The sequence below is a fragment of the Bos mutus genome, chromosome 4 (genome assembly GCF_027580195.1).
Source record: "Bos mutus isolate GX-2022 chromosome 4, NWIPB_WYAK_1.1, whole genome shotgun sequence".
In the NCBI taxonomy this organism is placed as follows: domain Eukaryota; kingdom Metazoa; phylum Chordata; class Mammalia; order Artiodactyla; family Bovidae; genus Bos; species Bos mutus.
Genome location: NC_091620.1, coordinates 24,631,098 through 24,855,321, shown reverse-complemented (window position 1 = coordinate 24,855,321; position 224,224 = coordinate 24,631,098). Strand labels below are relative to the sequence as shown.

General features: G+C 39.2%; 1 protein-coding gene across 1 annotated transcript; it reads right to left on the bottom strand.

Annotated features, from left to right (window-relative positions):
• Positions 1–36,136: 36,136 nt before the first annotated feature.
• Positions 36,137–188,511, bottom strand: CNOT4 (CCR4-NOT transcription complex subunit 4). The gene is given in 13 exon segments (XM_070369220.1): positions 36,137–37,522; positions 38,200–38,302; positions 38,304–38,413; positions 66,750–67,247; positions 68,140–68,389; positions 71,156–71,213; positions 89,797–89,921; positions 92,699–92,824; positions 93,561–93,662; positions 94,414–94,500; positions 102,746–102,943; positions 113,939–114,204; positions 188,289–188,511. Coding segments are annotated over 12 exon segments (2,133 nt in total). The 5' UTR covers positions 114,113–114,204; positions 188,289–188,511; the 3' UTR covers positions 36,137–37,220.
• Between the last annotated feature and the right edge of the window lie 35,713 nt (positions 188,512–224,224).

The following is a 224,224-nucleotide window of genomic DNA, read 5'->3' as shown; positions in this document are numbered from 1 at the left end:
TGGGTGCTGAGACCGAGGCTTTGAGGAAAATGACAAGACAGTTCACTGAATAAAGACAGATATGTGCCCAGACCCTACCTACTGGCTTCAGGTGTGCTAAAGATGTGGAAAAAAATCACAGCTTTCAGAAATAGAGTCTTCAACTTATTTCCCAAGTTGTTGTTGTTGTGGTTTTTTTTTTGCTTCTATGAGATGGTGACCGCCGCCGCCAAGTCACCTCAGTCGTGTCCGACTCTGTGCAGCCCCATAGACGGCAACCCACCAGGCTCCTCCGTCCATGGGATTTTCCAGGCAAGAGTACTGGAGTGGGGTGCCATTGCCTTCTCCGTGAGATCGTGACAGAAGTGTTTAAAAAAATTTTTAAAGGTCCAAAATGGAGTAACTAATGCTAAGCCCATATCAGCCAACCAAGACTTAATAAAGTGAAAGAAAGTGAAGTCGCTCAGTCATGTCCTACTCTTTTCGACCCCATGGACTGTAGCCTATCAGACTCCTCCGTCCATGGGATTTTCCAGGAAAGAATACTGGAGTGAGTTGCCATTTCCTTCTCCAGGAGATCTTCCCAACCCAGGGATTGAACTGGGTCTCCCGCATCGTAGGCAGACGCTTTACAGTCTGAGCCACCAGGGAAGTTCTAACCTAATGCCTAACCTAATTAATTGCATGCAGTTTTGGTTTCTCACAGGGATGTAACTTTTCACTAGTCCGTCTTGAATTATCTGGTCAGAACTAGTGAGGTGATCTGCCTGGTAGACCCCTGCTTTTCAGGAAAGTGACCTGGCCTGAAACAATCCACTCTTTGATAGAATAACTTTGCCATGCCTCCTTCTGCCTATAAAACTCCTCCATTTTGTACAGCTCCTCAAAGCTCCCTTCTACCTTCTATGATGGCATGCTGTCCATTTCATGAATCATTAAATAAAGCCAATTATGTGGACTTCCCTGGCAGTCAATCAGTTAAGACTCCACACTTAACCGTGTGGAATCACTGCAGGGGGCCTGGGTCCAAATCCTGGTGGGCAAACTAAGATCCTGCATGCTGCAAGGTGTGGCCAAAAGAAATAATAACAATTTTAAAAATAAAGCCAAGTCCATGGGGTTGCAGAGAGTTGGACACGACTGAAGTGATTTAGCAGCAGCAGCAAGCTTTAAATTTACCCAGTTAAATTTTTACTTTTAGCAATAGGAATTCTGAGAGGAGAGGGAATTTCTCTCAGATGCCTGTCAAATTTTTCCAGAAGAGTCAGCCACAGTCCCTTTACCAGAAGACTGACTAGCAGTGGGCAAGGTCTGGCAGCCGGGCTCCAGGGGACAGTTCTGAGGGCCCAGCCCAGGCTCATGTGTGGCACCTGTCGCACAGATACCATGGCTGGGCCTGGTGGGGAGAGCCTCTGTCTGGCTATGGTGGGCAGAGGGTGCCCACTCAGTCAGCTCCCCCCACCCCCGGCCCTGGTTTTTAGGTGGCCAAACTAGGTAGGAAAGAATGGTGGGAGCAGGGCTCAAGGATGAGCTGGAGAGGCCTCCAGATGGGTTATTGTCCCTTTACTTCTCTGGGCCTCAGCTTCCTTATATGTAAAATGGGAACAGAGGTGTATGACTCAGTGGCTTGAAGGAGGAAAATAAAGTACATAATACTAGGACATATCAGCCATTTGGTAAACAGTAGTTCCGTGCCTCTCTCCCTCTCTCATTCTCTCTCTCTCTGCTTTCCTCTTTCTCTTTGCTTTGCTTCAGAAAGGCTTTCTGATCAAAGAAATCATAATGCTGAGAAACCTGGAAAACAAACACTTAGATTCAACAGAGTAAAACAGAGGGCCTTTCAGCTCTCCCTTCTTCCTTTGTAATTCATTCACGGAGTTCAGCACTGAGGGTGGGATCTTTGCCTTGCGATGGTGGCAGCAGGAGAACAGCTGTGAAAATTCAACATCTCACTTGGAACACAAGCCATCTTCCTCATGAATCTGCATTAGGACTCCACACTGGGACCTTTCTCCAGGGTCTTTCCTCTTTTCGGCTACCCCACCAATCTGCCTGCAATGCAGGAGACCTGGGTTTGATCCCTGGGTCAGGAAGATCTCCTGGAGAAGGGAATGGCAACCTGCTCCAGTATTCTTGCCTGGAGAATCCCATGGACAGAAGAGCCTGGCGGGCTACAGCCCATGACACTGCAAAGAGTCGGACACGACTGAGAGACTAACACTTAACACGCACCCCACCTCTATCATCCCCTCTCTTCTACCAGCACTCACCAAGGGGTTGGGGTGCTCACAGCTGGTGATGGCAGAGTTCATGGCCGCTTGAGGTCTTCTCTTTTTGGCTTCCTCTCAGAACAGAAAAGAAACGAAGCCGCTGCTAGAGAGGAAGATTACTTTCTTACAGCCTGCCAAAATAATAAGAGAGAGGGAAAGATGAGGCTCCAAGAGGGTGGGGCCTCCAAGCCCCACCTACTGGTCTCTAACAGACACCCCCTCCAGCCCTCTTAGGTCACTTCAGGGGACCAAGGTACATCCAGTGATCGTAAGCGTTGCATCGTTTGAAAAGTGTGGGTAGTTGCAGAGAAGTTAATGATCCCCCATGGCACCAAGGAAACAAATCACAGGGCAGCCTGTTGCGATGTGGCAGGACAGCACTTTCCGGAAACCAGGTTCCCAGGGGCAAGAGAAGAGGGGGTGAGGCTCTGGGCCAGACATAGGGACCTTTCTGTTTTCTAAAGCTCGTTTCTAGTGACTGGTTGAACTGGAATGAAAACATTGCAAAAGTGACACAAGCAGCCTGGCCCCTGAGATACACTGACACAGCCGTTAGGCAGGGACTGCTGGCCCTAAATGCTGACCTGGGAGAGGCTACTAAGGCTCATGGGTGGAGCAAAGACCTCAGGTGAGAGGCTGAGAAAAAATGCTTCTACAACTTGGGTGCCTGGCTCCCTAATATGTAGAAACTTCTAGTAAGCTACCTATTGGAGAGACAAATCCAGGAAGGCAGAGTCTCGGTCTTATCCCACACAGAGTACTAAAATGCTCCTCTAAAACTCTCAATAAACCCCATTCTATGATAAAGTTCAGTGGGGTTCCCAGGTGATGCTAGTGGTAAAGAACCTGCCTGCCAATGCAGGAGATGTAAGAGATGTGGGTTCAATCCCTGGGTTGGGAAGATCCCCGGGAGGAGGGCATGGCAACCGACTCCAATATTCTTGCCCAGAGAATCCCATGGACACAGAAGCCTGCTGGCTACAGTCCACAGGGTTGCAAAGAGTCAGACACAACTGAAGCAACTTAGCGTGTATGCACATGAAGGCCAATGTAAACAAATACCTGTTATTCATAATGATGGACCCACGTTTCAGGAAACACATAGTGGGACCTACATAGACACTGATAGGAGTCCATCCAAGAGGAAGCCCTGCAAAGCACAACAACGAGAAGTTTGACATGGGAGGGGACAGAGCTGACTTAAGCTATAATAGAAAAATCAAGGTCAGAAGAGTCAACGATCATTAAGTAGTTGTCCTTTACTGAATACTAACTGAACATTGCACCATACCTTTTTTGTTTTTCTTACGAAATATTCACTACAAACTAGCACTCATATCCTTATTTTACAAAAGGATTAAAAATCCTATAAATTCAGATTTTTCTAAGATTAAGAAATATGGGTGTCGATGCGTTAAGCTATTTGCCCAAGATTTGTAGCAAATGCAGGAGCTGAGATTCAAACCCAGACAATCTTATCCTACAGCCCACGGGGCTCAAGGAGATGACCATCAGGGACAGGCAAGTGTTCTGGGCCTGAAGAGGGCTCACGGGACACAGTCCAGGAAGTGTGGTCAGAGAAACTTCCCTATACCACCCGGTAAGGAAGTGTGACTCTTCCCCAAAAGGCACCAGGGGCCCCAAGTTCACCAGAGAAGGGGAAGTGAGGCTGCTCAGCTCAAGGGGATGGGTCCGGGGGGGTTGGGATCCCCAGAGCAGGCTAATTCTGCAGTCCCCAGGGCAGGGAGAGGCAGGAGGTGAGGACAGAGGGCCGGCGCCAACATTTACAAGGACAATGAACAGCACAAGCTCTGTTCGTTGCTCCAGGAAGCCCTGGCTTAAGTGGGGGGGGGGGGGGCCAGGAGAGTCCAGGAGTGGGGAGTTGACTGTACTGTTCCCGCACCCCTCCACCCTCACAGGCCTGCGGGCAAGGGCAGAGTTGGGGTCACCTTCAGGGACAGTGAGGAAAGAGGCGTCTTCTCAGACTCTGCCCTCCCCACAATGGAGGTCTGGCCTCGCCAGACTCTGCCCTTTCCTCTCACTGCCAATTTCTTGGATGTACAATTAAGCTCTTCTATAGGCTGAGGTAAAATGGCACTGGGTTAGCCACACAAGGAAGGCAAAGCAGAGAGATGGGCTCCTCTCACCCCTTCACCTGGCTGCCTGTACAGCATGCTCAGCATCTTCCTCCCTCTTCAACCTCAGCACATGGCTCTGTGTTGGGTGTCTTCCCAGCGTTGGCCCTTTGGCCTGTGGTCTCTGCCGCTGTTCCCTTCTCGCTCAGTGCTGTGAGGAGCCAAGCCAGCCCCCACTACTTTTCCTCCACCTTCTGCACCTTAGAAGTAATTTTCAGGAAATTCCCTGTGGTCCAGTGGTTAGGGCTTGGTGCTTTCAATCCCAAGGGCTCCAGTTCAATCCTTGGTCAAGGAACTATCTCACCACCCTGAGAGCCAAAAAAGGAAAAAAAAAACTAAGTTACTTCGACAGATTTGTCCCTCCCGTCATCATTGACTGGGCCTGGCTTTGAAACAGGAGGGAAGGGCCCTTGAGGACTGGCTAGAACCAACTAGATGGTGGAAGAACTGACTCCCAGCAGCCCCTGGGGGCTCATTATAATATATTAACATGCTGATGACACACCCACAGGCACCATGACTCTTCCGAGGATGACCATAAAAGGCCAAAAAATGGGCACTGGCCCAATTCCTAGAAATCCCCACCGCTTTTCCAAGACAGTTGAAATAAACCTCCCACTCATTAGCCTACAAAATTGTTGTTGTTTATTTGCTAAGTCCTGTCAGACTTTTTGCAGCCCTATGGACTATAGCCCACCAGGTTTTTCTGTCCATGGGATTTCTCAGGCAAGCATACTGGAGTGGGTTGCCATTTCCTTTTCCAGGGGAATCTTCCCAACCTAGGGATCGAACCTGCATCTCCTGCACTGGCAGACAGATTCTTTACCACTGAACCACCAGGGAATCCCCAGCCTATGAAATTACCCAGTCGGTAAAAACTAACCATCCCATGTTTCGGGGCCTCTTGCCTCCTGAGATGGCCCACACTCTGTGCAGTGTGCTTCTTCCATGACAGCACTCACATTCTGAGATGACCTCATGCCCTCAAGCTGCTCTTGCCTTTTGAAACTGTCCGGATACTGTCTGGGGAATGTGTATTTCTCTAAATAAATCTGTGTATTACCTATTGCTTTGTCTCTCACTGAGTTCTTTCTGTGCTGAGACGTAAAACCTGAACTTCAGTAATTCTTGAGACTAGGTGTGTGATTTTAATTAAAAAAGAGTGGGTTCAAGTCTCATCTGAGTTATGTGGTTTCAGCTTCTGCTACCATCTCTCACCCCAAAGCCTCAGTGGTACCCCAACTCTCCCATTTCTTCAGCTGTCCCAGACGTTGGCTCAGCCCTACCTCCCTGATTAGAATGATCCTGCCACCCTATACACACACTAGTCTGAGATTCTCCACTACACATTCAATACAGTCACATATGATTATTTACTACCCTGTGTTACAAGTTACAGAAATCTTGCTGTTCAGTCACTCAGTCGTGTCTGACTCTTTGCGACCTCATGGACTGCAGCACACCAGGCCTCCCTGTCCATCACCAACTCCCAGAGCTTGTTCAAATTCATGTCCATCAAGTCAGTGATGCCATCCAACCATCTCGTCCTCTGTCGTCCCCTTCTCCTGCCCCCAATCCCTCCCAGCATCAGGGTCTTTTCTAATGAGTCAGCTCTTTGCATCAGGTGGCCAAAGTATTGGAGTGTCAGCATCAGTCTTTCCAATGAATATTCAGAATTGATTTCCTTTAGGATTGCCTGGTTTGATCTCCTTGCAGTCCAAGGGACTCTCGAGAGTCTTCTCCAACACCATGGAAATTTAGTAATTAATTCAAGCAATGACAGTTTTAAGAATATGAAATAAGAATAAGAAATTGGTTTTAAGAATATGTGGTCTCTCTAGGAACCTATCAGAGAAGGCAATGATACCCCGCTCCAGTACTCTTGCCTGGAAAATCCCATGGACAGAGGAGCCTGGTAGGCTGCAGTCCATGAGGTCGAGAAGAGTCGGACATGACTGAGTGACTTTACTTTCACTTTTCCCTTTCATGCATTGGAGAAGGAAATGGCAACCCACTCCAGTGTTCTTGCCTGGAGAATCCCAGGGACAGGGGAGCCTGGTGGGCTGCTGTCTATGGGGTCGCACAGAGTCGGACACGACTGAAGCGACTTAGCAGCAGCCGCAGCTGGGAACCTATGAGGATTCCTCAAACACATGAAGGAGTTAAAAACTCTTCCATTACATTTTCACACATAAACTTCTAATCCAAGATCTGAGACAGTTCCTCAGGCCCCAGGCACTTTGGGAGGAGAAAGGCACCGGGCCTCTCAATCTATAATGCATAATAGCCCCCACTGAATGCACCATCTTTGTATGTGGAATAGGCTACACAAGGAGGCTTGAGCTGAACTGATTGAGGTTAGATAAATTGGTAGTTGGCGGTCGTCGGAGGGAATCTGCCGGGAGACAGCCATGGGGCAAGGCACACCTGACGGCAAGAATGAAAGAGGCCAACAGTTTCTCAGAAGGTCAGGCTAAACTAAGGGCTTTACCACTGAGAATCTGTTTAGTCTTCCCCGATTTTCGGAGCGGAACCATCCTGGCCCCACAGCAGCCAGTCCATGGGCTTCAGGCAGAGTTTACTCTGCCCCTGGCTGCCCGGCTTGAGGGTGAGAGGCCAGTTGTGTACTCAGTTGCTCAGTTGTGTCTGAATCTTTGTGGCCCCATGGACTGTAGCCTGCCAAGCTCTTCTGTCCATAGAATTTTCCAGGCAAGAATACTGGAGTGGGTTGGCATTTCCTACTCCAGGGGTTCTTCCGGACCCAGGGATCGAATCTGCATCTCTTGCATCTCTGGCATGAAGATGAGAGGCCAGGTGGAGTGCTGCAAGCTCCTGGCCACTGCCGTGGATGTGTGATGGGCATGATAGCCAACCAGAGTAACAGATGCAATGGAATTTTGCTGGGATTTGGGGAAGGGAGGGATTCTCTCTTCGTCACTAAACCTGAACCTATAGGATGTAGCTGCCAACAGCCACCTCATGACACGCAGAGTCTGTGAAGGAGGCCAATATGAAGAAGAGAGACCAGGCCCTAGTCTGGTCCATACATGAATCCATATATCAAGCCATATACCTCAGCTAATAAGTTCTCTTTTTGGCTTAAATCAATCTGATTTTTGCCTTTTCTGTCATTTGAAGCAAAAAAAGAAGAAAAGAAAAATCCCAAACTTCCACTTTTATCTCTAGTCCTTGACTGATTCTTTTTCTGGAATAACTTATACAACATTTACCAACCAAGGTTTTTCCCTTCACGAATAATGATTGTTAAATTTCAAAAGCAATGAAAATAACCTGAAATTGATTCCAATGCAAACAACCTCAACATACTGCTAAGTCGCTTCAGTCGTGTCCGACTCTGTGCAACCCCATAGACGGCAGCCCACCAGGCTCCCCCGTCCCTGGGATTCTCCAGGCAAGAACACTGGAGTGGGTTGTCATTTCCTTCTCCAATGCATGAAAGGGAAGTGAAAGTGAAGTCGCTCAGTCATGTCCGACTCCCAGCGACCCCATGGACTGCAGCCCACCAGGCTCCTCTGTCCATGGGATTGTCCAGGCAAGAGTACTGGAGTGGGGTGCCATTGCCTTCTCCAACCTCAACATGCTTCTACACAATAGAATCCATTGTTTAAAATGTGACATAAACAACCCAAGAGAGTAATGAGGAAGCAGTGTCTCGTGTCTCTGAGATGCTTTACTCAAATGAAAACCTGATTTGCTCATCTTTTTTTTAAATTTTAATTGAGGGATGATCATTTTACAGAACTGTGTTGGTTTCTGCCAAACATCAACATGCTGATTCATTAATCTTATACTCTTGATGTGAAAGGTCAAAAAACCGACATTAGTCATGGAGGCGGGGATTTTCTAAATGTTCATCAAGTCCTGACTTGTTTTAACAGAAGCTGAATTCTGTGTAGACTTTTAGGTTTGATTTTGCAGTTATTTACTTCAAATTTTGATACATGCAGCTTGGGAAAATGCTTCAAGTGGATTGTGGCTTTTAATGTATGACCTCCTGGTCTAAATATTAATAATTGCCATACTCAGTTAAATCTCTGTTATAATGCAGAGATTGGCAAACTGATTCACAGACCAAACCTGGACCATGGCCCATTTATGTAAATAGAGTTTTCTTGGAACACATCCATGCCCATTCATTTATATATTCTCTATTGCAACTTTGGTGTTACAAGGGCAGCGATGAATAGTTGTGATGAGATAGAAAGCCTAAACTAATTTACTACCTCACCCTTTATAAAGAAAAAAAAAGTTTGCTGATTGCTGGTATAGAATATCAGTCTGAAAATTAAGTCTTCAGCATGTAATTTTTTCATCTATAATGATACAATGGAGGTACAATTTAAATAAATGAAATCTAGCTAAGAACTCATTAAAAATTCTGTTTTTCTCTTCTTTTTTGTATATTCTTTTCAGATTCTGTTCCATTATTGATTATTACAAAATATTGCTCTACAGTAGGTCCTTTCTGTTTTTCCATTTTATGTACAGTAATGTGTATCTGTCTTATTTTCTCTTTTTCAGTTGCTATCCCTCTTTGTTTTTCTCTTCCAAAGCTGCTTGACAGAAGCAGTCACCTGTTGTGGCTTAATAGGAACCTACCAGGCAATTTACCAGTTACACTCTTTTCTCTTTCTGTTCTTGTGTAGACTAAATGCTTCTGCTAATACTTTAGCTCATCTCTGTCTCTGCATGTCCACATCCTTCTGTTGGGCAAGCGGGGCCCTGGGAAGAATATCCAGGTGGCGTCAGGGGAGACAGGGCTGGACCACCTGGAGAGATGGTACTGACCAGGGGACTGTTGTCTGTAAAACCAAAATCCGAAACCAGCTTTTGGAGAGTGGGGTTGAAAACTATTACTCTGATACAGGGCTTCCCTGGTGGCTTAGAAGATGAAGTATCTGCCTGCAATGTAGGAGACCTGGGTTTGATCCCTAGGTTGGGAAGATCCCCTGGAGAAGGAGTATTATAGAGTATTACTCTGTCCAGTACTTGCCTGGAAAAGAATCCCCATGTACAGAGGAGCCTGCTGGGCTACAGACCACAGGGTTGCAAAGAGTTGGACACGACTGAGTGACTAAGCACACTCTAATACAACCAGGCAGATTCCAAAGTTGGAAAACACATTGCCAAAATACGGCTGCTCCAAGCTGCCCATCGCCCTGCAGCCAGCTCTGGTGCCTTCACAACTCTAGCTCTTCCTATGGCATGCTCTGCTAATCCCCACCCCTCTACCTCCATCAGGTCAATAAGGCTGGGAGAGGAGCATGGGGCTGGCTGGAGGACACCACTGAAAGTCAGGTGGGCTCTCATGCAGAGACCCTTCTGGCATGAGCAGTCCTGGGATTACAGACTCCACCAGCTTGAGGTGCCACATCTGATCTTTTCCCCTGCCTGAGCACCATTTGGCAGCCTTCATGGGTCACCTCGAGGCCCACATAGCCAGAGGGCTATCTTCCAGAGCATTTGTTGGCAACTCATGATGCACCCTGCTACTACCTGGCCATTGGAGGAGCTGGGAGATCAGAGAATGCCTAGTAGGGGTAAATCAAATGCTATGAATTAGCATTCTTAGTTGCAAGCAACAGAAACGGACTGTGATCAACTTAAGCAAGAAATGGGCATCTACTTGAAGAACTCTGGTAGCTCAGAGAATGAAGAATTGACCAACCAGGAGCTGGGAAGGATAGCAGCTGTGGATCTAGAATCACAGCAGCAGGAACACGGACTTTGTCCTTCTGGGTATTACCTTCCCCACCCACTGTGTCTGCCTTGTGCCATCACTCAGAAGTCAGACTGTAGGAGACGGGATCTGATTGGTCCCTCCTGGGTTATGTGCCCACCCCTGCAGGCAGCCCATGGCACTGGGGTGGTGGTGGAGTCCTACAGCTGGCAGCTGTCTGCGGGACACCTAGAATGGGGAAGGGGCAGTTTTTCCAAATGAAAGGGAAGGAAAGCAGAAGGAAGGTGTAGAAAGGAGATGATCACTTGGCACCATCACCATAATAGGGAGCATCTGGGTGGAGGAGCCCAGCAAGTTTTCCAAAGCAAGTTCTGTGCTATTGCAGGCAAGTGAACTGGCCACGTGATCAATAAGAAGTACCAGTTCAGTTCAGTTCAGTCACTCAGTCGTGTCTGACTCTTTGCGACCCCATGGATTGCAGCACAACAGGCCTCCCTGTCCATCACCAACTCCTGGAGCTGGCTCAAACTCATGTTCATTGAGTCGGTGATGCCATCCAGCCATCTCATCCTCTGTCGTCTCCTTCTCCTCCTGCCCCCAGTCCCTCCCAGCATCAGAGTCTTTTCCAATGAGTCAGCTCTCCGCATCAGGTGGCCAAAGTACTGGAGTTTCAGCTTCAGCATCAGTCCTTCCAATGAACACCTAGGACTGATCCCCTTTAGGATGGACTGGTTGGATCTTCTTGCAGTCCAAAAGACTCTCAAGGGTCTTCTCCAACACCACAGTTCAAAAGCATCAATTCTTCGGCGCTCAGCTTTCTTTATAGTCCAACACTCACATCCATACATGACCACTGGAAAAACCATAGTCTTGACTAGGCGGACCTTTGTTGGCAAAGTAGTGTCTTTTCAATATGCTTTTCAATATGCTATCTAGGTTGGTCATAACTTTCCTTCCAAGGAGTAAGCATCTTTTAATTTCATGGCTGCAGTCACCATCTGCAGTGATTTTGGAGTCCCCAGAAATAAAGTCAGCCACTGTTTCCACTGTTTCCCCATCTATTTCCCATGAAGTGATGGGACCAGATGCCATGATCTTAGTTTTCTGAATGTTGAGATTTAAGCCAACTTTTTCACTCTCCTCTTTCACTTTCATCCCGGGTAGAGGGTATTTATCAGACCTGGCACCACTGGCTGGGACCAGGCAGGGGTCATAGGCCATCAGGTAGGAAAGGGGGGGCACTTTACTGGAGAGGTCCCAGGTGCCCACCCAAAGATGGGGTCCAGGCTCAATGCAGAAACTGAGCTTGGGGAGGATTCTGAACTCCTAGGAAAGCTAGAGCAAATGAGGCATAGTTTCAAGAGATCTCTTCAGAATTTGGGGCTTATGGGTTTCCTTTTTGCTGTATTTCTAGGACTTTCTGCCCTTTCAAGGGTGGTTTGACCCATAGACTTGTGAACTCTCCGTTGAAAGTGTGAAAGTGAGGTGTGGTTGGGAAGGTCTCAGGAGACCAGGGGCACAGAGGCAGGAGCACTGAGGGTCCCACACAATCCTACCCCAGCTGACCCTACACCCGTATGATGGCAGATGGCTGAGACTCAGGGACAAGGACTGGAAGAAGCAGATACAGCTGGAGGCTGGGGGCAGGTGGCCACCCACATTCACTGCTTGCCTTTAAAGCCGAGACCCCAGGGAATAAAGCCCCACCCCCTACCCTCGCTTTCAGGGAAGACACTCAGAGACTTATCCATATTCAGGGAAAGTTATGCTGGGCCCCTGTATGGGAAGGAGAGAGCGAGGAGCAGGTATGATGCCAGGAAGGGAGAAGAGATCTTTGCCTAGTATCCAGTCTCAGCCAGCTGCCCTCAAGAGACCCTAGGAGTGGCTGACCCACAGAGCCAGGCACTCATTGTGCAGGGCAGAGCCAATGTCCCCACCTTTGTGAGGACACCAAATTTATTAGGAAGACACTGTGGAAGAATAATGTTTTAGAAATAATAATAATACTGGGTTCCTCAGACTAAAACAAAAAAATGTTCACCATTTATAAAGGGAAGGATTTCACACTGCAGGCAGTTGAGGGGGTTGATGATGAGCGGAAATGGAAAATGTCAGAGCCTTGTGGATCTCCGAGAAGTGGCTGAATCCCACTTCCTGGGGAAAGAGTCCCACAAGAGGACAGCAAGACCCTGAAGGGACCATCTGCACAATGGGTCCAAGTGGCAGGGACCCAGTGGCACCCTCGCAGGAGACTGAGGCAACTGAATAATTCCTGGGTCCTCAAGCCAAAGAATCAGAGAATCAGAGGTGGTCATGATAGCTGATGGCCTGAAATGATGAGGGCCTTCTCATGGGGACATACGTGAACTGAAGAGCATGGACCAGACAGAAAACAGACATCTCCGAGGACCCCTTTGAGCACAGCTGTTAGTTGCTCAGTCATGTCATGCAACCTCACGGACTGCAGCCCACCAGGCTCCTCTGTCCATGGAATTCTCCAGGCAAGAATACTGGAGTGGGTTGACATTCCCTGGTCCAGGGTATCTTCCCGACCCAGGGATTGAACCCAGGTCTCCTGCATTGTAGGCAGATTCTTTACCATCTCAGCCACCAGGGAAGCCCTGAGCACAAGTGACTCAAGGCCAAATGGGACCTCTCCTAAAGCCCTGGCATAACCCATGCGCTCCCGAACTTAGCCACAAACTCCAGGAAAGGGGGAAACCCCAGCCGGAAAGGTTGAACATCTACCATCCTAGTAGAATGGAGGGTCACACACAAAAAAATGAATGTTTTCTCCTCTTTGCCCACCTACATTTTTTTTTATAGGAATTCAGTCTTGTTATGGAAACCTTAAGGAGGAGGGCTGATGCTTTACACAAGTAGAAAACTGCTCTAGGAGTAGCAACTGTGGTTGTGTGAGCCACGGACAAAGCAGAGTGAGTGAGTGTCTTCCCCACACTCTACCTTCCAGCTTGAATCAGGGAATAGATATCATGGAGATGCCCATGGTTGGCCGTTCTTTGCACCATCCCCAGTGTTACACTGGAGACAATGGTGTCTTGGCACTGGGCTCCATCGCAGCTCTTCTGCTATCCAGGGGTTGATGGCAGTGAGGGGTGGGGGCTGGGAGCCCAGGGCCAGAGACCTTCTAAGATCTGTGCTCTTGTGCTCCCCCCAAATTCATATGTTGAATCCTGATGCCCAACATGATGGTCTTTGGAAGTGGGGGCCTTTGAGGGAGTGATTAGGACGTAAGGGTGGAGCCCTCATAAATGGAGTTAACACCCTTATTAAAGAGACACCAGAGAGTTCCTTCACTCCTTCTGGCCTGTGAGGACACAGCAGGAAGATGACTGCCTGTGAACCAGTGAGCAGGTCCTCACCAGACACTGAGCCCACCAGCACCTTGATCTTGGACTTTCGGCCTCCAGAACTGTTGTTAAAGCCACTCAGTCTATGGTATTTCTGTTATTACAGCCCAAATAGACTAAGACCATCTGGCATGTGTGGAATTCCCCTGTGATTTGATTTACAAGAAAAGAGTGGCTTTAGCCTCTGGCCTTTTCTTCGCTCAATTTCTCTCAATAGGAGTTTGACCTAAATACTTCCTGCACATGGTATCCATCTTCCCGTTGAACATTTCTAAGGAGACTGAGAAGCAGCAGAGCTTAGGCTACATATCAAAATGCTCCTCCTGAGAGGTACACCAGGTGGGCATCAGGGGTGGTTTCTGCCCAGCTCTGACCAAGATCCATGTGAACTCAGCCCTTCTCTGAATGCCGGTCTGGCAAAATACCAGCAGCTGACTTCAGAGCCCACCAGGGTAAATATTGCTTCTCCCCTTTTTCCCTTCATCTTCTTGCAGAGAAGTTTCTGTAAAGTAGGATTCTAGATGATGAAATCTGGAAAGAACTATAGAAGAAACTAAGGTCCCAAGGACACACACATCTCATCTCAGTGAAGGACACTAATGTCCACCTACACCAAGCCAGAGCTCAGTCCACCATACACAGTCCTTCTCAAGTCCTGTCCAATTCACCTCCTAAATGCTTCACATGTGTGTCCAGTTGTCCAGGAGTAGCAAATGCATTATATTAATTTCATCTAAGTTAACTTCATTGAGTCATCTCTTAAAACATAAATCTAGTCTTGTCATTCTCCTTTGTAAAACTCTTCCTGACTCACCTGTGCCCCAAGGTTACAGTAAAGTGAATCCTTGGCATGGCCTATGATGGCTTTCACAATTTGCCTTCTCAGAGCCCCATGGCTCACCACTCCCCATCACTCTGAGTGGCGCACAACAGTAGCTCCTCCGCGAAGAACAGTTGGATTGAATCACATTCTCCAGACATATTCAGTATGTCTCAGTCATTAAGTTGTGACTTTCAACTCTTGTCCACAAAGAGGTGGAGACTCCAATACCTCCTCTTCCATGGGGCAGCCTTTCTGTGAGCCCCAGATGCCAGAAAATAAGAAAATACAGTTAATATGCTGAGCACAGAAGAATTGATGCTTTTGAACCGTGGTGTTGGAGAAGACTCTTGAGGAGATACAACCAGTCCACCCTAAAGGAGATCAGTCCTGGGTGTTCATTGGAAGGACTGATGTTGAAGCTGAAACTCCAATACTTTGGCCACCTGATGCGAAGAGCTGACTCATTGGAAAAGACCCTGATGCTGGGAAAGATTGAGGGCAGGAGGAGAATTGAGGGCAGAAAGATTGAGGGCAGAGGATGAGATGGTTGGATGGTATCACTGACTCGACGGACATGAGTTTGAGCAAGCTCCAGGAGTTGGTGATGGACAGGGAGGCCTGGTGTGCTGCAATTCATGGGGTCACAAAGAGTCGGACATGACTGAGCGACTGAACTGACTGAACTGACAGTTAATATGATGCTGGATGGAGAGGTTTGGAGTTTCTCAAGAGCCCACTGCTCACCAGAGCAGCTCCTCAGGGGTATTACATTTGCCACCTTTGTAATGAGGGCTTCCCAAGTGGCACAGTGATAAGGAATCTGCCTGCCAATGCAGGAGATGTAAGAGACTCAGGTTCAATCCCTAGGTTGGGATGATCCCCTGGAGTAGGAAATGGCAACCCACTCTAGTATTCTTGACTGGAGAATCCCACGGACAGAGGAGCCTGGTGAGCAAAGCCCATGGGGAAGCAAATAGTTGAAAACAACTGAGCCACTGAGCACACACACACACACCTTTGTAATGACACTTCTTCCCTGGAAAGGGCCCATGGAGAAGGACCATAGGAGACTTTTGGGAGAGAAAAGTGAGTCTGAAATAGAACTTTTCTTTGCCATCCTTTCTAAACAAGCTTTGCACTTTGGTGGGACAAAATAGACTGCTGTTGGAGCTGAGATAGGAGGGAGGGAAAGCACCAGAGATCTCAGGGGAGAGTGGCTGCTAGAGGGCTCAGGACAGCCCTGGGGCTTGAGGGCCTACTTCTTAGTCACCTGGCTTTTGGTCTGGGATCCAACTGGACAGTCACAAAAGTCAGTCCTTACTTATGTCTGCTTCCTTCCTTCCCTCAAATCTGCTCTGGGTAGGAGCAAGGTGTGTAGAGGGCTGGGAAGTGGGGGGTGAGACACAGCTGCTGATACCAAAGCAGCAGCACAGGGAATGTCCTGGTGGTCCAGAGGTTATGACTTTGCACTCTTACTGCCAAGGGCATGGGTTCAAACCCTGGCTGGGGAACTAAGATCCCTGCCCCTCACCCCCAGGGCAACCCCCCAAAAAGCAGCAGCACAATCAGGCTTAGTGAGTTGGCTTTGTGGAGAAGGAGAGGGAAGCTATTACATTGTGTCAACAGCTCTGAAAACTATAAACAGGAGAGGGGTGTGGGAGAGGGCAGTTCTGTTGAGGGTGATTGAAGAGTGAGCCACCCAGGCTGAACTTGGAGGTCTAGTAGGTCCATGTCTCACAGAAGTTTCCTTTCAGGAAACTTGCACACACCTGCATAAGTCTACACACCCTCCTTCTGATACTGTCTGGTTTCAGTTTTGACTTTTTTTTTCTTTCCCAGGATCAGGAAAGTGCAAAGGGCTAGACCCTCATCCACCCTGTGTCTGGTGTCCTGGAAAAATCTCAGAGCCACTCTGATTGCTGCTGGAGATGTGAACAAGTTTCCCAAGCAATGCCACTCCCTGGATCGACACTCAGAAGAATCTGAGGGGTAGGTTCAGAAGTCCCCAGAGGGGGTCTAAGAAGTCCAGAGTCATCAAGTCAAGCACACTTCTCCTAAGACAGTCTGGGAGAAATGACTTCAGTGGCCAGGACCCTCAATGACCAAGAGGGTCTCTGGTGGATGCTGTGAGTGTGTTTGGAGGATGGGGGCAGGGAAAGGATGAAACGTGAAATGATGGAGCAGGGCAGGTAGAAACCAAAAGGCATTGTAACAGTAGATTCAGTGCCAGTGAAACAGAGCAGGGTCCGATGGTCCTTGCCCCCCCTTCCATGTCCTCTGCCTGCCTTCTGTCAGTGGAGAAACTCTAGTCAAAGAATAATTTAATCAGAGAAATGAGAACATATAAAGACAAAGGAGAACAGTCAGAGGAGACTAAAAACGTAGTCATTAAGCAGAGTCAAGGACTTTGAGTTCTTTCTAAAGGGCTATAGATAATATTCTGAGCCATAGCCTGGGAGCTGTCTTATAGGTACTGGAACGCCAGGTGGGGAAGTTAACCACATGATGACCAGACTGTACCCAGGACACGAGCCGCCACAATTCTGAGAGTTGGACAGAAAGAAATGGGAACAAATGGACCCTGGAACTGAAGGTTAATTGTACCTAAAACAACCAAGATGATGCTGGTCAGACCACTGATGACCAATCTGAAGATGACTGTTAAAGATGACGGTGCTATTTCTGCATGAAGCCCCATCACCCCCAACTGTCTATAAAAGCTCTCACCCCTGCTTTTTAGGGGGTGAGGGTGAAGCTGGCTTTTGCACAGATATCTGCCCCCCCCCTCACCAGTTGCTGGCATCTGAAATAAAGCAAACTCTCCTCTCCACTAACCTGGCCTGTTTATTAGTTTTTGAGTGGCAAGCAGCCAGACCCACCACACCTCTTTCAGTAAAAGTATGTGTCTGGGGCAGGCATATTAAATTTTAGGCTGAAGGACTTCCCTGAGGGTCCAGTACTTAGGACTCCATGCTTCCACTGAGGGGACATGGGTTCAATCCTTGGTCAAGGAACTAAGATCCCATATACTACAAGGCTCCCCCTCTCCAAATTTTTTTAGTCTGAAACCAGACACTCTAAAAATGTACATGGAGGCTCAGAAGCCTGGCAAATCAGAATTAGAGTGGCATAAAATGACCACGTCATGGCAGGAGCATTTGAATAAACTAGGACCCAGGCCAGGAGAATGCTGTGTGAGAGCCTCTTGAGGGACCTGTCACTCAGGCCTGACCTTCCCTCCTGCCTCAGACATGGCGACCAGCAGCCTCACAAGGCACCCTTCTGGCAGTGAAGCCCTGACCCCTATTGTCTGCTGAACCCAGAGGGAGTTGTTTTCATGCAACAGCAACACAGTATCCTGCTCCCCAGCAGAGAAACAGCCTGGTACTCTGGACCATCATCACATCTCCAGTAATTAGCTTAGAAAAGTGTTCTCAGGCCAGTGACCACTCTGGGAACCCAATTTGTGCCCTTAGCCCTTTAGATGACTTGAATGAAAAAAAAAACCAACAAAATGGATTTTGGAGGGAACAAAGAAAGATGTCCTGCCAGGAGGGTGGCCTCTGTGCAGATCTTGTCGGTTCAGGGTGGGGTGGGGGAGGCTGTGCAGGGAGGACTGGAGCGGGTGGGGCTGAAGGCACAGAAGCTGCACGCCCACCCGCTCCCTCTTCTGTTGTCCCATGTGCCCCCATTGAGGCGGCTCCCATAGCCAGTTAAAGGCTGGCTCTGTTGGGGGTGAAACCAGGTCATGGTACCAGTGGATGGCACTTTGGCTGATTTTACACTTGATGACACACTTTCTTCCATAACTGTTTCCTGGCATAGAGATACAAAAATTGCTTCACTCAGCCCTGCATCCATGCTAAGTCCCTTCAGTCACGCCTGACTCTTTGCGACCCTGTGGACTGTAGCCCGCCAGGCTTCTCTGTCCATGGGATTCTCCAGGCAAGAATACTGGAGTGGGCTGCCATGCTCTCCTCCAGGGGACCTTCCCCATCCAGGGATCAAACCTTTGTCTCTTATGTCTCCTACTTTGGTAGGCGGGTTCTTTACCACTAGCACCACTTGGGAAGCCCCTCCTTCAGCTCTAGGCCTGGCCAATGAAGATGAAACAGACACACATCCGGACTTGGGGACAGTGGGAACTGCCAAGTGACTTCCGAGATCATTTGGGATGCTCTGTGATACAAATGGCACCCCACTCCAGTACTCTTGCCTGGAAAATCCCATGGACGGAGGAGCCTGGTGGGCTGCAGTCCATGGGGTCGCTAAGGGTCGGACGCAACTGAGCGACTTCACTTTCACTTTTCACTTTCATGCATTGAAGAAGGAAATGGCAACCCACTCCAATGTTCTTGCCTGGAGAATCCCAGGGACAGGGGAGCCTGGTGGGCTGCCGTCTATGGGGTCACACAGAGTCGGACACGACTGAAGTGACTTAGCAGCAGCAGCAGTGATACAAATGCCTGTGGGTTTTTCTGCTCAGAAATATGATATCTGCAGGACTGGCAGGCTGTTCTCTTGGACGTGAGTTCTCCTAGTTCTGGCATTTCCTCTGAGTCCTTCTAACAAGCCCCAGGGCCCAGGCCACTGCCTTTCTCCTTTCAGCTCTGACATCACCGAGGCAGGCTCAGCCACTCTCTGGACCCCGGTGCTGAATGGGGTGTCAGGTAACAGGCTGCACTGTGCTGTTCTGTCCCTGGCGAGGCAGTGCTGCAATCTGGAGTCCCTGAGGGTGGGCCAGCGCACTGTGACTGGCCAGGGCCTCACGGAACCCTTGAGCCCTCCAAGGATGTTTTCCGCAGGGCAGTGAGTGCAACAGACCCTAATCTTACCGCTGAGGTCAAGTGGGGTCCTTCCTCCTAAGTAGCATCAAAGACTAAAAAGCCATCGCTGGGCTCCCAGCCAGCCTTCTCCGGACTGACCCAGATAATTCCTTCCCTGTTCCCTACTTGGTGGAGAGGGAGGGGCCTCCTTTGCGTCATGACCTTGCAGTCAGGCGGAGCCCGTGTAACGGAGAACAAGGGGAGCAGTGACACCCAGTGGAGAAATCATCACCATCTCGCTCCACCTGGCCTGAACCTGAACACATCTCACCTCCCCAGCTCTGGGCTTGAGTCCTGTCCATGGTGCTGACATCCTGGAGTGGGAAGGAAAGGCAAGCTGACTGGAAGGTGCCAGAAGGGCTTGACGTGCGACATCTGTGGCTCCAAGGGAAGCCCACAAAACCACTCCTGGCTCCCAAGTGCCTCTCCGAGGACCAGCCCGCTTCTCTCTGCTCTCCCCAGGTACTACCCAGGGAGGTGGCCCTACACAGGAAGAGGCATGTGGGACTGATGGACAGGGCTGGACTGGGGATGCAGAGCTACCTTCCTGCCCTTTACTCCATCAACTCACCACCCCTATAGCTGGGGCTTTCAGAGGGAATGTCTCAAGCTGAATCATGCCCTGATCTTTGTGCCTGAAGGCCTGGGCAGTCCACCAAGGTGGCAGTCCTGGTCACTCTGAGGTCAAGCTACCATAATGGAATTTTTCCTTCAGGCCAGGGAGTGGTGGGCTTCCCTCGTAGCTCTGTTGGTAAAGAATCTGCCTGCACTACAGGAGACTCGGGTTCAACCCCGGGGTCAGGAAGATCCCCTGGAGAAGGAAATGGCAACCCACTCCAGTATTCTTGCCTGGAGAATCCCATGGACAGAGGAGCCTGGCAGGCTACAGTCCATGGGGTCACAAAGAGTCAGACACAACAGCAACTAAACCACCACCACCAGGGAGTGATGGGCTGAGTGCTGCCTGTGGCCCAGAGTCTGGATCTGGTAACCGGTTTCTTGCCCCCATATTTTCTACTGGTGACTTAGGGTCCTCCAGCTCAGTTTTCCCTTGTCAGTGGCCAACATCCTCAGCTCCTGCAGAGGTGGGCTTCCTCCCCTGGAGCGGCCTCCTGTTGGCCGCCCTCCTGCCCTGCCCACAGTGCTGGCTGACTCCTCCTATGCACCCAGGCTCTCAGCTGTGCCTGGGCTTTGAGCGGGCTCCCTCAAGGCCCCACGTCCCGGCCCTTCTTCCCACTCGATGCCCAGTGACCGGATGGCTACCTGGACTCCATTTGCCTGATGACAGGGGGACGGGGTGAACAGACCTCACTCCCATAGCCAATCAGTGCCTCTCGTTAGATGGTAAATGGGTTCGTGGTGATACAGGAGTGGGGAGCGCTGTGAGTGACTGGAAATTGGCTAGAACGGGCAGCAGACTGCCCTCGCTGGCTTTTATCCTCAAAGGCAGGGGAAAGCAGTGGAGGGACATGCCGCAGGAGAAAGCGCCCATCCCCGAGTCTGGTGAAAACAGGGAAGGAGGCCCACCCTCCCCCCAGAGGCAGAGTAAACATCCGAGTCAGGAGAGCAAGACAGCGCTGAGCACCAAGACACTCAACCCCACAGCAGGCCCCTACAGATGGCATCCTGGGTCCTTCACATCTCCCTCCCTCCCTTCTCTCCCACTTCATCCTTCATCCCATGGAGGCCTCCTCAGGTCAACCGGCAGGCCAGAGTCTCCCCCTCTGGAGTCTTCACCAGGGGCCCTGCCAGCAGCTCCAGGGGCCAAGGGGCCTGCGCTCTGCTCAGGTCTCGGAAGACACACCTCCCCCGGGCTGGGACCCAGGAGAGCCGGGATCCCCGGAAAGCTGGGAGGGGCAGCAGCATGATCCCTGCTGCCCTGGGCTCCCCCTCCACCTGCAAGGAGGTATCCTGGGCAGGCTGCCGTGTGGAGACTTTTCCCCATTCCCCCTACCCCCATCCCCACCCTGGGTTCTTTGGTGAGCGAGGTGGGAGACAGAGCTGTCCCTCACTCAGCCATCCGTCCTGTCTTCTCCATCCCATCGTCTGTGGGGCCCAATCCAGACCTATCCTAGAATGGGCTGGAGAGAGCAAGCACCCAGCCAAGATCCGACTGCAGGCTCTGTCCCCGTCAGCAGCGTTCACCATGTCAACAGAAAGATCTTTCTAACTCACCGCATCCTGTGCCTTAAGGGAACTGAACTTAAGGAAGAAGATGTCCTAAGGATATCAGGATGAACGAGGAACAGGATACTCTGTGTCCCTATAAACCTCTAGAGAGAAGACAGGCTGCCTGCCCATGTCAGGAGCACGGCTTGGGGACCCTGGACCCTTGACGTGGGCAGCCCCGGGCACACACACAAAAGGAGGCCTACACACCCCATGTCCACTGATGGGTTACAAATCCCGCTGGCGCGCTGTGAATAAGTCGGTCCTGTCATTCCACCCTGACACACGCACCTTTATAACCACCTGGGAGCCTGCTTGCATTTAGGATTCTCTGCCTCCTGGGAGTCTGTGCTCAAATGCGCAGGCAGAGCAGAGTGGGCCTCAACTCCCAGCCCCACCCCCAGCTTTCCTCACCCTGCTGAGTGGGCTTCTCACTGAAATCAGACGTGTGAAGCCATATACAATTAAGAGTGAGGGTTAATGATAAAACCTCTAGTGTTATTTGCAAAGGAGATGAAGAATCTCACACGTGTTTCTGAGAAATTACTCTCCGCTGACCACGTCCATGTCCTTACACCCCACGTACTTCTTACCCCACTGTGATTGCTCGGCTACCTTCCCTCCAAAAAGGTCATCGGTGACCCCAAACATCTAGTCTGCCAACTGTGTTGTCTTCATCCTAACTAACCTCCATAGCGTTTGACCTAATTGACCATGACACTCTTTCCTCTCTTCGCTTCCATAAAGCCATTTCCCCACCCTGGTTCTTCTTTTCTGTCTGTGTCCTCCAGTCTCACAAAGCTGGTGTTCTCCAAAAGCCTGCTTATGGTTCTCTTTTTGTTTTTTTCTCCTCACTCATCCCTGAATGATTTCAGTTCCATACTACCCACCCCTGAAGTGTCATCTCTAACTCTATGCTCTTCCCTGATATGTGTGTATGTGCATGCGCATGTGTGTGCATGAACTCATGTATTTTGTCCACTGTAGATGATATCACCCAGCATCAAACTCCTCCTTCCCTTCTTCTTCAGCCAATACACACACAGCTGTGTAGAAACCAAAGACCTCTGTCATCTCTGCTTCCTTCTTCCTTGATCTTTTCATCCAGACACAAGTCCTGCCAATTACCTCTCAGGAATGTCTTTTCAACTTAAATCACTCTTACAGGGGGAAAATTTAATTATTTTTTTCCTCTTTAAACTCATTATTTCAATTCAGATTCATGTGCACTTTCTTACCAGGACAAATGCTTTTTCTTTTTTTTTAAAGTCAAATATGCATAACATAAAATTTACCATTTGAACCCTTTCTGAGTATACAGTTCAGTGGCATGGAATACATTCACACTGCTGTGCTATCCATCTTCAGAACCTTCTCATCATCCCAAACTGAAATGGTACCCATTCAACAGAAACTCCTCACCCCCTTTCCCCAGGCCCTAGTAATCAGTATCCTACTTTCTCTATGGTTCTGACTATGTTAGGCCCCTCATGCAAGTGGAATCATATAATATTTGTCCTTTTGCATCTGGCTTATTCTCAGTAGTTTTTACAATTTTCATTATTTCTTTTTAAATTTTTATTGGAGTATAGTTGCTTTACAATGTTGTACTTTCTGCTGTACAGCAAAAGTGAATCAGCTATACAGATACATGTCTGCTCTTTTTTTTACTTTCTTCCCCTTTTACTCACCAAAGACATTAAGTAGAGTTCTCTGTACTATATATTAGGTTCTCATTAGTTATCTATTTTATACACAGTATCAATAGTGTATAAATGTCAACCCGAATTACCGGGAGCAGGAGCTCTGCCCGTGGCAAAGTCATGAGGAAGGAGGCTCGGCATACGCAAAGGCGGGATCGAGCCTCAGGAGTCCCCCTGGAAATTCTTGAGCATCTACCCTCAAAACCAGAGTCTGCCTACTTTCTGCTTTGTGCTCTCACCTACACCTCTGACTTTACGGGGGGCTGTCCTTCACTACCTCTCTCTGAAAAAAGAGTTAACTTACAGCTCCAGTTAATAATTCCTGGGTGTGACAGTGTTTCAACCTACAAACTCCTTTGGAAGTCCTCTAGCCTGCCTGAATAGGTTTTTCCGCCACATGTGATTGTTCAGAGCCTCCCAACTGTGAGAGGCAGGAGATGTTCTAAACTGTCTAAATACAGATTCCTTTGAGCAGTTAAAAGATTGATTAGAAATCGTATTGGTGAAGGGTTTTTCACTTGTTGGGCCAATGTTTGCTGCTAAGTCTCCATATCCCTTACCTGCTGTGTCCCTGGCAGTGTATTGATTAATATAATTGGTGTAAGTAGTAGCTTTAATGTTTGTGACCTTGGACCCTTGAGTTAATTCTTTTTCTTGTTATACTCCACCACACCTTTGCCCTATAGGAATGCAACTTTATCTAATGCTTTTGGAGGGTGGCACCTGACTAATCACCTTTAGAGAAAAAATAAGTTTTCTGAAGAAAGGGTCTTAAAATGTTAACAGGCCTCCGGGCCAGAAGATGATGCAAATCACCTAAACTTGTGCATATGATAAGTTTGCAGGAAGAAAGCCTGGCTTACTGCATGACTCTACCCCTTGCCCCATTATCCTCTATGCATAACTTAGGGTATACAAACTACTTTGGAAAATAAAGTGTGGGCCTTGTTCACCGAAGCTTGGTCTCCCCATGTCGTTCTTTCTCTCACCTTCTGGCTGAATTATTCAGCCTCTTTTCTCCACTAAATTTTCTCACTGAGCTATCCTTATTTAACCACTCTTTATATCTTAAATTAACATTTAAATAAGCTGTTGTTTCCTGATCGCCGATGCCGTCTCCCCTTCGAAACCCCTGACTCCACCGGGGCTGGACCCCGGCACCGAATCTTCCAATTCAGCAATCGTGTTTTAACTGGTTTCATTATGTCTGGGGCTTCCCAAGTGGTGCAGTGGTAAAATACCCGACTGCCAATGCAGGAGATGCAAGTTTAATCCCTGGGTCTGGAAGATCCCTTGGAGAAGGAATTGGCAATCCACTCCACTATTCTTGCCTGGAGAATTCCGTGGACAGAGGAGCCTGGTGGGCTACAGTCCATCGGGACACCACTGAGCAACACACACACACAGACACTACATCTTGTTTTTCTTTTCCAACGCTTTTGGTACAATACAATCCAAATTACCTTTCTAAGACATGAAAAGACTCTTTCACACTGACCACAAAAGAAAATCCACACTCTTTAGCATGGTGGTCAAGGCCTTTCAAAACCTGGCCGCCACCTACCTTTCCAGTGCCACTTCTTGCTACTCCCACACCACCAGGTAAGTCCTCCTATGCCTTTCTCGAGTGTCCTGCACCTGCCGCCTCCTCTGCTTGGAATGTCATATCCTCTCTGTCCTTTTTGCCCTCCTTCAAACCTTTGGTCTTCACTTAGCAAGCCCTACTCATCCTTTGAAGCCCAGTTTCTGTGTTTCTTCCCTGGGAAGTTGGCCTTGTCCTTCCAATACTGATCCAATCCCTCCCTCCACCATGTTACTAGATCACTGGGCACATCTAGGTTTTATGTACTTCCTGTTATGTCTTATATTTCTCATTCAAAATGCTTTAAGAAATATTGATGTCAGTCTCCCCTTTGAGCCTGTGATTTCTTTAGTGGTTGAGAACACATCCTTTCCTTTCTTTTAAGGCACTCTAGCTGGTGGGTCACAAAGAGTCGGACACGACTGACCGACTGAATTGAACTGAGCTGGTGGGTACTTAGTAAAACGTAAATTCAAGGGATAAATAAGCAAAATATTCATCCGTCTATGTGGGGTTACAATTCAGCCTTCTTTTGTTTTTTTTGGCTGCATGTGGGATATTAGTCCTCTGACCAGGGATTGAACCCATACCTTCTGCGTTGGAAGCACAGAGTCTTAGTCACTGGACCACCAGGGACGTCCCAGCCTTCTTTGATATATAAGGACACATTTGGTGGTCCCTAAAAGTCTTCTTAGATACAGGATTCTGAAACACACTTTAGATACCCTTCCATATACTGTGTAGGGGCATCTGCTCCCAACATGAAAACCTGGAATAACAGTGGTTATCACAACAGCTGCTTATGATTAGAAGCTCTTTAAGTGTCAAATATAATAAGGGTAATTACTCAAAGCTGTCATCTTGATTGTCTGAGGCAATCAAACCCAAAGCAGTGGCTTTTCCCCAGGAGGGTTGGTAGCAGAATTCAAACCTAGAAGTCACTTAAACTGAAGGTCTTCTTGAAAGGAAACTGTGGGTGCCATTCCCAGGGGGAGTGACAGCCACATGCAGTGTGGCCTGTGGAGGGCTGTCTGGGAGGCTCCTTGACTGACACTGACGAAATCCACATGACCATAAGCGTATGCGCGTGTTCCCAGCCACCAGCCTGCCACGTGACAGCAGTATTTCAGGAGAAGAAAGCACATTAGCAGTAAATCGTTACACACTCTTTCTTTGCATTTGCATTGTACTTCCTTTGCAAAGCATGCTCATTCACAATATTTCATTCAAGCCTCACGGCCACATGAGCATAAGATCTTGATGGGTGGATGAAGAGGCCAGCACTGGTAGGGCAGTCTTCCCAAGGCCATGGAGTCAGCAGTAGCACTTCTTGTTGTTTCATTTCAGGGGTTTCTCAGCTAGATTATGGTTATTAATACATAGGAGGCAAGGATTCTCCCCTAGCCTACTGTTGATCTAATTTTGTTTATAGTGTTTGTTTTATAAGTTTTAAATTTAGGTTTAGTAAATGAATCAGTATTTTTCCTTTTGGGTCTTGCATTTTGCTTATAAATGCTTTCCTTACCCTAGGGTGATAAGCATATTCTTCTGCACTCTTTTTCTCACCAAGCCACAAAGCTTGTGGGCTCTTAATTCCCTGACATGCAAGCACGCTCAGTTGTGTTCAACTCTTTGCAACTCCATGGACTGTAGCCTGCCAGGCTCCTCTGCCCCTGGAATTTCCCAGGCAAGAGTACTAGAGTGGGTTGCCATTTCCTTCTCCAGGGCTTAATTCCCTGAGCAGGGATCAAACTCCAGACCCCATGAATGGAAGCCTAGAGCCCTAACCACTGAACCACCAGAGAATTCCTTCCTCTGCATTTTTGATATGAGTGCATGGTCACTGCTGGACTGTTTGTTCAATGGTCAGCACTATCACTCAAGGATGAATTCTAAGAAAGAAGGACCTATGTCTGTTTTAAAACCAACTGTATCCCTAGAGCATATCATAGCCTAGTACCTCTGGCTCAAGAAATATTTTGAGTGGAAAAAAAATAAAAGAATTAAGGGGATACTATTTACGCGAGAACACAGATACCCCTGGAAGAAAATCAACATATGAAATTTGATTATTGTGAATTTTATTTTAATAATTCTGTATATAGTCTATTACATTTCACACTCAGTTTTGAATTCTGGGGATTGTCAACTTCTACAGCAATCCTAAAATAGTCATAAAATCCTAAATGTTGGAAGCAACTTTTAGGACCAGGGAGAAGTCCAACTTCTTGGTTGGTATGGCACCACCACCACCAACCTCCTATTCGGCTCTGCCCTGAGAAGAGGCTGTTTAGTGCATGTGCACAACATCATTGGCACCAAGCCCTGCCCCAGGAGACCAGCACATGGCTTAAGAACATCCCCTACTGCTGGCCTTCTCTGGGTCTGAACCTGGTGGTAAGAGCCCCACTCTCCCAAAGCACCAACCCCAGGGTTTTCTGACATGTCTATTTTCTAAAAGTCCGGGTACTCTCTACTGCCTGCTTGCCTTTCTTCACTGTAAAACTGTTAAGTATTTGGGGATGACATCAAATTATTCTGATTGGGTCCATTTCAGATATATGCTAACCTCAACTAGGCCCTTGCTACTTGTTTACCACTCTTTTTATCCATTTTTTTTAAACCTTCCTGCTACATTTTCCTAAGTGCTAATTAAACATTTTGTCTGTTGTTAAGCTCCAAACCCTGAGGCTACCCCGGCCTCCAAATTATACTGAGCTTATGGGTTCTCTTAAAATTTCTTGTCTTATGTATAACTGAATCACCTTGCTGTGCACATGAAATATTTTAAGTCAACTGTATTTAAATAAATGGAGAAGGAAATGGCAACCCACTCCAGTGATCTTGCCTGGAGAATCCCATGGACGGAGCCTGGTGGGCTATAGTCCATGGGGTCGCAAGAGTTGGACATGACTTAGCGACTAAACCACCACCATACTTAAATAAAATATATATGCTAAAAAAAGAAAAGATTTCTTGTTTTTAATATCAAAACCCTCTCTTGTATTTGCTACTATTAACAACTTGGAGGAAAAAATATCCCTCTTTCTATGAGTAAACCTCCACATGTGCTCTTGATTGAATTCGGCTTTCTTGTTCAAATTTCCTTTTCCAGGCAGTTTTGTCTTCTCTGACTTCTAACAGGTTTATGGCTTCCTGGGGGCAGGTGGAGGGGTGGGGCAGGCAGGAAGCTGCTTGTACTCTAATTTGGCCTCTGAAATTGTGTTGTCATCATCTCTTTATCAAATGTCTTGGCCATTCATGTCTCTTAATTCTTTAATTCCTACTCATTCTTCAACCTACTGCAAGTGGCTTTCAGTACCTCCTCTGTATTAAAACCAGTCCCTTGAAGATCATTACTGATCACCTACCAATAAAATTTAATAGCAGCCCACCACCCAAAGTTTCCTTCCTCTCTCATTTATGCAAATAAAATGGCAGGCAGTATGCTAAGCCCTGGGAACATGTGGACAAAAAGAAAGAAAACATTATTCAGGGTACAAAAGGTACCAAGGACCACCAAAATTTGAGAGCAAGCTTCAAGGAGCAGATTACCAGGCTGAAGATGAGATTGGTGTGGATATTCCAAGTTGAGAGAATGGAAATGCATGGAACAGACAGTCTTGTGAAACACAGAATATCACTATGCTCTGGGGAGAAGTCACTGGGTACCACCCTAGCAAAACTTAAACTTCATTAGGAACGTGTTGGGAGTGGGGGTTTTGGAAAGTTTTGAAGGGAAGTGACATGACCCACTTTAGCTGCTCTAAATCACAGGTGCCAGCTTTGTTGACAATTAATCATCAGCCCCACATCCTGCCACCCTTTCCTCTGCATCACAGTTCTCAGATTCCCTTCAACAGGATCCCAGGCTAGGCCCTGCTGATAAGAGGCCCAAAAGTGAAATCTGAAAGGTGAGAAAGAAAAAGTTTTACTCCTAGATCAGCAGCTATGGGCAGGTCACTGGCCACTGGCAAACACGGGGTTTTGGTAGCTACTTCCCACAGCCACCTGAGAATCCCAACATAGCACTGCAGTCAGTTGAGAGGGAGCTCTTGGGTGAAGGCTTTCCTCGGACCCCAGCATGTCCAGATCTCCTGCAAGCCAGTGAGGTTCTCCTAGCCTTTCCTCTCCCAGCCTTCCTGGGGGTTGTGAAACCCCTGGTTTCCTGACGAAAGCCTCACACAGGATGCCATTTTGAGTAAGTCTTGCCTAGAAACAGTCCTGCATTCCCCCCAGGTTTCTATCTCACTTCTCCCCACTATAAAGATGATTCCAAAACTATACTTTCTACCTCTGGCCTTTCCTCTTAAGTTCTGCATCCAAATTTCCATCTATTTCCTGGACACTTCCATCTTGATGACCTGCTGAAACCTCAAACTCAACACATTCAATAAAAATCACCTTCTTTTCAAACTAGTTCCTTTTCACGAGTCCACAGTTCTTTTAAGCACAATGCAGTTATTTATTCCAGCTATTGGCTGCAAACCACAGCCATACTAGATTTTACTCTCACTCAGGTAAACATTTATTGAGAGGCTACTATGTGCCAGGCCCTTTGCTAAGTGCTGGGACCAGCATGGCTAACAGGTAGAGATGGGGACCTCCCTGGTGGTCCAGTGGTTAAGACTATGCGCTTCCACTGAAGGGGTGGCAGGTTCAATCCCTGGTCAGGGAACTAAGATCCCACATGCCACTCAGTATGGCCTAAACAAACAAACAGGTAGATGTGTTCCTTCCTCTCAGAACTTACAGTCTAGTGGAAACTTCTAGAAACTTCAACATGTTTCCCGCCCCCCCCCAAATTTTTTTAATCCTTAACCTGTCACTTGGAAAAATTCAAGATTCTTAAATATCTTTTGAATTATTGCCCCTTCTCATCTTCTCAACCCCTTATCAATCAGTAACCTTCACCTGGACTATTTCTCTTTTTCTCTAGCTAGACCTTTTATTGTATCGTGGACTTTCCTATGTTTTGATGGAACACACATACCTTATTTCATAGAAAATTTCAGGTGGTCATCAACAGTCCCTTTGAGGCAAAACCCCAGACTCTTGGGGTTTTCCATTAACCTAAAGAATCCCACTTCAGTGTCTCTCCCATCTTCATCATTCCTGCCTCAGGCTGTGTATTTACAAAGTACAGTCTTATAATGTCTCTCTCCTAAAACAGAAACTGGAAACAGGCTCATTTCCAACAAAATCAGAGTCCAGGACTCTTGCAGGCCTTCTTTCTCACAAGTCCCCTGCATAAACCCAGGTTCCTTCCAAACTGAGATGCAGTCCCTAAACATGGCCTATGCAACCTCATCACAAAGCCTTTCTTTGCTCAGGCTGTCCCCCCACCCAAGTCTTAGTTTATCCAAAGCTCGTATTTCTTTGAGCTAGTTTGATTATTTCATACATTAGACATTCATATCCAGGCTTAGTTTTTAATTTTGTTTTTTGGAGGGTGGCATATGAGATCTCATTTCCCTGACTGGGGATTGAACCTGTGCCCCCAGCAATGGAAGCACGAAGACCACCAGAGAAGTCCACAGTCTTAGGGCTGACTATCCAAAATTTTTCAGAGTAAGAGAACAGGAATCACCTTATCTTTGTACCTCCTGAAGCACCTGGCATAATGCCCAGCCCAAAGTAGATGTTTGAAAATGTTAGACTTAAGTATGCTCAAATTTCTCCTTTACATCTCAGTCTCAGTTGGGTCCTTCATTGTTTTTCCTCTCCTACATAACTGCCCTTCAAATATTTGAAAACAATTACCTTGTTCATTTTTCTTATCTGCCCAAAATCCAGGAGGTACTGGCTAACTTGGTAGTCTATGTAAACAAAACTCAACAGAAGCACAACATAGTCAAGAAGTCCCTCAGCGTTCTATTTCCCAATCAACCTTTGACTCACACTCTATGATTTGGGACAAGAAGTATCTCTTCACACCCTTTATTTCACCACCACTTTGCTAAAATAAGGAAGAAAAATAAAACAAGGGGGAAGCAGATAATTCCATCCTTATCTTAGTCATTTTACAAATATAAACAAGAAAGGTGGCAAAGCACTTGGAGCTTCAGAACAGAAATGGAGTATGAGCAAAGTAATGGATAAATGTAGCTGAGAAAGGGTAACAATGAGCTTTAGCTCTGCTATTAAATCTGTGACTCAGGACAAAACTCAACTTCTTTTTGCATATTAAAGAGACTGATAAAAGCCAGGGAATTCACACTACTGAAACATTATATATATATATATATATATATATATATATATATATATATATATATATAAACCCTCTGGGCTGTATATAATCTTCTGGACCTTAGGTTAGGTATTTTATTAATAGTATCTCAGTTTTGCAAATACTAAAGCTGAAAACAAAAATACCCCACAGATCATTGTTTCTCTTTGTTGTTGTTCAGTGGCTCAGTCATGTCTGTCTCTTTGCAACCCCATGGACTGCAGCATGCCAGGCTTCCCTGTTCACCATCTCCCAGGCCTTGTTCAAACTCATATCCATTGACTCAGTGATGCCATGCAACCATCTCATCCTCTGTCATTCCCTTCTCCTCCTGCCTTCAATCTTTCCCAGCATCAGGGTCTTTTCTAGAGTCGGCTCTTTACATATTTCTCTTTAAATTCTCTTATTTATGAGTCTTAGTTTTAACCCTGCTGCTGCTAAGTCACTTCAGTTGTGTCAGACTGTGCGACCCCATAGACAGCAGCCCACCAGGCTCCCCTGTCCCTGGGATTCTCCAGGCAAGAACACTGGAGTGGGTTGCCATTTCCTTCTCCAATGCATGAAAGTGAAAAGTGAAAGTGAAGTCGCTCAGTCATGTCCGACTCTTCGTGATCCCATGGACCGCAGCCTACCAGGCTCCTCCATCCATAGGATTTTCCAGGCAAGAGTACTGGAGTGGGGTGCCATCGCCTTCTCCGAGTTTTAACCCAGCCTACCTACCACAAATATTCTATTTGAACTACTAACTCTGTTGGTCATATATACCACTCCCATCGGCTCTGGAGGGAAGCTGTGGAAGGAAGTGCAAGGACTCCACTTACAAACACCTGCGGACACACTGAGTTTCCTCCAGAGACGGAGCAAAGCGCCGAATGCTTTAGAATGGCCAATTCTTATGAGATGTGCCTTGAACATTTGGGCCAATGTTTACGTTCATGCTCAAATTATTTGGGTTACCACCAATAGAAACTGTTATCTTACCCTTTAAAGGGATTTTCCCCCCGTAATCATGTACTCATTTCTTTAAATCAATTTGTTCAGTGGCAATTTTAGAAATGAATTTTCAAAGGCAGTTCCTTCTGGTAGGAAATTGCCTACATGTCTAAAAGCTATGTCTAGACTAAGTTAATAATGTGTTAAGCACAAGGAATTGAGTACTGATTTTTGTGACAAAATAAGTATTTGGTTTTTAAAGAATTCACGTTAACGTCCTCAGTCATCTTTCACTTGGATAGATCGCTTGAGTGGAAATAGCCATATCTGACAAAGGATACGTTTCAAGATTATGTTTAAGGAATATAAGCTGTCAACTTTTTAAAGTTTACATACCCTAAATATAATAAGGACCTTAAATCAAATGATGATGGTAAAAACTTGAACTTGAATAACATGTGCAATGGATGCCATGTCTTTAAATTCAGGCAGGTGGTGAAGAGTGCTAACTGCATTCAGCTTTATAACTGCATTATGGGTTGTCATGGCATAATCCTTGTGGAAACACACTGTTGACACTTATTACTTGTTCACAAAATATAATTCATATAGCGCTAAGGGTAGGCTATTTCCTCCTCTGCAATTTCTAGAATTGCTCTAACTCAGTGTAGCCTAGAAAATGACCCACATCCATCTGACTTGCTATGTCCCCTAAAACTGCAGTAAATGTGGACATCTAGATTAAAATTTTAACCATTAAAAAAATCCCCTGTATGACGAGCTTTGGGAAAACAAACTAATGATTGTAAATCAAAAGAGCTTCAATGGAAAAGAGGATATTAAAAAGAGAGAAACCACTTCAAGGTCAACAAAACAAACGTGGGCAGGTGCCATTCAAACGATATATACACATGTATGTACAACATGGTGGCTAGTGCTTGTTCCTCCACTTTACTGCCTAAAAAAACTACGCCGATTAGCTTATAAAATCAGAGCACAAAACTGGACTAAGATGGCAGATTAAACCTACATACTTAACTTAAAATTAGAATAAAGAAAAAAGCAGGGAGACCCTGACCAGAGACGACAGAGCAAAATGCGGTGACCAAGAAAGCAGCGGTTTGAGTCACCTGGCTGATGAGAAACTTCACGCTAGCAGCAGGGAATGCTAAGACCCAACACAATTCACACCACAGAACCCTCCAGGGCACAGACTGACCATGCCAGGTGCCCTGAGAACCACGGATAAAATGTGTGGGGCGGAGGTAAAATAAAGCTTACTGAGAAAGCTGTTTCAAGAAGTTAGTTCCCTAGATTCAGTCCCCCACTCCACACCATAGTGCAACCACACATTTCTTAACTGGGCAGGTATTTACTTGGAGACAGTCTCTGGAGAGAAAAGGACTGAAAGCAAGGATGAAGTAAACATACTCATAATGAATACAGAGACCCCCATAGCAGCTCTGGCCTCAGCCCCTCTCCCCGTGGCCAGCCATCATGAGACTCTTCTTTAGACAATCTGACCAGCCCAGGAGAAAAAGCCCAAAGACAGCGACAATAGGTCTTTCCCAACAGAGCCCCTCCAGACCTTCCCAAAGTGAAGTTCAAAGCTGGCATGCCTTCGTGTTTACAAAACTTCCTGTCAGCTTTTTAGTCTTATTCATGAGCGGATATCAAGAGTTACCAGGATCTGCGAAGTCTCTAATATGAAAGACAGAGATCAGAGCAAACAAAGAGGTAAAACCAATGGGGAGGAACAGAAACAATGCAAGAAGACAACTGTACGTATAAACAAACTCGAGATAAAGCTTCCTAGAAAGAGCAAAAGACCAAGTTGGCAAATTGGAAAAAAAAGGAGAAAGTCCAGAATAAGGGCATTTTTAGAAAGGAAGAGCAGAGAAAATAACTGCAAGAAATTCACTCATGAAATAAGAAAATTTCCTAGAATTGAAGGACATGAGTCACCAGGTTTTAAAAACCTAGTGTGTATCCACTGTGTTCAGCATAGACCCATACCAAGGAACACAGAAGACAATTTCTACGAGCTTCCAGAGAGAGAGAGAGAGAGAGAGACAAAAGGATTACATACGAGTGGCTTTGGATTTAACAGTAATACTGGAAGCAAGAAGACAAGAGAGTAAGGCCTTCAAAGTTCTAAAGGAAAAAATATCTTCTATCCACCAAACTATCAACTGAAACAGTATTTTCAGGTATGCAAAATACTAAAATAGTTATTTCCCACATGCATTTCTCAAGGAGTTTCTGGAAGATGTCACTCCAACAAAATTAGAGGAAAAAAGACCAAAAGATATGGCATATAGGAATACAGGGGGAAAAAGACCCAAGAAAGGAAAGAGGTAAAGGAAACACTAGGACTGTCAGCAGTGCATCAGATCTAAGAATTGTGAGCCCACAGACAGACACTGAGGGCTGTCAGTACCAAGATTTCTATTGCTGTTATGCCAACAGACCGCCTAAATTGGTTTGGTCCAGATTCTTTTTTGCACTTATCTGATTTTGACCAAATCTTATAAAATTTATTTTCTCCCCTCCATGCCCTGGTAAATTGATCCTGACGTGTCTTTTAAACCACCCCATTCCCATAGGTTGGGCTTTGATCAACTCCAGAGGACTGGAGGGAAACCACAGAGAGCTTGGACACAGGAAACAGAGAGCAGACTACTCCATCAGAGTCTCTGCCAGACGCCCAGGGTCAGGCTCATGGCAGCCCTGTCAGATGCCCCACTGGCATCCCTTTTCCAGGACTCACTCATGACCTTGCAGTCTTCCCCAGAACTGGCTTTCATAAATTATCAGAGAAACTAAAGCCAGACTATGACCTAGAGAATCTGTTCAATTTATCTTCTAAAACCCTGGATCTGATACTGATAATACTGCTCTTCCTTACACATTTAGGTTTTGGTTTTCAACTTAAGCTTTTTAAAAAATGAGGGAGGAGGGTTCAGGATGGGGAACACATGTATACCTGTGGCAGATTCATTTTGATATATGGCAAAACCAATACAATATTGTAAAGTTAAATTAAATTGAATTTAAAAAAATAAAATAAAAAATGAAACAATGCATTATTCAGGGATACATATGTCATGGCAAGACTTTAAAAAGAAAGATTAGCACAGATATCAAGATCATGGTTCTGTTGATGGGAAGGAAAGAAAATTGGAAAGGGAGAGATAGGAGGTCTTTCAAGATATTGTAGTTCTATTTCTAACTGAGGTGGTAAGCATATAGGGTTTTATTATTCTTTAAATGGTATTTATATATTTTATAAGGTCTTCCGTATATATGATTCATTAAGCATATACACAATCATAGCATAGCCATGCAAAATAGAATTGCCCTCCTTTTACATTTTTATTGATATACCAACCCCCCTGGCCCGAATGCCCCAAAGCCTTGATTATAATTCATGACTACCTGATATTACTTGTGTGTTGGGCCACCACTCTGCAGCACAAAGTAAAGATTTAGGCAACTGGAAGATGTAGGCAACTGAAGTAAAGCTTACAGACCAAAGAAAGCCTACAGCCTATAGTCTTCTCCTATCACAGGTTACATTGTGGTTAATTTTTTAAAACACAATTTGCTGTTTACCCAGTCATATCTACTTGTGGTGACATGTATTTGAGACAATCTGCTTCACATTCTTCAAAGATTGTTAAAAAAACTTTTTGGTATCAAATTGAAGTACAGATTAAAGGTAAGAAGGCCAATCAACCTGAAAAAAACCAGAACGTAAAATCTCAAAAGATCTACTTAATTCATCCCACAAAGATCTGCTTAATGGAGGTAGCTGGAAATATACCAACTCCAGCTTTGGACTTCTGAATGTAACCCAAATCACGCAGATTTCTAGCAACCTCATCCTCATCGTTGGTCAGTGGCGTGACTCTCCCTCTTAGGTCCTCCCTAGAACAGTTGGTCACGAAAGACATCTCTGTGGGTTTCCTGCCATCGGTGTTTCCGATCTCTTTCCTCTTTCCCATCGTAGCACGCACACGTGCTGCTACTTGGATGGCACCCTGCCTGCTGGTCCTGCCAGGTCTCCCCAAGACCACCACCGTCTCAGCACGACACAGCCTATGTGCTCCTTTGTGGCACGAGAGGCTTCTCAGTTGGGAAGGTGTGGCCCACACAATGCAACAGCACAAAGAAGCATCTTCTACTGAAAGCCACTGGAAGAGGAACTCTTGAAGATGGGCTGGTCATCACACATGGCAACGCCTGACAATAAGATTAATTTTTTTTCTAGTTTCTTCTTTTAACCCGTCTTCCCTATTGTTGAAGATGTAAAACCCATGGATACACCCGATGACTGTTACCACAAAATGTTTCAAATTCACATGCAACAAAATGGAAAAACAAAAACAAGAACAACCCAAGGGTCATCATCAAGTTTTCTGTTTTATTTAAGATTTTAGTTTTAATTCTGAAGAAAGAGGTACATTTCCTTTTTTTTTTTAGTTTTAGCATCAGGTTATAACCAGGTTTCTGTTTTCTTTTCTCCTGTCTTTTCAATACTGCACAAACGTCCAGAAACTACAGGGTTAAGTAAAAGCTGCAGGCAAGGAGGTCAGAGATTTGCTCCTGATGGTGATCAGATGGCCCCAGAGCAGTGCTATCTCAGAGTGCCCTCAGTCAGGTGAATTTACGGTAAAAAGAAAAAAAGATTCTGACAGAGGAGAAAGATTGACAAAATCACTTATATTTCAGCTCTTATATATTATGCATAGGTATTAAATCTGTGAATACTTTTTTTCTTTAAAACATCTGAATTTATTTTAAATCTAAAGTCAAAATTTTTTCTCCTTTAAAAAAATCACTTCTCCCCTCCTTATAAACTCTTTAGCAACAGGCCAGTTACTACTACAGATCAATTTATCTTTCCATCAACTTCCAATAAATTCTTAAGCTTAACAACACAATCAAGTCCTCTCCATCAACTTTCCAAAATAATTAAAAATTAAATTAAAAGCATTTTCCCTGCAATAGTGATAAGCTGAATACAAGATGGATGCCAGGACCACTGCTTTCCCCCATGCATTTAGCAATCTCATTTCAACCTGGTTTTCAAACTTCTGCAGTTGATAATGCATTTACTTCACCTTTCCTAGAGATTAATCGTCATTTTCTGCTAAGCAGATTATATCATTATTATGTGCAACAGACAAACAGTAATTTTCTAAGTTTCGAGACTGCCCTTTGATTTTTTTTTTCCTCCTTAAAAAGGCATTTTTAGAAAACATTCAACAGTGTCACTTGAATGTTGGATCAACAGAAACGTTTACAATTAAAAAAGAAAGATGGTTAATGACCCTGTGATCGCATTGCATCTGGGGGTAGGGAGAAAAAAAAAATTGATCAGGAACTGGATTCTTCAGAACGTAAGAGATGAGAAGGGAGCTGTGGGTGGGCTGAGAGGGAGAAAACAGGGGGGGACAAATCCTGCATTTTCTAATGGATTCCCCTCTTTCCCTAGTGGCGGTCCAGTGTTGAACTCTGTAATAAATCTGTGGGGGTTTTGCTGGGGGGTCTGAAGGCTGTCTGAAAGCCTGGGGGTGGGGAGTGAAAGCTGGAAGGGTTTGAAGGAGGAGGGTAGGGATTCCAACTGGCTCTGTGCAGAGGGATCTGTGTGCTGAAGGGGGCGCTGTGGTGGGTTTGTGACGGAGGGGCAGTGGGGCCGTCCATCTCTGTGAGGGCCTGAAGGGATTTTAGCCAGTGTGGAGGATTGTCATCTTGAAGAGAGTCTAAACTGTTTCCTGAAGATGCTGGAATACCTAAGGAGAGAAAACAAAACAAGAAGAAGATGGTGAGTCTGTGCAGAGAGAATAAGAAATTCATCAAACAAATATTTTAAGGTGCTTAGTTTATCCAATAAGAAATGCAATTTTCAACTCCGTCCAAATAAGATGTTCTCAGCCTTACGTTGCATTTATCCTCCACCCACAACAACCATGATTTATTGTCACACAAACCCACGTCTCCTCTTCAACTATACAGACATTATCCCCCCGTGTCAGAGAGGTGGAGTTGCAAAAACCAGTCCCCAAGATTGCATGACGGTATTTCCCAATTGTGCTTCTCCTTCTCTAGCAGGGATACACGGACCAGATAGCCTTATAATAGAGAGCTTTATGTTTTAAAGTGGAGTATGTTCCTTTAAGAGGATAAGTCGGATCCTTTTGTACTTTGAGACCTACAAAATGCACGCATGCTGTCAGACGTGAGCACCTACTGACATCAAAGGAAGCAACCTAGGTACCAAACGCCTTATTACCCAACGAGGCCAACAGAGTTTACAACTGAGGCTACGTGACCCCAGAGGATCAAAGAAGCTGCCACACACTTGTGACTTTGGGGGAAGATTATGTTGACGAGACCTCTGCTTTTAGATCATCTGTGCTAAAAACCAAACGGGTGGCAGTCAGTGGAGCTGAAGGAGCAAGAAAGTTACCTGTGATGATGGCTGGGTCTGTCCAGCTGCCAGGGCGGTCCCAACTCGGGCTGTCGGTGGTGGCAGTGTTGGAGGCTGGTGCACTGTGGTTGGCGTTGGAGGGGGGAGGAAGAATTGGGCAGTCCACCAAAGTTGATGTTAATGTTGGGTAGAAGTGCCCTTAGCCCGTCCTGCCATTCCTTCATATTTAAACTCTCTACAGAACTGCTGTTGTCTGGGAGATTTACCAACAAAAAAATGAAAGATAAAAAAAAATAAAAAGCTGACGTTAGAAACATATGTTGTTCTTTTGTGGTTAAGTGGGAGAAGAATTATTCTTTCTTTATTGAGCATCTAGAATGGGTTGTCCTAGCAAGATAAACTTGGTTAGGATTTTGCTCATGAGCTCGGAGCCTGAAATCAGTGTGGAAAAACTTGCTCAAGAATCAGGAGAGGGAGCTTCTTGTCCTGACAGACGCTTCACCATTTGCTTATGTAAGCCAACAATCCAGTTTAAAGACTCATTGCTCCAGAGCATGATTTGGTTCCAGCTACATTATGAAATTTCAGTTAGTGGGGCATGTAGCCAGCTGAGGTAATCTATGCTATACATAAAGAAAGCAAGCCTGTGAAGTTCAGGATTGTATTCTGAGCCCATCAAATGAAAAAAAAAAAAAAAGCCATTTTATGAAAAGCAAACATAAGCCAATAGAAAAAAAATAAAGTTCTTCCTGATTATAAAACTGATCATGTATTTCAGAGGAGAAAGGCATAATGAATAGGCTTTAGAATCTGAAGAGAGTATTTTTCCATTAGTCACAAGGCCAAGGAGGCAGGGGCGAAGCTACCCTTTAAACGGAATCATTTCCAGTGGCCTGCCCACTCTGTCCTTACAATTCTACCAATCATTCACAACACAAGACCTGGAGCCTTATGGTTAGTTCCCTGGCTCTATTTATAAATAGCATCAAATATGATAAGATGCTATCAAGATAAAAAGGCTTTCATAAATTGTGACTAAACTCACTGGATCTGCTACCATCCAGAATCCACATGGCATGTAACTAATTGCTTGGGGGGAGGGGAAGGGTAAAGTGTAATTACTACTTAGAATAACTGTCTTATTGAGACTAGGACGGTAGGTCAAACTACGAACTGCAGTTCTTGAGAAGAGCACAGAAAACTGAGTTCTACAGAACTGATGAGAAATCACCATTAATGATGATGATGATGACAATGACACTTCATCAGGTACAGTCTAGGCTATTTGGTGAATTTAGTTTTCTTTTTATAATTTTTCCTTTGCCCTAATCACTGACCTATGCTAAATTAAAATGTTTCAGTCAGCGAAGCTTTTAACCCTACTGACGTTATTTATAAGAAGACAGAAACTACAACCAAATTCAGCAAGTCATCTCTGAATTTACTAAAATGAAGACACAATCTACACCGTACGAGTCAGTAGAAAGGAAAGTAAACTCTTCAAACAAAATTCCAATTCACCATCAGTGTAATTCCCTAAGGCTCACCCTTCTATTTGCTTCCTACCTCATACTTGCACTGTGTTGCATAATTCACAAAGCACTCTCAAAGTCATTATTTCATTTGATGCTCATGTTGTGAGGTATGCAGAGCAGGAGGAATAGCGTGCATTTAACAGATAAAGAAACAGACTCTAGAATAATTTGTCCAAGTCACATAACTTATATAGTCAACACTTGAAAGCCAGACCTTATCTGAGATTTTTTTTTTTAAGTAACACCAAGCTCTAGATTTTGTATAGACTATTTATTTGCCTTGTATTTGTATAGACTATTATTTAGCTTTTTAACAAGTTAAATGCTTAAGGCAAATTCCAGGGGCTGTGAGACCCATGATGAAAAGGAAGCAAAAAAACACAGAAACATTATAGAATGTCCATCAGTCATGACTTGCAGAAGAAATATTTCACTAAAGGAACAAACAAGACTTGGCAGCCAGGGTGAAAAAATTCTCATCGACAACACAACCAGCAGTCTCCTCTTGACTCCAACTGTATGAGGCATTAACAAAATCACACTAATAAAGTCCTAGAACACTCTCAATTACAAGGTTTGGTGGCTACGGCACATTCTAACCTGTAAAGCAGTCACACTGTCAGACTGAATAACTTAACTTGGTTTCAGTTCAGTTCAGTTCAGTCGCTCAGTCGTGTCCGACTCTTTGCGACCCCATGAACCGCAGCACACCAGGCCTCCCTGTCCATCACCAACTCCCAGAGTCCACCCAAACCCATGTCCATTGAGTCGGTGATGCCATCCAACCATCTCACCCTCTGTCATCCCCTTCTCTTGCCCTCAATCTTTCCCAGTATCAAGGTCTTTTCCAATGAGTCAGCTCTTCTCATCAGGTGGCCAAAGTATTGGAGTTTCAGCTTCAACATCAGTCTTTCCAATGAACACCCAGGACTGATCTCCTTTAGGATGGACTGGTTCGATCTCCTCACAGTCCAAGGGACTCTCAAGGTTTCAGTTAACTAAAAATGGAATTCTAAATAAGGAAAACTTCACAGGAAGGGAAAAAAAAATCTCCCCAATATAAAAAGGTGATGTACAACTACATGGGAAAACTTTAAGGAAGATTAATGCCCTTGAACTTTAGGTAGCCAAACTCAACAAGAAGCCTATTAAGATAAACTGAGGTTCCCTCTTCTACTACACAGGGAAAAAGAAAAGAAAAACAAACAAACACCCGTAACTTAGTAAAAACCCATCTTCTCCTTACTTTTGCTTTACATTTAGTGAAAGCTGGAACTAAGGAACTCTGCATTAACAGAATAACATTTGCAACTATATAAAGTTTATCTGAAAATTAGTATTACAATAAAATCAAAGATATCTGCTCACAGGCAGGAGCTATATGGGAACTTTCTGTACTCCACTCAATTTTGCTGTGAACTTAAAAAGTCCTCTAAAAAATAACATCTATTTCCTTTGATTTTAGGGTAATGATCAAGCAAGAGTATGTTGGCCAAAGACACTCACAGATGTCACATGATATAGAAACAACGAGGAACTTAGATCCTCCCAAGGTGAACTATGATTATAAAATACCTTGGGAAATAAATTGGCTAGTTTATAACTCTTACAATCTTGCCAAAAAACAGAGTCATGTATATGCCTAGACATCATGGGAGCCTGACAGCATGGCTGGCTGGCTTGCAGTGAAGTTGCAAGTGTCACAAGAAGTGGACTGACATCCTTAGCTCAGGGTACGGGACCACTCTTCTCAGCTGCTTGCAAAAAGAAGTTTTCTTCACTGTTTTCTCTACTATTGCTATGCCAAGTGCTGGCACAAAGAAAGACCAAGAAAAAGGAAATCAGATAAATCCATCCAAACTTCAACAGCCACACCTGTAATTACCTACTCTACCTCCCTGCCCACATTCCCACCCCACCTCTGGCCCAAATCTTTTCTGGCTGAGAGGGCTTCGGGTAATTCCATTCCTTGCAATACACAGGGCAGATGAACCTCGGCACAACTGACATTCAGGAGAAATGACAGTTCGTTTCTCGTCATGCAGGGGCTGTCCTCTGCCCTGTAGGTGTTTAGCAGCACTGCTGGATGCTAGTAGCTCCTGTGCACAACACCCCCACCCCCCCCACCGCCAATTCTGACAATGAGAAATGTCTCCAGACATTGCCAAATAGCTACTGGGGTGTGGAGAGGCAAAATTATCCCTTGTTGACAACCACTGACACAAAGGAAGTTGATTCCTTTGTTTCTAGGACTCTAAATAATTCCATTCGAATACATATTTCCTTTTAAATAGCAACCTGGATGCAACCTGATGCAACTTCATTTCCCTTTGCTTATACAGGACTTCACACTGGCATATAAATTCACTACGTACAAGTCAATAGCTGTAATGGAGAAAACACTGGGCTGAAAATTGCAGATGGACTCTATAAGGCAACCGTTATTAACATAACCTTGAACATTTAAGTGCATGCAAGTCTCTTAATATCCCGTGGACTGTAGCCCATCAGGCTCCTCTGTCCATGGGATTCTCCAGGCAAGAATACTGGAATGGGTTGCCATTTCCTTCTCCAGGGGATCTTCCCGACCCAGGGATCGAACCCAGGTCTCCTGCATGGCAGGCAGACATATTAACCTCTGAGCCACCAGGGAAGCCGCCCCTTAGTATGCCAGGACCCTATTTTATAACATCTGCTTTTTTCTCTTATAAGGATCAAATAAGAGAAGGAAAAGCAATTTGAAGCCCATTTATTACTTGATAAATGCCTAACAACAATTTTTTTTAATACTCAGTACTGAATAGATAGTGGTTTCCAAAAAGCCAAGGTAAGGACATTTCTCAGTTGTCAGGAAGTGGCTCTGTGCACAATAGTCTCCTCCCAGGAATGCAGAGCTGATATCCAGCATTCTCCCAGAGGTGCTGTGCAGTCAACCTACTAATAAGCCTTCTCACCACCAACACAGTACAAACACAAACAAGACATGAGAAAGCCCTTTAAACTTTCCGTAAGCAGGGACTTCCCTGGTGGTCCGGTGCCTAAGACCCGGTGCTCCCAAAGCAGGAGGCCCAGGTTTGATCCCTGGTCAGGGAACTAGATCTCACATGCCACAGCTATGAGCAGCCAAATAAATAAACAACAATAAACTTACCATAAGCAAACTACAATGAAAATCATGTCACTGAACATACTTTATACTAAACGATACTAATTTTAGTGTTAACGTAGTTAATTAGAAGTAGCATAATACACTGGGCTTTGCTGGTGGCTCAAATGGTAAAGTATCCGCCTGCACTGTGGGAGACCTGGGTTTGAGCCCTGGGTTGGAGAGATCCCCTGGAGGAGGACATGGCAGCCCACTCCAGTATTCTTGCCTGGAGAATCCCGTGGACAAAGGAGCCTGGTGGGCTACAGTCCATGGGGTCGCAGAGTCGGACACGACTGACTGACTAAGCATAGCACAGCGTAATACATTAGGGAAGGATTGCGTATTTTTAAGGGATTGTTGATATGTTTAAATGTTTTATGATGTTAAAATTTTACTTTCAATTTGTAATTTTCAAATATGTACAAAACCACTATTTTCGGTTCTAAATAATTCGAGGGCAGGAGAGCAGGTGAAGTTGTTTGTAGTAGTTTTATTTTTTAGAACAGAACTCAAAGACAGAATTTAAAGTACTTTCAAGATGCCTTATATCACATTCTCATATTCCACTGTGTAAGAAACATCAGTATACTTCAATTTACCTAGCTCAGAACACATTTTATTAAGGAAGAAATTATAGTTAAAATTCTGCCAGTTTGCTGGTAGCCTAAGACTCGGTCCATATGCATTAAGCAAGATGACAAGTCTAGTTTTTAGCAACAACAGAAAATGTATGTGTTAAGGCTGCCAAAATAAAAGTCAAAGCAACTATTTAGTGAATGCCTATGGTACGCAGGGAGGACAAAGCCCTTATGCCTTAATTTCTGTTCTTAAGCAGCTTAACGTCTAGATGGTGAGACAATGCAAACATGGGGAAAAGCTCAACAACCACAGTCTATAAAACCGACAGAAGAAATGTCATGGGGTTGTACATGATTAACAAATGCTATAAAAGTTCAGTGAAAAGAGAGGCTAGGTAGGCACACGTGTAGAAATGCAGGTGAGAGTTGTAGCCTCTCATTCATGGAGTTTAAAGTTCACAGATGCCCTGAGCCTGAAAAATCCATGACATGTTAAAACTATCTTTGGCATTTCTACATACCTAGCCCAACTATTTGCTAGAAAATACACATAAAGATCCATTTTATAAGCAATGATTATAACATATTACAAAATCAAATTAAGCTGTGTTCTGACATCAGGCCTTTCACAGAAAATCAAAAGCAGGAAAAGCTGAATGGCTTTAGGTAAGAGCACACGTTACAGCACTCAAGTGGTTTTCTCTCCTTTCTGTTCCTCAGGTTAACTGCAATATGTTATTATAAAATGTAAAACTTTGCTACACAGAACAAGACTGTAGGAAAATCTGCTCCTTATGATAAATCATCACTGGTGATAAGCCAGTGATCTTTTCTGGCTTGCATAAAATCTTTATCTAAGAGAAAAATTTTCAAATTGGTTATACAGACTGCAAAACCACCTTAGGAGACACTAAGGAAGAAGTTAAGGGGATAAGGGTAGGACAACACGTCTGCTCCCACCTCCTGATTTCATCTATTTCACATTTCAGGGTAGCAGGTAAGATTGCATTTGAAAAACAAGACCTGCTAAGATAGAAGACAGAGGATCTATGTATAATAACATGGTGAAATAAAAACATGGGGAACTCTAAAATAAAAGGCTATTCCAAGTTTTTGTTTACTCTAATACAATATATACCACCAGGTCATGATTTTATCTCCACTTGGCATTCTTGCCTCTACCTTCTCTTTGGTTCCCCTCCACAAGGCCTTTTTATTATAAACACATAGGTCTTATTAATTAAACTAGCTAGATGTAACTACAGTCACAAATCTATCAATGTCTCCACTTTCCTGTTTGGGCAGGGACAACTGGTCCACATATTCAGCCCTGATCCTTTCGTTACTCTGTTCCCGCCTACAGTCCCTAGGACCAGAGACCTCTTATTTTAAGTTAAATTTCTGTTAGCAGTCTAACTCAACTGGGAAGTACTCACTGAGAGTTCCAATCCCAAAACATTCCTAAAAGAGTTTATTCTGCTCTTCAGTTTTTAATCCTTATCTCACCGCTACTCCCCAAAGTCTCCTCAATCTGATCTTGTTTTCTAAAAAGCTTTAATCTTCCTTTTCTTGTGAAACAAGTCTTTCTTGGTACAAGGGGCTGTCTATCAGAAATTTAGTTCCCATTATGATTAATTCTTGCTACTTAGACTTTCAAATATTCATTTTTAGGACACTGAGTATGGCCTGTCTTAGCCACTCTACCCCTTGCTAAACTCCCCACCTCCCCCAGCCCTGTTAGATATTAATTTCTGTGAGTTTGGGGATGGAGTCTATCTCCATCAGTATATGATTTCAAGAAAGCCTAAACTTTCTTATACTTCAACATATCTCTAAACAACTGAAATACAAATGAATTATGCTTGTCCTATATATAAAACCAAACTTTAAAGAGCACACAAAATTTATATCAGAAATTAAAAGAAAGCCTTTATGATATAGGAATGCTTTTCTCTAAGACAGTCACAACAATCATTTCAATTTATTAACTAAAATGTGAATGAATTCTTTCCAACAGATTTATAAAATCAGCTTGTTTATGAAAAAAAAAAAAGCTATTCCGTCTGAACAAAAAGAACTGATCCTCAGATTTTCTAGAATTATGCTCGTTATAAAAAGCAAAACAGACCACTACTGCACAGCACATTTGCTGGTGCACAAAATCTTGAGGGTTGAATAGATCTGAAAGTAGAGATTAAATTAAGTGAAACATTCTAAGAACTCAGAGTAGAAATGACACAAACAGGAAAAAAGAGGCCCTGAGGATCAGCTAAATATGATTTAGGCTTTCTGGACTGTCTCTACTTCCTTCCTTCCTCCTTGTCTAGAATGCTTTCCTGATCTCTTCAATTAATCTTTACTCTTTCAAAAGCCCAAGTCTCCCCCACAGATGATCCTGGACGAGAGCACAGCGGTCTGGACCGCGCTCCTGCAGCCGCACACCGTGCTGAGACACCCGGCACACTCTCACGTGTACTCTCATCTTCTCTCACAGCTCTGCTGACACGCCTGAAGGAGGCTGTCTTATACCTTCTTGAGAATACAGCTCAGTGTCTTAGAAACGAGACATGCTTCAGGATACCTGCTGAATCAAATTCCCAACTTGAGAGGAGCTGAAAAACCACTTTCCCCGAAAAGGCCTATTATCTGTATAATGCAGCAATTCGACCTGTTCTACCAAAAGGGGTGCAAATCCTTCTGAAAGGAGGAATCAGCTAAGTGTGGGGGCCCAAAAGTCCTCTCTGAAGAAAAGAGGCCACTAAAATATGCTTTCAATAGTGCTTGAGATGTCAAAACACAAATAAATGTAACTTTTAAAATCCAATTTACCAAATCAGGAATACTTTTTTAAAAAGATATTCTAACATTATGTGCATGAGACAGTAAACAGGCCTATTAGCTATATTCTATCCATTTTTCTACTCTAGACACTATTCACTCACTATGCACTTTATGTACCTGATATCCTAATACCAACAATCCAATGAGTTAAGTAGTAGTTTCATTGTAGTATAAATGAGGAGACTAAGTTGACTCTGGAAAATGAAACTACTACCTAGCCCATTGGGTTGTTGGTACTAGGATATCAAGTACATAAAGTGCACAGTGAGTAAATAGTTCAAAAGTGCTGAAGTCAGTAATCATATCCATTCTGATAGTAGTGTGCACACTACCATCCAGTCTGTGCCTTGGCAGGACTCAAGGCCAAGAGAAGAGCAGGGCAGACATGTTTAAAAAACGACATGGCATGTGATAATAAGTACCGTGATATAAACAAAGTCCTGTAGGGCACAAGGAAGAAAATGAACAACTTGGCCTTTCTGCATGCAGGACAAACGATGGCTGGAGACGCTCAGGGGAAGAGAAGCTGATGTGGAAAAGGGAAAGGCATTCCATACTGAACAGAGAGCAGCAGAAGCAGCTAATCACAAAACACAGTGCATGGTACAGGATACATAGATGTGCTTTGCACAATGTGCACTTCTCTCTTCTAGAATGTTCCTACAAGGATCTGTAAGCTTGTTTTTGGAGAAGAATCAGATCCTTTAATGAGAGCCGGGAAAACATCTAGATGTTTGCTTTATGAAGGATCTGAAGAAGCAAAATCTATTTAAGGAAAAAAAGAAAAAACAAACACAACAGGAAAAAGTATCTATAGAAAGAAGTCTATATATAAAGTCTCATTTAGAATGAGGAAAAAGGTAACTGAGAAGTCAATGGAGGAGAAGACAATACATTCTCAGAAGCATTATTAGGTGGAGCCTGAACCAGAGTACACAAAACTAAATGATGGGAGGGACAACAATCCAATGTAAGAAACTGACAAAATCTGAAGTTGGAAGCTTGAAAGAAAGCATTTAAGTGAGCACGAAACTAAGAACTATGAACAAAAGCCCTATGAGGACATCCAAGGATGACTGAGGGAGCTTATTACCCGGGAGAAGATACGTGGATCCATCAGAATATGATTTCACCCAATTATAAAACTGCGGGGACATGGAGAATGTCAACCACCCTGACATCTCTGAGATCTGAATCTGCCAGGAGAAAATAAACCTGATAAAATTCATCTCCTGACCCCCGACCCCGCCTTTCCCAAGGTGGAAACACAGGGAAATTTTTCTTCTGGACTTCTGACCAACAAAGCACAGGTTGGCTATTGTGAATACAATAGAAGCCCTAAAGTATGTGACATCACCTTAGGACTTTAAGAAGGAATGAGACTAACTGACGGAGTTCTTGGATGGCTGGCATCCTGGCTACTTCTGTAACCACCTCAGTGAATTGCATTCATTTGTCTATCAGTTTTTTCCTACTACCCTGTGAGTTCCTTCAGAAAGGGCCTTGATTTGATCCTCTTTGTGTACAGTGAACAGTTTCTGAACCTCAAGAGGTATTTAATGTTTCCTAAATGAGGAGCCCTGAACGTTTGCTTCCAGTTTTTTTTTTTTGAGAAAACGTCTTTCCAAAGAAGTTTTTTTTTTTAATTTAAAGAAAAAAGAAAGGTGGGTCAGCGTGGTCCCGCGGTTATAGGAGGCAGTGATTCCATAGACGATAGAAGATGCAAAAATATGAACATTCTATGTTCAGACTATATAATAATCTAATAAGGAAAATAAATTGGGGCAAAATCTAAAGAAACTAGTTCTTGTGCAGGGAGAGTCTCATGGGATAAGATGTGAAAAGCTGGATAGAGTTACATAACCTACCTGTGGATAAGAGTATCATAATCCTTGAGGATTAAAATCAGAATCCATAATGATCTGAAGCTTGTGAAAAATGCTGAAGGCAAAAAAAAAAAAAAAAAAAAAAGCTAAGTTTGGAACAGAAGAAAATTAGGAAAAGGCAACGGCTCAGCCTGTCATAATGTTAAGTCCTGAGGAAAGTCAGAGCTATGTAGTTCCATCTTCATCTGCCTCGTTCCATCTTCTTTATAAAAGAGCATGATCCTCAAACCAGAAAGGACAGAATAAGCAACGTGGAGAGAGAACTGTAAGTCACAAGAGATACAAAGACAGTAAAAGAACATCTACTCAGTTTCAGTAGGCTTAAAATTTCTAGGTGCAACATGGGTTCTCTTCCAGGGAATTCATCCTCAAGTGACGTCATCACAAAACCATTGTTAAGAGAATTACAAGGAAAGAAAGAAAAGGCAGCTCTGTAAGCTAAATGCTTAAAATGGGTTCTGGGGAAATTTTTGAAACCGATTGGAAGACACCTGATTTCTTTAGAAGTGAACATGAGAGGTTTTGCAAGCACTGCTCTACTGTTTGCATTTGGGGTCATTTGTCATGAGAAATAATACGCAACATTTTGGACTAAAACCTCAGCTCCTTTCCTAATGAAATACACAGGAAGTTTAACTTTGAGGTGAACAGCAGTCGTGAAAGCAGCTTCCACTGACAATTGTTTCCCACTGGAAATGTCGTCCTCCTAATTCCGGGATCCATTTCCTTTCTTCTTCAGTTGCTTGCCCAAACTCAAAGACTTCACAGCTAAACTCCATTTCTATCCCACCAAAACATCAATGCCATAAAACAAATGGAATAGAGCAGTCAATGAAAGCCAAAATGCATTTCCATAAAGAACCAAGCATATCAAAGTAATTTATTCTTTGGACAGACTACAGACTTTCTAGGATATAACTATGATATATCTTGAATTCAGCAGTTTCTGGAAGTTTTCTAATGGTAACCTTTTGGTATAAGATTCTAAAGTACAGCATGGATGACAGCAGGGTTTAGATGAACTGTTACAGAGCTAAAGACACTGTGTGTTAGTCTGGAAGTTCCTGAGATAGTGCTTGGTTTATCTTTGACTCCCGACAACGTTTATTTAAACATGCAAACAAAAAGCCAAGTCTACAGATGACAGAATCAATAATTAAAACTACAACTATTCTTAAATTAAAATCCTTAAACTCTTCACTATTAATGTTATTAATAACATTTATCTCTCACTTTATAATCACATAGTCTCATACGATAAACTTGTTGAGATGGTAATATACAAACAAGGAAACCAAATATACAAACCAAATCCAAACACACAATTTAACATGGTTACATTCAGGTTTTTAAAAATACATTTGCAAAGTATAGGATGGAGAGATCTAACTAACCAGTCACATGTATGAAAAAGGTTTAGTAGTTTTACTTACACCATTTCATAACAATTAGGTAATAGAATTTTTTTTAAAATAACATTAAGCCCACATAAATAGATGTGAAATGTCCAAATTATCAACTGTATGACACTGAGCCAATCACAAATGATAACCACTCTGAACCTCAGTTTCCTCATTCACAAAATAGGGATAATATCTACTCCACAGGATATTTTTATAAAGAGACTGTGTAAACTATAAAGGAATATACAAATATTAGTAATAAGAAAAGTGTTAATGATAAAGTAGATTCTCTAATCACATCTGGATTATTAAACTATGACCTCTACATTTCAAGAAAGCTATTCAATGTAATGTCAAAATATGTGGAGGAGAAATAGACTAAAGAGAACTAGAAACCATGTTAAATGTGAAAAGGTTAAAAGGACTAAGGATGTCTTATCTATGTCTAGAAGTTACTAGACAAGTGGATACTGCCTTCACATATTTGACAAGAAGCACAAATGGGAAAAAGATTTTGGTTTAGCCAAGAAAAAACATTCTTTAACAATCCTAAGTTCCCTAGTGAGAGCACCCTGTTTATCAAAGTATTAAGTTCCCCAAGTAGCTCTTCAGCACTCACATAAGTAGAGTTCTAGAAAATAAGGTATTTATAAAGGCTTTCTGAATTGTGTGTACATGTTTGTGAGTATCACAAACGAGACACTGGAGGTAAGAAGGGTTATTGGTTAGGTGAAATTTTTTAAAGCCTGTGTGTATGGAGGAGGGAGCACAGTGGTCTTGGGAAAATAAGGAATAGTCGCAAGCTGAATTTTCAGAGTTCAGAGGTAGAGAAGATAGAAGGACTGATCATGGAGTGATGAGGCAAATCGTTACACTGAACTGAGGATCACAGTTCAACCAAGAGATAAGATAACTTATTTGTAAACGAATCTGATTAATGTCTCCACAAGTCCAGATTTAACACAAAGCAGATCCAGACCCAGGCTGTGCATACCTCCAGAAATAATCAGATACAAACATCACCTTCTCAACCACAAGTTTTCATTCAGCAAACGTTTACTGGCTATGTCTGGGGCTTGATGCTATAACATTTTGCAGCAGCGTACTACAAATCACGCTGTTCTGCTTATTTTCTATTTCTTCAGCAGATCACTGGAGTTTTTGGTTATTTTGAAGAAAGCAGTGATAGCTTTTGATTGTTTAGTACCAATACAATATTTTTTAAGGGAGTGTAAGTTCCCTTTAGGCTTGCATTCAGACCAAAGTATCTTGCTACCCATGCAAGAAATCCTCATAGGGTTATATGTCCATTGAAATTTTAAGACTTTTTATGTTCATAATCTTCCAAATTTAAAGATTTCTAAATTTTCTAAAAGTTATTAAAAAACACTAAAGCCAGTTTTTACTTCATTTGATTATTACACAGCTCACTTTTGTTTTGACAGTGAAGATCAGTCAGTCTCATCTTTTTCTGAAGGATGGCTCCTATCTTAAGGGTTTATATCAAAGACACAAAAATACCCTGAAAAGACGACTAAAAATTATCCAAGCTCTGAAATATGATTTTCCATGCTCTGAATTATAACCCAACTATGAGCTTTATTTTTAGAAAGTTATCTTTTTAGGCATTAAAATAAGAAACTGCTTCTTAATTTTAGAAAAAAAATCATTTTAGGAAATAAAGTCCTCATCATTATACTAAAACTAAAAGAAACAGATAATGAATATGGTCATAGTAATAAACACTTCCAACCAAACAGATCAAGCATACATCTTTCTTCTTCACTGTACTATTTTCACAAAGCAGAGGTATTTGTTAAAATTTGTTTTGAGGTTGTTTTATAAACATTTGATTTTTCAAAACAAGAATATAAATTGAAATTACTTATTCTTTTATTTTCACATACATATGTGAAATTTATGATCTTAAAAAAAAGACTATTTTGCTTTTTCTTCTTCCTATTTATACTGTGGAAAATACACATATTTTCTTGCTTTCAATTTTTCAAATAATGCCTCAATTTAAAGAGATTTAATCCTAATAAGACTGTATTCTTTTCAGACCTATAAAAGATAATACTCCTTTGGAGGACAGGATTTCAAAAGGCCTACCTGCTGATGAATTTAAACAGCTATATGCCTACCATCAGGTTCACTAAGTGGCCTTAGTTTAAAAATTATTTTAAAAATATATTTAAGTGCTCATCCTTGGCTATGATTTATTGTAGTTCAGCCTTCAAGGAATGCCAGAGATATTCTTGACAGACCAATTCTCAATCAGTGTTGAAGAAAGGAAAGCAGGAAGGAAAGAGAGAAAGATCAGATGAAACAGTTTTAAAATAAAATATAAATTATATATTTAGTCTTAAATATAAATTAGAAACAACAATTCCTATTTCACCATCTCCTGGAGCTTTATACGGAACTAGAATTTTTAGTGGAAAAAATAGTTTTATTAAAAATCACATATATTTGTGAAACACTGAATTTCAGTAGTATTGTCCAGAATGTATTTTTAAAGAGCTAGAATTACTTAGAAGTAAAAGTAAGTGAATAGCGGCAATCTAGTAAAGTAAAAAGCCTACCAATCAGACATTTGTTACTCAATCTACTTCCAACCCAGACTGTGCTTTCTGCTTAAATGTGCTGTTTTGATTTTTAAGAGAGAACAGAGACTGACTGAGAAGGAAATTGGGAGGTAAATGACCATAGAGACACTGAGTGAACACTCAGGAACCTGACAGAGCCCTTTCTTCTCCTCTGAAGAGGGAAAATTCAGGCCTGTCAAGGGTCCTACAGGGCTATCACACAGGAAGTGCACCTTAAGATCTAGTCAAGACCTCCCCCTCTAACTGTGGTCAGCTACACGGAGAAAGAAAGAAGCAACTTTTTCTTTGCACAAAGGAAGAAAAACTAGACAGAGAGGCGAGCACAAGCTACCAGAATAAGACTCACAGCAGTCAAGAACTGAAACCAGAAAGTGTGTTATAAAACAAAAGTTGCAGGGTTATATGTATTTATTTGGAAATTATGAAAGATCTTTGCTTAGTTCAATAATAGGCTTCATTCCAATCACCTGCCATTTAAAATAAAGGTGAGGTTTTGCAGCACTGACTCAAGAAATGTCATTCCTATCTAGGACTAGGGCTGGGGAAGACTATGGTTAGGTTAATTAGTGAATGTTAATAGTTTAGATGTAAAAACAAAAAATCCCCCAAAACCCATCAGTTCAGTTCAGTTCAGTTGCTCAGTCATTTCGGACTCTTTGTGACCCCATGAATCGCAGCCCATACCTGGTAGCAAATCACACCCTAAGTTAGGGATGAGGGAATAGGGCTATCAGTAATTCATAATCACAAATTTTAATAAAAATGTATTATTTTAATAGAGACAACATAAGTAAAATAACACTCAGCTTAAGGTCAGTAAGCAATCTTCCTACTTTGTTGATGAAGTCATAACCCAGGGCCTCCTTTTCCTTTACTGAGTACTCAATTTATAGACATAATAAAGAAAAAAAAAAGAATGGCTTCAGTGTCAGTTTTCTTGACAATGTTTAAAAACATCCCAGCAATATTCCAGATTACTACGTTCTGCTGCATAGACACATTACTTCCATACACAAGACTGATGACAACAGAGTAGAAATGCCAGTACAGTCCTTGGGAAGAGATCTCACCATATTAGGAAACAGCACTAGGCTATAAAAGTTGATTGCAGTCAGCTTCCCTGCATTTCTTCTTGGAGACGATGATGGTATTATCAACTTTAAATCCTTGTGGAGCTTCCCCTCTTTTTCACTATGCTGAAAACAACAACCTCCTTGATTGGAAAAAAAATCAGCAGATATTCTATCATTTTACACGGTGCAGCATACAGTAGCTCTTCAGAGATGAATCTGAGATCACCCCTTTGGTGTGGGTGCAGTACATCTTGGTGCCATTACCGTAAGAATTTTTTTCATTCTGTAGTATTAGAGATATCAGCAGTCTAGTGGTCATGCAGGTTGATGCTTAAATGCTCTTTGGCACTGCAGAAAAGTCCTGGGTAAATTAAATTCCAACTCTGTTTTACCCTTTATTTTGGTTCTGACATCTGTATTTAAGTCACATTAAGAGTACCTGTGAAGTTTCAATCTCCCCCCATTAAAGTTACTCCATGATCACTAGGCAACATTTAACACAAGGCTGTTTTAACAACTTACAGGGTCTGTAATAACAGTTGCCAACCGATGGACAATCTGAATGCCTTAAATTCATTATTTGCACTGATATTCACAGTTGAAAGCCCTTGACTTGTGAGAACTACTATAATAAACTGTAAGACACAATGAAGTTTAGAGAAATGTTCTGAATCTTGAAGTTTTCTTCTTGAATTACATATACTCACATTAAGAGTACCTGTGAAGTTTCAATCTCCCCCCACTAAAATTACTCCAAGATCACTAGGCCACATTTAACACAAGGCTGTTTTAACAACTTACAGGGTCTGTAATAACAGTTGCCACAGATGGACAATCTGAACACCTTAAATTCATTATTTGCACTGATATTCACAGTTGAAAGCCCTTGACTTGTGAGAACTACTATAATAAACTGTAAGACACAATGAAGTTTATAGAAGAGATATGTTCTGAATCTTGAAGTTTTCTTCTCCTTGAATTACATATACGAACACATATTCATTGGTGAGGGCTAACAAAACTTTAAACTGTTGTTAGAATGTGATTGTGGGCAAACCACAATCCTTCTGAACCTTGTTTATTAATATCATTATTATTATTTGGTCTTCAAAAGAAGGATCATTAAAGGCTATGCTATTATGTTTCACAGCTCTGAAGTTTTAGGACTGTATAATAAAACATCTTTTTCTTCTTTTTATCCTTTCCTTAGGTTTTCCTAAAGAGTATATGGGATGGGTATGTTCAGTAGTGGAAGTGAAAACCAATGAGAAAAAGCTATGAAAATATTTGTTCAGATAAAGCATAACCAGGGGTGAAGTAGGCACCTATATTGTAACCTTGCTGCATATGAACAGGACTTTAATTCCCATTAAGAAAAAAAAAAGAAAAAAACTTTAGAGAATGACGGAATATGAATACAGCTCTTATCCTAAACGCAAGAATTAATAAGAACACAGAAGGAATAAATACACGAAAAGTCATAGGGAGATGGTCTGAGACGTTTTCCTCTGCCATATTCACTAAGTAGAGGACTTAAATGGAAATCACTATGTATAAATCAATGTACATGCACACATACCCACTCAATATCACCCTCAGACATAGAGTGAGGCTTCCTTGCTAAGGAAGCCTTTTTTTCTGTAATGTACTAGTCAAATGTCATGAAGACAGAAAATTACCACTTAAGAACTACTCAGACAGTTACTTTAAACTTTTTTACCTGAGTCTAGATTCAGCTATTACCACACAGCCCCATCAAGGACGGGCCAAATTTCTCACAGCCAGAGTGGATCATTTATTCAATTTTAACATTAAGATAATTAAAGAACAGTCCTACTAGGCCACCAAATTGTACACTTTAAAGTAGTTAATTGTACGTTATTTGAATTTCAACTTAAAAAAAAGGTACTGAGTTCTTTAAAGGCTTTATAAATTATATGGAAGGGAAAAAAAGCTTTGAGGCTGTTGCTTATAACACAGGACAATAGTAGGTCTTAGGACCAACCAGGAGCTGCAACAGCAAACTGTTCAAAGCACAGTTCTTAGGGGTTGGGTTGGAGCTTCCAGGAACCTTGAAAATAATCATAAAATGTGAAGCTGGCTAAGAACAAAGTGAAGTCAACAGCTGCTTTATGAAGTCTGGTGTGAAGGAACCTGAAGAAAATGGATTGGTTCTTGAGTACAGTAATTTCCATCTGGTTCATGGAATTTCTAGGTACTTCAGTCTAATTCTCAAGCAGCTTATACTGCATAGGCCTGCCTTCAATTCTAGGTACCAATAGGTGTAAACCAGATTTTTATATAACTCAAACTTAGGGTAGACTCTCCAAAGCTCCAAGCTACCAGACTCTTCACATGCACCTACTTCCTCTGCCTAAACCTTTCACATCATAAGTAACACACTCACTGGGGATACCTACGCCGTCCAATCTCACCTCTGGCTTTCCCCAGGCCTTCCCCTGGACTATGTGTTCACATCCTCCTTCTGTGCTTTGAGGAAGCAATGTTCACTCCACTGTGGGATGTTATCCTCTGGATCACCTTCAACTTATAGGAAACATGATCCAGGATTCCTCTGGTAATACCATGCTTTCTACAATTCTCTCTCACACAGTCTGACGTCCTACTCTGAACAAAAGAACTAGAGGGAAAGCTGGACAAGTAAAGACCACAGGGGTAAGGAAAGCTTGCCTTCTTTCCAACCTCTAGCCCTAATGTTAGACATCTATCTACAATCCTTTTCCTGGTTCTCACTTGTCATGTAGTGTTGAGTGGTCATCACACTGACTAGTCTCCTAATCTGTCCTTCTCTTAACAATACTATACTGGTTCTTTGTCCTCATCAACATATAAAATCAATGAACTCTGGATCACAAGATTATATCATCAGTTTTACCTTTTCAAATATCTTTGGGTTCTTTCTTCTTCACCCTCTAAACAAACTCTCATATATGCTTTGTCCACTCCTGTTGAATCATCACAACATACAAAACTATACATATCTGACTCTTTTAAATTTGATCCTTATCTTGACTCAACAATTCTTAAATTTCTTTCTGATGAATTTCTTGGCTTATTCTCACAGACTTATTTCTTTCTCTCCCTCTTTTTTTTTTTTTTTTTTTTTAAAAAAACAGGTTCCCAACTCCAGTCTTTCACCCCCATTTTCTCACATTATATGCATCCGAGAATTACTCACATGAGCACCTTCATCTAATCTCATTTTCTCTAATCTCATCTTCTTTCACCTAGATTTTCAGATTGTTTTTTTTACAAATAACAAAGGAAGATATAGCCCATCTCGATTAAGTTAAGCTTATAGCCTAACCTCATCTCGGGGGTGTATCTATTCCAAACACCTACAGAAATCTTTTACTCCACTGGTTAGCCTATCTTCTCTTTTATACTATCTACGCTGTTCTCTCACTCGACTCTGTAAATTCTGCGTTAGATATTCAGCATTATCTTAAAGCAATGCCTTCTAAGATCTACGACCCGTCTAGTTAGCATCTTGTTTTTCCCTTCCTCTTTGTTGCCAAATGTCTTTAGTCAATGACTGCTGCATCTACATCCTTGACATTTCCTCATAAATCCTAGAAATCTGCCCTTCCATCTGTATCTTTTTATGAAAGCAGCATTTTTAAAGATCACTAGAGATATGGCCTGGAGAAGGCAATGGCACCCCACTCCAGTACTCTTGCCTGGAAAATCCCATGGACGGAGGAGCCTGGTGGGCTGCAGTCCATGGGGTCGCTGGGAGTCGGACACGACTGAGTGACTCCACTTTCACTTTTCACTTTCATGCATTGGAGAAGGAAATGGCAACCCAGTCCAGTGTTCTTGCCTGGAGAATCCCAGGGACAGGGGAGCCTGGTGGGCTGCCGTCTCTGGGGTCGCACAGAGTCGGACACGACTAAAGCGACTTAGAAGCAGCAGCAGCAGCAGCAGAGACATGGCCAAACCCAAAGGCCTTTCCCTGAATCTCATTCTGACTTCTAATTCATAATTTCTTCTGCAATCCTACTAGTATTACTATTTGTGTCCAGGCCACCTTATTTTCACTGGTCAGCAATGACATACAGGAACTACTTTCTAACTGGTACTAATTTCCAGCAAATGTATCAATCTTCTTAAAACGCTGCAATCAAATTACATCTTTGCCAAAGAAATGTAGTTCTCTACCACTGACCACATCCACATCAAGACTGAACTCTTCTTCCTAGTTATCAAGGCTTTTGCACATTCACCTCACCTTCCTACATGACCTGTAATACCTCAGACAAGTCCATCTCCTTACTATCCTCTCCTGACCCTTCAAAGACCATGCTAATCTCCATCCCCAATTTTTCATTCAATCTGTTCCCTTTACTGTATTTTCCAATTCCATCATTTAATTTCAAGCCATCCTTCAAAAGCAAAAAGTCAGACATTTCCTACGAAGCCTTTCTCCAAATCTGCCTGAATAACTTCTTTCTCTAAATCCCATTTTTACTTCTGTATCAGCAAAGTGTCTAACTGGCTCACTCAGCATTTCATGTGTGACTATTCAGCACAGGGAGACGACATAGTAGATATTCAGATAAAAAGACTGAGAGGAGGAAGACATAGCACTAACGGCAGAAGAACTAGCTTGAAACCAGATAAATGACTTAGTTAAATTTTATAGAAAAAGACATATATATTTTCATTTTGCAGTATCACCTCTTTCAAAGAAAAAAAAATTTTTTTAAGTTATTGCGCTCTCAACTATATGCTATGCACCTCTTAAGCAGATATGGGAAAGCTTCATCATCAAATAAACCAAAGAACCCAAAACCTTACAACTCAGTATAGGATAAAATGTCCTCTTATTTTTATATATGCACACGTAACTTGGTGGTCTTCATTTTGTGAGTTTCAATAAACCTGCAATTCGTTCCTTGCTCTTGACTCTCTGAGGTAATGCCTCTGTATGAGTAGCTCCCTATGTACCTGTATTACATCAGAAGAGAGCTGTCAGTCTTGAAGGTGCTTGGAATACTGTATAAATAGGAGCCATGTCAGTAAAAATGTGCACACAATGCAATGAAGCTTTCTTTAAAAGAATATATATATATATAGGAATCTATACTTAACTACCACAACACTAAAGAATAAGACATGAGTATATGCCCACAACTGAGCAATACTTCAATTAGAATAATGAATGTCTGTCTCCCCTGTTAAAATTTTTTTCACTCTAAATTATCATATATTTCAAAATTTCAAGTATCAGTATTCAATATCCTTCGTTGCCCTGTCAAAGCAATGAATAATGAAATGAGTGGACTACTATCACTGTTCTTGTAGTTAAAATATATCAAGAGGTGACCCTATAGAAATAATTGAAATAAAATTGTCACAAGACTGTTATCCTTGATAATATATAATAGGATCTATACTTTATTTAACTGGTATCCCTCAAGATCTACCTCGAGCCACTACACAGAACAGGCACTTAAATATTTAATTAATGCTCTGCTGAAATAAGAGGAGAGTATACAAAAGTACCACCTGTAAAAACAAAATGCAACAGTAGAATGAAAAGGAAAGTATTATTAATCAGAAAATATTTCCTAATGGAATCTTTAAGAAAATAAAAAGAGGCACTTGACATTCATCATATGATCAAAATTATTCAGTCCAAGTCTATATCCTACAGTGACACTAAGAAGTGACGCTCTAAATGTTTTTTTAACATTTTCTCCCACTTCAGCCGGGGGGAGAGGTGGGTCACCAAATGCTTTGACAAGTCTAGTAACTATGAATATTCTCTCCAGAAAAAAAAATGAACATCTATACACACATACAACTCATAAGCACGTCCAAGGAGTTTTGTATTCCAGGTTAAACATTTCTGATTTAAGGAAACGATGAGTCACTTTTGAAAAGTTAAGGATATCAAGGCATATAAAGTTTCCCTTGTGCATGACATATCAATCATGCAAGGAATTTATCAAAAACTAATCTGAAGTTTTTAGAATTTCTCATTCTTTACCATCACTTGGCTTCATCAACTTACTTGCTATGTGAAGCAGTACTTTCTTGTACGTGTTGTGTAATTTCTTCTGAGTTTTAGTACAATCAATTTTGACTGATTTTAGGACTTCACTTTAAAAAACCATAACATACAAAGCAAAACAGTGAAGCTTAATTTTTTAGGCTTACAAAGTCTCAGATTTACAAAGTTACTTAAATGATCATCTTTCATCCAAATGAAAATATCTAAGTTGAAGCCTAATTACCCAAGAAAGCGTTTTCTGTTTACAGTGTGTATGTATAAGATGGCATAGGAGGGGAAGCAGGCAGGAAGACAGTGCTGGGCTCTAGTAAGTCATATAAATTCTGACAGTTTTGTGGCAATGGCCAGGAATGAGAAAGGAGAGAAAGCTACCACAGGAGAGAAGCCTTGTTTAACAGGTATATTTCTCAACACAGAGAAGAAAGTAAAGGAGAGCTAACCACCTCTTATGTTTTCATAAGAAGATTCAAGCAATGAAAGGCTTGGCTCTGAAGGCTGGAGAAAACTATGCACTAGGTCAGCCCTAGCAGGGAACCGGAGTTTGTCCACAAGGCCCAGGAGCCTCAGCACCACAGGAGGCATTAAGTGGATGTCTTGGCCTCTTACAGCAAAAATGAAACCACAGTCAACACAGACTAAAAGGCTTCATATTCAATACATACTAAAAGGCTTCTAACGAATTTACAGTATTTTGTTTGTATTTGCTAAATTTCTTATAATGCTGTCCTAAAGTCACTCCTAAATCAAAAGCTGAGATTGTCATGTATGCAGAAATTTTACAAGAATAATTTAAATGGCTAGATAGTTGTTTCTATACTCTCAGCTAACCAAATTGAAGAATATCTAAGAATGGATTTTAGTCTACCCCCTATACTTCAGGACAAAGCCATTTGTGTATTTTATTTAATGGAAAGTTATTAGACTTTACATAGAGAGGTAACCCTGAAAACTCCAACTCCAACATGATATTAGTATCTGTTCCCAGTAAGGTATTTCATTATTATTATCATCATCATCATTACTTTAAATCTTTAGGCTTCCTTTTTTGGTATTCATGCTACTCTTTTAATATTTTTTTAAATTAAGGCATATCTTTTATATCACAATTGTCCTTTGAAAATCCCATGAGGAGATCTGACTTTCCCTTTTCTTCCCAGATGCTTAATTTAGGCAGAACAGTCATGTTTTCTGAACCAGCTGTGTCTAATGCTGAGTACTGAACTCAGCTTATTTTCTTTCATTATCAGCTTTAAAACTATTTCAAGAAATTGTTTATTATCCAAAAAAATCACTTCACATTATATCCTAATAAAGTACACCACTATTCTCTGTGATTAAAATTACCTATGACAACTTACGTGGCCTAATTTTAGAGGATCCCCAATCTCTTCTCTTCCACCTTAGTCTCATTCTGGTCAGGAACTTGTAATATAGTTTTATTATCACATTTCAATTGTGAAACAATGAAATTTCCAAACAAATATCTCACAGAACTACCATTTTTTCAATAAAAGTTTTACACTACTATGGTTGCTTCTCACATACAATATTTACCCCATATTCAACTTTCTGATAAATCAATTGTAAGTTGAAATTCTGTTTCTGAGGCATTTCCTGGTATACTAGGCAGTGCATTAGGAAAGAGATTATATTGCATTTAGTCTATAATAATTATCTCTTAAGAGTCTCTATATAATTAACAACCATTCAAAAAGAAAGTGCAAATGTGCAAATGAGAAAGAACAAAAACAGTTTCTAAACAGGTAATGCATAATATAGGACATAAATCCATACAACTACAAACAATTGCTGATAACATCCTTCTGGGCATTAAATGACACCACCAATTTTGTTTTATATGTATTCTTTCTTCTCAAGTATTCAAAGAATGCAATAGACATTATCTTCTTAATTTCCAAATTTCTCATGAATATATTAGGATATTACCATTTTTTCACAAGTCAGAAAACAAGAAACTACCATTATCTTTGAATATTTTCAATAACAGAGCCAAAGTAACAATTCTAGCTAATCTCATCTGGGATCTTAATTAGTACTACAAGTTTATTTGTGTGAGTTAAAAAAATAGTATCACTCATGAGAAACAATGCCAAAATTATTATGCTAATAAATTGTGTTAAAGGCCTAATGAAGAAATACTTTAGCAGCTATATGAGGTAACACACTAGTTGTAGGCATGAGGAACGTTTATGTTGGCTCTTTTGGGTGTATACATTAAATGCAAAATCAGAAAGGAATCATGCAAAAATCCGGTTGCCCATGCAAGCACCCCAGAGTCTAATCCTCTCCTCTCAGTTCTGTTGTCAGGCCACAGTAGTGTGGAGACTTGTAGGCCGCTGTCCTTGTTGTAATGAATGGGAAGAGGCTGACAGTGGCATGGTCGAAACCTTCACCTCTTCTTCCCCTGTGGAAAAGTCAGTCATGGTCTAGTTATGGGTGACTAGATTTGTTAACAGTCCCTTTAAAAATGATTTCAATATTTGGAATACTGATACATATATAAAATACATGCTTAATGGCTGGAATGCGGGTGTGAAACAAGACATGAATTTTAAAATATAAACTTATCAAGTACCTAGAAAGCAGTTACACTCTAATCACACCCTTAAATTTAATACGATGTCAGATTTAAGAACAAACAATAGATTCAGAATTATACAAGAAGGAAAAAAAGAGACCAGGAAAGCCATTCTTTTCCAAGCCAATTGGACCTTTTATATAGATACTCCTAATAGTAAGTAGTATTTTGGGGGAGGGAATTAAAACTAAATTCACAGAAGTGAAAATGTGAGTTTTGTAAAGGGCAAAATGACAAATCCGTGTTTTAAAAGCAGTCATTATGTTTAGAAAAAAGAAATAAAAAGATATAAATATTAGTTTAGCAAATTACCATATAGCATCTGAAAATTCAATGTGCACTTTTGAAATAATGAGAAAATAGTAAAATACTAACAATACAATGATCCAATTGACTGAAAGTAAGATGACTACTTCTAGGTCAAAGAACTATACATGAAATGAGATCAGTTCTCCCAATTATAATTGATAATGACTACAAGTGACTTGTTTCACAAATGACTCAAATTTCAATCAAGTCACTGTTAAAACAGTGAATTCAGAAACAAAGAATTTTCTTTAAATGCCCTCTCTTAAGTAAAATTTGAATAAACAAAAACACGAACAAAAATCTAATCCTGAACAGTTTCAAATATTTTTCTAGGTATATTTTGAAACAACAATGCTCACAGACTTAGACTATTATTTGTTTCCCAAATAATTTTTAGCTCTATAGAATAAAAACATCCTGGCAGAAAGTTCTTTGAAAAACAAATCTGCAAAGTTACACTTGGAAAGATAGTTTAAGGGATACCATGAAGAAAAAGACTGAGTTTTTAGAAAAGGTTATTTCATAGTTTTACAGTAAATTGGCAAATATTCTATAAATACCAAATATATAGCAAGAAGGCTGTGTAAAAGAAATTTTAGAGTTCTTGGTGAGGACGTGGTACTCGTAAGAACTAAGCAAGAGATTAATTTTCATCAAGTCAGTGAAATGCATTCTATTTTGTAACTGCAGGTTATATTCCTGAGCTGGGCTAACTGTCTCATGAATAGATAAAAAAGGGACCTCCCAAGAGTGTGAGAGCAAAAATCAATTACTATGGGAAGAAAGCCAAGTTAAAGTAAATGCCAGTAATGTTCATTTATGAAGGAACACATCAATACTGTAGTGAGAAACATTTCAGTTGCTGAATCTGAGACCTGGGTTCCTATCTTAAATCTACTACTAACTGAATGTGTGACTTCTAACAAATTATTTAACCTTTTCAGAAAACAGCTTTGCCATTCCTAAAATGAAGGAGTTGAACAGGCAGGTCATTTTTTAGAACAGGAAAAGTTACTTTTTAAAACAAAAGCACATGGTTCCAATAACAAGGAAGATCTGAATGGACTTCACTATTACTGGTTACTAATCCAAGTTTTCCCTCAAGAATATTTATTCCAAAAATCCTTCTCAATTTAGAAAACTGGATATGCAGCCAAGAAAATGCTGCTAAAAAGATTTCACCTAAGGAAATAACTAATTTTCAACATTTAAAAAATGTTTTCAATTAGGCAGAGGAAATGGAAACCATGTTTATGTCAAACCTCTGGCAACTGTCCTTCCCATGATAGATTTCAGACATATCAATTTTTAATAATTAACTGAAACAAACCAAAACTTAAAATTTAAATACAAATGTATAATAAACACAGACATTTGTAAGATACAAAGGTAACTATTTATTCCTAACTAAAAGTCAGAAACCCCATCTTGCTCTACGTATCTAAAGAATAAATATACATGATTTTTCCAGTACTGAATACTATCTAAGCATATCTTAAGTGGCAGACCTTGCTGAAACATATGTACTCTCCTTTATGAAGCTCTTAACAGTTACCCTGTGTAAGAAACCATGATATTCACTGCAGAAAATAGAGTTAAAGCTTTTTCAACAGTTCAACTCAAGTACAGCTGAGTTACAACTAGGGGTGGGAGGCAGATATTGCCTACATATTAAACTGCTTCAAATAATTTACAGTTAAGATGTACACAGTTTTCCAGAATTTTAGTTTGTCACTTCTAATTGTTACTGCAAAACCTCAATCATCTGAGGCTTCGCACATTCAGCATCCTGAGGTAGTTGCCAAATATATATAGGCCATGGAAGGGTTCTGTATAACTCCTGATATCAATTTTAAATATTTTGGTACATTAACACTAAAATTTCTTTAGCCATGGGAACCTTAAGAGTTCTCTAAAAATAAGCTTACTTATAAGTCACCACTTAAATACCAAGCTAGTATGCACAGTCAAGAAACTGAAATAACAAACTCTCCCCACCTCCCAGAAAATAGAACAATGATTCAGAATCTGTAGTCGGTGACTTCATTCTTAGAATTTCTGGGAAAAAAAAAAAAAAGTATTTTATGCTCTATGGTTGAGTATATGCTAAAAGAAAAGAAAAACCCATGAAGATAGGATCATGATTTAATGCCACATTTTTCTTCATAAAGTATCTATTCTAGATGAAGATTTCAAATGACTAACACAAGGACAGCTACCTTCAAAAATCAGTGATTACTCATCAACCCTGTGGCATTTCTGGAATATCTACCAGCTTAAAAAATATTTGGTTTAAAACTGCTCTTTTTACACTAATGGACAATATGGTAACTATGAAATAGAAGAACAGATAGTTTTTGAGGATGGTCACATAATAAGTCAAATGAAAGTACACGAAGAAGACAGCTAAGAACTAGAGTTCCACAAAGGCATCCTCCTTCCTGTCATATCAAGCCCACGCTGTTCTGCCTCCCTGGCCTAGCTCCACTCTCTAAAACACATGAAGCACCTCCTGGTACAGCAGGCAGTTCTACTGTTTCTTAATGTAATGACACACTAGATTTTGTCTCTATGCCTTTATTCGGGAGTTTCTACCAACACAAAAGGTCTTGCCCTTTTCCTCCTGCTAACCCAAATCCAGGATACAGATCAAGTCCTAATTCTTCAATGATGCTTCCCCAACAATTTACAGGCTCCACTGATGTATCTTGCATTCCAGCATCAAATAGTTACCACCTTCATACACAGTCTTATTTCATCTTGTCAACTACACTATACAGTATCTGGGAATAATATCTGCATTTTAAAGTTTTTCTGCATTATCCACATGGCCTAGTTCATTGTTGGGCAGATACCCAAATATTCATAGTAATTGGTCTAATATTCTATTGTTAAATGTTTAGAATATTTAGGGGAAATTAAATTTTTGGTGTTATAATGTTTTGAGATGCACTACTAGTAATTTAAATTCCACACTTCTAAATGATTGAAACAAAGGAAAACAAAACAAAATTACATTCTAATATTGTCTTGGAAAAAAATGAGTACCAGGAACTGAACACTTAGTATTTCTTAAGTGAATATCATGTAGAAGAGGATTGAAAAATGTCACTCTTAATTACCTACTAACTACCATAATCAAACGAACAAATATCACAAGTCCCACCAACGTGCAAACCATTACATTAGGTGCTATCATGGTGGTGGTGGTTTAGTTGCTAAGTCATGTCTGATCTTTGCAACCCCATGGATGGGAGACTGCCAGGCTCCTCTGTCCAGAGGATTTTCCAGGCAAGAATACTGGAGTGGGTTGCCATTTCCTTCTCCAGGGGATCTTCCTAACCCAGGGATTGAACCCGGGTCTTCTGCACTGCAGGCAGATTCTTTAGCAACTGAGCTACAGACCCCATGTGCTATCACACTTATATGTAAATTAACTTGACTGTATCAAAAGCCACACACCATATTCTCTTAACCTACCTACTTGTCTTGAAATTCAAATGCTGCAGTCACAAAGAGAATAGAACCAAAAAATTTTGATGGATCTCTGAAAATTTATCTATCAACCTTGCTAAAAACAAGAGAACAAATGTCTTGCTGGTGATAGCACATTATTACAGTAATACTGTGCCATGCCATATCACAAAGGCCAAGACAAGGGATAAAAATAAATTTTATGAGTTATGTAACAGAGTGAAGGACTATTCTATTCTACTTGACTCTCTTCAGAATCAAGAGAAAACAAACTCTTTCAACAGTCATATCTAAAGCCCAAATCAAACTTTGAAAAACTATTAATAAGAAAGATTCCTTTAAATGTAGAAGTCACTTGATCTAAAAAAATATCATAAGACCTTAAATGCCAAAAGTTCTGAAACCTTCAAGGGTAGCAGTACAAAATCAGAAATATTCTGGCATCACTGACAGGAATCTAATATTTACCCCAGAAACAAAAGCATGACAGACCAAAAGGAAAAAAATCTCTCCTTGAACAATTTCTTTTTCACAGAAAGTATAATTATGCACATATGATATGTCTGTGAAAATTAAGAGTTCCCAAATATTATATCCTTTATTATATAAGCAGAGTTTTGATGTGAGTGTGTGTCTATCAGTCAAAATAAATTGTGAAAAGGAGTTAAGAGGGTGGCTTTATCCCTCATGCTCTCACTAATTATCATCTCTAAAAAATTTTTTTGAACCAGTTTACTTTTAGAATGTATAATCAGAATTTTTGGTATTGGACATTATGGCACCATAATTTCAGAGCCCATTTCTTTTTGCATTTGAAAGACTTATATGCCATAAGAAAGTATGGTAACTATGCTATTAAGTAAAATGCTTCCGAGCAATAACCAGGTATAATACTCCACCATCCTTATAAAGCTCAATATTACAAGGCATCCATCCAATTAAAATTTTTTTAGATTATGATAAAGTGTTTCCCATTGAAATTTCCAAGACTAATAATAAATACTTTCTGTTATCCAAAAGTACCCTCCCTACCCACCCAACAACCTGTAGGCAAGAGTTATTCACAAATTCTCAAAGGCTATAAACGAACCTACCTGCTATAGGGATCCCTCCCAGACCTGTGTTGTGCTGTGGCGGGAGATTCAAGTCCAAGAAATTACTATTTGAGGTGGGGTTTGCTGTGTGGTTCAAGTGCATGATGCTATTGCGTGGAAAGGCCATCCAAGGATAGCGGGCTGCCTGGCCTGGAAAACTGAATGAATTATAAACCGCTCGGTGCTGCTGAAATTGAGGGAACCTCTGTGGCAAGACGGAAAAGGTACTATTCAGAGAGTTGGCATTTGTAGGCGCAGCAGGATGCAGGAATCCAGAGCCTGGACCTTTGGCGGTTGTAGTGTGTGACGAGGAGTTCTGAAGAGATGTGGGCGAAAGGGAAGGCTGGTCTTGGACTGACAGTTCCTTTTCAATCAAGTCTGCTAAGGCTTTTCGAGTGACATCAAAGGGATCAAAACCCAAGTCATCCTCTGGTTGTTTAGAAGAACCAAAGCCAAACGCTGCTTGCCAGTCTGTAGAGGATGATACTGGGATTGTTTCTGATGGGAAGAAAATCAGGGATGAATTTAAAACATATATCTCACTTCCATACTAGTGAAACATCATACTATGTAACACAAAGGCAAATAAATACATGCAAAATCTGTTATGATCTATTAGAACATTAAGACTGTAAAATTATAATTGGCCTCAGATACTTTAAACAATGATTTCATTTTTAAGTTACTAACTTCAAAAATTGAATGATACAGACTGATTTTGCTAATCAAGGAAAACAAAGTACTACTTGAAACCCAAATCATACTCTCAATTATTCATCATCAAAACCCAGAATCAGTTGTTTAAATAAAGTAATAAATATGGTCAGAGAATTCAATTAGAGTTTATTTTTAAAATGTATTTCTCAAAGACACAAGTATAAATAATTTTGAATATATGCTTTATATACTACTATAACAATGAAAAAAGTATCTATTTAATCTTTATATTTTTTTACATTGTCTTAATTTTATGCTATCCTTCACATTAATGAGAACAAATGAATGAAACTGGAAATGGTTCAAATTCCAAAATATAACTTTCGATATTAACTAACATACTTCTTTTGTCAGCTGGGAAAACACTTTTTAAAATATAACTATATAAATACAAATCTAATTAAAAACTGTAAGCCCTTACTATTAATACTTCCTAGAGGAATAAGTATTTGAATACTGAAAAAATGATCTAATCCTTCATTTCTGGAGAAGTCTGTTAACACAGTAACTTCTAGATGACACAACTCTTCTCAAAACCATCCAATTTCTTGCAATTTAAATGTTTACATTTTTATGAAAAAAGAAGAGGATAAAAACAGCGTAACAGCACACCCAGTGAAGGGCTGATTTTAGTCTGAGGATAATTACTAACACATGCAGTGTTCCTCTGTACCTGATGTGAAGAGGCTCTGTGGCTCTGGTGCTGTAGGCCAGTCACTGGAAGTCTGTGGGGAGCTGGGGAAAGGAGGAAGCCCACTTGGGATAGGGTTGGGATGGCGAAAATTATCTGAGAATAACGACTGTGACTCAGTTACTGCTCCTTCAAAAGGAGACCGTGCACTGTGATTGGATGAACTGATGGGGATGACTGGATTGGATTTTGATAAACCAGGAGGTGGTGAAGGTGTATCACTGTTAGATATCTAAATAAAATAGGAAAAGAAAAGAATAATCAACATAAATTTATATTATATACAACAATAAGCCATAATTTAAAGGGCTTGCAATGAAAGGTACTAGAATAGTGATCTTCAAAAACGGGATACTTAAGAGACTTTTTTTAGGACTGTATGAATTTTCAAAAAGATCCATCAACTTCGGACTTATCTGACAGTCCAGTGGTTAAGATCCCACACGTCTGCTGTAAGGAGCACTCGCAGTTTGATCCCTGGTAGGGGAACTAGAATCCCACATGCCACACAGTGCAGCTGAAAAAACATCAACTTACATATGTACTCTTCTATATAACAAAACTGACCCTCCTGAAAAGACACAGCCAGTATCCTCTCGTTTTACAACCTAATTTCTCTCACTATTTCTTACTCTCTGGGATCTAATCAAAGTATTTTGCCCAAGAGTGAAAACTTTCTGGAAGCCAAACACAACTTTATTAGAAATATTCAGATTAGTAATGACAGAGTGTCTGACTCTTAAGGACTACATTTTCTTTGGCAAACTAAGTGATTCCCAATACTTTGGTTTTAAACAAGACGAAAATATCTAATCAAGTTGTTTCCAAACACATCATTAAAACTAATTTTTATAATAAATCTTAATATGATTCTTAGGTATTTAAAATTCAAGAGTTTGAAAATTTGAGTGATATAGACATAATACTCTTTCTTTCATTTACTTATATATACGAACAAGATATCTCAGCACTTTTATTTAGGAAAACAAAAACACGATTAGATGGCTGCTAAAACATCTCCTTGTGCCAAAGGGTAATATTCATCCATGGATACAAGAAAACTAATTTTAAAAAGCCCTATCTGCTTCATTAAGAAGTAAATTTCCAATACAATTTTAGCTTTTATGTTAAATGATTAATTTTTTTTATTAAAAAAAATCAGGTCAAGGAAGGATGTAAAATTTCCCATTGTTAAAGACAAGCTTGTGTAAATGGATGAGGGAGTAACAAAACATTCTGATACTTAAATCTCTCGAATACTAATTAAAAACCAATATAGTCTGCTACTACTACTGCTAAGTCACTTCAGTTGTGTCCGACTCTGTGTGACCCCATAGATGGCAGCCTACCAGGATCCCCCGTCCCTATTTATTTAAAAATACAAAAACTTATAATAAGCTGGAAATTACATCCTTTGTGACTATTTTTAACTTATTATGAAAAAAATATTTAATGTTAACTTAAAATATACAAAGGGACATGCAGATTTTCAAATACTTTCATGGAACTCATGAACAAAAAGTTTAGAAAAGCAGTGTAATTTAGATTTCACGTTGTGGGAAACTGCACATTCTTTACAGAAGAGATTAGAACACTTTTTTTTTTTAAGTAAGAGGGTATAAAGAATGTAAGGAGGTGTAGTGAAAAGCTAACAACCAGACAATATGATACAAAGCATGCTCTACAGATTAGGACCTCATTCAGTATCATACTGGATACAACTTTGAAGTTGATTTAACCATTTCAAAGCCCAAAGTCATTTGAGGAATGAGGGAAACTTGGGGGAAAGTTCATTGAAAGAAACAGAAAATTAAAGTCAGTTTGGAACTAGCAGATACAAACTTATATATAAGGTGGATTAAAAGATCCTACTGCATTTCAGAGAGAATTATATTTAATACCCTAAAACATAATGGAAAAAAATATGAGACAGAATATGTATAACTGAGTCACTTTGTTGTACAGCAGAAATTAACACAATGTTGTAAATCAACTCAATAAGATTTTAAAAAAAAAGAAAGTTAAAGTTGACAACAAGGGACAGGGGAGCACAGGACAGAGAAACAACTCAAAATCAAGAATGCAGAAGGCATGTTAGTCTGGGACCATTTCGTGTCAGGTCAAAAAGACCAAGAATATGAGGGATTCTAAGGACACTAATGTATTGGTACATAGCAGAGTAACATATTTTATTTTCTCAGGCTCCAAAATTGCTGCAGATGGTGACTGCAGCCATTAAATTAAAATTCTCCTTGGAAGAAAAGTTGTGACAAACCTATACAGCGTATGAAAAAGCAGAGACATTACTCGGCTGCCAAGGGTCCAAACAGTCACAGCTATGGTTTTTCCAGTAGTCATGTACAGATGTGAGAGTTGGACCATAAAGAAGACTGAACACTAAAGTACTGATGCTTTCAAACTGTGGTGCTTGAGAAGACTCTTGAGAGTCCCTTAGACTGCAAGGAGCTCAAACCAGTCAATCCTTAAGGAAATCAACCATAAATATATATTCACTGGAAGGACTGAAGCTGAAGCTGAAGCTCCGATATATGAAGAGCTGACTCACTGGAAAAGACCCTGATGCTGGGAAAGATTGAGGGCAGGAGGAGAAGGGAGACAAGAGAGTATGAGATGGTTGGATGGTATCACTGACTCAGTGGACATGAGTCTGAGCAAACTCCAGGACAGAGAAGCCTGGTGTGCTGCAGTCCATGGGGTCACAAAGAGTCAGACATGACTTAGGGACTTGAACAATGAACAGCAACTGTAACATATGGTCATAATGATACTTCTGCATCATCAAGAAAGGGTTACATTATGCTCTATTCTGTGGAGAAAAAGACAGCTAATTATTATACATGTAACAAAGATGTTCACTAAAAGTGTTTTTAAATTAAGTATTTAAAGTATTTTTCACTATCTAGAAAATTCACTTGCATAGAAGGTCTTATTTCAGCAGATGGCAGGTAAATAAGGGAATACAGTATCACAATCTTACCTGCTGAGAATTATCACCATTCCCTATGCTGAGAGAATCAGAAGGTTTGTCAATAGGGCTGTAAAAAAATAAAAATTAGAGTAAATTTATTCTCCTACAATCAAAGCCCGAAAAATAGACATTTTTTCATCTTAGCATTTACTAAAGCACTCAGATGCAAAATATTAGGTTAGATGTTGGGGACACAAAGTGTTAAGATAAAATCTCTATCCTTGAGTGACTTACAGTCTAATATTAGACTCTCCAAAAACAATGAGTGAAACAACAGTTTTGGGGAGGAAAAGTATACTAATCCATTATTTAGTTTGTGCCCATGATAAACACATTCCCCATTAAAATTCTGAAAAAATTCTATTTTTCTAGGTGCTTAACAGAGGGCATAAAAGTTACTGAAATGTCATCTACAGGTTCTTAAAATCAATACATTTTTAATACTTCAATAGCCTAATCATAACCTTAAGAGAAGGCGTATGTAAGTATATACATATACACACATAAACACAAACACACCACACATGACTAACAGAAAGAAACTTTCGTGCCTCAAACAAAAGTAGTAAAACTTGATTTCCGTAAGAGAAAATGCAGTATCACAGTAAAGTAACACAGATTTGCTAACTTCAAGTACATTTTAACTCATTTGACTTAAAACAGAAATCTTTATAAACATTACAACACTGATCAAGCAAGCAATTTCTATAACAAACTTTAATCCAGCACATGAACAAAAGTTTTGGCACTCATATAACTAATACTTACTTCTGATATAATACTATAGCAAAAAAAACTTAAGATTCCAAATTTCTGAAAATTATTTTATTGTCTGGAAACATATATAAAGTCACCTTACAAACCAACAACTTACTGGTACCGTATTTGATTGTTTTGGAATAATTTCACAAGAACTAGTATCCAATCTGAATGCATCTTCTACAGAAACACTGCCAGATGCTCCTGAATCTGACTGGTAAGTCTGAAACTTCCTTGAAGAACACTTTTACTTACTATTCACAGTATATCAATAAATGAATTCATATTATTGTCAAGAGGGTAATCCTAATAATTTTAAGATACAGTTCTGGGCCCACTAAACTTAGAGGTAGCTGGGTAACAAGACAGGTGCACAACAACAAACACCAGTCAGTGTCAACTATTAAATGGACTAAGTTTAAACACTAAGTGCCATAAATCTTCAGAAGAAAGAGGAGCCCCTCCAAGAGGGGCAACTGGGAAAAGTTTCCTAGGGAAGTTCAAATTTAACTAGGCCCTTAAAAAATATTTACATGTTAGAAGGAAGAGAAGTGGGGTCGGGTGGTGACAGGCAGCATTAAAGGCAGGATTAGCAAGAATTTCAAGAATCAAAAGGTTGTAGAAAAGGTTGAGAGAAAGGTAATTAGTTTAGCTAACATATAGGATGATTTTAACAATGGGAGGTAAGAAGAGAAAGACATCAGAGGCCACTAGAAATTTTTTTGAGCACAGAAATAATACAAATAAAGCAACGTTTTAGAAAGATTAATACACTTCAGTGGTATTAAATACACCTTGTTGTACAACTATCACCAACATCCATTCCCATAACTTTGAATTTTATAAAAATGAAATTCTATACCCACTAAACAACAACTCTCTATTTTTCCTCCTTCCAGTATCTACCATGTACTTTGTTTTGATGACTCTGACCACTCTAAATGCCTTGTGTATAAACTGTAATCACAGAGTATTTATCTTTTTGTGACTAGCTTATTTCATAAACAATAATGTTCTCAAAGTTCATCATGTTGTAACATACAGCAGAATTTCCTTCCTTTTTAAGGCCAAATACTATTACATTGTATCAGCTCAGTTCAGTCATGTCCGACTCTTTGCGACCCCATGAATCACAGCACCCCAGGCCTCCCTGTCCATCACCAACTCCCAGAGTTCACTCAGACTCACGTCCATCGAGTCAGTGATGCCATCCAGCCATCTCATCCTCTGTCGTCCCCTTCTCCTCCCGCCCCCAATCCCTCCCAGCATCAGAGTCTTTTCCAATGAGTCAACTCTTCGCATGAGGTGGCCAAAGTACTGGAGTTTCAGCTTCAACATCATTCCCTCCAAAGAAATCCCTGTACCATTTTTGGTTTGTCCATTCATCCATCCATGGACACTGAAACTGCTTCTACATTCAAGCTACTGTGGGTAATGCTGCACAAATACCGCTTCAATACAGCGTTCAATTCTCTTACACTTATATATAGAAGTGGAATTGGTAGATGATATGGTAATTTTATTTTGAAATTTTTTGACGAACTGCCATACTTTCTTCCACAAAGGCTGTACCATTTTAAATTCTCACCAACAGTACACAAGGGCTCCAATATCCCCACATTTCTTCACTTGTTTTCTGCTTTTTTGATGGTGGCTATAGCGAGGAGAATGGGTCTGAGGGGGTATCTCACTGTAATTTTCAGTTGTATATTCGTAACGATTAGTGATGTTCATCTTTTCATATGCTTAGTGGCCATTCACAAATCTTCTTTGGGAAAATGTCTATTCAAGTCCTTTGCCCATATTTGAATTTGACACTTTTTGCTGTTCAGTTTTAGGAGTTCTCTACATATTCTGGTTAATATTCCTTAAGAGATTTATAATTTGCAAATATTTTCTCCCATTCTGTGACTTGTGGATAGTGTCTTTTGATTTATAATATTTTTAAGTTTTCATGAAGTCCAATTTATCTATTTTTTCTTTTGTTACCTGTGTTTTCGGTGTTATCTCCAGGAAATCACTGCCAAATTCAATGTCATCAGATTTATCCTACATTTTCTCTTAAGGTTTTTTGGGGGGCAAGGGGAGGTTTAAGGTCTTAAATTTAGATGCTAGATCCATTTTGAATTGATCTTTGAATATCGTGTTAGGCAGGCAACCAACTTCATCCTTTTGCATGTGAATATCCAGTTTTCCCAGAACCATTTGTTGAAAAGATTGTCCTATCCTCAGTAGTCTGGTCTTGGTGACATTGTCAAAAATCATTTGGCTATATATGAGTTAATATTTATGAGCTCTCTATTTCACTGGTCTGTAGACTATCTTTATGTTGATATCATACTATTTTGATTAATGCAGCTTTGTATAAGTTTTGAAATCAGGGAGTATGGGTCCTCCAGTTTTATTCTTCTTGTTTAAGATTATATTGGCTATTTGTCCCTTGAGATTCTGCATGAATTTAGGATGGATTTTTCATCTGTTAAAAACTCTGGGATTTTTGACAGGACTGGGATCTGTAGACAGCTTTGGGTAGAACTGACATTTTAATATTAAGTATCCCAAGCCATAAACATTGGTCTTTTCATTTATTTATGTGTCTTTTTAAACTTCTTTCAGCAATGTTTCATATTCTTATACAAGTATTGCATGCGTACATGTGTGCTAAGTCACTTCAGCCATGTATTTTATTCTTTTATCTTATTGTGAATGAACTTGCTTTTGTAATTTCATTTCAGATTGTTCACTGTTCATGTATAGAAATGCAAATGATTTCTGTATGTTAACTTCATATACTGCTACACTGCTGAATTCATTTATCAATTTTAACAGGTGTGTATGTGTCTCTCTCTGTGTATCATCATTAGAATTTTCTACATATAAAGCCATACCACCTGCAAAGAGATAACTTTACATATTCTTTTCCAATTTAAATGCCTCTTCTTTTTCTTGGCTAATTGCTATGGCTAGAAAATGCAATGCTGTGTTGAAGAGAAGTAGTGGAAGCAGGCATCCCATTCTTGCCTTGTTCCTCGTCTCAGGAAAAGCTTTCAATCTTGCCACCATTGCATATGATGTTCACTTTGGTTTTTCATATATGGCTCTTACTATGCCAAAGTGGCTTCCATTTCTAGGTTGTTAACGGTTTTTGTCACAAAAGTGTTTGTGTCTGATGCTCCCTCTGCATCAATTGAGAGGATCATATGGCTTTTAACCTACATTCTGTTGATACGGCATATTGTACTGTTCAAGTTTCATACATTAGACCATCCTTGCATTCCAGGAATAAATCACACTCGGTCTTGGTATTTAATCTTTTCAACATGCTGAACTCTGTGAGTATTCTGTTAAAGATATGTGCATCAATGTTCGTTAGGAGTTTGAAGTTTTCTTACAGTGTCTTTGGCTTTGGTTATCAGGGTAATGTTGGTCTCATAGAATTAATTAGGAATCATTCTCTTCTCTTCAATTTTGGGGAAAAGCTTGAAAAAGACTGCTACTAGTTCTCCCTTAAATACTTGGTAGAATTCAACAATCGAGCCATTAGGTCCAGAACTTTTCTTTGGTGGGAAGTTTTTATTACTAATTCAATATGCTAACTGGTTATACATCTATTCATGCTTTCTATTTCTTTGTAACACAGTCATGATAGGTTTTGTGCTTCTTGGAATCATTTCATGTAGGTTATTCAATTTGTTGGTGTACAACTGTTTATAGTACTTTCATATTTATTTCTGGAGAATTTGTAGCAATGTTCCCACTGCAGTTTTTTATGTTAGTAATTTGAGACATTCTTTTTTCTCAGTTCACCTAGCTAAAGTTTTGTCAGTTTTGTTGATATTTTTGAAGAGCCAACTTTTGGTTTCCTCAATTTTCTCCATTGTTTTCTATACTCTATTTCACTTATCTCTGCTCTAATCTTTCTTATTTTCTTCCTTCTGCTAGCTTTGGGCTTATTTGTTCATTTTCCAGCTCCTTAAACTGTGAGGTCAGATTGTTGACTTGGGATCTTTTTTATTTTTTAATGTAATATAGCACTTAGAGCTATAAATTTCCCCCTTAGCACCACTTTTGCTCCTTCCCAGAAGTTTTGGTATGCTGTGTTTTCATTTTCATTCATCTAAGTATTTTCTAATTTCCTTGTGATGTCTTTTTGAACCCATTTGTTCAAGTGTTAATTTCCACACTTATGAATTTTCTAGGTTTCCTTTTGTTAATGATTTCTAACTTTATGCCACTGTGGTCAGAAAAGATACCTTGTATATTCATCTTTTTAAATCTACTGAGACTTGATTTGTGGCCTAACATATGGTCTATCTTAGAAAATGTCCCATGTACATTTGAGAAGAATGTGTATTCTATTGTTAAACAACACCACAAACATATACAGAACACTAGGTACAGTGGTCATATACTGTACACTAGATACATATACTGTATCTAGTGTTCTGTATATGTTTGTGTTGTTTAAATCCTCTCCTTATCTTTTGTCCGGTTGTTTTATCCATTATTATGGGTGGGGTACTGAGTCTCTAGCTAGGATTGCAGAACTATTTCTCCCTTCAATTCTGTCAGGTTTTGCTTCATATATTTTGGTCATTAAGTGTGTAAATGTTTATCATTGTTCTATCTTCTTGCTGTACTGAGCTTTTATTAATATATAATGTCCTTTTTGTCTCATTAATCTTTTTTATTTAAAGTCTATTTTGTCTGATATTAGAAGTAGTTTTTGTTTAGTTGCTAGTGGTGTCTGACTCTTTTGTGACTCCATGGACTGTAGCCTGCCAGGTTTCTCTGTCCATGGGCTATGAGTAGGGCCACCTTTAATCTTTTTTGATTCCTATTTGCATGGAATATCTTTTCCCATTCTTTCAGTTTCAGCCTGTTTGTGACTTTGGGTCAAAAGTGAGCCTCTCATAGACAGCATATAGCTGGACTATGTATTTTTATCCATTTTGCTCATCTCTTTTGAATGGAGAACTGAACTCATTTACATTGAACATAACTGGTAGTAAAAAGTTATTTATGTCACCATGCCATTTGTTTTCTATATGTCTCATAGCCTCCCCCCCTCGTTTATTGCATTATTATCTTCTTTTATGTTTAGCTTATTTTTCTGTAGTGAAATGTTTCTCACTTCCTTTTGTGTACATTCTAGAGTTCTTTGTTGCTATCATGGGAATTACATTTAATATCCTAAAGTCACAACAGTCTACCTTAAATTTACACTAACTTAACTTTAACAATATACCAAAACTCATAGCTCCTTTCCCTAGCCCTTCTGGTTACTGATATCACAAAACTGTATCTTCATACATTGTGTGCCCCTAATAATTCTTCTGAATGCAGTTTCTTAAATTATGTAGAAAACAAGATTTGAAGTCACGAAGCAGGGTGATATTAGCTTTTATACTAATGTACTGGACCTTAAACATACTGCTCTTAAGGTCTACAGGAAGAAAAAAGCATAGTTACAAACCATTGTTATAACACTAGGTTTACTTTTATTGAGATCTTTTTCCTCCATACAGCTCTAGGGTATTGCTTAATGTCTTTTTATTTCATCTTGCAAGACTTCTTGAGTTTTTCTTGCAGGGCAGGTTTAGAGGTCCTGAATTCCCTTAGCTTCTGTTTATTTGGCAATATCTTAGTGTCTCCCTCACTCTTTGAGAAGAGTTTTTCTAGACAGAAGATTCTTGGTTGGTGTATATATACTTTTTCTTTATAGCACTTTGAGTCTATCAGCCCACTGCCTTCCGGCCTCCAAACTTTCTAATAAGCAATCTGCTGATAATCTTACTGAAGATTCCCTTCTATGTGATGATTTGCTTCTCCTGCTGCTTGCAAGATTCTTTTTTCCTTTGCCCTCTCTGATTATACTGTCTCAAGTATCTCACTGTGGGTCTCTGAATTCACCTTAATTAGAATTTGTTTAGCTTCTTGGATGTTTATACTCAGCAGACTTCGGAAGTTTTCAGTCGTTATCTCTTCAAATATTCTCTCTGCATCTTTCTCTCTTCTCCTCTGAACTCCAATAACGCATCTGCTGGTCCCCTGGAAGCCTATAAGTCCCTTAGGCTGTTCACCTTTCCTCAATTTTTGTGTGTTCCTCAGACTAGATAATTTCCATCACCCTATCTTTAAGTCTGCTGATTCTTTCTTCTGTCTTCTCAAATCTGTCTTTGAATCCTCCAGAGCATTTTTTGTTTCAATTATTGTACTTTTCATCTCCAGAATTTTTTAGTTTCTTTTAAATTTTTCTACCTTTTATTGATGCTTCCATTTTTCTTCACACATCACTTTTCTTTCTCTACAACTTTCCTTAATTCTTTAAGAATCTATAAGATTTAAAGACTGTCCAGTATATCTGCCATTTAGGTCTTTTCCAAAGACAGTTTCTGTTGATTTATTATTTTCTTTTGAATGGATCATTCTTTTCTGTTTCTTTGTATGCCTTCTGATTTTTTTGTTTAACACTGTCCATTTGAATCTATCTAGTAACATGTTACCTCTGGAAAGCAGATTCTCCCCTTTCCCCAGTATTTGCTCTTTTTGTTACCAGTTGCTGTGTTTGGTTTTTTTTTTTTTTTTGATTGTTGCAGGCTATCTCTGTACTGAGAATTAGTCTTAGCTGTAAACTTAAGGTCTTCTCAGGTCTTTTTTGAGCCTTCCCTGGACATGCAGAGTGACTTTCTAATTTTTTCCTTATATGTAGCTGTTTTTGAATGTCCTAGTCTTTAATGCCCAGGTCCCAAAAGGAGAAAAAGTAAAAATTAAAGGGGTATGGCAAGTGGGTATCAGTCCATCAAATTCTCTGCAAATCACTTCAGTCAGAGAGGAAGGGACTTGTAACTACGAGAGGAGATACAACAATGCTTGCCTGCCTCTCTGTCTGCACCTGTGATCAGAAGCCATGATCAGCAATCAGAGCAGAGATCCTCAATATCTGAGGACATGGTCCACTTTGTCCATCCTGTCTTCCACAAGCTATAGGCAAGCTGCTCTAGGAACATGTACACAGCACCTGCCATGTGGCTGGGGATGGGGGTGGGAAGCTACTGTGCTAAGAGTGGAAGTTGATCAAAATTAACTGCCAGATCTTTTCCTGAAAGTTGCAAGCCTTCAAAAGACCTCAAGAGTTCAAGAACAGTTTCATTAGACAGATTATGCAAGTGCAATTGTTGTCCAGGTGGAGAGATTGATTCCTGGTGCTATCTACACTGTCACCTTCCCCAAATTTGCACTGTTCTTACAATAGGGAATAAGGGCTTAAAAATGAGAGGAAGGAGTAGTCATAGAAACAGAAAGATGAGAGCAAAATATCACAAAAGAAAACATCAGTGTCTTCATCTTGGTTCACCACCTCAATTATCATCATTAGAAAGCACTAAATAATAATTTTCAACTTAGATGAGGTCAATCTTGCTAACGTCAAGGGTAATATATGAAAACATTATAGCATTCAGAATTAAACCTTGAGACTGTTTCTGGATTACAACTAATTAGAATAATTTATAGCATCTTTTCCACCATACCAACTGCAGTTTCATAAACACTGATTCATGAATACTTAACACTTCATCTGGGAAGGTCTTATTGATATCAGTGTCATCAATTCAAAGACAGCTACTGAAAAATCAGGATCAGGGCAAGATTTAGTAAGCTTAAGTCCCATTCAATTTTAGTATATTCTTCAATTTATTTTAAGAATAATTAACAAATTCAAGGAATAATAGATGACAGCTTTAGGAATAAGGATATAACTAGAAAGTTTTTTGTTATGTGGGTTGTAAAAAAATAAGTTTTTGTTATGTAAAAAACATGGGTCAATTAAAATTAAACCTGCCATAGTAAATGCAACTATCAGTGTCAAAACGGAAAATAAAGATGGGGGAGTCCTTGCAAATGAATGTATAAACTCAATAGAAAGAAAAAGTACATTTCCCAAGTCTAACTGCAATAAATGTACACTTCTTGCACTCTGATGGCTGAACAGAAAACATGTATCTCAGAGTTACCACTAACCAGCCAAAGTTCTCACAACCCCCTGGGATCAAGTGTCCAAATTCCTTCTTCATTAAGCTCTGTCATACTAATAAAATTTGTTGTTTTACATTCAACATACATCCACCCATTATCAATGCCAAGAAGGTTAAGAAAGGAAAGCAAACATAAATATCACATTTACTAATGAAGATAGACACCTGTTTCTTAGGGTTCCGTGGGAATGACTCTAGAACAGGCTCCAGCTCCAGTTCAGGTCCTGGGTTTGGCTCTGGCTTTCTTTGTGATAGCATGCCTAGAGTACGCTCTACTGCTGGTTCCAGATCCAGCCCTGCTCAAGCAGTGACTCTAACTTCAGGCTTAGCTCTGGCTCCCTGTGCCAGTCTGGGCTTCCCCTCTAATGATTCCAGTTCTGGCTCTAGTGGTTGTTTTAGCTCATCCACTTGTCTCTTAGAGACCACAATGAGTCTATGTTTCAGGTATTTCCTCTGTTCCTGAAAATTAACTTCCTCCTATAATAGCACCCAAAAGCCTCATCCCTCGGGCTTCAGGAGTGGAGGAAGTACTGCAGGTTCTCAGGTAAGTTCTCCTCAAAGAGGTTGTTAGTAGTTGATGACTTCAGCTAGCAAGAATGACAGGAGTACGTTCCTGGTGCAGGGCTGCACTTCATCATCATTCAACCAGGAGCAGATAATGCCCCCTTCCAATGATTCACTGAAGTGCAGCAGAAAGGTGCCAGAGATGGTCTTCAGAAGCTGGCATCCCTGGCAGTACTGGAAAAGAACTGCTGATTCTAGGGGTCTGAACTGATCAGACTGAACCAAAGAATCAAGAACCAGGCAATCAAGAGTACGTTCACATTAGAAATAATCATCAAAGAGAAGGTGTCTGTTTTCAGCTCCTGCTTCAGATCCTGGTAGTTGTATCCGACCATGAAGCTGATAATGCGCACTTCCTGTTGCACCCAGCAGTCCCCTACTGTTGCCCTTTCCAGAACCACCTGAACATTGCTCCGGAGTCAGGGAGCCAAAGACCAAATTAAAACCTGACTCTGCTTCTTCTTGGGGCACAAAGTTTTCTGGTTTGAAGTCAGAATGTTGAACTTCTATAAACTTTGTACAACTGGTCATCAACATCTGTGGGTTCCACCTATTCAGATTCAAGAATATTCAGAGGAGAAAAATTCCAGAAAAGTTCCAAAAAGCAAACTTGGATTTCCCTTGTGCTAGCAACTATTCACCTAGCATTTACATTGCATTAGGTATCATAAGTAATCTAGAGATGATTTAAAGTATACAGGAGGATGTGTGTAGGTTATGTGCAAAAAGCACACCATTTTATATAAGGGACTTGAGCCTTCGAGGATTTTGGCATCCTAAGGAATCAACCCCCATGAATAGCAAGGGATGACTATAATTGAGGAAGATTACTGTCAGTGGAGACTTCTGCAGTCAGTGACCCACAGCCTTCCTGGAATCTCTTCAGCAGCCTTGTTTGAACAGTAAACTTCCTCCCAGCCTTGAGGATGAGGGGCCAAAGGGGAATTGTGCACGGCTGGGTTTCTACCAAAAAGGCTTTGTGGAACAGACATAAAAGCAACTCTCTGTATGGGACCTTTCACAGGTCTGCCCCTTGGGTCAGAGGGTCGTCCTGATATATAACTGAGCAACTCAATTCCATCAGCTTCTTCAGGTGAAACAACAGCTTAGCTGTGAACATTTCTCCAGCTGATCCAGCCAATGGTCCAGGGGCACTGCACTGCAGGCCTTGTGCTGCTGAACATTCCATGCCTCCAACTTCAACAGCAATACTTTAATTAGGGTAACTGGCCCAGTAGTCCTTTGGAGGCATCCAACACCTCCTTACTCCTTTAGACCAGTTCACGGAGAATTTCCTGAAAAAGCTGCTGCTGTCTGGTCTGATAGGGGTCCAAAAAGGGTATCCTCACTGGGTCTGGCTCTTACATTGGAGGCAAAAGACATCCTGCTGGCATTTCAGTTGGCTGATGGATTTTACCAGTTTCTCCATCAAGCCCTTAATTCCAGGGTCCAGGATTCAATCTCATGCTGCTGGCTTTCCACAGGTTCTTTGAGGTCTTCCTCTCCTTGCTTCGACTGAGCCCTTTGAGCCTGGAGCAGAATTAAAGAGATCAAAGATCATCTCAGCCGATTAGGTATGGCCCCAAGAAAGGCCAGAATGTCCCAACAGAATTTTTGCAAGTTGGGCTGTAGTAACAAATACGCAAGGTCCTGGCTGCAGTGGCTACACTCATAGTTCAGTTGGTTTAAGAAGTGGAAGAACAGCATGTTAGCCTTGGAATCATCATTGTCCAGTAACAATATGAAGAGAGAGAAATCAAGACACATGAATCACACAGTTGACTGATAAGCACTGGTTTCAAGTGGGATTAGGAAATTCTAATAGTTAGTTAGGTTTCATAAAAAGTGAAACCTAAGAAAGTGAAGAGGAACTGAAAAGCCTCTTGATGAAAGTGAAAGAGAGTGAAAAAGCTGATTTAAAACTCAACATTCAAAATACAAAGATCATGGCATCCAGTCCCATCATTTCATGGCAAATAGATGGGGAAACAATGAAAACAGTGACAGACTTTACTTTCTTGGGCTTCAAAATCACTGCAGATGATGACTGCAGCCATGAAATTAAAATACGCTTGCTCCTTGCAAGAAAAGCTATGACCAACCTAGACAGCATATTAAAAACAACAGATATTACTTTGTTGACAAAGGTCCATATAATCAAAACTATGGTTTTTCCAGTAGTCAGGTGGGAGTTGGACTATAAAAAAAGCTGTGCGCCAAAGAATTGATGCTTTTGAACTGTGGTGTTGGAAAACTCTTGAGAGTCCCTTGGATTGCAAGGAGATCAAAGCAGTCAATCCTAAAGGAAATCAGTCCTGAATATTCATTGGAAGAACTGATGCTGAAGCTGAAACTCCAATACTCTGGCTACCTGATGTGAAAGAAAAAGACCCTGATTCTGGGAAAGACTGAAGGCAGGAGGAGAAGGGGATGACAGAAGATGAGATGGTTGGATGGCATCACCAACTTGATGGACGTGAGTTTGAGCAAGCTCTGGGAGTTGGTGATGAGCAAGGAAGCCTGGTCCATGGGGTCACAAAGAGTGGAATATGACTGAGCGACTCAACTGAACTAAAGTTAGGTTTCATAACACAATCAAGGTATTATTTCTAGAAGGTAATGCTGTGTGTATAAATCCCTGTAGATAAAAATTTGTAAACATGTTTTCATAGTCTCACTAAATTTTTTTTTTTTTAATTCTAGTCCTAAATAGTTCTGAAATCTATGGTGAAATTACAGATTTCTCAGGAGTAAATATTTTCCAGTTAACCCAACAGTTGGAATCTGGTGCTATGTAGCTTTGCAAAATATAAACATTTATATTTATTTATTTAAAGAATAGAGTCAATATCTAGATTCTGTCCTTGGAGATTCTGACTCAGTCCAAATTGAGATATTTGGTGTCTGATGATCACTGTTCTAGTGGAAAAGGAATACAGTGAAAAAGTATCAAGTCTCCTCAAAGTCTCTGAAATTATTAGGCTTTAGAGCTAGAAGGAATCATTAACATCAAATCTAAATTCTGTTTTACAGTTAAAGAAACCAAATTCACAACTATCTGCAAAGTGCCTCTCTCTGGATCTTCAGATGCTCAGTCAACTTTGCTAGTTTCTAACTGGCCCACTGGGCAATTTTTGAGTTTGATTTCCTTTAATTTCCTTGGTGGTGACACCAACCAAATTCCTAAAGATAGTCTCTTTGCTGCTTTCTAAAAATTATAACATAAAACAAGCAGTTATGCAGTAGAGGAAACAGAAAAAAACATTTTCAAGGACTGGGAGTTGGATAAGAAAAATAGTGAGGTTTAGTTTCCTGGTTTAGCATATTCAAAAGATAAAAAGTCTTCAAGGTTGTACTAATTTTTGTTGCATTTTGAACATAAAGTAAAATTTAAGGCAAATGTCAGTATAATGGACATTTCCAAATTTCTGTTGTGTTACTATATACCCAAGTACATACTTATACTGCTCCTAAATATTCCCTTATTCGTTGAGAATAATTCACTTTCATTTTTCATGCTCGCCAAAGTCTTAAATAACTGAGATAAACATTTGCTACTGCAAAGGACAAATTTAAGTTACAGACAGGAAGCTTGCTTTTAAAGAGTTTATTTTGATACAGGGGCTTCAAATACACATTGACACTAAAATTACTTTGCTAGTAATATATGGCCACATCTTAAGTTACATGACACAATTAACATGGCAAGAGAAAAATGCCTCAGTAAACCTAGACTGATTGTAGTTGGCAAGTATGATTCTAACTGCAAGTTTCTCATAACTCCAGGACATACCAAATATGAAAGAAAATAAATGCTTTTATTACTGGTAAGCACAAAAAATTAATTATCCTTAATATTAAAACTGAAAGATGGACATCCACCATCCTAAACATCATAAACTATTGCAAGCTTTCAAAAACAAAAAGCAAAATCTCCATCTATTCATTATAATTTTGTATTTCAGTAATAAAGTTTGATCTTAAAAAGATATTTGACGTGTCTTTTCTTCTAAGAAATAAAGGCACCAAAAACTTCGATCTCTAACCCATTCCTACCGATACCCACCCTTCCCCTCCCTTCCTTGCACTTATTACAACCACCCTCTGGAAAAAATACCCATGGCTCTATAAACTTTTTGAAAATATTCTACTTCAGTGGAGCAAGATACCAGAGCTGACTGACTAGTTTTCCAGTATGTATGTGCACATGTGCAGTAACTTTATATATCCAAATATATCATGGGACTAAGTAAGATTTCTTAAGAAAAATAAGGAAAGACTGAGAAATAAGTTCAGAAAAATTTAATAATTCATGAATTTTAATATAAATACCCAATTTTAGCAAACTTTACCACCTACTTAATTTAACAGTAAGCAGCCTTAGCTTTATACAAAAATAAAAGTTGAGAAATGTAAATAATTTACCTACTTCAAAAGACGGAATGCCTTACTGGGGGTCCACTTTACAAAAACAATGTAGGCTACCTTTCATGACACTTGTCCATACTTTGAGAATTACTGCTTTATACTGCTCCTGAATTCACCTCTATAGGTATCAACATACACCAGTAATTTATAACTATTTTTAGGTCATGGATCCTCCCTCCAGAAAAGTACACACACACACACACACAATTTTACAGAAGATTTCAGAGTTTGCAGATATTCAGAAGTCTATATATGATTTAACACGTTCTACTCAAGACTATTTTATATAATTATCTGGACCATATCCTTTCTAAATTTCAGGGGTTTACCAAATGATATTAGGACAGAAGAATATGATTCAGGCAGTGCCTACTTCCATTCTGTTAAATAAATAAGGCACTCTCATTATGCCTTCAGTCTATTAGAGCTTATATTTGACTTTCAATACAAATATAGCTGCATATAGTTTTTAAAAATACACCTTTTCCTTCAATGTGATAAAATGGACAAATTTCTAGAGAAATTTTCTTTTCACCATTTCTTTAGCTTATCCTCTACTGCCACCAATCTGTGGTTTAGGGAAGGTTTTGCTTAAGCCTTCCCTGGGATTAATAGTACATCCATTATATTTATCCTGAGGTATAAGCCTTAAGTACTAGAGATCTTCCAAGGTCAAACTACATACCGTTATGGCATAGTTTAACTGATTTAGTTTGATTCATGCTAGAGTTTTTAATTCATGTTAGAGTCTTAAATTTCGCCTCTTCTAGATTAAGAAATGGCAGAGTGAAAGAATGAGCTTGGGCTTAAAACTGACTGAGACTTTTGGTCAGAATCTGGTCTATCACTTACTTGTGGAGGATACTGGTAAATTACCTAAACTCTCTGAGATTTAGTATTCTTGCCAGCAGTAAGATAACAATGATGTCTACCACACAGAACTACTAAATGAACACAGAAGACATCAAATTTTTATTCAACTTTCTTTCTACCTAAATGTAAAGCTGAACATCTCAATTCCTTCAATGGTGTCTTCTCTGAGTCACAATATCAAGTCATAAACTTGACTTGCGTGATCTGCACATTCCGTAATCTGTCCCCCCAAGGTAAGCAGACCTATACACTGTCCTGGGCATATAGCAGCCATTTAGCTACTACTGCCCTGTCTAAGTCTTCAGTTGGTGCACAAATAGTACCTCAATGTAAATAAAGGTATTTCAAAGCCCTGAACTTAAAAACAGAATATCTAGTCCTTAAGCATCACTACTGCATGGCTCCCTTATTTCCCCTTAACTACATTTTTATTCATCATTTCAAAATAACTAATAGAGAAACAGCATATCCACAGTCAAAACCCAATCTGACTGATATACTCTCAAACCCATAATAATGGAGGGATGTGTGTGAAGAACAAATGATACACACCCTCTAATTAATTATTCATTTAAGTGATACAGGAATATAAGACATAGAAAATTTCACTTACTAACATTAATGTGTATCAAGGGACCATGTTGGGGTTCAGTAATGATTAGTAGCTATGATATTCTTAATATTTATAATCTGCCTTAATTACACGTGAGAAAAGTACATTTCAGTTTAATGTCAATCTATAAATTTTCAAGTTTTGCTTTCTTGAAATTCTTCTAAAACTGCTGCTCACTACACAGGAATGCCAAGAAAAGAAAAGGGGCCATTCTTTTTGTCCCTAAAAGTTTAATTCTCAACTCAAATAAGAAAAATGTTCTCTCTCTGGGGTAGGACCACAGAAAGAGTTGTACTGCTCTTCATTCTAACTTGGCAGGTCTTCCCTGAGGGAAGAAGAAAACTTGTCTACAAATTCATCCCTACCTGTACCCTGTATGGTGATAAGGTACAAGTGGAGACCAAAGCAGATGTTCAGTAATATTGACAGTCAAACTTACTCTCTGTCAGGGGTTGGCAAGCAAATAAAACAAGCTATAGGAGCTTGCCAAACAAAACAAAACACCGATAACTCTATGTAGCCTGGGCCATCAATTGTCCTTAACAAATCCTGGGGCGGGGACGGGGGGTGCCTTGCATTAAATAAACAAACAAAAAAAACTCTTCTCTCTCTCTCAAAAATCCTTCACTTATCATGTACTTATGTTAAGCAAAGGTAATCATGTCAAAATTTATTCTGGTCCCAGCTGAAGTTCAGTTGCACTGATTTTGGGCAAAGTTACTAAATGGGTATACTGTTTCAATTCCCCCCTTTTCTTTTTTCCCCTACAACTTGTGGTTGCTATGACACTCCTCTCCTGTAATTGAAACAATTATAAATGTGCTCTGCTATACTTTATATGAAGGCAAAGTTAATAAAATATTAGTAAATCTATATTAATAAGTCATCACAAAAACATAAGTTAAAGACAGCTAACTACTGTTAAAATGCTGAAAAGACATGTTGGTAAATTTCAATTTTCACTTCTAATATAAAGAAAAAAGCCCAATAAATTAAAAATAATAAGGTGTTTTCATATTGTGATTATACCACTTTCTGACACTCTTGCTTAATTTTTAGTTCCTAGAAATTCTTAGACAGGAAGAGGTGATGGTAGGAGATTTGACTTAAAAATGTAGGGAACAGACCAAAAAAAACTTTCTTGAGCGACACAGAAGACTTAAATATTTTGAAACAAATAGACTTGGTCAACTAACGGGAGAAGCTAGCCTATATACTGCACAGAAAACACTTCAATACACCAATAAAACATGGCAAAGAGATATGAATTCACGGTGCATAAGAAGTTCAGTATATTAATCAAAAACAAATTAAAATGAAAGATTTTATCAAATTTGGCAAATGTGCAGGAAAAAAATACTTAATTCAAGGAAATACCCATAAACATTGACTTAGCAGTTCTAAGATCATCAAAACTATAACCAAAATGTTTACATGAAAAAATATTTATCACAGTGTTATAAATAATAGCACCAAAATGAAAGTAAGATAATATACACCAGCAGGAGATTGGTTTAATAAATGTGCAATACTCACATATAATGGAATACTACACAGTCATAAAAATTATGTTTTCATAACATGGGAAAGTATTCATAATAATGGGTATTAAATTTTAAAATGTAACAAACCAATGCGATTTTCTGCATATATACATTCACAGAAAGGAAAAGGACTACAAGGAAACACACACTGCAAGGAAGATACACCAAATCATTTTAGTGAAAACGTCTGAGTATTGAGATCACATACAATATTTACTTTCTTCTTTATGCATTTGTATATTTTTCAGCTCTCCTTCAATAGCAACATTACTTTTATATTCAGGGAATAACAAATGCTGTCACAAAGAGATCATCTAAATTTTACATTTCTGCTCTGCATTCTCTTAGGGGCTATAAACCCAGAACATGACTTTAATTAGAATGACAACACTTTTAATGAGAATAAAGACGTGTATTTAAAAGCATCTGAAATAAATTTTTACTACAAATTCTTACATAATGTACTACAGAGTTAGCAACCAATGAGGTAAATAACAGCATAGGTTCTTAATAAAATAAACATAGGGGTGGGTACAAAAAGATCAATGGAAAGGGTCAAAGTTTATCAACCCCCAAAGATTTTAGACTTAACTTTTATACTTAGCTTTGATAAAATAAATTTCATGTAGTTTATTATATAATAATTTTATGTTTTGCTCTATGGTCACCTATATATTTTATATATATATATATATATGTACATATGTGTGTGCAAATAAAAGGAAGTTTTTAAATTTGAATTGCGTTTATAAATAATCTTCACTATCAAAGTGAATAAACTTAACAAGGACTTCCAAGAATTTAAATATAAGAATAAGTTTTGAAGAAACTGACTCTAACAACAATCCATGTGGTTATTATTAGCTATGCTTAAAAATGGCCCTTACATTATTCTAATGCTAAACAGATATGGGACTGTAATAGGACTATGTAATACCCAGACCTTTAAAGCATCATTTAAACAAATTCAACTTTGGAATAAATTTTTTAAAAAAGAAAACTGACCTATTTGATTACAGCTATTTACTTTAGATGAATTCACTTTATAAAAGTTAGACTTACCAAATTTACAAAAAAAAAAAAAAAAAACAAGATCCAAACACAAACGTAAGATATATTCAGAATAAAGTGTAACCCCCATTTATCATTTTTATTAATCATATCATTTTCTGACAGGCCAAACCCAAATACAATCCAAGATGTGACGATCACCATATCAGAATGAGATTCGATACATAAAATTATAAATTTGTTTAAACATGAACAGAATATAGGTCTATGCAAAAACAAGTTGTCTCCAAGATGAAAAAGATCTGTATATGGGATACCCTCCTCACTCAGAGGACATAAGACTTTGGTGATTCCTGAGACAAGACAAACATGAATACTTGTATCCCCAACACAAAATGCTTCAGATTAATAACCCTCTGTCCCTTTTACAGTATTTTGTGCCACCCCCCCACACCCCACACCCCACCATTACATCAGGAAGGAAACCTCCATTAGGTGACAAGAGCCTTTTAATAACCCACATCTCTTAATTTCCCTTTTTATCAAGGAGAGTGTTCCTGGGGCTCAGGGTAGTCTGCAAATCAATGCAAAGGGGAAGCATCGAGAGGCTCATCTGAAGTATTACCAGGGAGCAGCAGGCAGCAAATATTCAAACCCAGAAATTGTGACTCAACATTTCCTACAGTACAACAATTCTGCACAAATGACAGACACTCTCAAGAAGGATCCTGCCTGAAAAAGATGCAGAATGAAAAGAAAAGAATGACAGACACGAAGGTTAAGGTATTTGATTACACTAGTATCGGTACTTACGTATCATACCTCTGCAGTGGTGTCACTTTGTTCTTATTCTTATCAACTGAACCCGTAGACAGTTGAAGGAAATTGGGGTTTAATTTATATAATTCCTGAAGGAGTTTCTGTTCATATTCTTGGTGTTTACCCGCCTAGTGAAAGAAGAAATTAAAACTGCAGTGGGACTCACAAAGTGGCTGGTATAAAATGCTGATGTACTTTCTGAATTATTAAAGCTATCCTAAATAAAATACATAAGGATTTGTCACAGTGTCAGAGAAACCTGTGAGGAAGATGTCACAGGAACTTCTAGACCAATGAAAGTTTCAACAAAACTACAGGAGACATATTCCATTAATTAAGCACATCTTCAACCACTTTATGTGGAGAAAAAACATATTAATGGACAACATTTTTGCTAGCTTAAAAAACTAGAGGGGCCCTTTTAAATTTACTTCCCCATCTTTCCACAAAAGAATTAAGTTTTCTAACAGGTCATTACAGAATTTTCTGAAGATCACTGGAAAATCAATCTCTCTTTTTAGAAGAGATTAACACTAAAAGTAACTCAGAGATGAAGGATTTTACTATATTTTTCATTATCCTAAGACTAAGTAACACATTTACATAAAAATGAATATATTTAAACGTTGGACCAGAAGATGGCAATTTAGAGCCAGCCGCTTTGTTTTTGTAAATAAAGTTTGAAGGGAACAGTAATGCTCATTCATTTACATATTATCTATGACCTTGTTGGTGCTACAACAGCAAATTTGAGTAGTTGTTACAGAGACCATATGACCAGAAAAACTAAAACATTGACTAACTGTCCCTTTACAGAAAAAGTTTGCCAATCCCTGCCCTATATATGACAAAGAGAGCTCTGTATTTCTGGAGTTGGTAGCTGTCTATCAAAATGCAGTGTTACAAACATGATGGAAGAAATTAAACAACTGACTGTGCAACTAGTCACACGCAAAAATAAATTACAATGAAATTACACTGAATAACTTTCTATTCTTTGCATGTATATTATGACTGCAAGGACATTTTTACTTACCTTCAGGGTTGTTAATTATTTTTAAAGTGTGATCTAAAGAGATGTTATGGGAAAACCAAAACCAGAACAGATCAAAACAAAAACAAAGCAATCAAAACAAGGGCAGTATCATGTGATCCAGCACAACTGTCTCATATATATTGCACAATGCATTGTTCCCTGTTCTGAGAGGGCTCTTGCCTGTTCAACTATACAAATATTTCATATGGTACTGAATTTTGAGTTACGCAGTAACAAGGAAAGACCTAGTTTTTGCCATGATATAATTTGTTCGTTTCCTTTCTACACTGAAAAAATGTTTTAATGAAGAAATGCCTTTTCAAAGTAATTTTAAACTCAAAGAGAGAGATGAATACAGGTCAACAACATGAAATGAATTTTAAACTGTTAAGAAAAAACACAGTTTAGATGTGGATTTTACATCTTTAAAATAAAAAAAAGCCTTGAAAATTCTTTCTGCAAGCAATACTTCAGGAGATATTATGGCTTTCATTAGCCACAAAGAGCTCAAACTGGTATTCAAATGGTTTAACAGGGGCAGTTTACAGAGACAGGTTAAATAGCATTACAAATAAATTCCAATGGACTGCCCATCCATTTTCTTTTACTTTTTAATAATACTTAAGTGAGATCAACTGGGGCTTAGAAACTCCTTGACAGATATTTTTATTGTAATAATACCCATAAGTAAAGCATAGTTCTCATTAGTCAAAATACAGCATGAAATGGCTCAACCTTAGATTTCATCCAAGAAAGTTTCATTCAAAAGAAGAAAAAAAGTCAAGAACCATTTACTGGATAAGCAAGAAACAAGTAAGTCATCTGTCCCCATTAAATATCACAGAGAACTTAGTTTTGGGGTTTGGTTTTTTTTTTAAGCTTTTTTTTTTTTTTTTGACATGGACCATTTTTAAAGTCCTTACTGAATTTGTTACAATATTTATTGTTTGGTTTTTTTCCCTGTGAGGCATGTGAGATCTTAGCTCCCCAACCAGGGATCGAACCTACAGCGCCTGTGTTGGAAGGTGAAGTCTTAACCACTGGACCACCTGGAAAGTCTCTTAACACTGCTTCTGGATCATACAGACCATACATACTGTAAAGAAATTCCAATGTGTTTATTATAATGTGATTTAATCAGTAATAACTCCAAGTCAAAAGGGTAATATTTCATTCCATTTAACAATCTGCTCTGAAAGGAGCCCCTCCTAGACTGTCTCTAGTTTGACCTGAAGAATGAAAGGCAATAGTCAATGCTCCCCCACCTTCTAAAGGAGAAGTATTCCTGCAAAGTCCACAGCAACAATCTGAAGTCTTCACCTATAATGGGGAAGTGCAGCATTGTGCTTTGGCATATGCTCATTTAATATGCCGTATGGTCAATATTTTTACTTGTAAAGGCAAGTTTATACTACCAATTGAAAGAAGACAGGAGAACAGGAAATGTAAAAAAGAATACAGGATAATAAGCCTTCAATTCACCCTTTACAGGACACTGACTCAGTGGACACTTGCATGGGTAGAATCATTTTATAAAAACAATTAAGCTTTTCAGTGGCACTTAACAGAGTATTATTTTCTAGCACACTTGCAGAGATGGCAGAGGGGAACCTCATATTTACAATACTCCACTTAGCTTTAGTTTTGCCTACATTTTCAAAACTTAGGGGACCACAGATGCATTTTTTATTATAACAATGTCCTGCAGAACTGATATTCCATAGAACAACCACATATTTGGAAAAAGCTAATTTAAAGTAATAACAGTTTAATAAAAATAAAATTCTTAGTTTTTGCTTTTGCAATTTTAAGTTATATAGAAAAATACTTCCTTTGCTGCAAAGTTGATAATTCACATTACTTTACTACCTGCATTTCCTCTTTTGTGAAGCTGGCCGCCTCATCCCCCAGTTCATGTAGGTACATGCAGTCAGGCTTTGGACACTGCATATTCTTTAAGAAGTAACTGCAGTATTTTGTTGTACCTAGAGATGCCTGCAGGAAGAGGAGGGAAGAAGGAAAAAGACCCAAAACGTAAACTGACACCAGAATGAGAATTTCCGTATCTAGTGTTTTCAAATGAGGCAAAGACACAATAAAACAAAGTATGGCTGTGAATACTAGAGAATTCAACTATTATTAGCAGATTTTTATTAAATATGATGATCATTTGAAAGATTCAAAAAAAAAAAAACAAAACCCTCCGTCTATGGTTTCCAGAGCTTGAGCACCCAAATCCTTTCCCTAGAAATCAGGAGAGTAGGAAGGCAAAATCTGTTCAATGTTTTAAGCGGTTAGGCACATAAGACAAATTCCTTTTTCTAATTATGCCATCCTTCTTTCAACTTACTTGAAGCATTGCTTGGTGGGACCCTTCACTCAAGCCTGAACTTATCAATGTCCAAATATTTAAGGACAACAAATTGGAACCATCATCTATTTCGTAAAGAAGAATAAATCCATTTTCACAAAGGAAAATATGTGTAAATACAGGAGATTTTTTTCTTTAGGATTAATCCCCTAATAAGGTATGTGTTTACTTCTACCTGGTAGAACAGGACCCTAACAGGTAAGTGATAAGCAAATTAGCTGTCATAGGTTAGAATGGATACCTATGAAGCACTCTTTAAATAAGACTCCTTCATTAATATGTAACAGCTATGTTCATCTGTACTTAATACATGTTATCTCTTCCCCCTTAAAAAAAAAAAACCCCAGAGGACCATATTACCTTAAGTGTTCTGCCATCCACCACCACATTGTTAACACACTGTATGGCTCTGAGAGCATCTTCCGACCGTATATAGGTTACATAAGCACTGGCACTTGGACCCTAAAGTGAAAAGCCACTGTTGTTAGAATCAAATTCAACAAAAACTCAAAAAAAAAAAATTAACTTGCAACCTGCCAAAGGAATTCTAAAGGCCTTTACTACCACTATCTTTAATAATAATGACAATGATTAGAAGTAGTAGTAGCTTATATTAAGCTATATACTAGCCCATCTTAAGATAATCATACTTAACGAATTTTATCTGATTTTAAGCAGACTAAAATATATATGAATGAAATATCTTTGGCTTGGTAATTTTCTTATAAAAGTCATCTGACAGGCTTATCAACATTATAAAAAAAAACAAACTTTGAAAATTAGATTTGAAAAAATAAGATGTGAAGACAGTGTCAAACTATGTTCTCAGAACAAATGGAACCTTTAAGAGTACTCTAGCTGCTAATATCAGCATAACAAAAATGCTCTATTAAGTTCACAATATCTGAAAATATTAATTAGAAATCACTATATAATTTAACTGGTTGATTATAGACTCAATTCCCCCTCCCCTTCAAACCATCACTAAATCTCTGTTACTACTTCCCTCTTAATATTATCAATTCACTGTTAAGTTTTGAAAGGATCAAAGAAACACCAAAAAATCCCCCCACCCTACCAATAGAGGTCACTATATGGTGTAAATGCTTGACCATCAAGCTTTCTAATCACAGAAACCAAGTTTTCCTTCTGAACAGCCCAGGTCAAGCTCTGACCGTAGGGAGGAAAGGTAAAAATCCATATAGTTAGTTACCTGTGAGCCTGCATATGATGTGCTATTATTGATGACAACTTTATGTATTTTACCAAACTTCCCAAAATATTCTGGTCGTTTTAAAACCTATAAAAGAAGAAGAAATAAGGTATAAACTTTCCCCACTTCATCAACTTTATCCTTATAATGGGGACATGCACCATGCCTCTTCAGTGAAAAGAAAATAATTGTTAAAGTTTTCCAATAAATGTGACTACTTACTGATTACAATTTGTGTGGTTAACTTAACTGCAGGAAATCATCAACAAAAATCTAAAAGCTATTCTTTACTGACCCACTGAATAGAAACTGAGACTAAGTCTCACATTACTACATTCTAACATGTACACCAATAATCTATGGGATCTTAATTTGACAGTATTCTTAAACACAGAACAGATCAACTATCTTAACCACACTTTCATTAATAGATGATCCTTATAAGGTCTCAGAACAATGACCAAGATTATGTATTTTTTTTTAATTTTCTATTAAAATTTAATTGCATAAGTAACATATATCTTTTAAAATAAAAACAATAACAGTTTTAAAATAATAGAACAGCAATTAGATGGACTCAGATATTTTCGTATCGTAAATGATGGTTAAACAGAAACTCAAAAACAGACACAAGTAGAGACAGTTTTACTCATAAATCTATTGTACATAAAATACTGTGTATTATATTAAAGCACTGTTTATAAGCTACAAATTCCAAATATGGTAACAGAATGTTTTTCAAACTTTCATGCATTATGATTTATTACTCGGTGTGTGTCAACAAATTTTCCTTATGTCAATTTTACCATTTTTCAATTGTCTTCTGTGTTTTTCTCTCTTTCCCTGATAAATAATGAATGAATTTTTCTCTATTACCTGGTTACTTCTTGGTTGTCATTTTCCCTCATACTTATGTCATCTCCTTTACTCTGTGATCACTACATGCATTCATTTAGCTTGTCCTGCAAACTAACTTAATCCTCTCTCCCAGGATTTGCAACTACCTCAAAATTAAACTGTTCTTTTCCAAAATTTACCTACAGACCTACATAGTATTTATTTATAGGTTTAAAATTCAACATTCAAAAAATGAGTATCATGACATCCGGTCCCATCACTTCATGGCGAATAGGAAAAGTGGAAACAATGTCAGATTTTAATTTCTCAGGCTAGAAAATCACTGCAGATGCTGACTGTGGCCATGAAATTAAAAGATACTTGCTCCTTGGAAGAAAAGCTATGACAAATCTAGACAGCTAATTAAAAAGCAGAGACATCATTTTACCAACAAAGGTCCGTATAGTCAAAACTGTGGTTTTTCCAGTAGTCATGTACGGATATGAGAGCTGGACCATAAAGAAGGCTGAGTGCCAAAGACTTAATGCTTTCGAAGTTGTGGTGCTAGAGAAGACTCTTGAGTGTCTTGGACTGCAAGAAGATCAAACAGTCAATCTAAAGGAAACCAACTATGAATATTCATTAGACAGACTGATGCTGAAGCCAAAGCTCCAATATTCTGGTCACTTGATGCGAAGAGCCAGCTCATTTGAAAAGATTCTGATGTTGGGAGATACTGAAGGGAGGTGGAGAAGGGGGCAACAGAAGATGAGATGGTTGGATGACATCGCTGACACAATAGACATGAGTTTGAGCAAACCCCAAGAGATAGTGAAGGACAGGAAAGCCTGGCATGCTGCAGTCTATGGGGTTGCAAAGAGTTGGACACAACTTAACGACTAAACAACAACCTATAGACCCACTATTCCTACAATCTTTCCAAATAGCAAGCTATATCTCAACTGAAGCTTTCTGCACGTATCTGTTCAAGTGTGTGCAAAGTATCTTCTCCAAATACTCTTATTTGATAATTCTCGCATACTTAACATCTTAGCTAATATACTCTACATCTGACAGAACCAAAGTTTTGTGAAACAGTCTGCGGCTGGGGTGTCATGAATTCTTAACAGTTTTCAACTTGATTAATATAATTTTTTTTAACTTACTTTATTTTAGGTTTTTATAAGTATAGGGTTATTATGTTTTCTGCAGCCAATTTTAATGGATTAGAAGGTGCAGTGACTACACTGACTTTCAATCTTTTTTCCACCCAAATCTTCTGAAGGATATGACATTTAGAGTGCTCTTGGGTTGTTCAAAGAGTCTTAGGATAGAGGTTATGGGAAGAGTATGTATCTTGAAAAACTTTCTGGCCAGTGGAGAACAGAACTGCATTCAATATTCCAGCTGGATGTGTACCAATTCAGCAAAAGGCCTCAGCCAAAAGACTTGCTTCAAGGGACTCAGCCTGGTCAAAGGTTGTGCTGCATCAGCATCTCATATCACATCCAAGTTTATGGAAGTACTTCTCAATGAAGGCAGCATCAGGGGATGCTGGAACGTTATGTCAAAGCAACTGGGAGACACTACTGGCGCTCAGTGGATGAGAGCCAGGGACAGCTTATAGCACTCAGGCTAGCCCTGCACCACAAAGAACCATCCTACACAACTTTTGAATGTTCTACAAGACATTCATCTAGCCAAGATGCTTGTTTATAATTAAGTGAATCTAGAAACAAATCATAAACATAAAGCACTTTCCCACAGTTTCAACACATGTTGGATTTAAAAGCAAACACTATGTAATTAAGGGACAACTGCAAATGCTTTGTTTGAAATTTTACTAAGAGTTCTTCAGAAAAGTCACACACATCATTAACTCTTCATGGCACCCATGCTGTCAGCACATACATCTGTAACAATCTGCACTTTTAGTTGTCATATTCACAGTGATTCTACAAGCAGATGCAAGCTCCTATTTCATAACGTACTGGGAAAAAAAGTACTTTACAAACTTACATACACACACAAACCATTTGAGGATCCAGCTGAAATACTTATTTCAGCCCCTGAGAGTTTACACCATAAGCTCCCAGGTGATACTAATGCTAGCAGCCCAGAGGCCACACCCTGAGTAGCGGTACCAAGTATTTACACATAGAAACAGCCTTCTTATACTTTAATTTCTCCCTCATTTTTTCAAATTATGTATCTACCTAGACAAATTATATTATCAAGAAGTCATTTCATGAAACTCAAAGGGTGTTACAAAATACTATTTTTTTAAAAACGTGGATACTGGGTCTGAAAAGGTTAAAGACTGACTTATGGAAATAAATTCTGGCCAATAATTGAGCAATACTTTCATAAAAAACATTAAGACTTGTATATAATTACAGTGAGCGGCCAGAATAGTATTTCCAAAGCACAAATCTCTCCATGTCATTCTGTTCTTAAGATTAGTCCATAGCTTCCCATTGTCTTTAAGATACAGTGCAAACTCGTTAGCATGTTTTAAAAGCCCTTCGTTATCCCTTACCACTTACCTCCTCAGCCTCATCTCTCACCATGTCACTCAACTTTCCAGCCAAACAAATCATTTGAAGACCAAGCTTTTTTTTTTTAATCCAGAAGCACTTGTATAATTCCTATGCCTGAATTGGAAAAGACTCTTGAGAGTCCCCTGGACTGCAAGGAGATCCAACAAGTCCATTCTAAAGGAGATCAGCCCTGGGTGTTCTTTGGAAGGAATGATGCTAAAGCTGAAACTCCAGTTCTTTGGCCACCTCATGCAAAGAGTTGACTCATTGGAAAAGACTCTGATGCTGGGAGAGATTGGGGGCAGGAGGAGAAGGGGACGACAGAGGATGAGATGGCTGGATGGCATTACTGACTCGATGGACGTGAGTTTGAGTGAACTCTGGGAGATGGTGATGGACAGGGAGGCCTGGTGTGCTGTGATTCATGGGGTCGCAGAGTCAGACACGACTGATCAACTGAACTGACTGAAGCATTTTATACCAAAGATAGCTAGGAAGTACATACCTTCCTCGCCGCCCCCACAGTCAGGTGCCATCTCTTGTGCCTCCACAACACACAGCACTTCTCACAGTATATAGCTGCTTTTATAAATAAACAGGGGCAACCTTTTATTGGTTTATGTTCAGTGTCTCAGACAGTGCCTGGCACAGTGCAGGTACTCAATAGATGCTTATGGAATAATTAAACTCTGTTAGCATCGGAGAAGGAAATGGCAACCCACTCCAGTATTCTTGCCTGGAGAATCCTAGGGACGGCGGAGCCTGGTGGACTGCCATTTATGGGGTCTCACAGAGTCGGACACGACTGAAGTGACTTAGCAGCAGCAGCATTGAACACGGAGAAGGCAATAGCACCCCACTCCAGTACTCTTTTGCCTGGAAAATCCCATGGACGGAGGAGTTTGGCAGGCTTCAGTCCATGGGGTTGCTAAGAGTCAGCCACGACTGAGCGACCTCACTTTCACTTTTCACTTTCTGCATTGGAGAAGGAAATGGCAGCCCACTCCAGCGTTCTTGCCCAGAGAATCCCAGGGATGGGGAAGCCTGGTGGGCTGCCATCTATGGGGTCGAGCAGAGTACGACACGACTGAAGCAACTTAGCAGCAGCAGCATTGAACAAAAAGAATAATACATGTGTAAAACACTGGTGGGCCTTACTGTATTAGGAAATGATCTATGGGTGGTAAAAACAGCCCGCCCAGGCAAGGGAAACTCAAGTAATTTCAATGTTCTATATTAAGTTGCACAATCGAGGTTCTATCTAAACATAAGTCAACTAGCAAAACAGTAAATAAAAAAAGTAAAGAGTATGGGTAGTAGGCAGAACACCCTGCATATAACCACATTACCTATATATTCAAAGTCCTATATTTACTTCACAGTGAGTCAACTTGAGTACTAACTACTATATAAAAGGTTATATGATAGAATTATAAATGCCCAATGACATACCTAATGTGTAAAATGTCTTCCTATACTTTGGGAACACAAATGTTCATGGACATGTCATAGAAAATAAAAAATGTAGTGACAGATGGAAAGATGAATAGACAAATGTGTGGATGAAGGAACCATATACACCACTGCTGTAAAATACATTGGAATAGGAGTTCTAAGACCAGGGAGGTGGGGTGCGGGGTGAGGGAATGAGGGTGGTTTCTAGTCCTGGGTCTGCTATGAAACAGCTAAGTGATCCTAGGCAAGTCACTCAACTTCTCTATGCCTCAGTTTCCCATTTGTAAAAGAAAATGGTTATGTTTTTAAAGTCTTTCAGTTCCTCAAACAAGCAGCTCTTTCATGCCACCATACACCTGGGACACTTCTGCCCTTATTTGCTACCCAGCTAATCCCTAGTCATTTTTAATCATCCTTTCCTCAGGGAGGCTTTTCGTGGATCTCCGCACTAGCTAAATTACCTATGTTTATATGTTCTCAAAAAGCCCTGTATCTCCCTATTTATAAATACTCAGCACACTTACAAGTACTTAATTCTGTCTTCTCCACTGTCTATAAGCTTTTAAGGGTAGAGACTGTGTCTGGCCTGCTAAACCATTTCATCTCCAACATCAAAGTACCTAACAGACTGTAAGTATTCAAGAGCTAATTTACAGAACAAATGAATAAGGTTCTGACAAATTGAAATTTTTAGGATTTAGGAGATGTTTACTCTAAGCATTATCTCTAACTACCACATCTTCTAAGATAGGTTTTTTTCCTATTAAGTGATAAATGGATACATTTGACCATCAATCTTGGTATGAAGTTGTCAGATATACAAAAATTATTTTCAAAATAAGCTTTAAATTTTCCTAAATATTCCTATTCTGCTAATCAGAATTCAGCCAAATATCAAATTGTTCAGCATCCAAAAATAAGTAAATGAAAGGGATCTTCTTTGACTAAAAGTTACCCTAACAATTTGAAACTTGGTGATTTCTAATGAAGTGTTCCAATCTGAAAGAGTCAGGCAGTTACATTTAAAAAAAATTTTAAGGTATTATTTAGAAGTAGTAGGCTTTAATAACTAAAACACTAACCTTTTCTTAGGGTTTTCTTAGGGTTTCAAGAGAAACAAATGAGAGAAACTAATGTTTAAGAAAATTCACTGTCCTCTTACCAAGCAACAGTGCTTTCAAAAGTATAAAACCAAGACAGTGATTTTTTAGGTATATTTACATTCATGATAAAGTATTCTCTTTCACGAGTCATTCCCTAGATTCATTTCTTTCTGTGTAATAGTTCTTCAGATTAATCTTGCTGACATTGTGTCATTTGAAATGAATATAAATCTCTGTACATAAGTAAAAACAAACTACAGATCTAAGTCACATCTCTAAGAAGAAGCAGAAACCTGTAAACCAAACATCAGACTGAGGCTATGGCTTCATTTTTATCCAGCATCTGGGTGCTGCTCGGTAAGCCTCCAGTACCACAAGCAACTGGATTTTGTATTAATAAAACCAAGCACATCCATATCCAAGAGTTGTTAAATCAAAATTAAAGTTCCATTAATTTACTGGCATAGCAGGGAGTTCCTTGGTGGCCTAGTGGTTAGGATTGCACACTTTCACTGCCATGGCCTAGGTTCAATCCCCGGTCAAGGGAACTGAGATCCCACAAGGTACATGAACGCCACCCCTCAAAAATTCTTTTTTACTGGAGTAGCAGCTTCAGAAAAGCAAACACAGATTCTAATCAATAAGATTAGCAGGAATAAATGCTGCTAAGTCATTTCAGTCGTGTCCGACTCTGTGCGACCCCATAGACGGCAGCCCACCAGGCTCCCCCGTCCCTGGGATTCTCCAGGCAAGAACACTGGAGTGGGTTGCCGTTTCCTTCTCCAACGCATGAAAGTGAAAAGTGAAAGGGAAGTCGCTCAGTCGTGTCTGACTCCTAGTGACCCCATGGACTGCAGCCCTCTAGGCTCCTCCGTCCATGGGATTTTCCAGGCAAGAGTACTGGAGTGGGGTGCCAAGGAATAAATAGAGGTAGGTAAATTAAAAACTTGCTTAGGCAAGAAATGTTCTCTTGTTGGAAAAAAGTATTGTTTAAAGAGGAAGACAGAAGCACTGATACAAAGTTGTGGCAGCGTTCAAGAGTGAAACGGGATTCTGCCTGTCTGGGGAGTTAAATGCTATATGATTTAGGAAAAAGGGAGAACTGGCTGCTGAGGTTAAATCACAGGCCTAAAATGAGCTCCTTCCTTATCATTTATTACAGATATGAACTCCAGGTCCACCCCTTTGGCTTTGGAAAACCTCGTCTCTTGAAGATCATTGTAGTCCACTAGTGCCAGCATCGTGGACCTAGACCCTAGTGATTCGTGAGCTGCCTCCACAATGACTACCCATGACAGAGACTTCTTAGTAAGGTCGCCCTGATGTTCTCCTCTACAGATCTTGAAGCCCTTCACAGCCTCAATACATAGTTAACTAATCAGCAATAAATATTTCTTATTCTTTCTAAACTGATTTTTACAAAATCAATTTTTAGACGCCTTATTATTTCCTCCTTCTGGGGCCTTTAGCCCTCTTAGACCAGTTCAAAGATTGCCGCCTCCCTAAGCATATTCACTATAATCCTTCCTCTGATTGCTGCCATCCTGAGCATTACTATAAACCCTTCTCAAGGAGGACTTCCGACAGATCCCTCAAATCCAGCTCTCTCCAACTTAAGTGAACATTCTGGCTCCCATTCAGTTTTTATTTGCCTTCCCAACAATCTAGTCAGCATCTCCTCATGTATCAGGAACTAAACATTAGCAGACACGTATGCAAGGGCATTAAGGAAAGTAATGAGTTCAACATTACTCTAATAAGCCTGGTGGAGGAAGGAGAGAAGAGTTATGTAATAAATAAACAAAAGGGTTAAGACCTCCCCTGCTTTCAATGAATCACAAAGAACCTCAACCACTGTTTCCCTCTGAATTCTCTCTCCTTCCCCAAAGTTGGCTTAAAATGAATGAATAAAGAACGATGACACAGTAGAGTAACAATTCTATCACTGTTTTATAATCAAGGTTCACCACTTCAGTGTGATTTTAAAAAAAATACAGATCTCTGGTGGGTTCATGAAAGTACATCTCCACTGTTGATCCTTAATACAGCTACAGAAAAGAGGAAAGAAACAGAGCAGTCCTGTCACATGAGCCTTAAGAGTACAACAGAGGCACTATCCAACTTCCACAGACTATGAGCACTGAAGGGGACGTCAGAGATCTAATTCAACTGCCCAGTTTCACAACTGAAGAAAATGAGCCAAGAAAGATTAAGACACTGGCCTAAGATCACAACTGGTCACTGGTTTCTTAGTGATTATTAAAAAATCATTTCCCATTATCTTCTAAGTTTTAGAATTTTCAGGTAAATCCTGCCATCGGGCAGGGCCAGCTATTATTTCCAAATAAACAAAAAGAAAAAATGCCAAGTTGAGGAAGAAAAGAGAAGACAACTTACCTCTGGGTCTGCTAGGCGCTGAGACAGACCTACAACAAAGACGAGGTTTTTTTGTACAACACGTACACTAGCCAAATGTTTGCGATTTTCTGATATTTTCTGTTTTCTCTCATTTTGTTTCTGTTTTTTCTCATTCTTTATCCTTTGCAGTTCTTCCTGGGAGAGTGGTTTATAAACTGCTGGGTCTTCTGGATATGGCTTTAGGCATAAAACAAACACAGAGTTAGCATTAAATGAACAGAAAACTATGAATAAATAATTTTCAAATGCTGGATGATGTGTATGCACTTATTTGCTACATCTCCCTTTTTCTGAATCTTCTAATCTTCTAAACTTTTTATTTAATAAAAGTTAAATGTTACATAAGAGTGTTTTTAAATACTTTTTAAACCACTTTTAGTGCTGAAACTTAAAATATCACCAAAGATTCTAAAATTTTAAAAACCAACCTGGTATTACCAACAATGCCAGTACACAGTTTACAGAAAAATTAAGCTTTTAAGGTACTAGTAAGGGGCAAAGAGTACAAAATATCATCTAAATATGGATTTATTGTATTACAATCAAGAAATATTTAATGAAAACATACTATGTGTTTGAAGATTAATGAAGTACTTATTCTTTAATAGGTAGACATTTCCTGTCAAAGGAGATGGGCAAATATACAATACACAGATACTATGGCTCAGGAGTTTGAACTTAGCTTCAGCACTTATTATCCACATGGCTTTAGACAAGTCAATAGAACTCTATGTCTCCATATCCATGTAAGTAAAATGAAAATCATCTTAAAGGCTGGTGTAAAAATAACACTCGTAAAGCAATCATTGTAACTGGCCCACAGTAATCCCTCAATAAATACCGGCAATTACACCACTGTAATGTTCTTCTCTCTCATCATTACAATTTTGTTTTCATTCCTCCTGCTAATGCCAAGACTACCAACAGCCTGAATGAGAGCTGCAAACTGGCTTTGAATCTTGGATTTTTCTTTACTGAGAGACCTTGGCTAAGTTATGTAATTTGTCTGCCTCGGTCTTCCATAAAATGGGAATCATAGTACTTTATTCAGAGGGTTTCTGTGAGAATTTTAAAAAGGCAACACACTTATAAAATGATTAAAACTATGTCCTGCACAGAAGCATTCAATAAACCAGTTATTATTTCAGCTGGCCTTCTATATCTGCAGGTTCCACATCCTCAGATTCAACCAAATGAAATTATTTGGGGGGAAAAAATTCTAGAAAAAAAGTTCCAAAAACCAAAATTTGAATTTGTCATGCACCTAGCAACTATTTACATAGCATTTACATTGTATTTACAACTATTTATACATCATTTACATTAGATATTGGAGACTATACATAATCTAGAGATGATTTAAATTACATGGGTGGATGTGTGTAAGTTACACACAAACACTATGCTATTTTATATGAGGGACCTGACCATCCACGGATTTTGGTATCTGTTCAAGTGGCATAGAGGGGGCTGTTCCTAGAAAAAAATCCCTAGAAAAAAAAATTAAAAAAAAAAAAACTTCTTAATCTTAACATATTTGTGAATCTGCATCTCTGTTGTTAGGAAGAATTAAATAAATTGTTTCAGATAATAGAAATCTGGTAATTTAACCTAAACACAAATGAAAAATATACAAAATTTTATTAGTCTCAACCTGTCTACAGGTTTCATAAAAAGCTGGTAAAGCACACATTCTATGATGGTTCCTCCTCCACACACACCACCATTAAATACCTACTCTACAAATCCGATAGAAAATTAATCATATGATACAATAAGATGAGGAAAGAAGCTAGATTAAAGATGGGAGATGAAAACACATAACTTGAACAGCTGCAGAAAAACACTATGACTCACAAAACTAGTAACCTTAGTACTAAAAATGAATATAAAGAAAAATACATCTGGTCTACTTTTTGACTGAAACAGATAATGTTAAACCTAATATTCTAGGAATACAGGATCAAATAAAAAGCTATAAGCAAAAAATTTTTCTTTAAAATTTTCTACTCCATGTTACAAACTAATGCTTCTGGAGAAGCATTTTAAATGAGCAAAATATTTTTAGTTAGTGTTAATTTGTCAATAGATTGCCAAACTACTAATTAAGATGGTTTATAGTCTTTAATATAATCACTTAATTCCTTTCATATGTGTAGTTATGTTTCCACTTTTATTCCCAATTTACATGTATATTTAGATGTGTCTTCCGTTTTATTTTCTGATCAGACTTACCAGGACTTTGATTATTTTATTGGTTGTTTTAAGAACCAGCTCCAACTTTTATGGAAATACAGCTTTCCTATTTCATTAAATTCTACTTAATCCCTACTTTCTACTGTCATAATGTTTATTCTTTTCCTAGTTTCTTAACCCAGAAATAAGTTCATTTATTTTTGCTCTTCATTTTCTAATAAATGAATTTACAGCTTCATCTTTTCCTCTTGCTAAAGACAATGAAAAATACTGGGTAAAACTTTTCAAACCAACATCTTAAAAACAATAATGATCTGCAGCGGTGAAGTCCCAAGCAAATTTCTGGATAAAAGTCAAAACCCAAAGAGATAAGTGGAAAGGCTGAGTAACAACCAATGGGACAGAGGGACAAATGAGGGAAGAAGCACAGCATTCAAAGTCCAAAACCAGTCTAAGGTGAAGAGTTCTGGGGAGATCACTCCCATGATAAGATGAGACCAGTTCACCCCTAAAGGGCTCATATTCTCTTAGGGTTAAGTACAGACTTACAGAAAGGTCAGAACAAGATAAGAAAAAAGGAAAAGAGTGAAGGAAAAAACCATCCTAGAGAAGGTGAAACCAGCCCCAGGGAAGATGTGCACCTGAGAGAACAAAATATTAAGGCATCCCTAATGGCAACGTTCACAGGTTCCCGCAGAAGGCAAACCAAAGCCTATCTACAGGACGGCAAATTTATCCTGGGCCTCAGAGAACTGCACAAATGACTCAGTGACAACCATGAAGCCCATCAGACAACAAATCACAGAAAGAAATAACACGAACAACAACCAGCATAAACATCCCTCACAGACTTCAGCAACTGGAATTATTGGACAGATTTTAAAACAAGGATGATTATCAGTTTAAACAAATATATGACAAACTTGAAAATATCTGCAGGGTATAAAAATCTTTTTTAAAAAATCAAGTAGCAAAAAAGAACATACATTACTTTCAGAAATGGAAAACAAAATTTTAAAATTCAGTAGACTAGAACTTATACACTACTTAACTTACATGCTGAGTACATTATGCAAAATGCCAGACTGGATGACTTCAAGCAGGAATCAAGAATGCAGGGGGAAATACCAACAACCTCAGATATGCAGATGACACCACCTCATGGCAGAAAGCAAAGAGGAACTAAAGAGTCTCTTGATGAAAGTGAAAGAGAAAACCAAAAAAGCTGGCTTAAAACTCAACATTCAAAAAACGAAGATCATGGCATCAGATTCCAGAACTTCATGGCAAATAGATGGGGAAACAATGGAAACAATGACAGACTTTATTTTCCTGGGCTCCAAAATCACTGCAGATGGGGACTGCAGCCATGAAATTAAAAGACACTTGCTTTCTTGAAAGAAAAGCCATGACCAACCTAGACAGCATATTAAAAAGCAGAGACATTACTTTGCCAACAAAGGTCCACCTAGTCAAAGCTATGGTTTTTCCAGTAGTCATGTATGGATGTGAGAGTTGGACTATAAAGAAAGCTGAGCACTGAAAAATTGATGCTTTTGAACTGTGGTGTTGGAGAAGACTCTTGAGAGTCCCTTAGACTGCAAGGAGATCAAAGCAGTCAATCCTAAAGGAAATCAGTCCTGAATATTCATTGGAAGGACTGATGCTGAAGCTGAACCTCCAATACTTTGGCCACCTGATGCGAAGAGCTGATTCATTTGAAAAGACCCTGATGCTGGGAAAGATTGAAGGCAGGTGGGGAAGGTGACAACAGAGGATGAGATGGTTGGATGGCATCACCGACTCGATGGACATGAGTTTGAGCAAGCTCTGGGAGTTGGTTATGGACAGGGAAACCTGGCGTGCTGCAGCCCATGAGGTCACAAAGAGTCAGATACGACTGAGTGACTGAACTGCACTGAGACTAGACCTAAAAAAATTAATTGATTAGAAGGAATCATCTATAATGCATTAAAGGAAGAAAAAGAAACAAAAAAGAGATTAAAAGACATGGCAGATAGTGAGAAGAACTGGAAAATATTTAATCAGAGTCCCAGAAAGAGAGGAAAGAGAAAAACGGCAACAGCTGACTAGATAACAGCTTAATTTTTTCCCGAACTAATGAAACTCTAGATTTGATGATTTTGAATTGTGGGGCTGGAGAAGACTCTTGACAGTCCCATGGACAGCAAAGAGATCAAACCAGTTAATCCTAAAGGAAATCAACCCTAACTATGCATTGAAAGGACTGATGCTGAAGCTCCAATACCTTGGCCACCTGATGCGAAGAGCCGACTCATTGGAAAAGACCCTGATGCTGGGAAAGACTGAAGGCAGAAGAGGGCAAGAGAGGATAAGATGGTTGGATGGCATCACCAACTCACTAGACATGAGTTTGAGCAAACTCCAGGAGGTAGTGAAGGACAGGAATGCCTGGCCTGCTGTAGTCCATGGGGTCTCAAAGAGTCACACCCAACTTAGCGATTGAACAGCAACAATGAAATTCACCAAATCCACAGATTCAAAAAGCCCTACAAACCTCAAGCAAAATAAATAGAAATACACAAGTGAGTTCTACATTTTGGAACTGATCGATAGTCAATTTTTGGGCCCGATACACTGTATTTTAAAGTTTTGTACAAATTTATTTGTACAAAGTTGTATGTGTGCACAAACACACATACTTGCTAACTGTGTTAATCAAATTTTTCATTCCTTCTGTGTACTTCATGTGCATATGTGTTAATAAGTCCCTTTAGTCGTGTCTGACTCTGTGTGACATAGTTCTAAACTACAGAAGTTAGAAGCCCCTCGATTATGAAAGTGGGTGCAGTTTCTCCTGGTATTTACATCAGCTCAACATACTTCAGAGCTCTACTATGTGAATAAAAGTTTTGTGACTCTAGGGGATCTTTAATCAGTAAGAAAAATATCCTCTTTAACTACTTTCAAAATGTGTCGATCTTGAATCTGATTATGACTAAATAATATCAGTACAATTATACTTTCTTTCCTATGGTTTCCATTTGCCCACTCTTTTCCCCTCCTAGTTTAATGATCTATTTCTTACGTGTTCCTAGCTCTACAAGGTTTATCAGGAAATAGAGCAGTCCCCTATATGCTTCCCCCTCAACAGTTGCCTCTCCCTAAAAATAATCTGTTTATTCTTTCACATGATTCTTTTGTCATTTACTATCACATCATTAAATAACATGCTTGTACTGCTACTTCTTGATTTTTTCAGTATTAAATATTATTATATTAGGCAAAATCAAGATTTAGCTTTCTTTCAGCCAGCCTAACAACATATTCCAAGCCCACTTTCTAACCTTCCATTCTAATTTCGTTAGGCCAACAGTCATAATTACATTATTACAAAGTTCAAATATTATTTTTACACCTTTACCTCCAGCTATGGCAGATTAGATGGTTAAGAGACTAGGGATACCAGCATAAACAACTAGAAAACTAGACAAAATGTATGCAATAACTGTTTTCAGACATTGAACAACAGGGAATGAACAGCAAGCAGATCTATGACCTCTGAGAGAAAAGAAATAAGGCAGATAAAAACTATGAGTGTCCCAGTTTTCTGCTCTTCTGGCACTTACTGGACCCTGGCACTGGTTCTAACAGTCACATTGAGCAGAAGGGACAGTGTTCAAAATTTGAAGAGGCTGAAGCAACTGAAATTTACAGGGCAAAAATACCACAAAGAGTGAACTAATACAAAAAGAGTTCCAGAAATCGATATGGAAGAATCCTGTGGTATCCAGTTTTCATAATAGCCCTCCTGATAGAGTGTCAACACTGAATCTGGGAAGGAAATCAAAAAGAATTAAAACCAGTCACATGTACACTCTTTCAGAATACAGATGAGGAGGAAACACTTCCTGAAGCAAGTATTTCTTTGGTACCAAATCTAAAAACAATACAAAAGAAAGCCACAGATAAATACTTCTCATAGCACAGATACAAAACTCTTTATGAAAATATTAGCAAATTGAAAATAAAAAGGATAATACATCATGACACATAAATCAAACAAGATTTACCCTTGGAAGGGAAGGTTGATTTTTTTAAAAAAATCAATCAACCTAAATCACTGTTTCTACAGAACAAAGGAGATAACACACGATCACCTCGACAGAAGCAGAAAAGGCACTGACAAAATGCAACACCCACTCATGATTAAAAATTTTCAGTAACCAAAGAATAAAAGCAAATGTCCTCAACCAGATACAGACCATCTACAAAAAAATGGTGACATACTTAATAATGAAATACCCCATGCCTTCCCACTAAGATGGGAAACAAACAAGGATATGTGCTTGTAACACTTTCATCCAAGAATATAGTGTAGAGCTTTGTTGTTCAGTCGCTAAGTCATGTCCAACTTACCCAAGTGCAATATGGCAAGAAAATAATTTTTAAAAAATAAAGACTGAGAAGAAATAAAACTGTCTTAATTCATAGAAGGTGTAACCATCTATTTAGAAAATCCTAACAAATCTATTTAACAAAAATCAATTATTCTACCTATAAAAATGAACAATTAGAAAATGAAATCTTAAAAGGCATATCATGTGCCACAGCTCAAAAAACAAAATAGTCATAGGCAAATATAACAAAACATGCTGCACTACTCTGTACACTGCAACTACAGAACAGTGTTTCTGAAATGTAGAAAAATAAACCTTATTCATGAACTACATGCTGCTGCTGCTGCTGCTAAATCGCTTTAGTCGTGTCTGACTCTGTGCAACCCCACCAGGCTCCCCTGTCCCTGGGATTCTCCAGGCAAGAACACTGGAGTGGGTTGCCATTTCCTTCTCCAATGCATGAAAGTGAAAAGTGAAAGTGAAGTCACTCAGTCATGTCCAACTCTTCACGATCCCATGGACTGCAGCCTACCAGGCTCCTCCGTCCATGGGATTTTTCTCCACATGAACTACATAAATCAACATTTTTAAGATGTCATTTTTCCTCAAATAGACCTGTTTATTCAATGCAATCTCAATCAAAATTCCTGTAGGCTTTTTGTACAAAATGACAAATGAATTTAAAAACTTACGTGGAAAGGCTAATGTTTAGCTATCCACGTATCAGTCTAAAATGACCGATTCCTGATCTTTTATGTGCAACCTACCTCTTCCTCTTTGGAAACTGGTAGAACCTCTTTCTCTTTGTTATTTTGATATTTAAAAATAAAAGTTTGTTGGACTTCCTTGGGGGTACAGTGGGTAAGAGTCTGCCTGCCAATGCAGGGGACACAGGTTCAATCCCTGGTCCAGGAAGATTCCACATGGCACAGAGCAAGTAAGCAAGGGTGCCACAACTACTGAGTCCACGTGCCTAGAGCCTGTGATCTACAGCAAGAGAAGCCACCAAATGAGAAGCTCATACACTGAAACAAAGAGAAGCAAGCCCTGCTCACCACAACTAGAGAAAGCCTGCACACAGCAACAAAGACCCAGTGCAGCCATAAACAAACATTTTTAAAAAGGTCCTTGATTTTGTTTAGTACCTAAACAACTATTATTTAAAAAGTTTGTGCCTGGCACTTGATAGGCATTTTTGATTCTTGGGGTTTTTTTTTTTTTTTTTTTTTTTTGAGGTAACACTAGTTTATAACCTTCTGTAAGTTTCACGTGTACAACGTTTCATTTCTACTTCTGTGTACCCTACAGCATGCTCACAACCAAAAATTTAGTTTCTATCTGTCACCAGTTGATGCCGTTTATCTATTTCACCCTCCCTCTTTGCCCTTTCCCCTCTGATGACCATTACTCTGTTCTCTGTATCTATTTCACCCTCCCTCTTTGCCCTTTCCCCTCTGATGACCATTACTCTGTTCTCTGTATCTCTGTGTTTTTATTTTGTTTGTTCATTTATTTTGCTTTGTTTATGTATTCCACATATGAGTGAAATCATACAGTATTTGTCTTTCTCTAATTTATTTCGCTTAGCATTGACCCTTCAAGGTCCACCCATGCTGTTGCAAATGGCAAGATTCTACCTTTTTGATGAGTAATATTCCAAGGGTGAGTGCGTCAGTGAGTGTTTGTGTGTACACATCGCATCTTCTTTATTCATTCATCCATCGTTATATTGCTTTCATATCTTTTTTACTATAAACAATACAAGGAACATATGTATCTTTTTAAATTAATATTTTTGTATTCTTTTGTTTCTTTTTAATATGAAAATATAACCTTTGGTCCTGGGACTATTCTTCAGTCATATTATTGAAGATAATTTTCCTCTCTATCATTGTAGTCTCTTCCTAGAACACTAACTTATTTGACATGTGACCTTCTGGACTGATCCTCAAATCAAAGTTCTCTCTTCTGTCAAATAGTCTTTGCTTTTTCGCACTACTTGTTAAGAGATCATTTCAACTTCATCCTCCAACTCTTTCCTTATATCTGCTATCATATTTAATTTTCAATAACTTTATTGTTCACTGAATTTTTTTACACCATCTTATTCTTGTTTCATGGATGCAGTAGATTCCATTATTTCTGAGGTTAAAATAACACATTTGTTGAAGTTTTACTTCCTTGGCCAGTCTCTAGTTTTCATGAGAACCAGCACTGTATGGTGCTACATCAATGTACCACCCATGTTCCCACAGCTGCTGTTTCCACCAGGTATTTTTCTCAGATACGCTGCACTAAAAGAACATGCAAAGGCAGTCTAAAGAATGACCTGCGCCTATGTTTAGGGAGGCGCTAAGGTCCTCTTGACCCCACCAAGCTCAGCAACTAGGACCAAAGAGAAATGTTCAACTTCATGTTTTTAAAACCTTCCTCTCTCTGCTTTTCAAAGCTATGTAAACAAAAGAGGCCCTTTCTGCAAAAAGACAGGTATCATATTGTGGGCCAAAATCAGGTGCTGGCTTTTATTAGCCTCCACCTGCATCTCCAAGTTTAGTTAAATCATCTCAATTGGCCATCTCACAGAATGCCTTCTATAGACTTTTGCCCACAGGGTTGGGCTACATGTAAATTATAGCTTCATGGTCCTCTCCAGAAACACCTGTGGTTTCCTTCTGTGTTAACATAACCACTGAAGCTGGTCTCCAAAGATGTAAAGATCTTCTGGTCCCTGACTGAGATGGGTAGCTTCATAATTTTGGGTGTTCAGCACTCTCCGGCAAAGCTAAGTCAGATTCGAAGACTTTGCCTGACCTGTACTATCTGCATTCCACGACTCATGCCATGAGATAGGTATGAGCAAGGTCTGATAGTTAAGAGACTAAGGAGAGGTTCTAAGAGTTGTGGATATTAAATCAACAGGAAGAAAAAAAATATACTCCTGGTCTACTTATGATAAATGACTCATCTCATATTTCTTTATTATGGATTTTTTTTCTCTTTTTCTATAAATGTTGGAAAGCATAATCTTCCATCTTTTCCACTGACCCTCTCTTGTGATTTCACTCAGTGTCATTAATTTACAAAAACATTCTATATATTGATAACTTCCAAAGTTATAACTCCATATCCAAACCAACTTGAATAAATTCACCTGTCTATTCACTATCTCCATTTAGATCTCTAATAGGAATCTCAAACCTAACATGTTTAAAACCAAGTTCCTGATATTCTCAAAAAACCTATTCCTATTACAGTCTTCCCCATCTCAGTTAACAGCCATTCTCTACTTCTAGTTGTTCAGTTCAAAATCTTGCTGTCATCCTCAACTCTTCTACCTGTATTGTTATAAAACATATTTATATATATAGTTTTGTAACTACATTAATTAACACTTAAATAGATCTCACCTTTTTTCATTCATATAACATATGTTAACTGCCCACTAGATTTTAAATAAAAGACTGGACAATGCATTGTCTTCTGAGTTTTTGGTTGTTAATTTTTTTTTCTTTTTTAAATAATGCAGGTATCTAAAACACATTTCTACTTTATCAAAATTTAGTAATAATGAACCCAAGAGCTCTTTTAATGGGTAAAGAGAAAAGAAAGCTTAAATCATACACAGACATTAAAGAGAAGGCAAAAAATAGATATTTGCATAAACCCCTAAAGTAACAAATAAAGACCTTCAAAACAGAGATGCAGCAATCCTACTCATTCTAATAGGTCATTCACTACACTATAACTGCTGTATCTGCTTAGTAAAACAACTAGACCCAGAAAATTACTTTAAAAATCATACATTTTTTTTTATTTAGAGGGGATTCAAAGGACTTGCATTTGACCACCGAACCTATTACCCATCAGTTGATGCCTTAGACAAATTACTAAGAAGGCCTAGTTTCCTTAAGTGTACAATAGGGAGAGCACTCGTCAGCCTAGAATTGTCAACAAATGAGTAAGAGTTACCTTCTGAACCAGGATTTCTCTTGTCATTTTAATTCACACTCTTTCAGTAAACATCAAAACTTCTCTATTTTGTACTAGAAAACTAAAGTAAATTTCTCCCCAGATGTAAAACTGACTCTGTTTTTCCAATCTGACATTATCCTATCTAAATCTACTGCCTCTCACTACTCCTAATCCTTGGTAAAGAATCTGCCTGCAGTGCAGGAGATCCGGGTTCAATTCCTGGGTCAGGAAAATTCCCTGAAGAAGGAAATGGCAAGCCACTCCAGTATTCTTGCCTGGAGAATCCCATGGACAGAGGAGCCTGGCAGGCTACAGTCCACGTGGTCGCAAGAGTCAGACATGACTTAGCGACTAAACCACCACCACCACTGACTGTCAGTCTCCTCAGATAAGAAAACTAAAGGCCAACCAGAGAGGTTCTATGACTTTAGGAAGGTAATATACTTAGTTAACCATAATGTTGAGACTCTGATTCCTAGGGCAGTGTTCATTACACTTCATGATATCTTAAGAATATAATGTCACACTTCATCTCACCTGAGTTGTGTAGATTCTATTAAAATCTACTTGCTCATAGGCATGGGGGAAAAAACTAAACACAAAGTTATTTTGGAGCATTTACCTTTCTACATGCAGGACAAAGCCCATTTTCATCAGTGCGAATTCGATGCCAACAAAAGCGGCAAATCTGGTAGCCACAGGTGCAAGGGAAAAAGTTGATATCATCTATCTCCAAGGGCTCCATGCAAAGAGGACATTCCACAGGGTCTTCCTTTGCGTCAGGACTGCGAGACATCTTCACTTTTATTAAACAGCAGCAAAAGTTTATAATAATTTAAGGGAGAAGGAAGTTCAGCACTGAGAACTAAACCGTAGAACTTCAAAGACCTGCATGAGAAAAAACAAAATACACTGCTTACTACTGAAAAACAATGGCATTTTCAACAATCAAGAATCATATTATCAACAATGAAAAATATTAGTCAGATCAATTTTTGCTATCTCAGAAGATGGAATTCTGAGCATTTTCCATGTCAAGATAAAAGACCTGAGAGGTTGTTACATTTTTTGATTCAACAGGAGGAAAAGAAGTTCCTCTTTTAGCTAAAACATTTAATACAAAACCAGTACTAACCATAGCACATTTTAGAGTAATAAATACTATACAGAAGCACATTCATGTTACAACATATTCTAAATTTAAACTGTCTTATATTTGACCTAAAAGCTAGTAGTAATAATACTGCCACGTAACTAAGAGTATTATAGTAGTCTAAAAAAGTGTCCTAATTTACAAATAAATTTAATAAAGAAGAGAGGCTTCAGATGTCCAGTATGTGTTAATATCAAACCATAACCACAGAAAATATAAGAGCTGAAAAAATGTGCCACAGAAGCTAGCTGTTTACAATTAAACAGGTATTAACATGCCAATAAAAATTTCATTTCTGGGAAAATAAGCACATATTAAACAAATGAAAATATTCCTTTTTCTTGTAGAAAGGCTACTAAAAGCCTAGAGAAAGGAGAAAGAGAACAAACAGACCTCCATGTTTCAAAGTCTTTTAAAAAATTAAATAATTTATCTTTTTAGATTATGGAGAATTGAAAATTTTAGGCAAAAGTCACTGTTAAATTAAAATGTTATGTCAAATAACAGAGATTTTTATTTATATAATTTGACAAATTAACTCTAAAGTTTACATGAAAGAGTAAATGCATGAGAAATGCTTTGAAACTTTTCAAAGGGGGAACCTGGGAATTTGTGCTATCGGATATTGAACTGTACCACAAAGCTATAGTAACAAATAATTTGATACCGATACAAAAACAGACAAAAGATCAAAAAACCTAAATAAGGAATTTAGAAACAGATAATGAATTAGATTTCAATATTTGATAAAAGAGACAACATCAATATGGTAAGGACGGACCCAATTTATAAAGGGTAACAGGATCCTGCTCTGTCTATTTTGAGAAAGAAACAGTATATAGCCATCTCACACTGCAATCAAAATAAATCCCAGATGATCTAAAGAGTTACACAGTGAAATAAACTATTAAAGTGTTAGAAGAAAATAGAATTTTTTAAAAACTTGGAATACAGAAAGTCTTCCTAAGATAAAAACATAAATTCATAAAAGATAATATAATCAACTAAACAAATTAAAGGCAAGCAATAGAATAAAGGATATATTCACTGTATATAAGCATTACTGTCCTGAATATACAAAGGAATCTTACAAGCAATGTTTAAAAGGCAAATAAGTCAGAAGAAAAGATGAGAACAGAATATGATCAATAGTTCACAAAAGAAGTACAAATGATTACAATATACAAAAAGATGATCAACCTCTTTAGTTAGTAAACAGTGAGATAGCATTTTCCCTGCACCAGCCTGTCAAAGTTAGTCTCCCCACAAAGCAGAGATCATCACTGAAATAAGTTCCTCTTTACAAAGAGTAAATTCGAACACAAAGAGTACCTTGCCTTAAGTGTTAGTCGCTCAGTTGTGTCCAACTCTTTGCGATCTCATGGACTGTAGCCCGTCACGCTCCTCTGTCTATGGGATTCTCCAGGCAAGAATACTGGAGTAGGCTGCCATTCAGGGTATGTCATTCAGGGAATTCTTGCCTGGAGAATCCCATGGACAGAGGAGCCTGATGGGCTACAGTCCATGAGGTTGCAAAGATTCGGACACAAGCGAGACAAAGTGAAGAAGAACAAAACAGCCTCTTGATGAAAATCAAAGAGGAGAGTGAAAAGTTGGCTTGAAATTCAACATTTAGAAAACTAAGATCATAGCATCTGGTCCCATCACTTAATGGCAAATAGATGGGGAAATAGTGGAAACAGTGACAGACTTTATTTTGGGGGCCTCCAAAATCACTGCAGATGGGGACTGCAGCCATGAAATTAAAAGACATTTGCTCCTTGGAAGAAAAGGTATGAAAAAAGTAGAGACATTACTTGGTCAACAAAGGTCCATCTAGTCAAAGCTATGGTTTTTCCAGTAGTCATGTATGGATATGAGAGTTGGACTATAAAGAATGCTGAGAGTAGAAGAATTAATGCTTTTGAACTGTGGTGTTGGAGAAGACTCTTGTGAGTCCCTTGGACTGCAAGGAGATCCAATCAGTCAATCCTAAAGGAAATCAGTCCTCAATATTCATTGGAAGGACTGATGCTGAACCTGAAGCTCCAATACTTTGGCCACCTGATGCAAAGAACCGAGTCACTGGAAAAGACCCTGATGCTGGGAAAGATTGAAGGCAGGAGGAGAAGGGGATGACAGAGGATGAGATGGTTAGATGGATCATGACTCAACAGACATGAGTTTGAATAAACTCCAGGAGTTGGTGATGGACAGGGAGGCCTGGCGTGCTGCAGTCCATGGGGTCGCAAAGAGTCAGACATGACTGAGTGACTGAACTGAACTCTCCAGGGGATCATCCTGAACCAGGGATAGAATCTGCAGGGTCTCCTGCATTGCAGGCATATTCTTTACCATCTGAGCCCCCAGAGAAGCCCCACCTTGCCTTAAATTGCACAGCTATTAAGTGGTGGTGCCTGAATTCATTCCAGGAAGTCTTTAGCCCCAGAATCTGTGCATTTAACCATTCCTTTAAACCACCTACGAATTTATTCTACATAAATACTCACATATGCACCAAGTACTTTGTTGTAGGTTTTGCAGCATTGCCCGTATGACTAGAACTATAAACAATGTTAACTGTCCATCAGTTGGCAAATTATTATGAAAATAATGATACAGCTATTAAGTTGATGTGTGCTGAATCAAAAGATGTTTATTGTACAGATTTTTTTAAATTTGTAAAAGCAACTAACATAAATATACAGTAACTTCAATACAAATATATAAAACCTGTATGTGTATATTTTGTTTCTCAAAGAAAATAAAGCATATTAAAGGTTTTACACCAAAATGTAACCCATATCACAAAAGATAAAATGGAGGTACTAATTTCATTTTGAAAATTTGTATTATCTGTATTGCTATGACAAACCTTTCTGCAATTCAAATGACAAAAAAATTAAATTAAAAAAGAAATTATTTTCATCTCCTTTAGGAAAATTAAACCTGACTTGTGTTAATAATTAGAAAAATGAAATATCTAATGAATCTATAATTATTTCAAAATATAAGTTTTTTAATGACATATATATTTATAAACAATTCAGGAATCCCAGTTTACAGACCCAGTTTTGCCACTATCAGTTTTCTCATGTATAAAATTAGGGGTTTAATCTTATGGTTACCAGGGGGATAAGAGGGGAGGGATAGATTGGGAGACTGGGACTGACATACACACCACTATATATAAAATAAATCATAATGACCTACTGTACAGCGCGTGTTTCCCAGATGGCGCTAGTGGTAAAGAACCCACTTGCCAACGCAGGAGACATAAGGGATGCCAGTTCGATCCCTGGGTAGGGAAGATCCCTGGAGGAGGGTAGGGCAACCCACTCCAAAATTCTTGCCTGAAGAATCCCATGGACAGAGGAGCCTGGCAGGCTAAAGTCCACAGGGTCGCAAAGAGTCGTATACAACTGAAGTGACTTAGCACGCACACATGCACTGTATAGCACAGGGAAATCTACTCAATACTCTGTAATGACCTATATTAAAAGAAGCTATAAAAGGGTGAATATATGTGTATGAATAACTGAATAACTGATTAACTTTACAGCAGAAAGTAACAACACTGTAAATCAACTATCAAATCAGATCAGATCAGTCGCTCAGTTGTGTCCGACTCTTTGCGACCCCATGAATCACAGCACGCCAGGCATCCCTGTCCATCACAAACTCCCAGAGTTCACTCAGACTCATGTCCATCGAGTCAGTGATGCCATCCAGCCATCTCATCCTCTGTCATCCCCTTCTTCTCCTGCCACCAATCCCTCCCAGCATCAGAGTCTTTTCCAATGAGTCAACTCTTCACATGAGGTAGCCAAAGTACTGAGTTTCCGCTTTAGCATCATTCCTTCCAAAGAAATCCCAGGGTTGATCTCCTTCAGAATGGACTGCCTGGATCTCCTTGCAGTCCAAGGGACTCACATGAGTCTTCTCCAACACCACAGTTCAAAAGCATCAATTCTTTGGCACTCAGCCTTCTTCACAGTCCAACTCTCACATCCATACATGACCACTGGAAAAACCATAGCCTTGACTAGACAAACCTTTGTTGGCAAAGTAATGTCTCTGCTTTTCAATATGCTGTCTAGGTTGGTCATAACTTTCTTCCAAGGAGTAAGCGTCTTTTAATTTCATGGCTGCAGTCACCATCTGCAGTGATTTTGGAGCCCAGAAAAATAAAGTCTGACACTGTTTCCACTGTTTCCCCACCTATTTCCCATGAAGTGATGGGACCAGATGCCATGATCTTCGTTTTCTGAATGTTGAGCTTTAAGCCAACTTTTTCACTCTCCACTTTCACTTTCATTAAGAGGCTTTTGAGTTCCTCTTCACTTTCTGCCATAAGGGTGGTGTCATCTGCATATCTGAGGTTATTGATATTTCTCCTGGCAATCTTGATTCCAGCTGTGCTTCTTCCAGCCCAGCGTTTCTCATGATGTACTCTGCATATAAGTTAAATAAGCAGGGTGACAATATACAGCCTTGACGTACTCCTTTTCCTATTTGGAACCAGTCTGTTGTTCCATGTCCAGTTCTAACTGTTGCTTCCTGACCTGCATATAGGTTTCTCAAGAGGCAGGTCAGGTGGCCAAAGTATTGGAGTTTCAGCTTCAGCATCAATCCTTCCAATGAATATTCAGGACTGATTTCCTTTAGAATGGACTGGTTGGATCTCCTTGCAGTCCAAGAGACTCTCAAGAGTCTTCTCCAACACCACAGTTCAAAAGCATCAATTCTTTGGTGCTCAGATCTCTTTATGGTCCAACTCTCACATCCATACACGACTACTGGAAAAACCATAGCTTTGACTACACAGACCTTTGTCAGTAAAGTAATATCTCTGCTTCTTTAATATGCTGTCTAGGTTGATCATACCTTTTCTTCCAAGGAGCAAGTGTCTTTTAATTTCATGGCTGCAGTCACCATCTGCAGTGATTCTGGAGCCCAAGAAAATAAAGTCTCTCACTGTTTCCATTGTCTCCCTCATCTATTTGCCATGAACTGATGGGACTAGGTGCCATGAACTTCGTTTTTTGAATGCTGAGTTTTAAGCCAGCCTTTTCTCTCTCCTCTTTGACTTTTATCACAAGACTCTTCAGTTCCTCTTCGCTTTCTGCCATAAGGATGGTATTATCTGTGTATCTGAAGCAATTGACTTCTCTCTGCAATCTTGATTCCAGCTTGTGCTTCATCCAGTCTGGCATTTCACATGATGTACTCTGCATATAAATTAAGCAAGTTAACAATATACAGCCCTGACCTACTCCTTTCCCAATTTGGAACCAGTCTGTTGTTCCATGTCTGGTTCTAACTGTTGCTTCTTGACCTGCATACAGATTTCTCAGGAGGCAGGTAAGGTGGTCTGGTATTTCCATCTCTTTAAGAATTTTCCGCAGTTTGTTATGATCCACATAGTCAAAGGCTTTAGTGTAGTCAATGAAGTAGATGTTTTTCTGAAATTCTCTTGCTTTTTCTATGATCCAATGGATGCTGGCAATTTGATATCTGGTTCCTCTGCCGTTTCCAAATCCAGCTTGAATATGTGGAAATTCTCAGTTCACGTACTGTTGAAGCCTGGCTTGGAGAATTTTGAGCATTACTTTGCTAGTGTGTGAGATGAGTGCAATTGTGCAGTAGTTTGAACATTCTTTGGCATTGCCTTTCTTTGGGATTGGAATGAAAACTGACCTTTTCCAGTCCTGTGGCCACTGCTGAGTTTTCCAAATTTGCTGGCATATTGAGTGCAGCACTTTCACAGCATGAACTTTTAGGATTTAAAATAGCTCAGCTATTTTAAATTCCATCACCTCCACTAGCTTTGTTCGTAGTGATGCTTCCTAACGCCCACTTGACTTTACATTCCAGGGTGTCTGGCTCTAGGTGAGTGATCACAGCATCATGGTTATCTGGATCATTAACCTCTTTGCTGTATAGTTCTTTATGTTACATGTATTTTACTAAAAAATTCAAATATACACTATATACACGCTATATACACAGCACTTTTGAAAAAAGGTTTTTAAGTATTTGGTTGCTTTATTTAAATTAATTAATCCTGTGTTGCTAAGTCGCTTCAGTCGTGTCCGACTCTGTGTGACCCCAGAGACGGCAGCCTATCAGGCATCTCCGTCCCTGGGATTCTCCAGGCAAGAACGACGGAGTGGGTTGCCATTTCCTTCTCCAAATTATTCCTCTAGTTTTCTGTCAATCTGGCAGTGAATTTGTGGTAACTTAAACATGTGTGTGATACAAGTCCATTGAATAGTTACATAGAAATTACATTCCTGAATACAGTATACAGGAATGTATACTATAATTACACATAATAGAAAAGCTATTTATAGATATGACATATACATACACAAGTTTTGAATGGTAATTAGAACACTATCTTAATTGAACTTTCAGAAAGAGACTCACAGACTTAGAGGACAAACCTATGGCTGCCAGTGGGAGGGTTAGAGGAAAGGGATGTTTAGGGAGTTTGGGGTAGTCATGTACACTCTGCTATATTTAAAGTGGACAAACAATGAGGACCTACCGTACAGGAGAAGGAACTCTGCTCAGTATTATGTGGCATATTGCACAGGAGGGAAGTTTGGGGGAGAATGGGTACATGTATATGTACGGATGAGTCCCTTCACTGCTCACCTGAAGGTATCATAACATTGTTTGTTAATTGGCTATATCCCAATACAAAATAAAAGTAAAAAAAAAAGAACAGCCCCTTAAGTTTCCATTAAAACCTTACATTCAATATATACACAGAACTATAAACTAATATTTTTTAAAAACCTATAGTAAATGTAAGTACAATACCACACAGCTTACATTTTACTTAGTCAATGTTTCATAACTATAAATGCTTGTTTCTTTAACAGTCTATTCTCAATAGAATGGAAACTTCAGGAGAGAAGTTAACTGGTGTGTCACATGTACCAAGCAGCTACACCTGGCTGGGAATAAATAGCACTCATGTATTTGATGAATGAATAATGAATAAAAGAAGGAATGAATTATTTGTTATACATCAGTTTTGACTGACAATCCTCTTCAAAAATAGGAAAGAACATTCTAAGTTGTTCATTATATAAAGCATATATAAACTACACAAAGGCAAAAGCAGATTGAATGGTAGCTAGGAACAGTTTGCTAAGTGAAAGAGCAAGGTAAGTCAACTGACTGAGTATCAGTGCCAGTACCTCTTCCCCTTCTTAAATTAAATACCAAAGTATCAATATACATATACCATAAATGTACATTTACAACAGAACTCAAGATTGCCTCCACCAAAGTTAGGAAAGCTTACTTACTTTCTCATAGAAATAAACATCATGTTTAGATATTTTCTTACAGAAAAATATCTACCTAAGAATTTAAAGTCTCTTTCATAAAAGGTTAAGCTGCAGTTATACAAAAAAATTGATTATGTGGAATTGCTCTCTACTTCCACACCAATTTGTTCTTTATTCAGCAACTTATTTGTACTTCATATTCTCTTCTTTTTTGGCAGCACTGTGAAGCTTGTGGGATCTTAGGTCCCCAGCCAGGGACTGAACACAGGTACCGGCAGCGAAAGCACTGAGTACTAACCACTGGACTGTCAGGGAATTCCCTGTACTCATCAGCATACAAGTCACTTCACATAATATATCACGTCCCCTAAGCAGTTTTTGCAGAAGGGGCAGATAAGGGTGGAAGACAAACAATGTTTATCCAACAGAAAGCAAACTCCATGAAGATAGAGACTGTTTTGCTTGCTAACGTATCCAAAAATCCTAGAATTCTTGGCAGAGAGCAAACACTTAACAAATAAGTGTCAAATAGAAGGAAAACAAGAAAGGATGGAGGAAGGAAGGGAGCTGAAGGAAAGGAAAGTACCTCTTCATTCATCCATACATGTGTAAGCACATATTTGAAGAGTCACTAAACAAAACTGTGCCAATCTCTACAAGTTTTCATGCAGCAAATACACAGCAGACATAGTAATACACTTCTCTGAATGTATCAGTGAAAAAGGCAAAGGCTTTTCTATTTTCTTATGATGTAACACTACTAAAAAATAATTTCTAACTTGCATATAGTACTCATTTGCATAGTTAGAGCAATGTGATTGTTAATTTGGGGAAGTTGTTCAATAAAATCTACCAATTTATCAGCTATATGAAGACAACAAAGATGACAAACCATCTAATCAAAGCCATAAAGAAATGCAAACAAATATGTTTTCAAAAACCTAACACTATGAAAACTTACATGTACAAAAACTTGAAGATGATCATTTTGTGAAAAATCAATTTTAAAGAAAAAAGTTTGCTACAATTTTCCTTTAAATAAAAGTTTTCAAACACATTTAAAATGGTTGAAGCAAAAGTATCTAATTCAAGCCAATTTGGAAAAGAGTTCTACTATGGAAAGTATGGTAGGCAGAACAAGTTTATCTTTTTTTAAGGCATATTTAAGCTTTCTTACAAGAAAACTAACTGGTTGTTCTAACTGCATCTAGTATACCAATAACATTACTTATGATTCTCTCTAGGTAAAAAGATTTAATTAGAAAAGTCAGATGGCTGACCAGTGAAGATTTTTGCCACCTAAAAGTTCATTGTATCCTTTACTCACTTAGTGATTCAAGAAATAGTTATTAAGCTCTTGTTTCAAATTCTAGTCTAAGTCCTTGAGATACTTTGGTGACCCTAAAGGGCAAACCTTGGTTTCCTGTCCCAATTCAAACCCAAAACAAAAGGCATAATAAGTCAGTATATTAAGTATGATAAAAGGTGATAATGCTGTGTGTGTGTGTTCAATTGCTAAGCTGTGTCTGACTGTTTGCGACCCCAAGGACCACAGCACACCAGGCTTCCCTGTCCATGTCCCAGAGTTTGCTCAAATTAACAGAAGATACCAAAGTCAGGATGCAATTGAAATTGGCCAACTGGAGTAGATTTCATTAAGAAGGTAACATTTTAATGGAGGAACCTGAATAAGCCATGCATATGAAAAAGCTGGCTTGAAACTCAACATTCAAAAAATTAACATCATGGTATCAGGTGCCATCACTCCATGGCAAATAGAGAAACAGTGACAAACTTTCTTTCTTGGACTCCAAAATCACTGCAGATGGTGACTGCAGCCATGAAATTAAAATACGCTTGCTCCTTGCAAGAAGAGCTATGACCAACCTAGACAGCATATTAAAAACAACAGACATTATTTTGCTGACAAAGGTCCATCTAATCAAAGCTATGGTTTTTCCAGTGGTCATGTATGGATGTGAGAGCTGGACCACAAAGAAAGCTGGGCACTGAAGAACTGTGATGCTTTTGAACTGTGGTGTTGGAAAAGACTGTTAAAGAGTCCCTTGGACTGCAAGGAGATCCAACCAGTCCATCCTAAAGGAAACCAACCCTGAATATTCATTGGAAGGACTGATGTTGAACCTAAAGCTCCAATACTTTGGCCACCTGATGCAAAGAACTGAGTCACTGGAAAAGACCCTGATGCTGGGAAAGATTGAAGGCAGGGGGAGAAGGGGACAACACAGAATGAGATGGTTGGATGGCATCACTGACTAATGGACATGTGTTTGAGCAAGTTCTGGGAGCTGGTGATGAACAGGGAAGCCTGGAGTACTGCAGTCCATGGGGTTGCAAAGAGTCTGACATGAGCGAGAGACTGAACTGAACTGATCTGAACTGATATGTGAGAAGAGAAAAGAAAAGGCAAGAAAAAAATCAGCAGAGAAACCCCAAAAAGGAAAACTGCCTAAAATGGTTGAAAAACAGCAAATTCAGAGAGGTTGGAACAGAATAAGCAAGGAGAAGAACAATTTCAGATAAGGTCAGAGTAGGGGTTCAGGATCTTGGAAGGATTCATCACAAGGCACTAGAACAGTTTTGGCTTTTTTTTTTTTTTTTAAGCTATTTATTTTTTAATTGAAGGATAACTGCTTTACAGAATTGTGTTGGTTTCTACCAAACATCAACATGAATCAGCCATAGGTATACATATGTTCCTCACTCTTGAACCTCCCTAGTTTTGGCTTTCTTTGTAAAATAAATGAAGAGAACCAGAGTTTTAGAGAGAGGAATGGCTGTGGATGTGACTTATATTTTCAAAAGTTTTCTCTGTGTTCTACTTCCAGACTGACAGTGTAAGTAGCTCCATGACCTCATTCCCCAGCAAAACTGCTGAAAATTATTTAAAATGTATCATTTGAAGTATCTGGAAATACTAAGAGCACAAGAGAAATGAAAAAACACTCACTCAAGAAAATCAAGAAGAAAAACAATACTATGTGGTATTGGAACCAAAACCTGCCCCCTCTCTTCCTCCCTTCTCAGCTTGGTGAGATGGGAACTCTATTCCAGGTTGGCACCGCCAAGAACACAAGGTGCTCCCTAAACACAGTTACCACTCAGAGAGCATCTGCCTAGGAGGGACAGGACATTAGCACCTCTCATCCTCCCAAAGCTACCTGATGCTCTTAGCTAAGTCCCAGGTAAGTGCAACCAACAGGTGAAGGTGCCCCTCCTCCACCCAACTGCCATTCACAACAAAGAGCACCTTTGCTGCTGCTGCATGTTGAAAACACTAGGACCCAGACTGCCCTGCAACAGCTACTTTATAAAGCTGGGATCCTGCACCAGGAAAGGTAAGACAAGACTTGAGGCTACTGCACACTCTTTCAATGAGTGCTCAGTTACTAAACTGGGAGTGTCACACAGAGGAAAAAAAAGCACGCCACTGCCTCTCCTTCTCAGTATCAGAGCTCAGCAAGAGATTTTGACAGAGGGGTAAAGCAGGTCTTAAAACTGGTAACTTTGGATCTCTTCCCCCCTAAACCAACTTCATCTGTAATGGAGTCTTTAAGTTCAAACCTAAGCACAATCTGAAAACCAGGAAGCTTGTGGTGAAAGACAAATGAGAGTAGTCAGACACAAGCTGAATGAAGTGTAAACCAGCTAGTTTGCAGGAAAGAATAAGAAGAATCAGGTTCTTCTTAACAGCTGGGATGATCCTGCCCATGGTCACAAAACAAACTTCAAGCTGTGACCTAAAAATCTATGCCTTCCAGTGAGCTCATTAAAAAAAAAAAAAAAATCAGGCTGAGAAACAATTTATATCCTAGGGCATTGTTGAAATCAATGGAGCAGTCACCTGGAAAGCTATAGAGTTTAACATCTGGATGTGGTCAAGGAAAGCATGGAGGAGGGCCCTGTCCAAAACACAGTCATCCCAAGATACACGTGGACATATCCAACTCTGCACCCCCCAGGAACACAAACAAATGCTTAACACAGTCAGAGGGAAACAGAGTTCACTGAATTAATTCACCCACTCATTAAACAAATAAGCAAATAATAATAACAAACCCTGGGAAAAGCAGGACACTAGTACCCAGAGTCACTACAATACTATATAAAATGTCCAGTTTCCAACCAGAAATTACAACTGTGCAAAGAAACAGGAAAGTATAACCCATACACCAGGGGTAAAAAAAAAGCAGACAACTTCCTGTGAGAGCCACAATACATTGGATTTAATAGCCAAAAACTTCAAAGGAGCCACTTCTAATATGTTAAAAAACTAAAGGAAATCATAATTAAAGAAGTAAAGGAATGGATGTGGTCCACTGGAGATAGGAATGGCAAGCTACTCCAGTATTGCTGCCTCGAGAACTCCATGGACAGTATGAAAAGGCAAAAAGTATGACACCAGAAGATGAGGCGCCCAGGTCAGAAGGTGTCCGATGTGATACTGGTGAAGAACAGATAAACAGCCCCAGAAAGAATGAAGAGGCTGGGTCAAAGCAGAAACGACACTCAGTTGCGGATGCATCTGGTGGTGAAAGCAAAGTCCGATGCTATAAAGAACAGTATTGCATAGGAAATCTGAAATGTTAGGTCAAGGTAAATTGGATACAAAATTAAGTAGATGGCAAGAGTGAACATCGACATTTTAGGAATCAGTGAACTAAAATGGACAGGAATGGGAGAATTTAACTCACATGACCATTATATCTACAACTGTGGGCAAGAATCCCTTACAAGAAATGGAGTAGCCCACATAGTCAACAAGAGAGTCTGAAATGTAGTACTTGGGTGCAATCTCAAAAACAACAGAATGATCTCGGTTCATTTTCAAGGCAAAGCATTCAACATCACAGTAATCCAAGTCTTAAGCCTCAACCACTAATGCCGAAGAAGCTAAAGTTGAATGGTTCTATGAAGACCTACAAGACCTTCTAAAACAAATACCAAAAAAAGATGTCCTTTTCATCACAGAGGATTGGAATGCAAAAGCAGGAAGAGATACCACATTTGGCCCTGAAGTACAAAATGAAGCAGGGCAAAGACTAGAGAATTTTGTCAAGAGAATGCACTGGTCACAGCAAACACCCTCTTTCAACAACATAACAGACTACTTTACACATGGACATCACCAGATGGTCAATACCAAAATCAGACTGATTAGATTCTTTCCAGCCAAAGACAGACAAGCTCCATACAGTCAGCAAAAACAAGACCTGGAGCTGACTACGGCTCAGATCATGAGCTCCTTATCGCAAAATTCAGACTTAATTTGAAGAAAGTAAGGAAAACCACTAGATCATTCAGGTACAACCTAAATCAAACCCCTTATGATTATTATACAGTGGAAGTGACAAACAGATTCAAGAGATTAGATCTGGCAGACAGAGTGACTGAAGAACTATGGACGGAGGTTCATGACACTGTACAGGAGGCTGTGATCAAAACCATCCCCCAAAAAAAGAAATACAAAACGCTAAAGTGGTTGTCTGTGGAAGCCTTTCAAATAGCTGAGGAAAGATGAGAAGCAAAAAGTAAGGGAGAAAGGCGAATATATACCCAACTGAACACAGAATTCCAGAGAATAGCAAGGAGACAAAAGAAAGCCTTCTTAAGTGAACAGTACAATGAAATAAGAGGAAAACAGTAAGGAAAAGACTAGAGATCCCTTCAAGAAAACTGGAGATACCAAGCGAACATTTCATGCAATAAAGGACAGAAACAGCAAGGACCTAAGAGAAGCAGAAAAGATTAAGAAGAGGTGGCAAGAATACACAGAAGAACTATACAAAAAAAGGTCCTAATGACCTGGATAAACACGATGGTGAGGTCACTCACCAAGAGCCAGACATCCTAGAGTGTGAATGATTCCTGGAGTGGGCTTTAGGAATAATTACCATGAACAAAGACAGCAGAAGTGATGGAATTCCAGCTAAGCCATTTCAAATCCTAAAAGATGATGCTTTTAAAGTGCTGCACGCAATATGTCAGCAAATTTGGAAAACTCAGCAGTGGCCACAGGACTGGAAAAGGTCAGTTTTCATTCCAATCCCAAAGAAGGGCAATGCCAAACACTGTTCACATTACCATACAATTGTGCTCATTTCACATACTAGCAAGGTAAAGCTCAAAATCCTTCAAGCTAGGCTTCGACACTATTGGAATCAAGAACATCTAGACATACAAGCTAGATTTAGAAAAGGCAGAGGAACAAGAGATCAAATTGCCAACATTCACTGGATGTGAGGGAATTCCAATTAAAAAAAAAATCTACTTCTGCTTCCCTGACTACACTAAAGCCTTTAACTATATGGATCAAAACAAACTGGAAAATTCTTAAAGAGACGGGAATATCAGACCACGTTACCTGTCTCCTGAGAAATCTGTTTGCAGGCCAAGAAGCAACAGTTAGAACTGGACATAGAACAATGGGCTGGTTCAAAATCAGGAAATGAGTACACCAAGGCTGTACACTGTCACTCTGCTTATTTAACTTAAGACACCCCAGTGGCTCAGATAGTAAAGAATCTGCCTGTGATGCAGGAGACCCGGGTTCAATCCTTGGGTCAGAAAGATCCCCTGGAGAAGGGAATGGCTATCCATTCCAGTATTCTTGCCTGGAAATCCCATGGACAGAGGAGCCTTGCAGGCTACAGTCCATGGGGTCACAAAGAGTCAGACACAACTGAGCGACTAACACTTTGCTTAACTTATATGCAGAGTACATCATGAGAAACGCTGGGTTAGATGAATCACTAACTGGAATTAAGACTGCCAGGAGAAATATCAATAACCTCTGATATGCACATGATACTACTCTAATGGCAGAAAGTAAAGAGGAACTAAAGAGCCTCTTGATGAGAGTGAAACAGGAGAGTGAAAAGGTTGGCTTAAAATTCAAAAAACTAAGATCATGGCATCTGGTCCCATCACTTCATGGCAAAAGGATGGTGGAAAAGTGGAAACAGTGACACATTTAATTTTCTTGGGCTCCAAAATCACTGTGGATGGTGACTGCAGTCATGAAACTAAAAGCCACTTGCTCCTTGGAAGGAAAGCTATGACAAACCTGCTGCTAAGTCCTTCAGTCGTGTCCGACTCTGTGCGACCCCGTAGGCGGCAGCCCACCAGGCTCCCCCGTCCCTGGGATTCTCCAGGCAAGAACACTGGAGTGGGTTGCCATTTCCTTCTCCAACGTATGAAAGGGAAAAGTGAAAGTGAAGTCGCTCAGTCGTGTCCGACTCTTCGCAACCCCATGGACTGCAGCCTACCAGGCTCCTCCGTCCATGGGATTTTCCAGGCAAGAGTACTGGAGTGGGGTGCCATCGCCTTCTCCGATGACAAACCTAGACAGCACATTAAAAAGCAGAAACATCACTTTGCCAACAAAGGTCAATCTAGTCAAAGCTATGGTTTTTCCAGTAGTCATGTACAGATATGAGAGTTGGACCATCAAGAAGGCTGAGTGCCAAAGAATTTATGCTTTCAAACTATGGTGCTGGAGAAGACTCTTGAAAGTCCCTTGGACTGCAAGGTCATCAAATCAGTCAATCCTAAAGGAAATCAACCTTGAGTATTCACTGGACAGACTGATGCTAGAGCTGAAGCTCCAATACTTTGGCCACCTGATGAGAAGAGCCGACTCATTGGGAAAGACCCTGATGCTGGGAAAGACTGAGGGCAGGAAGAGAACAGGGCAACAGAGGAGGAGATGGTTGGATGGCATCACCGACTTAATGAACATAAGCTTGAGAGAACTCCAGGAGATTGTGAAGGACAGGGAAGCCTGGCATGCAACAGTCCATGGGGTCACAGAGAGTCGAGTTAGTGACTGAATAACAACAAAATGAATGTATGATGACCATCTCACAAATATCGAATTTCAATACAGAGAATGATGCTATTTTTAACAGAAATTCTGGAGTTAGAAGTACAATGACTGATATGAAGTCACTAGCGGGGTCAAAGCCTGTACATGTAGACTAGCAGAAGAATGAACTGGTGAAAGAAAAGATAGATTAATAGAGATTGTGCAATTTAGAAAACAGAGTGAGAAAAAAACTGAAGAAAATGAACAGAGCTTCAGAGAAATGTAAAACACCATTAAGTGCATCAACATACACGTCATGGGAATACTAAAGAAAAAGAAAAAAATGCTCGAAAAAACAATGGATGTACGAAAATGAAAAACTACAGTGACGCTAAAACAAAGACGAATCCCACAAACACAGTACTGAACAAGGAAGAAAGAAGTAGAATGTAGCTGTGCTCATACAAAGTTGAACAGGTAAAATAAAACTTTATTTTTAGTTTTTGGCTGCACCAATTACATTCCCACCAACAGAGTAGAAGGATTCACTTTTCTCTAAACCCTCTCCACCATGTGTTGTTTATAAACTTTATAATGATGGTTATTCTGACCAGTGTGATGTGGTACCTCAGTAAAGAATCTGCCTGAAATGTAGGAGACCTGGGTTTAATTCCTAGGTCAGGAAGGTCCCCTGGAAAAGGAAATGGCAACCTGCTCCAGGGTTCTTGCCTAAAGAATTTCACAGACAGAGGAGATGACAAGCTACATACAGTCCATGGGGTCATGAAGAGTCAGATACAACTAAGTGACTAACACTTCCATTTTTCTCTAATAATTGTGGGTGTTAAGCATCTTTTCATGGGTCTATTGGCCATTGTGTCTTCTTTGGAGGAATATGTATTTAGGTCTTCTGCCCATTTTTCAACTGGGTTGCTTGGAGGTTTTTTATTGTTATTTTTTTCTTATTCTTATTGAAATGGTTGAGCTGTTTTTATATTGTGGAAATTAAGCCCTCATCAGCTGCATCATTTGCAAATATTTTCTTCCAGTCTGTAGGCTGTCTTTTCGTTTTTTGTTTTCTTTTGCTATACAGAAGCTTACAAGTTTGATTAGATCCCGTTTGTTTATTTTTGCTTTGGTTTCTATTGCCTGGGAAGATTAACCTAAGGAAACATTGGTACTATTTACGTCAGAAAATGTTTTGCCTGTGTTTTCTTCTAGGAGTTTTATTTAAGTCTTTAAGCCATTCTGAGTTTATTTTTGTGTATGTTGTGAGGGTGTGCTCTAATTTCACTGATTTACATGTGGCTGTCCAACTTTTCCAACACAACTTGTTGAAGACAGTTGCCTCCTCTATCAAAGACTGACTGACTTCAGTGTGATCACTATTGAAACAGGTGTGTGGATTTATTTCTAGGCTCTCTATTCTGTTCCATTGATTCATATGTCTGTTTTTGTACCAATACTATGATGTTTTTGATAACTGTAGCTTTGTAGTATTGTTTGAAGTCTGGGAGGGTTATGCCTCCTGCTTTGGGATTCTGAGTCTTTTATAGTTCCATAGAAACTTTAGGATTATTTGTTCCAGTTCTGTGGAAAACATCATGGATATTTTGTAGGGATCACATTAAACTTGTAGATTGCTTTGGGTAGTACTGCCATTTTAACAATATTAATTCTTCCAATCCAAGAACATGGGATATCTTTCCATTTCTTTGACTCATCTTCAATGAAATATTCTATTTTTGACCTGGGAAATGGTTACAAAGATGTTTGCTATACCCTTAAACTGTACATGTTCTACATGTACACATTTTATATGTTTCTGAATATGCAGTTCTTACATTCTTCAAAGTCTTAAAAGAAAAAGATAATAGTTGCAGAATGGTTAAAATGCCAATAGAATGGTTAAAAATAACCCCTTGTCCCACGAAGTACAACATACCCAAGTGAGATCAACAAATCCACACCCAGACACAAGACAGTAAAATGCAGAACACTAAAGGCAACAAGAGTCTCAAAAGCAAACACTGAAAAAGAATCCTTCACCCAGTAAAATAATCCGACTTGACAGCAGATTTCTCAGCAACAGAAAATTACTGTCAACCTACAATTGTGCTACTTGAAAACAATAACACTTAAGACTGAAAGTAAATGATAAAACAACATTTGAGATAATGCAGCTTTTCACATGGACTGGTTATTAGAAGACATTAGTTAAATATCATACTAGTATTGAGTTTATTTTGTTAAAAAGCTCTTCTACAGGAAATACATTCTAAAATATTTACACATCTCCTGATGAGATATTCTAGCAGGAAAGGAGACACAAAACGAGGAAGAGATGAATAGCAAAAGTCCATAACTGTGGAAACTGAGGGGTAGTAATAACTGGATTCCATTACACTGTTTGGTCTATTTTCAAGTATGCTTAAATTTACCATGATAACAAACTAAAAATAAGTGATTTAAAAAGCAAGGTGAATGGACATCCTGGTGGCCCAGTGGTGAAGAATCCACCTTGGAGTGGTCGGGGAACTAAGATCCCACATGCTACAGCGCAACTAAGCACACAGGCCACAACTACTGAGCTGGAGAGCTCCAGAGTCCACGTGCCACACTACTGAGGCTGCGTGCTGCAACCAGACAGTCTGTGCGCCGCATCCAAAGACCCTGCATGGCACAACTAACACAGCCAACAACTAACTCAACACAGCCAAACAAATGTGTAAATAAATAAAAATTTTAAAAAGTAAGGCTAGGCTTCCTGGTAGCACAGTAGATTAAAAATTCACCTGCCAATGCAGGGACATGGGTTCAATCCCTGGTCAAGGAAGATTCCACATGCTGTGGAGCAATGGAGCCCCCTCAGCACAACTACTGAAGCCTGTACCCTTCTAAGGCCCATGGGCCACAAGCGATGAGCCCTTGTGCCGCAACTACTGAATCCTGTGTGCCCTGGAGTCGGCAAGTAGCAACTACTGAATCCTGTGTGCCCTGGAGTCGGCAAGTAGCAACTACTGATCCCGTGTTGCAGCTACTGAAGGCCCTGCACCCAGAGCCTGTGCTTAAACAAGACAGCCAACACAGCAAGAAACCTGTGCAACTCGACTGAGAAGCCCCAGTGCTCCCCACCCAGAGAAAGCCCGCATGCAGCAACAAAGGCTCGGTGCAGCCAAAAATAAAACATAAAGCGGTGTGGATATGTCAAAAAAAAATTAACAAACAAAAGGCTAAATTAAAACAAGCAGACAAAAATAAAGATAGTTTTATCAGTAAGCCACCTCCATTACAGGCATTTGTGAAGATATTCTTCAGGATAAAGGAAAGTCAGAGATTTAAAAAGACGGTGAGGAAAGAATATAAAAAAATTATATGTAAACTGAATCATATTTCTATAGAATATTCTACTTCTACATAAAGTAATATAACTTGTTGGATTTGACAAGGATAAAATAAAACACTAAACAATAATAAAATGTCGGTTGGGAGAGGACTGATATAAATAAACTGCTATAAGACCCAACTTTAAGAACAATACAAATAGTAAACTCTCAAGGATAACCACATACACACTAAGATCCACTAATTCCCTTTCCTGTACCTTTGTTAGAGAAACCACTGCACATTTTAATAAGGTACCATGTACAAATAGTTCCAGCACCACTGTAATAGAGAAAAAAACTGGAAATCTAAACATCCATCAAGGAACTCACTGGTGGTCCAGTGGTTAAGATTCTGCAATTCCACTTTAGGGGATATGGATTCGATCCCTGGTCAGGGAACTGAAGATCCTCATGCTGCAGCATAGCCAAAAAAAAAAAAAGTCCATGAATAGGAAATGGCAACATATCAATAAAATGAAACACTATACAGCAATTTAAAAGACTAAGATAGATCCCTACATTATAAACAGATTGAATGAAAAAAGCTAATTGCAAGTACTATATAACAGTTTTTACATTAAAGAAGAAACCATATGCTTTCTTTATATACAAACATACAGATGGTCTTCAACTTATAATGGTTCAACTTACAACTTTATCATGATGCGAAAGCAAAATGCATTCAACAGAAGCCAAAATGTACTTTCAATTTTGAATTCTGATCTTTTTGCAGACTAGCAGTATGTAGTACAATGCTCTCTTGTGACGCTGGGCAGTGGCAATGAGCCAGTGAGCCACGGCTACCAGCCAGCCACACCTTCCCAAGGGTAAACAACAGATACACTTAAACTATCCTGTACCCAGATAACCATTTTGTTTCTTGCTTTCATTACACTTATTCAATAAATTACATGAGACAGTCAATACTTTACTATGAAAAAAGGCTTGTGCTGGGTGACTCTGCCCAACTGTACACTAATATAAGTGTTGTGAGCACAAGGAAGGGTAGGCTAGCCCATGCTGTAATGTTTGGCAGGCTAGGTGTACTAAATGTACTTCTGACTGACTAGATGTTCAATTTTCAGTTCAGTTGCTCAATTGTGTCCGACTCTTTGCGACCCCATGAATAGCAGCATGCCAGGCCTCCCTGTCCATCACAAACTCCCGGAGTTCACCCAGACTCACGTCCATCGAGTAAGTGATGCCGTCCAGCCATCTCATCCTCTGTCGTCCCCTTCTCCTCCTGCCCCCAATCCCTCCCAGCATCAGAGTCTTTTCCAATGAGTCAACTCTTCCCATGAGGTGGCCAAATTACTGGAGTTTCAGCTTCAGCATCATTCCCTCCAAAGAAATCCCAGGGCTGATCTCCTTCAGAATGGACTGCTTGGACCTCCTTGCAGTCCAAGGGACTCTCAAGAGTCTTCTCCAACACCACAGTTTAAAGGCATCAATTCTTCTGCGCTCAGCCTTCTTCACAGTCCAACTCTCACATCCATATATGACCACAGGAAAAACCATAGCCTTGACTAGACGGACCTTTGTTGGCAAAGTAATGTCTCTGCTTTTCAATATGCTATCTAGGTTGGTCATAACTTTCCTTCCAAGGAGTAAGCGTCTTTTAATTTTATGGCTGCAGTCACCAACTGCAGTGATTTTGGAGCCCAAAAAATAAAGTCTGACACTGTTTCCACTGTTTCCCCATCTATTTCCCATAAAGTGATGGGACTGGATGCCATGATCTTCGTTTCTGAATGTTGAGCTTTAAGCTAACTTTTTCACTCTCCACTTTCACTTTCATCAAGAGGCTAGTTCCTCTTCACTTTCTACCATAAGGGTGGTGTCATCTGCATATCTGAGGTTATTGATATTTCTCCCGGCAATCTTGATTCCAACTTGTGTTTCTTCCAGTCCAGCGTTTCTCATGATGTACTCTGTATATAAGTTAAATAAGCAGGGTGACAATATACAGCCTTGACTTACTCCTTTTCCTATTTGGAACCAGTCTGTTGTTCCATGTCCAGTTCTAACTGTTGCTTCCTGACCTGCATACAAATTTCTCAAGAGGCAGGTCAGGTGGTCTGGTATTTCCACCTCTTTCAGAACGTTCAATTGAATGTCTGGTATTCCCATCTCTTTCAGATGGGAATTACTGGAAAGTAATTCCATAATAAGATGAGAAAAATATATAACAACATATACAAAATCAGAAAAATTAAACACAAGCTGGTAACAGTGGTTACATCTATGAAATGATGAAGAAAAGGGAATGGATTAGAAACTTGAGCCTTGTCTATAATTTTTGTAAAGATGGCTAATGTATTTCTCTATAATAGCAAAATTAACTTTTAAAGATAATTTTAAAGACATTAAACTTTGAATTCTTTGAGTGTAAAGACTGTATCCATTGTGTTCAAGTACTGTACCATGGGCAAATGTATAGCAAGTAACAGATTCCTACAACTGGAAGAAATGGAGGGAGATACAGAGGCTGACTCAAAAAGAAATATTCCAAAGTAGCAGACATTATCACTTAGCAGGGCAATTATGAGTAGCTTCTTGTCTTCCTTTTATTTTCTTCTGCTTCCTAATTTTTAGAAAATAAACATTTATAATGGGAAAAATTATTTTAAATTAGTAAAAAACTTGGTACAATTGACAAAAAGAGACAATAGAGTCTCTTTATTGAGATGAAAACTTTTGACTGTGTGATTAGATTAGTAGCCTTAATGTTTTCCATTAGTCTGATGCTCTCTCAGAAGGCCAAGAGTATAAAAAAATTAAAGGCTAAGCCTGATGAAAGTCTTATTAATAAGATAAAATTAAACCTGTACAAAATCAAACCAGAGATTAATTAATCAGTGTGCCAATCAGTTCTCTACCATACTGGTGCAGGTTGTCAACAGAAGTAGTTACCTTATCAAAAAAAACCAGATCTATGGGGGGCGAGGCGGGTAACAGTCTGGTTTCTAAAATAGGGGGTTACAAAAAATGACTCAAACATATGCGCGTCTAAATTCTGAGATGAAGAATAATACACTGTTTATTTAATTGTGGAATGTATATTAATCCATATATATCCATACCACTGCTATCTTAGAAACTAAAAGCCTCATTTTAAAAAATGTAACATTAAAAGAGAAGAGGCTCTAAACCAAGGATCAGCAAATATTTTTTGACAACAGTTGAATGTTAAATTTTATGTTTTGTGGGCCATGTGATGGCTTAATCGCTCAGTCGTGCCCAACTCTTAAAATCCCACGGACTGTAGCCTTCCAGGACCCTCTATCCATGGGATTCTCCAGCCAAGAATACTGGAGTGGGTTACCATTTCCTTCTCCAGAGGATCTTCCCAACCCAGGGATCAAACCCGGGTCTCCTGCATTGCAGGCAGATTCTTTACTGAGTTATGAGCGAAGCCATACAGACTTGCAATTACTCAACTCTCTGCTGAAATGTAAAGGCAGTTACAGACAATACCTAAATGAGTGTGGCAATGTTCCAATAAAACTTTATTTATAAACACTAAAATCTGAATTTCACTTAATTTTCCCATATCATATTACTTTTTTTATTTTTTAACCACCTGAAAATTTAAAAATCATTCCCTTTGGCCCTACAAAAAATAAGCACCATGACCCCCTGCTCTAAACTAACATGGAAAACTCACAAATTTGAGCATGAGTCTGTCTTGGACTACTTTCAAATCTATTTCTCCTAACGTTCCTGAGGAAATCTTTTTAGTATTTTATTAGGCAAATGATTTGCCTCCACTCTAAGCATTTACTTTTACATGTCCTGCTGAGTGGGCCCTAGCATGATATGAGAAACAAACTATAAGCACTATTTTAAGATACTAAAAATTCTTTCTGCATCCTCATACTCTTAACTATAAAACTCCACAGACCTGAAATAATTTGTGGACACAGGCTAGTTTGCCAATTAGACAAAATTCAGGAAATAAATAGAGTACCTGAGAAATATTGACATGAAATACTTAACCTATCACATGACAGCTACAATGAAACCAAGATCATTTTTCATAATACATGTTGAAGCAGTAAGTAAAACTATCCCTAATGATGTTAACCAGCACTAACTAAACGTTTACAAAATGGTCCTGATTTTGAGGCCCTCAGTAAACTTCTAGATATTCATAACTATATGCATATAAAGAGTGAGAAAACGATGAAGACATTTAGAATTGGGTATAGTTTCATATTTCATAAAAAGAAGAAATTCTGTTGCAGGTGCAAAAAGGAGTAATAATGAAAACAAATATAAATAATGAAAAATCCAAGAGGTAAAAAAGTAAAGGTATAGAAGTGAGATAAAACAATTATTAGAGTCTAAATTATGTTTTAACAAGAAAAGAGTACAGCCAAAAGTAGACTATTAAGTTTAAGTTTAGACTAAAAGTTTAGACTATTAAGATAACTGTAAACTTCTGTTACTACACTTACAACCTGTGGAAGAGTCTAACTTTTGATAATGGCTAGAATTTCAGCACTTATTATTCATCAATTTTGGGGAACAAGGCAAATTATAGTAAATTGTTACAAATATCTACAATGCTTCTAGAAGCTTGAATGCACAAAATGAGGATTTTTTTAAAAATTCTCCTTCAAAGCAACAGGAATGTATAAGAATACACTAACCAAGCAGAAATCTATATCAAACTGAGAATCAGAAGAACTAGCTTGATGTTTCTGAGTAACAATGTAGACTACAACCTACTAGGTCAAAACTAAAATTGCTGAAGTAGCAAAATTAGATTTATAAGATTATGTCTCCTAAACAAAGACTAATCAATAAACAGGTCTTAGAGGAACAAGTATAAAGTGCCCTGTACTTTAGGTGTAGGTGTAACTGTAGAGAAGGATGAAGGTTGAGAAAACGAGGAGGGAGAGGAAAAACAGATGAGGAGACTATATCATAAGCTTAATACTGAAATTTGAGTAAAGAAAACTACAGATCATTCTCATAAAAACATAAATACAAAAATCCTAACACAGTATTAGCAAAACTAAATTCAACAGTATTAAACTAGAGTTTTCCCAGAAGTGCAAGGACTTCATAATAGGAGTATTTATCTCCTCAAAAGGTAAAAACAAACAAACAAAAAAACAACTGTTCACTTCCAGAAGTACTTAAAAGTCACTTAATAAAAATCCACTATTATGTCCTTATGAACTCTCTTAACAAAACAGGAATAAAAAGATTACTCTATAACATGATAATCGGTATCTAGCCTAACACATTTTAATAACAAAACATTAAAGGAATTTTCAGTAAAATCAGGAATAATGTAGGATGCTATCATTACTATTAACATTATTTCAAAAGCTGTTCAGTTCATTTCAGTTCAGTCGCTCAGTCGTGTCCGACTCTTTGCGACCCCATGAATCGCAGCACGGCAGGCCTCCCTGTCCATCACAAACTCCCGGAGTTCACTGAGACTCACGTCCATTGAGTCAGTGATGCCATCCAGCCATCTCATCCTCTGTCGTCCCCTTCTTCTCCTGCCCCCAATCCCTCCCAGCATCAGAGTCTTTTTCCAATGAGTCAACTCTTCCCATGAGGTGGCCAAATTACTGGAGTTTCAGCTTCAGCATCATTCCCTCCAAAGAAATCCCAGGGCTGATCTCCTTCAGAATGGACTGGTTGGATCTCCTTGCAGTCCAAGGGACTCTCAAGAGTCTTCGCCAACACCACAGTTCAAAAGCATCAATTCTTCGGTGCTCAGCCTTCTTCACAGTCCAACTCTCACATCCATACATGACCACAGGAAAAACCATAGCCTTGACTAGACGGACCTTTGTTGGCAAAGTAATGTCTCTGCTTTTGAATATGCTATCTAGGTTGGTCATAACTTTTCTTTCAAGGAGTAAGCGTCTTTTAATTTCATGGCTGCAGTCACCATCTGCAGTGATTTTGGAGCTCAAAAAATAAAGTCTGACACTGTTTCCACTGTTTCCCCATCTCTTTCCCATGAAGTGATGGGACCAGATGCCATGATCTTTGTTTTCTGAATGTTGAGCTTTAAGCCAACTTTTTCACTCTCCTCTTTCACTTTCATTAAGAGGCTTTTTAGTTCCTCTTCACTTTCTACCATAAGGGTGGTGTCATCTGCATATCTGAGGTTATTGATATTTCTCCCAGCGATCTTGATTCCAGCTGTGCTTCTTCCAGCCCAGCGTTTCTCATGATGTACTCTGCATAGAAGTTAAATAAGCAGGGTGACAATATACAGCCTTGACGTACTCCTTTTCCTATTTGGAACCAGTCTGCTGTTTTCAAAAGCTGTAGTCAATGTTAAATAAAACTTTAAAATTAAGCAATATTATTATATGTAAAGAACAATTAAAAACAGAAAATGAAGACAAACACGTATTACCAATATCATAATAAAATGGGAACATTTCACATACCACAAGAAGAAATAAAAGCATAAAAGTAAATGCCTACATTCTGTTAAAAACAAACAAACAAACAAAAAACACAGGTTTTTAAAACTGACCCAAGGGACTTCCCTGGCAGTCCAGTGGTTAAGACTCCCCAATTCCACTGCAGTGGGCATGGGTCCTATCCCTGGTTGGCGAATAAAGATACTGCAAGCCACAGAGCACAGCCAAAAATCATAAAAAATGAAAAAAAAAAAAAAAAAAGAAAAACTGACCCCAAACAAATAGAAAATCTAGACTGCCTCTAAAGGTTAGTGCAATTTTATTTGTATTTTAAAATATTTTCAAATGGCTTCATGAATTAGTCCTCAAAAAATTTAAAAGGTAAGTAACACAAAACTCAGACAAACTCTTACAGAGAAGAGCAGAAGAGGAAGCACTTCCAGAGGCCTTTTATGAGGTAGTATATTCTGCTATCATAACCTGACAAAAACATGACAAGAGAAGAAAATTCCCAAAAAAGAATCTTCATGAACACAGACCAAAAAAATCTTTGAAACTTAACATAATACATTAAAGAAAATATATCATGACTGTGATTATGCCAGGGATGAAAAGTTAATTTAACATTCAAAAGTTAGTCATTGGGTAACTGAACAAACTGCCAAGGAGAGTATACCAGGATGCCAGCGACACTAAAGAATAGAATCTAATGTCAAGCAGCCCAGATACCTGCACAACCCACGGCCTTAGTGAGCAAGTTCATGTGAAGATGAAGCTGCTTGATGGTCAGGAAATCAGGATAAAGCTGCTCATATGTAAATCAGTTATCAGTGGGCTCTAATAGCCCATTACTTTCATCCTCATTTATTGATTCATATGTATATTTTAAATGTATTATAAAGTAAACGACAAAAGGTATTAAACAATACTTTGAAATAAAACATTACAAACACACTAAAAAAATCAGTAAGTGGAAATCACCACATTAACCAAATAAAGAATCATGATCAACTTGAAAGATGCAGAAAAGTGACAAAATTTAACATCTATTTATGATAAAAACTCAGCAAATTAGAAACAAAAGGAAACTTCCTCAATGTAATAGAGTATCTGTAAAAAGCTTACAGCTAACATCATACCTAATTGGTGAAATACTGAAAAATTTTCCTGAAATCAAAAAGTCAAGACAGTCTGCTCTCAACTGACTTATTCAAACCTTTTGCTAGACAGATGGGAGGGAGGGGACATAAGTCTACATACAGCTGACTCATTTCATTGTACAGCAGAAACTAACACAACACTGTAAAGCAATTATACCACAATTAAAAAAGAACAACTTTTTTTTACTAGATGTCCTAGCCAGTAGAGCAAGACAATAAACAAATAAAGATCGTGAGACTAAAACCAGTCTTTATTTGCAAATGATATAACTTCATACATAGAAGATCCAAAGGAACAGAAAAACTACTTGAACTAAGTGAACTTAGCATGACCACTGGATAAAAAGGTATACACCAACATCTACTGCATTTCTAAAAACTAGTAACATACAATATAGACAGAAAGTAAAACCACAACACCACTTAGCATTAAATAAAACATCAATTACTTAGGAATAAATTTACTGAGATCTGAAACACCTCTATACTGAACCACAAAATACTGCAGAAATGAATGGAGAAATTCACAATGCTTATAAATTGGAAGACATGATATTTTTAAGATATCAACTATCCTCAAATTATTTATTCAAAGCAATCCAAATCCAAATGGATTTTCATGAAGTGAAAAGGCAAGCTAATATTGCAAGATAAAGCTCAAAACATCTAACAGAATCCATACCCAAAATATATAAAGAACTCCTACAAATCAATAATAAAAGACAATACAATTTACAAAAATGGTCAATAAGCAATTAATGTGTTCAACATCACTGGTCATCAGGGAAAAGCAAATAAAAACTACACTGAGACATTACTACACAATCACCAAAATTGCTATAATCAATTTCAAGTGTTAGTGAGGACACGAAGCAACTAGAACTGCCATACTTTGATTAGAGTGTAAAACAGGACAACTATTTTTGGAAACTAGCAGTTTTTAATAAAGTTAAACACACACCTACTCTATAACCCAGAAATTCCTCAGCTAGATATATACTCAAGTAACATGAGTGTGTATGACTAACAAAAGATTTGTACAAGAATCTTCATAGCAGCATTATTCGTAATAGCTTCACTTCCTTCCCCCACAAAAAAAGGAAATGATTTAAACGTCCATCAACAGAGGAGTGGATGAACTGTGCTATATTCATACAATGGAATACTACTTCACAACAGAAAAGATATTACTATTACAAATAACTACTTCAATAAATTTCAAAATTATTATGATGTCTAGAGCAAGGAGCCAAGCATAAAGGAGCACAAGATTTCATTACATAAGCTAGCCAAAAGTCAGATGCTTTTTCATCATGGGGGGTTGGAATGCAAAAGTAAAAGTCAAAAGACACTGGGAATAACACATAAGGTTGGCCCTTTAGCACAAAGTAAAGCAGGGCAAAGGCTAACAGAGCTTAGAGAATGCACTGGTCATAGCAAACACCCTCTTTCAATAACACAATAGACAACTTCTACATGGCCATCACCAGATGATCAATACTGAAATCAGACTGATTCTGTTCTTTGCAGCCAAAGGAAAAGCTCTATAAAGTCAGCAAAAAGAAGACCTGGAGCTGACTGTGGCTCAAACTGTGAGCTCCTTATTGCAAAATTCAGGCTCAAAATGAAGGAAGTAAGGAAAACCACTAGACCAGTCAGGTATGACCTAAATCAAATTCTTCATGATTAGACAGTGGAGGCGACCAATAGATTCAAGGGATCAGATCTGGTAGATAAGAGTGCTGGAAGAACCATGATGGAAATTCATAACACTGTACAGGAGGTGGTGACCAAAACCATCCCCAAGAAAAACAAATGAAAGAAGGCAAAGTAGTTGTCTGAAGAGGCCTTACAAATAGCTGAGAAAAGAAGAGAAGTGAAAGCAAAGGAGAAAGTAAAAGATATACCCTACTGAATGCAGAGTTCCAGAGAATAGCAAGAAGAGATAAGAAAGCCTTCTTAAGTAAACACTGCAAAGAAACAGAGAAAAACAATACAGTGGGAAAGACTAGAGATCTCTTCAAGAAAATCGGAGGTATCGAGGGAACATTTCATGAAAAGATGGGCACAATAAAGGACTGAAATGGCAAGAACCCAACAGAAGCAGAAGAGATTAAGAAGAGGTGGCTAGAATACACAGAAAAACTACAAAAAAAGGTCTTAATGACTTAGATAATTGCTATGGTATGATCACTCACCTGTAATACGTGAACCATGAACTTCCTGATGTTCAAGTTGGTTTTAGAAAAGGCAGAGGAACCAGAGATCAAATTGCCAACATCTGCTGGATCACTGAAAAAGCAAGAGAGTTCCAGAAAAACATCTATTTCTGCTTTGACTATGCCAAAGCCTTTGACTGTGTGGATCACAATAAACTGTGGAAAATTCTTCAAGAGATGGGAATACCAGACCACCTGACCTGCGTCTTGAGAAATCTGTATGCAGGTCAGGAAGCAGCAGTTAGAAGTGGACATGGAACAACAGACTGGTTCCAAATAGGAAAAGGAGTACATCAAGGCTGTATATTGTCACCCTGCTTATTTAACCTATATGCAGAGTCCATCATGAGAAACGCTGTGCTGGAAGAAACACAAGCTAGAATCAAGATTGCTGGGAGAAATATCAATAACCTCAGATATGCAGATGACACCACCCTTATGGCAGAAAGTGAAGAGGAACTCAAAAGCCTCTTAATGAAAGTGAAAGAGGAGAGTGAAAAAGTTGGCTTAAAGCTCAACATTCAGAAATGAAGATCATGGCATCCGGTCCCATCACTTCATGGGAAATAGATGGGGAAACAGTGGAAATAGTGTCAGACTTTATTTTTTGGGGCTCCCAAATCACTGCAGATGATGACTGCAGCCATGAAATTAAAAGACGCTTAGTCCTTGGAAGGAAAGTTATGACCAACCTAGATAGCATATTCAAAAGCAGAGACATTACTTTGCCAACAAAGATCCGTCTAGTCAAGGCTATGGTTTTTCCTGTGGTCATGTATGGATGTGAGAGTTGGACTGTGAAGAAGGCTGAGCGCCGAAGAATTGATGCCTTTTAACTGTGGTGTTGGAGAAGACTCTTGAGAGTCCCTTGGACTGCAAGGAGATCCAACCAGTCCATTCTGAAGGAGATCAGCCCTGGGATTTCTTTGGAGGGAATGATGCTGAAGCTGAAACTCCAGTACTTTGGCCACCTCATGCGAAGAGTTGACTCATTGGAAAAGACTCTGATGCTGGGAGGGATTGGGGGCAGGAGAAGAAGGGGACGACAGAGGATGAGATGGCTAGATGGCATCAATGACTCTATGGACGTGAATCTGAGTGAACTCCAGGAGTTGGTGATGGACAGGGAGGCCTGGCGTGCTGCGATTCATGGGGTGGCAAAGAATCGGACATGACTGAGTGACTGAACTGAACTGATCACTCACCTGAAGCCAGACATCCTGGAGTGTGAAGTTAAGTGCACCTTAGGACTCATCACCATGAACAAAGCTAGTAGAGGTGACAGAATTTCAGTTGAGCTATTCCAAATCCTGAAAGATGATGCTGTTAAAGTGCTGCATTCAACCTGCCAGCAAATTTGGAAAACTCAGCAGTGGCCACAGAACTGGAAAATGTTAGTTTTCATTCCAATCCCAAAGGCAACACCAAAGAATGTTCAAACTACTGGACAAATGAGCTCATTTTACATGTTAGTAATGTAATGCTCAAAACCCTTCAAGCTAGGCTTCAACAGTATGTGAACCAAGAACTTCTGGATGTACAAGCTGGTTTAGAAAAGGCAGAGCAATAAGAGATGAAACCGCCAACATCTGTTGGATCATAGAGAAAGCAAGGGAATTAAAAAAAAAAAAATCTACTTTTGCTTCATTGATTATGCCAAAGCCTTTGACTGTGTGGATCACAACAAACTGTGGAAAATTCTTAAAAGAGAGGGGAATACCAGACACTTTACCTGTCTGAGAAACCTATATGCAGGTCAAAAAGCAACAGCTAGAACCGGACATGGAATAACAGACTGGTTCCAAAATGGAAAAGGAGCACGAGGCTGTACATTGTCACCCTGCTTATTTAACTTAAATGCAGAGTACATCATGCAAAATGCCGGGCTGGATGAATCACAAGTTGGAATTAAGACTGCCAGGAGAAATATCAACAGTCTCAGATAGGCAGATGACACCACTCTAATGGCAGAAAGCATAGAGGAAAGAGACTCTTGTTGAGGGTAAAAGAAGACAGTGAAAAAGCTGGCTTAAAACTCAACATTCAAAAAATTAAGATCATGGCATCATGTCCCATCACTTCATGGGAAATAGATGGGAAAACAATGGAAACAGTGACAAATTTTCACTCCAAAATCATTGCGGACATTGACTGCAACCATGAAATTAAAAGACTCTTGCTCCTTGGAAGAAAGTGATGACAAACCTAGACAGTGTATTAAAAAGCAGAGACAACACTGTGCCAAAAGAGGTCCATATAGTCAAAGCTATGGTTTTTCCCCGGAGAAGGCAATGGCACCCCACTCCAGTACTCTTGCCTGGAAAATCCCATGGACGGAGGAGCCTGGTGGGCCGCAGTCCATGGGGTCGCTAAGAGTCAGACAAGACTGAGCGACTTCACTTTCACTTTTCACTTTCATGCACTGGAAAAGGAAATGGCAACCCACTCCAGTGTTCTTGCCTGAAGAATCCCAGGGACGGGGGAGCCTCGTGGGCTGCCGTCTATGGGGTCACACAGAGTCAGACACGACTGAAGCGACTTAGCATAGTATGGCATGGTTTTTCCCATAGTCATGTACAGATGTGACAGCTGGACTATAAAGAAGGCTGAGAACCGGAGAACTGATGCTTTCAAAATGTGGTGCTGGAAGAGACTCTTGAGAGTCCCTTGGATTGCAAGGAGATCAAAGCAGTCAATCCTAACGGAAATCAACCCTGAATATTCATTAGAAGGACTGAGGCTGAAGCTCTGGTACTTTGGCCACCTGATGCAAACAGCTGACTCATTAGAAAAGACCCTAATGCTCTGAAAGACTGAGGGCAGGAGGAGAAGGGGGCAACAGAGGATGACATGGCTGGATGGCATTACCAACTCAATGGACATAAGTTTGAGCAAACTCTAGGAGATAGTGAAAGACAGGGGTGCTCGGCATCCTGCTGTCCATGGGGTCACAAAGATTCAGACAGGACTTACTGGCTAAACAACAAACAACAGAAGTCAGAATGCTTACTTCTTAGTGGGAACAGTGAAACTGCCTGGAAAGAGGGAACCACCTGATTGTAGAAGTTTCACATTTTGATCTGGGTGTTGGAGACAAGTTTGTATACATATGTAAAAGGTCAAGTGTCTAGTTTTATATAAGAATTGTCCCTCAATTTTGTACTGTGCAAAGGAAAAGAAGGAAAGGAAAAAGAACAAGTGCCAGTTTAATTTAAATTTCATGATCTAAATCAAAATTTTCTCTTAAAATGACACCAACAAATTTTTTGTGGAAGGGAGTGTTCTCTACGATACACAGTCCCTCAGATTGTTAAGAATATACCTCATATTCTTTATTCTTTGAATAGCCCATTGAAATGCCATTATTACACATTCAGCCTATTGAATGTCTAAGGGTAATACATTAAGAGGATTTCGACAGTTCTATTTTCTCTCATTTGCCCAAAAACGTCTAAGTTTCAACAGAGCATTCATACTTCTAATACTATGTTAGCTCTTCTCTTTGTGACTTAAAACTAATTGTTAATTTTTTCAAATTTAATCTAAGTTCACTGTAAAATAATTAGCAATTACAAAACTGCAACAATTAAAAAAATGTGAAGTTCCCCACAATCTCATATTCTACTACATAAAGTTTTCTGTATCCACACACCTCAATTACATATTATAAATGTTCACATAATTTAAAAGGGGGAAGGATCATGCTGCACCCTATTCTGGACTCTGGCCCCGTGCTTAATGCTATCTTCCCTTCATAAGTCATGGGTGATGTCTCTCAATGCATAATATTCTTCTACACAGATGTCCTGTAATTTATTTAGTCAGTCCCCTGTTACGAAATATTTGTTTTCAAATTTTTATCACTGTGAACAATATTGTAACAAACAGTACATTTCTGTTGATTTTTTTCATATCTTTTATTTTTACTAACTTTAAATGGCCTAAAATGATTCTCTGTGACCATTTAGGGTCTTATTGGTGATTCTGGGCAGATAATGGAGATTTTTTTCTTTGAAGGCCAGATGGCAAATACTTTAGGCACTGAGGGCCATGTACAATCTTTGTTGTTTATTTTTTTGTTTTTACAAACCTTTAAAACTGTAAAATACCATTCTTTAGCTCATGGACCTTACAAAAACAATCCAAGGACAGGACGTGGTCTGCAGGCCAGTTTGCTGACCCAATTTAGATCATGTTTTATAAAAAGACCCATGAAGACAGAAAGTTACCTTAGAATTCTTGGGGGGTGTGCCAGTCATCACATTTTATTTGACAGTGTAGCATAATAAGTTTAATTCTTAGTTATTTTTACTTTGATTTCTTCTTTTAACCACCACAAGATCACCTAACTTCTATCCTGATGAGATTATTAAAATGTTTTATTTAAATTTTAAAATTATAAAGGCTGCTGTGCAAAAAATTTACAATTTTAAAAGGTGCTTATCAGAATCAGTGATTTTGCTAATGTTCATAACTCTTCAGCTTCAACATTCTAGGAATCAGCGAACTAAGATGGACTGGAATGGGGGAATTTAACCAGATGACCATTATATCTACTACTGTGGGCAGGAATCCCTAAGAAGAAATGGAGTAGTCATCATAGTCAACAAAAGAGTCTGAAATGCAGTACTTGGATGCAATCTCAAAAATGACAGGATGATCTCTGTTCGTTTCCAAGACAAACCATTCAATATTATAGTAATCCAAGTCTATGCCCCAACCAGTAATGCTGTAGAAGCGGAAACTGAACAGTTCTATGAAGACCTACAAGACCTTTTAGAACTAATACCCCAAAAAGATGTCCTTTTCATTATAGGGAACTGGAATGCAAAAGTAAGAAGCCAAGAAACATCTGGAGTAACAGGCAAATTTGGCCTTGGAGTACAGAATGAAGCAGGACAAGGGCTAATAGAGTTTTGCCAGGAGAACGCACTGGTCACAGCAAACACTCTCTTCCAACAACACAAGAGAAGACTCTACACATGAAGATCACCAGATGGTCAACACCTAAATCAGACTGATTATATTCTCTGCAGCCAGAGATGGAGAAGCTCTATACAGTCAGCAAAAACAAGACCAGGAGCTGACTGTGGCTCAGACCATGAACTTCTTATTGCCAAATTGAGACTTAAATTGAAGAAAGTGGGGAAAACCACTAGACCATTCAGGTATGACTTATATCAAATCCTTACAATTATACAGTGGAAGTGAGAAACAGATTTAAGGGACTAGATCTGATAGACAAGAGTGCCTGATGAACTATGGACGGAAGTTCGTGACACTGTACAGGAGACAGGGATCAAGACCATCCCCATGAAAAAGAAATGCAAAAAAACAAACTGGCTGTCTGAGGAGGCCTGAAAATAGCTGTAAAAAGAGAAGAGAAAAGCAAAGGAGAAAAGGAAAAATATACCCATTTGAATGCAGAGTTCCAAAGAATAGCAAGAAGAGATAAGAAAGCCTTCCTCAGTGATCAAATGCAAAGAAATAGTGGAAAACAACAGAATGGGAAAGACTAGAGATCTCTTCAAGAAAATTAGAGATACCAAGGGAACATTTCATACAAAGATGGGCACAAAAAAGGACAGAAATGGTAGGGACCTAACAAAGCAAAAGATGTTAAGAAGAGGTGGCAAGAATACACAGAAGAACTATACAAAAAAGATCTTCATGACCCAGATAATCATGATGGTGTGATCACTCACCTAGAGCCAGACATCCTAGAATGTGAAGTCAAGTGGGCCTTAGGAAGCATCACTATGAACAAAGCTGGTGGAGGTGATGGAATTCCAGTTGAGCTATTTCAAATCCTAAAAGATGATGTGTTGTGAAAGTGCTGCACTCAATATGCCAGCAAATTTGGAAAACTCAGCAGTGGCCACAGGACTGGAAAAGGTCAGTTTTCATTCCAATCCCAAAGAAAGGCAATGCCAAAGAATGCTCAAACTACCGCACAATTGCACTCATCTCACACGCTAGTAAAGTAATGCTCAAAATTCTCCAAGCCAGGCTTCAATAATACGTGAACCATGAACTTCCAGATGTTCAAGCTGGTTTTAAAAAGGTAGAGGAACCAGAGATCAAATTGCCAACATCCGCTGGATCATCGAAAAAGCAAGAGAGTTCCAGAGAAACATCTATTTCTGCTTTATTGACTATGCCAAAGCCTTTGACTGTGTGGATCACAATAAACTATGGAAAATTCTTCAAGAGATGGGAATACCAGACCACCTGACCTGCCTCTTGAGAAATCTGTATTTAGGTCAGGAAGCAGCAGTTAGAACTGGACATGGAATGACAGACTGGTTCCAAACAGGAAAAGGAGTACGTCAAGGCTGTAGATTGTCAATCTGCTTATTTAACTTATATGCAGAGTGCATCATGAGAAACGCTGGGCTGGAAGAAGCACAAGCTGGAATCAAGATTGCCAGGAGAAATATCAACAACCTTACATATGCAGATGACACCACCCATATGTCAGAAAGTGAAAAATAACTAAAAAGCCTCTTGATGAAAGTTAAAGAGGAGAGTAAAAACGTTGGCTTAAAGCTCAACGTTCAGAAAAGTTAGATCATGGCATCCGGTCCCATCACTTTATGGCAAATAGATGGGGAAACCGTGGCAACAGTGGCTGAGTTTATTTTGGGGGGCTCCAAAATCACTGCAGATGGTGATTGCAGCCATGAAATTAAAAGATGTTTACTCCTTGGAAGAAAAGTTAGACCAACCTAGACAGCATATTAAAAAGCAGAGACGTTACTTTGCCAACGAAGTCCACCTAGTCAAGGCTATGGTTTTTCCAGTAGGCATGTATGGATTTGAGAGTTGGATGATAAAGAAAGCTAAGCACCGAAGAATTGATCCTTTTGAATTGTGGTGTTGGAGAAGACTCTAGAGAGTCCCTTGGACTGCAAGGAGATCAAACCAGTTCATCCTAAAGGAAATCAGTCCTGAATATTCATTTGAAGGACTGATGCTGAAGCTGAAACTCCAATACTTTGGCTACCTGATGCAAGGAACTGACTCATTTGAAAAGCCCCTGATGCTGCAAAGATTGAGGGCACGAGGAAAAGGGGACGACAGAGGATGAGATGGTTGGATTGCATCACCGACTCAATGGACATGAGTTTGGGTAAACTCCTGGAGTTGGTGATGGACAGGCATGGTGAGGCCTGGCATGCTGCAGTTCATGGGGTCTCAAAGAGTTGGACATGACTGAGCAACTGAACTGATCAAATACTCCGAAGATATTCTTTGAAAGGCTACTGTTAACAAACAGTGCTCTCCCAACTCTGGCTACGTAATGATTCACAGCTACAGCAGTAAACATCATCACCTAATTGTCCCCATCTTATCCCATAGCCTGTCCTTGTATCACCTATGAACTCTTTATTAAAAAAAAAAAGGTGAAAGAAATGCAATAAATATTAAAAAGTAAGTTGTTTACCAATATATGATTTCACTAAAATGTTTTTAACAGCATCAGCAAATTATACAATTTAAACAATAAGGGTAAGACCAGTGACATTACAAAGAATTAAAAGAGTATGTCTTATGAATATATTCAGTTTATATTTTATGCTCTTTTGTAAAATATATACTAAGCAAAGAATGCTTGAAGAAGGATAAAAGGAAAAGTTTTTTTAAAAAGAAAACAGAAGATAGACTTTATAGATGCATGGTGGAAAACTAACGGAAAGACAATTCAATATGTTTATAATACTGCCAGCTTTGGTGAACTCTGGGATGCTTCATGAATCTACTGATTTTGGTTCTTTTGGTCCTAGTAACTAGGTTGGAACATCAGAACCAGTATAGTAAGTTGCTGTTGCTATTGTTCAGTTGCTAAGTTGTGTCCAACTCTTTTGCAACCCCACGAACCACTGCCAGCCAGGCTCCTCCATCCATGGGATTTCCTAGGAAAGAATACTGGCTGGGTTGCCATTTCCTTCTCCAGGGGATCTTCCTAATCTAGGGATCAAACCTGAGTCTCCTGCATTGGCAGCTGGATTCTTTACCACTGAGCCACCAGAGAAGCTACAAAACATAACCTACTCCAGCTTCAGCCCATCTCCCTAGGTCCAATTTCCTTATAATAGGTCTACTTGACAGTCTTTGTATGTGCACTCTAAGAGAGAAAGGAGAAGAAGGGGAGGAAAAAAGAAATGGAGAAATAAAAGATAGTATCAACCACATATCACCAAGACAAAGTATCAACCACATATCACCAAGACAAAGTCTTTTTCTCACAGGAAATTTCACTTTTCCCAAAGTACTTTTGGCCATCACAGGGTCTGGCAGATTTTTTTTACCAAGGAAAGAAAGAAACGTGAATATTAAGCTCATTCTCTATTTCAAGTAGACTCAAGACTAGAAAGCACCAGAAAATAAGATATATATATATATATATATATATTATATATATATAGCAGGAGATCTAGGTTACAGTTCTGATTCTTACCATAACTTGTTTTGGGTAGCTGGTCAAGCTACTGACTTTCTGTGGATTTCTTTGTTTGTAAAATAAGGGGATTGTATTAAATACTGAGATCTCTCCTGGTTCTAAAATTCTAAAAATACAAGGTGCTTAAACCTCCCACAATTAAACACAAAGTACCTTAAAGGGACTATGTAACAACTGATAATAGGAAAAAAATAAAATGTTACTTAGGAAATATTAAATAATCCAGCATCTTGTGATTCTAAAATTAAAAACTGCCATCATTCTCAAGAAAATTGTAATATTTAATAAAGCCCAAAGTTTTGATATTTGATGTTAATTCAATTCAGTTCAGTCACTTACTCACATCCAACTCTTTGCAGCCCCATGGACTGTATAGCACACCAGGATTCCCTGTCCATCACCAACCTCAGAGCTTACTCAACTCATGTCCATCAAGTTGGTGATGACATCCAAACATCTCATCCTCTGTCGTCCCCTTCTTCTCCTACCTTCAGTCTTTCCCTTCATCAGGGGCTTTTCCAGTGAGTCAGTTCTTCGCATCAGGTGGCCACAGTACTGGAGTTTCAGTTTCAATATCACTCCTCCCAATGAATATTCAGGGTTGATTTCCTTTAGGATGGACTGGTTGGATCTCCTTGCAGTCCAAGGGACTCTCATGAGTCTTCTCCAACACCACAGTTCAAAAGCATCAATTCTTCCGCACTCAGCTTTCTTTATAGTCCAACTCTCACATCCATACATGACTACCGGAAAAACCATAGCCTTGACTAGATGGACCTCTGTTGGCAAAGCAATGTTTCTGCTTTTTAATATGCTGTCTAGGTTGGTCACAGCTTTTCTTTCGAGGACCAAATGTCTTTTAATTTCATGGCTGCAGTCACCATCTGCAGTGATTTGGGAGCCCCCAAAAATAAAGTCTATCACTGTTTCCATTGTTTCCCCAGCTATTTGCCATGAAGTGATGGGACCGCATACCATGATCTTAGTTTTTTGAATGTTGAGTTTTAAGCCAACTTGTTCACTCTCCTCTTTCACTTTCATCAAGAGGCTCTTTCGTTCTTCCTTGCTTTCCTCTTTCGTTCACCCTTGCCATAAGAGTGGTGTCATCTCCATATATGAGGTTATTAATACTTCTCCCAGCAATCTTGATTCCAGCTTGTGCTTCATCCAGTCCAGCATTTCTCATGATGTACTCTGCACATAAGTTAAATAAGCAGGGTGACAATATACAGCCTCCATGTACTCCTTTCCTGATTTGGAACAGTCTGTTGTTCCATGTCCAGTTCTAACTGTTGCTTCTTGACCTGCATACAGATTTCTTAGGAGGCAGGTCAGGTGGTCTGGTATTCCTACCTCTTTTAAGAATATTCCAGTTTGTTGTGATCCACACAGTCAAAGGCTCTGGTGTAGTCAATAAAGGAGTAGATGTTTTTCTGGAACTCTCTTGCTTTTTCGATGATCCAACAGATATTGGCAATTTGATCTCTGGTTCCTCGGCCTTTTATAAATCTAGCCTGAATATCTGGAAGTTCACAGTTCACATACTGTTGAAGCACGGCTTGGAGAATTTTGAGCATTACTTCACTAGCGTGTGAGATGAGTGCAATTGTGTGGTAGTTTGAGCATTCTTTGGCATTGCCTTTCTTTGCAATTAGAATGAAAACTGACCTTTTCCAGTCCTGTGGCCACGGCTGAGTTTTTCCAAATTTGCTGGCATATTGACTGCAGCACTTTCACAGCATCATCTTTTAGGACTTGAAATAGCTCAACTGGAATTCCATCACCTCCACTAGCTCCATTCGTAGTCGTGCTTCCTAAGGCCCATTTGACTTCTCATTCTAGGATGTCTGGCTGTAGTTCAGTGATCACACCATCGTGGTTATCTATGTCATGAAGATCTTTTTTGTATAGTTCTTCTGTGTAATCTTGACACCTCTTCTTAATATCTACTGCTTCTGTTAGGTCCATACCATTTCTGTTCTTTATCGAGCTCATCTTTGCATGAAATGGTCCCTTGGTATCTCTGATTTTCTTGAAGAGATCTCTAGTCTTTCCCATTCTGTTGTTTTCCTCTATTTCTTTGCATTGATCACTGAGGAAGGCTTTCTTATCTCTCCTTGCTATTCTTTGGAACTCTGTATTCAAATGGGTGTATCTTTCCTTTTCTCCTTTGCCTTTCCCGTCTTTTCCTTTCTCAGCTACTTGTAAGGCCTCCTCGGACAACCATTTTGCCTTTTTGCATTTCTTTTTCTTGGGGATGGTCTTGATCACTGCCTCCTGTACAATGTCACGAACCTGTGTCCATAGTTCTTCACTCTGTCTATGAGATCTAATCCCTCGAATCTATTTGTCACTTCCAGTGTATAATCGTAAGGATTTGATTTAGGTCATATCTCAATGGTCTAGTGGTTTTCCTACTTTCTTCAATTTAAAATTTGGCAATAAGGAGTTCATGATCTGAGCCACAGTCAGCTCCTGGTCTTGTTTTTGCTGAGTGTATAGAGCTTCTCCACCTTTGGCTGCAAAGAATATAATCAATCTGATTTCAGTGTTGACCATCTGGTGAAGTCCATGAGTAGAGTTTTCCCTTGCATTGTTGGAAGAAAGTGTTTGCTATGACCAGTGTGCTCTCTCGGCAAAACTCTGTTACCCTTGACCTGCTTCATTTTGATGTTAATTAAATGGCTCTTAATGTTAGTGTTAAATTAATAGCTAGCTATGGTGTAAAAAAAGTTTTTCCTAAATTTTCCGTATGCAAACATAAGTTTTACTAATTTAGATTGAAGGACAGTCCGAATTAGCAGAGTACTTCTTTGTATGCACATTGTATCAAACACATCAGATTGCTTTTGATATTACTAACTTATAAATTATAGAAGATGATATGGAAGACGGATTGGCCACTAAAGCAAATTCTTAATAAGTCTGGCTTATTTTCTAGGTTGCTGTTCTCTGGTTTTAGTAAACTAATTTTTTTAAAAAGGACATGACTTGGTTAAATAAGCAGGAGTGCTCTAAGTGTAGAAATGTTCCTAAAACTCTAAAGTGCAGTAAGACTCCTAAAACTCACTTAAGGCAGGCAACTGTAATTTTAAACGTTTTTTTTTTTTTAAGTGTGTATATTTGTGCATATGTTTAAAATCTCAGAAGTATAAATGCCAAATTGACTAGAAGAGTTAACTAAGTGATATGGATGGGCAAAGGGCAGTGGGGTTCAATTAAAAGGGAGTTTTGCTCTATTTGTACAGCTTGAATTTTCCTAAAACTTCATTACTTGTGTGACTATAGTTAAATTTTTTAAGAACAATGCTTTTAAGAAAAATATACTCAAAGAAAGTCATATTAGTACAACACAATGATCACTAGTTGGAGCAGGGTTACATGCTATATTTAAATGTCTAAAAAAAAGATAAACAAGAAATAAACTCACATTTTAAAAAACTTATAGACTAGATATTTAGGTCAAATTCTTACTCCTCCATAAAATACATTTCCATTTCTAGGACTGAGTATTTTTAGCAGTGTTCACTTTATATTTCACCATCTGTGAATTTTCCAGGGAACTGAAGTGCATCACTTTAAAGCAGCAAATCCTATGTTCCTACTATGTGTCAGATATAGTGTTAGGCACTGAAGATGGTGAGTTGGTGATCATAATGAAGTTACTGCTGTTGTTGTTGGGGGGCGGGGAGAAAAATTAAGGACTAATGAATTTATTATACACTCAATGACCTTTACTCTATTTAGACAGGCAAATTTCAGGTTCTTCCAGATTTAAAAATAAGTCAGCTATGTTCTAAACATAGCTGTGCAAACTACTGTGCAATTCTGTCTACTCCATGCTGTTGCAACTTTCCCCATCATCACTATGAGCCAACCTTTTTTCATTAACAGTCTATGATGTAAAGAGGTAAAATTTACAGAAAACTTGAATGTCTTGAGGAAAATATAGGGTAGAATGATAAGGATAGTCAAGAGCAAAGAGAAAATATAAATGCTGGTGTTTTAACTGAATTATGTAGCAAACTTTTTTTCCGTCACAGATTTTAAAGTCATTTATTAGCTTGGAAAAACAAAACTATTACAGATTACTTGTAACGTACATTAAGATTACACTGTGGATATTTAATTTGTAGATTGAAAACCAAAGGAACAATTTTGGTTTTCTATTTTCTTGAGTATTTTCTCAATTCTCAAGCAAATCAAAAGGACTCTACTAGAAATTTTCCTACAAATTTTCGGTATCTACTCCTTCCCTGAACATAGTTTTGTTATAACCATTAGCATATTTTCTATTTTCTCCTTAAAGCAAAGCAGTATGTAGTTAACTGTATGCCACAATCACTTAAGACCTCATGCCTTACTCCTAATATCACACTCTTAATCTTCCTTAAAAAAAAAAAAAATCTACCTTATACCCAGGAAAGAGCACAAAGAAAGAAATGAACACACAAGAACAAGGCCAGAGTGATTCCAACCTTGTAGAGACTGCAGTGGAGACGAAGCATGTTTATGAAGACCACAAAGACACTCCAGAGACAGACAGGTAGGAGAAAAAAAAGAGCACAGTGACAGCAGAGATCAACAAGAGTGAACAAGTTTAAGAAATATTTTGACAGGAAAGTAGACTAGATATTAGAGAAAGAAAGATAAAGAGGTTTCAAGAATGACTCTCAATATGACTCTCAGAGATGCCCATGAACATTCATTCATTCACCAAAATATTTATTGAGCATCTAATATGCACAATGCACTTACTTTCCTACGCACGGGGGTTGGTGTCACTTGAATAAACATACAGAGCTCAGTGATATGAAGGCTGATGAAATATAAATTTTTAACTCAGACACATATTTAATATTTATGGTTTTGATGATACTACCTGGGCTTTCTTGTTTATGTGATCCAAAATATTCTCATGTTTAAGCCAGTTTGGGTCAAGTTTTATGTCATTTGCAAGGAAAGAGTCCTCTTCACAGGGTCTTCCATCTTCAGCCTCACTTTTAACCCACTCTTCAAAAGTGGTCTCTTAAACCCTTCCATGGCTTTATTCTGTACTTGGGATAAATGTTCTTTAACATGATCTCTAAGATCATTCATGGTGTAGCCTTTAAAAGTATCTCTCACTTCCACTGCCCTCAAATTCTGGCCTTGGGAAAACAGTTTTTAAGCAGACACTTACCACATAACCTAGCAATTCCATTTCTAGAGATTTACCCAGAAAAAAATGAAAACACATGTTCACAAAAGAACTTATCCATGAACGTTCATAAACAGCCTTATCCACAGTTAGCCAAACTGAAAACAACACAAATGTCCACCAACATACGAATGGATAAACAAACTGTGGTATATTTATTCACTGGAATACTACAACTATTCAGCAATAAAAAGGAACTGCCGATAAATATGACATGGACAATCTCAGAAGCATTACACTAAGTATAAGAAATCAGTCACAAAATTATTCCACTTATGTAAAATTCCATCAACAGCCAAAACTAAGGTCTGGTAACAGAATAAGAACAGAGATGCATTCTGGGAGACAGGTACTGAGTAGTAAGAGGCATAAGAGATTTCTGGGGTAACTGGAATGTTACAGATCTTGAAACAGGTGTAGCTACACAGGTGCATGCATTTGTCAAAACTTACATATTTCACTATTCAGTTGGTGGTAAAGACTCCTACCAAAGCAAAGCACTGGGGGTGAGAAGGGGAGTTGAGGGGAGGAAGAGAGGGAAGTCTTTTAACTCTCCTCTACAAGACTGAATCCTGAAATATTCAGAATAGACAATTTTCCTAAACTACAAGTAAATTTATTAGGACAAGGGATTCTAGTTGATAAAAAACCATTATGCATACAAAACCACTCAGAGACCATTCAAACTACTGGAAAAACTTGATACTTGAAAGAAACTACTGTATTACAAATGACTTTATAAGATATCCATCTTATAAAACTTCAGATTCCTCAAACAACTATTAAACTATAGAATATCTTGCAATTATAAATTATTAGGAGTTGTAATACAAGCTTAGAAGCATAAGGTACTAAAATTGTAAGTAAGATAACTGCTTATGAAAAAATCATGCTGAAGACTAATTTTAAAGAGATCTAATAAAATTAGGTTTAGGATGTAAAATCATCAAGAGATAAAGTTAAATGTAGAAAACAGCCTTGAAATTAAATTACTCATTGTTCTTTTCCTTCCTTTTATTCAGCTCCTATATACACAACGACTTGTATTATTCACGTCTTACACTATATAAGCAAACCTTGGAATTTAGCTAGCCTACATGCCAACACTTTGAAGGCAGTGTCCTACACCTAGCAGAGAGCTGGAAGACACACTTACTAGCCAAATGAGATCTTGTTATACTGTATTAGGTCAGCCAAAAAGTTCGTTCAAGTTTTTCCATAACATCTTACGGAAAAACTAGAATGAACTTTTTGGCCAACCCAATATATTAAAGGTTCCTTGCTACAAGTCAGTCGTGGCAGAAAGCATCAAAACAACCCTTTTAAACTGGCTCTAAAGATAATGACTGGCTCCAAAAGAAATTAAACAGAGGAGAAAAAAAAAGAACCTTAAGTATGTGCCTCACAAATAAGAAATTCTAAGTGAGTTAAAAATAAATCTTTTAAAAGATGCAATTATAATTTCTTATCTTGCTGGTATTAAAAAAAAGAAAGATTAACCTGCCATAGAATCAGTTTTTAACAAAATTGCTGGATGGTTTGGAGGCTGAATAAGTCTTAAAAGGTCACAAATAAGAAAGTAAATAAAAATATTCACTTAAATTAGTAGTGCTTACTTTCTGACAACTGAACTAGTGATTTGCTTAATTTAAAAGATTATTTCTAGTTTCTCCTAAATTACTTACAGTTTTAAAAACTAGATTCAAAAACAATAAAAATGGGGCTACACTAAAATTTTTGTTAAATAAAAAATAAACACAAAAAACTATTAAAACATGACAAAAACAGTTTATTATTCAATTCCTTGCAAAATATATTATGACATTACTAACTTGGCAAACAAACAAACAGTAAGTTTTTTAATTGACTGAACCAAGCAGACACACGGAGATAGACTTAAGCACAGTGACTGTCTAGCTGCAGGATAAAAGTAGCATATTATTCTATTCTCAGCCTAGGGGGACATAAGACAAAAGAACTCCTCTGTTCCAAGAATACAATAGTACTCTTCATGACTTTCGCTCCAGGGACACTCTATTTCATTATGCTAATAACCAATCTTAACTTTTGATTCAAAACAATAATGTAGTGATGGTTGCATAACCAAATGCTCTAGTTAGAAGTTAACATTTTCCAAACCCACTTCTAATTTGTTGTTCCTACTGAATTTCTACACAAAGCAAATGAAAATGTAACTCCACAAGATCATTTTACTCCTAGTTAATATTTTCTAATAATAATAACTAATTCCAAAGAAAATCTATTGAAATTGAGGTGTTTATACACTGCTGATGGCATTATAAATTCATTCAATTCTTTTGAAAATCAGTAACCATGCAAATTATATAATGAAGTCCTCTGCTCCAGTGTTTTTATGTCTGGAAGTACAGCTAAGGCAAATAATTTAGCTAAAAGAAATGTAAGCTATTTCAACTTTGCCTAGCACCTGAGAGTCCAATTAATACCAATTTTGCGGTCAACAGGCTGAACTCTGGTTTCAGTGAGTGTGAAGATCGGTATTTCCATGAATGAGATGGTCTCCCACTACTCTGCAAGTGTCATCTATGTAGCAGAATAACTAATAGCAACCACGTAACAAAATTTTATCAAAGATATGAATAAGTCACATACAAACGGAATTCTGCATTCTAAACTCTCATCATTGGAACAGGAAGCCTCCAAAACAAAAAGGTCAAAATCATGACCAGTAACTTTTAGGGAGAACAACTGAAATACAAAAGAATGGAAAGAATTCTGAGACTCAATGAACATGACGGAGTTAGCAGTCCTACAGTACTGAATAAAAGATGCTTACAATTTTCTCACGGATTAGCTAAGAAATAAGATGTCAGTTTTTTGCCCAATTCATAAAGAATATTAATGGCAGAGTTAATTAACAAAATTAAGCAGACCATAACCAAAACTGTACATGGTAAAACATCCCAGCAAAAACGGATGAGTCAACTCTTCTTGACAAAATTCCAATGTACAGTATATAAGAAAAGTGAATTTGTATAGGCAAGTTCAAATGAAAACTAACAAACACCAGAACTATACATAGGTAAATGAAACTAATTGCTTTAAAAAGACAGTGAAAAACACCAATGTTGTGGTAAGTAAACTAACACAAAAAAGTAAAATATAAAAAAACTGAAAGGAAACACAGTAAAACAAAATTTTTAACAAACATCACCATTGGGAGACTTGTCTTCTACATGTCATTTTCACATCTTCTACAAGGAATATATGCTGCAAATATTTAATTTTACTTTTACTAGTTAGTAAAACTGATCAAGATTAACACACAATAAGGGTACCTATTAACTTTGTTTCCACCTGTTAGGATCATAGTGGCAACCACAATAAATAATTTTTAGTACTCTTCCAGATATACCCAATGTATATATAAATATATGTTCATAAGCATCTTTTCTTTAACTGAAAATGAAAAGGACTGTGTGCACTGTTCTGAACCTTTTTTACTTTACACTACAAATTTTTCTATCTTAATACATTTACCTTTACTTTCTTTTCCATGGCTGTAACATATTCCATCATATAGATGCACACATAATCTAGTAAACTCTGCTGACATGAATTTCAGCAGTTTCAGCCTTTTGGTATTACAATACTGCAATGCACACTCTTCCACATATGTTTTGGTATGTTAGTATTATCAGAAACAAACCAATCTCCAAAATTCAGTCTGCATAAATTCACTGAAATTACCAAATTTACATATTCATCTCAAAGATCTCAACAAATCAGACACATGACCCTGATTATATTTTATATCAATATATACCGTATTGGCTTACTGTAACATTGCTATAACACACATATTTAGAGTATAGTCTATATGTATAAATATATTTATTAATTTAAAAATATATCTATATTTATAGCTACCTATATGTATAAATGGGCTTCCCAGGTGGCACTAGTGGTAAAGAACCACCTGCCAATGCAGGAGACACAAGAGACACAGGTTTGATCCAGGGGTTGGGATGATCCCCTGAAGGAGGTCGTGGCAAACCACTCCAGTATTCTTGCCTGAAGAACCCAATGGACAGAGGACCCTGATGGGCTACAGTCCATAGGGTCGCAAAGAGTTGGACACAACTGAAGTGACTTAACACACACATGTATAAATATTTATATTTGTTAATATAGTAATAAATAGAGAAATCTCATTTATAAATAGTTCTTATTTATAAATATTTCTATAAGCATTTTATATTTATTAGTAAATACATGTTAGTTTTGTATTTCCAGTCATTAAATTTTTTGTCTTTTGTAGCAAGATTTAGGCCACTCTTTCCAGTTCTTTCACATTCTTGTTTGAATGAAATATTTCATTACTCCACTCTTTAGGTAATTTTATTATTATTCCCCAAGGCCTCAATCGAGATAATATTCTTAATTTTTATAGCAATTAAAAAAATATTAGCATGTCTCAGCAATAGCTGCTCTAGATATTTTTTAGCACATATCTATGGTAAATGCATGTAATATTTACACTGATTTATTAATATTTATGATTGTGAAATGTTTTTCTGAATATTAAATATGTTCATTAAAAAAGTCAACCAATCTATGACCCTTAGCTTCCAATATTCCTTAAAATAAGGGGGGCTGTAAACCAAATCCCATCAAAAATCTTTAAAAGTTATTAAAATAATTCCATCCAATATACGTAACTGCAAATTTTTCAAAACTTATAAAAATTTTTAATTTAAAAAAATTTATTAAAAACAAACGCTGGTAGATGCACTTTGAAACTGACAAAAGAACCCTAAAATTATTAAAATGCTAGAAGGAAACACAAAATAACCGTTAAATAACTTTTTAAAAGATTATAAAGAAATCAGAAAGTGCTGGGGGAAAAAACATAACTCTTCAAAGAACGGGAAAGAAATCAGAGTAAACTGAAAAATTTTATTATAAAATAATGCTATTTTGTCTATACTCATTAAAAAAATGTTTTCTTGGATTGACTGATACAAAAAAACATAAATGTGACAAGTCAGCCTTGTAGATCAATTGACCTAGAGCCAGTATATTTGTATAACATATTCCTAGAAGTGAAACTGCTGGATCAAGAATGTTATGTGCAATTTTTAGTTTTAACAAACACTGCCAAATCACCCTTTAAAAAGCTGCACCAATCTACATTCTCACTAAAATCTATTAGAATCAAACATTTTAATCTTTACCAATCTAAAAATGTAAATACTGGAATCACTGTTATTTTTAATTTGCATTTTTTAAAATGTGGATGAGAGTGTATGTATGTATTTTAAGTTGTAAAGAAATATAAAACATTTATATAATGAATTTTAAAGTATACAACAATATAAAAACAAGTTACATATTAATAAGAAATCAAGACAACATGCAAAAATAATGAAGATGCTATTTATTTTAGGATTTTGGAATTATATGTTTTTTCCACTCATTTTTCAAGATTTTCTCCAATGTTATCATTATGCTCATTTTCTATCAACAAAAAGTTCTCTAATAGCCTGGGAGTAAAAAATAATCACAGTTTTTTTGCCACCCAGGCTTTTTATTTCCTGTCAATGGCCCACCCAGTTTTCAGTTGCCCAGTGCCAAAACTTGAACATAATCTTCAATTTAGCAGTCTTACTATACTTAAGCATGCATACAAATTACCTATCTTATTAAAAAATGTAAGTTCTGATTCTATAGGTAAGATAGGGTATTAAAATTTGCATTTCTAACAATCTCCCAGGTTATGCCAATGCTTTATACTCCATTCTTCAAGTCACTCTTCAGAATGAGAACCTTTAAATCTGTTACTGCCTCCTGTTCAAACTGAAGCTCCTTCTTGGTATTCAGAAACTTCCCTCTAGTTGACCCTTGATCAACATGGGTTTGAAAAGCACAGATCCACTTACACAGGAATTTTTTTCAACAGTAAATGCTACAAGTACTACATGATCTGCTGCTGGCTGAATTCACAAATGCAAAACCTCAGATACAGAGAAATCTGGGACATGGAAGAAAGAACCACATATATGGAGGGTCAACTATAACTTGGCTTCCCAGGTGGCACTAGTGGTAAAGAACCCGCCTTCCAATGCAGGAGACGTAAGAGACGTGGGTTCCATCCCTGGGTGGGGAAGATCCCGGGGAGTAGGAAATGGCAACCCACTCCAGTATCCTTGCCTGGAAAATTCCACAGACAGAGGAGGCTGGCGGTCCACAGTTCACAGGGTCGCGAAGAGTCAGACACGACTGAAGCAACTTAGCATGCAACTATAACTTAAACACAGATTTTCTCTTTTTAAATTTTCTTTATACTTGGATTTTTGACTGCATGGAGGGTCAGTGTCCCTAATCTCCACACTGTTCAAGGTTCAACTATATTATTTTTTTCACAAGGCTACACAAATTAATCCTGCCTCCATTCTTTAATTACGCCTTTTCTGAATTTCTATAGTACCTCTCCATTAAGCATCTGTCTTATACTATTAGAAACACTGCAGAAGTGTTCATCTTGTGTCCAATGAAGTACCTTGAAAACACAGATTTTCCTCCTATTTAATGCACAGCAATATGCCTGGCATACAATTCCTATTCAGTCTAAATTTATCCTGAGAATCATACTTTATGAGTGACTTTTTAAAGAATTATAAAAACACACCACCATACTTCACCTTGGAGTAGTAATAATTCAAGGTCAATCTGCCATTAGTGTAAGCACAAACTACAGTGCCAACATTAAAGACTAGTGACAATATTAAATTTTGTTTAAAACTATAGAAAATGTCAAATGAGACATAAAAATTAAGAATTTATGGGAAATAAAAAATTATAAGGAGAGGAATAAAGAATAAATGTCAATGATGCTCTACAAACCAATAATAAGGAACATGAACCAAATAGAATGGGTGGGCCAGGCAGCAAGGAGAGAGTTCCACAGGGAGAGTTAGGTGGTATTCCAATAGAGTCAAAAAGTAAGTAGAACATATATTCTTTTCAAGCATCCATAGAACATTCTTCCAGATAAACAATATCCGGGGCCATAAAACCTCAACAAATTTCAAAGAACTGGTATCATAAACAGCATGATCACTGACCAAAATGGACTCCAACTTACAATGTATCAAACGCGAAATTCAGCAGAAGCAGTGCCCAGAGGAAAATCAGTTCAGTTCAATTCAGTCGCTCAGTCCTGTCTGACTCTTTGCGACCCCATGAATAGCAGCACGCCAGGCCTCCCTGTCCATCACCAATTCCCAGAGTTCACTCAGACTCACGTCCATCGAGTCAGTGATGCCATCCAGCCGTCTCATCCTCTGCCGTCCCCTTTTCCTCCTGCCCCCAATCCCTCCCAGCATCAGAGTCTTTTCCCATGAGTCAACTCTTCGCATGAGGTGGCCAAAGTACTGGAGTTTCAGCTTTAGCATCATTCCTTCCAAAGAAATCCCAGGGCTGATCTTCAGAATGGACTGGTTGGATCTCCTTGCAGTCCAAGGGACTCTCAAGAGTCTTCTCCAACACCACAGTTCAAAAGCATGAATGACCCTAAATGTTTATTTAGGAGAAAAAAAAGGCCTTAAACTTCCTAGCTCCTATTGCAAGAAACTACAAAGAAGAGGAAAATTAACTCAAAGCAAGCATAAAAGAGAAAATAATAAAGACAGAGATCAATAAAATTGAAAACAGAAATAAGACAGAGAAAATAATGAAACAAAGAGCTGGTTCTCTGTTTCAAATAAATTTATAAACCTCAAGCAAGACTAACAAAAAGAAGAAAGACTTGAATCTTAACTATCAGAAGGAAATAGGGGATTATCACTACAGATTTCTCAGTCATTAAAATAACAATAAGGAAATATTGAGAACAACTTCATACTAATAAATTCAACTTAGAAACAATTATTTAAAAACCACACATGATGTTGAGGAATATAATAAATATATATCAACTAGACATCAGGTGATCATTCTGAAATGTATAGGAATACAAAAGCACTATGTTGTATATAACAGGAACTAACATAGTGTTGGAGGTCAGTAACACTTCAAAAACAAACAAACTCATTTAAAAAAAGAGATCTATGGTTACCAGAGTCAGGGAACAGGGGATGTGGGGGGTGAATTGAATGAATGTGATCAAAAGGTACAAATTTTCTGTTTTAAGATAAATAAATACTAAGGATGTAACATACAACACGATGAATACAGTTAACAATGCTGTATGTTATATATGAAAGCTGTTAAGAAAGTAAATCCTAAGAGTTCTAATCACAAGGAAAAAATTTTTTCTATTTCTTTAATTTTGTATCTGCATGAGATGATGGATGTTCACCAAATTTATTCTGATAATCATGTAAGTGAAATTATTATGCTGTACATCTTAACCTTACACAGTGCTCTATGTCAATTATATCTCAATAAAACTGATAGAAAAAAACAATTTTTTAAAAAAACTACATTATCACCAAAACTCAATAAAAGATGAAAGAGATTATTTGAATAGTCCTGCTAGCAAAGTAATGCTCAAAATTCTCCAAGCCAGCCTTCAGCAATATGTGAACTGTGAACTTCCTGATGTTCAAGCTGGTTTCAGAAAAGGCAGAGGAACCAGAGATCAAATTGCCAACATCCACTGGATCATCGAAAAAGCAAGACAGTTTCAGAAAAACATCTATTTCTTCTTTATTGACTATGCCAAAGCCTTTGACTGTGTGGATCACAATAAGCTGTGGAAAATTCTGAAAGAGATGGGACTACCAGACCACCTGACCTGGCTCTTGAGAAATCTGTATGCAGGTCAGGAAGCAACAATTAGAAGTGGACATGGAACAACAGACTGGTTCCAAACAGGAAAAGGAGTATGTCAAGGCTGTATATCGTCACCCTGCTTATTTAACTTCTATGCAGAGTACATCATGAGAAACTCTGGACTGGAAGAAACACAAGCTGGCATCAAGATTGCTGGGAGAAGTATCAATAACCTCAGATATGCAGATGACACCACCCTTATGGCAGAAAGTGAAGAGGAACTAAAAGCCTCTTGGTGAAAGTGAAAGTGGAGAGTGAAAAAGTTGGCTTAAAGCTCAACATTCAGAAAACAAAGATCATGGCATCTGGTCCCATCACTTCATGGGAAATAGGTGGGGGAACAGTGGAAACAGTGTCAGACTTTATTTTTTGGGCTCCAAAATCACTGCAGATGGTGACTGCAGCCGTGAAATTAAAAGACGCTTACTCCTTGGAAGGAATGTTAGGTCCAACCTAGATAGCATATTCAAAAGCAGAGACATCACTTTGCCAACAAAGGTCTGTGTAGTCAAGGCTATGGTTTTTCCTGTGGTCATGTATGGATGTGAGAGTTGGACTGTGAAGAAGGCTGAGCGCCGAAGAATTGATGCTTTTGAACTGTGGTGTTGGAGAAGACTCTTGAGAGTCCCTTGGACTGCAAGGAGATCCAACCAGTCCATTCTGAAGGAGATCAGCCCTGGGATTTCTTTGGAAGGAATGATGCTAAAGCTGAAACTCCAGTACTTTGGCTACCTCATGCGAAGAGTTGACTCATGGGAAAAGACTCTGATGCTGGGAGGGATTGGGGGCAGGAGGAGAAGGGGACGACAGAGGATGAGATGGCTGGATGGCATCACTGACTCGATGGATGTGAGTCTGGGTGAACTCCAGGAGTTGGTGATGGACAGGGAGGCCTGGCGTGCTGCTATTCATGGGGTCGCAAAGAGTCGGACACGACTGAGCGACTGAACTGAACTGAACTGATAAGCATTATCAGGCCTCCCTGGTGGCTCAGATGGTTGAGAGTCTGCCTGCGATGCAGGAGACCCAGGTTCGATTCCTGGGTCAGGAAGATCCCCTGGAGAAGGAAATGGCAATCCACTCCAGCACTCTTGCCTGGAAAATCCCATGGACAGAAGAGCCTGATAGGCCACAGTCCGTGGGGTCCCAAAGAGTCAGATACGACTGAGCGACTTCACTATAAACATTAAAAAAAAAAAAAATTGACTCCATAGTTCAGAACTCAGGAAAAAGAAATTCCCAGGCCCAGATGGCTTCACTGGAGAATTTTACCAAAAATTTAAAGAATTAGTTTTATTTTTATACTACCTTCCAGAAAAGAGGAGGAACTCTTCCTAACTCATTTTATGAGGTGAGTATCACTGTGGCATCAAAACCAGACAGACACAGTACCAAAAAACATAAACAAAAACTTCAGACCACTATTTCCCATGAACTTAAGATGCAAAATTCCTGAACAAAATATAAGCCAATAAAATCCAGAAACATCTAAAAAGATTATTGGACTTATTCTAGGAAAGCAAGGCTGGTTCAACACTGGAAAATCAATCACTGTAATCCACCAAATAAAAGGGCTAAAGAAGAAAAATTACATGATCATATCAATGGAAAGAAAAGCTTTTATCAAAATTCAAAATAAAAATTCTCAGTAAACTAGGAATAGAGGAGAACTTCCTAAATTTGGTTAAAAATAAATAAATAAAATCGATTAAAAAAAAACCCATGGATACCATCACAACTTAATGGCAAAAACTATGTTTCCCACATAAGCTCAAGTACAAGGCAAAGATGGCCAATCTCACCAATCTTTTTCAAGATTGGAAGTTCAGCAAACAAGGTTAAGAAAAGGAAATAAAGGCAAACAGATTGGAACAGAAGGAAAAAATCTGTCCTTGTTTGCAGATAACGTGACTTTTCATTTTGAAAATACTGGGTAATCTATAAAAAAAATGAACTAATAGAACTAATAAATTAGTTCTGCAAGGTCAAATGATAAAAGATTAACACATAAAAAGCAACCATAGTTCTATATACTGATAAACATATGAAAACCTAAGCTACAAACACAATGTCATTTAAAAATCACTCCAAACAAAATTAAATACTTTGGTATAAATCTAACAAAATGGGCAAGGTCTATATATTGAAAATTACAAAATGCTGATGAAAAAAATTTTAAAAAGACCTAAAGAACTAGAGACTCAGCATGTTCAGTGACTGGAAGACACAACACAGTGAAGAACAATACTCCATAAATAATATATGTAATTGATATAGATGTAATTCTTAGCAAGTCACAGAAAGATTTTTTTTTACAGGTATAAATAAGCTTATTCTAAAATCTGTATGGAAAGAAGATCCTACAAGACCTAAAACTTTAAGACCTAAAGAATCAAATTATATAGTAAGCCTGATATTGAGGCTTACTACATAGCTACATTACTCAAAACAGTGTAGTACTGATGGAGATAGACACATGGATGGATGGAATGGAACAGAAAACCCAGAAATAGGTCCACACAAATATGTCCAAGTAATTGTTGACAACAATATGCAAAGCAATTCAATAGGGGAAAGAGACTTTTCAACAGAAGGTGCTGGAACAAATGGACTAAAAAGAAAAAAAAAAAAATCAACTGAAACCTCCTATCTTATACAAAAAGTAGCTCAAAGTGGATCATACACTAAATGTAAAATGAAAGACAATAAAATTTCTAGGAAAAAATTTAGAAAGAAATCTTCAAGACTCAGGACTAGGACTAGGACTAAGAGTTCTTAGACTTGTAGCAAAAAGCACAATACATAAAACAGATTTAACATATTGGCCCTCATCAAATTAGAAGTTTTTTCTATGAATGACCCTATGAAGATGAAAAGACAAGCTACATACTGGGAAAAAAAAATCTGCAAACCACGTACTTGACAAAGTACTCATATCTAGAATATATAAAGAACCCTCACAACTCAAGAGGAAAAATATCAAGTTGGAAAATGGGCAAAAGACATCAGACATTTCACCAAAGAGGATATACAAATGACCAATAAGGACATGACAAGGGGTTCTACAACTTTAACCATAAGGAAGTGCAAATTAAAACTACAATGAAATATTACACATCTATTTGAATGACTATAATAAAAAATAGGGATAATACACACCCACTCTGATTAAAATGCAGAGAAACTGAATCACTCATACAACGCTTGCAGAAATGCAACATCATAGAGTAACTCTAGAAAATAGTCTTACAGCTTCTTCTAAAACTAAATATGCACTTATCTGATGATCAAGTAAGCATGCTCTTGGGAATTTATCCCCCAAAAATGAAAACTGTGTTTTCACAGTTTTCACAAGCAAAAATGTGTACACAAATGCTCAAAACAACTCAACTAGGAAAAGCAAAAAAACTACAAATAAGCCAAATAAGCAAACTGTGATATATCCACACCATTAAATATTACTCAGCAAATTAAAAAAGAACATATGATATACACAACATATATGGATTCAGAAATTATTCTTACAGATCAACCCAAATCTAAGTCTGCACAGCCAACAGACATCAGGCCTATCTTCAAAACTTAGGAAGAACCAAAAAGTTAAAGAGGGTATTCTAAGATCCAGAAAACTGACAAGTAGCGAAGTCTTTGTTTCAGTCTATCAAAGAGTATCAAAATTATCCATCCATTGAGCATCTAAGAATGTGCACTTTTATGAGCTCACTTTTCTACTTCCTTCCCACAATTCCTATTATCTCTATTTCTCTACTATTTTCTCCCAAGATACCCTTTCTCCCAATTTTCATTTTTAAACCTGTATTTTATCAATTCCAATCATTAAAAAAAAAAAAATTCAAACTTGTTGGCCAAATTTTTTTCTTATATACTTTCTTGCGAATATGCTTTTACATAAATTTTCAATATGTAGGTACCTACTATTCTCTAAGTAGGTAAGGATAATAAAATAGTTCTCCAGTAAATAATTTTCAAATGCCTAATAAAGCCATTTTTGTTAATACCTTGATGGTAACAACATATGATAGATTAATTTGAAATATATTTTGGAGCTCAGAAGTCAACATCTCACTTTAAAATATAAGCCACAGTTACCCAAATCATTTATTCACTTAAAAATTACCCAGATCTGAACTACACCACTTTTTAAAACACCACTGTTTAAAACAGCTACAAACTGTTTTAAACAGTTTAAGGCTTAACCATATAAAGGTATTCCCTGAACTCAATATGAATCCTTTTTTTCCCAAAGATCAGAAAAGGTAAAAGAAATAAAATAAAAAACTTAAACCCTCAAAGGACTGCAACATGGAGGGAGAAACAGTAGCAATGGTGCTAAGGTCCAAGTTTATGAAAGTTTATAAAACCTGTAACAGCAAACTAAGTCAGTGCATTTTTGCTTGTGTATTTATTTGTTTGCTGGGTTTTATGTTCAAGCAGACTTTCAATGTGAAATTTTCAATCCCTTTTCTTTTCTACCAGATACAAATTGCCTTTACTTTAAATTTTAAAATTTTACATTAGTAACATAATGATTTATAAAATATACTATTAGTAGTCCTAAATATTAAGTAGTAAATAAAAGATAAACTCTTATACTTTTTAAACTCCTCCAAAATTCTCCCAGGCAATATACAGAACGCATAAGATGCCTATATAGTACCATGAGAAGAAAAGACGGAAGTCAAAAGGTTAAAAAAAAAGGAAAAGAAAAAGACAACTCAGGGTTTCAGAAAGTGAATACTAATAAGCGTAACAACATAAAAATATTAAATTTGGGGGAAAAATCCTTTCATATTACATAACACCAAAATTATTTTTAGAGACTATATAATGGATTAAAATAATTGAAACTGTTAGAACAAACGAAAAAGTAAGATAAGACAACAATGTCAAAGAGAAATAAAATGCAAACCACATACGTAATTGTAAATTTTCTACTAGGCACACTGAGAAAAAGAATAGGTAATTTATCTAATCCAATATATCCAAAATATTATCAACTCAACATGTAATTATTAATTTACACTTAGCGCACAACTTAATTCAGACTAGCCACATTTCAAATGCTCAAAAGCCAACACATAGCTCATGGGTAACACAGTAAACAACACAACTCTGAAACAGCTTGAGAAAACAGGCGCATATATATATATCTTCAGACCAATCTCTTGGTACAAATCTATGGTCCTAAGTACTAAAATATGAAAAGATCTGATATCAGTAGTAACATACACACAATATCCCAACTTGTAATATGACTGCTGATCCCAGTATAAGAGAACATTCTGCAAGGGAATCAAAAGAAAACTGATTCAAGAACATCTGCTTCAGAGAACAGAAGTGAAAAGATAAAAGGAATGAACTATGAAGTTCTTTTTTCAACCAATCTCCAAGCGTCTCTACATGTTGCAATACAGTGTAACTCTTCTAGAAATCATGAGCATTATGACAAGTACATTCAGAATACCCAAAAAACATATCTTTCATTTTCCCCACCATTTTACACATGATTTCCCTATTTCTATCAATTACCCTTTTGCTGTCATGTTCAGTATCATTCTGTTGGAAACTTGATCAACAAAAGTAAAACCAACTCACATCACAGATGGCAGAATGGACTATCAAGATATCTGAAAGAAGAGTTTAGAGTATAAAATACTAATTCAAACAGAGCCAAATTTCTTAAGAAATACAATACATCCACGTGGAAGTAGGGAAAAACAGAGAAAGGGCAGGCGTAGAGGGAGGACACTGAGCCTGGCATGAGCTGGGGAGGAAGCAAGTGTTGCTAAAGGAGGTAGAGGCAGTAGTGAAATAACAACAGATTGCTGTTTTATTTGCCACACTGTGCGGCACGTGGGATTTAGTTCCCTGACAAGGGATCAAACCTGTGTCCTCCACATTGGGAGCATGGAATTGTAACCACAGGGCCACCAGGGAAGTCCCAATGGATCTCTAATTTAAAAGGGTGGTCCAGTCTTCCATTCAAAGTAACTTTCTGTAATAGTAACCAATCCATAACCTCTCTTCCCAATTTCCTCTGGTATATAGGTTGTCAGGTCTTTTGTGTGTAGGATGGAGGAGAGGAGGGTGAGTGAGGTGAAAAGCAGGCCATGAGCCATCCGTGACAACTTCCCCACCCACAAACATCGGTATAATCAAAGTCTACATTAAATATGCCTTCAAGGTTTAGTTAAGATAAGACAGACTAGAATAATCTCTCACTAACTCATGAATATAATGATTGACACCTAGGTAATGAATGTACACTAGGTAAGAAGGGAAGAAACAAAATCAAGGTGGGGGATGGGGAGGTGGTGGAACAGTGCAAAAGAAAACAGAAATCTGTGGACTGGAGGTCCTAATGACAATAAGATTGATGAGTTGGGGAGTGCCTGGAAGGAGTGAAAAGACATGGTGGTCAGAGAGGGGTTGCATGACTTGAAAATCATGGGAGGCAGGGCTCACATTATTGGTAATAACAAGGTATAAGATATGACCATGTGAAAGCCTTTGACTGTGTGGATCACAATAAACTGTGGAAAATTCTGAAAGAAATGGGAATACCAGACCACCTGACCTGCCTCTTGAGAAACCTATATGCAGGTCAGGAAGCAACAGTTAGAACTGGACATGGAACAACAGACTGGTTCCAAATAGGAAAAGGAGTACGTCAAGGCCGTATATTGTCACCCTGCTTATTTAACTTATATGCAGAGTACATCATGAGAAACGCTGCGCTGGAAGAAACACAAGCTGGAATCAAGATTGCCGGGAGAAGTATCAGTAACCTCAGATATGCAGATGACACCACCCTTAAGGCAGAAAGTGAAGAGGAACTCAAAAGCCTCTTGATGAAAGTGAAAGATGAGAGTGAAAAAGTTGGCTTAAAGCTCAACATTCAGAAAACTAAGATCATGGCATCTGGTCCCATCACTTCATGGAAAATAGATGGGGAAACAGTGGAAACAGTGGCTGACTTTATTTTTTTGAGCTCCAAAATCACTATAGATGGTGACTGCAGCCATGAAACTAAAAGACGCTTACTCCTTGGAAGGAAAGTTATGACCAACCTAGATAGCATATTCAAAAGCAGAGACATTACTTTGCCAACAAAGGTCCATCTAGTCAAGGCTATGGTTTTTCCAGTGGTCATGTATGGATGTGAGAGTTGGACTGTGAAGAAGGCTGAGCGCCGAAGAATTGATGCTTTTGAACTGTGGTGTTGGAGAAGACTCTTGAGAGTCCCTTGGACTGCAAGGAGATCCAACCAGTCCATTCTAAAGGAGATCAGCCCTGGGTGTTCTTTGGAAGGAATGATGCTAAAGCTGAAACTCCAGTACTTTGGCTACCTCATGCGAAGAGTTGACTCATTGGAAAAGACTCTGATTCTGGGAGGGATTGGGGGCAGGAGGAAAAGGGGACAGCAGAGGATAAGATAGATGGCTGGATGGCATCACCAACTCGATGGACGTGAGTTTGAGTGAACTCCAGGAGTTGGTGATGGACAGGGAGGCCTGGCGTGCTGTGATTCATGGGGTTGCAGAGTTGGACATGACTGAGCGACTGAACTGAACTCAACTGATGGGGACTTCCCTAGCTGTCCAGTGGTTAGGATTCCTCACTACCATTAAAGGGGGCAGAGGTTCAATCCTGAGCTAGGGAACTGGGATCCCACATGCCATGCAGCACAGCTAGAAAAAGAAAAAAAAGACACGACCATGAAGTGGTGGCTGAGATAGGGTGGAGAGCAAAATCATTAAAGAAGAATTTTAGAACTTAAGAGGTCAAAGTAATAGAAACAACACAAATGGTGTATACTGCAACTATCAAGAATTTTTAAACGGATAGTGTTATTATCAAGGATGACAGTATACTATGAGCTAAAAGTCAAGAAAAGATGAGTAGCTCAGAATGCAAGAAATGCCAGCAAACCTAAGGGTTTTTGGACAATATAAACCAGGTTCCCTTTTTAACTCCTAGTCAATGGAAGAGGTCATCATGGGAAATGTAATCTTAAATCTCAGTACATGAAACTCACCACTGACCCTTGATGATAGCATATAAAAATGAAATGAAAATATTATAGCCAACACATACAAGGATGACAGTGTCTTCACAACAGTAGGAAGTGGAGAAGTGTTTGGGGGGGGGGGTGGGAAACAAACAAGGATACAAGAAATTTTGCTGATGATGGAAAGGACTGAAAAGGTAAGAAACAGAACTTTGTCAGGATTCAAGTGTGAGACATGAACTGTCACTTGGGAGAATGGCAGTAACTGACATAAAAAGGGATAAAAGATATAATGAGATTTGGACTTCGGGCGAGCAGTGGTGTCAAGCCTGTGACTGCCAGAAAGGGAAATGAGGTGTCAGAAGCTCCCTGTCAATAGAACGTGAGAGTCTGAGGAAGCACTGCCCTTTGTCTCAGTGCAAAGGGCTTTTCCTTCCCCTAATGATGGCATAGGAGGAAACTGCAATGTATCCGGGAGGCTGTAGAGTTTTTAAAAATTAATAATATAAAGAGTCTAGAGAACAGTTCCTAAATTCTAATAAACACAAAAATTTAAGCTTTTATCAGCTAATCAAAAGTAAAATATAATTATTATAGGAAAAGAGAGGTGTCTTAACATTTTTCTTTCCTCAGCTTGATGGGTTTTCCAAGTGATTTCCAGGTAAACCAGTACCAAAATGGACTCAGAAAACCCACTTGAGAAGAGGAAGTGGATCTGAGAAGATCAACTTCTATATAGTATGCATCAATCTCAGAAAATTGGCTTTTCCTCCAAAATTGTATCCCCAGCACCACTTAAATTGCTTTCCCCACCCACCTCGCTTCAATGGTGAAATACTGTACTCATTCAACGAGCATATACTGAGCACCTGCTATGTACCAAATATTATTCCCAGAACCTGGGTCTATCAAGGAACAAACATCCCCATCCTAGTAGATGGAGATTGACAACAACCCGTATATACAATAAGTAAGTGGATTATACAATATGTTTGATGGTGCTAGTGGTAAGAACCTGCCTACCAATACAGGAGATATCAAGAGCAACAGGTTCAATCCCTGGGTTGGGACAATCCCCTGGAGGAGGGCATGGCAGCCCACTCCAGTGTCCTTGCTTAAGAGAATCCCATGGACAGAGGAGCCTGGCGGGCTACAATTCACAGGTTCACAAAGAGTCGGACACAACTGAAGTGACAACTTATTTTTTTTAAGTAAAACAATGCAAATACTAGGGGAGAGAGGCTTGAATGTTAACTGTAAATAAACAGGGCAGGCCTAATGAAAAGTACACTACGTGAACAAAGGTCTGAGGGAGTGGAGACAGCTATACAGTAACTGCAAAACTGCTCTCCAGGCAGAGGGACAGTCAGAGCAAAGGTTCTAACTAAGGCTTTTCTATTCAGTTCTTACCACTACTTGGCAACGATTTTATTAATCTTTTTTTCTATTTCTTATCTTCTGTTGTCCAATCCTACTCTTTACCCTCACTTCAGCAGTGGATGGTAATAACAGGTAATATTTATCAAATATTTACTACATACCAAGCATTTTTTAAGCATTTTAAAAAGATTAACAGATCTAAGATATAATATAGATCTATAAACATACCAGATCTATGACCTAGATCTCCATCATTTACAAGGAAGAAAACAGATGCACAAGAAGATTAAACAACTTTCCTCAAGACTACAGAGTTATTTAGCAAGTGGCAGAGCCCTGAAGCAGCATGTATAATAAGTCTTCTATACTGTGAAATTTAAGAACATTCAGCATAAAGACTGCCTCGTTTTCTCATTTCTAATAAACAGAATCTCTCATATTACATACTCAATAATTATGAAAGCTATTATAATGTTTTACTGACATTTTTTACAGTCATTCCTTACTACTGAACAGTCTTTACCTACAGTCTCTACTTACCATTTCCCTTAGCTCCCCTCAATCTGATTCACATTCCCAGACTAATGAAACTGCTCTAATGTGATTAGTGACCATCCCACCACAAGCCAAAGAGCTTTCTCTGGTCTCATTCTCCTGGAATGTTGCACTGAATTGTGTCAATTCCTTCTTTCCTCCTGAAGTCAAAGTGATATCATACTGGATCTTCCTATCCCTGTGACTTGTGCCCTAGGAAATTCTTCGTTTGTTTTCTGAGACATACTTTTTCACCTTCTTTTTACTTCTCCAGTTGTTCGGTTAATAATACCTTTTTTTTTTTTTTTTACTTCTACCCCTTTAAAGGTAGGGATCCCAAAAGCTTACTTTCCTTTATACTTGTCTGTTATCTCAGTCCCCCTCAAGGTTCATTCATCCAATAAACATTTATCAAGCATCTTATTATCTACCAGGCACTGTTTGAGTCACTCTGGATACATCAATGAACAGAATAAACAAATAATATCTTATCCACATAAAATCAAGTATCTATGCTACCACAGATACTCAAAACCATCTTCCCCTAAATACTATGGTTTTTCTAGTAGTAATGTATGGATGTGAGAGTTGGACCATAAAGAAAGCTGAACGCCAAAGAATTGATGCTTCTGAACTATGGTGTTGGAGAAGACTCTTGAGAGTCCCTTGGAAACCAAGGAGATCAAACCAGTCAATCCTAAACAAAATCAATCCTGAATATTCACTGGAAGGGCTGAATATTCACTGAAGCGGAAGCTCCAATACTCTGGTCACCTGATGTGAAGACCCGACTCATTGGAAAAGACCCTGACGCTGGGAAAGATTGAAGCAGGAGGAGAAGGGGAAGACATAGGATGAGATGGTAGGATGGCATCACCGACTCAAGTTTGAGCAAGCTCCAGGAGTTGGTGATGGACAGGGAGGCCTGGCATGCTGCAGTCCATGGGGTCGCAAAGAGTTGGACACGAATGAGCGACTGAACTGAACTGAAACACTATTTTAAACACATCTCTCCCCAACTTAAAAAAACGAATTTGAAGTGACTGCAATGATTCCCCTCTTACCAATCACATCTAAATTTCTCTGTCTTTATTTAAAACACTCATAATTATTTTCTATTACACCTATCCAAATTCACTTTCTATTATTCCTTGATTCAAAAGAATGCTAGGTAGGTCAGTACTTGGATTACCCGCTAAAACACTTTACTTGTATTTCTAGTTGGTCAAATAACTACTGAAAACGTATGTCCACTACCTAGACACAAAAAAGTATACTGAATAAAAAGTCTACAGAAACAGATTTTTTTTTAAATCCTTTCAAATGTGTAAAAACAGCAAACACTTCTACAGGGCTAACTACATGTCAAGGGTTTCCCAGGTGGCGCTAGTGGTAAAGAATCCTGCTGCCAATGCAGGAGACACAAGAGACACAGGTTTAATCCCTGGGTTGGGAAATGGCAACCCACTCCAGTATTCTTGCCTGGGAAATCTCACGGACAGAGGAGCCCAGAGGGCTACAGTCCATGGGGCTGCAAAAAGTCAGACACAACTCAGCACACATACAAGACAAGACTATATGCCAAACACTATTCCACACATTTTATAGACATTAAATCATTTATTCCACACAACAATCTTAATGGCAGCATCCTACAAATGAGCAAACTAAGGCCCTGATAGGATAAAGTCACTTGCCCTGGGTCTGACAAGAAGAATGTGGTAAAGTCAAGATTCACGTTCAGGCAACCTGGTTCCATACTAAACTGCATAATACTCGCAGCAGAAGCAATAAATAAAAATAGGAATTCAAAGGGCTGGCAATGAAATCTAGAGGCCAATGAAAACTATGTTCAACTGTATTAAAAAAAAATCATTTAACTCCTTTACTCTAAGAGCAATATTGCTTTTAATATAATGCCAAGTTTTAAAGATTGTAGAATTTAGTAGTACATTATAAAAAGCACAATCTGTAAACACAAACACATCATATGTTATTCAAAGTTCTCCAAAGCTGCTGAAAATATTTGCTAGGCATGACAAAATAATTTTTATATATTTATATATACATATAGGGTACCATTCAGGTATGACCTAAATCAAATCCCTTATGATTATACAGTGGAAGGGAGAAATAGATTTAAGGGACTAGATCTGATAGAGTACCTGATAAACTATGGACAGAGGTTCGTGACATTGTACAGGAGACAGGGATCAAGACCATCCCCATGGAAAAGAAATGCAAAAAAGCAAAATGGCTGTCTGAGGAGGCCTTAAAAATAGCTGTGAAAAGAAGAGAAAAGCAGAGGAGAAAAGGAAAGATATAAGCAACTGAATGCAGAGTTCCAAAGAACAGCAAAGAGAGATAAGAAAGCCTTCCTCAGCAATCAATGCAAAGAAATAGAGGAAAACAACAGAATAGGAAAGACTAGAGATCTCTTCAAGAAAATTAGAGATACCAAGGGAACATTTCATGCAAAGATGGGCTTGATAAAGGACAGAAATGGTATGGACCTAACAGAAGCAGAAGATATCAAGAAGTGGCAAGAATACACAGAACTGTACAAAAAAGAGCTTCACGACCTAGATAATCATGATGGTGTAATCACTCACCTAGAGCCAGACATCCTGGAATGTGAAGTTAAGTGGGCCTTAGAAAGCATCACTACGAACAAAGCTGGTGGAAGTGATGGAATTCCAGTTGAGCTGGAAGTGATGGAATTCCAGTTGAGCTATTCCAAATCCTGAAAGATGATGCTGTGAAAGTGCTGCACTCAATATGCCAGCAAATTTGGAAAACTCAGCAGTGGCCACAGGACTGGAAAAGGTCAGTTTTCATTCCAATCCCAAAGAAAGGCAATGCCAAAGAATGCTCAAACTACCGCACAATTGCACTCATCTCACACGCTAGTAAAGTAATGCTCAAAATTCTCCAAGCCAGGCTTCAGCAATACATGAACCATGAACTTCCAGATGTTCAAGCTGGATTTAGAAAAGGCAGAGGAACCAGAGATCAAATTGCCAACATCAACTGGATCATCAAAAAAGCAAGAGAGTTCCAGAGAAAAAAAATCTGTTTCTGCTTTATTGACTATGCCAAAGCCTGTGACTGTGTAGATCACAATAAACTGTGGAAAATTCTGAAAGAGATGGGAATACCAGTGACCACCTGACCTGCCTCTTGAGAAACCTATATGCAGGTCAGGAAGCAATAGTTAGAAGTAGACATGGAACAACAGACTGGTTCCAAATAGAAAAAGGAATACATCAAGGCTGTATACTGTCACCCTGCTTATTTAACTTATATGCAGAATACATCATGAGAAACACTGGGCTGGAAGAAGCACAAGCTGGAATCAAGATTGACAGGAGAAATATCAATAACCTCAGATATGCAGATGACACCACCCTTATGGCAGAAAGTGAAGAGGAAGTAAAAGCCTCTTGAAGAAAGTGAAAGAGGAGAGTGAAAAAGTTGGCTTAAAGCTCAACATTCAGAAAACTAAGATCATAGCATCTGCTTCCATCACTTCATGGGAAATAGATGGGGAAATAGTGGAAACAGTGGCTGACTTTATTTTTTTGAGCTCCAAAATCACTGCAGATGGTGACTGCAGCCATGAAACTAAAAGACGCTTACTCCTTGGAAGGCAAGTTATGACCAACCTAGACAGCATATTCAAAAGCAGAGACATTACTTTGCCAGCAAATGTCCGTCTAGTCAAGGCTATGGTTTTTCCAGTGGTCATGTATGGATGTGAGAGTTGGGCTGTGAAGATAGCTGAGTGCCTAAGAATTGATGCTTTTGAACTGTGGTGTTGGAGAAGACTCTTGAGAGTCCCTTGGACTGCAAGGAGGTCCAACCAGTTCATCCTAAAGGAGATCAGTCCTGTGTGTTCATTGGAAGGACTGATGCTAAAGCTGAAACTCCAGTACTTTGGCCACCTCATGCAAAGAGCTGACTCATTGGAAAAGACTCTGATATTGGGAGGGATTGGGGCAGGAGGAGAAGGGGATGACAGAGAATGAGATGGCTGGATGGCATCACCAACTCGATGGACATGAGTTTGAGTAAACTCCGGGAGTTGATGATGGACAGGGAGGCCTGGTATGCTGCGATTCATGGGGTCGTGAAGAGTTGGACAGGACTGAGCAACTGAACTGAACTGATAGGGACACATGACTAACAAATGGTATTTTGTTAGCATGGCTATTAAAGTATTTTATTGTCATACTTGTTTTCATTCGGATCAAACAGATTAGAATACAGTGCAGGGAAGGTAACTACCTTAAACAAACAAAGACCACTAGCTTTACTTTCTAGAAGCAAAACTCACATTTATACTAGGTCTAGTATAACAAAAAAGATTTTAATAGAAGCAAGACATTCCTAAAGAAGTACCACTAAGCACCTAACTTATATCCATACCCTGCAACATATCACCAACTCTATGGCCAAAGCACATTTTACAATATTTCTAAGGATTCATTTAGGAAATTTATGAAGCTATTTTATAACTAATTACATACAATTAAAAATGAAAGGAAGAGGTTCTTGTATAAAATAATCTTAGAATAATCTTATGCCAACTTAGGAACAGATGAGGAGTATCATACATATCACTTTCTCCTCTTTCCCATTTCCCCCTTCTTCCTGGCAGATTAAAGACACAATTGTCAGGTTCTGAGCTAGAGAGATTAAAATGCCGAAGCCTGGAGAAGGAAGCTAATCTGACTTAGAAAAGGCTAAAGTTTGTAGCCTTCCCAACTAGTACCCTAACTTAGAAAACCTAAAGTACGTAGCCAAAGGCAGCAAAGGAGCCAGTACCATCAATGCCTGAGGCAAAAATGCACTGTGGCCGTTATTAGAATTTGAAGACTTTCGTTGTATTTTCTGCCTATCTTCCCTTTTCCTAGGTTTGCAATGCACCTGCCCTCGTAGCAACTCAAGACACTCCCAAAGCCACTCACACAAAAAGGGCCCTTTTCCAAGATTTATATGAATAAAGCTATGCAAAATACTAATAATTTGACATTAATTCAAGTTGTTAAAATCTGGGAGAGCCTTTTGGAGAATGGAACCATTTGCTCCCCTCCCTATCAACCCCTCGGGGCTTCCCTGGTAACTCAGCTGGTAAAGAATCCGCCTGCAAGGCAGGAGACCCCCATTGGATTTCTGGGTCGGGAAGATCACCTGGAGAAGGGACAGACCACCGACTCGAGTATTCCTTTCCCTGGTGGCTCAGCTGGTAAAGAATCTACCTGCAGCACGGGAGACCTGGGTTTGAAAGATCCCCTGGAGAAGGGAACAACTACCCACTCCAGTATTCTGGCCTGGAGAATTCCATGGACTATATAGTCCATGGGTCACAAAGAGTTGGACACAACTGAGTGACTTTCACTTCACTACCACCCCTTCATCGTGGCTCCATACTCAAGGCATTAAATTAAAAGTTCCTGGAGGAAAAGAATAGATTGGTAGCCACCACTGAAAATATTCTCAAATACTAAGGCTCTCCTATACTGCATATTTGATAATTTACTTCCTTTCCATGTACACTGGGAATGAGAAAGAAGCATAATCCTCAAGATTCTTCTGCACAAAGGCGATCTCAATTCAATCTTAAATCCAAAATTAAAATATGAAAGGCTCTGTTAAAATATACCAAAGGAGAAAGCAACAGCTTTTATTCTAGTGACCATATTAGACAGCACACATAACCCGCTAAATAAAGAAGGGGAAAAATGTCAGAAATAGCTCTGTCACATTACCAGGATTAAGGAGGTACAGAATGGAAGGAACATCAATGAAAAACACATATTTCCCAACAAAGCACTATATTATGTTATTATCTTTATTCTTATTATAATTTCCCAAAATATTCATGGCATTATGGTAGATCTTTTATATTAATAATAGGAAAGAAAATGATTGATAAGTCATTTTGAAGCTGTAAGCACCCCAAGCTTGACATATTTTCAGACTCAATTGTGATAATTCTTGAGATCTACATGCTAAATGTTGTAAAAAGGGACTAAGTGTCATATTGAGGGAATCAGAAAGAGAAGAAATGAAAACCATCTACTATTTACAAAGCCAGAACAAGAAATCTACTTTTCCCCCGTTGCTTTAAGATACAAAATGAAATTTTCCTTCACAAAACAAAGCAAGCATGCTCTCCAGAAATACACAATAGATGAAGAAAGTTGGTTTAATGAAGAGTAAACAAACCAAAACAAAGAATAACTTCCAGGGTCTCAAAACTTAAAAAAAAAATTCCAAATAAGCCTGTTGTTTAACCAGATATGTTTAGAATACCTCTGCAAAACAAAGTATAATCAAAATAAATCAAAGAATAAACTTTCACTTAATAATGGCCCTACATTCTTCTTTGGCCTGCTGACCTATCCTTATTCATCCTTACAGGAGCTTGGGGTTGACAATATTAGTGTCTATTCATCAGAATTTTATGCCATTCCTTCTGCTTTCATCAGGTCACTATTAAACTTTAAAGACACCCAATAATATATACTGGTTACAAGCTGTTCAAACATACATTTCCTAGTAATCCTGAACTCATACACATTTAAGCAGATAAGGCATCAATTACTATTTTACAGATGAAATATGTTCCATCTCATCATCATGCAATAAAGATTTTATTTTCTAAACTCTTATTTCTCAGTGAACACATAACTAAAATTATTTGAAAACACTGGTGGTTATTTTCTGCTGAAATTTTTTGAGATTGTTATTTTGAGAAATCATGCCATCACTTCCTTTCCAAAAGCTGGGCTTGGATAACAAACTGCAGTTTACTATCAAAGACAAAGAGACTACATTTCTTCAGTTCTCTACTCTCCAAAACCTTGTTGTCATTTCTGGATGTAAAGGACTGAAGAGAAGATGGAATCTATGAGATGTCACACCAACATCTCTCAGATGGTGCCTTACCTCCATAGTCTACTCATTAATTTTTCTCACTCAACTGTCCACCCCACAATACACTGCACACTACTGAAGGAGGGATCTTTCTAGAAAGTACTTTCACTATGTCATCTCCTGCCCCAACCAACCTACTGGCTCCTTACTATTTAGCACATCAGATTCAACCTGACACTGAATACACCTCATAATCTAGCCTGACTCTAGCATACTAATTTCTCTGACACCATTCTCAGAAATTAGCACCTTATTCCACTGAGATCAGACTCCTCTCTCTCTCACATCATGCTGGTCCCCTTCAACGTGTCTGCTCCTGCTTCCATGCTCCACACGGAATGTATGGAATGTTCTCCTTCTGAAGACGCTCTGCCTATACAGACAGTACATATTCTTTATTCAAGTCCTACTTTCTCAAGAAGCCCTACTTCTAAATATCTCTACACTAACATACTGGACTCAGACCTATGAATCAAAGCATTAGATCTATTATGTTTTGGTTAGCGCTAGTTAATAATTATGGAAGTACACCCAACCAGATAATAAACTCTTAGAAGAGGCTGAACCGTTTCCCAAGAAGCACATCTGTAATAAATACTTAAAGGCTATTTGACAGATTGACTGAATAATCTTGCTTAAAAAAAAAAACAAGGATTTTTATGTCAAAAGATTTTTAGCTCATATGAAATAATTGTGAAGATGAGGATTTGCTTCAAAATAATCCAGGTCAAAGAGTAGGGGGACAAGGAATAAACTAAGTGAAGGTACCAGGTGAACTCAGGTTGACTACGAGTTGATCTTTGAAGTTGACACAGACATTTCTGTCTGTGTCAGAGACTTCTGTCTACTTCTGTTTAAATTTTCCACAATAAGTTTTTTTATTTTTAACACTAATAAGTCTATAGTTGATTTTAAATGACAAAACCAAGGCATAGAATACCACTTTTCTTTACCCAACAAATACCCAGGTCCCTATTTAAAGTAAGAAAAAAATTCTGGAAAGATCTAACTTGGCAGGGAACTTGTATGATTCTAATTCTCAACTAAGAATTAATTTAAAAATTAAAGAAAAAAAAATCTAAATGGAAGGATAATCATCAAAAGAAAAATTAATCTACTACCAAAAGCAATACTGTTTATATTTCAAATTCTCATTCAATTACAGCATTCACAAAAGGACCCACCCAAACAACAGCTGAAAATCAGCTGTTTTAAAAAAAAAAAGCAAAATACAAAAGGAAAAAAAAAAAAAGGCTGCTACAATCAACATTCAATAAGCCAAATCAGTCAACGCTACTTCAAGAAATTTACAATCTGAAGACACTATTGCTCTTAACAGAGACTGACTTAGTAGAGTATTAAATAATCAGAAAAATGAGCACTTCCTCTTTATTCTGAGAACTGAAAATTATGTTTAAGAAATTTCAGATATTTGCCTTAATGCATCTGTTTGCTACTACTAAGGAATGCTCCACCCCTTTGGTAGTTCAGTCTACAGCTACTTATCAAAATTCAACCACCATTTCTCTACATCATCATTAACTAACTCTTTTTAAAAGCAGTAATACAAACACCTACTATCTTTAAATGTTGACATTTTATTCTAATTACACTGCTTCTTTGCCTTAACTTTTTTTTCTCCCAACTAGTTTTAGGCATATATACACACTAATCTGATTATTTTGATTTCCCCTTCTCCACAATTTCTCTAAATATTCAAGAGGGTAGGTTTTAGATACCATAACTAAAAACCCAGTGACTGTGAACAGATATCTCATATACCCTAATGCTGGGAAAGATTGAGGGCAGGAGGAGAGGGGCGGGACAGAGGATGAGATGGCTGGATGGCGTCACTGACTCAATGGACATGAGTTTAAGGAAACTCCAGGAGATGGTGAAGGACAGGGAAGCCTGGTGTGCTGCAGTCCATGGGTTGCAAAGTCTGACACGATTGAGCAACTGAACAACAAATAAACAGCAAGCTTTATCCTAATAGCAATACATCATCTGTCCATCACCCAATACAATTAAAGCTTAAAACAAGACAACTTTCTTATATAAACAGAGTTTAGAAAGAATGAAACCATACTCACAAATAAACTTCTTAGAAGAAAAATAAACATATTCAAATTGCCTTGTACTTGCCCTATCTTTAAAGTTTCATTTTCCTAGCAAGTAAAGGTAATGATCTTCTTTTTAGTAGCATGTAATTTCCCTCTTCCAGTAAAAGAAAAACTGCTAGATAGGAAAGCTAATCTAAGGGGCCAAAAGAATGTTGAAATTTTCTCTTCTATAAACTACTTTCTCATTAAAAAAATACAAGAATCATGCTATGAAAAAGAAATGAGACAAAACCTATTGAATTAATATTATTACACCTGAAAAAGTTGACATTTACCACACAATCTTTTCTAATAAAGAAGACCACATAAATATCAAAAACATTTTCATAAAACCACTAAATATAGGATTAAAGGTCCCACTTATCTTTTTTCATCACATCACTGAGTAAATAATGCCCATCTTTATCATTTGTATACTCTTGACTTTTGAGAAAAAACATTACTTTTTAAAATATCATGGGTATTACCACAAAGAATGGGCCATTTGCACATTTTTCCTAATATCTGAGTTAAACACAAATTTTTTTTAATCTCAAAATGTGTTAACAAATTTTATCCAATACATGCTACTCCAGTGGGATGAAAACCATTTACAAGTTTCACTTAGATTAAGAAATCCTTTGAGAAAAGTATGTAGTACATTCTAGTTATACTATTTCTAGAGCACCAAAAATCTCTATAACCTATTTCCCTACTGTTTTTCTTTAGAACCAGCTGAGATGAATGTAACTTCCTTCACAAAAAGTCAGAAGACAGTAGTATATCTAATGACAAAAAACTAACTGAATTTTCAGCAAATGTTTAAGTTTTCACAAATTAAAACTTTCTACTTCACTTGAATGGTATATAAAAATAGTAACACTGAGTTGAAACAGATTCAATCAAGTGCTATTTGCAGGCACCAAAAAGAAAAAAAAATGTTTTAATCAACAGTGTGGCTTAACCTTAAGACAGGAGTAGTGAAGGAGAGAAAGGGAAGATTTCTAAAATCATAGTGCTTAAACTGAGAAGGTATTTTTTCATTAACTTAATATATATATATAAAACATCATCTTAAAAATAAAACTCCCCTAATGCAAGATGCTCATCCTTAAGCAATGCTCTCTTTCTTTTACAAAGTAATAAACTGCAAGTTATCAGTAGTGCTCCATTCAGACTGAAGTTGAAGGGCATTACAAAACAATTTTTCTGCACTTTGCCATGTGGTTATAGTCTTATCCCTCATAAAAGGTTTGTCTACAGAACTTTATATAAACAAATTTTATAACAAGTTTACCTTAAGTAATTCACATTCAAAAACCCTCCTTTAGAAATAATCTATTAATTGAAGAATTCAACTACTGAACCCAGCAGAAAGTATTTCAAACTATCTCCCCCTCCCCACAAAAAACCCATAAAATTAGGAAGCTGCAATAAACCATACAAAAATATTTTGAAATCTCAGCTCTCTATTTCCTATCAAAATATCAAAGCACTTATCTTCTTCAGATGTGTTAAAGATCCCAAAGTGAATTCATTTTGACTTCACAGTGCTGAAAATAAGAATTTGATGACTGCAGGTAAAAAAAGTATAGAGTGGAGAAAACTACTTGAGAACATTTTTTATTGAAGCAAAATAGCTTTACAAAAGAAAAGATATATTAAAATCATTTACCTTCTTCTGCCAGACTGTCCTCTCCTAGAATACACAGCTTACAATTCAGCAAAGCATGACTGCCAAAGGTTTCTAAACCCATTCAGATTGTTCATAGTAGAAAGCTTCTCCACCAGTGTATTACAAAGAAAAATGAAATGTATTTTTTGCTTAGAGTTGAAGATCAATTGTATTAAATATTTTCCTACTAATATAAACTAAAAGTAATACTTGTAAAAAAAAAAAAAAAAGCTCAGGTTATAACTCAACCCAAGGTTTGCTACATGAATTGCTTCTAAATCTCAAAAGAGTAGGGATTAATTCAGTTTCCCCAAATTGTGGCTTAACTGGCTGAAAGGAAAAACAAAGCTTTATAAGTATCTTTTCCTAACCTTGGTTTACATTTGATGAAACAGACCATTTATCACAATCAAGTGAATGTAATGTCAAATATAAGATTCCTCAAGTACTACAGATAAAATCTGTAAAAATCACAATTAATGCAGTAATCTCCAAAAGTGATTTAAAGGCCAGCTGTATGTATTTATATTTACATTTGAGGTATTATTACTTTTGCAAGTAAGAGGTATATTGCTGCATGAGATTGCTACTATGACTTTTAACATTTTTATATATATCTTATGAATACAATGTATTATTCATGTTTAAATTTGAGATGTATGTATCTAATCTACATAATCCTGTCTGTTTTTCTGGTAATTCTTTACTTTACAGTAGTCTGATTATAGCAAAAGCTCCTTCTTCACTTTATGCCATTACTCAGGACATTTTAATTTTGCTTTCACCAAAACAGACATCATAAGCCACCCTTGGCTTCTAGCTTTCTGTTTCTTAATGTAAACAATAATGACAGTGAATGTTACCAAATGCATTTATGTGCACAGCTTTGTCATTTCTTTTCCCAGCCCCCTTCTTTCCTATGAAAAAAAATGAGGGATTTCGTTCTAGAAAAAAACCGATTTTTCTTTTGCTTATATACCTAATGGTTTTCAAAAGAAGATAATGTATTCTGATACCTACCATTCTAGAAATGTTAAAAGAAAGAACTTACCAAATCCAAAAATATTAAGTCAATCTGGTATTAGCCAGAGAGGAAATTTCCACTCAAACTATAAATAAAATGTCATCAATTAAGCTGAACATCAGTAACACTGAGTCAATAATCAATTCTCAATTTGGAAGGAATCCCTAACCCACATATAACCTGCATATAATCAAAATACCACTTATATTTGCTCGTGAAGCTCACAGATGAATTTGATTGTGTGTCAGATTTATCTTATTTTTAAACGCCTAGGCTAATATTTGTTGGTATCATCAAAGCCCATACTAAGTGTCCTGGGGAGATGCAATTCAGAAGAACGTTTGGTAGCATGGAGAAACCGGTCCAAAATGAAAAAAGAAAAACAAAACAAAACCACGTCCCAACAGAGCAAATACTCCACAAATTGATTACTGGGAGCAAAACGAAGACGCTCCTCTCCGGAGTAGCCTTGATAAACGATCTTCACTCAAAATGTTTAATAGTATCCTACCTCACTTCATTCACTTCCCAACTTCCTTGACTTTTCAGGGGCCAACACGGGGCGTCCCTTTCTTTCTTTCTTTCTTTTTTTTTTTCTGGAAGAGTATGCTGAAAGAATCAGTTAGGAAAGAGGGAAGGAAAGGACAATACCCAAGAAAGCTGTGAAACAGGTGGGTTAGAACGAGCAGCGGCACAATCGAGATAGTTAAGGGGCAGCTTTTAAATGACAGATGTGGTTAAAGGAAAGACAGCAAATCGGAAGCTCCAGGGTAGCAAGACAGGCTGAGGGGCTGACTGCAAGCAACAGAGGGGGGCAAAGGCTAACTCCAGAGTGGTAACAAAAAAAAAAAAAACCAAGCAGCAGGACGAGTGGGCAACGAGCAGTAGGATTAATGAGCAGCAGCAGCGGCACCGGTCAGAGTGGGAGTGATGGCTTTGGTCCTGGGAGACGGGGTCCACTGGGAAAGGACGTCAGAGAGGGGCAAGGGGGCTGGAAAAACAAGGAGTCCTGAGACTTAAGATTGCTGCTCCTACAAAAATGTAGAGGAAAGCGCTGAAGACGAGCAGCCGCCTCAGCTGCCCAATTGAAGAGATTTTCGAAGCAGCCGGCGCTCGCCGCCGCGCTGCCTTCTGCCCCGCTCCCTTTTCCTGGTGGTAACTGCTGTGGCGTAGAGGGGAGAGGGAGGAAGAGGAGGAGGAGGAAGATCGAGAAGGAGGAGGGTGAAGATGAGGCGGGGGTGGGGAGAAAGGGGGGTGCGGCCTGCACAGTCCCAGCGAAGCCTCCGCTCTCTCGTAGCCGGTCAGCCCTGGGTTTCCCCTAAAGCCCAGCCCCGCATAGACTCACCCGCCTGCCTTGCCTCGCTTTTCCCTTAGCCGACTCCACGCGCTGCCGCGTCCTCACGAGAGACCACTGAACGAGTGTCGGGAAAAAACTCTTCAGAACCGGGTCTGATTGCTTCAGCGAGTCCGACCTTTACGGCTGAGAGAGAGACTCTCAGCTTTCGGTGGGTTCCACAGCCAGACGGGCCACCATCTTACATTAGGGTAAGACTCCTCCGGCCTCCCGTGCGCAGGCGCACGCCGATCCGGCCGGGAGGGGCGGGGGAGGGGCGGGAGGAGCGGCGGGTGGCCGCTCCCGCAGCACCCTGGGAGTTGTAGTTCTGGGAGGGCAACCGCCCAGCTGCAAGCCGGGAGTTGAAGTTCTCACTCGGAGGGTGGCTGGCATCGCCTGCCTCACGTGGCTGCTACACTATTGCCTTTTTTTCGTGTTTTGCTTCCTTCTCGGCCCTCGTGTGTGCTGCTCCGCTGTCATTTGGTCGGCGGCCTACGTTAGCGGTTCCGTTTCCTCAGTGTTTGCTCAAATATGGGAAACCAAAACTCGGGGCGGGCATAACCAATTTGAGGGGAGCCGAGAACGTCTTTTCTCTGCTCCGCCCACTATAGGTATCAGAGAGGGCGGGGTAGAGGCAGATGCGGGGGTAGGAGGAGCGCGGGATTTGATCTAGGGTGGGAATGAGATACTGAATTAGCGTTCGTTTTTCGAAAAGTGAGAGTTATCTCGTTTCCCCTGTTTGCGCTTTTTGGAGCCACCACCCTTCTTCCCATCCTCACCATTAATCTCCACTGAAGAGGTAATCCTAAATTGTCCTGTACAGAAGTACAAGAGAACGGCAGACCCACTCACTTACAAAAATGTGTTTCTGATGAGGTCAATTTGAGAACATTATGCGGACTTTGCATATTAGTGTTAGTTCGGTTTCCAGCCTGCACAGCTCTGCGCGCGGAGTTCACAAACCCTTCACACATCAGTACATGCCAAGGAATATAAGAATGCACTCGCAATTTCTACGAGCGCTGAGGAATCCTCAATCTCAAAAATCAGTCAATTTACTGGTCCCGCCCACAGTCCTCCTAGAATTCTGGTGGAAGTGGCGCTCCACGCAGTCGTTTCTGCTTATTGCGTGTATTCCTCACCCATTCATACAACGGATACTCATGGGCTCCTCCTGTGTGCCCGGCACTGTTCTATACATGGGGAGGCGACGGTGAGCAAAATAGATAGCATTCTCCGTTTCTATTCTAGGAATTCCTGTATCTATTCCAGTGTGTGTGTTAGGGTGAGAGAAAAGGGAGAGGAAGCAACGTATGATTAAAATGCATAGTGCATTGTAACTGATGAAAAAAAACAGAAGGGGAATAGGGAGAGGTTGCAGTTTTAAATCTGTGAACCTAAGCCCGTAGTGAGCAGCTTTTTCATTTTTCAAAAATACATTAGTTATTTGTGTTTCAGTTTCTTCACTGTCAAGCCTAGACACAATTATTTGGTGAATACCTAAAATATGTAATAAACTCACAATTTCCCCAAAATTTGAAATTGTAGAATCATGAGATTATTATCTAGCAAGCAAAATTGGGAAAATCATTTGGCTTCACCACCTTTAGGTAATAACGTTCAGTAGAGGAGGCGTGTTTTTTTTTTAATGTGTGTTTGTTTTTTTAATCACCAATTATATGGTGAAATATAAGCCAAGTAATGCAAAGACCAAAATAAAAAGAATCCTTAACCTTATTAAAGATTAGAACCACCACTATAAGACTTCCAGAAAAAATCTTTAATCATCATTTAATCCATCACCTTATCCTACATACCTTTTTTTAAGAACAGTGTCTTCACAGTGTCTCTTGTATTAGCCTAAAATGAAATTCAGGGATAATTTATAAATTTCATTTACATACATGATTTTGTTTTAAATCAAAATAATGTCCTATATATAATATAAACAGTACAAAAAAGTGATTTGTAGTTCAGTATGTAAATGCTCAGACATAGCTAGTCTAGAAAATATAATCAAATCATCATTTGTTGGCTCCTGTAAATCTCCAGGAATGTGAAAGCTCCAATTACCAACTGACACAAGTATGGTGATGTGGCCACCTCTGGTGACAATGCTAATCTGTCCTCAGCGTCCACTGTAGATGCAATCCCAAAGCATTCTCTGTTAGAATTGTATAATAATTAGAAACAGTGTCGGTGAGAAGTTGCTCAGTAACACAGGTAGCCCAGTCTGGTGCTCTGTGAGGAACTAGAAGGGTGGGATGTGGGGAAGAGAGGGAGACTCAAGAGGAAAGTGATATATATATAATTATGGCTGATTTTCATTGTTGTATGACAGAAACCAATGCAACACTGTAAAGTAATTTTCCTCCATTTAAAAGATAAATTTTTTAAAAAGCAAAAAAAAAAAAAAAAAAAAACCCTTGTGTTCATATGCAAAATAGTTGTTCATATATATATATATATACACACACGGGTTTTTCACCTATACTGAGGACATTTAAAAGATGTGAAGGACACACAAAAAATTTTCATGTAAGGAAGATTCCCATGTTTTGCAGGAAGTCTTGGGCTTCCCTGGTGGCTCAGCTGGTAAAGAATCTGCCTGCAATGTGGGAGACCTGGGTTCGATCCCTGGATTGGGAAGATCCCTTGGAGAGGGGAATGGCTACTGACTCCAATATACTGGCCTGGAGAATTCCATGGACTTGTATAGTTTATGGGATCTTGAAGAGTCAGATGGGACTGAGGAACTTTCACTCATTGACTAGCTTACCTGGCCCCTATCCTCTAAAAGTCAATAGTACCTCCAGAAGTATTCAGTACTAGGGGGGCAATACCATACCTACTGACAGTCATTTATTCCTGGAGATTAAAGTGACATTTACTAGGTCACCAACTAATTAGAGACAGAGTCACAACCCTCCCATGCCAATGCTCCTTTTACAGTATTTTACCAGTTTTTCATATATGTATATGTGTATGTTTGTATGTATAATTTCATATAGACATCCATGGATGCCCATATAGACATCCATGAATGCCCATATAGACATCCAACATATTTTTTTTCATATCATTTTAAAATTAATTAACATTAAATTATATTACCTCACTGCCCAATGATTCCTTAGGACTTCCTAGGTAGCTCAGTGGTAAAGAATCCTCCTGCTAATACAAGACACCCAAGAGATGTGGGTTCAATCCTTGGGTTAGGAAGATCCCCTGGAGGAGGAAATGGCAACCTACTCTAGTACTCTTGCCTGGAAAATTCCATGGACAGAGGAGCCCTGGCAGGCTACAGTCCATAGGGTCACAAAGAGCCAAACACAACTGAGTGACTAAGCACACACAATGATTGATTCCTTGGTATAGCATATACAATCTATTCACTCAATAAATGTTTTCTGCCTTTGAGTATTGTACTAGGAGGTGTTGGTGGTGTTGGTGGTATGATACAGCAAAACATTGTCTCTGTCCTCATAGAACATGGTACCTAGTGGAGGAGACAGATGAAATAATCAGACATTTAAATAAATACAATATATAAATATAATTTCTTATAGATTATTATAACTGGTGATGAGTACCATGAAAGTGTTTATAAGATGTTATGAGAGTGTTTAGGAGGGGAAACTCTTTTTTGTTTTCTGTTTTTTATAGTTTGTATCTACCAACCACAAACTTCCAATCCATCCCTCTCCCTCCTTGCTGCCACCCACAGCCATAGGTCTCTATGTCTGTGAGTCTATCTCTGCTCTGTAGATAGATTCATTCGTGCCATATTCTACATTCCATACGTAAATGATATCATATGGTATTTGTCCTGCTCTTTCTGACTTATTTCACTTAGTATCATCTCTTAAGTTGCATCCGTGTTGCTGCAAATGCAATTATTTTGAGGTAAACCTAATTTAAATGAGTGAGCAAGAGGAAGATGTGTGCATCTGTGTGTGCTCAGTTACTTCAGACGTGTCCAACTCTTTGCGACCCTATGGACTGTAGCCCACCAGGCTCCTCTGTCCATGGGGTTCTCCAGACAAGAATACTAGAGTGGGTTGCCATTCTTGAGCAAGAGGACGATAGTCAGGGGAAATCTTTACAGGTTAAGAGTTAAAAATATACAAGAATTATGAGGGGGGGGGAGGAAAACCTTATTAGAAGGTCAGTATGGATTATGGTGCAGAGAAGGCAATGGCACCCCACTTCAGTACTCTTGCCTGGAAAATCCCATGGATGGAGGAGCCTGGAAGGCTGAAGTCCATGGGGTCGCGAAGAATCGGACACGACTGAGCAACTTCACTTTCACTTTTCACTTTCACGCATTGGAGAAGGAAATGGCAATCCACTCCAGTGTTCTTGCCTGGAGAATCCCAGGGACGGGGGAGCCTGGTGGGCTGCCAGTCTATGGAGTCGCACAGAGTCGAACACAACTGAAGTGACTTACCAGCAGCAGCAGCAGCATGGATTATGGTGAGCAAGGCGAGGTGGGGGTATAAGGTGAATTTAAAAGAAGCAAGGGCCTTATCATACCAGAGCCTTGCAGGCCATTGTAGGTAATGTGGATCTTACTCCACAGGAAAAGGAAAGTTTTGAAGGAAAGAGGCATGACCTCACTTACATTTTTAAAAGGCCATGCTATGGAATGTTTGTCACTGAGGAAGTTGCCAATTTAATTTCTGTACTTCTATTCTCTGGAATAATATACAGCTATATAAAAAATAGAAAGGGAAAGAACTGTATATCAACCTGAAGGAATGTCCATGACATGTTATTATGTAAAAAATAAATAAATTATATATTGTGTATAATGTTACCCATTTTTTAGAAATAAGAAAGAATCTATATTTAAGCAGAGCACAGAGAAAAGAATGGGCAGCTGGTTACTTTGGGGAGTTTCAGTTGGAAAGGGGTAGAGGGAGTATACAACTTTGTCTTTATAAATTGCTATATGGATCTATTATGTGTATGAATTAGTCTTACACATTTAAAAAACAGATCAATCTGCTGTGTGGACAATGGATAGGATAAAAGCTATAGAATGAAATGGAGCAACTAATTAAGAGAACATTTCAGTTATCCATATCGTGGTTCTGATAGTGGTGGCAGTGAAGATAGCATAGACGTGATGAGTTCAAGATCTGTTTCCTGAGGTGGAAACAATAGGACTTAGTGATATAATGGACCAGGAGGCAGTCCCATGAGTAACTCTCAGGTTTTCTGATTTATTTGGCTTTGTAGACAGTGGCTCCTTTGATCCCAGGAGAATGGTGAATATTGAAATAACATCTGTAGGGAGAAGAACAGCTTCATCCATAACACAACAGCATTTCAGGGAAATGATTGCCCATCTGAGTTGGGTGATCTTAAAAGTCCTGCCGAATGTATTTTGCCTAACTTAGTGGTTTATCTCTAATAATGCTTATCTGCTTGGGTTCTGCCAAAGAAACAACATACAGTTGGGTTTATCTAGGCTGGAGAAGGAGAATGAAAACAGAAAACATTATGGGTTATTTCCCATATTTTTTAACCTTAACCAATAATTAATATATGGATATTTTTTAAAAAATTCAAGTTATATTCTTATAGTCTCAAATATAGATCTACAGGGTCAAAGGAAATGGTCAGCTTTATGACCCTTGTTATGGCCAGATTGCTTTTGTATCACTGAATATTAATGCCATTTTACATGGAGGCTTTTTTCCCCCAAAAATCCATTTGCTTGGAATTTTATTGTTCTTATTTATCTTTTCTAGTTTTAATGATTTGGTATTTGAGTGCTAAATATTGAGTTATGTCGAAGTGAGCAAAGCACTAAGCTCCCTCAAAGATCTTAGAGTTTAAAAAGAAAGACAGAAAATAAGTTAAAAAGCAAGTAAAACTCTACTTATTTGTTGTCAAAGTATTAAGAAGGAAAAAGAACAGAGAAATAGATACATCATGAGAGGATTTACTTTAAATTGGACAGCCTCTCTAAAGAGATGACTTAATCTGAAATTTAAAGGATTGGAAGGAATCACCCATTTAAAGAAGAGAGAAGAATGAAATGGCAACCCATTCCAGTATTCTTGCCTGGATGGAGGAACCTGGCAGGCTATAGTCCATGGGGTCCGAAAAGTACACAACTGAGCAATTAACACTGCTACCCATTTAAAAAACGGCCTGTGTTAAGATCCCAATGTGGGAATGAATTTGGCCATATTCCAGGAATGGAAAGTTTACCAGTGAAGTCAGAGCATTCAAAGGCAGAGTGGTAGAACATGGAGTTAGGGAAGAAGGTAAAATCTAGTCTACTAAGGGTTTTACATGGAATTTGGATTTTGTTGCAAGTAGATTGAAACAATTGAATGGTTTGAAAAAGAGAAGTGACATAATCAATTTGTCTTTTCAAAAGATCAGTGGGGCCATCACGTGAAGAGTAGATCAAAGATGGCTGGCAAGACTATATAGAAGTGGAGAGACCAGTTAGGAAGCTCTTGCAAAAGTGCAACCTGGAGATAATTAGTTTAGACTATGGCAGGGCTGCAATTAGGGCGAAGTGAGAGAGGCTCTTGCCTTGGGCACAGAATTTAAGCAAGCTCTCAAAGATGCAATCATCAAGGTAAATAACATTTTGATACTATACGTTTAAAAATCAACATTAATGCAAAAAGTCCATGATGAAAAAACTTTAAAATATAAAATAAAGACAAAATCTGACCCCGAGTTTACACATTTCAATTTCAAAGGATGAATTCCGAAAACAAAATACAGGGCAAAAGAAGAAAATCATACATAAATATACAACAGTATGATACATTTTATATGGAGTTCAAAAATAGGCAGAATTAAATAATATTGCCCAGGGATACATGCTGCTGCTACTGCTGCTAAGTCGCTTCAGTTGTGTCTGACTCTGTGCGACCCCATAGACAGCAGCCCACTAGGCTCCCCCGTCCCTGGGATTCTCCAGGCAAGAACACTGGAGTGGGTTGCCATTTCCTTCTCCAGTGCATGAAAGTGAAAAGTGAAAGTGAAGTCGCTCAGTCGTGTCCGACTCTTAGCAACCCCATGGACTGTAGCCCACCAGGCTCCTCCATCCATGGGATTTTCCAGGCAAGAGTACTGGAGTGGGGTGCCATTGCCTTCTCCGCAGGGATACATAGGTAGAGTTAAAACTACAAAGAAAAATTAGGACATATTTTATACAAAATTCAGGACATGGTTATCCCTACATGGGGGAGAAAGAGACCTGACCTTGGAGGGTTACACAGGGAACTTCTAAAGGACTGATGCTATTTCTTTATCTTGTAGACCTACAGGTGTTCAGGTTACTATTATTTTTAATAGATGCAAATACATTTTGTACACTCCTTTGTGTGATTTGCTTCATGGTGAAAACAATTATATTATTCAGGAACATACTCATGAAAAAATTGAATTACTAATCAGGTTTCCCCAGCTGAAAGACACCACATCTGAATATTTTCGCAGGCTCATTTTACCAATCATTCAAAGAAATCGATAATGCCTTTCTTATTCAACTTCTTCACTTATGGAGTTAAATGCAGCATAATTTACCACATCAGCAGATTAAAATAGAAAATACATGTAATCATTCTAATAGATGCAGAAAAAGCTTTCAATAAAAGACAATGGTCAATTATTAAAATATATATTTTAGCAAAACAGAAATAAAAAGGAACTTCCTTAATCCACTAAAAACCTATAGCAAACACTACACATAATAGTGGAATTTTAAAAGCATTTTCTTTAAAATATGGCAAGGATGTCATGCTATCATTGTTACTATCCCATTTCATACCAGAGGGCCTAGCCAATGCAAAAAGACATAAAGAGGAAACAAAAGATATAAGAAAACTAGGAAGAAAAGTGACCTACTCATTATATACAAATATGATTGTCAGCATAGAAAATTCAAAAGAGGATATATGAACAAATAATGAAAACTAAAGAGGATTCAGCAAGGTCATTGAACACATCAATATACAGGAATCAAGAGCATTCCTATATGTCAGCAATCAATATGAAACTGCAAAAAATGCACATGACAAAAGCGATTTGTTAAGTTTGGGTGATGGGTGTTCAGCTGAGAGATTAGGATTTCTTTTTGGTAATAGCATGCAAAATGATTTTGATCAACCTTTCCACTATTGTGCATAAGGAACAGAGGCCCACACACACTGCTCGTGCTACATAGTATAAATGCAAATAAGATTTAGTGAGGAAAACATTCTGGAGATGCAGCACAGATATTATTCCTCATTTATCCCATAGAGACACATGCTTAAGCCTGACATAAATATACGGGGTATACTCCCTGTAAGGGAGTTTTCCAAGTGATAAACCAAACTCTCAAGATACTATTGACACTTATACAGAATGGAAAATGGGGAGCATCTAGGCAATTGTGTAAAAATGAGAATCTCCTGGTTGAGGAATGACCTGTTAGAAGAGAGAAGCTTCTGGAGTTCAGATTCTGATAATAGCCTTTTTTTCTGTTGTGATAACTCACATACTGGTATGAGTAGTTATTACAGAAACAGTACTATCTAACTATCCCCTAAAAGCAGTGACTTAAAAAGAATTATCATTTGCTGTCTCTTATGCAACTGTAGATTAGCTGGGTGGGGGGAGGGCAGGGGGGGTGGTCAGTGTACCTAAACTGGGCTCACCTGGGTGCCTCTGCTTCCATCTGCAAGTCCAGTTGGAGCTGGCTGTTCTGCAGGTTGGGCTCAAGACTGCTTTCGTGTGTGTTTATTCTGGGGCCCAGGCTGAAGGGGCAGCATCTTCTTGAGGAAAGTTCTCATGGCAATGAGGGAGATAGATGCAGGAGGGCAAGTCCAAATATGCAAGCACATTGGGTAACAGCTAGTCACCCAGCCAGCTTCAACATCAAAAGAACTGGAAAGTAGACTCTTCTTAGGAAGGTTGCTGTGCTGTGCTGTGCTCGGTCATGTCTACTCTGTGACCCCATGGACTGTAGCCCACCAGGCTCCTCTGTCTGTGGGATTGATTCTCCAGGCAAGAATACTGGAGTGAGTTGCCATTTCCTACTCCAAGAGATTTTCCCAACCCAGTGATACCCGCATCTCTTGCATCTCCTGCATTGGCAGATAGATTCTTTACCGCTGTGCCAGTTGGGTTAGATAGAATGAAAATTTGCTGAACAATAATCTAATCTACCACAATACTACAAGAGGGACAGGAGTGAATCTCTAGGATCATCTAGATTTGTCTCTCTTCACTTCGTGGCTTTTGGGGCCTCGTTAAGTGAGTCACTTTATCCCTTCACTAAAGACAACTGAGAAGAAGTTGGATAAATACCAAGAAGCGTTTACTAAAAAGCATCAATGTGGCAGGCCTTAAACCTGGGAAAGAATTGGAACTTGGGATTAACTGAAGCCATTTCTGTCCAAGGAGCATTTGCTTATACCAAATAAAGGGGATGAGGGGCATCTGAGAGACAAAGGTTCCAAAGGTAAAGATACCCCTCCTGTTAAATATGCTAAAGAGCTACTGCCTTTACTCTGGAGACATTTGTTAATCTGAGGGGAATAGCTTAAAACTGGAGTAACTTCATGGACACCTGAGGTTTAAGAAACAGGGGTTGGGATTCAAAACATCTGAAGGTGGAGATCTTCTGCCCTTGACTGGGACCCAGAACACCCCTATTTCAAAAAGTAAGGGTAGGTACCCTCCAGTGGGTCATCTCAGTAACCCAGTCTTGCCTTTGACTGCATGAACCATCAGGTACTTGGTTGAAGAAAACAAAAATTTGCTGGAGGAAATTTACATTATCTTAGCTTTTAAGTTAATCCTAAAGATAATATTTAAAATAAAATGTCTAAGAAACAGTGAAAGATTATGGCATACACCTCAAGTCACAACAAGGCAGGATTGAACACCAGTTGCCCACTACAGTAGATGCATCATTCAGTTCAATTTAGTCGCTCAGTCGTGTCTGACTCTTTGTGACCCCATGAACCACAGCACTCCAGGCCTCCCTGTCCATCACCAACTCCCAGAGTTTACCCAAACTCATGTCAATTGAGTTGCTGATACCTTCCAACCATTACATCCTCTGTCGTCCCCTTCTCCTCCCGCCTTCAATCTTGCCCAGCATCAGGGTCTTTTCCAATGAGTCAGCTCTTCGCATGAGGTGCCAAAGTATTGGAGTTTCAGCTTTAGCATCAGTTCTTTCAATGAACACCCAGGACTGATCTCCTTTAGGGTGGACTGGCTAGATCTCCTTGCAGTCCAAGGGACTCTCAAGAGTCTTCTCCAACACCACAGTTCAAAAGCATAAATTCTTTGGCGATCAGCTTTCTTTATAGTCCAACTCTCACATCCATACATGACTACTGGCAAAACCATAGCCTTGACTAGACAGACCTTTGTTGACAAAGTAATGTCTCTGCTTTTGAATATGCTATCTAGGTTGGTCATAACTTCCTTCCAAGGATTAAGCATCTTTTAATATCATGGCTGCAATCACCATCTGCAGTGATTTTGGAGTTCAAAAAAAATAAAGTCAGCCACTGTTTCCACTGTTTCCCGTCTATTTGCCATGAAGTGATGGGACCAGATGCCATGATCTTTGTTTTCTGAATGTTGAGCTTTAAGCCACCTTTTTCACTTTCCTCTTTCACTTTCATCAAGAGGCTCTTTAGTTCTTCTTCACTTTCTGCCATAAGGGTGGTGTCATTTGCATATCTGAGGTTATTGATATTTCTCCCGGTAATCTTGATTCCAGCTTGTGTTTCTTCCAGCCCAGCGTTTCTCATGATGTACTCTGCGTATAAGTTAAATAAGCAGGGTGACAATATACAGCCTTGATGCACCCCTTTTCCTATTTGGAACCAGTCTGTTTTTCCATGTCCAGTTCTAACTGTTGCTCCCTGACCTGCATACAGATTTCTCAACAGGCAGGTCAGGTGGTCTGGTATTCCCATTATTAATGTGTCCTTTTTTGTCTCTTCCCTGTATTACTTTCCATGCTTCCTCTGTACTTTTGCATTTCTTGGAATCATCTCCCACATAACTTCTTTCACCCAAGTTCTTACCTCTGGGTTTGCTTCTGAAGGGCTCTAAGCTCACCCAACAGGTAGGACAATCACAGAACCCCCAGCACAATCAAGATAGAGGACAAGGATTTCCCTGGTGGTCCAGTGGTTAAGACTCCACACTCCCAGTACAGGGGGCCCGGGTTCATTCCCTGGACTATAAAAAGGGATTCCACATGCTGGACTATAAAAAGAAAAAGATGCTATCTTGATTCCAGCTTGTGTTTCTTCCAGCCCAGCGTTTCTCAAGGCTGGGCTGCAACTCAAGGTCCCACAGGCTGCAACAAAGATCTAGTATGCCACTAAATAAGTGAATGATACGAGGCAGTGCCTGCACTCCTCGTACCCCTTTGCCGTCAGCCCTCTCCCCCTACCCAGTTCTCAAGCAACTGCAGACCTGCTTTCTATCACTATCATTTTGCTTTTAACTTATTTTCAAATAACATGGAAACAATTTAAAATTTCTTTCACCTTGTTGATTTTATTGAATGGCAGTTTAAAGAGAATTTATTATGTGTGATTGAAACTGCTAACCTTGTCCAGGAAGGACCCCAGGGAGAATCTTATTTGTATCTACTGCTATTATAGGATATGTCTGATATCTTTGGAAGGCTGAGGGATGGTCATCAGAATTCTATCTGTAGAAGATCCAAAGAATCTCCTGAGAGACATGAGTCTCCAGGGAAGAATGTGGCATAAAGGACTGTAAGAAAGCCTTAGTCATTAGAGGGCCAGGGGATGATACTGACTCATGTGTGTTACTCAGATCTGCATCGCAATTCAGCCCCCTCCGTAAACTCATATCTGAGTAATGCAGGTGTATGTACTGGGGAAAGAAGGGAACATGAGCTATGAGTCAACTCTGAAAGAGCAATGTCCCTACAGTCTCTGTGTGACATTGATGTACGAGCTTCACGTCGCTGATACTCATTCATAAGCATGACATCCAGGGCACATTTGCCCAGAACTCAGAGGAGCTTTGGCACCTTGAAAAATCCAGCGTATCTTCCACGACAATGCACAGAGAGGGAGGCGATGGTGACTGGGACAAGTGACAGTTTAGTGAGCACCAGGAGTCATGATGGGCGCCTTCATGTGACTTGACAGGGGGCAGAACCCTGAGCAGTTACGCTACTGGAGTCCAGGAAGTAAACAGTATATCCCAATGACTAAGAATCTGAACTTTGGAGTCGGACAGGTCTAGACTGAAGCTCCAAATATGACCCCATCCTACCTACACGAGGTGCCCCGATGAAGTACCAGCGAATGGTGGCACCGTTGCTGTGCAGCCACTAAGTTGTACCTGACTCTTTGCAGCCCTATGAACTGCAGCACACCAGGCTTCCCTGTCCACTATCTCCCAGAATCTGCTCAAACTCATGTCCATTGAATCAACAATGCCATCCAGCCATCTCATCCTCTGTCGCCCCCCTTCTTTTCTTGCCCTCAATCTTTCCCAGCATTATAGTCTTTTCCAGTGAGTCAGCTCTTTACATCAGGTGGCCAAAGTATTGGAGCTTCAGGTGTAGCATCAGTCCTTCCAGTGAATATTCAGGGTTGATTTCCTTTAGGATTGACAGGTTGGATCTCCTTGCAGTCCAAGGGACTCTCAAAAATCTTCTCCAGCATCACAATTCAAAACCATCAATTCTTTGGCACGCAGCCTTCTTTATGATCCAACTCACATCCATACATGACTACTGGAAAAACCATAGTTTTGACTATACAGACTTCTGGTGGCAAAGTGATGTCTCAGCTTTTTAATATGCTGTCCAGGTTTGTCATGGCTTTTCTTCCAATGAGCAAGTGTCTTTTAATTTCGTGGGTGGAGTCACCATCTGCAGTGATTTTGGAGTCCAAGAAGATTAAATCTGTCACTGGCAGGTGTCTGATTTTAACAATTCTTCCATTCATTCAACACATACTTATTGAGGACCTGCAATGTACCAGGCACCTTTGAGTGAGCAAAGCAAATGAGCTCAAGGGCTCAACTCCCTCTGTGCTGGTATCACAAAGAACCATGCAACCTGCTCATGGTGTCTTACTGTTCCCAAGTTATAGAGCCTTTGCCTCTTTCCACCAAGCTCCCTTTGAACAACTGGATTTGAAATCTGCAGTTTTGCCCTGGATATCTTCATCAGTTTCCTCTTGATTCTCTGTCGTTCTTTCGTACATGCAACCAGTTCCCACTTGCTGGGGAGAAAAGCATTCAGACATTTCTCCTCCAATAATCCTGATAATCTCATTGGAAGAGAAGTGAAGTGAAGTGAAAATCGCTCAGTCATGTCTGACTCTTTGCGACCCCATGGACTATACATGGATTCTCCAGACAGAATACTGGAGTGGATAGCCTTTCCCTTCTCCAGGGGATCTTCCCAACCCAGGGATTGAACCCTGGTCTCCCACATTGCAGGCATATTCTTTACTAGCTGAACCACAAGGGAAGCCCCACTAGAAGAAAGGAGGGTTATCTAATCCCCAGACACCAGTTCAGCCTTTAATACCTTGCCCTGCCTTTTACTTTTCTGGCCTCGCATGATGAGACCAAGTCTATAGGTCAGTGTTAGAGGTTTTCCCATTTTGGACCCAGTTCTCAGGATCTCTGCTCTTATCCTGTTGGAGGCTGGCCCCAATCACTGTATGTTCACTGTATCAGTTGGGGTTCTTGAAGACAAAGAACGACAATGGGGCCTGGCTAACAAAAGTGGGAAATAAATGTATTAGAAGGACATTGGATGACTCACTCAGTTGGCTGAGAAATGGAGAACCAGGCTTGGAAAACAGGCAGGAACCAGGGGGCTGGCAGCTGCAGCAATCTGGTTAAGAGCATAAATGTCACAGCCACCACATCCATCACCACTGTTCTGCATGGCTTAAATGGCCCTGTTGCCTCTGTTGCATACTGCCACAGGTCAGTCTGACTCAGTCTGCCTCCTTGCATCACTCAGAGTCCCAGAAAGAGCATCTAACTGCAGAGCCTAGGTCACATGCATGGTCTCTAGCTGTCCAGATACTCAGGCAAAACTCGTTGGCATATTAATTGGCGTTTTTGCTTTGTTTCCCTGGTTTCCCCTGGCTGATACTCTTCCAAGTTGAATCAGTATTGGTTGTGGAGACGTAAAATCCTGTTAGCCAGGAGGCTTCCATGCATTTCATGCTGACCCTGCTTGGGCTGATCATTGAAGAGCCATCCTTTGGATATTTTCCTTTCTTTTCAACTTGAGATTAGCCTGTAGTTCCATTTTAACCCCCTTGCCCTTGTTCTCTGTCTTTTTCTTTGCCATGTTTATCTGCAACACTATTTGAACCTGTTTTTTCTGCTCTGTTTTTGTGACTAGGACTCTTCTCTCAGCTTTAATCATTTCAAACTTGTAAGTCCCATGTTCTATACCTTTTCCAGCTTTAAGGCTTTTGTAAACCACAGCTAGAGAAGCCCCTGTGCCACAGCAAATACCCAGCACAGCCAATAATAATAATAAATGAAAGTTCTGTCTTTATGTAAAAGAAGGCTTTTGTACAGTGGAAAAATCTGTGTACATGTAGCTAAAGTTATTTCTCTTTAACCATCTTGTGCTGCTATCCAAACAACTTAACTCTTAAACCAACGTACTCATAAAGAGAACATTCGTTTCAAAAACTCCAGTTTTTTTTTTACATGTTACAAGCCTCTAATTCTTATTATACTCACTGTCCTCCTACATTATTAGAGAATTTAAAATATTTTCCTTTTTAAAATTTTCAAAATGAGTACCCCTAAAAGGGTTTCAAGGGCTTCTCCAGTGGCTCAGACAGTAAAGAATCCACCTGCAATGTGGGAGACCTGGGTTTGATCCTTAGATTGGGAAGATCCCCTAGAGGAGTGATGGCAACCCACTCCAGTATTCTTGCCTGGAGAATCCCCATGGACAGAGGTACCTGGTGGGCTACAGTCCATGGGGTTGTAAAGAGCTGGACATGACTGAGCGACTAAGCAAACAGCACAGCAAAAGGGTTTCAAAGTGCTTTCTTTCTCAGTGTTTACCTAATACTACTTCCCTCTGAAATACTAGTTGTCTATATGTTAGATATTTTCTTCTCAGGATTGTTTATAATAGCTTGTAATTGTTTATAAAAGTTTTAATTGTCCAATGATAGTAGACAGGCTAAAGAAATTATAGTATATTCATATGATGGGATTCTGTATAGTCATATTAAGTAATGATACAGATGCATATATACTGGTGTGGAGCCATGTCCATCACGTCCTGGTGTGTAAAAAAAAGGGAGAAACCAGAAGTGTGTGTATGGTATATTATTATTTGTGAAAAAAATGTGTGTGTGTATGCAAAGAATGTCTTCAGAAGGATATACGAGAAACTAGTAATGGTGATTCCCTCTAGAGATGGAATCTGTGGGCTGGAGGAAGAGGTGAGAGAGAGAGAGTGAGAGAGAGAGACTGTTTTCATTGCATGCTCAATATGGTACCAAAATAAAATAAATTATTTCTACTGAGGAGAAAATCCAGACACAAAGACCAAAACTGTAATAATTTATGATTAATCTGATAGACCTTGAGAAACAACTCCATTTAATGACTTTGGGTTCATGGTTTAAATATTTTCTGATTTCTCTCCTGGGTTTGATTGCAACAAAAACTTGGGGAAAACAGGATTTGAGGTTTCACATTATCTCTTTGGAGAGGCTGATCTGCATTTTGGGAGAGTCATTCTAGGTCTAATCTTCTGTGTTACTCCCTCTTCAACAAGCATTTATTGAACACCTGTTGGAACCAGGCCCAGTGCTACACACTGAAGTGGCCCATATGCTGCAAACAGGTTTCATATATTGATGAGAATGAAGTGGGATAAAATATAAACTTGGCCATGATAACTCTTGCTCCATCACTGAGGGCGCAGTTCTGTGTGAGTTTCTCGTTCCAAGTCCTTGAAATACCAGTAAAGAGACTCAAGAATTTAAAAAAAAAAGTTTTTCTTATGTTCAGGCACATTTACTTCCAAACTATGCCTTTTTTTCCTATCAGTAGTCCAGTAGGTATCAAATAGTTTTTAAGAAAGCAGGATTCAATTTTCACAGCACAAGCTTTTGTAGAACAATTAAGTAAGTAATAAACTGCAGAAAATGTCATAGAAGTTTCTGTTAGAATATTTTAAATATGCATTTTTAATTTTGTTTCAATATTTTTTCACAAAATTTACTTGGGACCTGAGAGATTGCAGCAAAATAATGCTACATGTTTGGAAATAAAATCATTCTTTTAGCCATTTTTTCCCATTTGGCACTCTACTTATGTCTAGCAATGCTGTGAAAATCCAGTTCTTTAGTTCTTTTCCAAAGATTTAGACAACTATTTCCACCTTGAGACATTTGTAGAGACTAAATAAAAATCAGAGTCACTGAGACAGAAATGTCTGGTACTTAACTCAGCCAAGTTGCAATTGTTAATGTTCATCATCTTTTTACTGGGGAGATCAGTGAAAAATAAGCCGGAGTCATGAAGGAAGCCATCAAGAAGCCACTTGGAAAACTAATTGACCACAAAAGCCTAAGGGGCAGCAGTCCTAGATTATACAGTGCATACAGACAGAGGCTTCATTCATTCATTCATGTATTTATTCAATTTAGTAGTAATGTGGACTCTGAAATCAGACTGCCTGGGTTTTAATCTTTGTAACTTGGTAACATTACTAGTATGTGACCTTGTCCCAATCATTCATCTTCTCTGTGCCTCAGTTTCCTTATCTGTAAAATAGTACATATTGCTTTATAGAGTATTTAATATTTGTCCTTTGAACAGTGCCTGACCCATAGTAAACATAGAAGTGCTAGTTAGATTAACTTATAAATTAGTTTAACAAATATGCATCAAGCAACTATGTGGTCCAGGCATTGAGCCTGATGCTTGGGCTACAGCAGTGAATAAGAGTCACAGAATCTGCCTCTTTAACTTTGAGATGATAGAGAAAGACACAAACTTGTGATAACAGAAAATGTAAGGAGTATTTTGATAGGGGATGTAGAAGGCATTAGGGGAACACAGTATGGAGGGACATCCCTAATCCATATCAAAGGGAAGTCTGGATGTTCTTGGGAGGAACTTTTCGGGCACCAGAAGGGGCAGTAGAGACTAGTGGTTAAGTGACCCTGAGAAGCCCAGCTTTCTGGGTTTGCATCATGGCCCCATCACTTACTGCTCATGTGAACTTGAGCAACTTACTTAACCTCTCTGTACCTCAGGTTCTTCATCTATAAAATGGGAATCATAATTATATCTGCCTCTTAGAGTTATAGTGAGGAATCAATGAATTTATACATCTAAAATACTTAAACGGTACCTGGAATATTGTAAGCACTTTTTAAGTATCTTAATAATAAGTATTACTTGAGCATTAGTATTATTACTTAAAAATAAGTATTATTACATCATGAAAATAGAATGACATATGATAATACTCTTGTAGTTGATCTTGTCTAGCTCTCTTCTTTAGGGCTTCCCTGGTGGCTCAGATGGTAAAGAATCTGCATTGCAGAGACCCAGGTTCAATCGCTGGGTCTCCAGGGAAGACCCCCTGGAGAAGGGCATGGCAACCCACTCCAGTATCCTTGCCTGGAGAATTCCACGGACAGAGGTGCTGGTGGGCTAGCTCTCTTCTTTAGCTTTACCTCTCCTTTTATGAAAAAGTGAAAATTTTAGAGCGTTATGTTTTCCCTGCATCTTTTGTCTAAATCAGTGGTATAACTAAAAACTTCCTCCTCATTTCCTCCCCTCTGAACTCTAGGTTCTAAACAGGTTTTACTGGGGACTTTAAAATGATAGAAGCTGGAGTCATTGCATGCATGGGAAATACCAAATGCCTGCTCTTGTATTTTGGCTTTCCTCTACTGGAAAGAGCACTCAACTTGCACTCAGAAGACTTAGGTTTCATGCCTGGCTCTGCCATTTTCTGGATGGTCTTGGGTAAGTCATCTAACTTGTCTGATCTTCAGTTTTCTCATCTGTAAAATTGGAGAAGAATAATTCCTCATTTACCAAGTTGTTATGGGGACAATTGAGATTACACAGGAAGGAAGGAAGACTTTGTAACCTGTAAAGGTCTATTCAATTACAAATACAGCTGATCTCACTTATACGTGGAATCTAAAATAGTCAAATTCAGGGCTTCCCTGGTGACTCAATGGTGAAGAATCTACTTGCCAATATAGGAGATACAGGTTCAATCCCTAATGCAGGAAGATCTCACATGCAGCAGAGCCACGAAACCTGTGGGCCACAACTATTGAGCTTGTGCTGTAGAACCTGGGAGCCACAACTACTCAGCCCTCATGTCACAACTATTGAAACCCTCTTGCCCTAGAGCCTGTGCTCCACAACAAGCTGCTGCTGCTAAGTCACTTCAGTCGTGTCCGACTCTGTGCGACCCCATAGACGGCAGCCCATCAGGCTCCCCTGTCCCTGGGATTCTCCAGGCAAGAACACTGGAGTGGGTTGCCATTTCCTTCTCCAATGCGTGAAAGTGAAAAGTGAAAGTGAAGTCGCTCAGTCGTGTCTGACTCTTAGTGACCCCATGGACTGCAGCCTACCAGGCTCCTCTGTCCATGGGATTTTCCAGGCAAGAGTACTGGAGTGGGGTGCCACTGCTTTCTCCAGCCACAACAAGAGAAACCACCATAATGAGAAGCCTGTGTACAGCAGCTAGACAGAAGCCCCCACTTGCCACAACTAGAGAAAGGCTCACATAGCAGCAAAGACCCTGCCCAGCTGAAAATAAATATATAAAAAATTTTAAGAAAATAGTCAAACTCATAGAAGCAGAGAGTAGACGTGATTTCCAGGAGCTGGGGGAGGGGGAATGAGGTTGAAGAGTATAAAGTTTCAGTTATGCAAGATAATTAAGTTCTGAAGATCTTCTATACAGAATAGTACCTATAGGTAACTATTGTTTACTTTTAAAATTTGCTGAGTAACTCAAGTGTTCTTGTCTCACACACACACACAAATAACAACACTAATGAAGGAGGTAAGAGGAAACTTTGGGATACATTTATGGCTTTGATGATGATGGTTTCACAAGTATATACTTAACCCAAACATATCAAGCTGTGTACATTAAATACATACAGCTTTTTACATGTCAATCATATCTCAACAAAGTGGAAAAAAAAATATAGCCATATGCATATAACATCTGATCTAGTTTTCCACATAGCTGGTCACTCCTCTGGCCCATTCATGTTGCCCAATAAATCCTCAGCCATTTGCCCCAAAGTTTGGCTACTTATGTCAATTCTAGATCGATCTTGGAAACCTAACTAGGGCTTAAATTGCAAGAAGGGTGGGTTTGTGAGTATGGGAAAGAAACTAACACTGTTTTCTTCTTTTTCACCCCATCCTCTCTCTTTTCTCTCTCCTTTACTTCCTGGAAAACTTTTGAACCACCCATTCAACAAAATAAGAGGTAAGAGGAGTTTTTCTCCCTGTTCCTTACCTGTGGTCCTTTATTTCCATCTGTATCACATAGAGTCATGGTGTGTTGTGGTTGTGTTGACGTGTGTGTTCTTCCTATGTTACCTCTTTTTTGTTTGTTTGTTTCTCCTGGTGGGTTCTCAATAAATGTTTGTTGGATTGAATTTACCTGAATAGAATGTAACATAATTGAAGCTATTCAGAGCGTATTCCACACACTCAGATCAAGTGATTTATTCAAAAAGAGTTTCAAAGGGGTTAAAAATAGAAATCTGGATTCAGGCAGTTTCGTTCAGAGACTTTCAAGCGGGTAAAACAGCTCTGGCTGCAGGCTAGGGTCTTTGTAATGAGAAAAATGCAAATATGAAGAATTGCAAAACACCACTAGGGAAATGTCTGGGTATTTTGAACCTTTGGCAGAGATGTATTTCTGTCTGGAATATACTTCCTTCTCTTCACTCACGTCTCTAATCTCAGTCATGGCTTAACCCAGTAGCACATAATAAATAAGCAAAATTTATAGAAATCTTTTTCTAAATCCTCATCCCTTGAAATTACGACCTGGCAATTTCTTCCCCCCCAATAATTCTGAATTCAACATGGAATATAAATATGGCAACTGCATATCCTGGCTTTTCCAGCACAGTTTTGATATAAAATATTATCTCAGTATCAGACTTGTTTCTGTTCTGGTTCATATTTATGGGGGGTCCTATAGTAAATTGGGTAACTTCCCAGGTGGCACAGTGGTAAAGAATCTCCTACCAATGCAGGAGATGCAAGACATGTGGGTTCAATCCCTGGGTTGGGAAGATCCCCTGGAGGAGGAAATGGCAACCCACTCCCATCTTCTTGCCTGGGAAATCCTGTGGACAGGGCAGCCTGGCAGGCTACAGTCCGTGGGGTAGCAAAGAGTCGGACATGACTGAGCACAACATACTGTCTATGGTAAATATGTTACATGAGAAAAATGACACTTTTAAAGATATTATGCTTCATTTAATTATGTTTTTAAACATAGCATAGGGAGAGTACTTGGATTCCTAAAGAGATTTCTTTGAAGAAATTCCCAAACTTGACAAGCAATAAAAAATGCAATTTTTTAAAACTAGATATCACTTTTTAAAAAAAAACTTCCTAATAATAAAATTTTAAAGTTATAATATTTACTATTGGTGAAGGTTGGAGAATCAGGTCCATTCTATGGAAGGAATGTAATGTCTTTAAAACAATTTTGTAATATTGACACAGAGCATTAAAAAATACTTGCTTGTTAAACTAATAATATTACTTCTAGGAAACATTTGCAAGGATTGTGGACAGAGATTCATACATAAAGATGTTCATCAAAGCATTTGTAACAATGAAAAATTAGAAGAAGCCTCAATATGCAGTATTAGGAGCTCGACTACATAAATGTAGGATTGTATGCTCATGCACAGGATTAATATTTTGGCTTTTGAGTTCTTAGCACGTAAATGTTCTCTGAGCAGAATGACAAAGCGGAAAACAGTGATCCTGAAGAATATTTAATGATGAAGATAAGGCTCATGATGTTCTTATTGAGAATATAAGAAACAAAGTAAATATATAAGGTTAATAATTTATATTAATATCAATGTGTCCAGCTGGAATTAAAGCAAGGTCTCTAGCTATGGTTATTAGAGCTAATTTCAGTTTTTTATTCTTAGAACTATTCTGTGTTTTCTAAATGCTCTGTAATGAGCATGTGCTATTGTTATAATCAGAAAAAAATAATTTAAAATTATGAAGGTTTAACAGTGAACCTCAACAGGGAGATAAACTGTTATGCTAGAAACCAGGTGGGGTGAGTGAAGGAGCCAGGAAGGGTTTGTCAAAGAAATTCTTGCTTGGAAAGAGCATCACAGGAGACCACTCTGCAGACCCAGGGGTGAGAGTTGGGCTTTGCCTGTTGCCATCCAGAGAATATTTATATGCTAAGGATTCAGAAAGCCAAGATCATGGAAGAATTTGGTTTGACCATGCTTAAAAGAATTGAAAATCCCTAGCAGGAGAGAATTTCAGAGAAGAGAGTACAAAGAATTTAAGGAAAGCTAATAGCTATAAAGTTACACAGCAAGGCAGAACAGTGTCTGGGAAGGTCAGCCAGTCACCCAGACAGGTCCCCCATTTCTGCCCAGGAAGGTGGAAAGTAAGTCGCTAATTACTCTTTCTTTATTTATTTATCTAAGATATTTATTAAGCACCTCATAAGTATCAGGTACTCTGCAAAGTTGAGGGAATAGGTTGGTAAATAATATACCAGGAATGCAAGTATAGTTGAACAAATTGAGTTTATTAACTTGTTGCTGCAAACAAGAATACACACGTTGGGGATCCATGGGGCATTTCAGTAAAAATATATTAGAAAGGACTTAAAGGATTTGGGTTTGGGTTGGGTAATTTGAGGGAGGATTCAAGCAAACAGAAGTTTGGTCTAGATTGAGTGGTTTCAGGAAGAAGGAATAATTCTATGATTCATCACATGAATCTATCTTATCTCTAGGGAGGGCAAACTGGAGTAAGGCTAAAACTGTAGTTGGGAAAGAAGTGAAGTCCCTCCTATTAGCTGAAGGGAGGATATTTGGTATTTTATAACTTGGACAATGTTATCATTTTTTTCTCTATTCAAATTGATTACAGAGTGGTCTTGTTTTGGTCTTGATTCATCATGGTCACAGAGTGCCTTTATCTGTCCTTGATATTGTGTGACATTGTTTATGTTCAGTGGGAACACATCAAGATCTAGTTATGATTGCTGGGCCGACTCATAGCAGCACCAAGGCCTAACTGATTAATAATATCTAGCCAGCTTCTGGATATCAGGGGGCTGCTTTTCTCTCTATCAAAAGGAAGTAAGTAAATGTAGAACTTCAGATGATACTTGTTGTTTCATCACGTCTAACTCTTTTGCAACCCCATGGACGATAGAGTTGGACCACAAAGAAGGATGAGCGCCAAAGAATTGATGCTTTCAAACTGTGGTGCTGGAGAAGACTCTTGAGAGTCCCTTAGACAGCAAGGAGATCCAAGCAGTCAATCCTAAAGGAAATCAGTCCTGAAGATTCATTGGACAGACTGATGCTGAAGCTGAAGGTCCAATATTTTGGCCTCCTGAAGGGAAGAGCTGACTCATTGGAAATGACCCTGATGCTGGGAAAGATTGAGGGCAAGAAAAGAAGGGGGCAACAGAGTATGAAACGGTTTGATGGCATCACTGACTCAATGGACATGAGTTTGAGCAAACTCTGGGAAATAGTGAAGGACAGGGAAGCCAGGCGTGCTGCAGTCCATGGGGTCACAAAGAGTCAGACACCACTTAGCGACCAAATGATGACAGACTATATAGCCCACCAGGCTCCTCTGTCCATGGGATTCTCCAGACAAGAATACTGGAGTGGGTTGCCATTTCTCTCTCCAGAAGATCTTCCCAACCCAGGGATCGAACCCATGTCTCCTGAATTGGCAGGTGGATTCTTTCCCCCTGAGCCACAAGTTTTATACCAAATTAATAGGATGCAATGTTAGAGATCAGTGTTAGAAATCAAATCCCTTATGATTATACAGTGGAAGTGACTAATAGATTTAGAGGTAAGATCTGATAGACAGAGTACCTGAAGAACTATGGACGGAGGTTCATGACATTTTACAGAAGGCAGTGATCAAGACCATCCCCCCAAAAAAAGAAATGCAAAAAGGCAAAATGGTTGTCTGTGGTGGCCTTACAAATAGCTGATAAAAGAATATAAGTGAAAGGCAAAGAAGAAAAGGAAAGATATATCCATTAAAATGCAGAGTTCCAAAGAATAGCAAGGAGAGATAAGAAAGCCTTCCTCAGTGATCAGTGCAAAGAAATAGAGGAAAACAACAGAATAAGAAAGACTAGAGATCTCGTCAAGAAAATTAGAGATACCAGGGGAATATTTCATGCAAAGATGGGCTCAATAAAGGACAGAAATTGTATGGACCTAACAGAGGCAGAAGATATTAAGAAGAGGTGACAGGAATACACAGAAGAACTATACAAGAAAGATCTTCATGACCCAGATAACCATGATGGTATGATCACTCACCTAGAGCCAAGTCAAGTGGGCCTTAGGAAGCATCACTATGAACAAAGATAGCAGAGGTGATGGAATTCCAGTTGAGCTCTTTCAAATCCTAAAAGATGATGCTGTAAAAATGCTGCACTCAATATGCCAGCAAATTTGGAAAACTCAGCAGTGGTCACAGGACTGGAAAAAGATCAGTTTTCATCCTAATCCCAAAGAAAGGAAATGCCAAAGAATGTTCCAACTATGGCACCATTGTACTCATCTCACATGCTAGCAAAGTAATGCTCAAAATTCTCCAAGCTAGGCTTCAACAGTACATGAACAGTGAACTTCCAAATGTTCAAGCTGGATTTAGAAAAGGCAGAGGAACCAGAGATCAAATTGCCAACATCCAATGGATCATGGAAAAAGCAAGAGAGTTCCAGAAAAACATCTATTTCTGCTTTATTGACTATGCCAAAGCCTTTGACTGTGTGGATCCCAATAAACTGTGGAAAATTCTTCAAGAGATAGGAATACCAGACCACCTGACCTGCCTCCTGAGAAATCTGTATACAGGTCAGGAAGCAACAGTTAGAACTGGACATGAAACAACAGAATGGTTCCAAATCAGGAAAGGAGTACGTCAAGGCTGTATATTGTTACCCTGCTTATTTAACTTATATGCAGAGTGCATCATGCAAAATGCTGGGCTAGATGAAGCATAAGCTAGCATCAAGATTTCTGAGAGAAATATCAATAACCTCAGATATGCAGATGACACCACCCTTATGGCAGAAAGTGAAGAGGAACTAAAGAGGCAAGTGAAAAAGCTGGCTTAAAGCTCAACATTCAGAAAACTAAGATCATGGCATCTGGTCCCATCACTTCATGGCAAATAGATGGGGAAGCAATGGAAACAGTGACAGACTTTATTTTTTTGAGCTCCAAAATCACTGCAGATGGTGACTGCAGCCATGAAATAAAAAGACGCTTACTCCTTGGAAGAAAAGTTATGACCAACCTAGACAGTATATTAAAAAGTAGAGGCATTACTTTGCCGACACAGGTCTGTCTAGTCAAAGCTATGGTTTTTCCAGTGGTCATGTATGGATTTGAGAGTTAGGCCATAAAGAAAACTGAGCGCCGAAGAATTGATGCTTTTGAACTGTGGTACTGGAGAAGACTCTTGGGAGTCCCTTGGACTGCAAGATTAAAGCAGTCAATCCTAAAGGAAATCAGTCCTGAATATTCATTAGAGGGACTAGTGTTTCAGTTTCAGAACTCCGATACTGTGGCCACCTGATGTGAAGAACTGACTCATTGGAAAAGACCATGATGCTGGGAAAGATTGAAGGCAGGAGGAGAAGGGGATGACAGAGGATGAGGTGGTTGGATGGCATCACCGCCTTGATGGACATGAGTTTGAGCAAGCTCTGGAACTTGGTGATGGACAGGGAAACCTGGTGTGCTGCAGTCCATGGGGTCGCAAAGAGTTGAACATGACTCAGTGACTGAACTGAACTGAACTGAATGGTAGAGAATCAAGGTTAGGGTGGGATCCATTTGCATAGGTTGGTTAAAGAAAGCTTCTCGTAGGAAATAATATTCCATTCAAGACCAGAAATGCATTACACTTGCTTACATACATGTGGATCGTGGATGATGCTGTAAACATATTTCTTAAAAAAAAAAAAGTTTTCTTATTTATGACTGTGCTACATCTTCACTGCTACTCAGGCTTTTCTCTAGTTGCAGTGAGTGGGGGCTGCTCTTTAGCTGTGATGAGAGCTTCTCTTGTTGCAGAGCAGAAACTATAGGGCAGCTGGGCTCAGTAGTTGTGCTTCCCAGGCTCTAGAGCACAGGCTCAATTGTTGTGGCTCTTGAGCTTATTTGCTCTGAGGCACAATCTTCCTGGATCGGGAATCGAACCTGTCTCCTGCATTGGCAGGCAGATTCTTAACCACAGAGCCACCAGGGAAGCCTGTACATATATTTCTTATTGTGGGCTGTCAAAAGGAAAAAAAGTGGGAGAGGAAACCATTGCATGATGAAGATATACAGATGAGTAAAATAAGGAAATTGGATCCAGATCATATAAATCCTTATAGTTGTGGCGTTTCTGTTTTATTTTTATTAAATTGATGAACATAAAATTGTTGATCTTCAGTTTTGACCGGTGATTTTGATGCCGAAAACTCAGCCTTCGTGTACTACTGCCAAATCGAACCTCAGAGTTTGGGTGAAGTAGAAAAGAATAGCATTATTGCTTTGCCAGTTAAACGGGGTCGTAGCAGGCTTGTGAAAAGACGCTATGTAAAAAAGAAGATGTGGTATATATGTATACAGTGAACAATTACTTGGCTGTAAAAAGAATGAAATACCATTTGATGCAACTAGAGATTATTGTGCTAAGTGAAGTAAGTCAGAAACAGAAAGACAAATACTATATGATATCACTTGTATGTGGAATTCTAAAAAAATGATACAAACTGTATCAAAATTTTATGTCCCAACCGGAGAAAGGTTTGATAAGGAGTTTTATAGCAAGCTTTAAGAATGGGGTTGCTGATAAGGATTAGGATGTGTGCAGGGCCTGTACTCCTTTAATCTGGTCTCAGGAAGTCTCTTGTTGAGCTTCTCTGGTTCCTTTAATCTGGCCTCGGGTGGTCTTCTCTGGAGTGAAGAATGCTAACATCTTCCATTTGTTGGGGTTTTAATTCTGTTGTTGTTGTTTAGTTGCTAAGTCACTAAGTCACCTCCAACTCTTTGAGACCCCATGGACTGCAACACAGTAGGCTTCCCTGTCCTTCATTGTCTCCTGGAGTTTATCCAAATTCATGTCCATTGAGTCAGTGATTCCATCCAACCGTCTCATTCTCTGTCACTCCCTTCTCCTCCTGCCCTCAATCAGGGTCTTTTCCAATGAGTCGGCTGTTTGCATCAGATGGCCAAAGTATGGGAGTCTTTAGTTCTGTAAAGAGCTCAAAGTCTGTGTGTTGGTCAGTTGTGTCTGATTCTTTGTGACCCCATGGACTGTAGTCAGCCAGGCTCCTCTGTCCATAGAATTTTCCACACACAATACTGGAGTGAGTTGCCATTCTCTTCTCCAGGGAATCTTCCAGACCCAGGGATCGAACCCAGGTCTCCTGCATTGCAGGCAGATTCTTCACCATCTGAGCTGCCAAAGAGCTCCATACTGTTAAATGTATCCCTTGAGGTAGAACCAGACTGCTCTGATGGAAGGCTGCACTATTGTCTTGGCTGCTCCTCCCTTGTCTCTGCATCCTCTCGCTCCCTTGATTAGCAACTGTTCCAAGCTGCCCTTGGGAGCTCAGGGAAAGTCATGGAGGCTGAGTCCAGTCCTGGCCTTGGTTGTAAATAAGAAACAGTGGACACAGGAAGTCTTCTCTGCCCAGGAGCTCCACAGGGTCCTGCTCAGTTCCACTTTCACTTGGTTCAACTTAATGCACTTCAACACCATTAAAACAGGGGCTGCAATGACTGGATTTATATTTTTAAAAGGTCACCCTGGCTGCTGGGAGGAGGATAGATGGCAGACAGATGAGAAGGCAGGGAAAAGATCAGTAAGGCTGTGGTTGCTTTGAAATAACCCTCTTCTAATACGGAGCCCTTGCTTTGGTTGACTTAGAAATCTGTTTTATTAATTACCCAGTGGAATGTGTGCAGCAAGGAGTTGACTCATGCTAGAAAAATTCACAATAGAGTGATAACAGTAGAATTGGAATGCCAATTGATTAATTTACAATGAGAGGTAACACTGTCAGGCAACTGAATTCCTGTGTTTATTGATTAATGCCATCTTTTTACATGGGTAGCTAAATTCAAATCAATAGATTATTGGATAGGACTGCAAAAAAAATCAGAGCAAGGGGAGTTAGGGAGAGTCATTGCCAGCAAAGTTTGTTGGCATAACCCTTTGTTGGAAATACATTTTACCTGGAGACCTAGTTTATTTATTATTTTTTTAACTTTTAATTTTATATTGGAGTATAGCTGATTAACAATGTTGTGATAGTTGTAGGTGGACAGCAAAAGGATTCAGCCATACATTACACAAGTATCCATTCCATGGAGACCTATTTACATCATACAAAATAGAGCTGAAACAAAAGTTTTACAAATCAGAACATGCTCTTCTTACACGAGACACTGATATTTTGTTATATGTATTTTTTTTCAGTAAAAAAAATATTGAGGCACAGGCCCAATAAATTGATTTCAGGATCTACTGGAGTCACAACTTGCAATTTCAAAATCGCTGAGTCAAATCATCTTAATGCTAGTTGGCATCACACTGTGATAGTCCCATACAGGATGATGTCCAAACATCAGTAGCACCTCTAGGTTTAGGCTGAGGCTGCAGGCTGCCCTCTGCAACAATTTCCTGGCTTTCACATTTCCTGGGAATGGCCCCAGGCTCTGTCTCCTATTAGCCTCCCAAACCTGCTGGGGGTTTTGGCTTGCTACAGTTTTTACCATCTCAGTTCAGGCCCTAGGTGATGGGCAGCACCTAGCTCACCTCCCTCTGTCCTCAACCTCACCTTGCCTTTACCCTGTTGAGCAATCAGCCTTTCTCCCTCTGGGTGAGGCAGAAGGAGGGAATGAGCCACCTACATAGCTAATGGCCTGTGCCCTGAAGCTGAACTGCGCTATGCAGCTCCATATTTCAGATTCAGCAAATTAAGGTTAGCTATAAGGACACAGTTCCACTGCAGTAGAGGTCCAGGACTGACTGGACGCCTGGGTGGCAGGTGAAATGAGGACTCTGCAAATTGGAGTCATGATCCAAAACACCCAGGAGCCAGAAGGCCAGCAGCAGCTCCTGCAAGTGAGGTGTCGCCCTGGAGAGTTTCTGCTCGCTGCTGATACAGGTTTCCTACCTGAGCAGCAAACAGGGCAATACTTGCCAGAGCTCCATCAGGTCACCCATGAGTGAGCAGGTTAGGAGTGGGGTGATCATCTGAGATGAGTTAGAGGTCAAGAAAGCCAAGAGGGCCTGTTGGGGGATGACCCTCTGGGGAGGCTGGGATTCAGGTATTGTCACTCAAACCTCTCTTGGTTGGCCCTGAGTAGAAATGGTGTCCTGCATAATTGTAAGTAGTACTGCCACTCACATCTGTATTCAAGAGCTGGACTGCTTCTGTTTGTTGAAAAAATTTCATACTTTTCCTTCTTTTCGCCCCTTCTTTTCTTTTATTTATTTATTTTTTATTGAAGTACAGTTAATTTACAATGTTGTGTTATTTTCAAGTGTACAGCAAAGTGATTCAGTTATACACACCTATATATTCGTTTTTCAGATTCTTTTTCATTTTAGGTTATTTAAGATATTAAGTATAGTTCCCTGTGCTGTACCATAGGACCTTGTTGTTTATCTATTTTGTGTATAATAGTGTGTATATGGCAGGAGGTGGGAGGGAGATTCAAGAGGGAGGGGACATTTGTACACCTATGGTTAATTCATGTTGATGTATGGCAGAAATCAAGCCAATATTTTAAAGCAATCATCAATTAAAAATAAATAAATATTTTAAAAAAGAATAAAAAGGAAAAAAATAAGTGTGTATATGTTAATCACAAGCTCCTAATTTATCTCTCGACCCTCCCACTATCCCCTTTGGTGACTATATATTTGTTCTCTATTTCTGTTTGGTAAATAAGTTCATTTGTATCATTTGCTTTAGAATGCCACATATAAGTGATATCATATAGTATTTGTCTTTCTCTTTCTGACTTACTTCACTTAGTATGATAATCTCTAGTTGCATTCATGTTGCTGCAAATGGTATTATTTGTTCTTTTTATGGCTGAATAGTATTCATTTTATACATATTCACCACATCTTCTTTAACCAATCATCTGTTGATGGACATTTAGGTTGTTTCTATGGCTTGGCTTTTGTGAACAGTGCTGCTATGAACACAGGGGTGCATGTATCTTTTTTAATTATAGTTTTGTTGGGATATATGTGCAGGAGTGTGATTGCTTGATCACATAGTAACTCTATGTTCAGTTTTTGTCTTTTTTTTTTTTTGAGAGGGCCCCATACTGTTTTCCATAGTGGCTGCACCAATTTACATTCCCACCAACAGTGTAAGCTATTACAAAATATTAAGTAAGACATGTTTAATTTTCATTCAGTTAAAAATATTGTCTAATTTTGTCTGTGATTTTCCCCCCCTTGGGTCCTTCTCAGTAGTTTTTTCTCTCTCAATCTCACACTGCCTTGTGCACCACCTTTTTTCTCCCGTGTATTTATTCACTCAGCAAATATTTATTGATCATCTTCTGTGAAATGCTAGATACTGTTCTAGGTACTTGAGAGGCAGAGTGAATAAAATAAATATCCCTATCCACACAGACATGTATTTTATCATAGGGTCAGTCACTCAGTCATGTGCAACTCTTTGTGACCGCATGGACTATACCCTGCCAGGCTCCTCTGTCCATGGGTTTCTCCAGGCAAGAATACTGGAATACATTTCTTACTCCAGGGGATCTTTCCAACCCAGGGATTGAACTCGGGTCTCCTGCCTTGCAGGCAGATTCTTCACCATCTGAGCCACCAGGGAAGCCCCCTACACAGAACATGTATTTTATTAGGAGTTACTGTTTTATGATTTGGTTGGTATTTACTCCTATCAAAGGATCACCTTCCTTTTGAAGTCTTGACATAAAATAAGATAATAGTATGTCAAGACTAGGAGAAGGCAGTGGCACCCCACTCCAGTACTCTTGCTTAGAAAATCCCATGGACGGAGGAGCCTAGTAGGCTATAGTCCATGGGGTTGCTAAGAGTCAGACACGACTGAGCAACTTCATTTTCATTTTTCACTTTCATGCACTGGAGAAGGAAATGGCAACCCACTCCAGTGTTCTTGCCTGGAGAATCCCAGGGACAGGGGAGCCTGGTGGGCTGCCATCTCTGGGGTCGCACAGAGTCAGACAAGACTGCCGCGACTTAGCAGCAGTAGCAGAATGTCAAGACTATTTCCTTCCTATATCTCCATGATGACTTTACAGAACTTATTTGCAACTATGAAATGATACCAGTGACTTTTACACTTAAAAAGTATCTACTTAGGGAGACTTCCCTGGCAGTCCAGTGTTTAATACTGTGCTTTCAGTGCAAGGAGCACAGGTTCGAGCCATGGTCAGAGAACTAAGATTCCACATGCTGTGCAGCATGGCCAAATATAAATAAATAAAATACATTAAAAATAATAAAATAAGATAAACCTCACTTTAAAAAGTATCAATCCTTAATGCCTCATATTTATACTTAAACAGTAGATTCAAACCTCCTGTCTACATATATTTCCTAAATTTATAATCATGTTTTTGAGACAGATGGTATTTATTGGGAGATGTGTTCTTCTCTGTCATATTTATGCCTTGTTCTGTCTGAACTCAGGAAGATGGACTGAATTTTCATAAGCATCAGCTAGCTTTAGGGTTGAATCATAACCAAGGTTTCCTAATATTGTCAACCAAAAAAAATTCTGAGATTATGCTGATTTAAATTTTCTCTTTTGGACTTCTCTCATGGAGCGGTGGATAAGAATCTATCTGCCAATGCAGGGGATGGGAGTTCGATCCCTGGTCCAAGAAGATTCCACGTGCTGCGGAGCAACTAAGCCCATGCACCACAGCTACCAACTCCGTGCTCAACTACTGAGCCTGTGTGCTGCAACTGTTGAAGCCCATGCACCCTAGAGCCTACAGGCCACGACTATTAAGCCCGTGTGCCACAACCACTGAGCCTGCACTCTACAGCCCACGTGCTACACCTACTGAAACCCACATGCCTAGAGCCCATGCCCTGCAGCAAGAGGAGCCAACACAATGAGAAGCCCCTGCTCGCTGCAACTAGAGAAAACTCATGTGAAGTCGTGGCATAGCCAAAAATAATAATAATTTAAAAATACATTAAAAAAACTAAACAGAATTACCATATGATCCAACAATTCCACTCTGGGTATCATTCCAGAATAACTCAATGTAGGGGCTGGAAATATTTCTACACCTATGTTAATAGCAGCATTGTTAACAATAGCAGAAATGTGGAAGCAACCCGGGTGTTCAACAGATGAATGGATAAAGAAAATGTGGTCTATATATACAATGGGCTATTATTTAACCTTTAAAAGGAAGGAAATTCTGATACCTGTTACAATGTAGATGAGCCCTGCTGCTTCTGCTGCTGCTAAGTCGCTTCAGTCGTATCCGACTCTGTGCGACCCCAGAGACGGCAGCCCAGATGAGCCCTGACATTATGCTAAGTAAAAATAAACCAGTCACAGAAGGACAAGTATTATATGATTCCTATTACATGAGATACCCAGAGTAGTCAATTCATAAAACCAGAAAGCAGAATGGTGGTCGCCAAGGGGCTGGGAAGAGGGGAAAATAGGGAGTTGTTTAATGGGTACAAAGTTTAGTGGGGAAAGATGAAGAAATTCTGGAGATATGGATGGTGGTGATGCTTTGAGAACAGCATGAATGCTGTTAACGTCATAGATCCATACACCCCAAAGTGGTCATAATTTTAGGTTATGTTTATCTTGTGTGTGTGTGTGCTCAGTTGCTCAGTCAGTCATGTCTGACTCTTTGTGGCCTCATGGACTGTAGCCCGCCAGCCTCCTCTGCTCATGGAGTTTTCCAGGCAAGGATATTGGAGTGCATTGCCATTTCCTACTGCAGGGGATTTTCCTTACTCGGGGGTCAAACCCATGTCTCTTCCATCTCCTCCACTGGCAGGTGGATTCTTTACCACTAGTTCCACCGTGTTTATCTTATCACAATCTAAAAAAATGAGTCCCCAGACTTGGTCTAGGTACTGTGCAGATGTAATTTTAGAAACCAAGAAGCAACAATATTTCAATGGTAGATAGTACCTTTTTAAGAAAAACCACGTTTTTTGGCATTGTCACACTTACGACTGAATATTAAAATCTTAAAATCACAGTATACCCAACTAAGTTTTAGCGACCACATTAATTTTCTGTCTAATTTCAAATGCATTTAAATTAGTCTTATTACTACTTATAGTAATAAGACATGACTCTTCATGTTTAGTGGGGAAAGATGAAGAAATGAGGAAACTAAACTCAGTCATGTCTGACTCTTTTCAACTCTATGGATGACCCCTTCAGGCTCTTCTGTCCATGGGATTCTCCAGGCAAGAATACTGGAGTGGGTTGCCATTCCCTACTCCATTCAGAAAATGAAGATCATGGCATCTGGTCCCATCACTTCATGGGAAATAGATGGGGAAACAGTGGAAACAGTGTCAGACTTTATTTTTTGGGCTCCAAAATCACTGCAGATGGTGACTGCAGCCATGAAATTAAAAGACGCTTACTCCTTGGAAGAAAAGTTATGACCAACCTAGACAGGATATTGAAAAGCAGAGACTACTTTTCCAGCAAATGTCCGTCTAGTCAAGGCTATGGTTTTTCCAGTGGTCATGTATGGACGTGAGAGTTGGACTGTGAAGAAGGCTGAGCACTGAAGAATTGATGCTTTTGAACTGTGGTGTTGGAGAAGACTCTTGAGAGTCCCTTGGACTGCAAGGAGATCCAACCAGTCCATTCTGAAGGAGATCAGCCCTGGATTTCCTTGGAAGGAATGATGCTAAAGCTGAAACTCCAGTACTTTGGCTACCTCATGCGAAGAGTTGACTCATTGGAAAAGACTCTGATGCTGGGAGGGATTGGGGGCAGGAGGAGAAGGGGACGACAGAGGATGAGATGGCTGGATGGCATCACTGACCCGATGGACATGAGTCTGAGTGAACTCTGGGAGTTGGTGATGGACAGGGAGGCCTGGTGTGCTGTGATTCATGGGGTCGCAAGGAGTTGGACACAACTGAGTGACTGAACTGAACTGAACTGAACTGATGCTTATTAAATGGGCAGCTTAAAATGTATAGGGTTGTACAACATGGCTGAGTTAACCCTACCATGGGAGACTCATTAAAAGAGTTCACTGATGCTATGCTATTATTAATACAGTCATCCCTGGGTATTCACAGGGGATTGGATCCAGGACCACCCACCAATACCAAATTCTGAGGATGCTCAAGTCCCTTATATAAAATGGCATAGAATTTGCATATAACTATATTACACGTCCTTCCCCTCTCATACTTTAAATAATCTCTAAATTACTTGTAATACCTAAAGCATTGTAAATACTATGTATATAATTGCCAGCACAAGGCAAACAGAAGTTTTGTTTTTTGGAACTTTCTGTAATTTTTTCTCCAAATTTTTTCGATCTGTGGTTGGTTAAATCCTCACTTGTGGAACCCACAGATACAGAGGGCAGACTATATTAGTATAGCTTTATCAGACACTCTTATTCAATGGCTCCTCTTTTCTTTGTGTAATCCCCATATTTTACCTTCACTGTTCTTCCTTCTGATCATCCTATGACCACCGCAGAATATCTTCTGAGTATTTTATGTCAAGTTCATATATTAGTTTATGATTCTTCACAGCAATTCAAGGAAAGTGTTACTTCTATTTTAATGGATGAGGAAACTCAGAGAGATTGAAAAAAACTTGCTTACAATCACACAGTGAGTTGCTGGAAAGGTAGAAATTTAGATTCAGGGCAACCTGTCTCAAAATCTCTTCTCAACTCTACCAGCATGCTACACCTTACACTGTTGATCAGTTCCTTCCTGAAATCGCAACTCTTTCATGAAGCAGCAAGAGAAGATAGAAAATGCACGTGGCTGAAGAAGGACCCTAAGCCGAATGGAAGCAGAGAAATGATACACACAACAGCTTCATGGTGATCTGATATCTAAAAAATCTCTCTCTAATTTATTTACTTTTGCATTTGTTTGCACTTGGCAATGTTTCCTATTGTCCTTTGTTTTGGAGTTTACGTCATGTTCGGAACACTATGGTAGTTTACTTCAGTTAATGCTTTCTTGTTCCTTGTACATAGTTTCACTTTGAGTATTCTGATAGGATGAATGTCCTGCTCTTTCATCACACTCAGACAGAATTCTGCTTTCCTCAGTGACTCCCCATTCTCCTTCACACACTGGTGTCCCAGACTGCAGCCAAGTATTCATGCTAATTCCCGGAGTACAATCCAGACTCTTTTTTGATCAGATAAATTGACGTTGCCACCAGTACATTTACACTCCTTTACCCCTGCTCGTTTTCATTTTCTATGTCATGTGCTGCTGTGGCATATGTCTCCTGTCAGAACCAAAGTTCCCACCTTATCTATATAGGAAAACCTCTCAAAGGGTTGTTGCTGTTCAGTCACTCGGTCATGTCTGACTCTTTGCGACTCCGTGAACTGCAGCACACCAGGCTTCCCTGTCCTTCACTATCTCCCAGAGTTTGTTCAGATTCACGTCTATCACAAGGGGATTCCGCCAGCTAATTTCTTAGCTAGAGCCCTGGTGTGTTTCAGGTAGGGGAGTATGGAGAACGCTATCCCCTTCAGTCTGTATTGGTAATCCATGCATCAGGAAAAGAGGGACCGGCCTTCTTTTCCTGGAGTTTTCAGGCACTTACAAGAGAGATGGTGGTATATGGAGCCATTTTCCAAGGAGCCCACGGTATAGTCAGGTAATGAGTAGAAGACAGCAGCCTGACCTCTCCTCACCTTTATTCATTCAACAAATGTTTGTCGGCTCCTGGGTGCCTCTCCTTTTCTGTGTGCAGCTTTCTGTCCAGAAGGACTGACAAACTGGGGGAAATTATAGTACATTATTGGAGAGCACAGGAGGGCATATCGTCCAGGCTGAGGTAGGAGCTCCATGGGGGAAAGTGACACCTGAGAAGAATAACTAGATGAAGGGGCTACAGGTATTCTAGAAGAGGAAGATCATGCCAACAAGGATTCAGAGGCCAAAAGTTGTGAGTCTAATTGTTGTTGTTGTTTAGTCGCTAAGTCATGTCTGACTCTTTGCAAACCCATGGACTGCAGCCCACCAGGCCTTCCTGTCACTCATTATCTCCCTGAGTCTGTCCAAGTTCATGTCCATTGAGTTGGTAATGCCATCCAACCATCTCATCCTCTGTCGTTCCCTTCTCCTCCTGCCCTCAATCTTTCCCAGCATCAGGGTCCTTTCCAATAAGTCGGCCCTTGCATCAGGTGGTCAAAGTGTTGCAGTTTCAGCTTCAGCATCCGTCCTTCCAATGAGTATTTGGGATTGACTTCCTTTATAATTGACTGGTTTGATTTTCTTGCTATCCAAGGGACTCATAAGAGTCTTCTCCAGTACTGCAGTTCCAAAGCATCAAAATGCCAGAGGGAATACTCCATGAAGAAGGAATTGCTATGGATGCTGGAGGAGCTAAGAAT